Raw genomic sequence first — 214,211 nt, forward strand, 5'->3', positions numbered from 1 at the left:
CTTCGCTTCCATACTCTACTACACTATCCTTTCACAATAAAGCAAACAAAATGTCAAAAAAAAAAAAAAAAATATATATATATATATATATATATATATATATATATATATATATATATATATATATATATATATATATATATACATTTTTAAATAATCAACCAACCAATACTCATTATGATTAGAGAGAGAAATACTACTTCAGATAATGAAAAAAAATGTGGGCGATCGAGGAGACCTTGAGTGAACAGTGCGCATGGACGTTCTGTGCTGGGCTGAGTGCGTTTGTGTAACTCCAAGAGCCATGTGTCTGAATCAGACACAACATAGATACACATTCAGTGTGCTGAAAGGACAAACAATTGTGTGCCATAGTTAAAAAGATCAATCCACATATCATTGATGTTCTATGAAAATTACATTTCTGGACAACTCAGCTCCATTTAATAAAGTTTTGTGACTTTTTGTCTATTAGATTAGTAGCCTTCAATACACTTTTGTACTTCAAAAATGTACAAAGAACAAAAAAAAAGTACAATTTAAAAAGTTACGGTCCAGGAAAATGAACAAAACATAATACACCCATCCTGCACTACACAGATTTTCTTCCAATCAAATACACCCTATAATATGAGTATGCCCCTCCCCCTGCCAACTAGCAACTTACAAATCAAGTGTGTTCACTTACTCCTAAGGTGTGTGCACTAACTTGGATGGGTTAATGCAGAGGACAAATTAGTATGGGGTACCATACTTGGCTTTCACATGTCACTTATTTGCTTATTTATCATGGTTCATGACCCTGATTAACAAAATGAAAATTGTGCTTGTCAAGTGAAAATACAGGAATTCATATACAATGGATGTAAGCCTGATTTTAAAGGGTTTTTTAGTCATGTAGCTCTCCCTCTGATTTATAAAAAGCAAGTGAAGAGTAACTGGTGGGTCTGTCTTTTGTACACATGCTTATCCTAAACGCTCCTTCTCAGCAAAAGTTAGCAGTGGGCACAGGGAAACAAAGCACTGGTAGAACGAGCTGTATTGAAATAGCCTTTTGCTTTGGGAAGTGAAAGTGCGTTTCAAAACCCTGCTGACTCCCTCCCTGCCTCTTTTTCCCCTTTTCAGCTGTGGCCCAAGAGAGAAGCGAGCATCTGCTTCCAGAGAAAAGTGGTCAGTCATCTGTGGTTAGCCCACTGAAGTCTCTTCCTTGAAATGTTTGTCACTCTGTCTGTCGAAATCACAACTGCTGGTTTGGGCCGCACCATGTTCCTGTAGGCCTCTCAGACACTTATGTGGTCTTCTGGGACTGTTTGGATTGTTAGTTTTGTGCAGTCAGTGTAGCATGCTTTAAACGTCCCGTTACATACTGTGTGTAGTAGAAATAAACCTTCATCAAAATGTAAGTGTTCATATTACCCACCAAACATTCTGAAACTGAATTATACGTTGACTTTCTGTGTCTGTTAGATATCTAGCTCCACATGGGACTGGAGATATGTGTATGTGTGTAAGGCTCTGCTCTATACAGGACTGTGTGTAAGGGTGATATAGTTATGTCTATCTGTTGCTATGACGGCAGTCATCAGCAGAGGCTGTGAGTGGGTGTAGGGTGCAGTGTGCTGCTTATCCCTGCTGACTTACTTGTGCATGGGTTTGTGCAATTCGGACTGCTTCCATTACGGCAAATGTGAAATGTATTATGCTGATCATATAGATTCTGAAAATCAAATGAATTTCAAATTGAATTCAACAAATCAATTCATAAAGGCAGACATGCACTGTGTGAAATGATCCATTTTCAATTTAGTATTTTATTATTTTTATTTTTAAATAAAATATATTTTTGTCATTTTCTTTCTTTCCAATGAAAATGTATGCATCATATTTAAACAAAAACATGCATTTTGCATGAAGCAAACTCTGAAAGATGAGCAATTCACTTTACATTTGTTGTCTATAAATTAATCCCCATAATATTACTAAAATACAGCATGGAAAAATACAAATAACTGGTGAAATCACTCACAACAGACTTCCCGCCATGTTGTCATTTCCAACATTTTCCACCAAAAAAAGAAAAATGCTGATTTCACACTTTTAAGAGCCGTTCAAAACAAACTAACAAAACAAAGCAACTGTAATATAAAAAAATATTTGCCATTTATATGTTTGCAAAATAAAAAAATAGATATTGCGGCCACAAACTAAAGATTTGTTCCCATGTGTTTCGTTAAATCACTGTTAAAATGAGGGAAAAAATTTGTACAATGTGGGCACAATTTAACCAAAAGCACCAACACATTACAAGATATCTGGCCGATTTGGGGCATAATTCTTTCAATGGGTACAAACCACACCGATCTCATATCGTAAATATTAAACATTCATCAAAAATCCAGTTGTGTGGGGGGAACCCCGAAGACAAATGTGCACACACATAAATTGTCACATGGAACGAAACAATACCCAATCAGAAAGCTATAGCTGACGGAAGCATAACACAACTTCATCCAAACCTTTTTCTAATTTCCCCTGCAAATGTTCTATCTAAAGCTGTCTAAACACTATTATCGCCATTTCTTCTTGTTGTCCACCATGTTTGTTTACTCTAAAGTCACGAGATTTTGCGAGATTTCCTGTGTTCACAGTCGGGACTCTGGTAGTTTGTGAATGGGATCTGTTAGTGTGTGGTGGGCTGTCTTGGTTGGTTACATTCCACACTATACTACAGTATAGGAACAAAACTGTTACATTTATGTTTGTGGATTTTGTTGTTTCAAAATCTTTTAGTGTGGGCCAGCTTTTAGTCATAGGAAATAAATATATCGTTTTCACCCCACATGTCATATGTGTGGCCCTGTATATTGGAGAATTATTTTTATTTTTTTTGATAGATAGAACGGGCCAATAGGGGCTAAAGCAAAACCTGGGCGCCTTACATTATGGAGTGATCCTATGATGTAAAAGTCTCTCACCAAGTAGTAGGCTACATTTTAATCATCGCCCCTTGAATATTTAAAGTCTTAGAAGGGAACATTTACAGCAAACGTTCCTGAGTCCATCCGGTTGCGTGCCAGCAGATGTTCTATGCACACACAGATCTCTAGCCTCATCTTTCACAGGAAGCTGAACAGGGGGAACTCAAGACATGTCTGTCTTGATCAATATCTCACGGTGTCATCACATGGGCTTAGTGTGGCTGAGAATCGGTTGTGTGTCAGGGCAACAGTTGAAAATAAAAGTACTGAAATTGATTTGGAAAGATGCGATGTTGAGAATGACAGATGTAGAGCGAGACTAAGGTAACAAGACTATATTGTGCAGAGCAATCGATCTTTTCACATCTCAAACAACTTTCTTGGGAAAGACATCTGATTTCAAAAACCACTGTTTTTGCCTAAATATAGAGGTTTGGATATGCTATATTGTTTATACCCTGACTTGGGTTCTGCATGAATGCTATCACAAACATAGACGATCTGTTCTCAATGCCGATTCATTGTTTATCTGTTTTGCGGTGTCCCAGTGGCAGAAACTAGGGCAGCACTGGTCTCTTGAAACACTGTGGAGCCAAACACCCATCAATCCCTTGCGCTGCACCTCATTACCGGGCTGTCCTAAGACTGTACGCGACCATAATAGCTGTTTAACGATCCTCTATCCATCTTCCATAATCAAAATGGTGCCTGGAGATACCAAAGACCTGGAATGCACTTCAAATGTCAAGTTGCTCCTATGGTTTAAGAAGGAAAAAAACAAAAACAAAAACGAAACAAAAAACAATCAAAACGATAAGCACACACCTCTAAGCATTAGATAACATTTCCTGAAATATCTTCAGTACATTAGATTCTATGCAACCATAGCCTTTATGTCTACAACAGGTAGCCCTTTCAGGTAAAAGCCTTAGGCCACATTCACAAAGGAAACATTTTTGTGCTCAAAAACATCAGGAATTAGTGGATTTCTTTTAAGACACGTTCTTCAAAGTTAAACAATAGCTAAAAGCTTTATCATATAATAAAACAAAAGCACAACACTGGAAAATACAGAGAAACAGCGTAATGATAAAAACATCCATCGGATATTTGTACCTAGACCAACAATTAAAAAATAGTTCCCATCCTGTGTGAAAAAAAGATCCCTACTGCCACTCTTAAATTTGATCAACAGTAGAGCCCCATGGTGACCTATGAATAGTGTTGACTGCAGAGTTAGCATCTACGCTAGCAATGTGCTTGATTGGCTGAGAACTTGTGCAACTCTGTGGCTGAGTGGGTTTTGTGTTTGCATATTTCCTCTCAATTTTGTATACAGTTTCAGCCTCAAGAAGATGTTAGTGAGAAAACCGTGATTCTAACTTAATGGGACAGACATGAAATCAACCAGGAAATCACCTCACGAATGCAGTTTTCATTCCTGTTTTGATGTATTTCCTATTAAAACAGGATGCTGGGGTGGCCATATCAAAGGGCTTGTACTTTTTTAATAGCTAAGAGCATTTAGTTTATATCATAGAACCATGATATGCTAATTGCTATTGTTAGTCAGAGGGTTCTCGGAAAAGAAAGACTATTCATATTAAGTGTTACATTCAAATTTTATAGTGACTAAAACTTAATTTTGTCGATTTTTAGTTGTACACTACAACATAAATGTCCTCAAAGCTAACATACATGGACTAAAAACCACAAAATACCAATTCTGTTCAGCTACAGGGAACAGATGCACTTATTTCCCCTTACGAAAATTAACCATGTTTTTTTTTTTACAGTAAAAGTGTGTTTTTTTGGCTAATTGATTACCATTTATATAACCACAGTTTTACCACAAATACCATGGTTAAACTATGGTTAGAGTAGCAAAGCCATGGTTAATTTGTGGTTACCACGTTATAATAACCATGTTTTTTTGGTTTTATTTGTAGTAAAACCATGGTTTATTTTCGTAAGGGTCTATTTCTGGTCCTTTCATCATAGTTATCTTATTTTTCTAAAACTTTTCTTCAGAAATATCATAATAATGCTTTAAGGGAGAGCATATTAAAATCTCACACAAATTTGTGTGCACCATATATTTCTGTTTGTAACTACTTAAATGACAGCTTTTGCAGTGTCTATTTTTTTCAGTTGAAAATGTTCAATTAAAAGTAAACACTGTATATCTAAAATATCTAGATATATCTCTTTTAAATATCTCTTTTAAATATCTAAATACTTAAGTAAAAAAAAATTTGTTTTAGATTTTTCAAGTTTTTTGTTTCATTTAAAGGGTTAGTTCACCCAAAAATCTAAATTCTGTCAGATCTTTTTAATGAAATCTGAGAGATTTCTGTCCCTTCATTGACAGCTACACAACTACTACTTTCAAGCCCCAGAAAGGTATTAAAGACATCATAAAAGTAATCCATTAGGAAAACATAACATGCTCTCGTGAACACACGTTGGTCTTACAAAATTAGTATTTTGTAAATAAAGTGGTAAATTGTTTTTTTTTTGCTCAAACAAAGCACTTGTGTCACTTCATAAAATTGAGGTTAAACCACTGGAGTCATGGATTACTTTTATGATGTCTTTACCTTTCTGGACCTTGAAAGTGGTAGTTGCGTAGACTGTCAATGGATGGACAGAAATCGCTCAGATTTCATTAAAAAGATCTTTGTTTGCTGGGAACATTGTTATGGTTTTCAATATGTTTTATGACTTCAATTGATGGGATCAAGAAAATAACTTATGGTGTGTGTATATATACTTATGAGGGCTTGCATGGATGAAATCTAACTTGTTAGCTAATTTCTGTCCATTTCAGTATAACATGTCAGATGAAGATGTGGATTTCAGATCCATTTATGGAAACACCCACTCAGAACATCCATAAATATCATCCACTAATGAGCACATCTTTCTTTTTGGATGACCCGCAATTAAAGGCTTCGGTTTTCCTTACCATGCTTGGTCAGTTTATCAGTCCTTTTTTTTTTCATTTGTATGAACTTTGCCCCTTAACTGCCTTCAGCTTGTGCCGAGGTCAAGCTAGCATGTACCATCATTACAACTGCCTGTCGGTGTTTACAGACAATATACAAGGATCGTGTTAGATGGAGGAATCAGTCGTTCAGTGACTCTCTTTTGTTTGGGCTTTGTGTTGACTCTCCTCCCCACCCCTTTTTTTTAGTCCCTGTACTTTTCCTTCTCCTACTCTGCCCTGTTATTCTCCTGAACGTTTGAGAGGAGAGATCTACTGCCATTGTCCACAGCTTACAAAGTGTTTTTTTTTTTCTCATTCTCCTGCTCAATTTCTTTCTTATAACTTTTTTTCTTTATAGGCATGGGTTAGTCTGTGCAGGTCATCAGACAGGAAGAAGTGTTTTTTTAGTCTCATTTGAAGTGCTACAGCACTGTGCTGGTAGCAGAGATGCCCTTGACCTCACCTTACGACCCTTTTCTCACAACTTAAATTAGCCTCTCTTCTCTTTCTCTCACCATCCTCTCCCATGTTCACGTCTTTTACTCCAGCTCCATCTTTTGTAATCTACCCTTCTTCTTTTTCATTGATTTGCACTTTCTTTCTTTTCTGGGGTCTTTTTTCAGTTAGACACATTTCTAATGAGACCCAAACGAACATTATAGCCAATGCTGACCTCTAGTGTCAGATGTACCTAACTGCAATTAATCAGATCTAGGATTCAAGTTGAACATGACAAGGAACACAACATAACCCCTCTATTTATTGATGCTGGTATTATTATGCATACTTGCATTCATCATATTATAATAATTATGTTATAATAATATAATTCATTATATTATATGTAACATTTACTTTTTATATGTATGTACATTCTAGACTTTGGTTTAGTATACAAAAAATAATATATGATAAAAGCATAATCCAATTAACAATTTATAATATAATATAATTTAGAATGCCAGTTGAAAAATCCTTGTCATTGAGCCCTGCTGGAGCAGCTCTAAATATTAAATGAAAGGTTACAGGGTTAGTTCACCCAAAAATGAAAATAATGTCATTTATTACTCACCCTTATGCCGTTCCACACCTGTTAGACCTCCGTTCATCTTCAGAACACAAATTCAGATATTTTTGTTGAAATCCGATGGTCCAGTGAGGCCTGCATAGGCATCAATGAAATTTACACTCTCAAGATCCATGAATTTACTAAAAACATATTTAAATCAGTCCATGTGAGTACAGTGGTTCAATATTAATATTATAAAGCAACGAGAATATTTTTCGTATGCCAAAAAAAACTAAAGAACGACTTATATACTGATAACCGATTTCATAACATTGCTTCATGAAGCTTCGGAGTGTATCAGTCACGTGATTTCAGCAGTTTGGCGGTTTGACACGCGATCCAAATCGTGAATCGACTCGCAGATTCATAACGCTCCGAAGCTTCATGAAGCAGTGTTTTGAAATAGGTGATCAATATATAAGTCGTTATTTCGGGGGTTTTTTGGCGCACGAAAAATATTCTCGTCGTTTTATACTATTAATATTGAACCACTGTACTCACATGGACTGATTTAAATATGTTTTTAGTACATTCATGGATCTTGAGAGTGTAAATTTCATTGCTGCCTATGCAGGCCTCATTGAGCCATCGGATTTCAACAAAAATATCTTAATATATTTTAAGTGTATACATCATGTTATATAAAAATGTATTATTAGTAGTAGGCTAATGCATTGCTAAGGACTTAATTTGGACAACTTTAAAGGTGATTTTCTCGATATTTAGACTTTTTTGCACCCTCAAATAGTCTCTGCCAAATATTGCCCTATCCTAACAAACCATCAATTGAAAGCTTATTTATTCAGCTTTCAGAAATTGAGATGTATAAATCTCAATTAAAAAAAAAAAGACCCTTATGACTGGTTTTGTGGTCCAGGGTAAAAATATGATAGAGCAATAATAATATGAACAGTGAAAGAAACAGTAGCTCCTACAATGCATTAATGCAGACATAATTAGGCGTGAAAATAACTGAAAGAAAATTTGATTCATATTCTTTTGGTTTCTCTGCCCAATATTTAAATTTTTTCAAAATGCAATGAAAATAAAGATATCAATACTCTGTATCTGCAGATACAAAAAAAAAAAAATTAAGTATCAGTATCAGACTCGTTCTGGAAAAAGGGGTATCAGTGCATCCCTAATAATATACGTTTTATGTATATATCATTTATTATAATATTATGTTATACAAGAACTAAATGCATGTTCTGGATTCAGATTGAACAGGGAACACAATGAAATTAAAGTATTATATTATATATATATATATATATATATATATATATATATATATATATATATATATATATATATATATATATATATATATATATATATATATATATATATATATATATATATATATATATATATATATATATATATATAATATTTACTAATATTTAATATTTATTGGGTAAAATATGCTTTTAATATATTATAATATATTATGTACACTATACTATACTATACCAAAGTAAAGATTATCATTTATATTTTTACTTGTGATTATTCTTAAAATAATATATTATCTGAATTAGCAAAATCTTCGAATGGCTAAATGTTTATGGTTTTACAAATTTATTTGTTCTCAACACCATAAATTGCTGTTGATTGAATTAATTTTTACTCTGAATGAATTATTATCTCAGAAAATATTGTAACAAAAGAGAGGGGATGTAGAAAGTGTGTGTGTGTGTGTGTAGGCATTGGCATTATTTTTGTGCCCTACTACTGCATGAGGCTGTGGGGAGGGGGGTGAGAGGAGAGATAGGGGATGGAGGGGGAGGGGTCAGCCTTGGGACAGGCCCGGCATGCTAGTGGAGGGGAAGCAATGGGATGGCTTGGTTGCCAAGGCGACGAGAGAGGCTGGAACTGAGGTGAGTGGTAACTAAGTAACAAGAACAAACAACAGAAGAGAGTTAGAATAATGCAGAAATACACATACAAGATTTACAGTATAACAGAAAAATGTTTTTCTGTTCACACAATCTCTTGATTGTGTGATTTTAAAGAATACACAAATGCATATAAAGTCTATGCACCTGCATTTCTCTATTGTCCATGTTAATATTCAGGAAACCTTGCATCACACTTTCTCAAGGCACACAAACCGAGGCCCTTCTCCCTCAAAGCACCCTGAGCAGCCTGTCTGCCCTGCCCAGATTAGGGCCAGACGCCTGGGGTGAAATACTGCAGGAAATCCCCCTGTGCACCACAGCCCAATCTACACGACACAGTGATGTCTGTGGCCTGCACCCGAGAGGAACTTAAATAAGAAACCATCAATTATTCTCTAGTGGACGAGAGACTGAAGAATGTGTGTGCGTGCATGCTCGTGAGAACAGGACAGAGTGAAAGGAACAGTCTGAATGAATGTGTGTACATGGCTCTGAGAAACGCAGATGGCGAAAGAACAGGGCTGTATATGAAAGAGGAAGACTGTAGGAACCACACTGGTCTTGTTTCCTGTTTGAAACTGTGCCTTTGAGAGGTTCATGGGGGAAATGTGTGTGTGTGTGTGGGATGAGTATCAGTATCCTGCATGGTGCTCAGCCCACTGAGCTCCTGAATGGGGCTGATGAAGTGCTAAACCCTCTTCTTCCTTTCTGAGCAACTGTTTCAGTCCTGTTTCTCACTCTGCTTATTTATGGCCCTAGTGAAATCTGCAGACACCCCCCCACACACACACACACACACCCACACACACACACATTTCTGAACTGTGGGAAGGATTTAAAAATAAAATTAGTTGAAACCAATGTAAGATGCAATTTTCTTCTGGCTTATTTCCAGTGTTGTTATTATTAACTAAATAATATTAATATAAAAAAATGATTAAAAACAATTATAAAAGCACATAACAAAATTATTCAAACTAAAATGAGCTAAATAAAATCTAAATAAAACAGACTGTCCTCCTCCGAAAAACGACACCATAGGTTGTTTGTGCACGCAGCGTATTACGACCTATAATTACGTTTTAAAATGATGCGCCCTCTAGCAGTCTGATAAATAACGACAGTCTCATTTGTCGGGTGTGTCGTCATCATCTGACCTTTGACCGTCATTATCAATAAAAAAATGCAATGAGAGGAAGGAGTGACCCTGGACCTCGTAATCCAGTTTTATTTTATTTAATGTTCTTTAAGTTATCGTTCTGATTGTCTGCAATTCATGTGTAAGTGCAGTTTGGTGTTTACAAATCAGTTGCGAATGCCACTGAATGAATGCGATTTTACCACAGTAACTGTAACTGGAAACATTGGAAAGGTTTGCCTCTCTGTAAACGCACAAGATGGCCATATTCATCCCTCTCCACGAACAAGACAGGTTTAACAAGCCCTTGACATCACTTCCTTTTCAGCTGAAACATGTATATATGTTGAGACAGTGTGTTAAAAAGATCTGTGGCCAAAATATTTGAGAGGAAGGACATTAAGGAAATTTAATAACGCATAAAATAGAGATACATTCCTTGAAGCAAATCTGTTACAGCTAAATGTGTTCAACATTACCTGTGAAGGGTCGGAGGACTTGTTCAGCCTCCCTAGCAGCTTCTTCAAGATCAGCATTGGGAGCTTTGAGTTCAAGTTCCCTGTTAATACTGTAGCAGCTTTCTGACATAATTGGTCCAATTTTGATTTAGAGTTTTAAAAAAATATGCCAAGATGAAGAAGAGAGAGAGAGAGAGAGAGAGAGAGAGAGAGAGGAAGAGATAGAGAGACAGACAGTAGGTGAGCTTTTGTGAGAGAGCTGTTGGATTTAAGGTTGTTGTGAGAGATGGAGATGGAGGAGTATGTGATCTGAAGTAACTGCAAGACAGAACAAATATTGAATTAGAATTATATAAATTACACAAATATTGAATAAAAAAAAGACATTAAAGGCATGGCAAGTGTTGTGGTTATTGTAGTAAAACCATGGTAAGTGTTGTGGTTACTGTGCTTTTGACTACAACTACCACAGTAAAACTACAGTTACTGTGAAAAAAGCATGGTATGTTTTGTGGTTGCTCTGCTTTAACTACAAATAGTACACAGTTAAAAACACAGTTACTGTGTTAAAAGCATGGTAAGTGTTGTGGTTACTGTGCTTTAAGTAAAAATACCACTGTAAAACTATGGTTACTGTGGTAAAACCATGGAAACATTGCATATTCCAGAGCCAGTGTCCTCTCGTGTACTCGCTCCTAATGCCAGTAATGGACAGGCTCAGGTGTTATCGCTTGCTGCGGCATTCCACTCCACGGACTAGATACGTGCGCTATTTTGATTTTCTTAGCAAGCCCTGGGTTCCTCCAGCACTGTTGACGTCGATAGCGGTGTGCATGTCCTCTTAGTGAGCCCTCGTGTTTGGCTAGGTGTCTTCATGTGCATGGTTCCCCCGTTGGGCAACCCCCACATGTGTATTTCCACGGTAAGTCTCTTCGAGCACATGTCTTCCCTTGGCAAGACATCTTGCCACCCCTGGGGTTGAAACATTCCTCCCTGCGGGCTGGATACCTCAGTGTTTTCCATATTTATCCCACTTCGGGTCATATGTGTATTCCTAAGTCCTCTCTACGGGCAGGCATTGCTTGGCATATTTTCCATGTGGAAAGGACCTTCTTTCTCAGAGACGGGCACCGATGCGGAAGGTTTGAGTACCCTACCACCTCATGTGGTGGCTACCATTACTTCCGCTAGGGCCTGTCTATGAAACAGGCCTATGCGTTGAAGTGGAACCTCTTTGTCACCTGGTGCCCTTCTCACCAAGAAGACCCCAGGAAATGCCCTATCGGGTCCGTGCTCTCCTTCCTCCAAGAAGGGTTGGATCGAAGGCTGCCTCCTTCCACCCTTAAGGTCTATGTGGCCGCGATATCGGGGCACCATGACCTCAATTGAACTCTCAATTGATCCTAAGACCCTGGCCTGGATACGTGCACAAGGTTCCCACCACTCCTTTTAGGGACCAGGTGGTGAACCTGCAAGCACTGCCCCTGGAGGAGGCAGACCCAGCCTTGGCACTACTCTGTCCAGTATGCAGAGATGTATAGTAACAAAGTAGAACTACTTCACTACTGTACTTAAGTACTAAAAGGCAGTATCTGTACTTTACTAGAGTATAATTTTTTTCTCCTACTTCCACTTTTACTTCAGTACATATTTTCGATGAGTTTAATACTTTTACTCCGATATTTTTTTTATGTGCTGCATCGTTACTCGTTACAATTATAAAAATGTTACGAATCATTCCATTCCAAACCCACATTACCGCGCATGAGAGGGAGAGAGCGCGCGCGAGAGTGCGAGAGAGAGAGAGAGAGAGAGAGCGCGCGAGCGCGCATTCACTGTCTTTAAAGGTCCTGTTCTTCGTGATCCCATTTTTCAAACTTTAGTTAGTGTGTAATGTTGCTGTTAGAGCATTTATAATACCTGTAAAATTATAAAGCTCAAAGTTCAATGCCAAGCGAGATATTTTATTTAACAGAAGTTCCCTTTCAAAGCCTACAGCGAACGGCTGGTTAGGACTACATCCTGGTATTTCCTGCTTTAATTACGTCAGTAGAGCAGTATGTCGACTAACCTCCGCCCACAAGAACGCGCGAAAAAGGGGGCGTGGTCTTGTTGCTCCAGCGTGGAGAATAGGAAGTGTTGCGTTCGTATAGTTTGTTTGTTGCCATGTCGTCGAGACGCTGTTATTTTCATCCCGGAGTCAAGTCACCTTTGTTTGGCTTTCCCAGGGACGCTGTACTTAGAGATCATTGAGCGCATGCATCCCCGTTATGGTGAGAGGCGTGACCTTTCCGGTAACGTGCGCTCTGCGTGCCCTAAGCTGCTGTCCAATCACAACACGGGAACCGCTGGCACAATCAGAACTCGTTACGTATTTCTGAAGGAGGGACTTCATAGAACAGGGAAATCTTTCAAGCCGTTTTGAGGACAGTGAAAACAGCAGTATACAGATAAGTAAATTGTGTGAAAAATACTGTGTTTTTTTACACGCGAAACATGAACACATGTTATATTGCACACTGTAAACACAATCAAAGCTTCAAAAAAACACGAAAAACGGGACCTTTAAAACAACACGAGCGTCTTGCGCTCAAATTGCTCTCTATTTGTTTACATAGTTAATGTGCACTGTGAAGTAACATATACAAACAATGAACAGCTGTATTTTTATTAACTAAGATTAAAAAAGATTAATAAAAACAGTAACAAATGTATTGATCATGGTTAGTTCATGTTAGTTATTAGTCTAATACATTAACTAATGTAATGTTAACAAATCAAACCATATTGTAAAGTGTTACAAACAAATAATTTACTCAGAACACCTCATGAAATGAGAATATAAGTGTGCTTACCCCATTTGTTTTTAGTTAGAGTGGTTATAGTAAGATTTAATCTTAATGAACTACAGTATTTTCAGGTTATTTATATGACAATATGTAGAAAAATTACCTACCAACATTGTGATTGTCCTTTAGCTTAATCATTTGAAATAATAAAAACAATATGATGTTCAAACTTTTGACTACTTTCTTTAATAACTACATAACACAATACTTGTACTTTTACTTTCAGTACTTGAGTAGTACATTTTAAAATAAACTACTTGCAATACTTAAGTACAAAAAATGTTGAATACTTTAGTACTTCTACTTAAGTGTGGTGCTTAAAGAGCACTTCAACTTCTACTCAAGTCACTTTTTTGATAAGGAACTTGTACTTTTACTCAAGTATGTGTCTCTAGTACTTTATACATCTCAGCCAGTATGCGCCCTTCGCGCTTGCGTAAATAAGATGCAGTGTTTCAGGACCTCAGACCAGCTCTTTGACTGTTACGGAGGGCAGCAGAAAGGGAAGGCTCTCTCCAAGCAGAGGTTGTCTCACTGGACCGTGGACACTATTGTCCTGGCAAACCAGGTTCAGGGACTGCCATGCCCTCTAGGGGTAAGTGGCTTCTTCTCTGTCTTTAGTGCCTCGCTGACAAACATCTGCAGAGCTGCAGGCTGGGTGACACCCAACACTTTTGCAAAGATTCTATAATCTCCGTGCACGCATGACACCTTGCCACCCCTGGGGTTGAAACATTCCACCCTGCGGGCTGGATACCTCAGTGTTTTCCATATGCATCCCGCTTCGGGTCATATGTGTATTCCTAAGTCCTCTTTACAGGCAGGCCTTGCTCGGCATATTTTCCATGTGGAATATGCTTCCCAGAGTACCTTGGTATTGGCGTTTGAGCCTAGCCCCTCGTTCGTGCTAATCTCACGGCAGGGAGCTCAGGTCAGTGCAGGACGCTGGAAGACAGTCATTGTGGCAAGATTAGATTGGGACCCCCATTCAGTCAATCACTGATGTAACTCGTAGTGGACTGACTGAAAGGGAATGTCTCCTTTACGTATGTAACCCTCATTCCCTGAAGGAAGGGAACAGAGACGTTACGTCCCCATGCCACAACCGCTGTACTGCCATTGGCTCGTTTTGTAGAACTTGAAGGTGATAGGCTTCTAACCAAAACCCCCATTCTTTCAGTCACTGACGTAACGTCTCCATTCCCTTCCTTCAGGGAACAAGGGTTACATACATAACCGAGATGTTAAGTGTTGTGGTTACTGTGCTTTAATTAAAAATACCACAGTAAAACTATGGTTACTGAGGTAAAACCATGGTAAGTGTTGTGGTACTGTGCTTTAACCACAAATACCACAGTAAAACTATGGAAAGTGTTGTGTTTACTGGGCTTTAATTACAAATACCACATTAAAACTATGGTTGTTGTGGTAAAACCATTGCAAGTGTTGTGGTTACCGTGCTACAAATACAACCGTAAAACTATGGTTACTATGGTAAAACCATGGTAAGTGTTGAGGTACTGTGATTTAACTACAAATACCACAGTAAACATATGGTTACTGATGTAAAACCATGGAAAGCATTGTGTTTACTGTGCTTTAACAACAAATACCACAGTAAAACTATACAGTGGTGAAAGCATTAGAAGTGTTGTGGTTACCGTGCTTTAACTACAAATACTACAGTAAATCTACAGTTACGCTAGGAGAAGCATTGTATGTGTTGTGGTTACTGTGCTTTTACTACACATAACATGGTGGAGCGATAGTTACCTGTAAAAACATGGTAAACGTGTGGACTTTTAACATGATCCCTTTCCCACCACTGGCGAATTTCAAATTAATATTACAATGAACCCTAACTGTATGCTGGCATCCGTTTGAATGATTTGAACGTCACGCTGCTAGAAATAATCTGACAAAACGCGTCCCGTATCGATTTGAAACATGACACATACTTTCCGATCGACTAATTTACGGGACGGATGGAGCCCTACCTGTACGTGTCTTGAAGTCATCTAAAATCTTTTATTTTTATAGCAATATACCACTTTCGAATAGCTGCGAGAGTTTTACATAAATAGCAAGTAGTAGTGATGTTCGGTTCTTGAACGAATCGTTCTTTTGAGCCGGTTCTCAACAAGTAACTGGTTAAGCCGGTTAACTAATCGGACTTAATCGAACTTTAGTTCCGGTTTGATGACACGAGAAGCAAATTTGCAGAGGATTACCGAGGATGACTGAGTTGGCGATGCAAATATGCATTGACACAGATTACTTTATTTGAATGTTTCCTTGATATAACATGACACTGAGAAATGCATAAAAAAGCATTGCATTATGACGTCAGGAACCTATGAATCGGCTTTTTGAACCAGTTCATTGAGCCGAACTGTCCGAAAAGAACCTGTTCGCGGAAATGAATCAGGCTGAATCCGACATCGCGCCCTAAACCCTCATTCACTATTCCCTACGTTAGTCCACTAATATAGTTCACTGGAAGGAGTGAATGAAAACGAGTGAACTCGGACAGCCGTTAAGCGTACATCGGCTGTACACTCGTTATTGCGGTGCAATGTGGGATTGAATGAATGCACTCAATAACCCACCATGGTTCTGGACACCACTACAAATGGCTGTCCCCTCAAATTGTGCCCTATTTGAGGGTATAGGGGGCAAATTTAGATTCAGCCTCAGACTTTGCATCACTAGCACGTAGATAGAAAACCCACAATGCGTTGACATATGTGTGAGTGACATATCTCCAGCTGCTGGTAGGGGCGCAAATATAGGGAACGCTCGTATGGGTCAAACAAAGGTAGTGACAAACGTCCAAACCTATATGGGTTTGAGGACTTGTTGAAATAAAAACATATATTAAACAGGGACAGGATATTAAACCGGGAAACGGTGGTTTTGAGTTTTGATTTATCTCAACAAAAATGAATTGGATGATGAAAATTGTGCATTCCACATCTGAATTGGAGCAAGTCCTGAATGTGAGTTTGCTGAAACAATGTTTGAATAGCTAATCCGCTATTGGTGATCAGTATTGTAAAATAAAATCAGTTTGGTATGTGCACTAATAAATCATTGATTTTTTTTATTTTTATTGCTACACACCTATAGGCCGTAGGAAATAAGACTGTAAATTATTGTTTTTAACATTCATGATGGTCTCTGCCCATTTTCTTTGCCTCAGACATTAGTAAAAGGAAAAAAGTGGCCAAAGCAGAAAAGAAAAAGAAAAAAATCTTTATCCTTCTTTCAAAAATCCCACATTCTTCAATGACCCCCACACTCTTGGATGTCTGTTATTTTGGTAAAAAAAAAAAAAAACATAACATGTGATGCCTTTCAAAGCAATAGCCTACTTTATATCTGTTATTTCATACATTACAAGATTCACATTGTTTTACCAAATTTCAGTGGCTATATGAATGACATTCAATTTACATCATCTACCAACAGAGGCAAACTGGACTGTTAACCAGCCAAACTTCGACCCCACTTGGTAGATTTCCTAAAGCCCCAGTTTCACACACTAGGCTATACTATACTTCCACAGAAAACTGTCCACACCATAGTTTCTTTATCTCAGAATGTGCACCTATATACATACACTGTGGACAATATTTGATTTCTTTTTTTTTTATCTCATAACTTATCAGAAGTATATGGCAGATGTTTGGAGAATTGCTTTAGGGTGTCTAGTTAATTCTTGTGGGAATTTAACTTCCTCTTTTTGCTGTCTAGAGTAACAGTAACTTTCCCCTATCCTTTTCTCCACTCTCAGTTACACACATACCTCTCTCTCTCTTACAAACACACACACACACACACACCAGGTGTTTAGTGGATGATGGCAGGTGTGAACAAGCATGACAGGCCTGAAGAAGTAGAATTGTAAAAATCAAAGAGTTTCAGTTTTGGAATTTATTCAGTCTTCACTCATACTTATTACTGCCTGAAGCTTTTTTATTTCCTAAGTCAGTCAAATAAAAGCTATAGTATTTCACAATATTTTAAATCTGTTTTGTAAAGAGAATTAGTACACAGGGTACAATAACCAAAATGAAACATAGGCCTATATTAGTGTTTCCCCTAGAATTTTTTTCAGAGGGGGTGATAGACCTCCCGAAACTACTAGTATCGCGGATCGGGCGTGTTACGGATACGTGGTGTTATCATAGACGCGACGAGCAGTAGGCGGTTTGCATTGTTGCATTTCTAGAGTGAGCTGAAATTACTAGAGTGCACATAAATTTGATAAATAAATATAAACAACACTTATTTACACATCACACAACTATTTACAACACAACAGAGGCTGGCTTTGCTTGGATTTCTCCGGACAGAATCTCCTGATCAAAAGACATGCGAAGAAGACGCAGAAACAAACGATCTCATGTAAGCAGATTCATTCATCAACATTAAGCAGCATATAAATCAAAACTGCCTAATGTTGCTGAATGAAATGTCGACCCAGGATGAGCTGTAGGACTGTGAAGCTTTGAGGGTGTTGACTCGATCTATCCATCCGTGTTTTGATCTGAATCACATCCGGACGTAACGTTATAGTCTTTTACGAAAACTTGATTTTCTCAGCTTTATGCTCAAAATTTTGCTTGATCACGAAACTTGCAACATTCAAGTGTTGATTAAAAAAAGAATGTATGAATCTAGAATAAGGGTCTGTTCTTTCTTTTGATATATTGCATGTTCACATATTCATTCAAGATATTTCTGTGGGCCATGAAACTTGTAAACATGACCAAAAACGCTGGTGGTGACTGGCAAATTTAATGTTTATGTTTATAACCGACTAAGTTTATGAAGATACTCGACAAGACAGGCATTTTTTGACATAATTTTGTGTGAATATTCAACGCCTGTGAGACGCGTTGGCATTTTGTGAGTACTAAACTGAGACACTTTCTCGTCTATGTGCGCTTGAATAAAAGGCTTACAAATGCGTAAATCATCAACTTCCGTGAAGATGCAGCACTGACCCGAGCGGGCAAGTGACAGTTCCGTCAACTGGCCTGAGTGTCCACTGTTGCCAACTAATTTTCAGGGGAAGTTGCTAAAGGCAGATCGATTTGTTGCCAAAAGTTGCTAAATGACATTGTGACGTCATTGCGCTATGACGTCATTACGTAATCACAACGCAAAACTACATTTTGTTGCTAAAAGTTGCCATATTTTAGATATTACATCCAGATTAAAGCTGCAGTCCGTAAGTTTTGCCTCTGTGTCGCCATCTGTGTTTGAAACCTGCAACTGGAGTTATTTGCAGAGTTATCATCTGTACGTGAGTTGTGCGTCGGCGCGGCTCCTCAGCGAGGATGAATCGAATGTTTTGAGGAGTATGTGTGGCTTTGCTGTCAGTCACCGCACCGGTGTAGATGCTGTACTTCAGAATCACAGGTTCTACATCTTAGAGTATAACCTAAATAAGAATTTTCACCGGAAAATGTCATCTCAACAAGTAACATGTCTGCCACTTTTGGGAACAAAACATTACAATAAATCGCGCTACCAACGGTGATTAAATCTAACGGTCGCTCATATAACATCAAACCGTGCAAATTATTATTATTGTTATACCTTGTTCTTAAATTGTTAATGTTAACAGCATTAGCATCGTGTGACTATGTGTATTTAGTGTTTATTAGCGTTACTTGTAGATTTCAATTTGGACATTTCTGGATTACAATCCGGCATCAAAATGATAAGTTTAATTACTCCAGCTGCTGTGAGAAAAGGCTATAAATGATACGCTGAAGAACATGCTCCTCACGTGCGTTACTACTACTACTAGCCTGACTCTTTCTTTATGTATACAGATGTGACGTGAAGACGCAAAGACATGCTTAAATTTCCCGCGTAAATCCACCATACCACTCTAATTATAACACATTATTACAAGTTTACCGTTGTGAATGGGGCTAAGGTATAGCCTAGAAATCTAGATGCACCCTAGCGGCAGCAAATCTAATTTGCAGCCAGGGTCGTCTAGCAACTCTCCATTGGCTTGCGAGCTGGAAAAACCAAACTCTGGTCAGACCAATCTCATTGTGAATAGAGACGGTGGGCGGGCTTAACATAATGGCGGCAGAGTTGCGGCGGTTCCGCGTGCTACTTGTAAACAAAGAAGCTGGCGAACAGCAGTCTTTCGAATCGGCTTTGGCCTCGACTCTGGAAGACTTGGAGTTAAGCTTTTCTTTGAGAAAAGAACGAAGAGCGGCACTGAAGTCATTCTTAACAAAGGAAGATGTGTTCGAAGTTTTGCCTACCAGAAACGGCGAAAGTTTAATCTATCAACAACTCTGCTTCACCTTCTTCATTGCTCTGGTTGGTGCAGAGGGAATTTGAAAGACAACCGTTTATCCCGCCCCTCGGATTGAGCCCTGCTAATGACGTGTTCCCAGACCCTTGACCCAAGATCTTGATGTGGGTCTGGCTATTCAGGCTAGCTAAGGTAAGGAGATAGTTTTGAATAATGGCTTGTTGTGTACTTGCTCAAAATTTTATTTTGGATCCTTTTTAACCAGAAAAAGTTACAGACTGCAGCTTTAACATAACTTTTAAATTAAATTGATCAATGTAAATTATTATTATTAATGAGATATCAGATGAATTTTGCAATATATTTGTACAGCGAAGATGGCAAATTTCAAATGAAGGATTTTCCTTTTATGTTGTGATGAACATGCCATTTTTATGAATGTAAACACACCCATATAAATGCAGTGAAGGGTAATTTGATTTTAACTGACAACTTCAGAACTGATTTGCCCTTTTCTTCCAGAATATATATTTATCTCATTGCATGTCATAATTGTGCATGTAAAACACTGTCCCAGGAACACTGCCAAAGTCATTAGATTTTTTTTTATCTGCACCTCAGGCTACATTTTGAGGCCACAATGAGTTGAGTACTGAATGATAGAATTTACTTGGACACTTTTTGGTGTACTGACTGGACAACATCCCAAACTCTGCAAGCAATTGGTAAATTTGGTGAGGGTTTACACTGAGATGCTCCACTTTCTAGATACCATGCAGTATGAGCCTTGATACCCGTCATTTGCTTTTATAAAAGAGTTTGAATCATTTATTTTCTTTGGTAAGTCTAATCTGTTCTCCAGCTCTCCCAGAAGTGCTTGTTGAAACAAGTTGTTTCACACTGGTGTCAAATGAGGCAAAATAAACATCCACATATGTTCAAATAATATTTTCCTTTACTTTTATGTTTGATTTTTTATTTTTTTTACAAGATAAATCTACAACCCCAAATCAGAAAAAGTTGGGACAGTATGGAAAACGCAAAAAAAAAAAAACGAAGAAGTGATTTCTAAATTTACTTTGACTTGTATTTCATTGCAGACAATATGAACACAAAATATTTCATGTTTTGTCTGGTCAACTTCATGTCATTTGTAAATATGCATCCTTTCCTGTCATTCAGACCTGCAATACATTTCAAAAAAAGTTGGGACAGGAGCAATTTAGGGCTAGTAATGAGGTAAAATGGTTAAATAATGATGTGATTTGAAACAGGTGATGTCAACAGGTGATTGTAATTATGATTTGGTACAAAAGCAGCATCCAAGAAAGGTCTAATCCTTTAGGAGCAAAGATGGGCCGAGGATCGCCAGTTTGCCAACAAATACGTGAGAAAATTATTGAAATGTTTAAAAACAATGTTCCTCAAAGAAAGATAGGAAGAGATTTGGATATTTCACATTCAACAGTGCATAAACATAATTAAAAGATTCAAGGAATCTGGAGGAATTTCAGTGCGTAAAGGACAAGGGCGCAAGCCTAAGCTGAACAACCGTGATCTCCGATCCCTCAGGCGGCACTGCATCAAGAATCGTCATTCATCTATAAGCGATATCACCACATGGGCTCATGACTACTTTGGCAAACCTTTGTCAAGTACCACAATACGTAGTTACATCCACAAATGCCAGTTAAAACTGTTTTGTGCCAAAAGGAAGCCCTATGTTAACAGTGTCCAGAAGCGCCGTCGACTTCTCTGGGCTCGGAGGCATCTGGGATGGACCATCACACAGTGGAAACGTGTACTGTGGTCAGATGAATCAGTATTTGAGGTATTTTTTGGGAGGAATGGACGCCGTGTGCTCCGGACCAAAGAAGAAAAGGATCATCCAGACTGTTACTAGCAACAAGTCCAAAAGCCAGGGTCTGTCATGGTATGGGGTTGTGTCAGTGCCCTTGGCAAAGGTAACTTGCACTTCTGTGAAGGCACCATTAATGCTGAAAAGTACATAGAGATTTTGGAGCATAATATGCTGCCTTCAAGAAGACATCTTTTCCAGGGACGTCAATGCATATTTCAACAAGACAATGCAAAACCACATTCTGCACACATTACAAAGTCCTGGCTGCGGAGGAAGAGGGTACGGGTACTTGACTGGCCTGCCTGCAGTCCCGACCTGTCTCCAATAGAGAATGTGTGGCGCATTTTGAAGCGCAAAATGCGACAACGAAGACCCCGTACTGTTGCCCACTTTAAGACTTGTTTGCAGGAAGAATGGGACAAAATTACACCTGAAACACTTCATCACTTGGTGTCTTCAGTCCCTAAACGTCTTTTAAGTGTTGTGAAAAGGAATGGCAACATTACAAAGTGGTAATGGTAGTGGTAATAAATGCTTTACTGTCCCAACTTTTTTGCAGGTCTGAATAACAGGAAAGAATGCATATTTACAAATGACATGAAGTTGACCAGACAAAACATGAAATATTTTTGTTCATATTGTCTGCAATGAAATACAAGTCAAAGTAAATTTAGAAATCCCTTTTTTTTTTTTTTTTTTTTTGCGTTTTCCATACTGTCCTAACTTTTTCTGATTTGGGGTTGTATGTTCTCATTGACAATCGTCTCAGATGTTATTCATTGGTCTCATATGACTTATATATATATATATATATATATATATATACACACACACACATAAATATAAGGATTAAAGCACTGTGTAAGGACAATCTCTGTTAACATTTTAACTCTCTATTTATGTTGCAAAGAAAAAAAGAGGATTCTTGGTAGTATTTAGCAGTAATGCCGGGTGTTATGTCCTATTTTATTTCATAAACCTGCTTCAAGATTCACAAGTCTAAGATGGTTTTGTTGTCTTATGTTGCTTTCAGCAGGGAGTTTAAAATGAGAACTAAGACTTTGCCCTTGCAAAACATGGAATTTCTTCTGTTTTGACCACTCAACATCATTGTCCTGAAGTGTTTGTTTAGTTAGTGAATGCAAAGCATGATGCTCCCACCACTACCATATGCTATAGGATTAGATTTGGTTGGAAAACCAGTGTTTTAATATCAGATTCAAGGCCACCATAGCAAGCAAGCAGATACAACTTATATGACAGTCACTTCTAGAGAATGGTTTTAAGCTTCCCCCCACAGTCAACTCATAAATTGGTCATAAAGAGCATATGATAGCAACAGCTAGAACATGTGTTTGTTTAGGGCAGGGCTATAAAACTCACAACAGATATTTTATATTGAAAGGAACATCTTATATATAGTAGGAGGATCAAAATGGACTGAGAAAGCAGGGCTTCAAAATGCTTCTGGCTTTTTAGGTTTTAAGCATAGTTCATAGTTGCGTTTTGTTTTTTGATGCACTGTCAGGTTCAGACATTTTGAAGAAATAAAGGTTGGTGTTTTTTGCAGCAAAGCCATATAAGAAAGTCACCAAAGACCCTTTTTTTTTTAGGTCAACAGCTCTTAAAGGAAACATTTCTTAGTGTGAGCAACATTTAAAAAAATCATATGAACCTTTTTCCACTTAAGAACCTTGTGGAATGGAAAGGTTCCATGAATGTTAAAAGTTCTTCATGGGTCAATAAAGAACCTTTATTTTTAAGAGTGTAGTGTGAAGCTACCATCATTGAGATTACGACTGAATCGCTTAATGTCACCCGTGGGACTTTGATTGACCTGGGAAAACCATCTCTTGAAACAACATATTATATCTCAAGTTGGCCATTTCAAATGAACTTGTATGATTTTATTTGTATAAAAAACTTTTTTTTTGTTGGGGTGGAATGAGGATCCACCCCTAAACCTAACCCTCAGAGGGGTGCAAGCAATTTGTTGAACAAATTCATAGTAATTCAACACCTATTTGTCAAAACATAAAATAACTATGTATTGTGATGAAAGTGTTGGGTGAACAAGCGCCACCCATCTCGATACATGCACCACAAGTGGTGGAATAACTGGTGCTAAATGACTCATAGACGACCTGCACGCACTGACATGCAGACAGAAGTGTCAGTCAATAATTGAGGAAATTGAAAGAATGAAAAGGAGAGAAAATGGACCAGAATGTTCAGAATGAAGAGAATGCAAATATTACTGTTCAAAGACGGAAACAACGACATGTGTAAGGACAAATCAGTTTTATGATTTATCTACACAGCCTCTGGGTATGTTCTCTGATATTGCCGGTCTTGTTTTAAATTGCTCCTGGACACAAATACCAAATACTAACAGGGCGCTCATATTTAACATTGAGGTGGTTGTGTATATAGGCCTCCTCTGGTGCTGATTGGATAGATAATTTCAACATGTTCCTCCCGAACTTTTGGTAATAAAACCTCATTTATTACATCAATCTGACATGTAATAATCTTGTGTAAAGCATGACATTCTTATAAGCAAACACTTTTCAAATCGGATATGTCTGCTGACAGCAAAATGAAAACATTTCAGCAGCACCTAGTAGTAAATATTTTTAAATTGTACAAAAATATTACAAGGAAAAATTTGTTTTGACTTAATTGTTATGTATTCATCCCAAAATAAATACATTTAAGTGTTTGTAATGTACTGTATTAATTATTTTACTTATACAGTAAGCAGATGGTTCGATTTTAGGTAACAAAATATAAAATCCAGCACAAAATAAAAAAGAGAATATATTGAGAATATATTAATTTAATAAAGAACAAAAAGCACATATGTTTGTACTAATAAACACCACGGCAGAATAAATGTATCAAAGATTTAATAAAGAGAATATCATCAATAAAGAGCATCAACGTAGAATGTGATCTTTGTCCCACACATACAAGGACACAAACAATCACACAACTGAAACATTTTGTGAGTATAGGAACACAATTACAACTCATTACTGGTCAATAGGAAAACAGGTCAACTCTGATTACAATGACCTCCGACTTGGTTAACTGAAACAATCCATACTAGCTTTGGCACGCTCCATCTCATGAAGAAAGTTATAAAACTGGGGTAAAGTCAGCTCTAATGTGGAGAGATACAAAAAAAACCAATCACAAATCACATCAAATGTATACTGAAAAAGCCATACATTATGACAACTTAGACAATGGATTTTGAAGTAAACCTACCCATGTACACATTTTCTGTTGTGTTTCCTTTTCTGATCACCAGTTTTAGCTGTGAGAAGAAAATTAATCATGAGCCTTATAACTGCATATTTGTCTTGATATCATATTTATCAAGAGTTAGAAATTAGACTGATTCTGCAAAAACAACATGATACCATGAGATTCTTTTGGGTTATCATCATGGTGACGAGTGGAGCATGATACGCAGGCGATACGTCAGTGATAATTAATGCGATATGGCTCAGCTTGTCAGTGAACTACGGCTCTGTGTAGTAAATGCCGCTCTCTCTGAAAGCAGGTGATGGCGATTTACTACTAATCAAGGAACCGGCTTTACTGACGAGATGCGCCTAACAATGTCATGCGATATATCGCCCAGCCCTGGTGTCACTGACAGCCAGGCTGATGCGTACCCGTGGTGGGTGGGGGTTTCTGTCGCTGGCCAATAGGATTGCCGTTATTGTACAGGTCAGGTGTCTCCAACCCTGCTCCTGGAGAGCTACCTTCCTGCAGACTTTAGTTCTAACCATGGTCCAACACACCTGCCTGTAATTTTCATGTAACCCTGAACACCTTGATTAGCTGCGTCAAGTGTGTTTGATTAGGGTTGGAGCTAAACTCTGCTGGATGGTAGCTCTCCAGGAGCAGGGTTGAAGGCACCTGGTACAGGTGCTTCAGTCATCAGTCACACTGAGGCGTTCCCCATGCTATGTCTCGTTCCCTGTTCTCAGGGAACTAGGGTTACAGCCATAACCCGTCCTTTTTTTCCCTTTTTATACTTCCGGGTCGCACTAGTATGATGTCATGGCTGTCACTGGCCAATAGGATTGCCGTGATTGTACAGGTGCTTCAGTCATCATCAGTCATGCGGAGGCGTTCTCCATAGCGTTTGACACAGTGTCTCGTTCCCTGTTCTCAGGGAACCAGGGTTGCATTCGTAACCCGAGATGTTTTCTTTCTCAACTGTTTACATTCAATTAAGACATAACCAACTATGTTTTACAAGAATACTTGCCCATATGGGCATTTTGACATAATTTTGTGTGAATTTGTCTGTTCAAGTGCAAGAAAACATGAAAGAGAACTCAACTTAATAGGCTATTTGCACTGTCTGAGAGGCAGCTTTTCTGGGCGCTTTGGATGTTTGCGCACAGAAAACTTTTTCAAAACATCCCATGATGTACTGCTTTTCTGTAATGTAGGGAACCATTCATTATACATAAATCATGTAACAGTTCACAGAGCTTAAAATTTTTCGGCACTGTGCCAGATCTCCGGCGTGCAGCGGTTGGCTGCGGAAAAAAAAACCGTGTTGATATCAGGTTTGAGATCATGAGTTCGCCTACCAATGGTTTGAGAGGAACTCAGCTTTCACTCTTAACCAAACTAACATAACCAATCAGAAGTACAATGGGGCGGGTCTTGGAAAAGATCAAGTCGTAATCAGTGTTGCCAGATTGGGCGGGTTTTGAATTTGATTGTGCGGGAAAAAATGGGCTTGGGCGGGAGGACAAAATTTGGGCTGGTTAGAGGTCAGTTTGGCGGTTTTCAAAAGGCAGACAGATGCTTTCATTCATGACTGACAGGTTTTTAGAGTGATAACTTCTAGCTGTATATTGAAGTGATCGCTATGCTAAAGTGGCATAAATATACAGTAAGTTGAATTGGAGAGTGATCCAATGTGGATTACACCTGTGGTGGAAGATGTTGACTCAAAGACTCTTTATATAACCAACTCTGAGAGCACAGTTGAATAGCTTGAATTGAAATCGTATATGGGACTATATGACTCCTGTCCATCATCGTGTGCACACTGACCAGGACCTCAGCAAGTTTTAAACCGTCTAGACTGCGCTCTACTAGCAGCTGAAAGAGGTTTGAATCAACGATTAATTAGTTTTGACTGTGCATTGTGTTCTATGTATTTCACGACGTAACGTTACCATAGTTCTGTCAAAGCGCAACACAAAGGTAAATCATCGTTGTTGTTAATATTTGTTGCCAGATTATCGTACAGTATCAATGGAGGACACATTTTGGCTGTGGTGTGTGAATTAACGTGTGTGAAATGCCTGCTAATTACGTCAGGTTTTTTTTTTCTCTTATTTTCTCTCTATATCTCTTATTTTGGTACTTTTTGCACTTAAATTGGCTTATTCTTACAGTTGACATTGAAAATTATGTTTTTAAAGGCAATTAATTTCTGTTTTGATCCATTTTCCTGGGAATTTTAAGGAGATAAAAATCAGTCATGAGTTGATAGGTACTCATCAACCTTGATGGGTATGGCAAAACAATTCTATCACATTATTTTGGCAGTTAAAGTTTTGGGCGTTTTTTTCTTGGAGTGTGCGGGTTTTGGTGAGCTTTTGGGCTGGAAATCTTTGACCCAATCTGGCAACACAGGCCGTAATCAAATTCTACCAAGCGTAGTAAACAAACTGTATTTATATATTTCCTATTTTATATTAATTTACTTGTATATAATTAAACATTATTTCTTGTGAAGAAATTTCAAGTTTTAGATTGTAGGTCATCTTTTACCCAGTCAAGGACGAAGCTAACCAGCAAAACTTTATATCAAATGCATCCTAAATGTTACATGTGTTTGCGCCATATTGTAGTGATTAACCTGTCTTGCTATTGCTGTTTCAAATAGCCCACCATAATATGTAGTCTGAGCCCGTCAATGCAATGGCAGATACATTACTAGTTAGTTTCAAGGAAATAATTTTTTCTTCTTCTTTTGTTTGACAATTAACCATATTTGTCCCCCCACCCTACCACCCCCTGGAAAAAGTTCAGGCTTTAACCCCTGAATTCATTTTTACTTGCACATACGATTTAGTTTGAATTCAAATGACGCATATGTGATGAGTCAGTGATCAGCAATCAACGATCAGCAATCAATAGCATGCAACAGAAGTGTATTCTTTGTCACAAGCACTGTACTGTACACACTGTGTGATATCGGTTGTTGTTTTCGTAGCAATTTATTGAGGACAAGTATGAGTACACGAGCACAGTATTGGGCCGATACATCCCTAATATGTGGGGGAACCCCAAGGACAAACGTGCACACACTCTGTAGATTGTCACGTGGAATGAAACAATACCAAATCAGAAAGCAAGCTGACGGAAGAATAAATCTGGGCAAAATTTGTGTATAGCATATTCCAGCCTTAAATCTGTTTGAACCATCGAGTAAAGGTTAAATGCACCTTTAAAAATCTATTAGTGAATATTTTCTCTGCATTTCAAAAAATTAAAGAGGTTTACCTGTAGAAAAATGTTTCCAGTCTTTTGCAGCTCACTTGTACCAACAGTAACTGCAAAGGATTATGCATTTAAATGATTCACATATTATTTAAACACATTATTTATATTCTTATTTGCATTGGAAATGAGATAGATTTAAATACAAATGTTTATTGATTGCGTACCACCAAATTTCCACTCCATGTCAACCAGCTGGTTGACCATTAGTGTCTGCCCCACAGCCAGCCTGGACAAAACAGGGTAGTGGACTCTCCACTGAAATAAATGGAAGATGTAGACATACTGAATCTTAGTCATACCAATCCACAACCGCATGGAAACAAGTTAACAACACAGGCACCAAAATAACTCATACATAATGTCTCAATGTTAAGACATACCTGGTCAGAGAAATGAACGGCCTTGTCTTCGTTTAGTCCTGTGATTTAAGCAATATAAATATTGAATATTAAATTTTGACTACTGGGAAATATAATCAAACATGTACAAATTATGGGTGTGAGGAAAGATCGATTTGTACCTAATGAGAGCAAGTCCACCTTCACCTGTTCAGCTGTTAGGTTTCTTTTTAAAGCACCTGAGAAGGGAGGAAGACATTGACATTGTTTCTATATGCACATTTTAACTCTGTTCCAAAGCCTGGTGACCTAAATAGGCAGCGGTCTAACCGATATGGACCTTGATAATGTACCAAAATGAATCTTTGCATGAGTCAAATTACTTTATGATACGAAAAATCTATATATATTGTTATATATCTATAAGATTACTAGAAGACTTGCTTGGCTGTTATAAAACGATGTTAAATGATCACTGAGATGCCATCAAATATTTGAAATGTTTTTATTTTTTATACATGTATTTTTGTATTATGTATTATCTGGAATACATAATTTTGTTGTGCATGTCCAAATGGCTTTGCAGATTTTAGAAAGCACAGAAGATTGAATAACTGCTGAAGGTTTTTTGTGTGTGGATGATACCACATTACCAATGTGTCAATTACATGTTCATGCTATTTTGTTGTTGCATTTGTGCGTTCATAAAAATGTAACTGGTTGTGTAAAAATGGCACATATTATTGTAATATTGATTTATCAATTACAGGCCCCTGTATCCAATCAAATCATAATTGTATCACAACATGATTCAAGGTATGATCATACCACTGGCTAAGAGAAATCAACGTCAGATCCTAACATGATGAAACATAGATTTACACCACTGGCACTAAACATAATTCTAAAAGGCCACACAAATAGCGCTCTGCAAGGGTAACTCAGCTCGCAATGAACTTCAACAGTGTGTGTTCTAAGACAAATAACAGATATATGGTAAAATAATACATTTTGATATAAACTTAAACCACTTAACATTTATTAATACATTTAAATGAAAAGTAATGTGAAATGTAAACATGTATCTGTAAAAGATATTGTGTTGATTCCTTATAGAATTTGTCTAAAATTAGATTTTGGTTTTATGTTACCTACCTTTTGAAAGTCTTCACAATAAAAATGCACTTATAATGCTGCCTACGTAGTCAGCTCACTATAGGCTTTTTTAAACTCAGGCTATTTATTTTTGTAAGTCTTTCTGATACATATTATTCTACACTACACTTTGATCATCCCCCCCCCATCCGTGTGATTAGTAATTTGACACATTTCTCTCTATTCTAATGTATAAAAGCACAGGCAAGCAGGATAGTCATTGCATGCAAATGTAGCAGCACACCAATGCATGCTGATTGGTAGGGTCGGGCAGTCTACATGTGACATTAGGTCCAGATTCCCAAGGGCAATTTGAAACAAGGCCTATTTGCATATGTTAGGATCCTCTAGACGCATAATGCAGCAATTTGGTGTAAAATACAGTGAACAATCACTCTCTGTGATTAGGATCATAGCGTTCACTGTTTAGATTAGTGCTGGGGTCAGGCTAAGCGTCTACATTTGATGTTATCATCAGCGGAAGGGGGGTGCATTATTCAACAGTGGAAATTCAGATTAAGGTGCTCAATCTGTTCAAAATGAGGTTTTACCATGAGGTAGGAGGAGGACACTCTTCATCAGAGTCCTCAGTGGCCCTGCACTCATCCCATTCTCTCCAGCAAACTCTGTCAGCTGATGCAAGAACCGCTCGGACTGAAGAGGAAAAAGACAACTATTTAACTTTTACTTGTGTGTGATTATAAATCCTCTTAAAGGGATAGTTCACCCAAAAATTCTGTCATAATTTACTCACCCTAATGTTGTTCCAAACCTGTATGAATTTCCTACTTCTGCTGAACACAAAAGAATATATTTTGAAGAACATGGATAACCAAACAGTTGATGGGCCCCATTGACTTCCATAGTATGAAAAAAATAAATAAAACGGACATCAATGAGGTCCATCATACAGCTTTGGAAAAACATTAAGGTGAGTAAATGATGACAGACCCCCGGTTTCACAGACAATGCTTAAGCTAATCCTAGACTAAAATGCATGTTTGAGATGTTTTAACTGAAAGAATCTTGCACTGACAAATCTTAAAATATGTCAGTGGCATTGTTTTGTCTTACTTAAATGTCCTAATTGAACTAAGGCCTAATCCTGGCTTAGTCTAAGCCCTGTCTGTGAAACCGGGCCAGAATGTTCATTTTTGGGTGAACTATCCCTATAAGGACCAATAGAATAATTTCACAATATCATTTCACAGTTTATCACAATAAATGTTCACATAATCAATCTTTCTTTACACTTCACCCTTTTTATATATTTTTTTGTTGTGTTATATGCATGCATTTTGCAGACATTTTAACCCAAAACGACTGCATTCAAGGTAGACATTTTATTCTTTGTTGCATTTCCTGGAAATGTTTTTACAGAAATAGCTTTTCAGAGATGTAATCTAGGAGTGTTGACTCACCTCTTTGGGTTCTAGAAGGAACTGGTACAAGATCTCTGTTAGACTCACAAATTGCTGCAGGGGTGGGAGTAAAGTTGAGTGATTGGTCTTGAATGTAGGTTACATTGGTGTATTATCTATACTATCTAGGTGAGACGCTCCGACGGTAAGTACAGTAAGTAGCGGAGCAACATGCAGATAAATGCACACTACTTTGGATTCGACTTTATGACACTTTAAGCAGAATTAAACACCAGGCTTGTGTTTGCTGCTTTTCTGTCACTGTTCTTCTTGTTCAGCTCACCCATTTATAAAAACATTACAAAAAAAACCCTACATTATATCAAGCATTATGTATTTAGATATATTAACATCATGTGAGACAAATGTTGTCAAGTGTTTTCAAAACTTGACTGGTAGGCCAGTGTAATGCATGGTTGCTGTTGCTTATTGCATAAAACTATAGCAGCGGTCAAATTTTTGAAAGAAAAGCATAAAGGTGTCTATGTTACTTAAAATAAAATCAAGCTGTTTCCTCAAACATTCACATCAAACCAAAGATGAGTGCCTATTATCAACGTCATAATACAATTGTGATCGTGTCAAAATACAGTAAATACATTAATACAAAAAAATATACAGTAAATAATTTTAAATGGTGGCTGTGAAGTTTAGTAAGTTACGCCCGAAATCCTCTGCTAATGCTAACTGTTATGCTACTGTAATATCACGTGACAACACATTATACACACTTAAGCGAGACATTAGGTGACTTGTTTCTGAAGGCGCGATGATCGATAGACCCGTTTATTTACACCCAATGAAAATATACTCAAAATCTGTTGATCATAAATACACTAAACTCATTCTTTAGGATTACAGTTCACACGCCCCGTTCCCAGCATACTGAACTCCTACCTGTTCACTGAATTTATTCAGGTTCTGAAAGTCAGTGCTGACATTGTCGGGTAATGTATCATTGGTGAAATGCAACTGCAACATTGTTTCCTTGCAGCTCCGCTATTGTTGATACACTCAACTGTCACATCTGCTTCCACACTTCCGCTGCTAATTCAGGCCAAAGATTTAACGCAGCACTTTCGCCATTCTCAGACTTGCGCGTCCTCCTGAGCACATGTGGTCATGAACTTTTTGTAGTGCAGTGATAATGTGAATGTTTTTGTGTGCGTTATTTAAACTATCATAGAGGACAATATACGTAAATATTATTTCCTTTAAAGTAGCTGATTAATTTCGAATTATTTCAGATATATAACATGTGCCATGATATTAACCCTTAAATAGGCATCAGCATTAAATACCCCAGTAAATTAATGTATTGCTCTTTTCCAAAACATTGGGTATCAAATAATACAATGTCATGTTTTTATTCAACATATTGCTTATATTTTCAATGTACAGTTTGCATCGCTCATGTAAAAATATCAATATTACTCTGGAAAATCCTAATGCAAAAGTATAAACTGTTAGTTTGTTTAAACAGAACAGCTGTGGGATGGTTTTATAGCAAGTGAGTTTTTACAGGGACCAACTTTAAAATATTTTTCTTAGAAATTTGCTATAGCCTACTCATTGTCGGTCACTCCCCTCATTCTCTAAAATAGCCTACCTGTAAGCTTTAACACATATTATATTATAATATGGTCAACATACAAAGTAGACATTTCATAAGTGCCAACATTATTAAATAGGCTACATACATGCCTAAAAATATGTTTCAAGCAATCCAATAAACATAAAAAGTAGTTCTCTAAGGGGAAAAAACAACACGCATATTTTATTGGCATAAAGAAGAATCTCACAGCACACGTGCATGGCAATCCCATCTCATGCTGAGAAAGGGTTAAACAGTAGGAAGTAAAAGTAGCTTTTATTCAGTGCGAGTGCGATTCGAGACCCGGGAAAAGTCACGCCTGAGAGGAGAGGCGAAAGACCGAGCGGTCCTTGTGAACGAGACTCCATTTACATATTCACCCTAAGGGTTTAAAGGCGTGTGTATCAGCAAAGATTAGTGTGACATACCTTGGTACCGTAGTAGTGGACTACTCTAACTGCACATTCAACCTCTGCTCTCAAGCGTTTTTAATAACACCACTTCTCCAGAGACAGGTAAGTTGCATGCCTCTTCTGCATGGAGCGCTGATGCGCGTTCTCGGGGAGAGTTCAAGTGCATCATGACCGCACATGTCTGATGATATAGACTACTTGCTCAAACTTAGTTGTATTTTACATATTTTAACCAACATATATACATATACATACATATGTAACTAGAATTTCGTGTTGTTAAACCATGGGATAATGTGTGGTTGTCGAGCGTGCATGGCTGAGGCGTGCTGAAAGCTGGTGAATTAGGCTAAATGGCGTGGGGAAGATTTTGAGATTCATTCTTAATTTTCCTACATTGCCTGCTTGAGTTCTTTAGTGTTTTGTGCATATTTCCTTATGAATTAAGGTCGTTTTAGACCTATAAAGGAATTTCTTATTCCAAGATTTCCACGTTGTCAAGAAAATCCAGATGTCTAGTGAAGACGCACGTGAGCTTTCCTCACAGATTAAAGTGGATGGTAAAAGTAGCCCATATTCTAAATGTGTGACTAAACAAACCAACTTTGCGAATAAGTAGATAAACGAAGTAAATTAGTTTATGTTAGCCCATATTAAAAACCGGTTTATTCCATTGACGTCAAGAAGTTTAGTAACACGGATTAAAGGTTTTACTGTTATGACATGGACATATTTTGTATACCCCTGCTGTACTTTCTTCACACAGGCCTATGGAAATGTATTTAAAAGTTCATCAAAAATGAAAATTTGGTTGCAGTAGCATACGTACTTACAGTGTACTTACATAAGAAAATACTAGGTAATTTAAAGTAACTACAGGGGTTAGAGGTTTAGGTGTGTGTGTGGCGGGGGGTGGATGGGCAGAACTGTAAAACAACGTGCTACCGAAAGTTCTATCATTATTATACCCAAACCGTATGACCTTTTTTCTCAGTCAGAATGTTAGGGACTGAATGAAAGACTCTGTCATCGTTCACCTTCATTCCCCTGGTAAGTTCTGTAAGGGACTTTTAGGTCCCTGAAAGTGAATGGCGAATGAGGCTGTCATTCTCATTTGTGGTCCCCACAAGAAAGATGACCATAGCCTACATGTTTGGACCAACATGAGAGTGAGTAAAGGACGACATTATTTTATGTGTATTTTTGGGTGAGCTATTCTTTTAAAGCAATAGAAATGTGAGCACGTGTAATAAATAAGGGGGCAACCAGAGCAGGTGAATTCCGCAGCGGGGTGAATGTGAGTTGAGTCCAGCGTGCATCTGAGCGAGGGTAACGTGCTAATTGTCGTTGGTCGGAGCGCTGAATGCCCGCAGGGCCTCTCGAAGGAATGCCGCGCCGTCACTTTGGTTTTGCGCAGCTGCATAAAAATGACTCAGACTTCAATCAAACCTCTAGTAACAATGAGACCGCACAGTGAACTCTTCTGATACGGCCGGTTCGAATAACGTGACCCTCTCTCGGCTTTTAGGCCTATTAATGTTCAAAATAAAACTTAATTCGTTAAATCTGAACTCGCCTTCTTTTCTGTCAGTTCACAGTGAGTGATGTTCAATTTGTGAGCAAACCGTTTTTCTGTACCCTTTTCTAAGTGCATATTTTTATATGCATAGTCTATGTTAACATTTATTTTGACCTCATTTTAATTTAAAGGGTTAGCTCACCCCAAAATGAAAAATCACCCTCATGTCGTTCCAAACCTGTAATGGTGCGTTCACACCGGACGCGATTGACGCGATTCGCACGAGTGATTTACATGTTAAGTCAATGCAGAGGCGCGAAATGGCATCTGCGGCGCGATTCGCGCGAATGACGCGAATTGAGCGTTTTGAACGCGTGATTCGCGCGAATCGCTCAAGTTGAAAAATCTTGGCGGATAGCCAATCAGGAGCTTGCTCTAGTAGTGACAACAATGAGGAGAAAATCTGTATATTAATATCTGGTTCAGACAGTTTGATTATCACTCTAATAACATAAAATGACATGAACCACAACCCAGTCTCTTTTTGTTAAATGCAAGTTTATGTATGATCAATAATACAAAAGTATAAGTAAAAGGTATAATAAGCTATACATGAAATAAAGCAAACAATTCAGTCAAACATTCAAAGTCAGTGCTAGTAGGCTACCTAAAACTAAAAAAGTAATGAAACTTCACTTTGCCCTCAGCCTAAACGATTTGCCAGGGAACAAATTATAGATCCATGAGACCAAAGATCGCCCGTTACAAGATGAGTTATAGCTCGAGACACACCACAGAGACATCAGAGCCAGTGGCAGATGTCAGACGGACTGGCCGAGGAAAGGTTGCTCTCGCCGGCGTTGACGGGCGCTGACCGCCGCTGATCCGCTGGAGCTCACAACTCCGAAAACGCCAGATAAAATGTTCAAATAGGCACTCTTTATATAAATAAACCACAGATTTGAGCTTTAAACAACTACATTATCGACTGAAAAGTCTTAAAACTACGTTTTTTCACACATTAACAGTAGATTTTAACAAAAAAAGACGTGTAAACACAGCCCATGTCAGCCATTTCTCAACGAGACGAGCCGGCTGGCTGAAGCCCCTCCCATGATGCGAATTCGCGTCTGTTGTGCAGTGAATGTCTCGTGTGATTCGCGCAAATTTCACACGCGAATGAAGCGAGTAAACTCAAGATGTTCAAGCGTCCACCTTTGCGCGATTAGCGCGAATTATTCGCGTCAATCGCGTCTGGTGTGAACGCCACATAAGACCTTCGTTCATCTTCGGAATACAAATTAAGGTATTTTTGATGAAATTCGAGAGCTTTCTGACGCCCATATCAGCAACGCCATTACCACTTTCAAGGCCCAGAAAGGTAGTAAAAACATCGTTAAAATAGTCCATGTGACTACACATTCAACCTTAATGTTACGAAGCGACGAGAATACATTTTGTGCACAAAAAAACTAAATAACGACTTTATTTAACAATTTCTTCTTTTCTGTGTCTCAAAGTCTCTGACGCTGTTCATGTTCAGTGCAGTGCTTCCAGGTTCTACGTCAGAACGCCGGCTCATTATTGGCTGGCTCCTGCGTCAACATCTAAAGCATGCGTGGTTTTCACGTTAACAGCGTCAGAGACACGGTAGAGAAGAAATGGTTGAATAAAGTCGTTATTTCTGTGTGTTTTTTTTGCGTACAAAAAGTATTCTTATCGCTTCATAACATATGGACAGTTTTATTGATGTCTTTACTACCTTTCTGGGCCTTGAAAGTGGTAATAACGTTGCTGTCAATGGAGGGGCCAGAAAGCTCTCGGATTTCATAAAAAATATCTTAATTTGTATTCCGAAGATGAACGAAGGAGACATGACGGAGAGTAATTAATGACAGAATTTTCATTGCTTTAGTGAACTAACCCTTTAATTGTCTTAACTGGACCTTCTGTTGAAAGCTTCAGACTTCTCTCTGGTGACGTGTGCAGTGACTTATCCAATCATTTAGTCCTCTTAAACCCCACCCCTCAAGCTTGCGTTCATCTGCCTCCATTGTTGAGTGCTATGCGTACATCTCAAAAACCCATCAATGATGCATTGAACCAAGTTCTCAAAATACTTTTTTTTCTATAATTTGCAATGTACTGTACGTCACAATATGGAAAAAGAGATTTGTTGCTTCTTCCATTTCATCGCAACTTTAGTGATTTGTTCATTAATCGGACTGAATCGGTCTGAGAAGTTCCTGAGTCAACAACTCACTGATACATTGAACCAAGAGCTTTTTGTAGCTAAAGCTTTTTTGAGCTGGTTCTTCTGGTGCGTTCAAGTCATGTCAGAAAAATCATATTTACATGTTTAATACACAACCACAATGTCGTAATAACAAGTGGGTTTCCCAGAGTTTACGAGTCTGTAGTTGATGGTAAATTTGTAGAAATTTATGAAATTATTATTTTTTAATTTACAACAATACATACAAATTGTATAATTATATAACAATTCAGTTCACAGCACCTTCATAAATGAGATAAAAACATTAAAAAGCTAAAAGAAACCTGATGCACACCTGACATAATAATTATGTCTTCCCAACTCATAAATACGAACATTCCAGAAGGACTTGAAAGCTCAATTTGAAACAAACTATTTAAAATAACTGATTTCCCTAGACTTACAGTACTTGGGGAAACTTGTTTTGTATTATTAGTATCATTCATAATAGAATTTGATTATGTTAGTTAAAGTCGGCATGAAACGGAAGTTGAGATCGTCTTTTTCTCCTTATTGTGACGTATATCCGAGTGAAACGGCTTCTGAAATTAGAAAAAATGTAGGGCGAGGCTTGATTTCGTCCTTCGGGAATTGATTGGATCGTTGGAAGTTGGGCGTTGCTAACAAAATGGAGGCAGATTTGAAGTTTGCACTCAGTTGTGGAGAAAAATTCAATCTATCTCTTAAATAAATGTATTTTCTTTCTAAATCTTTTCTACATAATGTTACTGAGCATATTTCCTCCCTTTTAGCTGGTTTATGCTACAGATTTGACTTATTTTAAGCCTTTTATGGCTTTATTTCTGTAAAGCTTTTTTCTCAGCTCTCCCTTATAAAGGGGGCGCGCCGTAAGCGCGTTCACACGCTGCATTCCTCAGTGCGAGTCGTCACGATAAGCTGTTCGTCCGACTATATTGAGTAATTTTTACATTAAAAAAAAGCTTTTATTTCTCATATATTTCTCTCTTTTTGCCTCAAGTCCTTCTTGAAGAAGGTATTGTGTATACCGAGAAAAATGAACCTAACCACGATCAGTGACATGTTTCTGAGAGGCGGGGCAGAAACGAGACGGGGCGATAACCCCGCCCTCGCGCCATAGCACATGACCGGGGGAGAAGAGAGGTCGTTTCATGGGGGAGGGAAAGTTAACATATTTGATTAAAGATTATAAGGGTAAATGAATTTTTAAAAAATAATGAAGTGAACAGATAAATCAGTTATAGTAAACACTACAATATTAATATAAAAATACAAATTGTAAAATTTGATTTCATGCCGCCTTTAATATAGTTCATATAAGTTTTGTGATCCTAAATGGCAGATAAAATCACACACACAAAAAACACACACACTCAAAACTGCATTAATACAAAAACCTTTCTCTCATTAGGTTCAGTCCACAATCTTCTCTGTCATTCATACAGACCTTTGATGTGGCCTCTTATTGTATTCAATCTCATTCACCTTCACAGGTTTTCTCAGTTCTCCCACTGGGCTGTGGAGTGGAGGGAGTATGCGTGTTTATAGAACCCATAAAGAAAACGAATGCATTGTCACTTAGATAATGGACTTGAAATGAGATCCATAGAAGAAGTTAAGAAGTAAATGCCTTTGTGTGTGCAAGTACTTGCATGTGCTTGTCTGCAGACTTAAGCACAATGTCATTTAGCCATTACTTGTAGGATGCACCTGGACGCCCTGCCTGTGTCCTGTTTGCACTTTCCCCAGTTTCCCCAGTTTTCCTATTTCCCCATATCCAGTGTGCATGTCAGATACACACTATGATATAGACAATAGAATTAAACAGCCTTCCAAAGCGATGGAAAAAAATGATGAGTTATAATGAAAGAAACACATTCGCCACCCTCAGGGTGTAACGTGAACAACAGCTGTGATCTGAAAGTGTGAATGACTGATGACTGTTGTGTTGACAGGCTAAATGTTTCTACCTCGTGGGATTTTACAGAGGAACATGAATAATGATACTAAGCATGACAGTATTAAAAAGTAATCGTTCACCCAAAATAAATAATTTACTCTCCCTCATGTTGTTGCTAATCATTACGACTTTCTTTCATACATGGGATTTAAAAATTGCGGCCAGTGTACTCTGTTTTGGGTAATCTGTGTAATTCTGTTTCCTGTTGTGGGTGGGTTTTAGTTGAGATTAGTTTCTTTCAGATTGTTTCCATGGTTATTCTTTGAATTGCACCTGATGTTCGTTTAGTTTTTGTGTATTTAAACCCTGTTTTGTTCAGTTCATTTGCATATGTTTATGCAAACAGTGAGGGCGTTCCAGAGTAATCTGCCTGTTCCGCATCGGCCAGCGAGGCCGTTCTTGAGTAATCTGCCTGTTCCGCATTGGTCAGAGAAGACGTTCTTGAATAATCCTGCCTGTTCCTCGTTGGCCAGAGAAGACGTTCCTGAGTAATCTGCCTGTTCCGTGTCAGCCAGGGAGGCCGTTCCTGAATAATCTGTCTACCCTGTATCGTCCAAGGAGGCCATTTTTGAACTATTTGCCTTTCATGTATTGACCAGAAAGGCCTTTTTGTAACCAAGTGATGGCACTGCCCAGTCCTTCAGCCCTGTCTTCAGTGTCTCACTCCAGTCCTTCGTCTCCTCCTACTCTGCCTGATCTAAGCATTGTGGATCTGCCTTGTCCACGGCTCCACCAGGCTTCCTCATCCCTCCGGCATTGCCTTGGTTAGTGGTCGCACTGCCACTGCCACGGACTTACGGGTCTTCGTTTTTGTCTTGTCCCTCCACCCCTTTGGCTTCCTTCCCCTTCCCTATAGCCTCCCTTGACTCCACTGTGGGTCTACATCCTGGTTATCCTGTTGGGGGTTCCTCCCTGGCTCCTACCGCCCTCATTTCCTCCCTGGTCCTTGTGGTCATCTCTCTTGCCTGCTCTGCGTCCTCCACCTAAGCCCTGTCCCGCTCCCCTCTGTTGGGCTTGTTTGTTTATTGTTGTTGATATGTTACATGTAATCTGTAGTGGTGTAAAGTAGGGCTGCAACGACGCGTCGACGTCGTCGATGACGTCGACTACGAAAATACGTGCGTGAAATGCGTCGACGCGTCGGCGGCACATTATTTACGTTCTAGAATGGAACAGAAGATCTAAAATAATGGCGGCTTCTGCTCCCGGGCATAGTGAAAATGATAATTTATCATATAAAGCCAGACCGCGACATTCAAAAGTGTGGGAGTACTTTAAACAGAAGCCGAATAAAACTGTGCTTTGTTCGCTCTGTAACGCCGGTTTCACACTGCGCGAGGTGGCAGAGCCGAAGCTGTGCGCGTGGAGAGCGGGAGCTTTCACACTGCAGTCAGTGTTGCCAAGTCCGCTTTTTTCCGCGGAATTGGGCTACTTCTACACTGTTGCCGCGGGCTGTGTCTCATGTCCGCGGGTTGAAGCAAAAAAACACACATATTTAACCCCCCGAACGCGATGTTTACCAGAGAACCTCCCAGAAACGCGATTGGGCTTGTTTTGGGCTAGTTTTGAGTAACGAATGGGTGGGTTTTGTTGTGTAAACCTGGCAACCCTGCTGCCAGTGTTCTCTCCATGGTTCTCTCGCGCAGCTGAACCGTGGCGCGTGTATTGCAACAGACGGTCACATTTTCCGGGGTTCTTCTCCGACCCCAGTACGTCTCGTGCTTTTATTTATTATGGGCTGCATATATCTCCTGTTAATGCGACCTGGTTCCGCTCTGTCCCAAACACATATGCATAATAACTTGCTGTATATAGGTAGTTTACATGATTGTAACATTAAAGTTAAGATATGCCTCTAGCTTTAATCATTTAAATGTGTCTTTGAAGTTTGGGCAAAAACTTCTGGCAGCTTTAGTCGTTGTTTATGCACATGTATCTTCAAAATAGACGACTAGTTATACTATATTAAAACTATGCTGAAAGCTCCTGTATGTGAACCTTTTGCAGATAAATACAAGTGCATTTTCGTTTACTATTGACACAAATCAATAAGTAAATCATACTCAACTACTATAGTAAACAACTTTTCCTAATTAGGCCTACTCTGTATACATTTTATGATGAATAGTATCATTATATATTATGTTTAAAAAGCTTCTTGTGTTCATATATTTCATTATAAAATGGCATACTATGTACACTACCCTTCCTGAAATACAATTAATATTGTCATCATTCATTGATTTCATGTTAAAATAATATACAAATTCACTAACCTCTTTGAAATACAATAATCAGTAAAAAAGAATCATAAGATTAATCCGGAAAAATAATCGTTAGATTAGTCGACTAATCGAAAAAATAATCGTTAGATTAGTCGACAGAAAAAATAATCGTTAGTTGCAGCTCTAGTAAGGAAATGATTTTCATTTTTGGTGAACCATTTATTTAATATAGTGGCCCTTAATATCTTATTAAGGTTAAATAAAACATAAAAGAAATGACTTGGCTTACCTAGACAATCATTACGTACAGTATCATTACCTGAAACAAACATTCAAAGTCTGAAACTGGAAGTAAAACCTCATAGCTGCAACATGAGTAGCTGAGTAGCTAACGATTAATCAACGATTAAGCAAGGTCATACGCGTGCATGCTGCTCAACTGCGAAACACGTAAAGCAGACACAAGGAAAAATTAAGCAAGCGCGCCAGAGTTATGTTTGCCGCCATTTTACGTTAATAGGCTAGAGTTACTAGCCTGGTCTTACCAGACTCTCGTAGATTTCATTTGTACATAGAGTTTGGCCACTCTCCTTTGACAAGCGTTTTCTTCCTTGAAGGCGGGAACTCTGTTGAAGTTTAAAACTATTGGATCTGCCAAGAGTTACTCTGGATCTGCCTAACCAATCGCTAACGTTTGGTCGTGACGTATGTCACGCGCCGTTCGCCTTTGATTCTCACATTAACTGTGCACACCACCTCAGTGTCAGTGATAAAAACTTGGGGCACACACAGTGTCTTCACTTTTATCTTTTTACACATTCATTTCCCACATATAATTGAATGAGGAAAGGAAAAACAAAAAAAAACAGCAACAACAGACTAGCATGTTGACTATTTGAACATACATTTTGCTCTCCTTTCTTTCTGGCCAGCAAATTTCTCAATGACTCTCTGATTAAAGTCAGTCATCTCAGTAGTGTCATAACATTTGCATTGTTCAGTTAGATATTTGAGGTCTCTTACCCCCGTTGTTGTCCACAAAACTTCAGTACCGACACTTTGAAATAAAAGACAGGGAAAGCAATAAAGGGCATTGCTAACAACAACACATCCAGCCAGCCACCTACGTTTCTCATAACAAGCGTGTGAAGCTCCGAGTGCAGCTGAGTCCTATCACTGGCCTGCTGCTGGATTTGTAAATCGCGTTGGTCCGGGATCCTTTATCTTTTTTTTTCTTCCAGCGAAACACTTGTGAAAGAATTTGGTTTAACTGCTGCCATCTCTACGAAACTGATCATCCTAACAAGGTTTTGGCGGAGTCGGAGTGACTGTGTCGCCCGCGCACTTTCGCTTTAGTTGCCAAGAGTGGAAAGTTGAATGACAGGTGACGAGAACCAATCAGATTGGATAAAATAACATGCATCCAATTCTGATTCGCCAGGGACGCAGCGACCTGCGTCCGGAGGAGGATCTTTAAGAAACCAATTAGAGACCAGCTTCAGGTCACATGCTGCCCGTATATTTTTGGACTCAGTGTAACGGAGTTCGTTTGTTCAGGGAAGAAGGAGGCGGGAACCGGGAACGTTTAACAACTTTTAATCAAATAATAAACACAAAATGAAAGTAAAAGCGGTAGCCCCTCATGGACGACTGCCACGCACATACATAACAAAACGTAAACAAAACACAACTTAAAATCCAGGCCTGGTCCTCTCTCGTCCTTCACCGTTGTCGCTCGTCCTTATATGCCTCCGTGCTCCCTCATGAGAGGACTCGAGAAAATTGAGCGGAAGTACGTAGGAGGGCGGAGCCAGGCTATAGAGTTACACCTTCATGACTAAAAGTTTGTGTGTGCATTCTCAGCCTTTTGTTTTGTGCAAATGTAAGTTGTAATAATGTGTTTATTTTGTGTAGGCCTGTATATATCTGATTTATCTCATATAGGATGCATTTGGTGAAGAATTAACTCAGTATAAAGCACGCCGGTGATCAGCTTCAGCGCCAGCGCATGCAGATCAAACAGCAATGCATGACTAATAAAGACTATGATTGGAACTGTCATATTACACAACATTATAAAGAGAACACCATTGTAATAAAACGTGAATTATTTGGGTTTAGTTGTGTTTCAGTGCGTTGCTCCAGGAAGAGCGCTTGCTCCACATCATGAGTTACACATTCTGAATAGCACGTAACTTAGTTCAAGTTCACTTGTGTATTCGCATAATTTTTTGCAGATATAATTTGTAATATTATGTTTATTTCCTATATATATATATATATATATATATATATATATATATATATATATATATATATATATATATATATATATATATATATATATATATATCTGATTAATCTCATGGAGAATGCGTTCCGTTGAGTTAAAGAGTTAAAGCTAGCAAAGGGCTTCAGTTTACCGGTGTTCATTCAGCGATTCACAAACCGCAATGCACGGCTAATAATAACTATGACTGTCATATTACATAACATTATAATGAGAACACTATTGTAATAAATCGTTGTGGATTCATTGGTTTTAGTTGTTGTGTTTTAGCGTGTTGTTCCAGGAAGAGCACATTCACAACAGAATAGCAGTCTGAATGGCAAGCATCTGAGGTGGCATTGGTGACACATTGTAGGGTATTATTAGTTGTTATATTTGATTATTAAATAAGTAATTGAATTCAATTATTAATCACATCGACTCATTTTACAATCCTACTAGCCCTTTATTTAGGTGAGAAATATGTCCTTTTGAGCATCATTTGCACACTCTGTCATGCTGTTGCAGTATTAAGGCTAACAATTAATCGATTAATTGATCGTTATTTTAAATGACGATCGATCATGGGAATTTGTGTAAATTGACATCCCTAGTAGACACAGAAGCTTTCTGAAGAATCTACTGTGTCATTGAGTTTTCAGAATGATTAAGTAATTATTATTTGACCCATTTTTCTATTCTTTGTTCATGAAGGAAGTTTGAGTGCTGTTTCCTTAGGGTAAATATGACAGCGTAAGCTGAGACAGAGGTCAATGTTTAGTTAAAGACTAAAAACAATTATCCATTAATCTTTTCTCAGGGGAGCATGCATATGTTAGTGCATGCTTATTTTTATATTTTTATATTCGAGTCATATTGGGTTTAATCTTTTCTTTTTTGCCTTTTTTATTTATTTATTCAAGTCTGTTTCTTTTTTGACAGGATAAAAGGAAGAAATAAAAGAGACGACTGAAATAGTGATGCCATCCAACAAGTGCTCCTCCGCTATCATGGCGGAAAGTGACAAGATGACTGCCACGGTAAGATGGAAGAGGAGTGTTGGAATAAGTTCACTCATGATTTACCCACACTCTTTACTCACTTTCTTTCTTTTGGGAAATGCAAAAGGAGAAATTCTGAAGAATGTTCATGTTGATCTTTTCTATGCAATTACAATGAATTGTGACTGAAGCTCTCAAAACCACAAGTATCATAACAGTAGTCCATATGACTTGTGCACTTGTTTCATGGCACAACGGCAACAATTTTAATTGCATTTTTCCTACATATTGGGCAGTCTTAAGGTGCGGTCTATAAAATTTCACTGGCAAAAAGGTCTATTGTCTATTGTAAATACACTGTTTTATTTTTGCAGTAACTGGCAGCACTATTTCCAGTAAGCTTCTGTAACTGCTCTGCTTAAATGGTGGGCTCATTAGCTTATTTTTCTTAATGAAAAACACAACATCAAAACACTGACAAACTGACTTAAATAGGCGCTTTTACATTTCGCTTTGAAACCAAATCTTCCGCGATCATCTTGTCATTCAGCTCCTCACTCTCATGATGAATGAGATCTGACTCCTGCTGCTGAAGTGCTGTGTCTCTCGTTCTGCTTTTACGCTGTATTGGGCAGACGCGTTCGGTTTTTATTTGTAGTGTCTGTTCTCTAACTGAACTAAATTATTTTATTACTGTAAACAAATCAAAACAACGGTGGGGCAAGTGATGTAACCAGTAGTATGCCTGAACACCGGTAACACCTCGCAGCAAGCCTATTACCCATTATTATCAATCTAAATGAATCTATTGCGAAATATTAGCGCTTGTTACCTGGACGTAACAGACCTATGTGCTTTGTATCACTAGTGCAGTGTCGGTTCTCTGAGCATATAAGCCCTGCCTGCGTGAGGCGCGCCGCTTCTCAAGATTCTTACCTTAGAGGGAAGAATATGTTCAGCCCCCTCCCTCCGAAGGTTCGAAGCTCAAAAGATGGTATTCGGACCAGCCCTAGAATGTTATTGAATTTAATACATTCCAAATAAGTGACTTGAGTCTATGTACATTAGTATATTTTTTATTCACTGTCACTATCAATTAATTCTATTTGATCTATTTATTGTGATGCAACATAACAAAAAAAGGAACTGAATTCAAAACAAGAAATCAAAGCATAGATCATGACAAAATGGCAACAAAAAGCATGAACAAAACATCCCAGTTGGTCTTGGCTGGCCTCCATACTGGTAAACCACTAAAACAAAAGAGAGGGAAAATGTGTGAGAAATGGTCATTAGTTTATTTTTCATCAATGATTATTGATTAATGACTATATGTTACGAGCATGATAAATAACAGAAATAGGATCATAGGCAGAGTTTATTTTGTGCTTGGGGGGGCCACCTTGGGTATAATTTATATTATTATAAATAATAATAATAATAATGCCCCCCCCCGTTCTCGTTTAGAGTTTCTCGTCTTCTGTTTCACGCGTTTCAATCCATGCAGTCAGCGCGCACTGTTAATCTATTTCAGAGTGCCAGTGAGATTAATACAATGTTTCTGCTCAAAACTCTCTTTATTGTGACCTTATGCAGATATTATATATAATAACGGACGCATAAATGTATAACGAGACGCAGAAGTTTGCTGACATCGTAAGGTAATAATTATTATCACGCAATATGTCTAATGGATCGGCAGAGAATTGTCTTTCTGCGAGTCATTAAGAATTTATGGTTCTATTCTATCTAAAGAAATATGGTAAACGTGTGAATAAATATTTCTCCAAATGTGGACTAAAAGTTTGTAGCCATGTGTTGTACCCTACTGAAGCACTGTGATCAAAAATAAATGGAAGCAAACGCGATTGAATATGTACAGGTTTGTGTCTCATTATTGTATTCAAAATATGAATAACTACAGACTGATTTTACATTCCTTTCAGAAATTAAGGATTATTAGTGTCATTGTAAATAGTGGTCAAATATCGAAGATAATCTATTTAATACTTCAAAGCTCAAAGTTAAATCAGAATATTTATTGTAAAAAAAGAAAAAATGTAACAGCTGCCAAAAAATATCCACTGTGTGATTTTTTTAAAGGAAAAAAAAGCTTAAAAAAAAGCATCCCCCTTCTATTTTTCACAAATCACACCCTGATAATAATAATAATAATAATAATAATAATAAAGGAATTTAATAATTAAAGGAATAAAGGGGATATAAGGGAATAAATAAATAAATAAGAATGGTAAACTATTGGCAAATATTTTATTTTAAAATAGTTCACTCTTATTCGTATGTCTAATATGTAGAAAATGTGAATTATTTCGATTCAAAATGGCGAAATTTCACAAAAAGTTGAGTAGTTTGCATCACTCGATAGTCTATTACTGTTGGTAGCTGAACATTTCTATGATAAAACAGTTGTCTAAGACTTGCGTCTACTTACATCTTCCACAAACTCTTGTTGCATTGTGACAGTATGACAGTAAGCCCCGCCTTCTTTGATTTGATTGGCCATCTCGATCATTTTGACATTGACGAGCGCTGTTAGACCGCTGAGGTAGAGCAGCCTAAAAAATGTATCAGCATAAAAATGTAACTTTGAAAAAAAATTGTCATCCCAAAAACACTCATTCTACACTAAAAGGATAAGATAAGACAAATAAAATGAGAAAATATTAATTATATATATATTTTTATTTTTTATTCATAGCTCAGACAAAATCATTGGCTACATTTGGGGTAAGTAACTGTAACATTACAGCAAAGCCTAAGAGTGTAGTGTAGTAATGCATAAAGCACAACTCACACACAAGTCAATTTCATACCAAGCTATTTCTGTTGATCAACATAGTGAAATCACTTTACCAACTTGAACCCACTACAAAATTTCTGTGTGGGAATCCTTTGCCCTAACATGAAAATTGCAGATCACATGCATTCCTATTGACAACAATAGTAAATGTTGCCGCAAGATAGTGCTGTATATTCCAACATTATGTGATAGCTTTTACCGTTACCGTTACCAATGATATCTGCATCACTTAAATGATATCAGCCTTATTTTCACTTCAAAAACCACTCATCCATTTGACACTTTTCTCACCTACATGCACACAAACAGAGGTGTGGATTGGTGTGGGTGTCTCATTCGTCTCTGGTGTTTTGGGTTCAAAATGAGGCCAAAGGTGCAGTGGAATTTAGGGGATTAGAGAAAGGGGAGAGAGAGGAAAAATGGAAGTATCTGGTTCTGATAATAGAAGAGCTGCTCTAACAGGTTTGTTATGACACCTCTATTCAACATTGCTCTACATTTTTATTTATGTTTCTACATATTCTTTGTGACTGTAAATGAGGCAAGACCGCTTCCATACGTTCTTCTGGTCCTGCACTCCATAGAGTGCAAAGAGAGAGAGAGAGAGAGATAAATGGAGAGAGTGCAGGCTCTTTGAACGCTGCACCTGGCTGAGGAAGTGCTCTGAATCCCACTGACCAGCTGCTTGGCCAGGGAGGAAAGAGGAGCACACTGGCCATTCAGATGGCCAAGAACATGTGCCATCTCATTTTGAGCACAACTGAAACTAGTCTGTTCCAACAAATCTGTTCTATGAGGCATCTTAAATGGTTCTGACCTCCTTTTACTCTGTTGCAGCATGTCAGTGTTCTGAATGTCATTATTTCGTTTTACCTTAAAGGAATGTTTGGGGTTAAATACAGGTTAAAGCTATTGACACCATTTGTCACAGGCTGTTGGTTACCACAGAAAACAATTTCATCTGGTCTTAGTTTTTAATGAACTGACAGAAATGGAAGTCTGTAGTGTGGACTGTCACAACACTAGAGCTGCATGATTCTGGATGAATTGAGAATCACGAAAGGAGATCATGATTCTCCCATTATTCTAAAAAGATAAACAAACTAAACAAAATAAGGTTCTGACAAAAATGTAATTGCTTCAGCCTATTTAAAATGTTTAATTAATCTGAATGAATTGTTACGAAAAAATGGTTTGATTAAATGACTTTCAGTAGTGGATGAATCAGCGTTTTAGATCTGTCTATCTAATTTATAGCATTAATCCAGAAATTAAATTTCTGTCATCATTTACTTACACATCTAAACTTTTTCTTTTTGTCTGTGGAACATAAAAGAAGACATACTATATTGCCAAAAGTTTTGGGACGCCAGCGTTTACAGTACATGCACATGAACTTTAATGGCATCCCATTCTTAGTCTGTAGGGTTTAATATGGAGTTGGGCCACCCTTTGCAGCTATAACAGCTTCAACTCTTCTGGGAAAGCTTTCCACAAGGTTTAGGAGTGTGTTTATGGGAATTTTTGACCATTCTTCTAGAAGCGCATTTGTGAGGTCAGGCACTGATGTTGGACGAGAAGGCCTGGCTCGCAGTCTCCAGTCTAATTCATCCCAAAGGTGTTCTATCGGGTTGAGGTCAGGAGTGCAGGCCAGTCAAGTTTCTCTACACCAAACTCGCTGATCCTTGTGTTTATGGACGTTGCTTTGTGCATGGGTGCGCAGTCGTTGGAACAGGAAGGGGCCATCGCCAAACTCTTCCAACAAAGTTGGTAGCATGAAATTGTCCAAAATGTATTGGTATGCTGAAGCATTAAGAGTTCCTTTCACTGGAACTAAGGGGCCATGCCCAACCCCTAAAAAACAACCCCACACCACAACCCCCCCCTCCACCAAACTTTACACTTGGCATAATGCCGTCAGGCAAGTACCGTTCTCAAGGCAACCGCCAAACCCAGACTCGTCCATCGGATTGCCAGACAGAGGAGCGAGATTCGTCACTCCAGAAAACACGTCTTCACTGCTCTAGAGTCCAGTGGCGGCGTGCTTTACACCACTGCATCTGACGCTTTGCATTGCACTTGGTGATGTAAGGCTTGGATGCAGCTGCTTGGCCATGGAAACCCATTCCATGAAGCTCTCTTGAGCTAATCTGAAGGCACACACAAAGTTTGGAGGTCTGTAGCTATTGACTGTGCGCTTCAGCAAGCGCTGACCCCGCTCTGTGATTTTACGTGGCCTACCACTTCGTGGCTGAGTTGCTGTTGTTTCCCAATTGCTTCCACTTTGTTATAATAAAGTAGTGAGGAAATTTCACAAATGGACTTATTGCACAGGTGGCATTTTATCACAAGTACTATGCTTGAATTCACTGAGCTCCTGAGAGCGACCCATTCTTTCACAAATGTTTGTTGATGCAGTCTGATTTTATACACCTATGGCCATGGAAGTGATTGGAACACCTGAATTTAATGATTTGGAGGATGTCCCAATACTTGTGGTGATCTGGTGTATTTTGAGTAATGTCACAGTTTTTTATTTTTCTTTACAATGAAAGTCAGTGGACACCAAAACTATCTGGTTACCAACATTCTTCAAAACATAATTTTTTATGTTCCACAGATGAAAGAAAGTCATAAAGGTTTCCAACAACATGAGGGTGAATACATGATGAATTTTTATTTTTGGGTAATAAAAGGCTGGATACGCTGTGGTTTGTGTTGTTATTTTGAGTTTCACTCTGGATTAATTGTGTAATAACAGGCTTTACTGGCTAAAATTGGCTTGTCTTACTGGTTCATGACATGTGCTTCCACTGTTTGCTCATGTTGCATCTTGTCTGGAATCATTTATGTCTGCTTTAACAAACTGTTATCTGATGGGCATCTCCGCTGTACCTTTGATTCTGTGAGAGTGTCTGTTCACATGGTTGGGAAGCATGGCTCCAGACACGCAGAACTCTGGGAAATAACACTGATTTTCTACACGTTGCTGTTCCTCTATATTTATGTGTGTGTGTGTGTGTGTGTGTGTGTGTGTGTGTGTGTGTGTGTGTGTGTGTGTGTGTGTGTGTGTGTGTGTGTGTGTGTGTGTGTACTATTACGTAGTATAAAAGGGGATCTGAGCCACCTGTTTTGATCCGCTGACTTTCTTCAGCTTTTCAAAAGCTTGAGCCCTGGCCCGGGGGCCCCTTTAGGCAAGAGCAGTGCAGGGGGTGTCTTTAGGAGCCAGCAGAAAGATAGACTGAATGAATGAAGGAGCCCATAAACCCATTAACCTCTCCAGCCTCTACTTGCCTCCTTAAACAGAATATATGGTTTTATTTTATGGAAGTTTACTCTTGTTCATACTAATGCGATTTGAAACAGCTCTTGAATTCATAAATAGACAGATTTGCTATGCATCATGCTTATGACAACAAGCTAGAAATCAATGTTAGGATTATCGATCCTACACTTATCTTGTTGTATTGCACCATATTATAAAATGCACTTAGTTCCCACAAAAATGAAAATTCTGTCATCATTTACTCACCCTATTAAGATTAAGATATTTTAATGAAAACTTTTGAATGATTTTTATTTTATTTGAATGATTTATTGATTTTTAATTTTATAATAAGTAAACATTTAATATTTAAATTATTTATTTAAGGCTTCTGTCCATTGAAAGTCCAGGTAACCATAACTTAGAAGATGCAAAAAGATCATAAAATCATCGTCAAAATTAATCCATATTAATCGAGTGGTTTAATCCAAGTCTTGTGAAGAGATAAAATCGCTTTATATGATGAACAGATTTAATTTAGGCTTTCATTCACATATAAGTAAACACATTACATATGGTAAGCTTGTGCATGTGTCACAACGTGCTAGAGCAAACCTCACTGGTTCTCACGCATCACACAAACATGTTTGAGCTTCAGTGTTTACCATATGTGATGTGCTCTGTTTATGTCAGTTATTGTTTAGATAATTAAAATTTAAATTAAATCTGTTCATCATACAAACCCATCATATATCTTCACAAGATTTGAAATAAACCACTCAATTCATATGGATTTTTTAACGATGACCAGTTTTGGTTACCTAGATTTTCAATGGAGAAACTATATTTTTATTTAGAACTTGTAAGGACTAAGCTCTGACACAGTGTGTTTGTTGCGGTTGGTTTGTGTGTGTGTGTGTGTGTGTGTGTGTGTGTGTATGTATGTGTGTGTGTTGTTCAGGTATTCCCTACGTTATGGGGACATTTTTTGGTCCGCATGAGGAGAACAGCTTATAAATCATTTTAAAGGGGTGGTTCCGTGTTTTTTTTCTAGGCTTGGTTGTGTTTATGGGGCGCAGTATAACATGTCTTAATACTTCTTTTTTTTTTTGAAAAGCCGTATTTTTAAAAAATAAAAATATTTCGTAATGACTGCGACGTGGCCTCGCCCACTTTGTTGCGTGTTCGGGGCAGTGTTTATGTTAATAGCAAGGGTTTATGATGTCACCAACCCGGGAAGAAGCTTGTTGTAGTCCAAACCGGCCGTTTTTGTAGGCAATAAACTGCCATAACTTTAAAAGACAATATCTCCATTTGCATTGAATTTTCAGTGCTGTAACTTTGCAGATACTGTTTATGCTCAAGCAGCAACATTACACACTAACTAAAGTTAAGAAAGTTAAATCGCATGCAACCACCCCTTTAAATAATGTTTTTGAACATGTAAAAATGCAGAAAGTTTTCTGTGATGGGTAGGTTTTACGAATTAGGGGATAGAATGTACAGTTTGTTCAGTATAAAAATCATTATGTCTATGGAAAGTCCCCATAAAACATTGAAACTCAATGTGTAGTGTGTAGTGTGTGTTGGCAAGACCTCTGATCCGCTGCAGCACAGCTGTGGCATTAAAGATGTCTGGCATTCCAGTGGATGGTTCCAGAAATGCGACAGCAGCCTGTATTGTTCCCACATCCATGAACACACAATCTTCTGTCTGTGCGCTTTACTTAGTGCCTGTGCTTAAAGAAAACACTGCTCTCTTCCTTTTTCCATTTTTGAATAGGCCTATGTTTAGCAGTTGTCTGCTTTTTAATTAGTATAGTTTTTCAATTTTCTGCTCATCCACATACACAATTCACACATGCTCCCATTTGGCACTGTTCAAATTTGAGCTGGGTGATAAAGCTATAAAAAAACAATAATATAATTAATCATTGCAAATACAATATGGTTCAAAAGTTTGCAGTCAGTAAGATTTTTTTGAGAGAAGTCTGTTATGCTCACCAAGGCTGCATTTATTTAATTAGAAATAAAGTAATACATTTAAAATACGTGTTTTTATTTTAATATATTTTAAAATGTAATTTATTCATACGATGATAAAGCTGAATATTCAGTAGTAATTTCTCCAGTCTACAGTGTCACATGATCCTTTAGAAATCATTCTGACATGCTGATTTGGCGCTCAAGAAATGAAATTTGTATGAAATTATTATCATTGTTGAAAACAGTTGTGATGTTTGATTTAAACATGTTGCATTTTTTCCAGTATTTTTTGATGAATAGAAAGTTCAAAAGAACCATTTATTTAAAGTTGAAATCTTCCATTTTCCACATTATAAAAGTCTTTACTGTCACCGTTGATCAATTGAATTCATCCTTGTTGAATAAATATTATTAAATAATATTAATTTCTTTCCAAAACTTTTGAACGGTAGTGTAGATTGTGCTTGCAGCAGCTTATGTACCTCCAAAAGATGAGGATTAGTGTATCCAAACAGAATCAAAGCAGGCAGTTAAACAGTCATCAATTGCCCATCCGCATGAAATAGAGCAGTGGTTCCCAACCTTTTCTCCATGATTTGTGTGAAGTCAGTCATTTCCCTTCAGAAATACAGTCATATAAGCCCCCACTCCAATTTGATGTGTAGAATTTTCTTCCAATATTCCAAGCATCGCAACTGTGAGCTTGCTCTGCCCGGTACAGTATTTTTTCTGCTCTTCTCTTTGCGTCCGTCTTCAGCGTGTCCCGTCTCTGGCCTTGGTTAACGTTGTCCACACAAATTACATTTTGAGTAATGATTGCAATGCATTTTGCAATACATTTTTGGCCATGTATTGGTTGTGTTTTTGTGTTGACACCTTGCTCTGTCAACAGTCTGATCTTCTTAAGGCCTTCAAATGTCTCTTCTTCAAGTCACAACACAGATGCTTCTGGCACAACAAAATAAATCTGGCAGAAATTAAATTAAAACAATTGAAAGTACAGCAGCCAAGACTGGCAGGGTTTTTGTATGCTGTACATCATCAAAATAAATCAGAGAAAAGAACACTCTGTTATTTGTACATTGTAGTGTAGGTAACAGATTTCACATTTATCCAAAGCAACAATTACAAGGAAATTCCTGCTGTGATAACTCCCAGTAAGTGAATCTGAGCTTTAGCTACAACACAGCCACCACTCTGCTGAAAGACTTCAAGATAACAAAACCGCCTGCATCGTCATAGCAAGTCCACTAATGCAGGGGTTTTCAAGCTGGGCTCCAGGGACCCACAGGGGCCACAAGAGAGTTTCAAGTGTATTTTGTATTTATTTTGTATTATTTTATTATTTATGGCTGTTAAAGTTAACATCCTAACATACTAAGCTTAAGATTTTAATAAAATATGTGTAAGATAAAATATATATATATATTTATTTTATTTTATTGTCAGCCCTAGTTTGCATATACATGTATACACAGTATATAATCTGCATATATGAGAATCTTATGCACATCTTTCTGTGGAGTTTCTCCTGGCCATTATCTCCTTTATCTTAATCACTGGGGTTTTTATTGATAATCATAATTGGTGGTGTGTTGGGGTGACAGTGATGTTGTGGAGATGTTTGGACTCCATTAGTATCTATTTTATGAATGGGAACAGAAAATATTTGTACCATCACACACAGTAATTACTGTATGATTCTGTGTTCTGTTGATTGTGAGTCCAAATGTTGTGTTTGTTTTCTGTGATCTGTGAAGATTCTAAACACAATGTCTCCTTTTTCAGGCTGCCGTGAATGGCGACATGTCTGTGGGAGAGGGATTGTCAGAGAACGACAGCGGTCTGGAAATGACCAATGACAACAGCCCGCTGACTGCGGCAGAGCCACCTTCACCTTTCTGCCCCAAACAGAATGGAGGCGCAGCCTCACCCGCAGGTACACAGACCCTAGATGTATTTGACATTTTCTAAAGTTTTATTAAAGAATACATTTGCTTCATGTATTCTCTATTCAGAAATGTAAATGTAATTGAATTACAGTGAGGTAAATTTATATGCAGTAATTACTGTGAACATTTCTACAGGAAATTGTTGGTTACTTCGACTCTCACAGTGCTTTTTTCATTACTGCAATTGTTGACTGAATATACAGTATTCTATTGTGAACTTGTATACAGTAATTTCCTGTGCATAAACACAGTAAATTACTGTAGATTTCACACATGTTTTTTACAGTGTAGAAATGCTAAATATTATTATTCAATACATTTGAATAAATTAAATAAACGGATCACTCTGGTGTCTAAAACACAGAACCAGTTAGGCATGGATAAAATATTATGAACTTTCTAAATCTTTCAGATGAGAGTGTGAACAGCATCAGAAGAAAGAGGTCTCGTAAGCGCTCCGACACAGAGGAAGACAGTGCCTGGGATTCCTCCTACAGTGAGGTGAGAATTTACTTCATTTACTTACACATCTGATCTTATCGCAGTCTGACAAAGCACCTCAATTGGGATTGCTAGACGAGGGCTTAATTAACACATTTTGGTGAAAACCTCAAAATTTACATTTTTCACTTGTTTTGCATGTAGCTCGAAATTATCCTGTGCACATTCTGAATATATATATATATATATATATTTCCTGGACTATTTTTACCATATTTCAGTCATGTCCCTGGAAACAGCAGTAAGGTAAAACAGAGGTTAATGTAAAACTTTAACTCAATTTCTCTCAAAATTAACTTTGCTGACTCTATCAAATTCAAACAGGTGTAGGCCATTCATTTTTTGTCCGATTCAAACAAACCATAAATCATTTTGAATTTTTTTATATAAAATGTGAACATAACAATACACTTTTACTCATTTACTCATTGCGACTCATTTTGCCAGCACCGGTCACATATCTTTAAATAAGACAAAGTGTGACTCAAAATGTGGTGGTATAATCATATTTGCATAGATTCCTTCATTCATTCACCTGTGCTATGATAGACTATTTACATTCATAAATACATTTATGATAATAAAAATAACACATAACATACCAGGGCCCGTATTCATAAAGAATCTTAATCCAAAGAGTAGCTCCTAGGGACAAAATTCTAAGAAAATTCTTTGAAATGTGGGCGTTTACTCTTAAAATTAACTAAAAAATCCTAGTAAAGAAAAAGTAATTCAGAAAGCATCTTAACCCTTAAAAGAGGTCTTAAGGTCAAATTTGTAAGGAGCACGGACGAGGACTTTTAAGAGGCTTAAGAGTTTCTTTAGCAGCGGAGAAAATGGCAGAAAGACGAAGAGGGAGAAGAAATGTGTTGCAGACAATGGATGACAGTGACTTAATAAGACGCTATAGATTAGATTGTGCAGGGATCATGTTTGTTGCATTAAACCCAACTTTCAAACCACCAATTAAATAGACATGCCAGCAATCAGTGTAATTGGAAAGAGTGGAACAATGTTTATAGTTCTAAGCCAATCAAATACCTTATAGAAAATTAACAGCATGGTAAATAATAAAAGGATTTATATACATATATATAATGTGTGTGTGTGTGTGTGTGTGTGTGTGTGAGTGAGAGAGAACGGTAAAATAGGACAATTTGCGCTTGTAATTTCAAAGTGAAGGCTTAGAATAGACCCTATACTTTAAAGCGCTTAAGCCTTTTTTCCCCTTTTTGGACAACCAACCAATCACAGTCTTCAAAAGACTGTGTCATACGTAGCAACGGGGTCAGCCCCGTCTCTTCACTAAGATAAACATTTTTGTATTTTCCTTGCTCAGAGTTGCTCTCAGATCGGTCCCGAATAGCTCTTAAGCTAAGACTCCTACGTAAAAGTTTTTAAGCTAAATTAGGAGTTTTCTGAGAGGACTCTTAGAATCTTTATGAATACGGGCCCAGAACTTAGCAATAGGTTTTTACAGGAAAAAAGGATGCAGGAAAACACATAAATACAGAGTTTGATATCACTTCATTGAACTTCTGTGGATTTCTGTGGATGAGATTTTCAGAGTAATGAATGAAGACATGCAGAAGTGCAGCATTTCTTTAAGCAAACAGTTTTGCCATACACATGTCCACTAACTGCAAACTGTCTGCATGTGTATGTATGTCTATTAATGTGTGTTGTGATACATATCTCTACCAACAACACATTTCACCCTTCACGGTGTTAAGGGCTATTCAATCTCTACTGAAAAGACTCCTTAAAATCATATAAATGATGATAAGCAGGAATTACTGTATTATATATCACTTCCTATCTGTTCTGTTGTGTCTTGTGCTTATCTGCGGTTCCCTTTCACTCGGCCACGTTCGTATGTAACCCTCGTTCCCTGAAGAAGGGAACAGAGATGTACGTCAGACGTCACTGACGAATTTGGATCACTTCTGGGAGCCCTATCAGCTTTGAGTGTCTACAGAATGAGCCAATGCACATTGGCGTGCAAGATTTGCATCTTGCGCTCCACCCTGCAGTACGGAATAAATAAGGAAGCAAATGCAGTATACATTGTTTTTCACAGAGGAGGTGAAAGGTAAGAATGTTTATGTAACGTGCAACTAGGGTTGGGTATCGTTTGGGTTTTTTTCGATTCCGGTGCCAAACCGATACTTTTAAAACGGTTCCGGTGCCTAAACGGTGCCTGAACCGATACTTTTTTTTTTTTAAAAGGCCACCAAACGAGGTGGATGACATTAAATGGCTTTTTATTTATTTATTTATTATTTAAATTGAACCATTTATTAAAAGTTTAATGTATACTTAAATGTATGAATATAAATAAATACAAAACACAATTTACTTATTTACAAATTATAATTGACATATTTACAAATTCACAGTAAAACCTAAGCCACCCAACTACAACAAGCCTAATATAACTCTAAACAGTTACAATAATAACAGCAGTCGTCTGTATTCTTGCTCTGCTACAAACCAGCTTCGAGCTTCAGCTTTATTTTGAAATATGATCATATTCTCTGGCTAAATATTTTTGAACGCATCGCCTTAATATTTCCATGGTGACGCGTCATGTTTCTCACATGACACACAGCAGCCGCAATAGCGCTGACAGCTCAGCTGTATCGGGTTTATTTCGTTTTTTCTTTTTATTCAAAATATTCACAAACTTCTTAACTGTGTCACGAACTATCTGATGTTCAAATGTGTGAGTGAATGTGTGTTAGTTGATCTATAAAGCGCAATGGGCGGCGCCATGTTAGTTTGCGCCTCAGAATCGGATCTGTCGGATTTACAACACTTGAGTTCATTCTCGTCTCACGAAATACATGAAAGTAAGTGACCAGCGAACTGGAAGAAGAATAGAGTAAACTATATAGTTACTATATAATGTGCATTTATCTGATGTAAATAAAACACGTAACGTTAGTCAAATTATAACCGTCTGAAAGGATTGTCATTGCCGCTTTCATTGACATCAGTGTGTGTTTTTTGCTAGTAGCCTACTTATGAACATTTAAATGTCTGAAACCTGAAATAAACATGATGTCGTTGAAAACACTGAATAGTTGTCATGAGTTGTGATGTGACCAGCGCTGAGCGTCTGTCTCTGGCTCAGCCAAAGCGCGAAAGCACGTTTGAATTTTGGCACCGAAATGAGGAACCGAAATCTGCGTTCTGATTCGGTCCGGTACATACCGGTTATATAAGTACCGGTGCCATATTGGAACCGGATTTCGGTACCCAACCCTACGTGCAACTTATGCCCAGGAAGAAAGAGTCTCTCCACGTCGGTGGCAAGTAATTCTAATCTAATGAAGCACCTCACATCACATGCCGCCACAAAACTAGTGGCTAAAAACCCAGGTGATAAGGTGAGCTCCACTACCAAAGGAGTAGTATAGTACTGATAATATTTACACAATGTCCACCTTGGTGGTCCAGAAGCACCCCCAGATGAACCTTGCAGAGCTGCGAGAGCTCGTCAAAGCATGCTTTCTCGATGCTTCATCTCTCAAGGTGGCCTTTTCAGCGACACTGTCGAAAGCTGTGCCCAGCAGTTCTCCACAGTTCAGAAGCAGGCTGAGGCAAACAAGAGCATCCCTCGACGCATTATCAGAGTCACTCGTGAACTGCCCCTCAGTCTGCTCATCGCCAAGGGCGTCAGTCTCCTGTGGCCAACCGTAGGAAGATGACATCAACTTCTGTTCTGCTACTGGCGTCACAGCCAGCAGTACCCAAAATTCTCAGCTAGAGCAATTTCTTCCATCTCTGGGTCCCAAGAGGGTGCAGTTGGTGGTGTGCAACGCTATGCCTTGCCACCCTCAGTCCCCTCTTCTATCGAGTGTGCAGCAGCATGCGCTCAGAGGACGTAACTAGCCTGCTCACGCATCTCCTGCCCAATGGTGGAACCAGGTAAATGTTACACCACACACTCAGACCCCACTTCGGGCTGCTATGCTGTCCGAGTCGAGTCCCTGCATTTCACCTCGCTGCCCCACTGTGGGTACATCTATGGTTCCGTTGGTCCTGCTGGTACAGTCACTGGGAGCCTCGCTAGCACTTCCCAGCCAGTCCCACTGGCTCATACGCACCATCAGACAACCATTCAGTCAACCTAACAGGGTGCCTCACAGAGGAGCGTGTTCAGTCAGTGTTGAACTGCTTGCATGGCCCCGGGATCTATGCAAAAGTCAGGGAGGACGAGGAGCAGGTCTCGCTATTTGCTTAATGAACTGTGTTCGTTCATTTGCCAGAGGAGACCTGGCCCCCAACTGAGTCTGGGTTCTCCCAAGGTTTTTTTCTCCAATGGAGTTTTTGTTCCTTGCCACTGTCGCCTATGGCTTGCTTAGTGGGGACATTTAAATTGCAACTCGTGCTCCTCTGAGACAAGGGCACCCTCTGGCACCTCCGTCCAGACCTCAGGAAACTAGTTTCTAGTCTGAGGTTCTAGATGATCTACCCCAATCAGTGATAGACACATCACTTTGGCTAGAGGCTGTCTCCCTCCACCCACAAGTGTATGTTCCTGCTATCGCCGCACATCACGATGCAGTTGATGAATCTTTGGGGAATCATCGTCAGGTTTCTGAGGGGGGTGAGGAGATTAAATCCGCCTCGCTCTGATGTGGCGGAGTGTCTGACGCCAGGCCTAACATTCGTATGCATGGGTGGAACCTGTGTTAGGCTGGGTATGTAGTGTCTCTTACGGCGGTCCCAAATGTGTATTCTTCCACGATACTGCTCCCAACGCGAGCCCGTGTCTTTCCCTTGGCAGAGTCCGATCTGCCATCCCTGCCAGGTGTTGTCTCCCCCCTGGATTGGCTGGTGCCACCCCAGGAACATTCCGTATTTTGCCTGCCCTAACTGGCCAGTCAATATGTGTAACTCCCACATGATACCTCCCTTAGGGCAGGATGTGTGCTCCGCAGCGTTCCCTTGCCCTGGAAGGGGCATGCTTTCCCAGTGTTATCCAATAGTCACTGAATGGGTCATGTGGAACTCCGTGATAGCTCTCTGCACAAGTCTTCCACCCTAGCATGGGGGCCTGAGAGGCCTGCGAAGGACACTGGAAGTTGCAGTAACTGTGGGGTTTTCATAGGGATCCCAATTCGTTGGTGATGTCCAAACGTGACTGACTGAAAAGGAACGTCTCGGTTACATATATCTCCATTCCCTCTTTCAGGGAACGAGGGTTACATACGTAACCGAGAGGTTTTCCTCTGTACTGATAAATGTTGTGTCTCCAGTGCAAAGAGGAAACAAAGCAATACATAGAAGATATAAATCAGATTATGGGAATTTACATAGTTTACAGACTGAACAGGTGCTGTTGTGTGCATAACCTTGCCTTACCAACCTATTATCAAAATGAGCAAAAAATACAATATATGGAATTAGATTGTATCTAAAGTGTTGATACATGCTAGTACAATATTTGAATGCAACTTTTCATTTTAAGCATGTTATTCTTGATAATACTGTATTATTACTTTGTCTTCTGGGTACATTTCTTCTTCACAAAGCCAGAAACATTCACTGTAATCCCATTTTTAGATTTTTAGTTCTCTTCTGATATAAAGTTCCTTTTTACTTCCTTTAAGAAAATGTCATTGATCATCCTTGAGTCTGTTGTAAGGAACCTTTTTTTTTTTTCATTTTTCATGATGACGAAATGTTTAGGGCTGTAATCAACCAAAGAAAATCTTGGTCGACTGAAGTCCTGAAATTTTCGACTAAAAATCGACTAAAATTACGTTAGGAAAAAAAACGTTAAATGAATAAGCTGCGCACTGTGCGCAGTACTTGGTAGCCTTGTTGTCTACCTAAATTAATTATAAATAAACATAAAAAACTAGTAGGCTATTTGCAGTATATTAAATAGTTTTTGAGCTGATTATTTTGCACTGAAATGAGTCTGACACACAAGTCTGTCGGCTCTGACAGCGTCGCATCAAGTGCACCTGCACAATATCATAGACTATGACTTCCGAAAATATAGTACTATGTGTTGTCAACTAGATATCATCACAAGAACTTTTGAGGAATATGCAACATAATTTAGACAATTGTTTTTGTCATATGTATTATAAGAACTGACAGACAGTATCATTTCAGCCGCTCTGTGCAGCTCGAACAGGAGCTCAGCTTCGCGGCTGAGACACGAATAGACTATTAACTTAAAGCTTTTACTCTTAAACACAAAAGGCAAGTCCACTTTAATAAAAAAGGAATATTTATTAAACAAGCCAGATCAAGAGCAGAAAAAACGCTCTCACAAACAAATAAATAATATACAAGAAAACTAGCCTTCTTCAATCTGTCTCTCTTCTCCAGTGGGTTGGACTAATCCAAAAGAAGTGGAAACAATGGGGGTGTTCTGAAGACAGACTGTTACCTGTGAAACAGGGCTGCTCTGAAAACACCCCCATTAGCAATTAGTGCTTTCCACCTGATCAAATGAACGCGGCGCGGCAAAACTGATGAAATGAATGAACGCAGCAAAACTAGTGAAATGAACGTGGCTCGGCAAAACTGATGAAATGAATGCGGCAAAACTGACAGTACAGATCCACTTATAGCGTGGTGTTGTGACGCTTCCCCTCATGTGTATGTTGATGGGCGTTCCTCAAGTTTACCGCTATGGGCGTGCGTTTGAGCCAGCGGGGAATGAAAAACAAAAGACCCGCGAGAGACTTCTCTTCGCCAGTGGGTTGGGCTAATCCAAAAGAAGTGGAAACAATGGGGGTGTTCTGAAGGCAGACTGATACCTGTGAAACGGGGGTGCTCTCAAAACACCCCCATTAGCAATTAGTGCTTTCCACCTGATCAAATGAACGCGGCGCGGCAAAACTGATTAAATGAACGCAGCAAAACTAATTAAATGAACGCGGCAAAAAATCGACCAATCTGAATTTTGGTCGAGCCAGAACGTATCGACTAATAATCGACTAATCGACTGGGAGATTACAGCCCTAGAAATGTTATATTGTGTTGATTTGTGTAATTCTTATAAATACTTGTGATGATGTCCGTATGCCCCCCACCCTTATTTCTTACCGTTAATATCTGTATTCTTTCATCTGCTAAATAAAAGAAAGAAAGCCTATAGACTAAACGCATAATACGCATGTGCATGATGTCACCGTTTTCACAGATTCACGTTTTTGTAGTTTACACGGAGATGATAAGGGTGCCATTTTCAAAAACTTGCACTTTGAAACCCGTTTTCAAAGGTTTGCTTTTTCAGGACACCAAAACACGTTGTTGTGTAAATGAACAGCCAAAACGCATAAAAAGTATTTCGTTTTCAGTTGAAAATGGTGTTGTGTAAACAGCCCCTTAATCTATAAATATGGTACAGTCCTAGCACATATGGATCAGCTTATTGTTACGGGATTATGGTTTCAGGAAAAGGCTGACATTGGGTCTGGTTGTGAGACGGGTCTGCGGCAAAGGCCTCGTCCCAGGACTATTTTCCAGGCAGGACTGACAGCTCACAGTAAACCGCGCAACAGAGAGAGGGGACATAGTAAACAGGATCAACATGATAGCAACATGGTAATGCTCACATTCACACACACAAAGCCGCTTTATGCTTTAAGTGAATTTTTTTCTGTTAGACACACTGAAATCTAGGCTGACAAATAGAGATCACCCTCGCAGCAGATTAAAGCTGTCATGCCACTGTCAGCTCCTCACTTTTAACTCAACACCTTTAAGTCGAGCTGTCTATCACTGTCTTTATGTTGTCACACATTTGAAGTTGCCTGTACCCAGCCAATCAAAACAGTGGTCATGGAAATTCAAATAGGAAAAATTCCTGCCTCCCTTTTTCTCGATAATGAAGCATACTGAATACTGAATTCTCGGATTTCATCAAAAATATCTTCTGTTATGTTCCGAAGATTAATAAAGGTCTCAAAGGTGAGTAATTAATGACAGAACCATCTTGGTCAAGGGTCCTGCTGGCAAAAACAAGTAATGACCAGCCAGAAACCAGCTATCATGTTCCACAACACAGCCATCCTAAAGGATTATTTCAGGTTAAATTCAACTTAAGCTGTATTGACACCACTGTGGGATGCCGTCGGTTACCACAGAAAATCATTTTGAACTATCTCAAAGTTTGTAAAAACACAGGTTATTTTTTGTTTGTTTGTATTTTTGTTTTGTTTCGTTTGACTAAGGGTTGAAATTGTGTGTTTCTGCAGGTATCTAGTGTTCCTGAGGGTCCCGTACTGGAGCTCATGGAACAGGACTCAAAAGACTCTGCACAGAGCAGCGCCACATCCACCTCGACTACTGACACCGCCAGCCAACCTGAGTACAAGGTACCAGGATATCACACACACACACACACACACACACAAATTCACAATCCACCTATCCTGTCATGTTCCGTTCCTCTTTATGTTCACGCACAAACAACCCATAAGTACCAATATTTGTCCACCTGCCTTCAACATGTAACAGTAGCCTCACAGAACGGTTCAGTTGAATGTGAAGATAACAGCCTTTGTGCTTGAGGTGTATCCTCTCCTTTGCGTGTCACTAAGCCAGGCAGCTGCGTGTTTAGAGAGCACTGATGACCAAGACAAAGAGACAGTGAAGGTCTTGAATGGGGGTTTTGTGGGTTATAGCATCTTCTAAGTCACTGTTGACCACAGACTCATAAATACTCACAGACACTCGCACAGGTGAGGAAACAACAGTGCTGTTGAAATGGTCCTGACTGATTGAGAGTCATGCTCAGACAAGCTCAGTGTCAGAGGTTTTGATTGTGTCTCAGTCCATGCTCAATCCAGACATTTGAGCATTTGATTGTCCTTCTTTGTATAACTGGATCAAAGAAATATGTGCAGTTATATTGTAAATTGTCCATCTTATTTAAAAAAGATAATTCTCCAAGAAATTTAAATCTACTAGTCGAAGCCTGCATGATTTTTCTTATTCGGTGGAACACAAAAGGAGTTATTTAGCAGAATGTTCAGGCTGGATGGGAACAAAAGGGACCAAAAAACAACATAAAAGTAGTACATACTAAAGAAGTCAAATTCTTTAGATTTAAAAATGTAAAATAAATTCAAATTAACTTTAAAGCCATTATTCACTGAAATGTATGTCTGTGTACTTTTCAAATCTAATGCAGGTTTCAGTGAGTAAGAAAATTTTAATTTATGGTGAACTGTGTCTAATTTGCACGTCTTTCTTCCTCAGGATAATAAAGGCTTTGGTATTGGAGAGTTAGTCTGGGGAAAGATAAAAGGCTTTTCTTGGTGGCCGGGGATGGTGGTGACCTGGAGAGCAACAGGGAAGAGGCAGGCGTCCCACGGCATGCGCTGGCTGCAGTGGTTTGGAGATGGAAAATTCTCAGAGGTAACAACAGGGTTGTCAGAATACCACAACTGCAGTAGTTGATTCTAATAGTGGTTACATTTCTATATCAATTTATGACATTGAACATACTTTTATTTTTATTTTATTTTAAATGTTAAATATTGATGTAAATATTAACTATCAAGAACAAAGAAACAAATGAAAAGCAATTGAAAGAAGTATCAAAAGAAAAATAAAACTGCTTATTATTGTAAAGTACAAAATAATGCTAAAATCAAAATATCTTTATTTCAACAGCTATCAAACATAATCTGCATAAAAATGTGTTAAAATGTTGTTGGTTAAACAATAACTTCTTTACAGCATGTTCTACAAAATATAAAAGTAAACAAACACCTGTTTTTCCTGGAAATTACTGTAATTTTCATGGCTCGATCGTGCTTGAATAAAGTACTGGTGACCGTGGTGACATCACTTGAATGCCATATTGAATTGGTAGAACTGTAGTAATACTGTATAAAAACTGCTATTGTTACATTGTTTTATTTGCATAAGTAAGAGCATGATCATATATTGCAATGCTAGCGTTAATTGCATAATATATATATGATAGTGTATTACATATACAATTAAAATATTAACTTGCACACAAACATGCTTGCCCTGAGTCCTGGTTACTTTCTGACCCTGGTGTCATGTGTATCTTGCAGGTGTCTGCTGACAAACTCGATTCCATCACAGCCTTCCCGAAGTTTTTCAACCAGTCATCCTACACCAAACTGGCTTCTTACCGTAGAGCAATCTTCCAGGCCCTGGAGGTGAGAGCAGAGAGCAGTCTGTTCATTGTTTTATAGCACCATTTTTGCCTATGGGACAATTAGCTGCAACATCTGTAGTTAATTTAATAGAAGACAATTATACAAATATGCACCTGTTCTTCCGAAATCTGGGAGCATAGACTTTACTTTTACATATTCAAGTGTGTATGTGTTTGTGTGTGAGATAAACAGGAGACTGGGAAATGCTCATCTGGAAAGTCTGGAATTCCCCAGAGCTTCCTTAATTATCTCTCTGTGAATCGTACCTCCTAACAAATTTAACAAAAGCATCCAAGCCCAGACATGCACCAGAACGACAGGACTTGCTGTACTTAGTTTCTCTCTCTCTCTCTCTCTCTCTCTCTCTCTCTCTCTCTCTCTCTCTCTCTCTCTCTCTCTCTCTCTCTCTCTCTCTCTCTCTCTCTCTCTCTCTCTCTCTCTCTCTCTGTTTTTGTACCCCACTCTTTTGCAGTATCTATATAGCATGATTAATATCTGCAATTTGTCTCTATTTCTACTGAGAGGATAGTCTTTCTGAATGTGTTATTTTAGAAACAGTACACAGTGTTAGTTTTATTCCACCTGAGACATTTGTTTCCAGGATGGTTTCTGTTTTCTTACAATTGTTCTGACATACTGTTCTGCTATCTGTGTGTCTTCAGGTGGCCAGTATACGGGCAGAGAAGACTTTTCCTCCATGTGAGTCAGACAGTCTTGAAGAACAGATAAAGCCCATGCTCGACTGGGCTCATGGTGGCTTTATGCCCAAAGGTCAGGAGGGCATGAAACCCAGAGAGAACGCAGGTGAGTACATGTCATCATGACAGCCATCTGTGTGACAGTATGTCAGATTTCACTCTCAGTCCATGCAGTTAAAAAAAAATACTTGAGTAAAAGGGCTTTAGGGTCAAACATGATGCAGACAAGGCTTATGACTATAGGGGGTATAGTGACCACAATTTAAAATGCAACTTAAAATATTAATCAAAGTAGTTTATTTTAATGAAATAACGTAAGCACCATGGCTACAATTTAGTCAATACATACCTGGATTTTTGTTATGGCCTATAACTGATAAATGGCAAATATTAAAATATTATATAAATAAATTAAAATAAAACATTAAAACCAGTTGTTAATTTAGGCATTACAACATTATAATGTACGGTATAAAAAATGGATATTCATTGAACAGTATTATTAAAGGGATCCCCTGGTGTTAAGACTTGTATGGCTTATATATAACAAAAATGATGTCTCTTACTGAAATATGTAGTAGAAAACCCATGAAAGATCCACGTTATTTAAAAAATCCATTATATATTTGGACAATGGGCGGCACCATTTTGTTTGCGTTCTAGGTTGATGACGTAGAATGGTTGCACTCGGCAATCAACTGGCGCTACCCGTAGCTATTTTTACCACAACACAACTCGAAAAATGTTTCAGAGCTAAACAAAACCAATTAATTGCTTTGTAATTGCATTTAAAACACTCAAACACATGTGCACACAAACTCACGCACACACACACACACACCAAAAGATCAGTGCGCGCTCACGCTCACAACACACACACACACACACACACACACACACACACACACACACACACACACACACACACACACACACATGTTTGTTTTTGTGAAATGTGAGGACATTCCATAGGCGTAATGGTTTTTATACCGTACAAACCGTATTTTCTATCCCCTTACACTGCCCCTGTCCCTAAACCTAACCCTCACAGGAGACTGTGCAGTTCACTTTCTGTGAAAAAAACCTCATTCTGTGTGATTTATAAGCATTTTGAAAAGTGAGGACATGGGGAACGTCCTCATATTTCACCCTCTTTTTGTAATACCTATGTCATACCCATGTCATTATACACATTTGTGTCCTGATATTTCACGAAAACATGCCCACACACACACGGTCAATCAGCTGTAATGTTATACTTGAGGTTGACTTGCCTAGTTTGTCACCTAGTTCCGATTCGGCAGGCCAGCACTCCCTGCCTGAATCCGAAATCGCCCCCTTTACCCTCAAATAGGGCATTATTTGAGGGGACAGCCATTTGTAGTGGTGTCTGAAACCATATAGTGGTTATTGAGTGCACTCATTCAATCTCACATTGTACCGCAATAATGAGTGTACAGCCGATGTACACACAACAGCTGTCCGAATTCACTCACTCGTTTTCATTCCCTCCTTCAAGTGAACTGTATTAGTGGACTAACGTAGATAGTGAATGAGGTTTTAGGGGGCGATTTCATAATCAGCCACTGTCGTGGAGCCTGATGAGGCCAGCCCATAACACATCTCGATTGAGACAGAGCAGTCTGTCAGATGTGTGTGTGTGTGAGTCTTAACACCATGGGATCCCTTTAAATAATTAGTGTTTTTAAAGATTAAAGCACAAAACAAAGCAGAAGACTTTAAACTTTAACTTGATGAAAGCATAGGTAATCTAAATGTAAAAATAGGGAAAATGAGCATTACATTTATAAAAAAAAGTATCTAATGTGGTACCGATATATTGTACATTTCTAATCATCTTGAGAGGAGTTAGTTAGAAGCAAAAATGGCACAGAAAAGTTAAGTTAGCTCTGAGAAAAGCTCAAGAATCATGTGTTTGCAGTAGTGTTAATATCGTTAATAAAAATTATGACATTCAATGTTCGTCTACAAGCTTTTTTCCCATGACTGACACAAGACGATGACGAGACGACAATTAAATGATAACTGAATATATCAACATGCAATACCGTTGACGGAAAAAGACAAGACTAAAATGTAGTTAAAAAATAAAAACTTTACCAAAACCTCTCTTTATTTTTTGTCCAAAAAATTGACATAATATTACAAACTGCTGTACAAGCCTCTACTACAAGTTTGCAGTTGCCAGGTGTCAAGAGTTTAAATCCCCAATCAGAGCTTTTCTGTTACAGTAAAAGGATCATTTTTCTGTGTTTCTGTGATTTACTAAATCTTTGCAATCTGGCAATCATGCGCACACACTCTCTCTACCATGCGAAAGATGCGCTGATGATATGAAAACATAGACAAACAAGTAAGCTGGATTTTAGATCTCCATTTAAGATATTCTTAAGTTTGCTGCTACTAAATCTGTAATAAATCCAAACATGGATCTTGGCTATATTGTTTGCGATTGTGGTTGCTGAATAAATTAACTTACACAACCGCTGTGTGGCAATACAAAATATTTTTTGCTGTTGTTTTAATAGAAAAACATGAATGTAATTTGGAATTATTTAAATTACTATTAGGAATTTCACCGTTTTAATTTTTGAGAGAAGTTTCTTGCTTTACCAGTTTTCATAATGTAGACAGTGTCAATTTATGTTAAAATGGCCTATAATACATCAGGACACTAGATGAGATAAAATAAACCATGTGTATGAGTTTGTGCTTATAGGTGAAAGTGCAATAATTATGATTAAATAAAAAATAAAACTACTTAAATGTCCTTATTGATATAAGGCCTAATCCTGGCTTAATATAAGCTCTGTCTGTGAAACTGACTAAAACTTGACTAAACAAAAACAGGACAAGGTTGACTAAAAATAATAGAAACTAAAAAGTATATTAAGTGTCTAAAATATACTTAAAACTATAAAAAGTATATTTGACACAGGACTAAGTCTAAGACTAAATTTAAGACTAAAAATAGCTGACTAACTCTAGTTTGCAGATGCCACTTGGTTTGATGTTTTTTTTTCTAATGCAGTGACATTCAGACAAATACTCCTTTTACAGCCACCGAATACACAAATTGAACATAATATTAAAATAAATAGGTAACGTGAACCACCACGAGACATAAAAAGACAAACTCTTAAAACCGCACTTAAAACCGTTAGAGCAGTTTCTACAGAAAGCCCTACAGACTGAGCAGTTTCTACTGGCAGAATTTGAAACATTGCCATCTTGGTAAGTCATAGAAAATGTTAGCAACAGGAAAGTAATGTAACTTGTTGGTCAAGTTTTTCTCAAAGCTGTTATTATATGGGAATGTTATGAATTCATTTGAAGTCACACACTGTAGTTGAGTTCCAAGACTGCGGCTTAACGTACAAGCCCATTTTTGTTACTACACACATAGCAGAATATATGTACAATATCAAAAATGGATATTCATTTTGAGATTTGCTAAAGAAAAAAATAATAACAGTGTTATTAATTTATTAGCATTTTTAAAGCAGTTAATATATAATAATACATAGCTAACTAATAAAAATAATCGAGTAGTTTTGTTCTCAAGAGCTTATAAGCATTCCTGGGTTATAATTTCTGTATTTTTTTCTGCTTCTGTGGAAAATGTGTTAAATGGAGCTGAGAGTTCTACACTTTTATTGGCAGTTAAAAGCGTAATTATATTAGTGCTGGGCGTATTGACCAAAAATTTATACCACAGTATTTTCCCAAATTATATCAGTTTCATGGTATTTGACGGTATTTTTTCCCCCTATGCATGACTGGGTGTTAACCACATTTTCTACTGATTGAGAGAGGATATACTGCAGTAGATTGACAAGAATGCCCTGTTTAACTGTCCTGATGAGTGAATATTGTAGAAAAACAAAGCCCCACAAAATGATGCTGTGCGGAGAGAACAACCAATAAAACACATGCAACACACTCATTACTGACACATGCATATTAAAATATGACCATGGAGACAGAAAAAAAAAGAGTTAACAACAAACTGACAAAACGAGGGAGAAATGCGGAAGAACATTTAAAAGGTTGAAAGATATTTGCAAAACATTTAAGAGCACTACAGTCTCTGAACAACACTTCAGTTTAACACAGAAAGAATAAAGCAGTAAAATTTTTGCCCGTTCTTCTTTGAATTGTCAGTCTATTTATTAACTTACATCGTCTTCTGTGTAGCAGAATAACCCATCGTGTCATCGCGGTCGTGATCAGACATACAGTTCAGTGTCCTTTGCATAACGTTACATTTCATTTGAAGAAGACGTGATGAAACATGTGCGCATACACGCTGCCAATTTATGTTTAGAGCACTAGAGTTTATGAAATATGTCCATAAAAAAAACTTAAACGCGTGCTCCGGTCTTTATGTGCTATAATATGATCCATGTGGAGAAGGTTAATCTCAGCTCCGTGCAGAAACCGCTCTCTCTCGCTCGCCGGGTGTAGTTTGAATTCTCAGCTGTAATCAAGGGCTGAATCCGAAATCGCCCCCTATAACCTCAAATAGAGCATTATTTGAGGGACAGCCATCTGAAGTGGTGTCTGAAACCATAGTGGACGTTATTGAGTGCACTCATTCAATCACACATTGCACCGCAATAACGAGTGTACAGCCGATGTACACACAACGGCTGTCCGAATTCAGTCACTCGTTTTCATTCACTCTTCCAAGTGAACAATATAAGTGGATAACGTAGGGAATAGTGAATGAGGCTTTAGGGGGTGATTTCGAACTTACCATAGGCTGTGAAGCGATCTCAGATGTGCTCTCATTACAGTGCAACAGTGAAACGTGACCCCTCTCAAACAGTGACACGCTGCGCCGCGTTCCGAACGTCCGAACGCGGCATATACCGGTATTGCGGTATCATCAAAATTCATATCATAACAAAAATAAATACCGGTATTCGGTATGAACCGGTATACCGCCCAGCACTAAATTACATTAGTGAAATAATTATTAAACAAAGGACACAGAATGTGTGAACAAAGGGTGTTCAAATTCTGTGGAAATCTGTGACAGTAAAGTATTTGTGGTATTGCTTAAATAACAAGCTGCAGGGCCCTCAGGCGTCAGGGCTCAGTCAGGTATTAGAAGGTTACACTCTCACACTTACCAGCTTAGTGTGTCAGATCATACACAACTGTCTGGGATTCAATAGAGCTGGTCTATCATATTAAAATGTCCAATACCTTGAGTTTTCAGGAGAGTATCTTAAGGCGGGCTGCAAAATGTCTTCAGAGTTATTCAAATTGAAGCTGCTTTAGCTGTCAACTCTTTTTTGAAGTACATTATTTATCCTTTCAACTGGGATAACTGTGTCTAATAGATCAGTTCAGTGACCCTCCCAAGCATATTTGTATGAGCAGTTGAAAATGTCTTACTTTCCTGCTCATTGACATCACAATAACTAAAGGCAACTTTCACAACATTCACAGTCCCTGTCAGAGACCCACAACAGAAGTTGAGCTGGTGAAGTCATTTGTTTGCAAGATTAAATGTGTCTTCTCTCATTAAAACAAGTATATCAGGTCCTTTATTATCTTAAACCTTCTGGTTAAAACGTATCTAACATATCAATCATTTTTGTTAATTGTGCCATTGTGTTTTCATGTAGTCGATACTGGGCTGTTAAACCTAAGGGTGCTTGTGTTTGAATTTAGCATCAAGACATTGAAAATGTTTCTGAACCACTGCAGAGATGAGCAAGCAGAAGTCTCTGGTAGTGTGGTCTTACAGTGGAATCAGAAAGAGGAAATAGCCTATCTAATTACTTTATGATTTATAGACTGCTGGCTTTTCCCCACAGCAATTATAGATGTGGGAGAAAAGTCTAACAGCTGTCTGTCTGCATGTTCATGGCTGTTTTTCATTTGGTCAATTTCTTAATGTCTTTGTCATAATTTGCCACAAAAAAAAAAAAAAAAAATAATAATAATATATATATATATATATATATATATATATATATATATATATATATATATATATATATATATATATATTGGTTAAACAAAATAAAGCTTATTTTTATACTGTGAACTTATTTTCAGGTTAATTAAGCACATTTACCCCCAAATTCTCACTGTAATGAGAAAAAAATTCAAAGTAATTAAATTAACCTGTTTGGGCACAATAACATTTATATTATAATAATATTTATTTTTTGATTCATTTTCTAAGTGCCTGATCTATGAAATATCCATGCCATTATTCACAGTACATGTTTGAGCATGTTTGATTGTATCAGTGAGTAATATTAGTGTGTTTGTGTCTCTTCCAGCGGAGTATTGTGTTTTTCCCATGGCCTCAGAGAGCTCAGCGCTGCTGGACTCCATCCCTCCGGAGTTCCCCCCCTCTGCTAAGAGAGCTCGACTCAGCCTCTGTAAGGCCAAATCTGGCACTGAGGACGTCTACAGCAGAGGTTAGAGCTCACACTAAGGATATTATTCATGTTCATGGGTGACAACCGATTGCTGCACTCCAGATGTGATGTTAAAGGGTTAGTTCACCCAAAATTTGCATTTCTGTCATCGTTTACTCACCCCATAAGTCTTTTGTTAATCTTCAGAATGCAGATGCAGATATTTTTAATAAAACCTGAAGTATTTGTGTTCATCCATTTAAAGTCTAGGTAATCAAACTGCATGGGTTTGGAATAACATGGGGGGGTGGGGGTGAATAATGACAGAATTTTCATGTTTTGGTTAACTAAGCCTTTAAATGATACAGATAATTATTTGATGTGTAAATGGCTGTAAACAATAGAACTCTACAAGCTCCTTTACACAGTATAAAATATGAAAATGTATGTTTTTTCTTCATTGGAATTCTAAATAATTGATTCAGGCTTATAAATCATTAAAATATAGTATTGGGCTTTGTGTATATAGTTTTTGACAAGATATCATTGATGCTTTACCAACATGTGTTTGAATTTCCTACTTGTTGCTCATGACTGCAATTTTATCTGCTTTTCAGAACAAATGGTCCATGAAGTTTTGAAGAATCACAGAAGTATAGAAGGTGTGTAGTGTTGCAACCTGCTACAAGCCTTGCATTCATAACACGTTTTTGCTTAAAAATAGATATATAATTTTGTATATAAAAAATATACAAAAAATAGGGATAGAAATGCATTTGTTTTACAAGTTGCGCCATACTTAACTTTTTACAATGAAAAAAGCATTCTACAAAGACCAATTAAAAAAAAAAAAATTATATTACGTTTTTTTTATTTATCTTTCCTCTATTTTTACATTTAGATTGTCTTTGCCATCATCTATCACTAAATTAAAGTAACTTTTAAAAACACAGATCACTTAGTAACACTATGTAATGTAGTCTTTAGCCAATCAATATTCAAATAAATATATATTTTTCATACTAAACATTATAATGTTGTGATGCCTAAATTCCCTTGCAGCTTTTAAAATGACAGATTTGAGTTTTTATGGTGTAATGTTTTTTTGTTTGTTTGACAAAATAGTATACAATTTTAATAATCAGCTATTTTAGCCATAACATGAAAAAAGGTATTATTTGTAAATAATTCAAAGAAATACTAGTTTTTAATTGGCAGTAATAGCTGGAAATATATAGTTACAATGTAACTTCATCACAGCTGTTTTCCTAGTTACTCTTGTATTTTGACTCAGCCACCTGTCAATATGCTTGCTTGTCTGTTTCAGAGTTCTGCATCTCTTGTGGAAAGACGAGAGTGGCGACCTTCCACCCGCTGTTTGAAGGAGGCCTTTGCCTAACATGCAAGGTTAGAGTTGACCTTATTCTCCACATACTCAAACCAGAACACAACACAACTCGAGAGTCTGGGAACATGGTTTTCCAACACGCGCTGACAGGATTGCTCATAAAACAACAGCACTCGATCCTAACACCTGGACACCAGTGTTGTATCTATCGATTACCTTAAGGGGACAAAGGAAGTGCCATGGATGTATGGATTTCACCATAGATAATTTCCATCATCGCTGCATGATCCTATTTCACTTTATTTGCAGCAATATGATACGTTGCTTCAAACAGGGACTCTATACAGGGAAGCTATTTAAGTTATTTACACATGTTTTTATTTGTGAATGTGTCAGGATGTTTATTTAGAGATCTCCTACATGTACGATGACGATGGCTACCAGTCATACTGCACTGTGTGCTGTGGCGGAAGAGAGGTTCTACTCTGTGGAAACGCCAATTGCTGCAGGTACGAAATTCATGCTTCTCACAAGCTCATTTTGTCCCACAATCTCTCACTCAATCTCGCATTTCATTCCAATAGCATTTTGGCATTTTGTCACACTTCACTTCCATGACTACCCCAACCACCATAATCTCTGAGCCGTCTGTTTGTCTGAGCCGTTTGTTTGTCTTCTTCTCTCACTCATCATATTGATAGATTGCCTTTCAAAAAGTGTATCATTTAATTTCCATTTGCCACAAACTGCCACCATCCCCAATTTTCGCACAATTTAGTCAGTACACCATCAACATTCAAAACCTTCATCTAAGTTGAATTAAATTAACTTGACAATGTAAAATTAAATTTAAAACAAATATGGAAATTAATTAGAACATGAAAACAATTAAATTTTGTGCAGTTTTAACTCTATTTTTACTCACTGATGTTGAGGTGCTATACTTTGTATTGTATTTTTGCATTTCTTTAATAAAAATGTAGTCAGAGCCTGTGAAGTGTTGCCTGCACAAGTATGTACTCCCCCTTAAATATATAAAAAGCACATCCTTTCAGATAACATTTTGGGAAATGATTGGAAACTGAGATAGGTCTGTATAGATTAGCCTTTTGTGTTAAACTGTACAATAATTTTGTGCTATGTTTGCTGCTGTTGATACAGGCTACAGTTTTTTTTAAGCCTTGGCTCTTCAAACTCATGTCAGGCCACTCAAACTAAATGCATTGGTTTAAAAGTGCCACAGTTTCACCCTACAAATGGCTTACACATTAAACTCAAACTTCACCTTTAACACTGTCGGTTTCATTCGACTTTTTAAAGGCTGTCTTTGATCAGTGTATTTGCCCGTAGGTGTTTCTGTGTGGACTGTCTGGATATATTAGTGGGAGCAGGAGCGGCCAACAGCGCCCGTGATCTGGACCCATGGCGCTGCTACATGTGTCAACCGCTGCAGCTGTACGGCGTGTTAAAGAAACGCCACGACTGGAGCCTGAAACTACAGGAGTTCTTCGTCAATGACAATGGACAGGAGTTTGTGAGTCTCACATTAACTTTTACAGAGAGATAAATTCTCTGTTTGCAAAGCTGTTCAATTATACATCTTTCTTTTCTTCCAGGAAAGTCCAAAAATTTACCCTGCAGTCCCAGCAGAGCAGAGACGTCCAATCAGAGTCCTTTCACTGTTTGATGGCATTGCAACAGGTCAATATGATGTCTCTTTAGATTTTATATTCACCTTCTAAAACGATCGCTTCTAAAACTATTTTCTCCATGCTCTCTACCCCACCTTCACTAACGGCAAGTTAATCGATAACGAATTGTGAGTGGATGGTAATTTTGTTCTCCAAAATATGCTATGATGAGATTGGCTACCTTTGATTAGGCTATTCACGCATGACAGAAGACTGCTGTACTCACTTTTATCTGACCACCTAGCAAAGACATTTAGGAAAGACGAAATATGGGACAAAACATGATTTTTTTATAATAAGTCGAGACAGTAAAAATAGAGCTGAAGTATACAGTACTGTCCCGGGAAAAGCGGGACGTCTGTTCACCCTAGGCCAGAACTAAAGACACTAGTGATTATGAGTGCTATTCACTCTGAATTTCAAGTCTCTTACTATGAATGTTTTTATGTTAATTTGCAGGTTATCTGGTACTTCGGGACTTGGGCTTCAAGGTTGATATGTACATTGCATCAGAAGTATGTGAGGACTCAATTTCAGTGGGAGTTGTCCGACATGAAGGAAAAATCCAGTATGTGCATGACGTTCGCAACATCACCAGAAAAAATGTGAGTTAACTGTTATCTGTTATCTGCTGCTGTATTTGATGTTTTTACAGGAGATAATTTGATGTTTTATCCGGTCTGTGAAAACAATTGTATTGTTGTTTTTTACATAATCAGCTTTTATATTAACCTAGTAAGACTAATTTCTGTGTTCCCTCATCTGTTTCATTTGATAAAAGAATGTGTAGAGACCGTTTGGCGCCGTCACAGGCCACACACACCTGGCCCAAGGTTATTTGTTTAGTAGCGTGTTGCTTGTTTCAACAGCACTTGATAAGGCTAATGGCCTCACCTGAGTCTTGTCTTTGTCGTCACTCCTCCAAGTTTCTGTTTGGCTCTTTTATCTCTCCACCTCACATTCAAATGCTCAGACACACACAGAGAGCCACAAGTTGTCTTAAGCCTTAGTGACGGAACACAAAGGCGCTTTCTCCCTTTCTAAATCCCCTCTTCTCAGTTCATCCATTCACCACCTCACCCTCCCATTCAATCACTCATTCACTCACCCATTGTTGTTGCCAGGCTGGATTGGGCGGGATCGCAGAGAGGGATGCATGAAAGGGCTCTTGTCGCAGAAGAAAAGAGAGAAGGGATATATTGGAAGGGGTTTTTGGGGCCCTGGGTTGGGCTATTTATGAAACACTGAAAGAATGAGAAGGCCTGAAAAGAGTCCAGCTCCAGATATGCTCTCGTACTGGCACACGCAGATGTGCCAAGGGTGAAGAAATACACAGGCCATTCCCACAGTTTCCTTTAGCAGAACATCTGGAATACCTAATTAAATGCCATCTATGAACCCAGTGACCGGTAATTACTCCAAATTACTCGGATGTGTTCAGGGAGTTTCCTTATCAACTCACGGAACTATCAGTGTCAGTGAGAAAAAGATGCACTTCCTGTTGGAATGTTGACTGTTCTTTTTGTTGTTGTTCAAAAACTAGGAATTCCAACCCAGATAAAAGGGAACGTTCTCAGAACTTGGTCTAACTTTCTAGCAAGGTTTTCTTAAAGCTACACTGTGTAACTTTTTTAGTCTATTCTTAGCTAAAAACACTTAGTTCTTTCAAAAATATATGTGCTCATTAATGTATATTTACTTCTTTCAAGTAATAAAGTATTCTCGTAAGTTTATAATATGCCATTGAAAATACATAAGGTAATGGGATCTAACAGTGGTCGCCATGTTGCCCCTCCATCTTGAAAGTACATTAGCCAAAGAGGGACATACCCGTAAATTCAAGCTTCGCTTTTCGCGTTTTAACCGGTTTTAATACTCGATGGCACTGTACAAAATTCTCTGCCTGGCGCATGTGCGCGTCAACTTGTTCAGACTTGTCTGGTGCATGTGCAGAGAGTTTTCATCTCAGCAGCGTCCAGTAACAGTTATACAGAGTTTTCCTGGCTTGTTTATTCCTCAAAAGTCTGTTTTTCCTTGTGTGGTATTTCTGTGCGTTAATAACTCCGTGAGTAATAATAGTTATTGTCATTGTAGATGTGTTTCAGAGTGTGTCATCGCGTAATTCAGTTGATGTCACCTCAGAAGTATTTTTGTGTCAACATACAATAGCGTAATGCTCACCTATTTGAATAATCATTCAGTTATTTTGTTATCAACAATGTTTATTCGTTTATAGAAAATATTTGCTTGTAATGTATGTTGATGGAAATATGTATCAGGTCTGATCGGCATATTAACAATTGTTATACAGAGCGCACTGCAGTGCTAACGTTAAAGCGGCGCACATACTTTTGTAACCGGACACCGCTTGTTAGCAGCAGCTCCGCTCCTTTTAATGCAGCTGCATTTAGCGCCTATATATGGTACAATAAGCTCTGGTTTACGGTTACATTATACAAATGTAACTTATAAGTATAGTTATACAGTTCTTAACTGTGTATGTATATTTACCATCCTTATTTGTTCTCTCACAGAAACCACATTTATGTAGGCTACATATCCACGCAAACCTGTTTATGCCTTGCAATTGGATGACTGCATAAACATTACTATCATCAAAGTTCACTCTGGATTAGCTGCAGTTCTTTCTAGCCGAATAATTAGGCCAGTTGAGTTCCAACCATCCCACTGCGCACAGAATATCCCACAGGCACCGTGTCGAATGTGGACGAGGTCGAACTGGAAGCCATGTTAATCTTGGACTAAATCGGCCACCGTAGGAGTTGAAACGAAATCGGAATTGAGAGGAACAGAAACTAAAATTCACTGGATGGTCATATACCTTTTCACCACTAGATGGGGGAAAATATCACACAGTGTAGCTTTAAAGTTAAAGTGTTAGTTCACCCAAATTAGCCCATGATTTACTCAACTTCAAGCCATCCTAGGTGTATGACATTCTTCTTTCAGATGAACACAATCAGAGTTATATAAAAAAATGTCCTGGCTCTTCCAAGCTTTATAATGGCAGTGAATGTTGCTTTTTGAAGTCCATAAAAGTGCATCTATATCCATCAGGGTTAATAAAGGCCTTCTGAAGCGAATCGATGCATTTGTGTAAGGAAAATATCCATATTTAAAACTTGCTGCTAAGCATTTTGAACTGCGCGAGGCGTTACACTTTTTCCTTTAAGTGGAATTCATTAGACGGTCCGCCGGAAGTTAGAATTTTTACTTTATAAAGTTTTTGTGGCTTTAAAGCGCATTGGGAAGCCTCCTTCTCTTATATTATTGGTGGTTGGCATTGGCATACCAACTTGGTGCATTACCGCCACCAACTGTTACGGGTGTGGAGCACATCATTCACTTAACCAGCCACACTAGGGATGGGACGATTACCGGATTCACGATAAACCACGATAAAATGTACTGACGGTTAGTAATATAGTTTAAAATTTAATTATCATTAAAACCTTGTGTGATTATCATGATTTTGAAAACTCGTGGTAAATCCTGTCCAGCCAGCATTAGTTTGGCGCAGACGCAGCGCGCAACATAGTTTTTTGAACGAGAAGAAATGGCAGAAGGCAGTGACAGCGGGACAGTGTCGGGCCATATATATATATATATAAAACTATTGATTTCCAGATGTTGATATATATATATATATATATATATATATATATATATATATATATATATATATATATATATATATATATATATATATATATATCAACATCTGGAAATCAATAGTTTTATGTTTTTTCTTTGATTATGTCATTAGCACCATGTATTTGTTTCCATCATTAAGTTTGTTAAGTACACAGCCTTATACCTTTCTTTTTGTCCAATTTTCAAATACGTTTTTTGCTTCAAATCAAAGGTTTGTAATGTGATTCATCTCGTAACTTTTTAACAAAAGCTTTTTTTTTAAATCCTTATGGGCAAAATAAAATCCTTATGGGAAAAATACCTCCAGGCAGTTGAAAAAAATTGGGTGAGTGCTGTTGGACTGTATAATAAAACATTTGGAAACAAATTAATGGATCTTCAGACTTCCTGAGGTGAATGTGCAGTGCTGCTGTGCTAACACTAGATGGTACTGTTCTGTTGCTCAGATTGCTGAATGGGGGCCCTTTGATTTGGTGATTGGTGGAAGTCCCTGTAATGACCTTTCAATTGTCAACCCTGCCAGGAAAGGCCTGTACGGTAAGACATTATAGCTTATGAATATTATTACGGTAATCTTTCATCCTCACACACATTTGTTATGATTACCTGCTGTTTTATGTCACGTGCTGAATTAATATGGTGTTTACAATCCAATCTATGGCAGTGTATTTTTATTAAAACAATTTTTATGTTAAAGTCATCCTGTTTTGTGCTATGGATCCATTCTCCAAACTGCTTATCCTTGCAGGACGGACATGAATAATATCCCAAATTATGTTAAGTGCAGTTGTGCTATTATTTTCTAAGCCATCATACATAAAATTATAGCCTGGCAGACAATGAATGAGAAAACTGACTAAGATTATCATAAGCCGCTTTTCCACCATCAGGCCAAACCATTCTGATTGATTAACCTTTAAATTCCATACTGCTCCGACCCAGCTGGTACGGATATGGTTTCATTTTCAACTGTGGGGCTGATAACAAAGCTCTTTGGAATGTAATATAGATGCGCAAGAGTTACAGAGGGATGAGATGTAAATACCCAGAAAGCAATATAGTGTCGGGCCAGATCCGGGCCACATCTGGTACATGTGGATTACATGCGTTCCAGATGTGGGCCAGATCTGGGCCGACACTATGTTAGCCAGCTACAGAGAAACTGGTAGTCGGACAACAGACAAGTGACCAATCCTGAGTGGTAACACGCTTTCTGCCAGCACTGTCCGGGCTGAGCACAGTTTGTAATCGAACCAAGCTCAAGTGGAAATATAAGCGTAACCGTTCCATAACAATCTTAGAGCCGTTTGGCCCGACAGGGGGAAAAGCAGCTATAGTAACTATGTAAGGCTTGATTTTGTAAATGTTTTGCTTATTATATTGTGTTTAGAGGGGACGGGGCGCCTGTTTTTTGAGTTTTACCGCCTCTTGAGTGAAGCAAAACCAAAGGAAGGGGAAGACCGACCTTTCTTCTGGATGTTTGAGAATGTGGTTGCCATGAGCGTCAACGATAAGAGAGACATCTCACGATTCCTAGAGGTTTGAGTTTCTTCATGGCTGTTGTTGTTGTAGATGGATTGATCTGGTTGTTTCTCATTTTAATTTGTTTTTGTGTATCTCTAGTGCAATCCAGTGATGATTGACGCTATTGAGGTATCAGCTGCTCACAGGGCACGTTATTTCTGGGGAAACCTGCCAGGAATGAAGAGGTATTTGTCATCTCATCTATCCTAAAATTCTCTTAAATAGTCTCCAGACAACATCTCTAAACCTTTTTAATCAGCATTTTAATACAAATGAAAAAGTTATATATGTACTAAATGCCTTTTTGCTTTCTTTCAGGCCTCTGTGCGCCTCTGGGATGGATAAATTAGAACTTCAGGACTGTTTGGAACACGGCCGTGTTGCTAGGGTAACTAAATTTTTCATCTATGAAAGGCTCTGGTGAAAATGTAAACCCTTGAGCCCTTTATTGATTTACTTTATTTATTCATGACCTTGAGCGGGTTGTATCAAGCATAGTCTCTTAACTCTCTGTGTCTTTAGTTTGGTAAGGTGCGTACCATCACAACACGTTCCAACTCCATCAAACAGGGCAAAGACCAACACTTCCCTGTCATGATGAACGGCAAAGAGGACATCCTGTGGTGCACAGAGCTTGAGAGGTGTGTTTGCAACACCAAGAAAATATAAAAAAATCAAATGTCACATTCTTTGAAATGTACTTTTTGTATTTATGTTAAGTTAATATGGTTTTGAAAAACCTTTATACCATTTTCAACAAACATTTAAATGTAATGGGCACACATTCATGAAACACGAGCAGAACGAATTTGTGTGTAAATCATTCGTAAAGCCGCTCTGACGTAAATTTTCGGATTCACGAAAATGTTTGTATTTTCAAAATGTTAGTTAGTACGAAAGAAATTTACACCTGCTCCCTACCACGTGTAAATGGTGTGTAAAACATTTGAACGTTCTATGTTCTAATTTAATCAAACTGACGGCATTGCATTTTGATGCACTATGTACCATAATAATATTTAAAAGAGTTGTTTTGCCCCGTTTTTTTTTTTTACTGTTCAACGTTGGGTAATAGGCAGTGCTCACTGTCGGCCGGGTAAAATCATCCTACTTGTACACCGACTGAACAACAATAATGGAGAAGTTAATACTGCTTTTTACTGCATTTTTTTATATTCAGTAATATTCTTCAAAATTAGATACTAGCAACACATTACTCAGACATGGATATTCTGTATCATATTCATAAGCAATCAAAGTATCTCAGATGGAAACATGCTGCCCTTGCAAAGCGCTCTCAAGCGCCACCAGCTGGCCGTTTTCAGAAGAGCACCAGGCGTTTTTTAGCTGGCTTTGATGGACACATGATAATTTAATATGTATTGCTAGGCATATGGTCAATTAGTCTCTTTAGCATTTATGCAATATACTGGAGCCAAACCTGAGAAAGAATTCCATGAGATTCCACAGCGTTCTGCACACGTTGCAGTTTGCAGTTGTAACTCATGGGCGGGGATTATGCTAATTATGAATGAGAGTGCACGCGCGTGCGTCCTATTTGCAAATGTTTGGAATTCATTAATATACACGTTTAACTACCACATTTTTTCTGACTCTTAGATTTTAATCAACCAAATCTATTGTACATTTTCATTTTGTTGACTAAAATGTAAGTGATATGTGGTCGACTAAAACTAGACAAAAACTAAAACCTTAAGTTTTCTAATCTAAATCAAAATTTGCTGTCAAAACACTGGTAAAACGTAAAGACATTTTCCTTGCACCTTGAACACTTATAAGTAGCGCTGCAATTAGTCTCGCGTAGCCAAACCTTCAGACTGACGGCAGAAGGTCTGGGCCTGTATTCATAAAGAATCTTAATGCAAAGAGTAGCTCCTAGTGACAAAATTCTAAGAAAATTCTTAGAAATGTGGGCGTTTACCCTTAAAATTAACTAAAAAATCCTAGTAAAGATAAAAGTAATTCAGAAAGCATCTTAACCCTTAAAAGAGGTCTTAAGGTCAAATTTGTTAGGAGCACGGACGAGGACTTTTAAAAGGCTTAAGAGTTTCTTTAGCAGCGGAGAAAATGGCAGAAAGACGAAGAGGGAGAAGAAATGTGTTGCAGACAATGGATGACAGTGACTTAATAAGACGCTATAGATTAGATTGTGCAGGGATCATGTTTGTTGCATTAAACCCAACTTTCAAACCACCAATTAAATAGACATGCCAGCAATCAGTGTAATTGGAAAGAATGGAACAATGTTTATAATTCTAAGCCAATCAAATACCTTATAGGAAATTAACAGCATGGTAAATAATAAAAGGATTTATATACACTGAAAAAAATTATTTGTTGAATTTACAAAAAAAATGTATCGTAAGTGGTTGCAATCAATTTATTTGATCTCAATTTAAACAAAAACACATGCAATTCCCATAAAACCAATTCATTTTTTAAAATTAAAATAAAAAAACTAAATTTAAATTATTTAAACGAGCACAAATTAATTATGCTTAATTTAATTTTGTGTGTGTGTGTGTGTGTGTGTGTGTGTGTGTGTGTGTGTGTGTGTGTGTGTGTGTGTGTGTGTGTGTGTGTGTGTGTGTGTGAGAGAGAACGGTAAAATAGGACAATTTGCGCTTGTAAATTCAAAGTGGAGGCTTAGAATAGACCCTATACTTAAAAGCACTCCTTTTTTCCTCTTTTTGGACAACCAACCAATCACAGTCTTCAAAAGACTGTGTCATACGTAGCAACGGGGTCAGCCCCGTCTCTTCACTAAGATAAAAGTTTTTGTATTTTCCTTGCTCAGAGTTGCTCTCAGATCGGTCCCGAATAGCTCTTAAGCTAAGACTCCTACGTAAAAGTTTTTAAGCTAAATTAGGAGTTTTCTGAGAGGACTCTTAAGGCCCGGATATACTTTGGCCGTTTTCGTCACTCGGAGGGCTCGCGGCCGGCCGCACACCCCGTCCGCGCGCAGCCCAAATTTTGTGACCGCGCGGACGGTCCGCGTGCAACAGCGCATGCGCCAGCAGTACAGAAGAGTCCACTAGGTGGCAATAAACACAGTATTGAGCACAGTGTTCAGCCGTCGAAGAAGAGTGTGCAAAGACCGGTTTAAAAACAACACGCTTGGAAAAAAAAGAGAGAATTTTTGATTCTTCAGTGTTTCTTCCAAACTATGTAGCAATGGTGGATGCACTACAGTTCTTCTCCAATCATGCCCAGCGAATGTCCCGTTGATGACAGGACTCAGTGCTGCCCTCCGATGTCTGGTAGAGCATAGACACTTTTTCACTGCGCATGTGTCGAACGCGATCCTCCGCGCGCATCCGTTGTGTAGTATACTTTGAAAGACGCGCGGAAAGGGCTGCGCGCGTGACGCGTCCGGGCGCGGTAAGTGAAGTATACCCGGGCCTTTAGAATCTTTATGAATACGGGCCCTGGACTCTATCGCAGCTTTCATTGGCCAAGGACCACCCAGAGGCCATCTGACTGACATGTAATTCAACCAATAGCAGTTTGTTTTGTTCCGCATCATGTTTAGGGGCGTGAAAATGTAAAGTCAATGTCCCTGCAATAACAGACCGAACAGAACAATTATTAATTCAAGAACATTGTACAAGTTTACTGCAACAATGGAGCCGCAATTTCCACATACTTTTGAAAATCTAGCGTTTAGATGATCCTGGTAAGCACTCATTGTCACAATTGTAACGGTGTTCTTCTTCCACGAGGGAGTTTGGCATCAGGGCATTTGTTTCCAGGCGGGCCGTTAAATAACGTAACACACTCGTCTTGCAGATTATGGCCTTGTCCCAAATGGCACCATAAAGCCATACGGTCTTCCTCTGAGTCCGCACTTTCACAACGTTGTGCCGCATCTTCACAACGAAGAAGTCCGCTGCGTAGCTCGCACCAGTGCGGGCTCGGCAAAAGTGTGCATCGAGGGCGCATGTCGACCCCAACAGTCTGTGGGCTAGACTAGGCTGCAACTAACGATTATTTTGATAATTGATTAATCTGGTGATGATTTTTTTTTATTAATCGGATAAAAAAAAAAAAAGAGAATAAAATAATACATTTAAATAATTAATTTAAAATGTATTGTAATTATTTATGTTTTATTAACAAAGTTTGTGAGTAGCACATTCAGATAATTAACAGGAGAGGAGCATGTTCCGTTAATCAACTCAATTAGCGAGATAAGAGGTATATATACAGCAGACTTACCTCTGTTCCATGACAGTTTTCCAGCATCCCTCCACCACCCCATCTCCTCACTTCCAACTATTCCTATCCCAACCTGGTTCGAGCCAAATTCCGAGCTCGAAGCCCTCCCCTTGGACAGCACGCCAAATACGCATAACCTTTACTCTATTCAAATTATATGTAAGTGTGAACTCGTGAATTTAAACAATATTACTCCATATCCTACCCAATGCTGTCCTCCAAACGATGTATAATATAAAGCCTATGAAAACAAATGTAATGTATCTATGTAGGCTATGCTGTACATTAACGCCCGGTTTCACAGACAGCTAAAGCCTAGCCTGATCGCTTACAATTTTTAAGCAGAAATTAAAACGTCTACATTAAAAATTATAATAAACAAAAACACAAAATGTTAACTTGAGGCATGAAGAACACACACATTCAAATTGTAATTATATTACATTAATGGGCCAACAATAGTGCCTTTACTGTTACTGCTCTCATAAATATGATTACTCGTGTTACATGTATATTTTAAACCTACCTATAACTTAAATTCGAACAAAAAATATTTGAGCAAAATCTGTATTTCAGTCAGAATTATTGGGCTCCTATTCTGCTACGCTCCATCTGTTTCACTCGTATGCTCTCGTTCATTGACTCTCTTGTTGTCAGAATATGCTAAATAGAAATACTTGCAGGGCTTTCTAACATTCACAGAAAATGATATAATCATAAAATGTAAGTTATGTGCTTGTGTGGATAACACGTGTCAGAGGCATTAAACAGCACACGCATCTGGCAAAGCTCGACAGGAAAAGACACAGTAAACACTTATGCTTTTGTTTGAAGCGCTTGTGAATATAAAGCATTCTCATGTTTCGTACAACTTGGATCATGTACCTTTCCTGCAGCAGCTCACTCTGTGTCCTCTGCTATTTTCCATATGAGATTTGTTATTCAGCTACTGTAAAGCGACATGACTGGCTGATGTTTTTTTTAAGCAAAGAAATTATTTTCATCATCGATAATAACCTATTTTATCGATTAGTTGTCGCAGCCCTATTTGTTAGTATACACATCTTAATTATTTTCAAAATAGTTCTTCAAAGTTTTTACCATTAGTCATTAATTAATAAATATTAATTCTCTTTGTATCATATGACATTTTACGAACTAACCTTGTCATTTCATAAAAAGTTAAATTGATCTGATAATTTAAGAGATGTATTAACACTAAAACACAGTCATGAGGGTCGATGAATATTAAATAATTTTCTATTTTATGTTTGACTTGACTTTGATGGGTTTTCTTAAATCATTTAAATATTTAACTAAACTGCTTCACTTTTCTCTAATGAAAATAAAATAATAAAAGATTAATACAAATCACTTAATAATCTTTCTTTTCAAGATTTTTCCCTTATTATATTAGGACAGTTATATCATCCTGTTATTTTTGACTTTATGCCCCTTAAAAATAGCAAAATAAGTTTAAATTATATTAAATTCATGTTAAGTCATATGTCTTTTTTAATAAATGAACAGATCTGGAGAGAAAATTAGCATCACGTTATTGACCAAAAAATGTCTCTTTCTCTTGTCAGGATTTTTGGTTTTCCTGTCCACTACACGGATGTGTCCAACATGGGCCGTGGCGCCAGGCAGAAGTTGCTGGGACGGTCTTGGAGTGTTCCTGTAATCCGTCACTTGTTCGCCCCACTGAAGGACTACTTTGCATGCGAATAACACATGTAGTCCATGTTCAGTTAGTCCAAAGTCACACAACATACATAATAACAAAGTACAAAACCAAATGTCCTCAATAAGGAGCTCTTGGAGACCAGTTCATCTCCAATTTTACAAAACGATCTCAGCTTTGGAAAGCCAAGCTGAGAAGTTGAGCTGACTCGAGGACGAGGGTAGCCTTGACCATCAGACCAAACTCGAGGTAGACACTGTGCGGTGACACTTAGAGCGTCACTTAGTAAAAACACAGCTAGCTTTTATACTAGATGTTTTTTATACGTCGATGTGCCTGTCAAGGTCTTTGAAACTGCCAGGGTTCGTCTTGACACATTCAGTTAGATTTGATCATTTCTTCTCGATACAAAACTGCCTTACAATTTCAAACTTGAATTTTACAGTATCTTCCAAAACGTATCTGGCTAAGAAATCATGTCATAGATTTAGTATACTTGCATGTGACACATTTCCATGGTATTGTTGGTGTGAGGAAAATACTTGAAATTTATCAATGCAAATTTAAACACCAAGCTGTGAGCCCTTACAAATGCATTTAAAGAGATGCATTAAAAGATTTGATTCCTCATTCGTGTTTTATACGGCCTACATTCCCTCTGTAACATTGCACAGTAACAGTATAACCAGAAGGTGTTTTTATTAGCAGAACTCAAGGGCATTAGCCTGCTAAACATTATACAATTGTTTTCTTGACAAGTAATTGACTAGTGTCAAGTTATTTCTCAAGATAGAGATCAGTGTACTGTATTTTAACCTTAAAAATAATGTTTACAAACTTTAACACATTTCAACACATTTTTAGAGCTTCCTTATTATACCTTTTATTTTTTTAGATTGTTCAGTCTATGTTGAGGGATTGGTGTAGATGTTTAATGTTAGCTCTGTATGGGTTTCTCTCACATAGATGCTTTCATTTGACTAAAAAAAACCTGTTGTTTTTATGCTTACTGTTGCTACCAAAAATAACAAACACATTGTATATCATTGTAGCACTCTGATTGTTAAAACTGATGCCTCATCTGTCTAAAACACTTAACGTGTGGTGCCTTTTGAAGAGAACAAGGGTTGAGAAGAAGCTTTCTGCTTTTGTTTTATAGACCTAATGCTGTAACACAAACTGTTTTATATGTCGAATTATGTGCTTAATGAAAACTACTGTCCAAAGTCAAAGCTTGAAGTCTAAAGTAGCCTTTAATACTTCATAAGACATGGAACACTGTTTGGATACACTCATTTGTCTTGTACACATCTTGACAGGCAAAAATGTATGCAAAACAGCACAAATATGTGCTTACTATCATTGTGTTTTTTTGATTGTTTTTTTTTTGTAGTGTAAACACAATATTGATATCATAACCCTAATATTTTGCTTAGTAGATCTTTAAATTTGATATATAAAGCTGTCTTTTTACTTGTTATTTGGTAACATAATGAACATGTTAATCTAAACTTTTGAACATTAACATTGCTTTTATACAGTCAATTTATGTTTATTTTTTATACTTTTTCTTAAAGTTTTTGTATACAATTTATTTTTCTTTTGGGACTTGTGGTATAAAACATAAAAAGTAACCAAAAAATGTTAGTATCCTAAACAAAACCAATAAAGACAGACTCTAAAGCTTGTGTTTTGTCTACAATGCTTGATTTTAATGATGTGGTTATGACTGATCATGAAGTGAATAACACTGATTATCTCTTCATCACGGCACCTGTTAGTGGGAGGGATATATTAGGCAGCAAGTGAACATTTTGACCCCAAAGTTGATGTTTTAGAAGCAGGAAAAATGGGCAAGCGTAAGGATTTGAGCGAGTTTGAAAAGGGTCGACTGGGTCAGAGCATCTCCAAAACTGCACTACTCTTGTGGGGTGTTCCCGGTCGGCAGTGGTCAGTATCTATGCATGTGAGGAGCGAAGGCTGGCCCTTGTGGTCCAATCAAACAGATGAGCTACTGTAGTTCAAATTGTTCAAGAAGTTAATGCTGGTTCTGATAGAAAGGTGTCAGAATACACAGTGCATCACAGTTTGTTGTGTATGGGGCTGCATAGCCGCAGACCAGTCAGGGTGCCCATGCTGACCTCTGTCCACCACCGAAAGCACCAACAGTGGGCACGTGAGCATCAGAACTGGACCACGAAGCAATGAAAGAAGGTGGCCTGGTCTGATGAATCACATTTTCTTTTACATCACGTGGATGACCAGGTGCGTGTTGGTCGCTTCCCTGGAGAACACATGGCACCAGGATACACTATGGGAAGAAGGCAAGCCGGCAGAGGCAGTGTGATGCTTTGGGCAATGTTCTGCTGGGAAACCTTGGGTCCTGCCATTCTTTGTTCAAAACAAACAGTTGCGTGGGCTGACAATATTGCAGTATGTGCTTCCTGTTCTCTGGAATATGTATATGTTTATTAGAGTTATCTGTGTTCTTTTTCTGTCGGCCTGGTGAAAGCACATGAAGTGCCTGCTCTATAAAACATTTTTTTTTTCATTATTATCAAACAGTGGCTTGTAAATTACAGGATGAAAGGCCGGGAGTTATTTAACATCGAAGAAAACTGTAATTTATCCCTACACATCACTAGTTTGATTTCTGGCATGTGTATACGGGCAACGCGTCTCTTTATTAAACGTTTTAACATGGTAATTCAGCAAACCCTTTGCAGCTCAATGGCAGTTATCAAGAAAAGGTGGTTTAAATGGAGTTGCAAATGCAAAAAACACATCTCTGCTTCTCATGCGAATATGTTTGCGTGTCTTAAAAGGACTAATGAATATGCATGAGCCATATGCTATAAAGGGCAGTGGTGTCTGTTGTTGGTTTCAGTGTGCACTGGATTAAATGTTTTTTGTATATCTACCTTTGTCATCGGAACAACTGTGGTGTGGTGTGCTGAAGCAGGACATGTTGATCCAGTATGAGTGTGTAAGTGTTTAAGCGATTGTGTGTGTGTGTCTGTGTGTGTGTGTGTGTGTGTCTGTGTGTGCGTCTGTTGTAGTGGAGCTCAGTTTTGTAGAAGAAGTGAACTTCAGTAATTCATGGCACTGGCAGGATTCTCTGCAGAAAATCAGGACACTATGATTTTGAAAAAGTCGCTGTTAAAGGGATAGTTCACCCAAAAATGAAAATTCTGTCATCATTTACTCACCCTCAAGTTGTTCCAAACCTGTATGAGTTTCTTTGTTCTGCTGAACACAAAAGAAGATATTTAGAAGAATGTTTGTAACCAAGCAGAGAGAGCAACCATTGACTACCATAGTAGGGTAAAAAACACTATGGTAGTCAACAACTTGAGGGTGAGTAAATGATGACAGAATTTTCATTTTTGGGTGAACTATCCCTTTAAGTGAAAGATGAGTAGACAAAGCTTAACATTCAATAAAATGAATTATATATTTTTTAGATAATTAGACACTTTGGATATTTGATTGTTCATTCTCATTTCTTTACATTTAGATTACCTTTGCCATCATCTAACATGCAAACCTCAAAATATACAGTATATATATTTTTTCATACTGTATAATGTTTTTGATACATAAATTCACTTGTAGCATTTAATTTCATTGTTACCTGATGTGGGTTTCTTGCAATGGGAGTTAAAGATTCACTCTTTTAAGACAAGATGCTGTTCAGGCAGAGTTTTTTTCCCTTTGTAACCTACAATCTGTTGAACAAACTACTTTTAACCCTCAAAGCCTCATTCTTGTCAAATTAATGATATGATAATGGCCGCATGCTGATGTGTGGTAGTAGGAATGCAGTGCAGGTAGTAGTGATGCAGTGTTAGAGTTAAGTTTGTAGATGTGTTTATCTGTTTGCAATCCTCCTCTCACTTCCTCAAAATTGTGCTGCACACTCCATCACGGGACTTAAAGAATGCCTCACACATACATTTGCATCCATAAATGTCCATGTTCATCAATGTGTGAAATCTCATTTGCACAGGGCTGAATCTCGCACATGGATGATTGCATAGAGGCAAATGCGACTCACATGAACTCTTCAGGCAGACTGGACATCACCATTGGGCTCCATATTGCACTGTATGTTTGTGTAATACAAGCTACAGCACACCCAGACTTTGTTAGGTGATGTTCAGGGACATGTTATTTGTTTGTTTAACCTAAAGAAGAATCCCTTACGGAACAAAAATATATGGAAATATCCTGCAAAATATAATGTGATATATTATATAAAACATTTCCATATATGGGAAACTAGCGCTTATATTTTTCAATATATTGCAATATATGCATTGGCCATGTATGGCTATATATAGACAAAAATAGCATTACTACATGTAATATTCATAAAGTTTTATCCACTTTACAAGACAACTTAAAGTTTTATACTTTATTGTGTACATATGTGAATCTGGACCAAAACCAGTCATAATATCATCAAATAAAATACAACTATTTGAAAATCTGGGATCGCATTTAAAGTTGTCCAAATGAAGTCCTGAGCAATGCATATTACTACTTTTTAAAAATATATTTACTGTAGGAAATGTACTAAATATATTCATGGAACATGATCTTTACTTAATATCCTAATGATTTTTGGCATAACAGAAAAATTTATAATTTTGAACCATACAATGTATTGTTGGCTATTGTCACTAATATACCCATGCCATTTATGACTGGTTTTGTGGTCCAGGGTCACATATATTGCACAAATATATTCCCATATAAATGTGAATGTTATGTACACATATATACACACACAATCACAGAATGAGTTACAGCAGATTTATAGTTCCCAGCATGCTTTGCTTCTGACTGTTAAAGGAGAGTACATGTTAAAATGAAGTGTTATTTCACATATTTTGCTCAATACTAATATAGGGGGAGATCTGTTGGTGTTTTAAGTTGAATTATTTTGTAATTTAAAAGGTTTTTTGGTATGCCTGATATAATGTTCTTGTCTTTATCACACTCAAGGCCAGTATATGAATAAACACATTTTATTCCTCCAGTATAATCACCGCAATGCACACATGAATTTCAACACTGTTAACTAACTTCCTTGTTGTCTCTTCCCAAAACCCTTAACTACGTTTCTGCCCCCTAGTGTCTATAATTAACATAACACTAAACATTACACCTGAGTTTTGGGAGTTACCCTTGTGCTGAAGAGTAGAGCCTGTGGTTGGTTAACGATTGGCCAAACACCATTAAGACTATAATTTCTTTAATTAAAAAAGTAACAGCTGTGCTCTCTTCAGCACAACGATAGTCTCTTTGCTAAATACTTTAGTACAAGCAGGTGTACTTGTGCTATCGTTAACTAGCTTGAAAATACGAAACATTTAAAATGTAATTAAATATAAGAAATATATTACTTGATATATTTTTCTATATATGCCTGTTTATACTGCATGAGTAAATATATCTGCAATATATTATACACATGCAGTACCATATCTTATCACACATATATTTATATATTATGAAGTGGATTACTGAATATAAAATTACATACATTATGATATATTAGTAAATATATAGTCATATATTTTTCAATATATGAAAAGTGGCAATTATTTATGTATTATTTACCGGTAATATATTTTAATATATTAACACAGTACAGTATAATATTTGGTATATTTTCAAATATACCGTTATATTCCGCATGCCCATGGCATTGGCACTGCCTTTGGGCGTTTTCTAAGATCTCGAAGATGATTGGCTTCTAAGCGAAACCCCCATTCGTTAGTCACTAACGTTATGTCTCCATTCCCTCCTCAGGGAACGAGGGTTACATACGTAACCGAGACGTTTTAAGAGGTATTTTCAGGGTTCCCCATAAAAAGTCTGGCTCATCTGTCTTCCAAGAGAGGGAGAGAGAAAAGGTATACGAGATCTGAGAGGCAGCATCAACCTGAGAGGCAGCGTCAACCTGTGAGGCAGCATCAAGCGGAGATGCAGCATAGATCTGAGAGGCAGCGTAGACCTGTGAGGCAGCGTCAACCTGAGAGGCAGCGTAGACCTGTGAGGTAGCGTCAACCTGAGAGGAAGCGTAGACCTGTGAGGCAGCGTCAACCTGAGAGGAAGCGTAGACCTGTGAGGCAGCGTCAACCTGAGAGGAAGCGTAGACCTGTGAGGTAGCGTCCACCTGAGAGGAAGCGTAGACCTGTGAGGCAGCGTCAACCTGAGAGGAAGCGTAGACCTGTGAGGCAGCGTCAACCTGAGAGGCAGCGTAGACCTGTGAGGTAGCGTCAACCTGAGAGGAAGCGTAGACCTGTGAGGCAGCGTCAACCTGAGAGGAAGCGTAGACCTGTGAGGCAGCGTCAACCTGAGAGGAAGCGTAGACCTGTGAGGCAGCGTCAACCTGAGAGGAAGCGTAGACCTGAGCAACAGCGTCAACCTGTGAGGCAGCGTAGACCTGTGAGGCAGCGTAGACCTGAGCAACAGCGTCAACCTGTGAGGCAGCGTAGACCTGTGAGGCAGCGTAGACCTGTGAGGTAGCGTCAACCTGAGAGGAAGCGTAGACCTGTGAGGCAGCGTCAACCTGAGAGGAAGCGTAGACCTGTGAGGCAGCGTCAACCTGAGAGGAAGCGTAGACCTGAGCAACAGCGTCAACCTGTGAGGCAGCGTAGACCTGTGAGGCAGCGTAGACCTGAGCAACAGCGTCAACCTGTGAGGCAGCGTAGACCTGTGAGGCAGCGTAGACCTGTGAGGCAGCGTCAACCTGAGAGGAAGCGTAGACCTGAGCAACAGCGTCAACCTGTGAGGCAGCGTAGACCTGTGAGGCAGCGTAGACCTGTGAGGTAGCGTAGACCTGTGAGGTAGCGTCAACCTGAGAGGAAGCGTAGACCTGAGCAACAGCGTCAACCTGTGAGGCAGCGTAGACCTGTGAGGTAGCGTCAACCTGAGAGGAAGCGTAGACCTGTGAGGCAGCGTCAACCTGAGAGGAAGCGTAGACCTGAGCAACAGCGTCAACCTGAGAGGAAGCGTAGACCTGTGAGGCAGCGTCAACCTGAGAGGAAGCATAGACCTGAGCAACAGCGTCAACCTGTGAGGCAGCGTAGACCTGTGAGGTAGCGTCAACCTGAGAGGAAGCGTAGACCTGTGAGGCAGCGTCAACCTGAGAGGAAGCGTAGACCTGTGAGGTAGCGTCAACCTGAGAGGAAGCGTAGACCTGTGAGGCAGCGTCAACCTGAGAGGAAGCATAGACCTGAGCAACAGCGTCAACCTGTGAGGCAGCGTAGACCTGTGAGGTAGCGTCAACCTGAGAGGAAGCGTAGACCTGTGAGGCAGCGTCAACCTGAGAGGAAGCGTAGACCTGAGAAACAGCGTGAACCTGAGAGGAAGCGTAGACCTGTGAGGCAGCGTCAACCTGAGAGGAAGCGTAGACCTGAGCAACAGCGTCAACCTGTGAGGCAGCGTAGACCTGTGAGGTAGCGTCAACCTGAGAGGAAGCATAGACCTGAGCAACAGCGTCAACCTGAGAGGAAGCGTAGACCTGTGAGGCAGCGTCAACCTGTGAGGCAGCGTAGACCTGTGAGGTAGCGTCAACCTGTGAGGCAGCGTAGACCTGTGAGGTAGCGTCAACCTGAGAGGAAGCGTAGACCTGTGAGGCAGCGTCAACCTGTGAGGCAGCGTAGACCTGTGAGGTAGCGTCAACCTGAGAGGAAGCATAGACCTGAGCAACAGCGTCAACCTGTGAAGCAGCGTAGACCTGTGAGGCAGCGTCAACCTGAGAGGAAGCATAGACCTGAGCAACAGCGTCAACCTGAGAGGAAGCGTAGACCTGTGAGGCAGCGTCAACCTGTGAGGCAGCGTAGACCTGTGAGGTAGCGTCAACCTGAGAGGAAGCGTAGACCTGTGAGGCAGCGTCAACCTGAGAGGAAGCGTAGACCTGAGCAACAGCGTCAACCTGTGAGGCAGCGTAGACCTCAGAGGCAGTCTGAGAGACAGTGTCAATCTCAGAGGCAGTAGCAGTTTCAGAGGCAGTGTCAGTCTGAAAGTCAGTGGGAGTCTCAGACACTGTGGAAAAAGAAGAAAGAAAATTAAATTTAACTTAGTGATATATTAAATAATTTTTTTTAATAAAAAACAGTTAATTCAGAAGTCACTCAATTAAGCACATTTTACAGTGCCGTTAAAGGAACACTCCACTTTTTTTGAAAATGTATTTAGTGGGGGGGACCATTTTTTTGTTTTGATAAAATTTTTGTCTGTAAAATAGAAAAATTGTCCTCACCTCAATAGTTAGTGACCGTTTGATGATTTTAGTCAATGGGTGTGTTTAGGTCAAGTTGGCAGTCATTTTAATGTTATATTTTTTTTTGGCAACATCCTCTAGTGTACTGGAATTGAACTGTGTGCCAACCAACCCCTGACCCAACCAGCCCGCTCTCCCCTATATGCCAACTGTGACAGTTCAAAAATGGGAAAAAGCACTTATTGTGTTCTTATAGAAGATTTTTTAGAAGATACCTTAATATCCTTTTTGATTCTAATTCTTAAAACACTTTTTACTTTTGGTTTCTTAATTTTTAAGGCCCAATCATTTCCAGAGATATAGGGATCTCAATGTGGCTCCATGAGTAAATTGGTGCTCATTTTCAATGGTCACATATTTTCTGAACAACAAATTATGTTACTAGAAATGTATCTCGTATTTTTTTTCTATCAACACAATTGAACATTCCTGTCTGAGTGCCATCAATACCATTTTTCCCATATTGAGCCTGTAACTCTAAAAGTATTAAATATATCTCAATATCCTTCTATATTCTCATTCTTAATAAACTTTTATTTTGTAACCTTAATTTTAAAGGCTATGGTTCAGTCCCATAGATATAATGTGGCTCCATGCTCAAATTATAGAATATATATTTTAAACACCAAGGGATATTAAATATCATCAACCTCTCTTCAAAATGTTAAACTTAAAAGTTTTTTTTTTGTCAGGAAGATACATAGATGGCATAAAAGTTGAAAGCGTATTTGAAATTTCAGCCAATAAAACGGTCTCGTCAAAAGGAACCTACTACAAGCTTTGGAATTTGAACAAGTCTGCTTTTAGATGTTAAGAGTAATTTTAATGAATAAACTATTATACGTTTTAACCTCTTGGTGGAATTGGCAGACGTTCCCTTAGGCATGCGCCGTAGTAGCGCGTCAACTCTTTCTCAGGTGCTGCCTTCACGTGCTCTCGGAATTATCGTAAATACGAGTTTCCTAGGTTAAAATTGCATGAACGCCCTCCACTTTCGAAATTTTAATGGGATGAGCTCGTAATCTCGACTTCAGAAGTGGGAATTATCAAATTTCCGATAGCACGTGAAGGCAGTATAAATATGCAGCTAACTATAATGCACGTAGCTGATATGTGAATTAATATTCCATGTCGATATAAAATGGATATGTACTGTTAAAACTAATCGTGGTATTCATGTCTTTGTAAGACTGTCGACTCAACAGAACAGTTGGGAAAACGAACGCCTGGCGAATGTATCGAACCTAAAACTAACTTTACCCCGCTCCAAGAGCCCCCTAGTGGTCGGGAGTATTTCCGTGTTGTGGCTTGATTTCATTGTGTTGTGGGTTGTTTCGATCCGTTGTGTTGTGATTTTTTTCGCCATTGTGTTGTGCACCTATGGTTGTGCACTACTGGGCCACCATTAAAGAGTGACCAAATAGCATTTCGAATGCGGATTGTAAAAAGCATTTCATTGGTTGGACCAACTGAACGAACACGCCCCCATCACAAGAAGCGAGTCGTTGTTTTGAGACTGAACGAGACTCGGCGCAGCACGGACTAAACAAAGATCTGCAGACCTACAAGAGATGTCGTTTCGTTTGCTCAGTTCGTCATGTGATTTAGTAAGTATCGTTCACAACAACACTAAGGGAGTTGAATAACTGAAGTGTTGGGAAAACGCGTTGGATCATTTTCAGTCGGTTTGTAGACCAGTAACTAATAGGATACTTGTTTCGGTCGTGAATGACTCGTGCTTTTAATGAATCGTTTGACTCACTTGAAACAAAAGACACGCACTGGTCGCCACCTACTGGGAAATTTATGTAACTGGAGGAAAAAAAAATATCCGCCAACAAATCTTTTTGGTCAACCGATTCAAAAGAATCGAGTCACTGGAATGAATCAAAACCCCCACCACTGATATATACGGCGGTGTCTCCACATTGCAGAACGCATGCAGCAGAACGCTTTTGATTCCATCGCGATCGACTCCCCCACGGGAAATCGACCAATCAGATGATTCATTGAAGCCGCGGGATAGCTAGAGGTAGGACCGATTACCAAAGCACTGTACCGACGGGGTGGTGGTAAGTAGTGGTATATGTAAAGGATTTCTCTTTATAACTTTACTGGGAATGTAAATAGCTGTGCGCGCGACGTGAGGTGCGGAAATGTCTGTGCGCGTGAGCTGCAAATCAGGGTATCTAAAGATTGTTATGCATGTTTTAAAATACTTTTTATCAGCAGCGTTAAGAGTGTTTGTAGTTATCAATATGTGGTTGCTTCACTTCCGTAAGAAGATTTACATGAACCCGTGCACATTGTGAAGTTATATATTTAGATTGAAACACTGCAAGCACATTTGAGTTTAACATATATACATTTATACAAGGATGAAGGTATATGTTTTGGTCTCCAAGTTATTGCTAAAGTGTGCGCCTTATAATTAACACAGATGTTTTCAAATAACAAGAATAAACTATACCATCTCGTCCAAGAAAATAGTATTTTTTAAAGCAATTTCTAGTTACCTTAACGCGGTGTGTGAAACTATATCATGTTGAATAAATTGGTAAGTGTTTAGATACAGCAGGCATTTTAGCAAACGTTTCAGCAACAGACAGAAACATGTTTTTGTCTCTTTGTTCCCCTGCAGTCTGTGTCCCACCGTGCAGTGTGGAGGAATGGCTGCTGGGACTGGGAGGCCCCTCTCGCTTCATTGGTCCCATCAGCTGTTTCCTCCCTTTAAGTTTTCGCGGTAAATTGGGGGGTCCGCGTGCGCAAATGCGGATGTGTGCTATAACAGATTCTAAAAAACGTTTTTATTTTCTAAACGATATTTAACTTGAGGCTAAACTAATCGTCTTCGTCTGTGAGAACTTCCTGCACAGAAGAAACTTTTTTTTCCCCGGTTGTTTGTCCTTTCGAACTGATTTTTTGTTGTTGTTGGGTTGAATGAACAAAACCACTTTGTGGTTAGCAGATACATTATAAACTTTACTTTCAACTCTGGACACTCACAAATGTCATTACCTTAGTGTTGTAAATTAGTTATTACATACTTAATACTGTCTTTATGCTTGTATCAGTGTTAGGGTGCTGTAAACAATTCTATCATCAAAGTTTTCAAATGAATTCATTTCAATATCTCCACAGGATATGGAAAAATGGTGGTCAATGTAAAGAATGGAGATGAGAAACGCAACCTCAGTGAGCTGTTAGACTGGCTCAATGACACGCTGCAAGCCACTTTCAGTCAAGTGGAGCACACATGCTCAGGTATTTTTGTTTCCTGGTTAATTAAAACATTTTCTTTGGATATACCAGCTATGTTGACACTGACTGCTAGTTGCAGAGTTGGTTTTGAAGTTTATTTTCACTAACACGCTTTAATTGTGTATTTTTCCAGGTGCTGCTTTTTGTCAGTTGATGGACATCATTCATCCTGGATCTATCGACATAAATAAAGTGAAGTTTACAGCAAAAGAAAACCCAGAAGTCTTTAATAATTTCAATCTGCTACAGGAGGCTTTCAACAAAGCACAAATCAAGAAAGTGAGTTTTTGTGAACTTGGAAAAAACACTGAACTATTCGATGCAATTCAATTAGACTTAAGTTCACGGTTTTCTTTTTTAGTTACTGATATGCAGTTATCAGAATGCACATTTTTGTCAACCAATGCTTCCCCCCCCCATTTTATAGGAACTGGAACTGAAATTGTTGGTGAATGGAGACACCCTGAAAACATTAGATTTGCTTACATGGTTCAAAGATATGTATGATCACAATTTTGCAAAGCAGAGGTATAACCCTCAAGAGGGTTTTGTTGAAGAGGAAGAAGTGTCATTGAGATCAAGCAGAGAGTTTGGAATGTGTAAGTGTTTACTTTTTTGAGTTTTTATTATTGATATTATGACCTTTGTAATTTATGTCTCTCAACCCAACCCCCCTTTTTTTATTGATAGCTAAGAAGGAAGTACATTCTTCAACACTCTACAGTCCTGTAGTAACAAAGTGTCTAAACCAGAAAATGCTAAATAATAAGAAGGTGCCACATGAGACTTTCTCCTGGATGCATTTCATCAGAAAGTATTGCCCATCTACCTCAACTGATGCTGGATCAAACTGTACCAATAGCAAGTACAGTCTAGTATTAAGCAAGAAATACTGGGAAGATATTACAACCTTCTGCAGTCAGACCCCATACTGCCTTTATTTATACCATGCCGTGGAGCTTGATGATGAGAGAGAGGCTAGTGTGGTCCTGTTGGGCTTTTTTGACAAAGCTACTGGGGAAAACAAGATCAGACTGCTTGATGTTCTTCATCCAAAGGAAGAGACTGCTGATGCCATCTGTACCAGCATCGTGGAGATGCTGAAGAAGTTCAGAATACCTCTAGTGAACATGGCAATATTTTATTCAAACTTCCCAGATCATGAACATCTTCTCTCTGGTCTAAAGCTGCTGAAACCTGAGATTGTATCTTTATGTGGACTTACAGATATGACAGGACAAGCGTGTCAGAGTGGTGTCATGAAAATGGAGTTTTCTGACCGGATTCTGAATCTCATCACAGAAATCTACAAACACTTTCCATCTTTCCCAGCTGCTCTACAAAATGTGCTTGAAGATGTTGAGGGGTCAAACGTCAATAGTCTCCTTATGTCTCAATGTTCTCTCTTCTGGAGAATAATCCAAAAAATGACTTTGGCTTGGTCAGACCTTGAGAAATACTTTGGATCTCTGGAGACGGATGAAAAGGCAATCGGTCATCTTCTTGCTGATCCCAAAATGCGACTCAACGCCCTCTTTCTTAGCCATGCTTTGCAGCCGCTTTGTGATTTTCAGGAGAGTTTTGACCAAGGTGTCAGCGTCACACAGCTGCTCCAAGATGCTTCTCAATTAGTGAGATGTTACACAGCGAGTTTCCTCAGACCAAAAGCAGCAGAGTTTTTTCTTAGGAGAGGAAAGACCTCGCTTGTACAGGACGCAGTGGGACATTTACCTAGAGGAGAGGTTCAAGTTGGCAAACTGGCTGCTGATTTTCTCCTGCAATGCTCTGCGGAGTTGTCTGACTACTTGGAGATATTCCACCGTTCCATCATCTCCTTCTACACGACTGTTACTGTTCATATTGTTGAACGTTTACCCTTCCCAGACTCCACCCTGAGAAACTTGTCATTGGTGTTGAGTCCAGGAAAAAAGCTTGAGGTGACCGGCAAAGTCGTCCAAGATTTAGGTGTCTGTTTTGGGGTTTGCTCAAGCCCTGAGAATGTCAGCTTGCTCACTGATGAGTTTTTGGAGTACCAGTTCATTGATGAGGGTGACGCACACCCAGCTGACCAGTCAGTGGAGCAGTACTGGAAGACCGAGCTGAGGATTATGGGAAGGACATCTAGTTTTGGGAAATTAATTGTTGGCTTGTTAGCCCTGCCCAAAACATTGAAAAAAGAGATCATTTTTGAACAGGTGAGATATCATTTCTCCAACCACTTTTAATATACAGAGAGTTTATGAAAATTACTTTAGAGACCCATGATGATATTTAAAGCATCTAGACCACTTTACCTCCATAGCACCATTTAAAGCACCCTAGCATCATGACAATGGGTTTTACTCAAGCAGACATCTAAAGGTTTGGTTTGTATGTGTTGTTGTCTGTATCCTAGATGATTCAGCAAACGGACAGTTTCACTGAGTGGAAAATGGAGGACTGTGAGGAGAAAGACATGGCTGAGGATGATGTCACAGACAGCAGCTCCTATAAAAGCGCTCCATCACATCTCAGCCCAGAGACTCAAGGGAGCATCACATCTGGTAATGAGACGTGTAATGGCTACAAGGCTAAAGAAATCTTTGAACAAACAAATCGAAAATACATTTTTAAGAAGCATCACACTCTAACAAATGCTTTTGATTTTCAGATGTCATTGACTTAACGGAAATGGATGACATTGTGCCAATTGAAGTGGAGGACATTTTGCCAATTGAAGTGGATGACATTTTGCCAATTGATGTGGAGGACATTGCACCAATGGAAGTGGATGATATTGTACCAATCTCTTCTGACTCAGACACAGAAAGCCAAAATAACACAGGTTTCAAACTCTATTCAGATATACCAGCTAGTGGAATTTTATCCTTTGTACAGTTCTGTAACATCGAAACTTGTTTTGCCCTTTTTTCCCCCAGGGGATCATCCATATATCTCTGTAGTCTTAGATGATGATGATGATGATGATGAAATCACTGATGATGACGACGATTACAACGGTGATGCTGATGATGTCATATGGAATTATGAGGTAAATATCTGCTTTATTATTATTTTTTTAAAGTTCAGTTATGGATATCTTGATTGAATGCTTTCCTTTTTCTGCCAGAAAAGAAAAGAAAATGTATCTTCAACACAAAACAATGAGAAAACGGACATTCCATACCAGGTAACTTACATTATTAGTAGGGGTGTAACGGTTCGTGTATTCGTACCGAACGGTTCACGGGGTGAGTTCCAAATGGAATCAGTATTCCCTATTTGATCATCCCTATGTGAGCAGGACACACGTGTACCGTATGTAGCAGTTTGGAATGCACTTGGCAAAGGGAGCGGCGTAAATTCCTCATTATCTTCAGCTGGGATGTTCCGGTGACAACGCAGCACAGTGTCCGTCAGCAGATCAGGGTTGCCAGATATTCACAACAAAACCCGCCCAATCGCTACTCAAAACTAGCCCAAAACAAGCCCAGTCTCATTTCAGTGGGGTTTTTTTGGTAAAAATCTCTTATGGGGGGTAAAATATATGTCTTTTTGGCAGGGTTTCCTGCTGAAATACGCATTCCCGGTGCTAAATATCACACAATTGGGGTCGCTTCAACCTGCGGACATGTATGAACTTGGCAACACTGCAGCAGATGTCGCAGTTTTATCTGCATCATTTTCTTTTTTTTAGCCTAACTGTTGCAAATAAAAATAAACATTTTTTATTTTAAAATGTTTATAAAAATATGCTTTGTAATACTGTATATAAAAAGTAATATAACTCTTAAAAATATGAATTGTATATTTATTTATGCTGGCGCTGCATTGTCACGGGAACATCCCAGCTGAAGATAATGAGGAAATTACGCCGCTCCCTTTGCCAAGTGCATTCCAAACTGCTACATACGGCACACGCGTGTCCTGCTCACATAGGGATGATCAAATAGGGAATACTGATTCCCGTGTCCTGCTCACATAGGGATGATCAAATAGGGAATACTGATTCCCGTGTCCTGCTCACATAGGGATGATCAAATAGGGAATACTGATTCCCGTGTCCTGCTCACATAGGGATGATCAAATAGGGAATACTGATTCCATTTGGAACTCACCCCGTGAACCGTTCGGTACGAATACGCGAACCGTTACACCCCTAATTATTAGGTATTAAAAAAACATTATTTATTGCTTCTGTCTATCCAAGTTAAAGCTGAAGTTTACTCACCCTCAAGTCGTTCCAAACTTGTATGAATTTCTTTCTTCTGCTGAACATAAAGGAAGATATTTGAAAGAATGCATGTAACCAAGCAGATCTCGGCAGCCATTGACTACCACAGAGGGGAAATAAATACTATGGTAGTCAATGGCTGCCGAGATCTGCTTGGTTACATGCATTCTTTCAAATATCTTCCTTTATGTTCAGCAGAAGAAAGCATTCATACAGGTTTGGAACAATTTGAGGGTGAGTCAATGATGGCAGAATTTTCATTTTTGGGTGAACTATCCCTTTAAGTTTCTGTGCCCTTAACTATTTCTTTAAAATGGAACGGGAAAGTATTTGAACATGAAAAAAAAAAAAAGTAAGGTTTCAGACTCTCCATTTAACGACTGCTTTGTATCTCTCTTTAGGATGGTTACACAGTCGGTGAGATGGTTTGGGGGCCGATTGCGGGCTTTGGTCTTTGGCCTGGACTAGTTCAGAGCTGGGACAGCAAGAGGCCTTGTGGCTCCATACGGAAAGTCATTTTCTTTGGGAACAGGATTATGTCAGAGGTACAAAAATGATTATGCAGAGTCTTGCGTTTTTGCAATGACAAAAATAAGGTTAATGTATATATATTTATATATATATATCCTTTTTTGGTCTATTGCAGATCCAAGCTGAAGATCTCCTGCCCTTCTTTTCATTTGCTAAGTGCTTCTGTTCTAATTCCTTCGCTACAGTAAAGGCGTATAAAGATGCAATCTTCAATTCTCTGCAGGTAAGGCATTTTGCTAATATCATACATGAAAATCCCTCACCTTTCGGTGAAATTCGCCGTTTTGAAACCAAAATAGGTGACCTACGTGAATTGTGTAGATTCGATGAGAAAACATTTTTGGGGGGGAGGGGGTTCATATTCAGTGAACTGCGAAGAGGTGCACATGCCAGAAGGGAGCGCGAGATTCGGTGAACTGCGATTCAGTGAACTGTATAATATAAGCGCGAGTCTGGAGAAACAGGCGTAACGTTACATTTATTCATTCTCAGTGTTGAGCAACGTAGCCTGCATGTGTTACGTTATTGTGTTAATAATAACTAAAGTACCCAATTATGTTACATATTTATTTTGTATGAAAACTAGCGTGTTAGTTACTTCTGGATAAGTGCTGCGCGAGCTGTCTCACTAACACAGATGCGCACGCACACAGATATAAGATAATTGTAAAATGAAAATTGATGGACTAAGTAAATTTTGTTCTTGCTTGTGTTTTTTTTCTGTCAAAATGTCAGAAAGCATTTTGTATTATCCATCCGTGTTTTTAAAATTAGTTAAATGACGGACGTTTTACTGTTAACACAGCCCTCATTACATGTCGGATTCGTCTAAATTATACTTGATATTCTTTTTAGAAGAAGTGATTCGTTTAGCTATTATTGGACTCCTGTCTATTCATTGTCAACTGTTTTCTATAAATATGTTTGTACTGGCTAACATTTATTCAGCTAATACGTGTCCTGTTTAAAATGTAGGCCTACAATGTTCAAATGCAAAGATGCACATCACAAATAGAAGCCCTTTTCCCTGTGGTATTTAGTATCATATTAGGATATTGGAATAATAAATTAAGTAGCCTATCTTAAATGTACACACAATGTTCCTTTGTTTTTGTTTTTTACTGTTTCCTAGGGGTTTCTTAATTTTAGACTAGTTGACCAGCACACATTATATGCAACCTCTCCCCAGGTTGGCAAAAAAAGCATCTCAAAATGCATCAGATTGATGCTTTAAAATATGGAATATTTAAAATTTTCTTCTGGGGGAGCATGCCCACGGACCCCCCTAGAGGGGTAATATCCTTCTCACCTTTTTCACACCTGACCCGTTTTCATGCCTGTAATATTGTTATTAGTGCTCTATGGTCCATGTACCAGCATGCAATTTAGTCTGGAAAAACAGTTTTGGGAAGCTACGCCTGATGTCCTAAATGTCACTGATAATATTTGTAACTATAATATAATGTTAATGTTTTATTTAATAATGTTTGCACTTTGTAACACATTTGTTTGAAATTCCTCTTGGTAATGCTAGTGGCACAGAAATTGCACTTATCCTTTAAGGGTTTAAAAAACTTTAAAACGTCTTTGCCTCTCATTGTATGATTTGTCATGTGTCTCTAGGTGGCGTCCAGGCGCAGTAGAATGTTTTTTTCTCCTGAGACGGACTCTACAGATGAGCTGCTTAGAGTTATGTTGAACTGGGCTTTTGGTGGCTTTGAACCATTGGGCACAGATGGACTTCGACCTCAATCAGAATACAATGGTATGCAGCAGATAAGCACTGAAGAAACTCTTTGACCTCTACTGTATTTCATTGCATAGACTTTAGTATCATATGCTGCATTAATTTGCTGTATTTATATCTTTCGTTCTTCCTTAGACAAGATTGATATGCCTCAATCAGTGAACGGGAACATGGGCAACCACAAAGACCATGCAGGAAAGTTATTTAAATTAACTGTGTCTCTAAATAAACTCCCTGAATCTCTGGACCTGCAAGATGGCTCATTAGACCTTGGGACGACAGATGCTTACAGAAAGCGCATTAATCAGAGATCCTTGCAAAATGTGAAGACCCGTAGAAAACAAAAACATGCACATCGGAATAAGAATCAAAATATTAAACCAAACATTCAGATTGAGTCCAGACAGAACAGCCAAACAAGACGTATGTACACAATTTATATTTATCATTGCTATTAAAATTGTTATAAGCAAGACAAATCCCATGTAACCTGGTGTTTATTGAAATGTTTTCAGGTCAAATGGTGCATGAATTTCTGAAAAACAAGAGAAAAATTGAAGGTGAGAAACCCTTTCCTAGACATTGCAATAACTGTTAATTAGTGAAGTTTATCCTAATTTGACTTCTCTTCCTTCTCAGAGTTCTGCTTATCATGTGGGAGTAAATTCATCGAAATCATCCACCCACTCTTCGAAGGAAGGCTGTGTTCGAACTGCAGGGTACTATATTTATAGTTACATGACATGAAATAGTTGTACAAAGAGTAGTGATCGACCGATATTGATTTTTTTTTTTTAGAACCAATACCGATAACTTGTTTTTATGTGCCCGATAACCGATATACAGAACCGATATTTATTTACTGTTATTCTTCTGTTTTTGACACGATTACAACACCACTGAACTGAACAAACCATTTTATTTATAACAATCACTCCCTCCTTGCATAGAAAACAAAATAAATCTTATTTATACACCAATAAATAGAGGGGTCTGAAAGTGCAAAAAATGAACAAAGTGCACTGGTATTTTTTTGTTGTTTTAGATTTTTACCCCATGCTCACATTCATTTGGCATTCTTTGCAAACTGCCAGCCCTGGGAATCCTCCTTTCAGTCATCTTAAAAAAAGTGTTGCAAATTTGTTGTCTTTCATGTTAATTTGAATCTTCATGTTACAAAAATAATTTTATTTATAAAAAGCATCAGCAGCAACACTAATGTTAACTATAAGCAAAATAAATGTAGAATGTGTAATGTTTTCAAATGGAGAAAATTAATTAAAGACAGGAGTCATATCAACTTTACAGAAATTTAATACTTAATTTTAAACTACAGTTTTAGTAGATTTATAAACGGTTTAATAGGTTAAAGAGTGAAGAATAATTCGCTGGATAATGTTAAATAACTGAATAATATTCTCTGGAATATTGGAATATAACAAACAAAACATCGTATTTTATGGCATTTCTCAAATGGTATGTTAAATTATATCAGAATTATTAATGTTTTTGTCGTTCTAGAATCTAGATTATGAAATATCTGCTAACTAGGGATGGGCATTTTTTTCAATTTCTCATTTCGATCATCGATAGGTCTCAAAAACGAGTACTCGAGTACTCGGGGGCGGGGCATGTGCAGGGGGCGGGGCATGTCCGTCATTGAGATAATGAAAACTGTTATGAAAATGGTTGTTGACAAATACAAACGTGACATGAAAACGGGTATATGAAAACATGAACATATAAAACAAAAAATAACTGCTAGATTATGATGCATAAATGTCTTTGAAAAAGAAACATCTTTATGAAATGACCGTCTCAAATAACTAAGTCAGTAATATCGAGCATTGCCTTTGAGCTGAAACTGAAATAACACCACCCTGCAGAGCTTGCTAGCTGGTTAATAAACTCAACCAAACGCACCATATATCAATATTAATATGAAGATTATTATGAACCTATTACGACATAAATCAACACAAAAGGACGTGAATGCGCACGTGAACTTCAGCGTGCTAGATTTTATAGGCTATGGTTTGAAACGGAACATTTTGAATGCGCTCTTCCCTTAACAACGCTGATACACGGACAACGAAAGCACACAGAAACAACATTTTATTAAAATCCTGTTCTCATTATAATGTTTTGACAGATTGACTCTGCACATCATGCACTTAATTGTATTATTCATGATCGAAGTGTTTACAGACATCACTGCGCGTTTTCAAACTCATAACGAAAAACAACTTTAAATAAACTAGGTCTACTGTTAAAAAATACGAGGACAGTATAGCACTGCTGCATTACTAATATCAATGATTCTGAGAAAGAAATAGCCTATCTGAAAAGAATATGACTGTCTCTAAACCATCATGTCGAGCATGAAATGCGTTTGAGCTGAAACTGAAGAGAATGAACAACAGCCGGTATAACGGCAGCGCTTTGCTAGTTTATTAAGCTCAACCAAACGCTTCTTATATTAGATTAATCAGATAGACAACATAAAAGTAATCTTACAACGTGCATCTGCAGAAAAGGACGCGAATGCGCACATGAACTTCACGCGCTAGTCTGAGTGTTCTCGCTTGTTTCTCTGTAGATTTCCTTTAACAGCTGATACACGGGAAACTAAGCACAGATCATTTACAGCATCATCGTGTTCTCATTATAATGCTATGTAGGCTATGACAGATTGGCGCTGCACATCTTACAATAACCATTCAATGATCACAGTGATTCCAGACATCACTGCAGTGCACGCCTCAGTTTCACTTTATTTCCCCGCGCTCTGGAGGCGTGCTGTATAACGCTAACCAATCAGACCTCCGGTACCGCGCAAAACGACGCAATAACCAATAAAAAAGAGATAAATATTTTTTTTTTCAGGGTGATCATCGTTCTCATGATCGATGATCGCTGTCACGTTCGAGTACTCGATTACTCGACCACTGTTGCCCATCCCTACTACTAACAAACTGATGTTTATCTATGCATTTACACAGAACTACTCAAACTGCGGACGTTCGTGGAGATAATAAATAATTAATATCCATAGAGTTGTTTACTTCGATGTTTATTAGCGAATTAATGGTTAAGTAAATGTTTATATAATTAATTATGGTGTTTTAAACAAGTGAATCTTGTTAAAGTTATATGCGGTGGCCGTGGTGCATTTCCTGAGCATCAACCTGCTGCGTGAACGGCAAAATACACACAAAGATGCATCTGTATTTGGACCGGACTTGACAGATTATTTTACGTGACTCGGTGAGCTTGTCTCTAAGAGAAACGAGCTCACGGAGGCATGTCAAATCCTGAATTAGCTAGATTTCAGGCATTTATGTAACATCTTATTTGTGTATTAATGACCTATGTTAAGTAAAGTTTACTAATTACAGCAAAGCAGACAAGTATACTTTACCTGAGCACACCGTTGTCTCGTCTCGCCTCAGATGCGCTGGAATGGCGATCCTGCGCACAATTCTCAAAATGCCCACAAGATGGCGCCGTTTATCGGTAAATCCGATATTACAAAACCGATATCCGATTATGGTAAAATGCTTAAATATCGGGGAAAATATCGGTAAATCGATATATCGGTCGATCACTAACAAAGAGTTTCACTAGTTGTAGCTGAATGATTTCAATGGTGTGTCTGTTTGTTTGTCACATGTAGTATAATTTCACGGAGACGCTGTACCGTTATGATGAAGATGGCTATCAGTCGTACTGCACCGTGTGCTGTTCTGGCATGGAGGTCATTCTGTGCGGCCATGACAGCTGTTGTCGGTGAGTGTGTTATTGGTGACTCAAAATATAGACCTCAGTCATGTTACTGTCATTTTTCACAGGTATGAAAACAAGGCTAATTTTCATCCATGTGAAATTCAATATGGCATCTACCCTAATTAAAATCATTTGCGCATATTAGTTTCTGAACATTGTAAATGCTTTGATTTGTCTCAGAAAAGACAGCAGTAAATATTTATCAAATAAATATGTTTAAGTAATATGTTCCCATCTAGTGATTGTATAATCATTGCAGATTTTTCTGTTTGAAGCAGATAACATTTTATTCTTACCTTTCTATGCATTTTAAATAATACATAATACAAGAAGTTGGTTTCTCTCATTTGTGGTTTTGGTAGTGAATCAAACTGTATTTAAATAGAGTAATGCCAACTAGAAGTATCTTCTCTAGTGTCCTTACATTTTTAAACCCCAATTTGTATAGTTGAATTTGGTCTCTTCTCTTTCTCTAGCTCCTACTGTGTGGACTGTCTGGATATCCTAGTGGGTGAGGGGACATTTGACCGGCTGAAAAATGTGGACCCGTGGACCTGTTACCTGTGTGCACCTGAGAGCAGCTCCGGAGCCTTGAAGCCCAGGCATGACTGGAGCATCCGTGTGCAGGAATTCTTTGCCAACAACAGTGCCATGGAGTTTGTTAGTGCTTGTTTCATAAAGTTCATCATCTTTTAAAAATACTTGACGATCTTTCTGATTTGTATTTGTGTTGGTTTGACTTCTGACATTTGTCCTCCTCAGGAGCCCCATCGTGTTTACCCATCAATCCCTGCTAACCTGAGACGTCCAATCAGAGTCCTTTCCTTATTTGATGGTATAGCCACAGGTAACTTCTCAACTTCCTGGACCAGTTGTAGTTTAATACACGTGTGTTACAGTCTGTTCTTGTACTGGTCATGTGGTTCATTTAAATGCATTTTTTGTGTTTCAGGATACCTCGTTCTGAGGGATCTTGGCTTCAAAGTGGAAAAATATGTGGCCTCAGAAATTGATGAAGAGTCTATTACCATCTCCATGGTCAACCATGATGGAAAAATCACTCATGTGGATGATGTTAAAAACATCACGAAAGAGCATGTACGGTTGCAAAATAAGTTTTTCATCGTCTTGTTTGTTTTCAGTCTTTAAATGTACAAATGCACTGAGATTGAAGAAGAATCTGGTCATCAAGTTTATTCTCTTTCATTGTTCAGCTTGAGAAATGGGGCCCGTTTGATCTTCTCATCGGTGGGAGTCCTTGTAATGACTTGTCCATTGTCAATCCTGCCCGGAAAGGCTTGTTTGGTAAGAAAAAAGTCTGGATTCTGACTAACTATAACACATGGTTCACACCTCAAATTTAAGGTTTTGTTGAACATGCTGCTGCTGAGTGGACTCAGCATCTGGTCTCATAATATAACAAATCTGTGATCCTCTTCACTTTTTGCAGAGGGCACTGGACGCCTCTTTTTCGAATTTTATCGGCTTTTGAATGTTATGAAGCCAAAGGAGGATGACCCACAGCCGTTCTTCTGGCTGTTTGAGAACGTGGTGTTCATGGAAACCAAGGTTAAAGCTGACATCTGCCGCTTTCTAGAAGTGAGTGTGATTCTGTTGTGTTGGATAGAGGTTTGATAAAGACTCAGCATTGTAAATTCAAAAATCTCTTATGTTCTGGCTGTAAGGCTTTTCTCAGAGTAAAAACTGCTGAATTTCCAATTTTAAAAGATTTTTTACTAGTCACATAGTGTAATAAGTGTTTTGGTGTGCTTTTAGTGTAACCCTGTGCTTGTTGATGCTGTGAAAGTGAGTCCAGCTCACAGAGCAAGATACTTCTGGGGGAACATACCTGGCATGAACAGGTGAGTCTGTTATATTCATATGACTATCTCACTTACTTAAGACTTTTTCCTTGGTAAATATGTATGTAATGATATTCATTAAGTGTTTTATTCTGTTTTGACCAGACCAATCATAGCATCTCAGAAAGATAAACTTCGTCTTCAAGAATGTCTGGAGGCCGGCCGCACTGCAAAGGTTTGTCATGAGTTTCTAGCCATAAATATGCAGTACATGGTTATTGTAGTGATGAGCTGTGACATCTATAATGTACTTAATTTGCAGTATGACAAAGTTCGCACTATCACTACACGGCCAAACTCACTGAAGCAGGGCACCAATGATGCGCATTTCCCCATCACCATGAATGGAAAAGATGACAATATATGGATCACAGAATTGGAGAAGTATGTTAAACTTCTACTCCTTTAGCTATAAATAAAAATGTATGCACAAATATGTATTTTATTTATGCTCACTGTCACACTTGCACTTTGACAGAATATTTGGATTTCCGAAGCATTACACGGATGTCAAAAACATGGGGCGTATCCAGAGGCAGAAAGTGCTGGGGAAGTCCTGGAGTGTCCCTGTCATAAGACATCTTTTAGCGCCACTAAAGGATTACTTTGCTTGTGATGAGGTCCCCTTGAAATGAACAGAAGTTTTAAATGATCATCTTAATCTTTTTCTGTCAGTGTGGAAAGACTCAGGGACATGAGTTTGTTGCTTTTAATAGTTTTACCTTTTTTTTTAACTAAAAATGTTATGACTGAAGAATTGTATGGAATAATGGATGCTGGGAAACTAAAGAAAGTTGATTTCTATTGAATGATGCATTAAATCACAGGTCACTTTTTTAAAATGTGTAATCACGTTAAGCTACAAATTGATTGGCAAATTTGATGTGGGATTGAGCAAAATTAATAAACCTAGTAAATGTGTTAAGTGTTTGTCTCTATTTATGTTATCAAATAAATAAAAAGTTACATAACGGTAATTCACCACAGGGCATCTTTGCCCCCACATTTTAAGAAATGTCATTTTTATACTGATAATTGAAATAACCACAGGTTTAATATTTTATAGAAGATGCATTTACTAAAATGAGTAGTTATTATTTAGATATTAACTGTTTTCATATTATTCTGAGTAAAAGTCTCACGAGTTTGTACCCGTTACCAAATGAAACGAGAAACAAAACGACTTTTATTTTGAAAAGTGAAGACAGAAGCGTGTTTTGTTTTGGCTGGGCAGTCATGGAAACGTCTTCCACTGTGTAAGTAGTTGTTTAGTACCTTTTTACAATGTTTAGAAGAGGATTTAAAAGACTAGTAGTATGTGTGAAGTGTTTACATAAACGTGCTATGTGAAGGAAAGGCTGATATTTTGGGAGGCCACTTGCGCTTCATCGCCAGCAGCATCCGTTTCCTCTCTTTCAAGTTTTCGCGGTAAATGAATGAGGCCATGTGTGGATATTAATTCTCGAAGTCGTCTTATTTCTCAAGTGTTGACACTGATTTCTGGACATATTAGGTGTAAATACGTCTTTATCTAAATGGGCCTCCGGTCAAACATCTTTTCGGTTTGTTGCGTTTCCTTTCAGCAGTTTGCTGGTTACATTTCACAATTGGCTATAATTCCCGCAAATTGCACATTTACTGACAATATAGTGAAATACAATATTAATTTATTTTAAACAGTGCAAAAGCGTTAAAATGATCAGATGTAGAAGCTGAATTTAATTGAGTGTAGTGAGAAGCACACCACGCGCTTTCTCCTGTCATCCACAGAATACCGCGCGCTCAAATCTTAATAAGGGTCTTTTCGCTTTACCACAGCCGGTTTACTGACTGATATTAGTCTAAACATATGTGTTTGTGGTTTTAGCGACATGTACAGGTCTAATTGAGCGTAATATGATGTTAGTAGCCTAAGTGAAATTGGTGAAGTAACGTTATTTGTTTAGTGAATAAATACAGTGCAACGTGTCCTCGTTAAACTATAAAATTCAGTGTTTTCTTCATTCAGGATTTTTCAAACCAAACCCCTATTTTTCAGACTTTTCAAACATTCTGCAATTTCTCTGCAGATTATGGAAAAAATGCGGATGAATCTAAAGATTGGAGAAACAAAAATCACTGACTTCATGACATACTCCAAGCCACTTTCAGTCAAGTGAAGCACACCTGCTCAGGTATTTTTGTTACCTGGTTAAAACATTTTAATTGGGAAGTCATGTTGTCACTGACTTTACACTTTTTTGTGTGTGAAAAAAAAGTGATAGTCCTTTGTGATAGTCCAAATAGTCCCTTCCCAAACATTTTTAAACATTTCATTAAAAATATAATCTGCATGGTGCGTTTTGCCTATTTTTTTATTGACATAATTCCTCTCTGAATGTTTATGTAATTTAATTTAAAGTTTGTATACTTTTTGAGTGTTTTATTATGCAGTGTTTTTATTTTATTTTTTATAATTATTATGTGCAATGATCAACATTTATTATCACCCATGTATTTTTTACCCCTTTTATAGAAACTGTAGCAGAAATTGTTGGTGAATGAACAATCTTTAAAATGTACATTGTTCTGAAAACATGACCACAGAGCCAGAAATGTGTAGGTGTTTACTTTTGAGTTCATTTTTATTGACTGAGTACATGAAAAAAATGAAATATGGTCATTGGTCTTGTAAACTAAATGCTATTTGTCATTCTTTTATTTATAGCTAAGAAGGGAAAACGTGCTTCAAGAATCAACAGTGCTGTATACAAACAGTGTCCAAACCAGAGCATGAGTAATGCTAAAAAGAAATCAGATGAATCTTTCTCCTGCAGTCCGTCTACAATGCATTTCATCAGAAAGTATTGCCCATCTACCTCAACTGATGCTGGATCAAACTGTACCAATAGCAAGTACAGTCTAGTATTAAGCAAGAAATACTGGGAAGATATTACAACCTTCTGCAGTCAGACCCCATACTGCCTTTATTTATACCATGCCGTGGAGCTTGATGATGAGAGAGAGGCTAGTGTGGTCCTGTTGGGCTTTTTTGACAAAGCTACTGGGGAAAACAAGATCAGACTGCTTGATGTTCTTCATCCAAAGGAAGAGACTGCTGATGCCATCTGTACCAGCATCGTGGAGATGCTGAAGAAGTTCAGAATACCTCTAGTGAACATGGCAATATTTTATTCAAACTTCCCAGATCATGAACATCTTCTCTCTGGTCTAAAGCTGCTGAAACCTGAGATTGTATCTTTATGTGGACTTACAGATATGGCAGGACAAGCGTGTCAGAGTGGTGTCATGAAAATGGAGTTTTCTGACCGGATTCTGAATCTCATCACAGAAATCTACAAACACTTTCCATCTTTCCCAGCTGCTCTACAAAATGTGCTTGAAGATGTTGAGGGGTCAAACGTCAATACTCTCCTTATGTCTCAATGTTCTCTCTTCTGGAGAATAATCCAAAAAATGACTTTGGCTTGGTCAGACCTTGAGAAATACTTTGGATCATCTCTGGAGATGGATGAAAAGGCAATCGGTCATATTCTTGCTGATCCCAAAATGCGACTCAACGCCCTCTTTCTTAGCCATGCTTTGCAGCCGCTTTGTGATTTTCAGGAGAGTTTTGACCAAGGTGTCAGCGTCACACAACTGCTCCAAGATGCTTCTCAATTAGTGAGATGTTACACAGCGAGTTTCCTCAGACCAAAAGCAGCAGAGTTTTTTCTTAGGAGAGGAAAGACCTCGCTTGTACAGGACGCAGTGGGACATTTACCTAGAGGAGAGGTTCAAGTTGGCAAACAGGCTGCTGATTTTCTCCTGCAATGCTCTGCGGAGTTGTCTGACTACTTGGAGATCTTCCACCGTTCCAACATCTCCTTCTACACGACTGTTACTGTTCATATTGTTGAACGTTTACCCTTCCCAGACTCCACCCTGAGAAACTTGTCATTGGTGTTGAGTCCAGTAAAAAAGCTTGAGGTGACCGGCAAAGTCGTCCAAGATTTAGGTGTCTGTTTTGGGGTTTGCTCAAGCCCTGAGAATGTCAGCTTGCTCACTGATGAGTTTTTGGAGTACCAGTTCATTGATGAGGATGACACACTCCCAGCTGCCCAGTCAGTGGAGCAGTACTGGAAGACCGAGCTGAGGATTATGGGAAGGACATCTAGTTTTGGGAAAGTTATCATTAGCTTATTGGCCCTGCCCAAAAAATTGAAAAAAGAAACAAATTTTGAATGGGTGAGTCACTGAACTATGAAAAGATTGAGAAAACTAATTATCATTAATCAGATATCAATGTGACAAAAAATTTTCTCAAACCACTTTTAATATAAAGAGAAAAAAGAGTTTATGAAAATGAGGTTGGGTGATATTTAAAGTATCTAGCCTCTACCATCTAGAACACCCTAACATCATGACAGTGGGTTTTAATCCAGCAAACATTATTTTCTGTCATGTCATTCATGTCTTTCTCAGATGTTTAATCAAACCGACATTTTCAATGAGTGGAAAATGGAGGACTGTGAGGAGAAAGACATGGCTGAGGATGATGTCACAGACAGCAGCTCCTATAAAAGCGCTCCATCACATCTCAGCCCAGAGACTCAAGGGAGCATCACATCCGGTAATGAGACACAGTCGTTGTACCTTTTTGAAGCCAAAATACATGTTATAATATAACATTAGAACATGACTGCAAGGTTAATAAACTGTTGAGGAACTGATCTCTATTTGCTATACATCACACTCTAATGAATGCGCTTGATTCTCAGAGGTTATTGACTTAAGGGAAGTGGAAGAAATTATGGCAATGGAAGTGGAGGATATTGTGCCAGTCTCGTCTGATTCAGGCCCAGAAAGTCAAAATGACAGAAAAGGTTTCAGGCTCTGTTAAAATATACCAGCTAGTGGTATTTAATTTTTTTCTGAAACTTTGCAACTTGGCCCAAATCTTTATCTTTGTCCTTTTTATGTTGCCAGGAGATCAGCAGTATGTGTCCACTGATGATGATGATGATGATGATTACAGCAGCAGTGATGATGATTATAGCAGTAGTGATGATGATTTCCTATGGACTGAGGTAGATATGTACTTGCTTGCAATAGAAGGGTGTTTTGTTTTTGGATATCTTAATTGAACACTTTACTTTCTTTGCCAGAGAAGAAAAGGAAGCATCACAAATAACAATGAGAAAACAATCAGTCCCTACCAGGTAACAATTACAGAAAATCCTTTTTTTTTTTTTTACTTTGCGTGCATTGTAGTAAAACCTGAAGTGTGTATTTTCTGTTTCTAAAACTCACCAAAAGGAATAAAAAAAAAAAAGATTTTCAAACAGGGTTCCCAAACACTCTCTCCCTGTCAGCCATTGGTTGATATAACAAATATCCCTGGCTCAAAATCAGGCATTTCTGGGGAAAATCATCCTAAATGGCTTGGTTAACTCCGCATATTAAAGTAATAGTTCACACAAAAATGATAGCGTTATGTGAGGATTTATAGTCATATGACGGCTTTATAATGAGATGGGAGGAACATTTATAAAATTACACACTTCATCTTTAAAGTAATCTGCGTGATTAAATCTCAGACTGTCTAATGACTGCTGCTTTTTTAGGGCAAGTACACAGTCGGTGAGATGGTTTGGGGGCCGATTGCGGGCTTTGGTCTTTGGCCTGGACTAGTTCAGAGCTGGGACATCAAGAGGCCTTGTGGCTCCATGCGGAAAGTCATTTTCTTTGGAAACAGGATGCTGTCAGAGGTATACAAATGCAGAGTCTTATGTGCAAATTTTGTGCTTTCTTTTATTTACTCAACGAAAAAAGAAAAATCATGTTTTTTCCCCCCCCATTGTAGATCCAAGTAGATGATCTCCTGCCCTTCTTTTCATTTGCTAAGTGCTTCTGTTCTAATTCCTTCGCTACAGTAGCGACATATAAAGATGCAATCTTCAATTCTCTGCAGGTATGCTAGTACCATGTTTTAGCACTCTAACATCCATTTACCAGGGTGTAGATTGCAATTTATTGTGACTTTTTTATAAGACCTCAAACAACTTGTTCATGCAAATACATAAACACAAACACTTGTAAACATGTAAGCAAGGTTTTATACATAATATTCTCCAGGTGGCGTCCAGGCGCAGTAGAATGTTTTTTTCTCCTGAGACGGACTCTACGGATGAGCTGCTTAGAGTTATGTTGAACTGGGCTTTTGGTGGCTTTAAACCAAAAGGTCCAGATGGACTTCGACCTCAATCAGAATGCAATGGTATGCAGCAGATAAGCACTGAAGAAACTCTTTGACCTCTACTGTATTTCATTGCATGTACTGTAATGTTGAATTGCAAATCTGTTTCATATTCATTGTTAATTTGCTGTGTATTTGTCTTTTTGTTCCTTTTTTAGAAGAGGTTTTTATGCCACGATCAGTGAATGGGAATGCTGGATCCTCTCCGAACTACAAAGACCATCGAGAAAAATTATTTAAATTAACTGTATCTCTAAATAAACTCCCTGAATCTCTGGACCTGCACAATGGTCCGATAAACCTTAGAAAAACAGATGTTTACAGAAAATTCATGCATCTAAAATTGAACCCGAGATCCTTGCAGACTGCGAGGACGCGTAGAGAACAGAAACGCACATACTGGAATAAGCTTCTAATGAACAGGGAAAGTATGCAGGTCGAGTCCAGACAGAACAGCCTGAAAAGATGTATGTACACCATTTATATTTATCATTGCTATTAAAATTGTGATGGTAAATAAAAAAAGAATCCCATGTAACCTTGTGTTTATTGAAATGTTTTCAGATCAAATGGTGCATGAATGTCTGGAAAATAAGAGAAACATTGAAGGTGAGAACCCCTTTCCTAGACATTGCAATAACTGTGGATTTAATGAGTAAAGTTCATCCTAGTTTCACTTGTTTTCCCTCTCAGAGTTCTGCTTATCATGTGGGAGTACATTCGTTGAAATCATCCACCCACTCTTCCAAGGGAGCCTGTGCGTGATATGCAAGGTACAATGTTATTACATAACTATGGATGTTCCTCACATCACACATTTGTAGTTTTCACAGGTCTAGTCAGCAAGACTAGGGTTGTCTAATTTCATGCTGGCCAGTAGAACACCTAATTCAGCTACACCCATTAGTAACAGTTGTATAAAATCAAAGGCTAAATTCGAAAACTATTTGTCAATATATTGTTTAGACAACATCATTTCAAAAGTGAAATCTGACAGTGGAATCATTTAAGTTTCGCTCAAATAGCTGGTCCAACTAATGCTTATACACATTTAAAAGTAAACTAGGCGAATGCTCAAATAAGCCTGTTACTAATGTGAACAGCATTAAATATGCAAATAGCAAGTAAAGTGGGACTAACTGCTATTAAGCATTCTGATTTCTCCTATTCATTTTTTATCTCTGGTAAAGCCGACATCAAGCCTCAACCCAACACTTTTGGGATGAATTAGTGTTCAAAATCTGCACCTCACCTCACATTTATTTTATTCATTTTTATTTCAGGTTTATTTGGCAGGTACAATGCACATCAATAATACGTAAATGTACAATGTGCCAGAATTAGCCAAAAGGCTATTTTACATCTGCAGTCCCTGGACTGCTGGTAAAATGTATGCTCTTGTGTATAAATTATTAATCAACAAACTGTTTTTAGTGATGCCGCTAGTTGTAGCTGAATGATTTCAATGGTGTGTCTGTTTGTTTGTCACATGTAGTTTAACTTCACGGAGACGCTGTACCGTTATGATGAAGATGGCTATCAGTCGTACTGCACCGTGTGCTGTTCTGGCATGGAGGTCATTCTGTGTGGCCATGACAGCTGTTGTCGGTGAGTGTGGTTGTGCTGATCACAAAACCATCCAAAAAAATTACTAACTGCACTATTTCTCAGTCACTAATCAATAAGTAAATTAGTGACATTGATCATGTAACTCTTTGTTTTTGCTCCCAAGCTTAAGATGCTCTTTGAAAAATTCTCAAATCATGCTGGAGAACATGATCATCAGGTTTTGGATAAAATCTTGTAAAAAGTTAATGCTTGTTGAGTGCTGCTGCCATGAAAGCAAAAGGCGACATTTCAAATATTCTGAAGTCCAGGTACCTTTTTCACAAATTTTGACCACCAATCTAATCTGGTCTCTTCTCTTTCTCTAGCTGCTACTGTGTGGACTGTCTGGATATCCTAGTGGGTGAGGGGACATTTGACTGGCTGAAAAATGTGGACCCGTGGACCTGTTACCTGTGTGCACCTGAGAGCAGCTCCGGAGCCTTGAAGCCCAGGCATGACTGGAGCATCCGTGTGCAGGAATTCTTTGCCAACAACAGTGCCATGGAGTTTGTTAGTGCTTGTTTCATAAAGTTCATCATCTTGTAAAAATACTTGACCTTGATCTTTCTGATTTGTATTTGTGTTGGTTTGACTTCTGACATTTGTCCTCCTCAGGAGCCCCATCGTGTTTACCCATCAATCCCTGCTAACCTGAGACGTCCAATCAGAGTCCTTTCCTTGTTTGATGGTATAGCCACAGGTAACTTCTCAACTTCCTGGACCAGTTGTAGTTGAATACACGTCTGTTACAGTCTGTTCTTGTACTGGTCATGTGGTTCATTTAAATGCATTTTTGTGTTTCAGGATACCTCGTTCTGAGGGATCTTGGCATCAAAGTGGAAAAATATGTGGCCTCAGAAATTGAAGAAGAATCCGTTACCATCTCTATGGTCAACCATGATGGAAAAATCACTCATGTGGATGATGTTAAAAACATCACGAAAGAGCATGTACGGTCGAAAAATACGTTTTTCATCATCTTGTTTGTTTTCTGTCTATAAATGTACAAATGCACTGAGATTGAAGAAGAATCTGCTCATCAAGTTTTTTCTTTCATTGTTCAGCTTGAGAAATGGGGCCCGTTTGATCTTCTCATCGGTGGGAGTCCTTGCAATGACTTGTGCACAGCCAATCCTAACCGAAAGGGCTTGTTTGGTAAGACACGTCTGATGTATGTTGCACACAAAATGAGAATTAATTTCTTGATCTGGTGAACTATAATCCTTTATCCAGTAACCAAAAGTCTGGATACTCAAAATGAACGCATGGGAGGATTTTGGGAAACCTGGTCTCATAATAGGCTATAACAATTCATTGCATCTGAGATCCTATTTACTCTCTGCAGAGGGCACTGGACGGCTCTTTTTCGAATATTATCGGCTTCTGAATGTTATGAAACCGAAGGAGGATGACCCACGGCCGTTCTTCTGGCTGTTTGAGAACGTGGTGTCAATGGAAACCAAGGTTAAATCTGACATCTCCCGCTTTCTGGAAGTGAGTGTGATTTTGTTGGATTGAGGTTTGAACCTGTTAGGTTTGTTAAATACCCTCAGCAGATTTTTGTAGATTTATAAAGTGCATATGTTCAAATATTTTTCTAATATTATTATTTTTTAAATAAATATGGTTTATTAAGTATATGTGGTTTTGTTTTTTAGTGTAACCCTGTGCTTGTTGATGCTGTGAAAGTGAGTCCAGCTCACAGAGCAAGATACTTCTGGGGGAACATACCTGGCATGACCAGGTGAGTCTGTTGTATTCATATGACTTCGTATATCTCATTCACTTCAAAAATAGTGGCGTGTTCCTTTAAAATAGGCTAATTTTCCAACTCCCCTAGAATTAAACAGTTGAGTTTTACCGTTTTCGAATCCATTCAGCCGATCTCTGGGTCTGGCGGTAGCACTTTTAGCATAGCTTAGCATAGATCATTGAATCGAATTAGACCGTTAGCATCTCGCGCTCAAAAAAATTACCAAAGAGTTAAACGTGCCTTAGAAAAAAGCAACACTGGTGTGCATCCTGAGACAAAACAATGACACTGACATGTTTTAATTAAGAGATGTCAGTGCAAGTTGCTTTCAGTTAAAACAGCTCAAACATGCATTTCATCTGAGACTAGATTTAAGCTTTGTCTGTGAAACTGGGAGTAAGTGTTTTATTCTGTTTTGACCAGACCAATCATAGCATCTCAGAAAGATAAACTCAGTCTTCAGGATTGTCTGGACGCCGGCCGCACTGCAAAGGTTTGTCACAAGTTTCTCGCCAAAAATATGCATAATACATTAGTTTTAATGATCCCTTTAAACTCAATTGTGTCTGTTGTCCACATGAGTTCTGACGCTATATACTGTACTATTTTGCAGTATGAAAAAATTCGCACTATCACCACACGACCAAACATACAGAAACCAGGCGTCGATGACAGGCATTACCCCATCATCATGAATGGAAAAGATGACAGTCTGTGGATCACCGAATTGGAGAAGTAACTTTTACTTATTCTATCCTTTCAGTTTTACATTCTTTCCAAATACAGTCACAAATGTGTATTTTATTTATGCTCACTCTTACACTTCCATTTTGACAGAATATTTGGATTTCCAAAGCATTACACAGACGTGAAAAACATGGGGCGTATGCAGAGGCAGAAAGTGCTGGGGAAGTCCTGGAGTGTCCCTGTCATAAGACATCTTTTAGCGCCACTAAAGGATTACTTTGCTTGTGACTAAGTTCTCTTGAAACGAACAGAAGTTTATGGTGCACTTTTCATCTTTCTCTTTCAGAGTAAACAGACTCAGGGAAACAACAGTGTTACTTTTTTGTTTTTGTTTTAGATCTTTAAAAATTAATAAACCTGATGAATGTGTTTGGTGCTCTGTGAAGTGACAAGATAATAGACCTTGTGGAACTTTGTATTATTTAGAACTGAAATGAAGGTTGACCAGTAACCGATATTAACTTTTTATTTCACTCTTTAATTTATTTATTTTTTTCAGAGTATTTTTTTACTTTAAAATAAGTAAAGTGTTGGTCTATTTATATAAAATATGTTCATTTAATCAATTAGTTGAACTGGTCACTGATGTCTAAATGTATGACTGGATATAAACCTGTAACTGGGCTTAGAATAGGGTGTTATCATTAAAACATTAATTAAACATAAATCCACCACAGGACTTTTTATTTGATTTTTTTTTACCTTAGTTTTATATCTGCAGAATTTTTGCTCTGAAATGTTATTCTGACTCTAGTATTAATGGTTGTGCATTTTATTGCAATCACCACTGAATTAATAACAAAATAGTTATATTCTGAAGGTATTTGAGGGTCTCAAAGGAGTTCTTTGCTAAGACTTTACATGAGGGGGGAAAGACTTTTATTTTGAAATGTGATTGGCAGAGTCCTGTTTTGGATGGACAGCACAGCCATGGGAAATTCTTGCTCGTATCTGTATATCAATTCTTAGTTTACAATGTTTGTAATTGAAGTAAAGAGCAGTTGTATATGTGAAATGTTTACATAGTTAACAGTAGACCAGTTCATATGTTGTTTAAACATGTTTTCCGTCAGGCTGTTAAGAAACTAGGTATCTATCATAATGTCAAAATTCGGTCACTGTCAACACTTGTACACGTGCTATGCTTTATGAGTACTTAATGAAGACGTTTAATTTAGTCATGCTTTTGTTTGTTTCATCCCGTAACGTGTCATCAAAAATGTTCCCAACTTTATACAATGTTAGTTTTCTGAATTAAGACCCATATTCTAGAATAAAAACTGATGGTAAGTTAATAGCATTGGAATTATTACTAATAAAATACAACTTCACTGTTTTAATTTTATTTATTCAAGGTTATATTAACAAAAAACGGATGTAACACCTGTGGCATTCTCATAAAAGATTATTTTCTAAGATGACGTAAACAGCATCTCAAAACACTGGTCAGATTTTCAGCATGGGGAAATATGTGAAACAGATAATTTTCTTATATTGTCCTGACATTTCTAGCACATTTTTTGTTTAAATAATTATATAATGAAATGAAATCAAGCAATTTACACCAAGATGGCTTTTTACTTTAAAGTAATTTATAGGAGATACAAATCCACAATCAAAACTGCCTTTTTTGCATGCAAGTAGCCTAACTCCATCTGTCAACTAAATATAATTTATTATGAATTACAGATTCTTTGATGCCAGATGCTGGAAAACAACTTGTGACAACAGCGATGTCCACAATTAAATGTGTGGTGGTTGGAGATGGTGCCGTGGGCAAAACCAGCCTTTTGGTTTCATTTACAAAAGAGTTCCCATCAGAACCAACAGTAAGAATTGTCTTTTCCTTTTTTCCAATTATGTAGGCTATGCAGTACTATTGCTCTGATATGTTCATCTTGACCAGCTTGAGAAAGAAAAATACAACCTTTGTACCCATTATCAGTGATAACTGCAGAATAGATGGTTAAATCCCATCAGTTGCAACACATGGAAATAATCAAGATGGTGTCAATTCAGTTGCTTTATTTTCTTTTTCAGGTGTTTGAAAACCAAGCTGCGACTGTAATGATAGGTGGTGAACCGTATACCATTAGATTATTTGATGCTGCAGGTATTTGATGATAACACAATTGATGAAGCAGTATCAACTTGTAATACAGTGTGAGATACAATATCTTAAACATGTCCCAATCAGATTTCATATGTACACAATTTGCACAAGAATCGATCCTCACAAACCTGAATATTTCAATATTTTGTAGGTCAGGATCAATTACGGCCCCTAAGCTATCCCCAAACAGATGTCTTCTTAGTTTGTTTCTCTGTAGTTTCTCTTTCCTCGTTTGAAAACGTGAAAGAAAAGGTGAGTCTGTCAGTAATCTGTCAATAATGTGGAATCATTTATTTTTTGCTAACAACAATTCATTTGAAATGCAGTGGGTGCCTGAGATAACCTATTACTCCCCGAAAACCCCTTTTCTGCTGGTTGGAACCCAGATTGACCTAAGAGACGATCCTATAACTATTGCAAGGCTTGCAAAAAACAAACAAAAGCCAATCAACCCAGAGACAGCTGACAAACTAGCCAAAGACTTAAAGGCTGTGAAATATGTTGAATGCTCTGCTCTAACGCAGGTGGGTATGCTTATCAGTATGTTCTGTTTCTAAAGCCATGCTTTTGCTTTATTTGCATAACAGAGATTCACTTTTTCCCTTTTTTACAGAAAGGACTGAAGAACGTATTTGATGAGGCAATATTAACAGCTATAGAGCCCCCAGGGTCCCAGAAGACATGCAAATGTGTTATTTTATGAGCGGGACACATCATCAAAGATGAATCTGGCATAAACAGGATATTTTTTAGTAACAGTAACTTTTACTCTTTTACAGGCCCACATAATATACCATGGTATCCATGTCACATGATGGGATTATATGTGTGCAGCTTTTACACATACAACTCTTTTGTGATACTAAAACACTCTTAACGGAAATGTTAGTATAGTAGGGCAGTGGGGTAAGATGTGCCACTTTTTATTTAAATTGTCAACTGAGAAGAGAAATATGTAAATAGAATAGGCCAGTATATGTGTGGATGAGCTGAATTTAGAAGACATCATAGAGCCATATGAATATGACTACTTAAAATGTAACACAATGTCTCACGTTAGGGATAAGTTTGGATATGTCAACTTGAGTCATTGGGTAATATCTGAGAAATTTGTATCTTACATAAAAATATGAAAAAAATATTTATACAGAAAGCTCTTGCTGCACATTATTCACATTTCTTTGAAGAAAATCCATAAACCTCCCATGTTTTTCTGAGTATTTCAATGTGATGACAAATATATAGGCCTACATGGTTTTATACATTGCCACTTTACCAAAAAGTATGCAGTACATTATTATTTAAAGTTATAGTTATTTCTCACACATTGTGTTAAAATAAGTTTTTGTATATATATATTTGGTCACATGACATAAATGAAAGGGGTGATATGTCTTTCCCACTGCCACATTTTACCTCACTTCCCCTTTAACTTAAAGAAGCTGTAGCAGTTGCATATATGCAACTGTAGATATTAAAATCAGTAATTAAAATTATCACAATGTGGTTAGAGATAAACTAATGTTATAGGAACATGTCTTAAACTCAAGTTCTTAATGAAGGCCCTCTTTATTAACAAAAAGTAAATAAATAACAATCATGATGGAAAACACTACCCTCTCATCAGACAGGACAGATCTCCACGCTACTGTTAGTGACCAGTATTCCAAACAAGCCTCGACAGTAATCTGCATCCCTCCCGCCGTGAGTGAAACGGATAAACCGAACTCCAGGGCCATAATCCTTAAAGGTGTGTGTCATCTGAGTAATTTAAAAAAAAAAATATATATATATATATAGTGAGAATGACAGTTATTTGATCAGATTTGATTGTTAATTTTCTTCTACTCACTTCACACCACTCCAGATCATTTAACCGAGGATAGTAAACTGACTCAGGCTCAAAGGTACTGATGGGTTCTTGTTCCTGATCAAGCAACTCTACACAGATCTGATACTCAGTCCCACAATCACAGCGCGGGGCACACCTGCACCAGACAAAACATTAAAAAATTATACTTTATTTAGTATACTTTAAGTGGTATAATAAATAAACCACTGATACGGTAACATGAAATGAGAGTTTGAGCAAACACTCACCAGTCTGATATTTTGATATGAGGCTGCTGTTGATCCATGAAAGCAGCACTATAACCTTCTTCTGTCAAATCAATCAGCTGTCGCTTCAAACATAACCTGAGGACAAAGTTTATACGGGTGAAAAAGAAAGCCTCAGACTCATCTATGTCAATTTGGTTAAACTGAATGAAAATTGTATTTTAATGCAAATAATTTCGGTTTGAAGTTTCAACTGAAGAATAGTCATATCAAACTTACATGTAAGAGGTGACAAAGCATTTTGGGACTGTGTGATTTGGGATTTCCAAAGAATTATCTTCTACTGTCCAGCCGTCACCACCATTCTGTACAATCTCCCATCCACTGAACTCATCTAATCAGACCACCAGAGAGGAGAACATCACATAAATAGGGCAAGTGACTATTGGCATAGCATTTCCAGGAGGAAAAAAGGTGGGAAATGAATAGTGTTAATGTTTTATTTTATTTTTATTACAACACAAGTACCATAGGTTCATATAATCCTATAGATATAAGAGCCTTTGAATATTGTCTTGGACAAATGGGGGGCCTTGGAGTCATTTAAACCCGGGTAAATCATTTTAAGACTGATTAGGTCCCTCTTGGAAGTTTGCCATTTCTACATGTACCTTGAAATGTGCTCTAAAGATCAACAATCACAATTTGTTGTGAGCCAATAACCAAAGATGATTGTTGTGGTTACACACAAAAGTAAATTAAAAAAAATTAAAAGTAAAAAAAACGTAATTTTGTAATACATATCACTTAAAAAAAATAGGAAAATAAAAAATAGTCAAGCAAGGTATTTTTTTTTTTACATTATAATGCACAGTATGAAAAATGGATAGGCCTATGCAATTTACGATTTACTAAAGATTAGCCTACATTCAACAGTAGACTATTATTCAATTATTAGTGTTTTTTATTATTATTATTGGCTTATGCTGATGATGGGGCTTCTGGGAAACATGCCAGCCCCGAATATGAAGTGCTTTATTGAAACATTATTTATTTCCAGTGGCTCACCTTCTGCGCTGGGATTCTTGATTAAGTTCCGTCGTCCTCTTAGAAAGTAAAACTGGCGCCAGTCCTCTGGTGGTCTGGACGCATCACAGGGCTGGATCCCCTCTCTCCGACAGCGCTTTCTCCAGTGTCCACCACTGTCCACCACCACCTTCCAATTACGACACACCAGCCGACAGACTTGCACCACCTGATGTGCAGGGAGGTTCAGTAGGATCTCCTCAACCACAGCAAGAGGAACATATCTGCTGACCTGTGACAGAGGAAGAAGAATTGCCTTCAGTTCTTTTTTTTTTTTTTTTTTTTTTTTTTTTTTTTTTTTTTTTTTTTTTTTTGCCTTCAGTTCTAATCCAGTTGGAAAATCCAGCAGTAAAACGTGGTTGCTGGATTTCATCAGCATGTCCCAAAAAACAGCTTGACCTGCTGGTCGTTGTTTATTGTCCACCAGCTTGGAATTGAAACAAGTTATGTTCCCAAAAAAACTACGGTCTTCATGATCGCTAGATTGTCCAGCAGAAAAGTCACTCCATTTCCGCATTATGCCTGGACCAGTTCGGGTGCGCAAGACTCAAAATTGATATTAATATATAATATAATATAGGCAGTAAGATCATGATCTTTCCTGGGATCAAAAATGAAGGCACCGAATTCAATGAATGACGGTACATTCAACTGAAACAAAGAACTCATTAACTTACTGCGTCTGATCTGTTTTCAAAGGCCCTCGAAGCAATATGATCGCTCTCTGACATTTACGTTCTACAGTCTGACGATATTAACTATTATTTATGTCCGACGTCGCCCTTCTAATCGATGACAACGACTCTTAATGCGGCAGCACCCTACTTCTGCAAAAGTGGAATATGTCAGAAGAGCGTCTGGGCGGCTGTCGGATGACGCTGACAAGCAGACCCGTTATATTCTAGCTACTTCTTTCAGATTTCCTGTAAGTCTGGGTGCGTATTACAGAAAGTGAAAGAATTTCAGTTAGAACCTCATTTAGGACAACGGCTGTTGCAGAATAACATTTCCCAAGTGCATTAATATTATTATCTTAACAGAATATAAGGGTTTTACAGAAGAATCCTAACTTGAACAACCCTTTATCCAAGTTTCTTAACTTTAGCATAGCCTGCGTGCTCTCCGGACATCGAGGTCATGTTTACCGGAAAAGTAGAAATCATAGGTCTCTTATATTTTTTGGCATGTTGTTGGAAATAAAAAGCCTACTTTTTTATTTTTATTTATTAACGTTGCACCAATAGCTCATGTAGATGATTGGGTGATTAGCTATGTAGAAAATTAGATTGGGGCAACTTAAATTGATAGAATTGTCTCTTTCTAAATTTTATTTTTTTTTATTGCAAAGTCACCTCTTAAATCTCTCCACCGATGTATGTTTGGGTTTGATGAAACAGCTCACAGAAACAAATCCCAAATGAGACAACTCAACTTCAAAAAGGAAATCAGGAAATATTCAGTCATTGACACTGATGCAAAAACAATTAAAATTTCCTGTGGCTCTGTGCAACACTGGTATTAAAGCCTTCATCTGCCATACACGGTTACAAATAAATGACTGCTCAAATTGCAGTGATTTAATCATATAAATATTGTAGAACGAGGTAGGCTACACTGTACAAAACAAAAACAAAAAACACGTACAAACTGTGAAATGCATGGCAGCACAGGGTGCCAAACATTTACCATCAATGAAAATAACAGTTAAAGATCATTAAAAAAAGAAATGGTCAATGACTTGCAGAAGTGTCTGCCAAACCAAATAAAATTTAAGATAAAATGTCTTAATATTTTATAATACTTTTCCTTAAAGGTGCACTATGTAATTTTTTTTCAGTAAAATATCCAACAACCACTAGGCCAGTGTTATTTATTTTGTTGAGTTGAGTCCTTACAATATCCCAAATGTTTCCAACTATTTGTAAATCGTGAGAAAATTGCTATTTTAACCAAGGAACCGGGACGTGTGAGGGAGTCGCCTGTCAATGGCGTCATATCTGCGTTACCCTCGGTTTCCGATTTTATTTTGCAGAAACACTTTACTCTCACTGCAGTGTGCCACAAGTGTCATAGCAGCCACTGAGCGAACGCACAGAGTAACGTCATAACTTAATTTTCAACACACTCAGATGTATGATGAACAAAGCTGCGTTACCTCATACTCATGACTGGAAAAGCGGAAATGGCGCCGGCGACTGTGGCATAATAAAAGTCCCGCCACCACTGTCAATTATGCCATAATAATAGTCCCGCTGCTCGCGAGGCGTGTGTTGCGCTATTCTTATTAACAATCACTCCAGCGGCCTTGCTCAGCTCCCACAACACTCGGTCCTGCTCTGCTTCATACTACAGTAACATTAATAATCCCATCCATGAACACGATTTTTATCCTATCCTGAGTCCTATCCCGATTCTTTTCCACCGGCTGTGAGGTGAAGACCACATGTCCCAAGATTCTGCGCTCAAACTTGGCATCATCAAACTACGCCTTTGTTTTGAATAGACGAGGTGACCTCTAGCGGACGGAAAAGTTACATAGTGCAGCTTTAAAGGTTTTACAAAAAAACGGTTACTTTACAGATATTTCCTGGATTATTATTGTGAAACATTCTCTGAAAAAATATGTTTTACAGTTACTGTCTTTAAATAAAGCAACATGCAGCATAACACTAATGTTTTCAACGAAGCACAGGCTCTACTCTTCAGCACAACGGTGACCCACAAAACAGACGATACAGAAACCCTACAGAACATTAAACACTAAAAGATCTCTCAAGATCTCAGTATCTCATAATAATAATTATAATTTGTTACATTTATATAGTGCTTTTCTAGGCACTCAAAGTGCTTTACATAGAAGGGGGGATCTCCTAAATCTTCACTTATTACAATCCAGTCTGACTTTTGTAGCGAATTAGCTCTGAGGGGAAATATTAATAAATATTCATAACTCATTATGATTATTCATTATGATTAATTATGAATATTTTAATCAGTTAAATAGATTAACTTGATGTATAGCTACATTAACATTACAATCAATCAATCAGCTCCTATGAACGTTCAGTATTGATTATTAATTAATTCTTAGAAAAGGATATTTTTCATGGCTACAGAAAAATAATTATTTCTTTTAATTTACCTAAGCGCTTAGAGCTAAACTGACAGAAAACATACATACACAAAACATATACATGGTAAGAGGAAAGGGTGTGTGTGTGTGTTGTGTTGTGTGTTGTGTTGTGTTGTGTTGTGTTGTGTTGTGTTGTGTTGTGTTGTGTTGTGTTGTGTTGTGTTGTGTGTGTGTGTGTGTGTGTTGGGGATCGCCCCACTGAATGCCAGTTCTTTAATGGTGTTAACCACTTCAGCACTCTGATCAGAGAGGAGGAGTCATCAGATTTCGTTTCCACCTTTTAATAGTGCAAGTTTCAACCTTGTACACATGGCAGTATACAACTGTAGGTACTTTCTGTAATAAACAAATTAAACAGAAGTAAATAACTAAATGCCAAACTTAAATGTCCACATACTGTTGTGATAAAACAGCAGATTACAAATCAAACAATATTACCAGCTCGCTCAGTCTCTTTAGCAGTATAAGAACAAGGAAATAAACTGAATATAAAAAGAGCATATAAACCACTTCAGGTACATTACACCATCCTCATTTTGGTATTAAAGTATAACAAATATAGAATATATGAGAATCATAAACATAACTAAACGAGGTAGCCACTATTAGTAAGATAAGCCGCGATGCTAGCGGCACTTTCACGTGCGTTTCACGTGGGTTTCCCGTGGCGAACTAATCATCATAAAGATCGCGAAACACCCGCGACTAACAGGCTTAATGCCAGAGACAGTCTCAGCAGTATAAACATCCAGTATTACAACCATAAAGTCATAGATAAACTTACTGCATCAATAACTTTGTCTTGCACTCAGAGATGCTGCACGGGTGAAAAACTGCGTCATATTCTGACAGCTCCGTAAACGTAACAGAGAACGCATCACTTACGCCAAAACCGTATCCACTATAAATTGCGTAGTACGTTCTTTCCATATGGATTAAGTATTTTGCATAATACACCCTGCTTACATATAAAATACAGCGGGATACATAATATTGAAAGCCATATAATTAAAGAATTCACAACAGCCGCCCCCACATTTGAGCAGCAAATGTGTCAGTTAAGAGAATTCTTTAAGAGTCTTTGTTGTCATCCTCAAGAGCAGGCAACAGAATGAGGCGGGCCACTGGCCTGGTGTACACTTTGCCTCTGACCAGGACATCTGCTGTTCTCACACACCCATCCTTACTGACCACAGTCTTAACCACTTTACCAATAGGCCACTGAGCTCTTGGAAGTTGTGGATCAATTATCAAGACCACTGAGCCTACAGCCAGATTGTCCGATGGTTTGTGCCATTTCTGGCGTGTCTGGAGCGTAGGTAAGTAGTTCCTTGTGAATTGAGACCAAAACTGGTCCACAAGATTTTGACAATGTCGCCATCTGCGCCGTCCCATTTCTCCTGAGGCATAGGCCACCTGTGGAAGCGATGCATCCCGCCGCCCCATGAGCAGAAGGTTTGGTGTAATGGCGTCGAGGTCTGCGATGTCTGCTGAGATGTATCCCAGGGGTTTTGAATTCAAAATGCCCTCTACTTCTACTAAGACCGTAGACAGAACATCTTCAAAGACGGACTGACTCCCCACTGCTACCTGGAGAGCAGCTTTAATAGAGCGGACCTCTCGCTCCCAAACACCACCAAAGTGAGGAGCATTGGGCGGATTGAACTTGAAGAGGATCTGGTAATCTGCTAACTGCTCTTTTAATTGAGATTCCATCGCTGCAAAGGCTTCTCGCAGTTCTCTTTCGGCACCACGAAAGTTTGTGCCACAATCCGACCTGATCTCCTTTGGTCTGCCACGTCTGGCTATGAATCGTCGAAGAGCAAGCAGAAAAGCGTCCACATCCATAGAGTTGAGAAGCTCTATGTGAACAGCTCTTGTGGTGAGGCATTTGAAAATGACACCCCAACGCTTCTCAATCCTTCTGCCTATTTTGACATGATATGGGCCGAAACAGTCCACTCCTGTAGAATAAAACGGCGGGCAGAGAAGCCTGAGGCGCTCTGGTGGCAAATCTGCCATCTGTGGTACTTTAGGCTGAGCTCGCCATCGTTGACAGGATGCACAGTTAAGCTGGTGGTGTTTAACTGCTTGGCGCCCCCGCAAGATCCAGTATTGCCTCCGTATTTCCGCATACACTCGTTCTGTACCCGGGTGCAACAAACGCTCGTCGAAGTCTTTAATGAGTAGCTTCGTTGCTGGATGCTGTGGATCTAGCACTACTGGATGAATTTGTTCAACATTTGGGCTTTCCATTCTCCGTAATCGTCCTCCGACTCGGAGTATGTTAGTCTTTGGATCCCACTCTGGAGCTAAACACCTTAGTCAACTGTGGCTTGGTATAAGTTTGTGTGTTCTGAGGGCTGCTATTTCCTCAGGAAAACTTGAAGCCTGACACTCTCTCAGTAGGACCAATTCTGCTTCACGATGATTGATGAGCTGGGTGTTTATCGAATCATTTGTAACCTTTTGACAGGCTTGTCGAGTTGCTTCCACTAACTCTTTCCATGTGCTGAACTGAGCGGCATCTAGACGGGTTTGATCTGGTTCCGTAGTGGTTAGGCAGCAGATAGTGAGACTCTTCAGTTCAGGTAACTTTTCTGATTTTGTCTGTTCAGGTCTCTTTGGCCAGTGCTCAGAACCCAGTTTTAGAAATGATGGTCCCTGACTCCAGCGACCAGGCACAGTAAAGTTTAAGAGCGGTTTACCTCTTGTGATATCATCCGCTGGGTTCTGCTGCGTGTCTACGTACCGCCAAGCACTGTGCTCTGTCAACTCCTGTATTTCTGAGACTCGTGTTCCAACGAAGACTTTGAACCTACATGAGTCGGACTGAAGCCACTCCAGCACAGTTGTAGAATCCGTCCAGAGAATTGTCTGCTGGAGAGTGAGAGTGATCTCATCATTCAAAAGCTTTGCTAGCTGGGCTCCTGCCAATGCTGCGCATAGTTCCAAGCGAGGCATGGACTGCTGCCTCTTGGGAGCAACTCGCGATCTAGCCATGACAAAGGAAGTATGAATGACATCTTCGGTGTACTCTACTAAGTAAGCCACCGCTCCATAAGCCCTCTCGGATGCGTCGCAAAACACATGGAGGTCATATTTTCTTTGAACATCATTAGGGAAAGATGAGTAACAGCGTGGAATGGTTATCACACTAAGATGCTGTAACTCTTTTTCCCAGGCGTTCCAGGCAGCCTGAAGATCTGGCGGCAAATTTGGGTCATCCCAATCTCTTTTTTTTGACCACAGCTGTTGAATGAGCACTTTTGCTCGCGTGGTGAAAGGCACAATGAAGCCCAAGGGATCATACTGCGTTGCTAGCACTTGATAGGCTGTTCTCATTGTTAATGCGGCATGTTCAATGGGACGATAGTGGTATCCTAAAGTATCAGCAGCACAATTCCACCTGAGACCCAAAGCTGGCTCCATTGGATCAGTCTTGTTCTGCACTAGCCATTGTTCTGCAGCCAAGGACCTTGCTTCAGTGGGTAGATGTGCTATCACTGATGACTGGTTGCTAGCCCATTGTCTGAGGTCAAATCCACCCTCTGACAGCAGATTGCGCAGTCGATCGATTGTGAGCTTGGCCTCTGATGCGGTTGGAAAGCTTGCCAAATAGTTGTCCACATAAAAACTCTGCTGCACTGTTTGTAAAGCATCTGGGTAACTCTCTTGGTTATTGCGAGCATGCTGTTGAACAGCAAAAATGGCACAACATGGGCTGCTGGTTGTACCGAATGGTAAGACCTGCCATTCATAGACGTCTGGACAGTTCTCACTATGTAAATCTCGCCAGATGAAGCGGAGTAGAGGTCTGTCCTCAGGCAACAGGTGGATCTGATGGAACATTCCGCGAATGTCTGCACTTACAGCCACGGTGTGTTGCCTGAATCTCAAAAGGACTCCCAACAATGATGGGCCGAGTGCAGGACCTGGCAGAAGCTGATCATTCAGAGAAAGACCTTGATACCTGAATGAACAATTGAAGACCAGTCTGGATTTAGCATTGTGGCACACCAGGTGATGGGGAATGTACCAGGTCTCCTCTGATTCAGTAACTTCTTCAGGTTGGAGCTTAGTAACATAGCCTGCCTTGATAAGCTTATTAATCTCACCAGAGTACACAACAGCTTTCTCTGGGTCTCTCTGAAGTTTCCGCTCTGTGCTCCTCAAACTAGACATGACGGATTGGATTGTGCTTATGAGTTTTGGGGCACCAGGTCTACGCAGGAGGGGGGTGGCATAGCGTTGAACTTCTTCAACCTTAATTCTCTGCGTTCGGCATTCGAGAAGTTTAATCGCCTCTTGGTCTTCTTTGGAGCGAATCACCAGTTTCTCATTCCTATAAGGCAGGATGTCAAGTTGCCATAACTTCTCAACATTACGACAGAGCAAGTCATTGGAGCAGCCAGTTGACACGAAAAGACACTGCTGCACTGAGTTGTGGCTTTGTGTGCTCTCCTCAGCCCCTTGTAAGGCCCAGCCCAAGGCGGTGTGCACTGCAACTGGACCACCTTTAGTTCCTTGACGGACTGGCCTATCTGCTGTGATAAGATGGACATGGTCTGATCCTATCAGGACCAGTGGACGCACATTGTGGAATGACTGTAACGGAAGCTCTCTGAGGTGAGCGTACCGTTTCTGAAGTCTCTGCACTGGATATGATTGCTCTACTAAGTCCAGCCCCGAAGCAGTGAAGGCCCCAAGTATCTGGAAGCGCCTCTTTGGTTCACTCTTTGGAGAGATTTCCAAGTTAATCTTGGACCCAGAAAGGTGAGTGATGTCAGATCTTACTGTGCGTAGAGCAAGTGTTTCGGGTTCACCCTTCAACTGAAGTTCATGGATAGCTATTGGCAAGATCATGGTTCGCTGCGCTCCATCATCCAGCACAGCGTAAGTCTCCACTGACCTGAACTTGCTGTGTAACAACACTGGTACCACTTTAAGAAGCACTCTGCTGGTGCTGGCGGGTGTGAGGTAAATACGACTCTCTGATGTACTTGATGTACAGTTTGTTGGATCATCACGGGCGATACGGTGAAGCACCTGGAGATGTATTCCACCACAGTCACTGCATGGCTTTTTGAGGTTACATATGTCGGGTACGTGAAACCGTGCACATCGCCAGCATCGCTTTCCATCAGTAATCCACTTCTGCAGGTCAGCAACCGTCTGCTCTTTGATGTTGTCACAGCGTGTAATGTAGTGCTCTTTACTGTTGCAAAAGAGGCAGTGTACCTTGAAGGGTTTCCTCTGCTTGAGCTCTTTGGGACGGGTAGAAAGCACAGTTTCGTCAGAGGATGCACCATGATAAACAACTAGACTTGGTCCCTTTGGTTTAGCTGGGGCTTTCTCTTTACCAACACCCGGAAGTCTCTCATGCTGGTAACGCTGTACTAATCGGATAGACAGTCTCTGCTGCTGTGCCTTGACTTGCAGCCATCCAGCAAAGTCCTGTAAGTTATAAGGATTAAGACTTATGGAGTTGAGCTTACCCTGCTGTTGAAGGAACTCAATGAAGCCATCCCGTAGATACTTTGGCAGCTTGCTAAGTAGACGGTCTACATGTGAGCAGCAATTGAGCTCCATCCCCCTGGGTCCCTCTAGTGACAGCAGCATACTGACTAGGAGGTGAACTCGCAAAGCGAAGCTCTGAAAGCTGTGGTTATCATTGGGCTTGACATCTGGTGATGTGAGGATGGCTGCTATCTCACTTTGAGCCAGTTGATGTGGCTGACCGTACTGTAATTGAAGTGCTTGCATGGCTGCTGAATACGGATATGGGTGATGCCGACAAGACTGCGCGATCATCTGAGCTTCAGGCAGTTTAAGATGTTCCAACAGTACATGATATTTATATTTCTCCGTTAGCTCGGGGTAAGGCTCAAGCAAATTGTCCAATGCCAGCTTCATATTAGCGAATTCTCTCTCACTGTCACTTGTGAAGTCTGGAATTTTAGGTTTAGGGGGGCTATACATCATCCGCTGAGATATACTACCACCTGGTGGAGCTGCGGACTGAGATGGTATCAGCTGTGGAGGAATGATAGCTGCAGCAGGGCTCACTGAAGGGAGTAACCCAGGGATCATGGTTTGGCAAGGAGGGATATAATTGAATGAAGTAGATGCCTTCACTGGCTGTATCTGCGAATGTGGTGTTGCAAGATAGCCGTAAGGTGTCATGGGATGCTGATAGACTGGTACTGGTGCCATCAGCTGCTGCTCAAGAGGCTGGAATGCTCGTTCAGCTTCTGTAGCTACAGTTCGTTCATGAAGGGGCAGAAATCTGGCAGAATGAGATGGAACAGGCTCAGATAGTGGTGGTAATGACAGATGAGAGGTGGGCGATGCTGTGCCAGAAGAGAGGGGAGAATATACTAGACCTGTAGTTTTTGATTGATTTGGCTGGATTGGAGTGAATCCAAGATTGCGACTCTCTACCTCTGCTTTAGAAACAGCACCTGTCCTATGTGAATTTCCTTCATATCTCACCGATGTACATACAGCAGCCTGTTTGCTGACACGTGACACTGTGTCATGTGCGTGTATGGGCGGAGGGCTTGATGCACCACAATGTGTCGGCGAAGATTGGAGCGATGATACAATAGCCTGTACTGGTTCATTGTCCTCATTTTCCTCTTCTTCTCTCAAGAACGATCTGATGTGTTCCATCATCTCGTTTCGACGGTGCTTACGTTTCTGAAGCCGATCTAATTTTCTGAGAAGATTGTCCATTTCCACTGTCTCCTCTTCCTCCTTCGCATTCATGGATTTCATGAGTTTTGTCATTGAGTCCATATTCAGTACGTCTGCTTGACTCGGACTGGGCGTGTCTCGATGTCCATCTGGGCTGGAGGCTGCATCTGCTTGACTAGTATACACTGCGGCTGCTGCTCCTCTCTGCTCCTCTGACTCTCTATGAACAGGACTGGAGGAAAGGGCAGGTCGGTGATGGAAGTCAAGGATGTAATCCTCAAAGCGCTTGGGTGTCTGACATCGTCGTGCTGGTCTTGCTCGATTATCAGCATGGAGAGGGGATGTTAGGTTGCCATCTGATGACATTCTGAAGCAGTCAAGATCCGGCTCGAAGGACCATTTGTTGGGGATCGCCCCACTGAATGCCAGTTCTTTAATGGTGTTAACCACTTCAGCACTCTGATCAGAGAGGAGGAGTCATCAGATTTCGTTTCCACCTTTTAATAGTGCAAGTTTCAACCTTGTACACATGGCAGTATACAACTGTAGGTACTTTCTGTAATAAACAAATTAAACAGAAGTAAATAACTAAATGCCAAACTTAAATGTCCACATACTGTTGTGATAAAACAGCAGATTACAAATCAAACAATATTACCAGCTCGCTCAGTCTCTTTAGCAGTATAAGAACAAGGAAATAAACTGAATATAAAAAGAGCATATAAACCACTTCAGGTACATTACACCATCCTCATTTTGGTATTAAAGTATAACAAATATAGAATATATGAGAATCATAAACATAACTAAACGAGGTAGCCACTATTAGTAAGATAAGCCGCGATGCTAGCGGCACTTTCACGTGCGTTTCACGTGGGTTTCCCGTGGCGAACTAATCATCATAAAGATCGCGAAACACCCGCGACTAACAGGCTTAATGCCAGAGACAGTCTCAGCAGTATAAACATCCAGTATTACAACCATAAAGTCATAGATAAACTTACTGCATCAATAACTTTGTCTTGCACTCAGAGATGCTGCACGGGTGAAAAACTGCGTCATATTCTGACAGCTCCGTAAACGTAACAGAGAACGCATCACTTACGCCAAAACCGTATCCACTATAAATTGCGTAGTACGTTCTTTCCATATGGATTAAGTATTTTGCATAATACACCCTGCTTACATATAAAATACAGCGGGATACATAATATTGAAAGCCATATAATTAAAGAATTCACAACAGTGTGTGTGTGTGTGTGTGTGTGTGTGTGTGTGTGTGTGTGTGTGTGTGTGTGTGTGTGTGTGTGTGTGTGTGTGTGTGAATTAAGGCCAGTATCACTGATACTAATATACTGATAACATTTAATTGAAACTGTGCCCTTCCTACCTCTATAACAAGTAGGAAATATACAGAAATGGAAAAGTTATCAAACAGTTTTCACTGCATAAATTATAAATAGATTAATACTTTTTACAGCTACAAAAGTTCTTTAGTCAAGAGCCGTGAGTAATTCATTACTTTTGATCTTTACATTAATGTCATAAATGGTCACTGTCACTTTAAGGCCTTCCGATGTCGCACATGAAGCAGATCTCCTCACAAAACTTTACGTTCATTTAAACGTTATTTCACTCAATTAAGACTACTCTTAAACCTTAATCGTCCCTTGGGGTCCAGCTGACCCCACTGGACTTTTCCTCCATTTTTTAAAAGTGTTCCCTTCATCTCAGGGCCATGAGACTCGGTGACTTTTCCTAAATAATCTATCTAAACATGCACAAAAAATCTGGGCTTGATTTGGTTGTTCTAAAGGTGTGTAAAAATTTTTTTATCCGTTTAAGTCCCTCGGGGTCAGATTGACCCCACATTGAAAATGAATGGGAAAGTGTAAAAAATAAAAAAAATGCACTTTTTTTGTCAATTTTTTTTTACTAAATCCAGTATAAATCTGAAAATTTCCACATTTATATCAAGGTCTGGTCCTAGAGCATAAACACAAAGTAGAACGAACTTTCTGTCTCATACGCACACACACACACACACACATAAGCACACACATGTGTATGACTGCAACAGAGAGCATTTTTATAGAAACTGGCAAATAAAATCAACAAAACTGGCATAAATCTGAAAGATTTTCATACATAAATGAAGTACTAATACTAGAGCACAAATGCAATATGGAACAAGCATGTTCACTCACACGCACACACACACAAACACAAACACAGGTGTCTGGAGCATTTTTTTGGATTTTGGCAATGAATGGGAAAATGTAAAAAATGCTTTTTTTTTCACTTTGTTTGTAAAAAAAAAATCAACTAAATCCAGTATAAATCTGAAAATGTCTACATTTATATCAAGATCTGGTCCTAGAGCATAAACACAAAGTGGAACAAACTTTCTGTCTCTCACACACACACACACACACACACACACACACACACACACACACACACACACACACACACACACACACACACACACACACACACACACACACACACACACACACACACACACACACACACACACACACACACACACACACACACACACACACACACACACACACACACACACACACACACACACACGTGTGTGACTGCAACAGAGAGCATTTTTATAGAAACTGGCAAATAAAATCAACAAAACTGGCATAAATCTGAAAAAATATTCCATACATAAATGAAGGACAAATACTAGAGCACAAATGCAACATGGAACAATCTAGAGAAAGAGAGGGAAAAGGGCAAATAAAAGAAAGATGAAAGGCAGCTTAACTTTTGCATAACTTCTCTATGAACCTCTATTGGATAATGTGGTCATTGCACTTTCTTTCTCTTTAACTATAATTCCTAAAGTTTTTCCACAAACCTACAGATGGCGGTATTCTATCCCTAACACATAGAGCAATGTCCAAAACGATTTATATTTATTTAAGATCATCATTCAAGTGATTTTTTCATAAAAAAATGATTTTTAATGAGCCAATTTATGACATAGTTAAGTATTTGTGCAGTAAATAGGTAAAAAAACTACCAAATACCCACAAAAACAGCATAAATGTATAGTTGAGAAGTAAATAAAAAAAATGATATATAGTTTTCCATGTAAAAAAAATTATATTTCCTTATGCAATCGCTCTGTAAAAGTTTGGGGTCTATCTGACCCCAAGGGACTCAAACGTAAACCCTACTTGAGGGGCGATTAAGGGTTAAGAGGATACTCAACAAAACTGGCATGTTGGCATAATTGTGTGTGTTATTGTTAGTTAAAGCGCGAAAGAGAACTCGATTCTGGCGCTCTGTCTGTGCGCATGATACTGGCAGGTATCATGGCTCAGACTGCACGTTCTCTTTGCCTTGTCGCTTTTGAATGGTTTAAAAGCATTTGCATAAATAAGAGCGTGATCATATAATGTAACACTAGCCAAAGGATGACAGAAAAAAAAAAGCGGATGCTGCTTTATTTTCCTCCTGACTCTTCTCCTCCCATTTCTACCATTGATACTTCCCGCGCCCTGCGCAGATATCAACAGCGCAACTGGGTTGTAGGTTGCCAGGTCGAGGTCACAAATGGGTTGAAATCAGTCTGAATGTGTCGATCGTATGAGTAACGTTAGGCGTTTCATATAAGATCTGGCAACTTAACAACCTTGGAATAATAAATTGATGTGATTATTTATATAATGATGGGGCCATACAAATTTTGGTAGATTCCCGTGAGAAATAACAAAACGGGAGGGGGTGCGGGAGATGGGTGTGAAATACGGGAGACTCCTGGCAAAAACGGGAGTGTTGACAGGTACGGTCCGAGGTGAAATCGCAGGAGAAAGCTTTGATGGTTCCGTCCGATGGCATTGAAGTGGCGATCAAGTTCTTCTGCATTGATTGAAGAAGACATGATGAGCTTGCATGGTTGCTTCAACAGAGTTTGGGCCTTCTGGTCCATGGTCTTGTGAGGCCATCAGGTTCCCTGTTCCACACACACATTTGGCTCTGTGTGTATGGAGGCATACCATGTTGGCGGCCTGCTGGGCGGAAGCCCACAGGCACAGTGTGTCGTGTCCGCGAGGGAGAAGGGCAGAGAGAGTCTGAGATCTCTCTTTTAAAGGTCTGGGAGTAGTCACACCCTCCTGTCCTGAGGTAGACTTGACCAATGAGATTGTTGGGATTTTCAAGCGGAAATTCCTCTGGAGATTTTATGGCTCTTTGTTTCAAGCATGAAATCAATGGGTCTGTGCCCATTTATACTCTAATTAATACAACAAACACATATTGCCTCCTACGAGAACGTGACATACATGAAAGTGTAAGTCGTGAAGCGAGCATTAATTTGATAGGAGACACGACATATATGAGGTTACATGATATAGTAAGTTGTTCATAAGACATGCATAAACAAAATAACCTACAAGAGACACTTTACAAGACAGTTATATGTGTACATAATATGTCCTGGGGTGCATGTTCATTTATAGATGGTTTGTCTATAACTTGAGGCAAAAGTGTGTGTTTTACAGGCTTTGTGTCTTTCCCATGTGGCCACATTCTTTTAGGCCATAAAACAAAGTTTATCTGATGGTAACCCTGGTAACGGAGTATCCTGGTACCCTGTGCTCTTGGGGGGAGGTTTGCTACTAAGCACAAAGCATGTGAAACACATTTGTTAAATGTAACTGGCGATTATGTGTCTGATTCGCATCAGTCGCTACACTTTATTTATTTCATTCAAAGCTTCTTATTAAGAAGGAACAGAGGTTTAGATGTTGATGTTTTGTATGAAAGAAATAAATTCAGACTGGATTGTAATAAGTGAAGATGACGAGATCTAGAGATGTTATTTAATTTTCTGTTGCTGCCAGTCATTTTACCAGTTTTCAGTTTAAATAAGGAGATTTTACTTTCATTTTAAGGTTTTTGTTTGTGCTGCCAGTCATTTGACCATTTTTTTTTATAGTAAAGGTGTTTGATCATAAAAATGTAGGTAATACCTGTAAAATAACAGTTTTTCAGCTTATTTAAATATAGGATATTTGACTGTAGTTTTATCATTCGTTTTATCAACTGTTTTGTTACTGTGTATAATTTAGTTATTTTTCCTGTGTCCTGTGTTTGTTAATTTTGTAATTGTGACCGCCGGAATAGTTATTTTAGTCTATAAAGTTTTAAATACGGATATTTTTCATACACAAACGTGCCACTTCGCTTCAGAAGGCCTTTATTAACCCCCTGGAGCCGTGTGGAGCAGTTATATGATGGATAGATGCACTTTTATGGACTTCAAAAACTAACCAAGTCACTGCCATTATAAAGCTTGGAAGAGCCAGGACTTTTATAATATTACTCCGATTGTATTCGTCTGAAAGAAGAATGTCATATACACCTAGGATGGCTTGAAGGTGAGTAAATCATGGGCTAATTTTCATTTTTGGGTAAACTACTATCCCTATAATGCTACAGTTACAAGTTACAGAACGAGTTCGCCAGGGGCCCCGGACGACTAACGACAGCTTGGCAATGCATTGGCTGGGAATCGAACCTGGGTCAACTGCTTGGAAGGCAGCTATGCTCACCACTATACCACCAACGCAGACGATTGGTTGTTGGCTGGATGCCATCTTGTGCGCTCAATGCTCGCAACACATTAGCAGCGGGCATGTGCAGAGGAATTGAAACTCTCTTTGTTTGGGGGGGGGGGGGGTGGGGAAAACTACTGAGAGGGGGTTTTAGACATTGGGGGTATAAGAAGCTTGTGGCTTCTTTGTGTCCCCAGTTCACACTCAAGGCAGCCTCGGATGGCTGTGTTTGACAGTGGCTCTTTCTTGCAAGAAAAATTAATCTTTATAAAGACAATTGGATTATGCTTTGTCTCTTATTAGTGATGTCAATGAATTAATTTTTTGCCGTAACAGCCTACATGGTTTTATACATTGCCAATTTACAAAAAAATATGCAATACATTTTTAGACTAGGATAAACTTAAAGGGGCTATATGCAACTTTTTCCCCAAAATAAACATAACAATAGCCTTTTTATTTTACCATTTATGACTCAAACATCTCCTGATGAGCATACTGACACCTTGTCCCCTCACAGTGGGTGCACCTATAAGTCTGTATCCTATTTTTCCTATTTTCTGGCGGGTTGTTTTTTTTCCCGCGCTGTCTGCGGATGTGACGTCACCACCGCTGCGAGAGCGAGCAGAAAATAAGAGCAGTTCTGTTTTTTGGCCACAGGTGTCAGTCGCGAGTTTAAATTTCAGAAAAACGCATATAGCCCCTTTAAATTTACTTTGGCATGGAGGAAAAATTGTCATTGTCTCATTATTTCTCACACATGGCCCTTTTTTAAAAATAAACCTATGGTCACATCACATGACATAAATTAAGGGATTTAAGCAGTCTTTCACACTGCTCCTTTAACTTAAAGAAGTCTGTAGAAGTTTAATATATGCAATTATACATATTAAAATCAGTATTAACAATTGTTAGAGATAATTTAATGTCATGGGAACATGTCTGAAACTCAAGTTCTTAATGAAGGCCCTCCTTAAAAATGAATGAGTTTAAGGTACTCAGTCTCCATGCAACACAGTGTTTGGGAGATGATGAGGCGACATTGATAAAGAAAGGAGGACAAAGAGGCCTTTTTAAATATAAACAGCTAAATACTGATTTAAATGTAGTGAAATACAGAATTATTATGACAATCCTCAAATCATTTACAACAATCTTCAAATCATGTACAACAATAAGAGATGCACTTCATTTCCTTAAGGCTTTTAAGTTCACCCCTACATAGAACAGCGTTTCTCATAACAGGGAACAAATTCAAACAGCAAAACGCTACCTCTCTGCACTTGTCACGGACCCTATCATTTGTTTTTGAGTCTTGTCAGTTTAAAAGTTCAAGCAATTTTCAATTGTTGAAATGAAATAAGATGAAAGATGATCGAATTCGATACTTGCATGTCTGAAATGGCGCATACACCCGAATGCATTTTCGTCTACTTCCATTTTCGCTTTTAGTTTGCTCAGCAGGATACTATTAAGGAGATTATGTGAAATCCAAAAACATGGTTAAAACAAGCCTAAGATATTGATTTAATGACATACAGTTATATTTCATCTCTTTTTGGACTCTGACTTAACTCCGACTTTGCCCTTTTTGGACTCGGATGTGGTGGACTCTAACTCAACATTACAGGGACAGATCTCCACACTACTGTTAGTGACCCGTATTCCATAACGTCCTGCCCAGAACTGTGTATCCTTTCCACCGTGAGTAAAACAGATAAACCGAACCCCAGGTCCATAATCCTTAAAGATGTGTGTCATCTGAAATCATAAAGAAAGAAAAAAAAAAGTATATATAGTGAGAATGACAGAGTTATTTGATCAGATTCAACTGTTAATTTTCTTCTACTCACTTCACACCACTGCTGATCGTTCCACTGTGGAAAGAAAACTGACTCCGGCTCAAAGGTACTGATGGGTTTCTTCTTCTGATCAAGCAACTCTACACAGATCTGATACTCACTCCCACAATCCCAGCGCGGGGCACACCTGCACCAGACAAAACATTTGCAATTTATACTTTATTTAGTATATTTTAAGTGGTATAATAAATAAACCACTGATACGGTGACATGAAATGAGAGTTTGAGCGAACACTCACCAGTCTGATATTTGGATGTGAGGTTGCAATTGATCCATGAAAGCAGCATTATAACCTTCTTTCTTCAAATCAATCAGCTGTCGCTTCAAACATAACCTGAGGACAAAGTTTATACAGGTGAAAAAGAAGGCATTCTTTTGAAAATTGCATTTTAATGCAAATAATTTCAGTTTGAATTTTGAAGAATAGTCATATCAAACTTACATGTAAGAGGTGACAAAGCATTTTGGGACTGTGTGATTTGGGATTTCTACAGGATGATCTCCTACTGCCCAGCAGTCACCACCATTCTGTACAATCTCCCATCCACTGAACTCATCTAATCAGACCACCGGAGAGGAGAACATTACATAAATAGGGCAATAGCATTTCCAGGAGGAATAAAAGGTGGGAAACGAATAGTGTTAATGTTAACACTAATATTTTTATTACAACAAGTACCAGAGGTTCATATAAGAGCCTTTGAATATTGGACAAATGGGGGGCCTTGGAGTCGTTTAAACCCGAGTAAATCATTTAAGACTTATTATGTCCCTCTTGGAAATTTGCCATTTTCGCATGTACATTTACCTTGAAATGTGTACTAAAGACCACTTTTGATCCAAATATTGAGGTATCCATAAATGTCTGTATAACCAACATTTGTTGAGAGCCATTATCCAAAGAATTTCAAAAATTCTCTAATATCAACCGATAACTGATATGTAACAGATCAGCTGGTGAAAGATGAAGCACAGTGGAAGATGTCCAAGTATAAATCTGTTCAGAAAAATAGCATACCTAAAGCTAAAAACTACAAAGCAAACAGTTTGGAACATGCAAAGACGAAAACTGAACTGTCGAGGAATATCAAAACAGTGCTGCCTTGCAAACGCTGCAAAATTCCAGGGCTGTGTTCCCCAAAAGCATCATAAGCCAACAGAACGTTGAAGGGTCAAGGGTCAAGCCAAACATCACTTGTCTCTTCATCAGACACATATCCTTCAAGAATGATTTTATGTTCAATATTAAAATAAGAATTAATGATAATCAAGTTATAACCATTTCCTACATTTGATAAATCAGCTCTCTATATTCAAGGAGTGATTTTGGATATTGTAGTGATTTGATTTAGTTGCTGTGTGCTTTTGAATCCACATTCTTTAGGTGCTGCTCTGAGTCTGTGTCAAGACGTGCTGACAGGCAAATGTCCTTGGTGTTTGACACTCCAGGGAGTAAAGAGTGCTCAGCATGTGTTAACTGTATGTCTTACTAAAGTGACCCCTGGGGTCATCTATGTCACAGCTATGGGACTCTTGTGGGGACTCTTTTATGTACCTCTTTTATATGCTTTTCTTACTAAATAGAATAAATTCACTTCTGTACTAAATGTAGTATCAGCATGTTTTGGAGAAGTGCTTTGTTGATAGTTAGTTAAAGGGTTAGTTCACCCAAAAATGAAAATTCTGTCATTAATTACTCACCCTTATGTCGTTCGACACCCGTAAGACCTCCGTTCATATTCGGAACACAAATGAAGATATTTTTGTTGAAAGCTGATGGCTGAGAAAGGCTTCAGATAGGCCTCCATTGGCATTCAGTACACTTATACTCCCAAGACCGATAAAAGGCACTAAAAATGTTGTTACAAAGTCCATCTCACCACAGTGACTCTACAATAATCTTACGATGCGACGACAATAGTTTTTGTGCGCAAAAAAAATCAAAATAACACCTTTTTCCAACTTGTTACTGCCTTCCGTGTGTGCCTCCACGACGCATGCGTGAGAATATGACGCAGATCCGGCGTTCGGACAGATGACCCAGAAGCGATTTGTTTACGAGCAGAGGAAGACGCGCGTGTCTAAGCTGTTGGATTCTACATTGATCGTGCTTTAGGTCTCGGCGTAGTGCTCAAAATGGGGCTTAAGTGTGCATTTCATGGATTCCCGAACCCCGGCGCTACGTCATATTCTCGCGCATGCGTCGTGGAGGCATAAGCGGAAGGCAGTAACAAGTTGGAGAAAGGTGTTATTTTGATTTTTTTTTTGCGCACAAAAACTATTGTCGTCGCATCGTAAGATTATTGTAGAGTCACTGTGGTGAGATGGACTTTGTAACGACATTTTAAGTGCCTTTTATCGATCTTGGGAGTATAAGTGTACTGAATGCCAATGGAGGCCTATCTGAAGCCTTTCTCAGCCATCAGCTTTCAACAAAAATATCTTCATTTGTGTTCCGAATGTGAACGGAGGTCTTACAGGTGTCGAACGACATAAGGGTGAGTAATTAATGACAGAATTTTCATTTTTGGGTGAACTAACCCTTTAAGATGTTCCAAACCTTGAGGGAAACTGCTATTCTGTGGAGCATTGTGTGTGCGTTTCATGATTCTGTGCAGATCCAGTATTGGAGATGGTCCTTTCGGCAGACGATTCTAGACTTGGAGGCGTCTTTTCTATGACCTCCGAGGTCACTAGGGACTAATCTGGGCCTGGGCGACATCAAGTCTACGCATTTTTAGTGATATATGCTCCTATCTGTCTACGTGTGGAAAGTTGCTTACATTGCATGTTGCTAGAACCAATCAGAATCATTCCACATGGCAGTAATGACGTGTCTAGACCTTGAAAACCGTATAACTGTTCAGAAAATTGTATGTACGTTAGACGGAGGCGGGGAGACTGTTAGAGGGAGTGCGGCCTACGAACTCCTCTTGAGCTGGCTTCTGCTGATGAAACTGCAAACTATTCTTCAGTAAAATTTTCTTTAATTAATCTGACTCCTGGTCTTCATTTTTCACTACTGGTCCTGGGTCCTAAGCTGTTACCCCAACAACGTAAAAACCATTGGCACCAATGCTCTCTATGATCAGCTTAGGCTGACGATGCTTCTGGGAAACAGCCCAGAAAATTAAGTGCACTGTTTTATTGAAACATTATTTGTTTTCAGTCCAGTGGCTCACCTTCTGCTCTGGGATTCTTCAGCAAGTTCCGTCGTTTCCTAGTTAGAAAGTAAAACTGGCGCCAGTCCTCTGGGGGTCTGGACGCATTACAGGGCTTGATCCCTTCTCTCCGACAGCGCCCTCTCCAGTGTGCAGTACTATCCACCAGCTCCTTCCACTCACGACACACCAGCCGACAGACTTGCACCACCTGATGTTCAGGCAGGTTCAGTAGGATCTCCTCAACCACAGCTAGAGGAACATCTGGCTGCTGACCTGTGCACTGACAGAGGAAGAAAGATTACCTTTCAATTTGGAAGATCCAGCTGTGGAACATGTTTGCTGGTTGTTGGTCCAAGCTACCATGTTCCACCCCAACCATTTTAAGATGGTGTGACCATCTGGTTCATTGCGGTCCATACCATGGTCTACTTATCATAAGGCAGTGAATTTCAACACAGCATGGTTACGTTATAATATGATGCTAATTCTCTATCACATGTGGCTGTAACTGAAACCAAGAACTGAAAAACTTACCGAGTCTGATCTGGGTTCAAAGTCCCTCGAAGTAAAACGAATGTGCCCGCTCTGTGAATGACCCATTTTTGTTTTTGATTTTTTAGATAACATCGGATTTCTACAGTCACGTTTGTGCGTCTGGACCTACGGGTGTAAACGCGGAAGTTACGTCTCATAGCATGACGATGTTACAGTAAATAAAACTGAAACGCAAATAACAGTACCTTCGCATTAGTTATATGTCAAACATCTGACAGCTGATCCGCAGTTCTTTTCAGTTTAGATATCTCATTAGTAACACGTAGAGGCATTCTAGACTTCAAACCCCGCTGAATCAGTATAATCGGTAATCCTCATAATCACATGAGATTCCAAACCGAAAGTGTCGGTGTTACAATATATTCGGTTCCTGAAATATTTGGTTCCAGTGGGTGGTGTTTTCATGAATATTCATACGTTTCCCGTGCTATGGGCGTGTCCTTGAGACTACGCGCAAATCAATGGAACAGAAAATATTAGCACACACTCCGATTAATTATTATTTTAAAATAGTAAAAAAGTTTAATAAAAAGTGTTTAATAATAAACAACAACTGTGCAACAGTTTCAAAACATAGTTTGATAAATCGCCAGAGCTGTTTTGCCTGATTGATTGCAGACATTCAGATTATGCAGAGCAAATATGAGCGAATAACTAGTGAGTCTAGCTTCTTTTAACTCTTTGATCTGTTTGGCCTTTTTTTTTTTTTTTTTTAAACGTGTGATTATTTAAAATTCATTTGAATAGTTTCCTTGTGCTATAGTTGTCATGCAGTGATACACGACTGAAATTAATCTCTTGTGGCCTAATAATATGAATTTAAACTGTTTTGATTATTCTGTGTCATCCTTAATTTCTTGTTCATTTTGTAGAAAACCCCATCAGTAAGGCTCAAGTGCCCCTTATCAACACCAAACTACAAATGTTTTCCTTTTTGTCTCACATTATACTGCATAAATTTGTATCATTAAAGTCACAATAATAAATGCACAATTAACCACATAAGCTACATAACGAAGAAAAATAGTATTATTCCTTGTAGTCATTATAATAAACATTGCAGTATTATAAAATACACATGTATAAACTTTTGAATTATTTGTTCTGATGATGACATATTCTTCTTGGGCAAAGGTAAGCAGCAACTTCAATATTTTTTGGAAAGATGAGGAAATATGTCCTCACCAATGTATCTTCTATGTTTTCATTGTCATGCAAAGTCAGATTGTCTGTTTCGGATTGGATGTGAGAGCTGCAGACGCTGGTTCTGAATGTGTGTGATATGGACACACATGGAGGATGTTCTCATTTGCCAAAGAGTGACCAAGCTCTGTTTTAATAAACAGTTATCTCAGAGACGCATTATTCTTGCATTCCTTCTTTCCACACATTGTTTTGAAATGTTCCTTGTCTTTTCAATGTGAGTTACATTCATGGAGCAACTGCCTCATTACTTAATTGTTATATAACAATAGTAAAAATAGCAAACATGCAAATGTTTTGTTAAATTGAAATATTAACTTAAAATATCAGGAGACTTAAAGTAAATATTTTGGGTCAACTGAGTTTGGCTGGCAAAATAGTTTGGCAATCCCTGCCCTACAAGATTATGGTTTACCTTTGTTTATCATTGTATGGTGTATAGAAAAACACCTCTGATAGATTAGAGAATGTTACACAATTAAACACACCTCTACGGATCATATGGATCATTTTGGATGCTTCCACACATCATTATATTAACATGACATGTTGGTTATTTCAAAATAATTTTCACCACAGTGCAACATATTGTCAAAGAACAGACATGTTAGTCTATGTTTTTGTGGACCCATTTTAAAGGGATTGTCACCTACATTAAAATGGTCACCTTCATTGTATTTCAAACCTGTATGACTTTTTCTTCTGTGGAACATATAAGAATATATTTTGAAATTATATGTGAGAAAAGTGTTGTAGTTTTTTCCCCATTAGGAATATATTTTGTGCTCCACATAAGAAGTCATACAGGTTTAGATAGGCTACAGTATAGACAAATATTTTGATGTTGCTTTTTTTTAAAAATTTTTTTTAAAGCTTTCTGACTTTAATGCTACACAATAACCAGGAAAATAAACATTTGTAGTTGTTGAAAAGAGGTACTTGAGTCTTATCTATGGGCCTGTGGAGGTTGGTAAGCACTGGCTATCTAAAAAATAAGCAAGAAATTAAGGATGACATGAATAATCACACCAGGGTAGCACATGCATTTATTTTATACATTTGTGGAGGTTTATCTCAGTTATTGTTGTCGACACAAACAATTCCAATTAAAGTATCAATCAAGCCCAAACACATCAAAGTCAAAATAAATTGTATTTATTATGCTTTGTATTTGAATGCATCTAATAAATCAATCAGCACAACAGCTCAGTCAGTATCATAACACACAAACTGTTTTGAAAATGTGAAGAGTTGCGTTGAGTTGTAATCCATTAAACATGTTGCGATTTGAAGAGCGTGCACCAATAATTTCTGTTCCATTCGTTTGCGCGTAGTCTCAAGGACACTCCCACAGCACGGGTAAACTAATCAATATTCATGATTGCACCACCCACTGGAACCAAATATTTCAGGAACCGAATATATTGTAACACCGTAAACGCCATTAGGCCACGCCCACACCGGGGGCAATCCAACGCTCTCCATTGACTTTGCATTGCATGAGGCATTATAGCCGGAATTATAACAAAAAACAGAACAATGTCTAAAAGCTGATATGTGACAAAGTGTACAGCAAACAAGATAAAAAACACAGAAATAAGTTATTATAAGCTGTCGACCCAAAAAAAGGAGAGTTTAAAGAGACAAAAGTGGATAAAGGCAGTAAAACGTGACACTTCAGCAGGAAGAATGGGTAAATTTGGGGATCCTGACACTCAGTATGCGTATGTGTGCAGTAAACAGTCTGTCACTGTTGAGTCAAATATCCAAATGTCAGTTTTATATATTATATTTCCTGTCTCTGATTACGTTCCCCTGTAGTGTGTGTAGTTCTCAGTGTAATATAACGTGTCGCGCTTTGTCTAATGGCCTTAAACGCTCGTTTTTTGGGTCAACAGCTTATATAAACTTCTGGGTTTTTGGTTGTGGGTTTTGTTTAGCTTGTTTGCTGTACACTTTGTCACATCCGCTTTTAGACATTGTTCTGTTTTTGTTATAAGTCCGAAATGACAAGGATGCCGCTTCACGCAATGCAAAGAGAGGGCCCAACTGACGAATGCATTCGTGTTCTCAGGATTCATTCGAAATCGTATACTTCCCTACTACGATATTAGGCCAGGCAAACGTGACAAAACAAGTACTCATAAAAGGGTAAGCTAAAAGTAAGCAAGTTCTAAACATAGGCTTATTGTATGGTATGTTGTTTTAAACCAAAACGGATTAATCTTTCATTAGGCTAATATAAGGTTGATTTAGGAATTTATCTTTAAGAGACTTTGGCTTATTGAAAGATGAATGAAAAGATCCCTGTTTGTATCCCATCCCCCCAATTTATTGGTGCTTGATTTACTGTTTATTTATTTGCACTTACTGAATGCCATTATAAATGTATATCGTGTTTATTATGTTGATAAAAATAAATAAAATACATAAGATAAATGATAATAAAATACCAGGAATGTTTGTTGATTGCTTCATAGCCCCATACATTTCTTTTAGATATTTTAATCTACACCGGGTACACAGCAAAAACCCGTGTTAAATGAACTCTCAGAGTTTATTTGACTCCACACTCATGAGTGTTAAAAGTAACTCTGAAGAAGTGTTAAAGTGAATGTGATTATTAAGTGATGATTGACCATTAGTGAGGACACCTGATGATAACAAGCAGAATCGCTGAAGGAAAGAGTTATTATTTTAAGTCACCATTATGGCTCTTGACCCTTGACTTTTTTTTTTTTTTTTAATTTGTTTTGTCACTTGGTTTAGCCAGGATATTTTTAAATATAACTATATAAGAAGAATGTCATCTACACCTACAAATCATGGGGTTGTTTTCCTTTTTGGGTGAACTATCCCTTTATAACTTATTACTTTAACTTCACTACATTTCTATCAAGGTCCTCGAAGTCGGAAGTCGTTTCTATTGAAAGTCAGTGGATGCTTCTTCAAAACATGATTGGGTTTTTTTGTGCAGAAAGCCTAGTTTCAATATTACTTTAAAAAACAAGCGGTTCCCTTTTAATTTCTGGTGAAAAATTTCTTTCTTCACTGACAAAAATGAGACAACTAAACATTTTCGTGAACGGTTAAAAACGAGACGAAAATGTTACGGAGGGACGATTTGGAAAGTGATCCAGTCAGACCTGATGTCCTGCATGAGATTTGACATTGAAACAAGCTTATCTACACTTGCTGCATGTCTCATAAAATGTTCAAAATGTACGAGAGAGAGAGAGAGAGAGAGAGAGAGAGAGAGAGAGAGAGAGAGAGAGAGAGAGAGAGAGAGAGAGAGAGAGAGAGAGAGAGAGAGAGAGAGAGAGAGAAGCAGACAAATGGATAAATCTGAAAAAGCATGACGATGCGAAAGAGACTTCAATTCAGTCTGGGTTTGTGCACACACAGAAAGCTGCCCCTCAAAAAGTGACACTTTTAACATGCTATACTAATTATATTTGGGGTATTTTGAGCTAAAACCTCATACATTCTCTGGGGACATCAGAGTTATTTTACATCTTGTAAAATGCCATTATAGGACCCCTTTAAGGTCGTCATCTATTTGATTAGTCTCCCCATAAAATCTATGTAAACTGCAATGTGAACTGCCTTAGTAGACTTGATGGACTGCAGCTACAATTTCAATTTCAATAAAGAATCCTGCTGAAGATACGCAGAGTCTCATGGTCTTCGCTTCTGAGTATCCTACAATACTTAATTGATGCATTACAATTGAACTAAACCCATTAGACTACAATCTTACGACATTTAGTCAACTAAAACTACATTAAACAATTCAGATGACTAAAATGTGTCTAAAACTAAATGGTATTTTAGTTTTCAAAAGACTATGACTAAAACTAGATAATTTTGCTGTCAAAATTAACAGTGGTATGAAGTATGGTCGGTCAAATAATTTTTTTTATGGATTTGCACAGCAAGTTGCCATAGCGTTGCGGATACACAGCTAACGCATAAAGTTTTTACAATGACGATAGTTAGCATGCAAAAATGTAGTTGGACTAATAATGTTAAATTAAGTGCTTTCAGAAATATAGCATAATCTTGTCAAATAAACACAATGTAGAAACCTTTTTCTAGTATGCTTTCAACTTTGAAAAGAGCTTTATAACTTTTAAACAAGTATTGTAATGAGTTCAGGTAGACGGATGCTAGCATGTTGGATGGAGCATCATTGGCTTAAACCATCATGATGGCACAGCGTGCATTCATACAACAATGCATCAATAATAAAATATGTTGACATAAAGGAATTTCACTTATTAATGATTATATACAAAATTAACAGTTATCAAGAATAACGTCGTTTGGAAAGTAAAATACTGTTCATAGAGACCCGACTGCACTAGTAAAGTCACATTTCATACTTAAAGTCACGTTTCATACTTCATACTTAAAACCTCCCCCCCCGGAGAGGAAGTCAGCCACAGCCATCTGAGCACCCGGCCTGTGGACCATCTTGAACTTAAATGGCTGTAAAGCTAGATACCAACGGGTGATCCGCGCGTTGGTATCCTTCATGCGGTGGAGCCACTGCAAGGGGGCGTGGTCCGAACAGAGGGTGAACTCCCGCCCCAGGAGGTAATAGCGAAGGGTGAGAACGGCCCACCTGATGGCCAAACACTCCTTCTCAATGGTGCTGTACATCGTCTCTCTCTTAGAGAGCTTGCGACTGATGTACAGCACCGGCCGCTCCTCACCCTCCACCTCAGGACCGCGCCCAACCCTCTGTCCGAGGCGTCAGTCTGTAGAAGAAAAGGGAGAGAAAAGTTAGGAGCCTGCAAGAGCGGTCCACCACACAGAGCAGCCTTTATCTGAGTAAAAGCCTGCTGGCACCGCTCCATCCACTGAACCGTATCTGGTACCTCTTTTTTAGTTAGATCAGTCAGCGGGCTAGCGAGGTCCGAATAATTAGGTACAAACCTCCTGTAATATCCCGCTAGCCCCAGGAACTGTCTAACCTCCTTTTTGGTCTTGGGTCTCGGACAGGCCGCAACAGCTGCGGTCTTGTCAATTTGGGGACGCACCTGACCATGACCCAAGTGGAAGCCCAGATACTTTACTTCCACCCGCCCAATTGCACACTTCTTCGGGTTGGCGGTAAGCCCCGCCCTTCTCAGCGACTTCAGGACAGCTCGCAAGTGCTGCATATGACGCTGCCAGTCTGCACTGTAGATGATGATATCATCCAGATAGGCAGCGGCATATGCAGCATGTGGCCGGAGAATTCTGTCCATCAGACGCTGGAAGGTTGCGGGAGCCCCGAACAGGCCGAAAGGAAGGGTGACGAATTGGTGTAATCCAAACGGCGTGGTGAAAGCGGTCTTTTCTTTGGTCATTGGAGACAAGGGGATCGATCTGCCAATAACCCATAGTCAAGTCCAGCGTCGAATAAAAACGAGCAGTCCCTAGCCGATCAAGCAATTCGTCAATCCTTGGCATTGGATAAGCATCAAATTTCGACACCGCGTTCACCTTACGATAATCCACACAGAAACGGACCGAGCCGTCAGGTTTAGGCACTAAAACAATCGGGCTCGCCCAGTCACTGTTGGATTCTTCTATCACACCCATGTCAAGCATAGCCTCTAATTCTTCCTGAACCACTTTTTTCTTATGTTCAGGCAAGCGGTATGGCCGGCTGCGAACCACAACTCCCGGCTCAGTCTCAACGTGGTGTTGGATGAGATCAGTGCGACCAGGTAGGGGCAAGAACACGTCAGCGAACTCTGCTTGTAAATGTTTTACGTCAGTGAGCTGCGAGGGCGAGAGGTGGTCTCCCCCCGGGGCCAGAGCGAGAGATTGAGGTTTTTGAACCGCCTCCGGCCCGAGATCCTCCTCTCCGCTAGGGCTGCTCGATTATGGAAAAAATCATAATCACGATTATTTTGGTCAATATTGAAATCACGATTATGTAAAACGATTATTTCACATGACTTTGGGAATGTGTTGTATTTATTAAAAATACACCTTTCAACAATTCAATTGAAATTGTAACATTTGTTGTACTTTTTGAACTATTAAAATAAATAATATAACATATATTCGAATCAAAGTATAAAAGTATTCACGTAAAAATGATAACCACAAATAAATAAGATCAACAATATGGTTCGGCTATGCTTTTCATGTACGTCTAACATTAGTTTTCAGGTACAGAAATGTATCAAATGTAAAATAACATTGCATATTTGAGTGCATAAATTAAAGATTAATCCTATTAAACTTACAAAAGCTATTCAATCAAGAGCAGTGAGTGATGTCCTTGTCTTTTGTTGTTTGACATTAAACAGACAGCAGTAAAGGCTACTGCCCCTTTAAGACCTCGCGTCTTCTTTATCGACTGTATAAAGTTCACTTAAGGCATATACAGACTATGTCTGCTAAGATACTCATCAAGATGGACATGTTGACATACGTTTTGTGTGAGTTTGTCCGTTTAAGAGCAAGACTTGAAAGAGAACTCAATATTTGCGCGCTGAGAGACGTGTGCGCGCTCTCGGATGAACGCACAGAGACACATTTTCTCACAGCGCGCGCGGCTTCTCATTCTAAACCTAAACCCTAAAGCACTAAACCCGGGTGATGACGGTGAAAACGACTGGTCATATTCGAAAATATGGCAGAACTCGCAATCTCGCATGCATTGAACAAAGTTTACAAAGAGAGAATTATTTGAAAAATATGAAGGAAAAAAAGGATGTTTACACGGCTCCCCTGCTCTCGTCAGTTTTTGTTTCTTTATTAGATTGTCATAGGTCACTCTGTTTAATTTTCAAGTGGTTAAACAAATTCATGGTGTTCCCTTGCGTCACAGCCACTGCCATTCTTAGCATGTTTCTGCTCGTCGCCTGATTCCTCGAAGCCAAACTGTTCCCAGACAACGGAGTTGGTTTTGCCTTTTTTGCTCACCAAACGCTGCTGTAACTGCCCTCCTTCTGCCATCTTTACTCGCGCCGAGTTTTTAAATTCCAGCGGATGATATGCACACGAGACTCACGAACTGAGAGAGATTTGTGGGTTCGGGAGGGGCGGATGTGCGCGTGCGCGTTTCATTCAGAACGCAAGGCAAAATAATCGTTTTTTCTCGATTGTACTATTTTGGTGATCGTTGGGAGGCAAAATCGAAATCGAAATTCGATTAATTGCACAGCCCTACTCTCCGCTCACCACCGTCGCGAGCATCACTGACTCCGCCTCAGACCATTTCTTTAGCAGGTTGAGGTGGTAAATTTGACGTGCCCCGTCCCTATCTGATCGAATCACCTCATAATTGAGATCGCCAACTCGCCGTGTGACCTCAAAGGGTCCTTGCCACTTTGCAAGTAATTTCGAGCTCGACGTAGGGAGTAATACAAGTACCTTATCTCCCGGAGCGAATTGACGAAGCCTAGCGCCTCTGTTGTATAGCTGTTTCTGTTTGTCCTGAGCCTGTAACAAATTCTCCATTGACAGCCGCCCCAAAGTGTGGAGTTTTGTTCTCAGGTCCAGGACATACTGAATTTCATTTTTACTCGCTGAAGGTCCCTCCTCCCAAGCCTCCCTAAGGACATCCAGCACCCCCCGAGGCTGGCGTCCATAGAGAAGCTCGAAGGGGGAAAACCCCGTGGAGGCTTGCGGGACCTCGCGAACAGCAAACATCAGAGGTTCTAGCCATTTATCCAAATTTTTGGCGTCCTCGTGAACGAACTTACGAATCATGGATTTCAACGTGCGATTAAACCGTTCCACCAAGCCATCTGTTTGTGGGTGATAGACGCTTGTGCGAACCGATTTAACGCCCAACAACTCGTAAAGTTCGCGAATCGTTCGTGACATGAACGCCGTGCCTTGATCGGTGAGAATCTCTTTCGGGATTCCCACCCGGGAGATGAATGAAAACAGTGCGCTCGCAACACTTTTCGCCGAAATAGTGCGGAGCGGGACTGCTTCTGGGTATCGCGTTGCATAGTCTACCATAACTAATGCAAAGCGATGCCCGCGTGCTGACCGCTCTAATGGCCCGATGAGGTCCATACCAATTCTCTCGAAGGGGACCTGCACTAGCGGGAGTGGGCACAATGGTGCTTTTGGGGTGGCCGGTGGATTCACCAACTGACATTCACGACAAGGCGCACACCATCTGCGTACAGTCTCGTGAATGCCCGGCCAGAAGAAACGGGCCATTAGACGGTGGAGTGTAGCCGTTTGTCCTAAATGCCCGGCCATAGGATTAGAATGAGACGCCTGGAAAAGCATTTCCCGGCGGCTTTTAGGTACTAACAACTGGGTTGTATCCTGCTTTGACTGGGTGTCTTGGGTCAGCCGATACAACCGATCCTTTAAAATACAAAAATAGGAATAAGAGAGCGGCTGGTCAGGCTGGAGGAGGTGGCCGTCGATGGAACGGACCTGATTAAACACGTTTTTCAGTGACTCATCCCGGGACTGTTCCAGGGGAAAGTCATCGCGGTCTGTGAGAACGGGCATCTCCAGACCTCTCTGTTCCCCCAGACCGGCCCCCGGAGGTCCCGAATCCACCTCTCCCAACTGAGCAACCGTCTCTTTCCCCTTTACACGTTTTCCCCAAGAAGCACCCGCACACAAATGCCCCAACAATTTATTAAATGCTGGCCAATTGGTCCCCAAAATTAGCGGATGCCGGAGGTGCGGGTTAACTGCCACCTCAACACTATGCTTTTGTCCCCGAAATTGAATATCCACGGGCAACAACGGATAGTTCACCACTTCCCCGTGCACACACCTCACCTTAACCATGCGGCGGTTATCCAACACCTTAGACCGAATCAGGCTTTGATGGATGGAGGTCTGGTTACAACCCGAATCCACCAAAGCCTGATAAGTACCCCCCTCGATACTCACAGGTATCTGGTACAGGCCAGCTTGATCGGAGGCGGCTTGCGGCGCGTCGGGGACCCGGATCAGTGTCCCCACCTCCCTCACCGGACACCGATCGATGAAATGGCCGGGGTCCCCACAGCGCCAGCAAGCCGGCCCAGGCTTCCTCACCGCTCTAGTGGCTGGCAGTGGGTCCTGTAATTTGCGTGGAGAGAGCGCGGGCATAGGGGAGGAGGGATAGGGATCCGTCCCGGACGCCCCTCCCCTCTGGACCGGACGGGGAGGTGCCGCCGGTTCACCGGGACCGCCCGTTCTCCACCTTGGGGCTGGTCTAGGCGGCCACGCCCCTCGCGACCTGGGAAGGGCAACAGGTTTGGGGAGAGAAGGGGAAGGAACAGCAGGAGGGCGAGAGAGAGAGAGAGAGAGAGAGAGAGAGAGAGAGAGAGAGAGAGAGAAGCCGCTGGCAGGGGCTCGCCGACCCCGGTGCACGCCACGATGTGGTCCTCCGCCAACTGGATGGCCTGGGTCAGCGACGTCGGGCGGTGGCACTGGACCCACTGCGCGGTCTTCTGAGGAAGCCGCGCGACGAACTGCTCCAGTACCACCTTGTCGATGGCTCCCTCGACGTCGCTTCCGTCGGCCATCAGCCACTTGCGGCACGAGTCCCGGGGCTGGTGCGCGAAGACGAAGGGCCGGCCAGAGTCGTCGAGGGTCAGGGTCCGGAACCGCTGGCGATGTTGCTCCGGACTCCGGCCGACCCGCTGCAGGACGGCGCGCTGCAGGTCTTCGTAGTCCAGGAGGTTCTGGACTGGCAGTTGGTGGGCGGCTGCCTGCGCCTCCCCAGACAGCAGTGGCAGGAGCCGCATTGGCCAGTCCGACCTGGGCCACCCCCGGGACTCGGCGGACCTCTCGAAGAGGTCGAGGAACGCCTCCGGGTCATCCTCCGGTCCCATCTTCGAGAGGCCGATGGTAGCGGCCGAGTCGGTGTTACACGGGGGGGTGGCCGGAGCCCGGATGAGGGCCCGGCCACCCCCCGTGTTCGTGTTGGGCCCGGATGAGGGCCTCGAAGCGTCGATCCTGCTCCGCCCTCACGGCCAGCAGGTCGTCATGGTTCTGTTGGTGAAGACCAGCGAGCGATTGTACGAGGTCCGCAAGCGGCGTTTTTGGCGGGGTCTCCATCGCGGCGGCACTCTTCTTCCTTCCCGGGTTTCGGCACCAGTGTAAGCTTTGATGTGGTGTAGGAAGGAAGAAGACGGGGTCGGCTTGACTGAGACTGCACTTTATTGATCTTTATGATCCTCAATACTGGTACAAGCGCTCGGCACATTCAACTCAAACTCATAAACTTTTCCAATCACTCGTAGATCAAACTCCAAACTCTCTCTCAGCATATAGCCTCAGCCGTGTGTGTGCATGTCAGTCCCAGTCCTGAGCTCTCTCTCCCATCTCTCTCTCTGCTGCAGCTTATAAGCAGTCTCTCCAGCCAATTACTGCAATCAGACACAGGTGTTATTAATTTGCACTTGACCTACTTACCAAACGCTCGGCCCTGCTCTCTCTCTCCCGCTACAGACCTCGCAAAACCACCCCCCCCCCCGACACAATATCCTTATAGCATAATTTATCAGTAGAATTCCTCATCTGAAGGTCATTTTTGTGCCCGGTAAAAATAAAAAATCATGCAGGAGGACACTATTTCTCTTCAAATGGACAGATCTCCACACTACTGTTAGTGACCCGTATTCCAAAATGGCCTGCCCAGAACTGTGTATCCACCCCTCCATGAGTGAAACAAATAAACCGAACCCCAGGTCCATAATCCTTAAAGACATGTGTCATCTGAAATAAAGCAGGACAAACGCAGGGGCAATGAGGCTTAGACTCTTAGTTTGATTATAGGAGAATAAGTAGTGTTCTACTTACTTGACACCACGGCTCATCGTTCCACTGTTGAAAAAAAACTTTTTCAGGCTCAAAGGTTTTGATGGGGTTTTTCTTCTGATTAAGCAACTTTACACAGACCTCATATTGACACCCACAATCAAAGCGTGGTGCATACCTGCAGAAAAGACATTTCATAATTGTGCTTTCATATTAGAGATTGGTATGTACCCAACACTGGTACTGCGTACTTAAAGGGATAGTTCACCCAAAAGTTAAACTTCTGCTATCATCAGAGAGGAACACAACAACAAAAAAAACCCAGACATTTTTCAAACTATATTTTATGTTTTAAGGTTTGGATCGTTTTTAAAGAGGACCTATTATATGGCGTTCACACCGGACGCGATTCGCGCGAAGGTGGACGCTTGAACATTTTGAGTTTACTCGCTTCAATCGCGCGTGAAATTCGCGCGAATCGTGCGTGACATTCACTGCACAACAGACGCAAATTCGCATCATGGGCGGGGCTTCCGCCAGCGGCTCGTCTCGTTGAGTAATGGCTGACATGGGCTGTGTTAACATGTCTTTTTTTTGTTAAAATCTACTGTTAATGTGTGACAAAACGTAGTTTTAAGACTTTTTCAGTCGATAATGTAGCTGTTTAAAGCTCAAATCTGTGGTTTATTTATATAAAGAGTGCCTATTTGAACATTTTATCTGCCGTTTTCGGAGTTGTGAGCTCCAGCGGATCAGCGGCGCTCAGTGCTCGTCAGTGATGCGCGGGTTGATCCAAAATGAGCGGGTGCCCGCGGCCACCCACGGTTACCCGCGGTTACGAGTCATCCAAAAATATTTTTAATGATATTCGGGTCACGGTCGGTCGGATCGTCAATAAATCCTTATTTACCTTTTGAATGTTGAGCGTTATTAACTTTTGAATAAATGCTGACGCGGGACAAAATGCCCGATTTCCCAAAACGTTGAACTGAGCAATGCCATTGTACCATTTTAATAGGCTACTTTTAAACGCATTTAAAGTCAGTTTTATGTATTTTCTGAGAGGGGGCGGGATTTTTGTTGGGAAAGTCGGGGGAGAGACGCACACTTCGATTAGACTGGATAAACACATGCAGCATCTTAATTGTTAAGAAAATTTAACGAAATAAATGAATAAATCAAGCCTGTATTACATAACACTAGGCTATATCATACAGCATTCAGAAAAATAACAGTTTGCGCTCCTAAGGGCTTTCACACTTTTCCAAATGTTTTCCAAATGTGGGCTGATGAATTCTTCAAGCCGGGTCGAAACATAAACATCGCGTTCATCAATAATATGCATCTGGAGCTGAAATGGAAAATGATGGGCCGCCTCAAGAACTTCCTGCTCTCGCTGCTGCACCTCTGAGCACACCACGTCAGGGCCTGAAACATTTTCTCAATGGCCCAATGAGCTACGATGAGCATTTACTACTTTTAAAAAATGCGGGTCAGGAAGCGGGTCGGGTACAATATTTTCTTCTTTTTTTTTGCGGTCCGAGTTGCGGGCGGGTTAGTTGAAAACGTCGGTCGGGTGCGGGTTGTTTATACATTGACCCGCGCATCACTGGTGCTCGTCAAAGCCGGCGAGGGCAACCTTTCCTCGGCCAGTCCTTCTGCCGTCTGCCGCTGGCTCTGATGTCTCTGTGGTGTGTCTCGAGCTATAATTCGTCTTGTAACGGCCGATCTTTGGTGTCATGGATCTATAATTTGTTACCTGGCAAATCGTTTAGGCTGAGGGCAAAGAGAAGTTTCATTACTTTATATTTTTAGGCAATAACTGTACGTTGCAGTTGCAACGTTAGCCTACTAGCACTGACTTTGAATGTTTGACTGAATTGTTTGCTTTATTTCATGTATAGCTTGTTATACATTACTTATACTTTTGTATTATTGATCATACATAAACTTGCATTTAACAAAAAGAGACTGGGTTGTGTTTCATGTCATTTAATGTTATCACAGTGATAATCATATTGTCTGAACCAGATATTAATATACAGATTTTCTCCTCATTGTTGTCACTACTATAGCAAGTTCCTGATTGGTTAACGCGGCGCGAAATATCCGCCAAAGTTCCGATTTTTCAACTTGAGCGATTCGCACGTTCAAAACGCTCAATTACCGTCCTTCGCGCGGCCTCAATCGTGCGAATGAGGCGGCGAGATTCACGCGAATCGCGCCGCAGAATGCCATTTCGCGTCTCTGCATTGACTTAACATGTAAATCACTCGCGCGAATCGCGTCCGGTGTGAACGCACCATTATGCCCCTTTTTATAAGATGTAATGCAAGTCTCAGGTGTCCCCAGAATGCATCTGTGAAGTTTTAGCTCAAAATACCCCACAAATAATTTATAATACCATGTTGTAAATGCCCATTTGAGTGCATGTTTCTTTAAATGCAAATGATGATCTGCTCCCCACCCCACTTTCCAGAAGAGGACGGAGCCTTTACAACTCAAAACACTCTGCCAAAAACTAAATCATCTGTTTTGTTTTGATTAGCATCTCTGTCGTGGTCACGCTCACGTGACATTGCAGTTCTTCATCATCATGAAAGTTTATTATCTGCATGCGTTTTAAAGCCATATCAGACTATAATTCTGATCTATGGTTTTCTGAGCACACACACTCGAAGCACGCACACAGAAAGCTGGATGTCAGATGGTGCATACCGTGAGTATTAAACCAAGTTCTCTTTCATGTCTTATTGTGCTTAAACTTTCGAAAACACACAAAGTTTACATAATCATGGTTATGTCTGTGAACATAAACAGCAAAGAAATCGCATGTATATATTAAATCTGTGTATTAAAGTGACAGCAGCGTAATATACAGTTTCTACTGCTATTTATACCTTGGTCTGTTTAAATACTCGATTCTGATTAGCTGGAAGGTGTGCAGTAAAACCGTTTAATGCACAGGTAGTTCCAGTCAGTTTGATTACAATTCGAAATTAATACGCCACTATAAACATTGGTAACCATAGTAACACAGTTACGCCTGCAAACAGAGTGAGAGACATATATTAAAACGTTTATTTAGGTAGGCTAAATGGATGATTTTTGCATATCGTTTAATTTGTACGGTGAATATGGCAATTTTTTTAAATGGGCCCAGGCACAAGACGAAGTAGAAGACTTCGAGAAGACAAACAGTTGAATGACAAAAAGCGGCACAAAAAATGAACACCGGCAGAGCTAGATAAGATAGAAGACGACAAAGATTAGGTCAATACGATAAAGACAACTAAATGGGCAGTTTTCAGCTACTTTTTGCACCAAAGACAGAACAATTGTGATGTCGACAGAAATTCACTCACTTCTCTTGATTGAATACCTTTAGTAGCTTTAATAAGAAGGCATTTCTTTGTAATGCTGCTGTTAAATGCTCTGGCGAGGAGACACACACTGCTGTGTACACACACTGCTGAGACATTTATTTTCAGACTCTATGTAAAAGTGAATTTTGCATAATAGGTCCCCTTTAACAAGAAATTACACTTTATTCAGATTACTGCAATAATAGTAATACAAATAACAAATGTAAAATATAAATAAGAACGTCATATTGCAACAAGGCATATCTGACACAGATGGACAGGTCATGTACAAAAAAATCATCACATAAAATATGAAATTCAACACTTAAGATCCTGTAGCATGAAATGGGTGTTTGAGTGAACACTCACCAGTCGGATATTTTGATATGAGGTTGCAGTTGATCCATGAAAGCAGCATTATAACCTTCTTTCTTCAAATCAATCAGCTGTCGCTTCAAACATGACCTGAGGACAAAGTTTATGGGTGATTATTATGTAGATTGGCTTGCTGATTGATTGAATTTTCTTGAAGGATCTAAAATGTCAAACGTACCCATAAGAGGTTACAAAACATTTGGTGACTGTGTCTTCCGGAAATGGTTTCCTATTTTCCTCGACCGCCCATTGGTCACCTCCATTGCGTAGAATCTTCCATCCTTGAAGACCATCTAAAAAAGAACATCAGAAAACAATTGGTGCAAACATTCCTTTTTTTACAGTGCATCCGGAAATGATTAACAGCGCTTCACTTTTTCCACATTTTGTGTTACAACATTATTCCAAAATGGATCAAATTAATTATTTTCTTCAAAATTCTACAAACAATACCCCATAATGACAACGTGAAAGAAGTTTGTTTGAAATCTTAGCAAATTTGTTTAAAAAAAATTATAATAATCACACGTACATAAGTATCCACAGCCTTTGCTCAATACTTTGTTGAAGCACCTTTGGCACCAATTACAGCCTCAAGTCTTTTTGAGTATGATGCTACAAGCTTGGCACACCTATTTTTGGGCAGTTTCTCCCACTCTTCTTTGCAGGACCTCTCAAGCTCCATCAGGTTGGATGAGAAGCGTCAGTGCACAGCCATTTTCAGATCTCTCCAGAGATGTTCAATCGGGTTCAATTCTGGGCTGGGTCACTGAGGTGTCCTGTAGCCACTCCTTTGTTATCTTGGCTGTGTACTTAGGGTAATTGTCCTGTTGGAAGATTAACCTTCGCCCCAGTCTGAGGTCCAGAGCGCCCTGGAGAAGGTTTTCATCAATGATGTCTCTGACTTGTCTCCCAGTTCCTGCCGCTGAAAAAAATCCCCACAGCATGATGCTGCCACCACCATGCTTCACTGTAGGGATAGTATCGGCCAGGTGATGAGCAGTACCTGGTTTCCTCCAGACATGACGCTTGTCATTCAGGCCTAACAGTTCAATCTTTGTTCCATCAGACCAGATTATTTTTTTTCTCAGGGTCTGAGAGTCTTTAGGCAAACTCCAGGCGGGCTGTCATGTGCCGTATGGCCACTCTACCATACAGGCCTGATTGGTGGAGTGCTGCAGAGAAGGTTCTCCTCTCTCCACAGAGAAATGCTGGAGCTCTATCAGTGACCATCAGGTTCTTGGTCTCATCCCTGACTAAGGCCCTGACTAAGGCCCTTCTCCACCGATCGCTCAGTTCACTCAGTTTGGGCGGCCAGCTCTAGGAAGAGTCCTGGTGGTTCCAAACTTCCTCCATTTATGGATGATGGAGGCTACTGTGCTCTTTTGGACCTTCAATGCTGCAGACATTTTTCTGTACCCTTCCCCAGATCTGTGCCTCGATACAATCCTGTCTCTGAGGTCTACAGACAATTCCTTGGACTTCATGGCTTGGTTTGTGTTCTGACATGCACTGTTAACTGTGGGACCTTATATAGACAGGTGTGTACCTTTCTAAATCATGTCCAATCAACTGAATTTACCACAGGTGGACTCCGAACAAGTTGTAGAAACATCAAGGATGATCAGTGGAAACAGGATGCACCTGAGCCGGAGTCCTGCATGGGTCCGATTTTGTAAATCCGCACCCGCCCGTACCCGCAGTGCTTAAAACCGCATCCGACCCGTTTTCCGACAACAGCACTAATTAAAATCCGCACTCAACCCGACCCGCTTAAAATATAACCGACACCCGACCCGCACCCGAAAAAAAAATCAGTTTAGCATATCACATTATACACACTTACAAAAATGTTTATTGCCAGCATACTGAAGTTAACTAAGTACACGACCATTAACACAAGGACAACTTCAGCCGAGCTGTCAAAGACGGTTATGTGTACTTATCATCTCTACAAGGCACATTCAGTTCTGTCCCCTTTTTAAAAAATACTGTTCGATAGAACTGCGTGTGCTAAGTTTGTTACCACAGTTATCTGCGTGCTTCCTCAGCGATGAAGTTCCACATTTGCGGCTATCCAATCTTTTCTTCAACTCCTCAGGATCCATCTCGACGAGTGCAGATGGTTGTGATTCTCCTGGGAGGGCGCGCGCACAAATAAACAGATATGGATTTGAAATTATTTTATCAACTTGAAATACAGGCAAGGCATATTTTTGTAGATAAATTGTAGAAAATATGCATACATTTTTTAGGAACACATCTACAATATACATATATATTCGTTTGTATGTGACTGTTTTAAACCCGTGTTTAGACCCATGTTTCTCCCTTGTCCAACCCGACCAGCATCCATATCTGACACAGTTAGGATGTTTTTCACCCGTTTCATTTTCTCGGGTCACCCGTGCAGGACTCTGACCTGAGCTAAATTTGGCGTGTCATGGCAAAGGCTGTGAATACTTATGTACATGTGATTTTTTTTTCATACATATATTTATTTGCATAGATTTCAAACAAACTTCTTTCATGTTGTCATTATGGGGTATTGTTTATAGAACTGAGGAAAATACTGAATTTAATCCATTTTGGAATTAGGCTGTAACACAAAAAAAGGTGGAAAAAGTGAAGTGCTGTGAATACTTTCCGGATGTACTGTGAATACTTTCCGGATGTACTGTATACTGACATGTATTGTCTTTATTATGTGGCTCACCATCAGCTCTGGGATTCTTAATCAAGTTTCGTCGTCTTCTACTTAGAAAGTAAAACTGGCGCCAGTCCTCTGGGGGTCTGGACGCATTACAGGGCTTGATCCCCTCTCTCCGACAGCGCTCTCTCCAGTGTGCAGTACTGTCCACCAGCTCCTTCCACTCACGACACACCAGCCGACAGACTCCCACCACCTGATGTTCAGGCAGGTTCAGTAGGATCTCCTCAACCACAGCTAGAGGAACATCTGGCTGCTGACCTGTGCACTGACAGAGGAAGAAAAATGACCTTCAGTTCTACTCCATTTGGAAAATCCAGCTGTAGAACATGGTTGCTGGTTTCTAACTGGTCATAATCAGCTACAATGTTGGTTTCTAACTGGTCATAATCAGCTACAATGTTCTGAAAAATAGTTTGCCCACTTTAAGCCTGTTTGACCTGCTGCTGATGGATGGTTAAAGGGGCTATATGCAACTTTTTCCCCAAAATAAACGTAACAATAGCCTTTTTATTTTACCATTTATGACTCAAACATCTCCTGATGAGCATACTGACACCTTGTCCGCTCACAGTGGGTGCACCTATAAGCCTGTATCCTATTTTTCCTATTTTCTGGCGGTAGTCTTTTCCCGCGCTGTCTGCGGATGTGACGTCACCACCGCTGCGAGAGCGAGCAGAAAATGAGAGCAGTTCTGTTTTTTGGCCACAGGTGTCAGTTGCGAGTTTAAATTTCAGAAAAACGCATATAGCCCCTTTAAGAGTGGTGCAGGAATGACGTCAAAACCCGGAAGACTAATAAGCCTGAGGTAAACATAACTTTAAGATACTCTGTCTACTAATTAGAAACCTAAATTTTCAAATATAAAAATAACTGCGTCAAAAATCGCCTCTCGGTTTAAGTGTGTAGTTGACTTTGTAGAACAAAACGCCAAATTATCGTAAAGTTATGTTCACCACAAGCTTTATTGTACTCATAAACTGGATGGAAAAAACCGGTCTTCCGGGTTTTGACGTCATCCCGACCATTGGACAAGCTAGAAACTTGTGCTACAAAACACATCTACCATCTTAAACTGTATTTTCAGCAGCAAATAAGTCAATTTCTGCATTATGTCTAGGCCAGTTTAATGTTAGTTCTCAGTGCAACTTAACTGACTTCGTCTGATCTGCGTTGCCTCGAAGCAACAATGTGCCCGCTCTCTGACTGACCCTTGCTTGTTTTTTGATAAGACATTGGTCCTTTATTTTACACTTTTGTGCGTCTGGACCTATGGGTGTAAACACGGAAGGTACGTCTCATAGCACGACGATGTTACAATAAATGAAACTGAAACGCAAATAAAAGTAGCTACCTTCGCATTAGTTATGTCAGACATCGTTCTTCTAACCAGCGGTAAGGACTCTTATTGCAGCAGCACTATAATCTGCTCTATAATCTGCTTCTGGTTTCTGCAGCTGTGTCCCAATTCAAGGGCTGCGTCCTTTGAAGGCCGTGTCCTTTGAAGTGCGCGGCCGACGCAGCCTTCAAAGGACGCACCGAGACTCGTTTACAGTGGAAGGTATAGCGGATTGCGTCACCGCAGCGCGACGAAGGCCGTCCCAATTCGTAGGTCCTTCGAAGGCTCCTTCAAAATATGGCCTGCAAATGCGTCCTTCTTTTCCCATGAAATGAAGGATAGTTGGATGGATGCTTCGCAGCCTTGCCTAACCCAGAATTCATTGCGCGCCGCGACGTCAGATTTTTTAAGAGAAATTGCCAGATTACACTTTTAAATGCAAGTATTGGGTTTCAATTTACTCCAGTAATCTAATGTATGTACTGATAAAAATAAAACGTTGACTAATATGTTACCAACATATGATTTTATATAGTTTATACTCTTTATTATGCACATAAATGGGCCGAGGTAAACATCTTTAGCTGTTTTGTTTTTAGGCAGTTGAATATAACTTTAAAGTCCAGTATAAATGTTCATTTCAGTTCTCTTCAACGTCAGCTGTCAACAGTTGCTAAATATTACAAATAATGTAACGAAATACATTTACTCTGTATTTGAGTATAATTGTGAAGTACCTCAGATTTTTATTCAACTTCATCTCAGAGGCAAATATTGTGGTTTTATGAAAAACTGACTTTTAACACATGGATATTACATTTTGATATAAGTTATCGTTTAAAAAAGAATCTAAAAATAAAATACACTAGAAATATGTCTTATAGATCAGGGATAGGCACCGTTGGTCTTGGAGGGCCGCTGTCCTGCAGAGTTCAGCTCATAGAACAGTTATGCATGTTAAAATATTTTGTTGTTTGCTTTGAGGATGTGAGTTAATTTAATTTATTCTTCCCTCTTTCTGAAAACATCTTAGCGACATGGCAGCCGTCGAATAAGTCAGCACTGCAAACCTGTTGGTAGACAGTGGAAAATGCACTGATCCAGATGATGTCCCGCTGACAGAGGCTTCACCAGGGTCAATAAAGCCCAGCTCAATAAAAGACTACAGAAAAACATTTTCTTCCATCTGTTATGTACAGTTAATTTTAAAATGTATTTAGTTTTTCTAATCTTAAACATAACTTATGTAAATAGTTGTAAAAAGTACTGTAAATAAAAATGTATAGAACAATTTATTTTTTCATTTACAAATTAATTGACATGACAAAAATAAATGTACAGAATTATTTATTTTATTAACAAATTATAACTTGCATAACAAAAATAATGTGTAGAACGGTAATATTTCATTTACACATTTTAATTTACAAAACCAAAATTTTAGTTCTCAACAATCTCTCAAGAAGAGAAAACAATCAGTCCATTCTCTCCCTGCTGTCCTCTGTCTCTCGCTGAAACTTCCTGTCCTCCCTCAGTATCTCCATCAGCTCATCCTCTCGTCTCGTCTCCTCTTGGCTGGAGTTGCTCCTCATCTTGGTCATCCACTGCTGAACTTGGCCCTGGTGTGTCCTCAGGGATGGAGGCAATGAGGACAGTGGGGTTGTCCCAACACCTCAATCATGAAGACAAACCATGGCCAAGTTTCCCACTCCCTCACCTGTCCCAGGACACTTTCAATCCTAAGGCAGAGAAAACAAACATGTCTGTCAACAACAAACACAACAGCACAATACATTTCAGAAAAGATGTGTCTATTAACTTGCATACTTTTTATTTATTTTTTAAGTTGTAATAAGTTTACTTTTTTTACCTGCAAGGCAGGGGTGCAATCTTAAGAAAAATTAAAAATATGATGCATCAGTAGCCTACAAACATACAAAATACTCCAGAAATCATATTTATAGATACTCAAATTCTATATTCTCGATTTTTCCGGCCTGGTAAATAAATACTAATTTGCTGCCTCATTTTAATAAAGCTGCTAAAAGTAACTTGATCCATAACAAAACGAAATATTACATCAGATCACCTAACGAATAAAGCTGTGCCGTGGTAACACAGAAATAAAGACCACCGGCTTTTAAAACGTTTCGTTGGTTATTTTAGTAAATTAAAACACAACAGGCTACTTACATGTATAAGTGTTCCTCGGCCGCGGGATGGGCAGAGGAATACACTGCGAAGGATCCACTTGTTCTGGTTGGTTCTATCCTTCGCGGCCGGGGAGAAAGACGGTGGGTAGGGTTGCCAGGTCTCTGCAACAAAAGTAGTCCAAAACTCCCAATGCGATTTTCTCCATCGAGCGGCCGAATTCTCCACTGCAGTTGTACGTTTGGGGGTGTTGGAGCGGCGAAATCGTACTTATGGGGTAGAAACAAACCCGCGGAAATAATTTTTCACCCGCGGCAACAACTTAAAAGTGGTCTAATTCGGCTGAAAAAACGGGGACTTGGCAACAGGGACGGCAGGCTGCATTTGAAGGCTCCTTCGAATTGAGACAGCCTTCGTCGCGCTGCGGTGACGCAATCGGCCTTCAAATGCGGCCTTTGAAGGATGCAGCCCCCGAATTGGGACACAGCTTGCGAGTGGAGCTCCACTCAAGAGCGGAAATACGTCACCTCCACTAGTGGAGCGCCCGAGCGTATATACGTCACCCAACCGTCACGCATAACAAGGGAGTAGTTGAAATAATCGTATCAAACCCCTGGAGTATATTGTTATTTATTTATTTATTTATATGGAAAATACATTCATAAGTAAAAAATTGCAAACGGTATTCCATCCTACACCCACTTTGAAATTGAATTAAACTCGCTTTTTAAATTACATAAAGAATAAGAAAACCCTAAGATTTGAACACAATCTATGCATTTAAATCCGTCCTTGTAATTAAGTTGGCTTGGGAGAGCCAACTTACTGAAATCCTATTTAAACTTATTTTTATTATTATTATATTTCTTACTCAAATTTACAACTCTATCTCCTCCTAGAGCTTTAACTCCACATACTCCAAACTCGGCTCAGACCTTCAAACTAGTCTGACTCGGTATGCTATATCTTTTCTAACTGATCCGACTCACGGTTTTCCTAAAAATGACGATCAAAACTCAAAAAAATCCCATTGACTTTCATTGACGGAATGTTCAGATGAGCCAAGACTGTTCAAACTCCAACTGACAAAAATTCAAATCTAAACACTGAAGCCCATTAGACTCAAAGAAGCTGCCATTCTATGAACTACTATTTCTAATCAACTGAGACTCAAACTTCCGATCTATCTAATATTTCTAATCTAAACCAAAATAAAATCATACTAGAGCGGGGTAAACTGGGGTAAATCATACTAGAGCGGGGTAAACTGGGGTAAATCATACTAGCACGGGGTAAACTGGGGTAAATCATACTAGCACGGGGTAAACTGGGGTAAATCATGCTAGCACGGGGTAAACTGGGGTAAATCATACTAGAGCTGGGTAAACTGGGGTAAATCATACTAGAACTGGGTAAACTGGGGTAAATCATACTAGAGCTGGGTAAACTGGGGTAAATCATACTAGAACTGGGTAAACTGGGGTAAATCATACTAGCACAGGGTAAACTAGAGCGGGGTAAACTGGGGTAAATCATACTAGAACTGGGTAAACTGGGGTAAATCATACTAGAGCTGGGTAAACTGGGGTAAATCATACTAGAACTGGGTAAACTGGGGTAAATCATACTAGAACTGGGTAAACTGGGGTAAATCATACTAGCACAGGGTAAACTAGAGCGGGGTAAACTGGGGTAAATCATACTAGAGCTGGGTAAACTGGGGTAAATCATACTAGAGCTGGGTAAACTGGGGTAAATCATACTAGAGCTGGGTAAACTGGGGTAAATCATACTAGAACTGGGTAAACTGGGGTAAATCATACTAGCACAGGGTAAACTAGAGCGGGGTAAACTGGGGTAAATCATAATAGAGCGGGGTAAACTGGGGTAAATCATACTAGAGCTGGGTAAACTGGGGTAAATCATACTAGAGCTGGGTAAACTGGGGTAAATCATACTAGAGCGGGGTAAACTGGGGTAAATCATACTAGAACTGGGTAAACTGGGGTAAATCATACTAGCACGGGGTAAACTGTGGTAAATCATACTAGAGCGGGGTAAACTGGGGTAAATCATACTAGAGCTGGGTAAACTGGGGTAAATCATACTAGCACGGGGTAAACTGGGGTAAATCATACTAGAACTGGGTAAACTGGGGTAAATCATACTAGCACGGGGTAAACTGTGGTAAATCATACTAGAGCGGGGTAAACTGGGGTAAATCATACTAGCACGGGGTAAACTGTGGTAAATCATACTAGAGCGGGGTAAACTGGGGTAAATCATACTAGAGCTGGGTAAACTGGGGTAAATCATACTAGAACTGGGTAAACTGGGGTAAATCATACTAGAACTGGGTAAACTGGGGTAAATCATACTAGAGCGGGGTAAACTGGGGTAAATCATACTAGAGCTGGGTAAACTGGGGTAAATCATACTAGAGCTGGGTAAACTGTGTTAATCTATCTATCTATCTATCTATCTATCTATCTATCTATCTATCTATCTATCTATCTATCTATCTATCTATCTATCTATCTATCTATCTATCTATCTATCTATCTATCTATCTATCTATCTATCTTCTGATAGACTGTATTAACTTCAAAACAGTCAACCTTTTAAACTACTTTAAACTGAAAATTTTAAACTTTTTAAAAAGCTTTTTCAAACCTTCTGGTCAACTTCCCAAGCCAACTTAAAGTTTGTCTCGACAAACTTTTTAATCTAGTTGTTTTTATGTTATTGTATTAATACAGCTATGTCCTAGCAATTTATGATTTGATTACAATTATTATTTTCTGTATGCATTTTCATTGTTTATGTTTCTATATGTATTCCCTTAAGTTTGTTATTCAAGCATTAATACAAAAATAAATAAAATCGTATCAAAGCAGTATACTAAGAAATAAATAGAAAATGTAAATTATTTATTAAAGTTAAATAAATATTACATCTATTAAAAATAACTTGAAATAATCATATCGAAGTGGTATACTTAGCTTTTACGGTTTATGACATGAAAAATTAGCAGTAGGTTTAAAATCTGCATTTTGAGGGCCTCTGCCTTTTGTTTGTTTCTTGACCATACAGTTCAACTACCAATGTAACATTCCATACATTTTAGAAAGTAAACATTATGTTTGTTATATTTAGCAGTGAACATTAAATAAATTAGTTTATATTAAAATATGAATAAAAATAATTTAGGACTTAATCAGAATTTTGTATTTAAAGCAAAACAACAACATATGCAAATCAAACATAGCAAAATAATGAAGACCAATTTCCACAATTTAAAAGTTTTAATTTTGAGTTAAAAAAATGAAAATAAAACAAAAAACACATCTTAAACTATATTGACAACCAGAGGTGTCAAAAGTATTCGCATTCATTACTCAAGTAGAAGTATAGATACTAGGGTTTAAAAAGACTTCTGTAGAAGTTGAAGTATCAACTCAAGCGTTTTACTCAAGTAAAAGTGTAAAAGTACTGGTTTCAAAACTACTTAAAGTATAAAAGTAAAAGTAATGTAAGGGGAAAAAATGCCATTAAAGGGGTAGTTGAAAATTCTGTCATCATTTACTCACCCTCAAGTTGTTCCAACCGGTATGAGTTTCTTTGTTATGAAGATATTTTTAAGAATGTTTGTAACCAAGCAGATTATATGCAACCATTGACTGCCATAGTAGGGGAAAAATGTTATGGCTGTCAATGGTTGCATATAATATAAAGATTTCCAGCCCCAAAACTCACCAAATGAACATTATATATATATATATATATATATATATATATATATATATATATATATATATATATATATATATATATATATATATATATATATATATATATATATATATATATATATATATATATATATATATATATATATATATATATATATATATATATATATATAAACAGTTATTGATAACATGCCTCTGAATTTTGACTTTTTGCACCTTTACAATACTTATAGGCAACTAAGTTAGTCACTCCAAGAAAAAAAAAACTTTAACTGTCAAAATAATGTGATATTTTATTGCCATACCAATCAAGGTTGATAAGTAAGTTACCATTTTATCTCCTTAAAACATAACATTGATGATAAAAAAATAATAATCTATTTCCCAGTAAAACGGATCAAATATGACTATATAGTATATGTCCAGGTAGAAACTGTCAAAACGACAATCCCTCAGAAAAACACATGCATCATTTTCAATGTCAACAGTAAGAAGCCAATTTATGTGCAAAAAGTGCCTAATAGGCCTATAGAGATTGGAAAAAGCAATGTAATTAACAGGCATTTCACACGTTAAAGCTATGGTCTACGATTTCAAAGATTGTTCATTATTAATAACCTCGTTTAGATGCTGGTTATGGTTCTACAGTACAATCCTAACAATATGAAGAGAAAAAAGAATGAAAAAAATCCATTCACTCTATTGGGTGTACACCCGCAGAGATATTGACCAATGTAAGCTGTCCGGCCGACAAACCAACAAACAGACATCAGAAAGCGGCTCCTGCTCGCCCGAACAATCAAGGTTGGAAGAAAGAGAAAGTCAATTGAGGAAAGAGCAGAGATTTAAAAAAAAAAAAGTGAAGAACGCCGGACTCAAAGCCGAATCAATATAGGGTCCACCGTTGCCCGTTTGAGGAAGCTTCAGAGAAACCTTGGACTTAAAACCGACGCTGACTTTTTGTTGAGCAGGTATGCATTTATTTATACTTTTATGGTGTGGTGTATTACATAAATAGCTTTTTATCAGTCTGACAACATGATCATGCTGCCGGTCGGCATTGGAATGTTAGCCGTTTAGCATCGCCTATCACGGGTCAAAGTAATTATATTTCTTGAAGTGCTTGACTGTTTCAATAGTCCTAACGTTAGCGGTTTTCTGTTCGAGCCGATAGAACATTGCATGTGTTGCTAATCTTGCGTGGGCGTGAACTCAAACGTGTGCCTCTGAGCTATTTTGTTACGACAATGGTGACATTGAATTGTTGATGAAGCAACTGTTCAAGTGTCGAAAGTCAACTTTACATATGATGTGTCATTAGCGCGGTCATTAGATTGAAGCGACTAAGCACATGGTACATCTCTGTTCCGATGTTTACTCAAGCGCTTGACTGAGTGACGTTGTTGTTGGAGTGACGCACAGAGGGGAGGGGTGTGCGTGTGGAGGGGCGGGATGAGTTTTTTAAAAATTCAGGCTTTCTCGACTGATTTTCAACATTGTAGACTACAGCTTTAATGCACACACCACTGCCAAAATGCGTAATTCATTGATACTGTACAATAATCCGCCAACAAAAAATAACAACAATGCTCTTACCTTTGTGTTGCACTTTCCTTTGACAAAACTACAGCATGTCTTTCGTGAAGTACATGGCACATGCACTTAGCATTCAAAATGTATTAATGGTTGATTTAAACCTCTTTCAACAGCTGTCGGGGTTGAGTTGCAGATGTCCTAAGTGTGTGTATATATGATGATGGACTGGAGTCATGGTTATATTTATAAAGAGTCTTTGAGTCACAGGTGTAATTCACGTTTGAGAGTTGAGTCACTCTCCCACTCTTTACTGTAGATACAACTTACTGTGTATTTATGCCACTGGCATAGCGATCACTGGAATATACAGCTACGAGTTATCGCGCTAAAAACATAGGCTAAAAACCCGGCTAAAGTCATAAATGAGCACGTCTGCCTGCTGATCGCTGAAAGTGCGTGCTCGTCGGCGAGAACCCGCCCTATCTGGCAGCATGGTGTGTGATTTGTGCAGGTGCAGGCGTGATTGATCGCCTACAACCCAATAGGGTGTCAGAATGGTTTGTGTTTATCCTTCTCATCCAACCACAATCAAATTCACTCAATCCGCATGGCGCGATTTATCTGGATAGTTTTTTTTTTTTGACGACAAGCCGGAATGAAAACATGCCGAAATGGAAAAGGAGTAACGAGGCTATTATTAAAATGTAAGGAGTAGAAAGTACAGATAATTGTTTGAAAATGTAAGGAGTAGAAGTAAAAAGTAGGCTGAAAAATAATTACTCCAGTAAAGTATAGATACCCAAAATTTCATTTGCAAAAAAACACCACTGTATCATTAAAAATGTTTGTAAACCTTTAAGAAACATTTTTTTAAACATTATAAACATTACATAGATAGACGGACCAGATATTCCTAACACTTAGTTAAGGGTTACTAGTTGGTTTGTAAACTGTCTATAAACATTATCTGGATGGTTATTATAAAGTTGCAACAGATGACTATAGTACCTTGTTAAATAGTTAATAAACAGTACCAGTAAAACATGTGGGTTGTCCTGATACTGTACTTCAACATGTAACAGTGTAAAAATTGCCACAGAATAAAGTAATTGTTCAAGATCCATAGGTAACTTATAAAAATAATGTCATATTTGCATAAACTGTCACTACCGTATATCCCGACACACATTAAGATAAGCTCTGAAAAAAATCATGTTCCTCTGCCTCTTTCTGGTTAAATAATGTTTATAATAATAGTTAATATAGCATGCTATGCCACTTTCATCAAAACCTATTACAAAGCTATAGCAATGGCATGCCATTAGATACGATAAACAGTGATTCTGGAACAGATCTGCGTCTTCCTTATCCCGTTAAAAAACATATTACAGTATGTAACCATATTCCGTCCGTTCGAAAAAAAAGTTGCACTAACTGTTCGTTACAAGCAGCATTTGCCGTCAGGCAGGTAACGATAGCTAACATAAACATATTTTTTCTAGCCTACCTGCTGCAAACTTACACCATTTTTGTACAAGACAAGTAGAGCTATTTTATCCAGTGTCATTTATCACTTACCACTATCTTGTTTTTTCTTATCCTCCTCTTTCTTTCTTTTTTCTTTTCTGGCTTCCTGAAGCATAATTCCGCTTCATGATAACTGCCGAGGAGGTTTTGTATTTTGCCGGCAGCAGAGATCGCGTGGTTGGCTGGCTGCTGTCAGCGACTACTGAGAGGGGCCCCCTTAAGGGGGATCCCGATAACAGTGTCATTGCACTTTACTGCATTGACTATCAAAGGGGCGCTCACACAGTTTGTCGTTTCATTTTATTCTTAACCTGTCGTTTTCTTGGGGCCCCAGGCTAGCTCGGCAATTGCTTGGTTTGCCTGCCTTGTCGCGACGGGCCTGGTCATTGCGTCACCTCGGCTCCACCCACGTCCCGTCTCTTTGGCCATTTTCTATTATCCGGGAGTGACGTGCGATGACGCGCTGCCAAGATGGCAATGGCGATCTCGTCCCTACTTTACGCTTCAAAACTGCTCTTCAGAATCCTATGGGTGACGTTATGGACATTACGTCCATATTTTTTAAAGTCTATGATGAGAACTCACAAGCAGCTGATACTGACATGCGCGTCTACTACTGAACGTACAGCGATTCTCGAGTTAACAGTTCTCGAATCCGAACGAACCGTTTCTTTCGGACATGTTCGATACTGAGAACCGATGATCCGATGAGCTGAGTATGCGTGTACTTCCTGAACGTACAGCGGTTTTCGGATCACCAGTACAGAATCAAGAACCGTTTCTTTCCAACTCGTTCGATCTCTCGGACATGTTTGATACAAGCCTGTAGCATGCCTGTCAGAAACAGAGGCCTTCCTACGCGCCTCGATCGCCCCCAATGGTTGGTCCCAGTATAGTTCATAACCCCCGCCCCTCCGTGTATTCTAATGGACGTGAGACAAACTAAACAATCAAATTACACTTCAAATAATTTTTTTCCCAAAGTTGGTTTCTGTCATTGTAGGCAGTTTTTATCACAAGGATTTCATTTCAAGTGTTCGTTTTTTAAATAAGTTTACTTTTAGTTAGTTATTTGATACTATAAAGGGGGGTGGTGACATCATGATTGACAGCTGAGATTGACAGCTTCTCTGAGTGACAGACTTTTTCCAGGATTTTTGGGAGGAGATTGGAGCTATAGCTTTAATTTCTACATTTCCATAACATAAAGTTGATCACACCTCTTGTGGTCCGATCGGTTGAAGGACTAAAGTAAGCAAATATCATATGGGCAATATCAATCCATCCCATCCGTTGTGGTTGAGGCACAATAGAAGCGAATAAATGACATTAGATTAGATTATATTGTCATTGTACAAACATCCAACAAAATTATGGACTTGTCAATGTATACAGTTAAAGAATAGTTAAAAGTGCATTTATTACAAACAAAGGCGATATTGCATGTAAATGAAATAAAGTGCTCATAATGTTATTGCACATAAACGGTTCTCGCATGTCAAGGATATATTGTCGTTGGAGTGTGTGTTTTCAGTTCAGAGTTCAGTATGGTGACAGCTTTAGAATAGAACATGTTCATGAATCTTGTGGTGGAAACTGTTTCCTTTTTAAATTAATAGTTCTTTTGTTTTCTTTTTGTTTAGAGTCAGATTATTCTCTGTGCACTACACAGTCAGTCTCTGTACCTCATGTGAGCAGACTCATAGAGTCTGGTGATCAACCCACCCCACAATGGTCTCGTCATCCGCAAATTTGATAATGGTGTTAATGTTATAAGATACAAACATAAGGTAAACAGTCATGAGTATACAGAGAGTAGAGAAATGGGCTCAGCACACAGCCAGAGGTATGATGCGGGCCCATTCTCACTGACTGTGCAAATGCTGTGCTATATGCCTAGGTCAGACATCTTGGAGAACAATCTGCTGGGTAAGATAGTATTAAATGCAGAACTGTACCCCATGAACAGCAGCCGTGTATGCGTCCCTTGGTGACGGTAGTCACTGTCTGCTGATTGCGTCTTCTTACTATGAGGCAAAACAAGCATTTGTTGATTTGCAGTCTGCAAGCAATCTTGGGGGTAATGCATTACAAGCAACCCGAGCTACGTAATCAGATTACATTTTTATGCAGTACTTTTATATTTACAAAACATATCAAAGCAATTTTTTCAAATAAGTAAAGCAAGTTACTTTGTTTTCCCATTTATTGACTGACATCTTTCCTGTCCCCATGTTGATAGAAATCGGGAGTGAGATGCGAAGGCGTTGTGTGCGCTGTGTAAACATGATTTTACAGTGCACTGTATTTCTAGACTAAATGTAAAGCATGCATTTATTCCTCACTTGCACACAAAGAGATTCAGTATTCCTCAAAATGAATTAAAAGCTGTGAATGCAAGCTCAGAATATTACATAAACATGCAGTAATTAAAGGCACAATATGTAATTTTCGGTTAAATCACAAAATAAAATGTAAACAAACGTGTCCCTGCTCTTGATACAGAATCACTGATGAACACCTTTGGTTTTAATGAGGAAAAAAAATATATAAGATGGTGGATTCGAACCCAGAACCGAATCTCAGACACACTCGCCAGAAAGCACCAAGCATTTCATGCAAATCTACGTGAAGAATCTCGGAACGAACAATATTGTAATATGCTATAGTAAGGAGATGTAAGGAACATCCACTTTTTTTGAAAATATGCTCATTTTCCAACTCCCCTAGAGTTAAATGGTTGAGTTTTTCCGTTTTCGAATCCATTCAGCCGATCTCCGGGTCTGGCGGTAGCACTTTAAGCATAGCTTAGCATAGATCATTGAATCTGATTAGACTGTTAGCATCTCACTCAAAAAAATGACCAAAGAGTTTGTATATTTTTCCTATTTAAGACTTGACTCTTAGTTATTGTGTACTAAAACCGACGGAAAATAAAAAGTTGCGATTTTCTAGGCCGATATGACTATACTCTCATTCCTGCATAATACCGTTTAAAAATTGCGTAACCCAAATGATGGGCGTCCTCTCGCTCCTGCATGTTCTGCGCGCTTTTGAATGAATGAGATAGAATGTTTCCCACCGTGAGTGAAACGAAGAAACCCAACTCCACATCCATTATTATTAAAGACGTGGGTAATCTGAAATAAAGCAAAACAAACACATGGACAGTTAAGCTTTGACTATTAGTTTGATTACAGAGGAATAATAACTGGACTGTCAGTATTAGGCCTATTCTACTCACTTGACACCACGTCTCCCTGTTCTAAGGTGAAAATATAACTTTCTCAGGCTGAAAGGTTTTTCCTCTGATCAAGCAATTCTACACAAATCTGATACTCACCTCCACAATCAGGCCAAGGGCCTGCACCAGACAAACATCAAATAAAAGTCTTCCTTTGAACAAACTGGCCTTTCATATTAGAACCTGATTTGTGTTGAACGCTAGTTCTGTGTTCTTAAAGTGACAGTTCACCTCAAAATGAGAATGCGGTCATTTACTCACCATTATGTCACTCCAAACCTGTATGAATTTCTTTATTCTGAAGAACACAAATTATGTTTTGAAAGTTGATGAGTCCAAACAACAATGGACCCCTCTGACTTTCATTGTATGGACAAAAACACAATTTTGAAACTTTAATTTTCAAAATATCTTCTTTTATGTTCCACAGAAGAAAGTTATATGGGTTTGGAAAGACATGAGGGTGAGTAAATGATGACAGAATTAAAATTTTTTAGGTGAACGATCCCTTTAATTACATTAAAATATTACATAAAGAAATACGTATTTTTGTTACCTTTATTGTGTAGAACTGAGACTTCACATGAAACATGGAAAAAATAGAGGCAGGAGCGGGATGGGAAAGTACAAAATACAAAATTATCTGCCAATAACATTAAAAAATTAACATCATATCACTTTGGATTCTCATACCAAGCACAATTCCAGCATAATGCACATGTGACCAGATGGACAGGTCATTCACAAGAATTAATCACCTTTGATATGAAATTCACCAGCTAAGATCCTGTAGCATAAAATAGGTGTTATTTTGATGTGAGGTTGCAGTTGATCCATGAAAGCAACACTATAACCTTCTTTCTTTCTTCAAATCAATCTGCAGTCGCTTCAAACATGACCTGAGGACAAAGTTTATGGGTGATTTATTATGTAGATTGGCTTGCTGATTGATTGAATATTTTTTGAAGGATCTAAAATATCAAACGTACCCATAAGAGGTTACATAACATTTGGTGACTGTGTCTTCCAGAAATGGTTTCCTATTTTCCTCAACCGCCCATTGGTCACCTCCATTGCATACAATCTCCCATCCTTGAAGACCATCTAAAAAGAACATCATGGGAAAAAATCTGGTGCAAATGTTAATTAAAAAAAAATATTGTATGAACACAGGGCTGGATCCCCTCTCTCCGACAGCGCTCTCTCCAGTGTGCAGTACTGTCCACCAGCTCCTTCCACTCACGACACACCAGCCGACAGACTTGCACCACCTGATGTTCAGGCAGGTTCAGTAGGATCTCCTCAACCACAGCTGAGGACGCCATCATGGAGCCTCATGGAGTGAGTTGAATTCAACTGATTCGTTCAAAGTGCTAATTTATTTAACTTGGCAAACGACTGTATTTATGAATGGGTAGCTTAAATAAATAATTTACTCATCTGATTTGTTTAAATATATTGAATCTTTGAGGAATAAAACACAGTGTTGCTCGGAGAAGCAGTGGTTGTTCTTTTTTCTGTTTTCTTTGATAGAGCAAAAACAGAATGTGCCTATGAAAATTACTCAGTAACTTCTTTTTTTCTGTTGTTCCAATGCAGATATTCAGAAAGACATCACTGTTGCTTGTGTGATAACTCAAAGATTTATGTTATAAATACAAAGAAAAGGAACTCATTAAATTGTTTGGGGTTTTTTTCACAAATTTTGATGACATTTCTGCCCCGCTATAGTGTGATGGCAGTGAGATGGGAGAGAGCACTCCAAACCATTCAGATCGTATAGGTTAGTGGAAAAATAACAGAAATGACCATTCCCTGTAAAGAAATGACGTGTGAACATGAGAATGGAATGCCAAGTCTGCCAAAATTAAAAATAAATAAACACATAAATAAATATACAACGGAATGTAAAAAAGCCTAAATAAATAAATAAATTAATAAAATACATAGAAGAGCAAAAAAAACACTATTTACACATTTATTTCCTTATTTATGTATATTTTCCCACATTTATTTATTCTTTTATTTATTTATACATTTATTCATTTCTATTTAATTTTTTCCACATTTATTCATTTCTACATTTATTTATTTTTACATTTATGTATTTCTACTTTTCTTTATTTCTACATTTCTTTATTTTTACATTTCTTTGTCCGTATGGTAATGAGGAGGGCATGGTTTACTTCAGACAAAGCAATTGAGCTCAGAGTAGGCGAGGGCGAAGCGCTGAGGCCACAGTGACACCTTGTGGTGTGGCCGAGATAGAACAAGTATAGCCTACTGACGTTGATACTGTCTGTGATGAATGACTTGGATAGGTATATTACCGGTCAGAACACACTGAAAGGAAGCAGCGCACATAGGCTACAGTGAAGTCAACGCAAGCATATTGATCAATGCATTTGAAACGACTACTTCACATTCATATTTCCTATTTGTACATGCACAACATGTGACAAGCGCTTAAAATACAATGCATATTTCAAAGATCCAAAATAGAACGAGGCGTCGGTTACAGTAGTAACTTTTTGTCGCGTCGCGTCACTTCACGCGTAGACAGTCAAGCATCACTGAGTATTATGGGTTTTTCTTGATATGGTCTTATTATTAATCACACGTATTAGGCTTAAGTTATCAACTGGAAATATCCAGAATTAGATAAATCAAATGTGCCCATAAACGGAGAACCCATAAATGGTGAAACACACACGCCATGCATTAAACATACACAGATGCATCATTCTCATTCAAACAGCACCTGTCGCGTGCCCTCATATTTTTGAGCAAATTGCATTTTATTGTATCTTCCAAAAAAAAAATACTGACAGCAACAGAAGCAAACTTATTTTCTATTAAGCGGTGGTAGTCTTTAGCCTACCCCCATAAACTGATGTCCAGGGGCAACCTTATGACTTATGACTTGACCCGTGATATAATATTTTGGCCATATACCTAGTCATTCATCTCAGACAGTATCAACCTCAGTAGGCTATACTTATTCTTTTTCGGCCACACCACAAGGTGTCACTGTGGCCTCAACGCTTCGCCCTCTCTGAGCTCGATTGCTATGTCTGAGGTAAACCACGCCCTCCTCATTACCATACGGACAAAGAAATGTAAAAATACATAAATGTAAAAATAAATAAATGTGGAAATAAATAAAAATAGAAATGAATAAATGTAAAAATAAATAAAAGAATAAATAAATAAATGTGGAAAAAAACACACAAATAGGGAAATAAATGTATAAATTATTATTTATTTTAGTTTTTTTTTGTTGCTTTTCTATGTATATTTATTTAAATATTTATTTATTTTGGCTTTTTTACATTTCTTTGTATATTTATTTATGTAATTTATTTATGGGGTGCATCCCTCAGATGGGGAAGGCACATGCTATCTCTATGTTTTGGGAAACTTTTTACCTTGTCAGGATCAGAGCTCAACCAACTTGAAGAGACTGTGTATCTGTGTATGTGCGTAGTATTCTGTGTTAAAGATCAGTATTGGATGTGGATTACGGGTACCCTAAGAGATGGGTGGACTTGTTGTTCTGGACAAGCTGGCTCCAGACCTGGAAGGTCAATACGTGCCTAATTCCGGGGTGAAAGCGTCAACAGAGTGATAGATGTAAACGTGAATCTGATTAACTGACGATGTGTGGAAATTTACCATGACTGTCAATTTTCGCTGAGCCAATCAGAATCACTAAACTAACATAAAAGCATACATACGCATCACACATACATGGTAAGAGGGAAAGTAAGAGAATGAAAAACCTGGTCAGAACAATGGAATGAAACTATGGAAACACCTGGGAGGACGTACTTGGTTACTCACGTAACCTCGGTTCCCTGAGAGAGGGAACGAGTATTGCGTTATGGGAAAAACTCCTTTTCTCGAGGATTTGAAGCAAAAACTTTATTCTATAAAGTGTCTTTGTAAAACGCAGTGCGGCTGCACAGCAGATAGAACAGCGCGAGCTGCGCGCTGATTGGCTGTGCTGCGGCAACTGCAGGAACCTATGGCGAGGCGGCTGAGAGAGCGAACCAATAGGGGTCGCTAGAAAATCCCGCCGAACAAGGTCGCTAGAATTAGCATATTGAGGCTATAAAAGACTGTTTTCTGCCATAGGAATTCAGGTTTAAAATCGACTGAAGCGATACCCTGAGAAGCACAAGCACGGCGCGTTACGCAATACTCGTTCCCTCTCTCAGGGAACCGAGGTGACTTGAGTAACCGAGTACGTTCCCTTTCGAGAGGTCTCTCGTATTGCGTTATGGGAACCCAATTTAAAACGCTGTGCGTTCTTAACCGACCCAAACTGTGGCCTGAGGAGAACCTGAGGCACATAAGATGGGTAACAGTGAGTCCCAGGGAGGCCAACAAAGTGGGCCTCCTATAAGGGCATAATGAGTATATAGGCCGGATAGAATCGGGCCATATGATTATAGAAACTATGACCGGACATAGTCGGGTCTTATAGTTATGTAGTATAACCATAGACTGTAAAAAAATATGGACGTAGTGTCCGTGACGTCACCCATAGGATTCTGATGAGCCGTTCTGAAGCGCAATGGTGGCCGTTGCCATCTTGGCAGCGCGTCATCGCGCGTCACTCCCGGATAACAGAAAATGGGCAAAAAGGCGGGACGTGGGCGGAGCTTAAGTGACGTGATGACTAACAGACAGCAGATAAATGGCTATCCACCAGTCACTCGAAGTGGCCACGCCCTTAATTATGCAGAACTTTAAGGCTTTATATAATGTAAACGAATGAGCTATAAAAAAATTCACCCCCCTCACAGTTGTCATGAAGGGCAAAATGAGCCGTATAGACCAAAAGCACAATTTGTACCAGGCTGTAAACATGTTTTATTCTGCTCTAAAGTTGACCATTTTAACATGGGGCTCAATGAGATTCTGCTCCCTTCTGGATCCTGTCCCTAGCGGCCAGTCGATGAATTGCAGTTTGAGGCACTTCCGTATTGGCTTCAAGAGAAACTGCGGGAGGTTGCCGCTTGAGTATAACACATGCTTGTGAACACAGTTTATATGTGTATAACAGGAAGACCGGAAGAAATCGGGTCTTAGTAAATAATAACAGTCAATACCTATTAAATGGAGAGAATCCCAGCTTGTAGAGCGGGGACTTCCAGTTTATAAAATCTGATAAAAGTGGATGGAGAGGGCCAGCCTGCTGCCGCACAGATATCTTCCAGCGGTATGCCACATGGCCGTGCCCACGACGAGGCCATGCCTCTGGTAGAATGGGCTTTAATGCCTATAGGGCAAACGAGACCTTAGACTTATAAGCCAGTGAGATAGCGTCTACTATCCAGTGTGACAGTCTCTGCTTCATGACAGCGTAACCTTTAGTGCGGACACTGAAGCACACGAAGAGCTGTTCCGACTGCCTAAAAGGGGCGGAACGCTCTAGATACAGTCTCAGCGCTCTAACTGGGCAGAGCAGATTCGCGTCCTTTTCGTCTTGTGACGCGGGCAGGGCCAATAGAGAAATGACCTGTGCCCTAAAGGGAGTGGAAAGCACTTTAGGAACATAACCATGTCTTGGCTTGAGGACGACCCTGTAGGCGGGTTTAGCCTCCTGGCCCCTTTAAGAAAGCGTACAATAAGCTCGCTTTTCCCCAGTGATTGTCCCGCGACCCAAGCGTGATAAGCTGCTATGGCGGCAACGTGTACTTGAGCGTGGAGGGGGAACGACCCGCGTCCATTAGCTCTTGAAGGAAGGCGAGCACTTCGGCCACCTCGCACAAGTGTGCATCGAGGTTTTGTGTATCACCAGTTAGAGAATACCGACCATTTCAGTGCATAGAGCCGCCTGGTTGCGGGGGCTCTAGCTTCAGAAATAGTATTCAGAACTCTTTCAGAGAGGTTCCCAGGTATCCGTTGATGGGCCATACGTGGATGGCCCACAGTTCGGGACAAGGATGCCAGATTTTCCCTCTAGCCTGCATGAGGAGGTTTTTCCACAACGGGGCTATTAATGGCACTGTGGATTCGGTTTCCCTGATCTTTTTGATGGCCTGTGGCAACATCGCGATTGGAGGAAAAGCATACAGAGGGTGTCTGGGCCAGACATGGGCCAGCGCATCCCTGTGTTAGGAGAAAATATCGAGCAGTGAGCATTATCTTCTGAGGCGAAAAGATCTATTTTCGCTTGCCGAAGGTGGTCCAAATCAACTGAATTGTCTGCGGGTGACGGGACCATTCCCCCGGGGGAATGCCGCTTCTGGACAACATATCCGGACCCTGATTCAGGATACCTGGCACATGAGCTGCTCTCAGGGAGCTCAGGTAGTGCTCTGCCCATAAAAGGAGGTGTTTCGCCATGGAATGTAGAGAGCCTGATTTCAGACCGTCCTGTCGATTTATATAGGATACCACTGACATGTTGTCTGTTCGGACCAGGACTTGGTGACCCTTTATGTACGGAAGCAAAGCTCTTAGCGATAGGATGACCGCTATCATCTCTAGACAGTTTATGTGTGCAGGGCGCCCCAACCTAGGTTGGACGCTTCTGTCGAGACCGCTTTCCGTTTCGTAACTGTACCCATAATCACACCTGTCTGATACCAGGTGGTCGCCTTCCAAGGAGCCAGAGCTTTGACACAGCTGTGGTTCACTTTGATGCGAAACTGGCCTGATTGCCATGCGCGAGCCGGAACGCAGGAATTCAACCAGCGTTAAAGGGGGGCGCATGTGTAATAGACCCAGTTTGAGTACTGCCGATGCCGAGGCCATAAGACCTAGCATCCTCTGAAAACGTTTGCGAGGAACGTATGCGCCAGCTTTGAATGACGCCGCCGTGTTCTGAATAGAGAGGGTGCGCTGTGACGTAAGCCGCGCCCTCATCTGTATTGAGTCTATGACCATACCCAGAAAATATATATTCTGGGTGGGAGACATTGAACTCTTGGCGATATTGATCCTGAGACCCAGGACTTGTGTATCGTCAACTGTGCCTCTGATTGGGCTATGACAAGCCAATCGTCGAGGTAGTTGAGTATCCGCATGCCTTTCAGCCTCAGTGGGGCTATGGCTGCGTCCATGCACTTTGTACAAGTGCGAGGCGCCAGGGATAACCCGAATGGCTTTGTATTGATAAGCCTGACCCTCGAAGGCGAATCTCAAGAATGGCCTGTGACGGGATGCTATCTGTATGTGAAAGTAGGCATCTTTCAGGTCGACTGTGAAAAACCAATCCCCCGGGCGAATGTGTGCGAGGATTTGTTTCACTGTCAGCATCTTGAATGAGCACATCATAAGTGCTTTGATCAGATGTCTGAGATCTAGGATGGGCCTGAGGCCACCATCCAATTTTTCGGGACGAGGAAGTAGCGACTATAAAAGCCTGACTCACTTTGTGTAGGGTGCACGGTTTCCACCGCTCCCTTTTCCAACAGTTTCGACACCTCGGCGCGGAGCACGTGACTCACGCTGCTTTTCACTGAGGTTTCGACCACGGCACGAGAGCGCGGGGGTCTACGAGCAAACTGTAGCGAGTAACCTCGTTTTATTATGTTTAACACCCAATTTGATATACCAGGAATGGCCTGCCAGGCCTGGGCTCGTGAAGCCAAGGGTTGAATTAGATTCGGGGGCGGGCCGCTTAGAATTAGAATTAGAATTAGAAGCTTTATTGTCATTGCAGTATAACTAAATTATAATGCCCATCTGATCAGTGAGAACACAAACAGACATAGCAAAAGACAATGAAAACCATACAATTTTAAGTTAAATAAATAACACTAAGTGAATAATCATCTATAAAAGTAGTCACATAACATGTTAAAAGATATATTGGTGTATTGCACCTTAAAATGTATTGCATGTTAAGAATAAAATAGACGATATTAAGTCTTGTCCCCATTCAGATTCCTTATGGCCCATGGATAGTAACTGTTTTTTAGTCTATTTGTCTTACTTTTAAGACTCCTGTATCTCCTCCCAGAAGGCAGGAGGCTAAACAGTCCATGTCCAGGGTGGGTGTCATCCTTTATTATGTTGCGGGCTCCGTGGAGACACCTGCTGTTTGCAATTTCCTCCAAAGAAGGCAAGGGGCAACCAATGATTTTTTCCGCAGTCCTAATAACTCTTTGCAGTGCCTTCCTATTTGCGGCTGAACAGCCAGAGTACCACACTGTGAGGCAGTATGCAAGGACACTCTCAATGGTGGAGCTATAAAAAGTCACCAGCAGATTTCTCCGCAGATTAGTTTTTCGGAGTAGCCTGAGGAAGTGCAACCTCTGCTGGGACTTCTTCACAATGGCCGTTGTATTGTCGATCCAGGAGAGGTCGTCAGAGATGGTTGTCCCTAGGAATTTAAAGGTGGAGACCTGCTCCACCTCATCCCCGTTGATTTGTAGTGGGACTAAAACATTCTTTTTTCTCCTAAAATCAATGACCATTTCCTTAGTTTTCTTGGTATTCAGCACCAGGTTGTTGTTGCTACACCACTTGGACAGTGCCTGGACCTCCTCCCTGTACTTTGACTCATCTCCTCCCGTTATTAAACTGACCACCGTTGTGTCGTCTGCAAATTTAATAATGGTGTTGGAGGAGTGGATGGGAATGCAGTCATGGGTGTACAGGGAATAAAGGAGTGGACTCAGCACACATCCCTGTGGGGAGCCAATGCTAGTTGTGATGGTAGAGGAGGTGTGGGAACCAATTTTCACAGTTTGTGGCCGGTTAGTGAGAAAGTCCAAAATCCAGGTGCAGATGAAGCGGGAGAATTCTAGGTGCAGCAGTTTTTCAACCAGAGTGCCTGTTATGATGGTATTAAATGCTGAACTATAATCAATAAACAGCATTCTAACATAAGTTCCTGGCTGCTCTAGGTGACTCAGTGCGATGTGAAGGGTTGTGTTGATTGCATCTGCTGTTGACCTGTTTTCTCTATATGCAAACTGATGGGGGTCAAAGCTGTGAGGGAGGCTGGCCTTGATGTTATCAGCGATCAGTTTTTCAAAACATTTCATGACCACTGAGGTGAGGGCTACAGGCCTGTAGTCATTTAGACTACTGACTGCAGGTTTTTTGGGAACAGGGACAATTATGGCAGATTTTAGGCAAATGGGGATGGATGCTTGTGTAAGGGAGGTGTTAAAAATCCTTGTAAAGACCCCTGATAGTTGGTCTGCACAAGCCTTCAGTACTTTACCGAGTACTCCATCTGGTCCAGCAGCCTTGTTTGGGTTCACTGCCCTCAGCACACGTCTCACTTGGTGTTCTTGTAGTGCAAGAGTGTGCAACATGGTGGAGGGTGGAGGCAGGGTGACTGGAGGTGATGTTGTTGTCTCAAACCGGGCAAAGAAACGGTTAAGCTCCTCTGCCAGTTCAGCGTTGCCTACGACAGCCACCGATGATCTGCTCTTATAATTGGTGAGATGTTGTAGTCCCTGCCACACCCGCCGTGGGTTGTTCTGCTGCAGATGGTCCTCTATTTTCCTCCTATAGTCCTCTTTTGCTGCCTTAATGCCTCTCCTCAGATTCGCTCTCGCTGCGCTATACCGGGCCTTGACCCCGGACCTGAAAGCAGAGTTACGTGCTTTAAGTAGAGACCGTACTTCTCTGTTCATCCATGGTTTGTTATTGGGGTAAACCCGAATGCGTCTGTCAACAGTTACATTTTCTGTGCGTGTTTTAGGTTGGAATAAACACGATCCAGTGTGTTCTTCCCCCTGGTGGCACACTGTACATACTGTACAAATTTAGGGAGCACAGTCCTTAAACACACCTTGTTAAAATCTCCGGCAACTATATATACACCTTCAGGATAAGCCTGTTGCTGTCTGTTTATCAAGTCATGTAACAGAGCGAGAGCTGTACTAGCGTTAGCATCTGGTGGTATGTACACAGCAGTAATGAGCACTGCTGAAAACTCTCGCGGCATATAATAGGGTCTGCACAATACCGTCAGTGCTTCCAGGTCCGGACAGCAGTGTGTATATATGGTCCTACAGTTCTTACACCAGCCAGTGTTGACGTGCATACACAGACCCCCCCTGTTCTTACCAGAGTCGCTGTTCCTATCCAATCGGTGCATGGAACGCTCTGCTAGCTGTACCGCCGTGTCCGGGATCAGTGGGTGTAACCAAGTCTCAGTTATCATCATCACACAACAGTCGCGGATGGTGGAACTCCCAGCGATAAGTACATCCAGTACATAGATAATTTTGTGCACGACGGATCTAGCGTTGGTGAGAAAGATGCTTGGTACGATGGCTTGTGTGGTCGCTTTTTCAGTCGAGCCAGTAGACCTCCCTGGCAGAGGAGCCAGCGGGGAATGAAAAACAAAGGACCGGCGAGAGACTTCCCTCCGTCTCCATGTGCTCTACTTCTATTGGATAGTTGCGTCGCGTTCAACGGATTAATTTGCATAAAGTTGAGCTTCGGTCAGCTTTTTTGACGCACGGCATTTGTTAAAATGCAGCGCCACCTTCCCGGAATGCTTTGCGGACGCGTTAAAATCGCTTGACGACACCCATAGGAATAAAATGGAGTGCGGCGTGACAGAAGTGTCGCACGGACAAGTGGATCAGCACCTTGAGGAGAGCTCCGTCTGTCCACAACGCTTCTTAACGCGGCGGGAGGGAGCGAGAGCAGAGGAAGAGTGAGGAGAGCTTCGGCTTGAGTTCGCTCGTATACTCTAGCATTCTCAGTCCGCTGCGCTTCTTCCGCGCAGCGGGACGAGAGAAGAGGAAGAGTGAGGAGAGCTCCGTCTGTCCGCGAGGCTTCTTAACGCGGCGGGAGGGAGCGAGAGCAGAGGAAGAGTGAGGAGAGCTTTGGCTTGAGTTCGCTTGTCTTCTCTAGCATTCTCTGTCCGCGGCGCTTCTTCCGCGCAGCGGAACGAGAGAAGAGGAAGAGTGAAGCTGGTCCTGAAAACTGGCGAGCCGAGTCCTCGAGGTTGAGAAGAACGAGTAAAGCCTCGTATGCTCTTTTGAAGTGGCATTGCAGCGGCAACACACACACATAGATAGACAACAGACTAAAGGATATTTAACGCTGGATGGCGCAGCTGGAACAGCAGGCGGCTGAAGGCGGAGACCAGGCGGGAATCCGGCATTCTCAGGGCTGCAAAGTTCCGCTGAGTGCTTTTCGACGGCGGGGCTTCAATTCTGAAGGTCAACGAAGGTATCGCTGAAGGAGATTAAATCTGAATTCCTATGGCAGAACAGTCTTTTATAGCCTCAATATGCTAATTCTAGCGACCTTGTTCGGCGGGATTTTCTAGCGACCCCTATTGGTTCGCTCTCTCAGCCGCCTCGCCATAGGTTCCTGCAGTTGTCGCAGCACAGCCAATCAGCACGCAGCTCGCGCTGTTCTATCTGCTGTGCAGCCGCACTGCGTTTTACATAGACACTTTATAGAGTAAAGTTTTTGCTTCATATTCTCGAGAAAAGGAGTTTTTCCCATAACGCAATACGAGAGACCTCTCGAAAGGGAACCATCATTGACCACAAGCTCCTTTGTCAGTTTTACTAACTACACAGAGACCTTGAGGCTAGACCTTGAAAACAGTATAACTGTTGAGAAATTGTATGTGCTGGTAGAGGGAGCGCGGCCTACAAACTCCTTGTGAGACCTGAAGCTGACTTCTGCTGATTTAACTGCAAACTATTCTTAGTAAATTTCTCTTTAATTAATTACACTCCTGACTCTTGGTCTTCATTTTTCACTACTGGTCCTGGGTCCTAAACTGTTACCCCAACAGAATAATATACAGAAAAGAATTTATTAAGATAACAGATTTTAGGTTTTTAGGTTTACTTGTTAATTTAATATTGCTCATACAGTGTCATATAACAGGTAGAGTGTTACTTTCTAAATCTATCCCACAATGGCTCTGGATGTTTCTGTGGAGATTTGCGGAACGCTGGACAAAATTAAAGTAGACTTTGTTTGGAATTCTAAAAATCACTTAATTAAAATGTTAAATGGATAAAGTCTTTTGTAGTGAATTAGCTCAGAAGGGAAATATGAATAATTATGCATAACTCATTATGATTATTCATTATGATTAATTATGAATATTTGAATCAGTTAATGAGATGAACTTGATGTAGCTACATTAACATTACAATCAATCAATCAATCAATCAATCAGTTCATCTTGTGAACACTCAGTATTGATTATTAATTAATTCTAAGAAAAGGATATTTTTCATGGCCACAGAAAAATAATTCTTCCTTGGTATATTTACACCGCTTGGAGCGTGTAACAAAATCGATAATTTAAGTGACAATTTGCCTTTCAGGAGTCAGAACCAAACATATATTGTGCACAAATTTTATTAACTAAATCACGGACAAGACTAAACTAACATAAAAGCATACATACACATCACACATACATGGTAAGAGGGAAAGTGAGAGAATGAAAAACCGGGTCAGAACAATGGAATGAAACTATGGAAACACCTGGGAGAACCATCATTGACTACAAGCTCCTTTGTCTGAACAAAGGAGTTTACAGTTTTACTAACTACACAGAGATTCGTATATCGTACGTTACTTGCATTTAACCTGAGCTGTAGAAGAGCGCCCAAGGTGAAAGTCTTGATAGTTCGGTCCGATGGTGTTGAAGTGGCGATTGATTTCTTCTGCGTTGACTGAAGAAGAAACGATGAGCTTGCATGGTTATTTCGACTACGTCGAGGTTGAGGAAGTTGCACATGGCTTGAGGTGTTGGGTCTGCTTGCCCACCGGCCATGTGGTGGCATCAGGTTTCCTGTCCCACAGACACGCACATGGCCTACTTGGCCTGGCTGAGAGCCAGCCAAAATTACGCGTCGGTTCAGCAAGAGAGAGAGGGCAGATCAGTGCGTCTCTCTTTAAGCTCTGTGCAAAGTCACCACCCCTGGGGTCGACTCAACCAATGGGATTGTTGGGATTCCCCAGCGGGAAATTCCTCTGTTGGTGATTTTACGGCTCTTTGTTTCAGGCATGATTAAACTGGGTTTGTGCCCATTTATACTCCAATTAATGCAACAAACACACTGCCTCATACGAGGAAGTAACACATGAAAGTGTAAGTCGTGAAACGAGCATTAATTTGATAGGAGACACAACATATATGAGGTTTCATGAACTAGTAGTTTGCTCATAAGATATGCATAAAACAAAATACCATACCAGAGACCCTTTACAAAACAGTTATAATCGTACACACAATGTTCTGGGGTGCATGTTCATTTATAGAGCAGTTTTTCTATAAATGAATGCAGGAAAGTCTGTTTTAAGGCATTGGGTCTCTTTTTTTTCACATTCTTTCAAGCCATAAACAAAGTCTTATCTGATGGTAGCCCTGGTAACGGAGACCTTTCCTGCTCTCTTGGGGGAAGGTCTGCTACTAAGCATAAAGCATTTAAAGCATATTTTATTTTAAAGCAATAATTCTCTTTCCCAGACCCTCCAAGAGAGTATTGTTTTTGGTGCAATTCCTGATTGTGTCAAACCTTTAGTCAAACCTGGCCCTAAAGGTTCTTTATGCTTTCCTCATATTTTTGACAGCACTAATCTATTTGTTGATCAATATCTTCTCAGCAGCTTGTCAAATAACAACAACAAAACGCTCAATTGTTAACAGAGATAAGATTTCTCTACCTGCTTTTGTAAGTTTTTGGAATAAATTTAAGATTTCTGGCTTCTTCAGAAAATATTTTTTCTATCTAATAAAGTTGTTGAAGTCTCTATTAAAATGATTTACAATTGCTACCCAGTTAATTATAAACTTGCTAAATTTAATAATAGTATTTACCCTATGTGCTCCTTTTGTCATCAGTTTGAAGAGACAATTAGTAATTTACTTTGGGACAGTGTGTATTGCAAAGTATTTTGGGTTGACTTTTCAAACTTTGTTAAAAGGTATTGAAAGATTGCCAGATTGTCTGGTGGAGGAGAATCCACTCATACAATTATCACTCTCATCTGAGACAACGTCACACTGAGTGAGAATGGCTCTAATTTACATGTATTTCTTTTTACCTGAAACTTCCCCCAAACTCCTGATTCCCTCTCCTGAAGAGATCACCCGAAATATACCCAAAATCTATTGTATTTAATGTAAATTCTCACTATTGTCACAGGGTGTTTTGGTGACGGTTCATGTTCATGTTTATAGTTTATCATGTTCAATGTCATGTTTCCTGGTTTTTGTCATGTGACTCCCATGCTCTCATGTGATCTTGTTCTGTCAATAGGCTTGTTTGAGATGCGCCTCGCCTCGCCTGATATATAGGCGAGACTAGGCGGCTGCAGTGAGGGGAGGAGTGAAAAAAGTGCCGGACAGTTCTCTCTTCTCGTAGTGGATCAGACACCTGCGAGATCAAAGGCAGATATCGCGGGATTCACACTCGTGCGCTTTGTTGCTGATAAACTGGATGTAATTTAAGTTCTGTTACTTTTATATGAAAATAAATATTATGAACAAGACACCCACAGTTTTTGTTATTTATTTCCATTCAAAAGATGTGTTTATCAATCATTTTTACTTTAATTAGGCCTACATACATGTTTTTATATATATTCTTTTTATAAATATGACAACAATCACATAACCCACAGAGAGATCTCCTTTTTTAGAGAGTTTGGGAATATTCACACATAAAAACATGATATCAGAGTTTTAAAATCAAACATTTAAAAAAAGAACCATACATCACGGTTGTTTAAACCAATGAGCATTAAGCTGTGTCGTCAGCAAGTCGTTTCCCATCATGCTTTTGCTCAGCGCAGTCGGTGGAGAGCAACTGCGCTCGACTGCAGAATCCGACACATCCGCCTTTCGCTCGCGAAAGTTTTTTGACACACGTCAGCATGACATCAGAGCAAGGCGGACCGCCCTCGGACACATTTCTAACCGGCATGCATCTCGCGCTGATCACCGGTGATCGGTTCTGCGCAGATTTCGCTAATCTCAAACAAGCCTATTGGTTTATTGTTTGATCAGTGTTCACAGGTGTCACTTGTCTAGTCATTTGTCTCAGTGTATTTAGCCCTCATGTTTCCCATGTGTCCTAGTCTGTTATTGTGTTTGGTGGGTGTGTCTTTGAGTTCAGTTCATGGTAATCAAGTTTATTCAAGTCAAGTCTTTTGTTTGTTTTTGCCAAGTCTTTGTTTTATGTTTTGGCTCTTCTTTTGTTAATGAATAAACTGCACTTGGGTTCAGCAACTTGCCTCGTCAGTGGATTAAATGTTACAGAATAATAGGCCGTCAAAAATGAACCCAGCAGTTGCCATCCTTCGCCTCTGTCAAGGCCAGCGTCCTATAGAGGACTATGTACAGGAGTTTTGTGAACTGTACTACCTGTGGATCTTAATGACGTGCATGGCGCTTAAAGACATTTTTAGATTTGGGCTGAACGAACCAATCTGCTCACAGATGCCAGGGGGGGAAGATCCATCTTCCCCTGGCCCTGTATATAGACCACGCACTACGCTTGAGCGGCTCCTCATTTACTGTGGGTTTTGCGGATGAGGAGTCCAGCAATCCCACAGTACCCACCACACCAGAGGGCCCATTGTTATGTCTGGGTTCGTTCATGTCCAAAGCCAAGCCATGTCTCCATGAGCCCGCTCCACGTCTCCATGAGCCCTCTCCACGAGCCGCCATGGCTGCCTACGCCAATGATTGATGGGGATAATAAAAAAAAGTATTGGGTGGATTTTTACCATTATAGGCTGGTTGTTCACACACACTTTGGACACACATCTGTGTTCAAACACCTTATAAAAGTAAATATTTGATAATATGTCCCCATTAACAGTCAGAAGCAAAGCATGCTTGGAATCTTCTGTAACTCATTCTGTAAATGTGTGTAAATACATGTATGTGTGTACATACATTTATATGGGAACATGTTTGCGCAATATATGTAAACAATCAAGGAAAAAATACTTTAAGTTGTCTGGTAAAGTGAAACTTTATGAATATTACATGTAATGCTATTTTTGTCTTCATTTCTAAATAATTTATATATATCAATACATGGTCAAAGCATATTTTGCAGGACATTGAAAAATATAAGCACTAGTTTCCCAAATATGGAAATGTATTGTGTAATATATTGCATTTTATTTTAAAGTATTTCCATATTTTTTTTGTTCCATAAGGGTACACTCTAAAAAAAATTATGCTATATGGCACTAAAAGTATTTCTTTGGCTCGTAATCATATAAGTGCTGTAGCACCACAGTGGTTCTTCAGAGGTTCCTTGAGGTGCTATATCGCACCGCTACCATATACAGAACCTGTTAAGATTTGGCGCTATATAGCACCAAAAATGGTTCCCTACGATTATAAGCCAAGAACCACTTTTAGTGCCATATATCACCATTTTTTTAGAGTGTATTGTCTTTTGGAAAGCTATACTTTAGAGCCAAAATTGGTGAATGTTCTAAAACTGACACTTATTTTCCTCTTTATTACTGTGAACCTGATTTGAAACAATCTGTATTGTATAAAGTGCTAAATAAATGAATGTGACAGGAAATTGAATTAATTGTATAAAAATGTATAATAATTTTTATTGTCCATGCCCTGCATTTGTGTCTTGGTGAATGCTTGCTTTCATGTGCACATTCAATTAATATTGAACTTGTGTCTTCTTTCGCTAAAGATTGGCGATTAAAAAAAGTTTGTACAGATGAAGTCCAAAGTAGTGAGCTTTATTTGGTTAATCTTTAAACATAATTTTGTACCAGAACAACAAAGCATCGCTCACACTATACCAGGTTTTTTCTGGGAATCATGTAGTGACCAAAATATTTTTAAAACTTGAAAATATGAGCAGGGTTTAGATATTAAATTTAGGCCTATTAGAGACTGCACAATTCATGGTCATAATGAAATAAATACTACTTTATGCTGTGTTATAATTACCCGTGATAACTCCAAAGAATGCAATTGTCATCATAAAATTTAAATCCGCTACGAGGCTGAATCCAGCTTCTTATTCGCAGCTTCTTATTGACGCTATCCGGTTCACCTTAAAGGGTTAGTTCACCCAAAAATGAAAATTCTGTTAGTAATTACTCACCCTCATGTTGTTATAGAGAACTGCGAGAACTGAGATTAACCCTACTCCGAAAGAGTGAGCAGCCAGTAACAAGTAGTAGTAGAAGAAGAACGCCGTAATCTCAGTTCTCGCGCATGCGTCGTGGCACTCCCGCGAACTCTCGTCAGAGGCTCAAATTGAACAACAATAATAGTGGGATAAAGTCGTTATTTTTGTTGTTTTTCCGCTCAAAACGTATTTTCGTCGCATGATAGACTTAATACAGAGCCACTGTAGTCATTTGGACTCCTTAAATGACGTTTTTACTTACTATTCTGGGCCATCAAGTTTCATTCCCTCTGAAAGCCTATGGAGGAGTGAGACAGCTCTCAGATTTCATCAAAAATATACTAAATTATGTTCTGAAGATGAACGAAGGTCTTACATGGTTGGAACAACATGAGGGTGAGTAATTACTGACAGAATTTTCATTTTTGGGTGAACTAACCCTTTAAAAGACGCGAGGCTTCCGCGTCTTTGGTTTCTTATTCACGCTCAACTTAGGGACCGTGCGGTTTTTCCTCTCTTTCAAGCTTTTTAAGGGATTGTGTTGCTTTTGTGTCCATTTTCAGAATAAAAGAATAATATATTAGCTAAGATTGACTGTAAAAATATTAAGGCACATACAATATAATTACAGTGTGCCTATCCTTTAATTATTGTACATGCCATCAGCTCAATTGAGGGACCATGTGGTTTTTTCTCTTATTCGCACTTTTGATACTATTCTGTCTATTTTCAGAAAAGAATAATAAAATATTTTAAAAGATAATTAACACAGAGATATCAGTGAAGATGACTGTAAAAAAACAAATGTACATAAAATATAATTACATAATTATTCAATTATTGCACTTGAATGCTTTGAATGCATTAATAAATCAATTAAAGGTAAGGTAACTAGAGATTAATGCCAGCTCCAGCTTGGATCCAGCCTCCGAAGACTTCAGATGAACCAACACCAGATGACACCTACCCCTGCAAGGTCTCCAGAACATCAAATATGGATGAAATACAAAATGTATAATCATGTTATCATTGCTTTGAAATGCAAACTAATTTTGCTTAAATGGATAGGCCTATATGATATTTGTCAATACTGTAATTTGTAATTAAAGTAAATGTCAGGTGTTTTATACCCATCGTGCTTGAATATCATCATTCAAATTTTCTAAGATTTTTACTGTAGCGTTATGAATTTATGGACCAACGAATTTGACAAACGACAGTACAGTAAGAAGAGCCTTTGCATTAATGGCACCAGTGGCCCATTTGGAGGCGCTATATATCGACTGTCTTTATGGGTGCGTTTACAGTTCCACTGGGGCATTATACCCAGTGTGCCTCTGACTGTCACCATGCAAAATTCCAGACATTTTTACTGTAGCATTTTGAAGTTATGGATTCATTAACTTGACATAAATGATTATACAGTTAGAAGAGCTATTGCATTGTTGGCCCATTTGGAGGCGCTATATCTCGGCTGCCTTCATGAGTGCGTTCACAGTTCCACTGGGGCATTATACCCAGTGTGCCTGACTGTCACCATGCAAAATTACAGACATTTTTACTGTAGCATTTTGAAGTTATGGATCCATGAATTCGACATATATGACAGTACAGTTAGAAGAGGTATTGCATTGTTGGCCCAATTGGAGGTGCTATATCTAGGCTGTCTTTATGGGTGCGTTCACAGTTCCACTGGGACATCATACCCAGTGTGCCTGACTGTCACCATGCCAAATTCCAGACATTTTTACCGTAGCATTTTGAAGTTATGGATTCATGAACTTGACATATATGATAATACAGTTAGAAGAGCGATTGCATTGTTGGCCCATTTGGAGGCGCTATATCTCGGCTGCCTTCATGGGTGCGTTCACAGTTCCACTGGGGCATTTTACCCATTGTGCTTGACCGTCACCATACAAAATTACAGACATTTTTACCATAGCATTTTGAAGTTATGGATCCATGAATTTGATATATATGACAGTACAGTTAGAAGAGCTATTGCATTGTTGGCCCATTTGGAGGCGCTATATCTCGGCTGCCTTTATGGGTGCGTTCACAGTTCCACTGGGGCATTATACCCATTGTGCCTGACCGTCACCATGCAAAATTCCAGACATTTTTACTGTAGCATTTTGAAGTTATGGATTCATGAACTTGACATATATGATAATACAGTTAAAAGAGCTATTGCATTGTTGGCCCATTTGGAGGGCGCTATATCTCGGCTGCCTTCATGAGTGCGTTCACAGTTCCACTGGGGCATTATACCCAGTGTGCCTGACTGTCACCATGCAAAATTACAGACATTTTTACTGTAGCATTTCGAAGTTATGGATCCATGAATTTGACATATATGACAGTACAGTTAGAAGAGCTATTGCATTGTTGGCCCATTTGGAGGCGCTATATCTTGGCTGCCTTCATGGGTGCGTTCACAGTTCCACTGGGGCATTATGCCCAGTGTGCCTGGCCGTCACCATGCACAATTCCAGACATTTTTACTGTAGCATTTTGAAGTTATGGTTTCATGAACTTGACATATATGACAGTACAGTTAGAAGAGCTATTGCATTGTTGGCCCATTTGGAGGCGCTATATCTCGGCTGCCTTCATGGGTGCGTTCACAGTTCCACTGGGGCATTATACCTAGTGTGTCTGACTGTCACCATGCAAAATTACAGACATTGTTACTGTAGCATTTTGAAGTTATGGATCCATGAATTTGACATATATGACAGTACAGTTAGAATAACTTGCATTATTGGCCCATTTGGAGGCGCTATATATCAGCTGCCTTGAAGGGTGCATTCAAATTTGAACTGGAGCCTTATTCCGAATTAACTTGACTGTCACCATGCAAGATTATGAATAACTTTACTGTATCATTATTGAGTTATTGTCCTATTATTCTGATAGATATGACATACAGTTACATGAGAAATTGCACTATTGGCTATTTGGAGGCGCTATATCTCCGCTGCCTTTAAGGGTGCGTTCAAATTTTAATCGCAGCCTTACGCCCGTTTCACACATACTCCGTCTGCAGTGCGTAGCCTATGCGGTGCGTGTTGCGGTGCGTATGCGGTGCAGGAGCAGCACGCGCTGTTGTGCTTTCATATATGCTGCGTTTGCAGCGCGCAACTGATCCGCGGTTGTATACCACAAACACAGCATTTATTCATTATTATTTTCATTTCAAATCCAAAAGTTGTTACTGAACATGGCTTGTCAGAATTGCAATTCTCTTTGTTTACACTTTCATATAGATGTCACGTTTTAACGTAGTACATTTAAACAACGTTTTATTCAATTCATTACTTTATATTTATATAGCCTATATAACTTTATATAGCCTATACTTTAGCTCACACAAGTGGCAAAACATTGAAATATAACTTATAGCCTATAAACATTTTAAATTAGAAACTTACAATAGAAACAGCCGACTCTCGTCTTCTCTTTCGTTTTTAAACCCTTTTAAAAGCAGGTCATAAAGACCTTTGTTTTTCCACCTCCAGGAATGTACGTGCTCTTCCTTATTTCAATTTTTTTAACCTAAATGCCAGGTAATGTGTCGTTTCCTTGCTTTACCCGAGAAAAAAAAGCCATGTGTTGACTTTGAAACAGAGTATATTTTAAATTACATACATCTGTGGTAAAATTACTAGATTTTCGTGTCAGTACATGTTTATTTTAAAGCGAACAATGTGCTGTCACTTTAATTCCGCAGTGCAGCACAGCAAAAAATAGACTCGGTACGGAAACGATCGCCGGACTGCTGCAGACGCACCGCACCTGGAACGGACTGACGGACAGCATCCGCGTGCAGTGTGAAAGCTGTAATCCGTTAACATGGGTACGGAAAAAAATACGCACCGCATACGCACTACAGACGGAGTATGTGTGAAACGGGCGTTATACCCAATTAACTTGACTGTCATCACATAACATTATGAACAATTTTACTGTAGCATTATGAAGTTATTATCTTATGATTCTGATAGATATGTCATACAGTTAAATGAGAAATTTCACTATTGGCCAATTGGAGGCGCTATATCTCCGCTGCCTTTCAGGGTGCGTTCAAATTTGAACTGGAGCCTTAAGGCCTGTTCACACCGGGACGATTTTCGCACGCGTTTATCGCCGACGTTTAACGCCTCGGGACTAAACAATGGGCGCCAATGTGAGTGTTCACACCGACGCGCAAAACGCCAGGCGTAAAAGCGTCATTTTTAAAAAAACGCCTCGGGTTCGTTTTTTTATTTTGACGCGGCACGTAAAAAACTGGCCGACCAATGAGATCGGCGCTTTTGTTCACGTGCCTGGAGCTGCTGAAGTGACAGTAAAACACGACTTGGTGGCGCTCAAGCACAAAACGGTCTTGCCGAGCACGCATTGATACGACGAAGAAGTAGTAAGTAGACAAAGAAGAAGATGAACTGCTAATGCTGCTTGCCAGTTAGCAAAAAGTGTGTGAATGGTTTTGTCCATATACATAATATGTCTATGGTTTTGGCAAGCACGTAAATACTGTCTCTCTTCTCCTTCTGTGTGACAAGCGAGTGTCAGAGGCTTAAAGTGCCGCAGCACCATCTTGTGTACCGGGAGCGCATCGACTGAATGTGCACGTTCACTCGGCGCAGCGCCAGTGAAAATCGCTTGGGTGTGAACACTCAAGACGCGCCGAAAAACGGCACGAAAAACGCTGGCGATAAGCGCGCGCGATATTCGTCCCGGTGTGTACAGGCCTTTAAGGCCCGGGTATACTTCACTTACCGCGCCAGAACGCGTCACCTGCGCAGCCCTGTCCGCGCGTCTTTCAAAAAAGTATACTACACAACGGATGCGCGCGGAGGATCGCGTTCGACACATGCGCAGTAAAAACGTGTCTATGCTCCACCAGACATCGGAGGGCAGCACTGAGTCCTGTCATCAACGGGACATTCGCTGGGCATGATCGGAGAAGAACTGTAGTGCATCCACCATTGCTACATAGTTTGGAAGAAACACTGAAGAATCAAAAATTCTCTCTTTTTTTTCCAAGCGTGTTGTTTTTAAACCGGTCTTTGCACACTCTTCTTCGACGGCTGAACACTGTGCTCAATACTGTGTTTATTGCCACCTAGTGGACTCTTCTGTACTGCTGGCGCATGCGCTGTTGCACGCGGACCGTCCGCGCGGTCACAAAATTTGGGCTGCGCGCGGACGGGGTGTGCGGCCGGCCGCGAGCCCTCCGAATGACGAAAATTACGTCATGCGGGCGGTGCACGAACGCGGACGGCCGAAGTATACCCGGGCCTTTATACCCAATGAACTTGACTGTCACCATGCAATATTATGAATAATTTTACTGTAGCATTATTAAGTTATTGTCCCATGATTCCAAGAGATATTACATACAGTTACATGAGAAATTGCACTATTGGCCCAGATGGAGGCGTTATATCTCTGCTTCCTTTAAAGTTGTTTTGTCGTTGTTCAATGGTGCTGAAAAATCTGTAACAATTGGATTATTAAGAACTGCAAATACATTTTCATCTAGCATTAACTAGAGTTGATACATGCTATCACTATGCAATCCCAAATGTAAAATGTTGGTAACTTTTTATATGAATGGAACAATCAACTCAGATCATGCACACATCATAAAACTTTGGAAGTCACTCAATGTCAGAGTTACATTTATTTATTTATTCACTCATTTGTTCATCTACATATTTTTTTCAATGTCAAACAGTCGTCTCATTTGAGACTGGTTTCTGTAAAATGTTTAAAACGGGTATTAACAGGTTTTATTAGTGGATATTCAACTTCACTTTGTAAAAACACAAAGTATTTGTAAAGGTGCATTAACAGTGTATTTTCTAATCATAATGATGGCTGTACATTCCTTTATATTTGTAATTCCTGTGTTGTAGGAACAGGAAAACATTCCAGTCTCTGCCGTATGTCTTTAATGGATCCATAACTTCAAAATGCTACAGAAAACTGTCTAGAATTTTGCATGGTGACAGTCAGGCACACTGGGTATAATGTCCCAGTGGAACTGTGAACGCACCCATGAAGGCAGCCTACACTGTAACAAATTTCTGTAGTTTCACAGCATTATTACTGTAAAATGAGCAAATACTTACTGTAGAACCTGTATACAGCATGTTGCTGTAGATCTGCAAAGCATCATGGTCTTTTTTCAACGGCTGGTAAATTCTACAGTAATTTTTTTTTCCCTGTGAATCACAACACAGCAATTTCTAGAAGATTTTTTTTCAGCCAAGGAAAGCTACGAGATTTCTCACTTTCATCTGAATTTTTACTTCAGAAAGGTAACATAATTTATTTCCAAAGTTTACTCTTGTAAAGTCACCTGTTTGTTCAACTTTAAGAGTGCACTGAGAGAGAAAAGAGTAATGAGCAGCACACTTCCTAGTAAACTCGTCTCATGTTGTGTGTGCATTTAATATATTTAATATATACAAATATATATTTCTGCATGATTTCGATCTATTTTCTAGTCTGGCAACTTTTGATAACGTCATTAGTTTATAGAAGTTAAATAAAAATTTTATTGGAATTGTGTATGTGATCTCTTTTGGTGCAGATACGTCACATATGATCACTTTTTTTTTCTGTCACCACTTGCGCATGACGCAGTGAGCCAAGCCTGCCGACTCGATGGTCTCGAGCTGAAAGAAAACGCATGATTTTTCTGAACGTAAACCCCCAGAAACGTCTCAGGTTACTTGCGTAACCTATGTTCTCTGAGTAGGGAACGAGACGCTGCGTCACTTTAATGACGTAATGGGACGCCCTCTGGGTGTGCCGATTGTCTGAAGCCCTTATAGAATCACGCCAATTGATTGGCTGATGGCGCGCACGTCGCCCCACCTGACGTAGTCACCTATATTAGCGCTCGCGCGCGCCATCTGCTCCTCAGATTTCTCTGCCGAAAAGGAAAGCCTGTCGGCAGCGCGAAGAGCTTGGCAGCGTACGCAGCGTCTCGTTCCCTACTCAGAGAACATAGGTTACGCAAGTAACCTGAGACGTTCTCTTTCATAGGTTCACTCGACGCTGCGTCACTTTAATGACGTAATGGGAACGATATACCAAACACGCCAAGCTAAAGCGCTGCCGTATCTGGCTCAAAGAACACCAGATAACCTACATGACTAGGTTAAGCAGACAGGACATGCGAACCCGGAGCCATGTCGAGATCCAAACTATAGAATCTCACAAAAGTGTGCGGAGAGGACCAACCTGCCGCCACACAAATATCTTCCAAAAGAGCCCCTCTAAAAAGTGCTTGAGAGGAAGCCACACCTCTGGTAGAATGCGCTCTAATATCAAGAGGTGAAGGTAAACCACGCACCTCATAAGCTAAGGAAATAGCCTCTGTCACCCAATGGGAAACCCTTTGCTTCGAAGCGGCAAGCCCGCGGCGGCCAGCACCGAAGCATACCAACAGCTGGTTAGATTTCCTCCAGCTGTCTGAACGGTCAACATAACACTTCAACGCTCGAACTGGGCAGAGCAAATGAAGTTTCTCGTCTTCCTCCGAGTCAAACGGAGGGGGGTGAAAGGAGTGAAGAGTAATAACCTGAGAGCGAAATGACGTGGACAAAACTTTGGGCACATAACCTGGCCTAGGTCTTAAGGTAACCTTGACTAAGCCAGGGGCAAAATCCATACAGGTCCCACTAACAGAGAGAGCCTGTAGATCGCCCACTCGTTTCAAAGAAGATAGAGCTAACAAAAGAGCAACTTTGAGAGTCAGAATTCGCTCAGGAGCTGACTCCAAAGGCTCAAATGGAGCCAAAGTTAGCCCTTCAAGGACCACGGAGAGGTCCCAAGAGGGAATACCAGGGGAGCGTGCCGGTCTCAGGCGCCTAACCCCTCGCATGAAAGATGAAACCAGTCTATGCTTGCCTAGCGGGATTTCGTCCGACTCCCTACCGGCAGCTATAGCTGCGACATAGACCCGAATGGTGGTGGCCGCTGCTCCAGCAGCAAATTTCTCCTGCAGGAACTCCAGAACTGAACCAACCGGGCAGTTAACTGGATCCGCTGCATGAGTCGAGCACCACGACTCAAAGACCCTCCACTTGGAGGAATAGAGCTTCCTTGTGGAGGGGGCTCTCGCATTAGCAATGATCTCCTGAACGTCTGCAGAAAGACCAGCGTTTAGTATCGTTGGCCCTTGATGGGCCATACCCACAACTTCCAAATCTCCGGGTGAGGGTGCCAAATCCTGCCCTGAAGTTGTGTCAAAAGGTCCTTCCTGACCGGTATCTCCCATGGGGAGGAGTCCAGGAGGAGAACCATCTCCGAGAACCAAGTCTGGGATGGCCAGTGTGGAGCCACCAGCAGGAGGCTGGCCCCACTCTCCCTTACTCTGTACAGAACCGCCGGAATCAGCTTGATGGGCGGGAACGCATAGAGTTTCAGATTGGGCCATGGATGCGCGAACGCATCTATCCCCAACGGGGCCGGAGAGCTCAGAGAAAACCAGAGCCGACACTGGGACGACTCCTTCGAGGCAAAGAGGTCCACTTCCGCTTTCCCGAACATCTCCCAAATCTGTGACACAGTTTGAGGGTTCAGCATCCATTCCCCTGACCGGAGCTTCTGTCTCGACAGATAATCTGCAGCGAGGTTCAAGACTCCGGGTACATGGACTGCTCTCAGGGACAAAAACTTGTCCTGAGACCACAGGAGGAGTCGGCGCGCATGCCTGTCCAGGGTGCGCGACCGTGATCCTCCCTGGCGATTTACGTGAGACACCACTGCCATATTGTCGGTCCTGACAATGACATGATGCCCCCTGAGTGAGGGGAGAAAATGCTGAAGGGCCAGGGATACCGCTCTCAACTCCAGGCAATTTATGTGCCAGGAGAGAACTTCCCCCTCCCAGATCCCCATAGCTGGTCTGCCCTCGAATACCGCACCCCAGCCGGTAAGAGAGGCGTCCGTCGTAACCATTTGGCGACGGAAAACAGCCCCCATCTTGACCCCTTTCTGAAGAAAAAGAGGGTCCCGCCACATTGATAGGGCACGAAAGCAGCCGCGTGACACCTTCAATAGGCGAAGGGCCGATCCTGTTGACCGAGCCCCTGAGCGTTTCATCCACCAGAGGAAGGGCCTCATATGGAGCAGTCCCAGGGGAAGCACCGGGGAAGCTGCGGCCATGAGACCCAGGAGCCTGCGACACGTACCCACAGAAACATGATGGCCTAGCCTGAAGCGGACCAAGCATGTTGTGATACTGGAAATCCGAGCAGGGGCCAAACGGGCCTGCATCGGAACGGAGTCCAGACGAACACCTAAGAAGGTGGTCTGCTGAGCCGGAGTAAGAACGCTCTTGTCTGTGTTCACTCTCAAGCCAAGAGATTGAACGTGTCGAAGAACGACATCTCTGTGATGACAGGCTAACTCCCTGGAGTGGGCCAAAATGAGCCAGTCGTCCAGGTAATTGAGAATACGGATGCCCTGGAGCCTCAGCGGGGCCAGAGCAGCATCCATACACTTCGTGAACGTCCTTGGTGCCAGGGCAAGGCCGAAGGGAAGGACTTTGTATTGATAAGCCTTCCCTTTGAAGGCGAACCTGAGAAACTTCCTGTGTCGTCTGACAACCTGAATATGGAAGTAAGCATCTCTCAGGTCTATAGTGACAAACCAGTCCTCCGCACGTATCTGAGACAAGATAGTCTTTAGCGTTAGCATCTTGAACTTCCCTTTGTAGAGGGCGAAGTTCAGGCGGCGGAGGTCCAGGATGGGACGCAGACCGCCGTCTTTCTTCGGAACAAGGAAATAACGGCTGAAGAAGCCACATTTCTCCTCTGTTGCCGGAACTTCCTCTATTGCCCCCTTTAGGAGGAGAGAAGAGAGCTCTTGTTGTAGCACAGAAGCCTGAGAGGCGCTGTTTACTACCGTCTGAGCGACCCCGTCGAAGCGAGGAGGGTTGCGACAGAACTGAAGCGTGTAGCCTGACTGAATCGTGCGGAGGACCCAGGATGATATCCCTGGCAAAAGTTTCCACTCGAGGAGGAAATTTGACAAAGTGGGAGGTATGATGAGGTGCGGTGGACATACCTGAGTTGGGGTGTCGAGCTGGACCTCTGAGGGGGGTGTGGCCATCCGCAGAGGAGAGCACGTGGCGTCCTGGCGCGGAGTAGGCAGTGGAAGGCTGGGCCGCTCTGGTTCCCGGAGAAGACCGGATGTGTCTCCGTCTGGACGAGCGGCGGATGGTGAGCCAATCAGACGTGAGGGGAGAAAGCAGAGAGCGTCTCCTTCCTCCAGCGCCGGAAAAGGCGAGGATATATTCGGTTCTGTATTCCGAAGCGCGCTGGGCGGCGGAAATGACAGAGCTGGATAGGGAGAGCTGGTGGGGGGCGGGCAGAAACGCTTGCGCGGTCTGACCCAGCCCCGGTCGTGAACTGCAGCTCCCCTTTTTCTGACCGGAGGGTCAGGAGCGACTCGAAGTGGCCGAAGCAGAAGGTTTGCTGGGCCGCTTTGGGTCGATGCGTTTGTGAGGACGTTGACGGGGAAATGGACGACCGCGAGCTCCCCAGACCGTGGTGGGTGGAGGATAACTCTGGTCGCTCCTCCGGGCGGTAAACTCTCTTTTGAAAGAGGGGCGATCTCTGGACTGAGAGGGGGAGGGGGAAGGAGCGTCCCTCGCTCTCCTCGGCATGAACTGCTTAAGAGCGGCAGACTGGGATTTTGCAGATCTAAACTTCTCAACCACAGTGTTAACCGCCTCCCCAAACAATCCGGACTGGGAAATCGGAGCGTCCATAAGGAAAACTTTCTCCTTATCGCGAATCTCAGTGAGATTAAGCCATAAGTGGCGCTCCGCCGCCACCGCGCCCGCCATAGAGCGCCCTACAGCGCGAGCTGTGTGTTTAGTTGCTCGTAACGCCAAATCCGTGGCTTTACGAAGCTCCTTTACAGCTTCCGGCGTCAAACCGGTGCCCTCGTCCATTTCCTTCAGTACATCCGCCTGATATGCCTGGAGAATGGCCATAGTATGAAGGGCCATGCCAGCCTGACCAGCCGCCATGTAGGATTTTCCAATCAGGGCAGAAGTGGTCCTGCACGGCTTAGTGGGAAGAAGGGGGCGGGACTTCCATGAGGGAGCTGAAGATGGCGCGAGGTGAGTGGCCAGCGTGTCCTCAACCGCGGGAATAGCGGAATAGCCCTGTTCCTCAAAACCCACGAGGTTAGTGAAATCAGCGGCTGCCGCGTTAGTTAGGCGGGCTGAGAACGGCTGCTTCCAGGATCTAGAAATCTCACTGTGTAGATCACTGAAAAATGGTAGCTTCCTCCGCGGAGGCCTAGAATTAGGGCCGCTGAGGAATCTCTCATCCAACCGAGAAGATTGAGCTTCGCGGGGTTCATCCGGCCACTCGATCGCGAGCTTCTGTGTAGCGCGCGCGAGTACATCCACGAGCTCGTCATACGCCGCTGATGGCCGCGCTTCCTGGCCGCTTGGCGGGAGAGCGTCGTCAGTATTTGCAGCACCGAAATCCTCGGAGTCGGATGCTGCAGTGAAAATGACATCCTCCAGTCCGAAGGAAACCGCATCGCGTGCCTCCGGGCTGGGACAGAGATAATCGTGCGAGTATTCCACAGGCGGAGTCCCGCGCACATGCTCGGGGGAGAGAGGGAGAGAAAGGGCGAGGCCCGTCTGCTCGCACTCCACATCCTCGAGCTCTACATCCGAACCCCAGGTCGCGGATCCAAGAGAGGCCTGCGCGGCCTCGGGAGCGCGACGGGGAAAAACGGATGACTCCCTCTCAAAAACCGCGAGCCTCGAGCGGAGGGTTTTGAGAAGGAGGTTATCGCAGTATTTACAGTTAGAGAACCCCTGAACCGCGTCGCGTGCGTGTGGAAATCCCAGACATTTAACACACTTACTGTGGGGATCGTCGATCGCGATGAAGCGAGTGCACGGCGGTGGGCAACGTCGGAATTCCATAGCACTTCACCACAAGGAGAACAAAGTTCCACAATCCGCGGTCGCTGAAGTGCTGAGGTAAATATCGACTGTTTTTGGGCCAGAAAAATCGATAACCGAAGGGCATGAAATGGCCGCTTCGTGAAGGCAGAGAAATCTGAGGAGCAGATGGCGCGCGCGAGCGCTAATATAGGTGACTACGTCAGGTGGGGCGACGTGCGCGCCATCAGCCAATCAATTGGCGTGATTCTATAAGGGCTTCAGACAATCGGCACACCCAGAGGGCGTCCCATTACGTCATTAAAGTGACGCAGCGTCGAGTGAACCTATGAAAGAGAACGAGATTGGTGAAATGTTATTCAAACTTGTGGGAGCATGGCATGGGCTGTACTGTATTAAGATGTGTCTTATCCGGCAACATTACATTTTTAACGTCTTTAATTTGATTAAAGTCTAACGTTAGCATTGTGAAATGACATTAATTTAAAATGGTGTAATTTTTTGTATGTATTGGCGCGGTAGCCGTTTAATAATCTCTCGTTTTTTTCTCTTGCTTGCTGTTGCCGCCTGAGGAATCAGACATTGAAGTTAAGCGGGCCGAGAAAACGCATTTAGAGGTAGCAGCTATCTGTTAAACTACGTGTTACTTAACATATTTTTAATAATTTCATGATTTTTCTGAACTTCATTGCCATCAAGCTGCAGGAACTATAACGTTAGATTGTTAATAGGCTAATTTGAAGTGCAATTCCCGACTTTTGGGAGTATATATTGTATTAATATTTGTCTTATCTGGCGAAATTACATTTATAATGTCTTTTATTTGATTAATTCAAAGGTCCAGATTAGCAGACGAACTGGGAGGTGGTCCAAAAAAAACCGAGTGCCTCAATCCACACGTGGCATCATTCATCAGGGACTTCATTGAGTATGACTGGCAGAACAACTAATACCAGGTGAGACTTTTAATTGTTACCTTGAATACCTTGGAATAACTGGAAGCCAGTTTGGGTGGGTAGTTGGTGGTTGAAAGTCAGGGGTGGCCCGCAACTTGTCTGTTAAAGGGATAGTTCACTTTAAAATTTACTCTCAAGTTGTTTCGAACCTGTATGAATTTCTTTCTTCTGCTGAACACAAAAGAGGATATTTTGAAGAATGTCGGTAACTAAACAGTTAACTGGAGCCAGTGACTTCAATAGTATTTTTTTTTTCCTACTATGGAAGTCACTGGCTCCAGTTAACTGTTGAGTATGTTGAGTATATATACTCCAGGTTGAGTATGATAATAGCATTTTCATTTTAAAGTGAACTATCTCTTTAGGCCTGCCAAGCATCATTTTCAAATCATGCAGTTTTACAGCGTCAACACAAGGTGATTCAACAACACTGACATGAAAAACAGGAGGAACATTGTGTGACAACACCAGCCAGTTAGAATACTTTTCCATTCACAACTCACAAACATTTTCCATAAATTTCACTGTTGTATCACTAACTGTATACATGGTATTGTGGCAGAAATGTGGGATATTCATGTACAATTTTATAATATTGTTCATGTAGACAGTTATTAAATATTAAAGTAATGGCAAATGACAGAAAGCAATACTGTCTAATAAGAGTCGAGTTGCAACTCCATAAGAATATTTACATTTTATCTTTTAAAAATAGGTTGTTATTTTTACAGATGTTACAGTTTGTGTTAACGAAAATAAATTTACATTTTACATCTTTATTCAAGCTATAAAAAAATATCTGCCCCGGGGGATGCTACTCCACAAACCACCAACAAATATAAAAAATACTAATATTTATTTAAAACTTTTATGTATATGTCATCAACCCATCTGTCTTGCTTTTAAACTTTTACATTAATAATGAATTTCTTCCTCTACAGGGTAGAAGACTCCAGCCCAGGAAGTCCAGGTCAAGTTTTAAAAGAATAATAGTTATGAAAAAAAAAAAAAACTTCTTGGAGAAAAACAATATTCAGGTTTGAAATCCCTCTGTTTTTAAAGGGATAGTTCACCCAAAAATGAAAATTGTGTCATCATTTACTCACCCTCAACCTGTATGAATTTCTTTCTTCTGCTGAACACAAAGAAAGATATTTTGAAGAATGTCGGTAACCAGGCAGTTGATGGGTCCCATTGACTTCCATAGTATTTTTTTTCCTTCTATGGAAGTCAGTGGGGTTCATCAACTGCCTGGTTACCGACATTCTTCAAAATATGTTTCTTTGTGTTCAGCAGAAGAAAGAAATTCATACAGGTTGAGGGTGAGTAAATGATGACACAATTTAAATTTTTGGGTGAACTATCCCTTTAAATCATTTAATTTTTATAGATTTGTAATTTTACCCAAACATTTGAATACATATTGATTGTTTTGTTTGCTCAGAAAAGTGTTGAAATGAAATAAATTGTTCACAGAGAAATGTTAACTTATTGAAAAAAATGTATATGTTCAGAAAATAAATAGGTTTGAAATCCTGCTGTTTTTAAATCATTAAATTTTTAGACATTTGTAATTTTATCCAAACATTTTAATAAATATTGATTGTTTTGTTTGTTCAGAAAAGTGTTTTTTGTATGTTCAGAAAAGTGATGAAATGAAATGTTCACAGAAAAATTGTAACATTGAAAAAAATTATGCTATACTATTTTACTTGCCAGCAAGTTACTGTATTTTTCACAGTATTCTTTTTACAGTGTAGATTTAGCGCCCCCAAATGGGCCAACAATGCAATAGCTCTTCTAACTGTATTGTCATATATGTCATGTTCATGAATCCATAACTTAAAAATGCTACAGTAAAAATGTCTGTACTTTTGCATGGTGACAGTCAGGCATACTGGGTATAATGCCCCAGTGGAACTGTGAACGCACCCATGAAGGCAACCGAGATATAGCGCCTTCAAATGGGCCAATAATGCAAGTTATTCTACCTGTACTGTCATATATGTCATGTTTATGAATCCATAACTTCAAAATGCTACAGTAAAAATATCTGTAATTTTGCATGGTGACAGTCAGGCACACTGGGTATAATGCCCCAGTGGAACTGCATGTGAACGCACCCATAAAGGCTTTGATATATAGCGCCTCCAATTGGGCCACTGGTGCCATTAATGCAAAGGCTCTTCTTACTGTACTGTCGTTTGTCAAATTCGTTGGTCCATAAATTCATAACGCTACAGTAAAAATATTTGAAAATTTTAATGATGATATTTAAGCACGATGGGTATAAAGCACCTGTGAAATGTTTTACTTCCCCAAATGTTGTAAGATATTACAAATTACAGTATAGGCAAATATCATATATCCATTTAAGCAAAATTAGTTTGCATTTCAAAGCAATAATAACATGATTATACATTTTGTATTTCATCCATATTTGATGTTCTGGAGACCTTGCAGGGGTAGGTGTCATCTGGTGTTGGTTCATCTGAAGTCTTCGGAGGCTGGATCCAAGCTGGAGCTGGCATTAATCTCTAGTTACCTTACCTTTAATTGATTTATTAATGCATTCAAAGCATTCAAGTGCAATAATTGAAGAATGATGTAATTATATTTGATGTATACATTTGTATTTTTTTACAGTCATCTTCACTGATATTTCTGTGTTAATTACCTTTTAAAATAGTTTATTATTATTTTCTGAAAATAGACACAAAAGTATCAAAAGTGTGAATTAGAGAAAAAACACATGGTCCCAAAATTGAGCTGATGGCATGTACAATAAAGAATAAGCACACTGTAATTATATTGTATGTGCCTTTATATTTTTACAGTCAATCTTCGCTAATATATTATTCTTTTATTCTGAAAATGGACACAGAAGCAACACAATCCCTTAAAAAGCTTGAAAAAGAGAAAAACCGCAGGGTCCCTAAGTTGAGCGTGAATAAGAAACCAAAGACGCGGAAGCCTCGCGTCTTTTAAGGTGGACCGGATAGCGTCAATAAGAAGCTGCGAATAAGAAGCTGGATTCAGCCTCGTGAATCCGCTTCCCAGGAAAGAAGATAACACGCGACAACTTGCCCCAACCTGACATGATGCTTGTCCTGAGTTTAGGTAAAATGTAATAATTCATCCAACAGCAACGCGATTAAAAATTTGGAGTAGGCTAGATTATTCACAAAAATGATTCTAAATGAAGCGATTACAACTTCTGACAGATCAGAACAATTAGGTTATGCTAAGCCAGAGAGAATGTCGTTAAGTAACATTGAGAAACTTTCTGGGCATCTTCATATGCTTTCGTAGAGGAACAGCCACGCCTGTTTTGCATCAAGTATAAGAAGCGCTATAAAAACTCGAGGACATCTCATTTTCTCGAGAACTGAACGATGGCCAACAATAATGGGAATATACTGAACGATCGAAAAGACGACAGCATAGACTGCGCAAAAGAAAATGACGACAATCAGCAGGTATGATACATGCTTTTAGAGAGAATTCTTTGTAAACATCAGTGGGATTGGTTTGTAGGCTAATTGTTACTTAAATCTAAAAGATGTTGGAACAAATCTACAAACAGTTGTTGCTCATTTTATTGGTGACAAAAAATGTCATATACATACATACATACATACATACAGGCTACATACATACATAGGCTATATAGCTATATAGGGGAGAGCGGGGCACAACCTAACGCTTTTTGACTTTCTCAATTTGCTTTCTCAACTTTCCCCCCATATTAATTTCACATATGTCTAGTACAATTATGTGGTTTTGTTTCAATATTACAGTGTAGCCTATACTTTTTTCTTGACTTAACCCGAAAGAATGGAAGTGAAATGTGAACATGCCTCATATGTGGGGTGCATTTTAACATGTGAGAGGCATATTTTAACAATATGACAGCTTACAATGTTATCTGATCTAATAATAAAAAAAACACATCCAAGACAAACTATTTTTATATTATTATTTATATATGTCAATAAAATGCAATTATTAACTTTTAAAAAATAAAATAATAGCATTTTTTAATAATTAAAAATAAACTCATTTTTCAGTTTGACAACAAACACACCACAAAACAGCTATACAGCATAGTTTAAATCATAATAATAATGAATATTTTTTTTCATACTTTATTCACCTTTTTCCTCATGATTTCTTAATAGCATTCATATAATTGCTTAGTTCTAATAGGGGCTCATTGTAACGCACAACATGCCCCACCTGCACAACTGGGATTTAAACCCGGCTTGTGTCTTCTTCTGGTTAGCGTTACATAACTATATCAACTGTTAAATAACAGATTTAAGATTAAAATAATATAAAATTTGTATCATTTTAAATAAACACAAAAAACAGAGATGAAAAATTATCTTAAGTAGGAAATTTCCTTTTGCTATAGATCTTTTAATTTTGGCACCATTTTTTCTCTATATAGTGTTGATATGGCAATACTGTGGAAAGCTTTAAACCATGTATATTACAATATATATAAATATATAACATTTCTGGCTTGTTCTATATTGAAATGCTTCATGTCAATGTCACATTAGAAAGCTCCAGGCATCCCTTTGTCCAGGAAACTGTGCTATGCCGTTGGGGGTATGCCTTATCAAATGACTGCAACCACCAAGGGCTTTTTCATGCAGATCTTTTTACTGGATGTTGTGAAGGTGAGTATACAAGAACTTCAGCAGCTGGAGAACACCATATAGATAGATGTCCTATGTACAAATTCAGACAGTTTCACTGCAGCCTGTCACACTTTTGTAATACTACCACACCCGTAGTTTGGTTAGTGATGCAGGAAATCAGCCTATATAACAGTAAGATCAATGTTATTTTTTTAATAATACAAAATGTGCGTATTGTTTACGTAATTATTATGATTTGTTGGCTTTCCAACTGTGTAAATGTGACACATGATATTGTTTGATTACTTATTGTTTGTTAGTACAAACAATACGACAATAAGGCATCCCCTAGGTGTTAAAGACCTAGTCTTATATATAGAAGGTTGTAGGTTCAAACCCTGTGCATTTACTTTCCTTATGGGCTATTTGAGTGAGTTTTGAGGCATTAGTGAGAGGCTCCATGATGGTCCAGCTCAACTCTCCCTCAGTTTGCATGTCATGTTTTCATGCCACACTCAACACTTTTTACTGAACCGTTAGCAGAGGAAGTGAAAAAGTATGTGAAAGATCCTGTGAAAGTTAATATATTACACACTTTAACAAATTGGTAGAAGAAATAAATTATTTTATTACAAAAGTTACAAGTTCTGTTACAATAAAACCTTTAAAATAAAAAATCAATAAAATAAAATATATAGCACTGATACTGTATAAAGGACCTGTTAAGCCCAGTATGGTTCTTCAGTGGTTCTTTGGGGCGGTTAATGTGCTATATAGCACCACTACCATACAAAGACTCCGTTGAGGCCCTGTATAGTTCTTTAAAGGTTCTCTAACTCTCTCTTAACATTAAAATACAGTGTATTTCCTGAAGATAACGTGATAACATTTTGCCCCCAAGGCCCCCCATAAGGAAATATTCCAGGGCCCCCACACAAGACTTTTTGACCTCAGAAAAGTATAAAAGTGATCCTTTTAGTCCTATTTAGCACCATTTTTGTGCAGCCAGAATTTTATGAGAAATCATCCATTTTCTTCTGTCCAAATATTTTTCATAGATGGATGCTTTCTCTGCATCTATCATCCTCTTCCTCGGTCGAGCT

At 39.7% G+C, this 214,211-nt stretch overlaps 8 protein-coding genes and 1 pseudogene across 21 annotated transcripts in view; 5 read left to right on the forward strand and 4 right to left on the reverse strand.

The window, feature by feature from the left end:
• Positions 1 to 23,825: 23,825 nt before the first annotated feature.
• On the reverse strand, positions 23,826 to 32,063 carry commd7 (COMM domain containing 7). Of its 2 annotated transcripts, XM_079802342.1 has the most exons (9): positions 31,902 to 32,063; positions 31,005 to 31,058; positions 30,135 to 30,237; positions 28,611 to 28,667; positions 28,471 to 28,508; positions 28,255 to 28,345; positions 28,091 to 28,140; positions 24,812 to 24,860; positions 23,826 to 24,704 (listed from the first exon to the last, which is right to left on the reverse strand). In XM_079802342.1, the coding sequence occupies exons 1-9, from the start codon at positions 31,983 to 31,985 to the stop codon at positions 24,628 to 24,630; spliced, it is 603 nt and encodes a 200-aa protein (XP_079658468.1). In that variant the 5' UTR covers positions 31,986 to 32,063; the 3' UTR covers positions 23,826 to 24,627. The 2 variants fall into 2 exon arrangements, with proteins under 2 accessions (XP_079658468.1, XP_079658469.1); XM_079802343.1 differs by lacking the exon at positions 31,005 to 31,058 and having other exon boundaries at positions 24,428 to 24,704.
• Positions 32,064 to 32,912: 849 nt separating this feature from the next.
• On the forward strand, positions 32,913 to 87,893 carry dnmt3bb.1 (DNA (cytosine-5-)-methyltransferase 3 beta, duplicate b.1). Of its 2 annotated transcripts, XM_079801838.1 has the most exons (22): positions 32,913 to 33,113; positions 44,181 to 44,278; positions 54,100 to 54,250; positions 54,676 to 54,764; positions 62,193 to 62,342; positions 62,996 to 63,115; positions 64,002 to 64,160; positions 64,832 to 64,939; positions 65,602 to 65,743; positions 71,964 to 72,104; positions 72,662 to 72,706; positions 73,372 to 73,451; positions 73,789 to 73,901; positions 74,743 to 74,926; positions 75,009 to 75,093; positions 75,543 to 75,688; positions 79,205 to 79,295; positions 80,149 to 80,297; positions 80,382 to 80,467; positions 80,601 to 80,670; positions 80,805 to 80,923; positions 86,111 to 87,893. In XM_079801838.1, the coding sequence occupies exons 2-22, from the start codon at positions 44,219 to 44,221 to the stop codon at positions 86,250 to 86,252; spliced, it is 2,430 nt and encodes an 809-aa protein (XP_079657964.1). In that variant the 5' UTR covers positions 32,913 to 33,113; positions 44,181 to 44,218; the 3' UTR covers positions 86,253 to 87,893. The 2 variants fall into 2 exon arrangements, with proteins under 2 accessions (XP_079657964.1, XP_079657965.1); XM_079801839.1 differs by lacking the exon at positions 62,193 to 62,342.
• A 10,305-nt stretch (positions 87,894 to 98,198) lies between these two features.
• Positions 98,199 to 110,827, forward strand: dnmt3bb.2 (DNA (cytosine-5-)-methyltransferase 3 beta, duplicate b.2). The gene is made up of 22 exons (XM_079801837.1): positions 98,199 to 98,364; positions 98,456 to 99,960; positions 100,161 to 100,308; positions 100,416 to 100,589; positions 100,684 to 100,796; positions 100,875 to 100,934; positions 102,380 to 102,523; positions 102,625 to 102,732; positions 104,133 to 104,274; positions 104,392 to 104,679; positions 104,772 to 104,816; positions 104,896 to 104,975; positions 107,933 to 108,045; positions 108,519 to 108,702; positions 108,805 to 108,889; positions 108,995 to 109,140; positions 109,257 to 109,347; positions 109,493 to 109,641; positions 109,819 to 109,904; positions 110,010 to 110,079; positions 110,167 to 110,288; positions 110,383 to 110,827. The coding sequence occupies exons 1-22, from the start codon at positions 98,265 to 98,267 to the stop codon at positions 110,537 to 110,539; spliced, it is 4,110 nt and encodes a 1,369-aa protein (XP_079657963.1). The 5' UTR covers positions 98,199 to 98,264; the 3' UTR covers positions 110,540 to 110,827.
• A 258-nt stretch (positions 110,828 to 111,085) lies between these two features.
• Positions 111,086 to 121,178, forward strand: LOC307117701 (uncharacterized protein). Its single transcript, XM_079802702.1, has 24 exons — positions 111,086 to 111,160; positions 111,974 to 112,078; positions 112,420 to 112,502; positions 112,612 to 114,131; positions 114,369 to 114,516; positions 114,665 to 114,769; positions 114,873 to 114,973; positions 115,052 to 115,105; positions 115,511 to 115,654; positions 115,750 to 115,857; positions 116,022 to 116,163; positions 116,301 to 116,609; positions 116,707 to 116,751; positions 116,836 to 116,915; positions 117,638 to 117,750; positions 118,077 to 118,260; positions 118,366 to 118,450; positions 118,555 to 118,700; positions 118,815 to 118,905; positions 119,096 to 119,244; positions 119,409 to 119,494; positions 119,927 to 119,996; positions 120,117 to 120,238; positions 120,341 to 121,178. Exons 3-24 carry the CDS (start codon positions 112,481 to 112,483, stop codon positions 120,480 to 120,482), a joined length of 3,966 nt encoding a protein of 1,321 aa, XP_079658828.1. The 5' UTR covers positions 111,086 to 111,160; positions 111,974 to 112,078; positions 112,420 to 112,480; the 3' UTR covers positions 120,483 to 121,178.
• cdc42l2 (cell division cycle 42 like 2) lies at positions 121,151 to 123,486 on the forward strand. Of its 2 annotated transcripts, none has more exons than XM_079802711.1 (6): positions 121,151 to 121,339; positions 121,940 to 122,079; positions 122,291 to 122,363; positions 122,515 to 122,615; positions 122,690 to 122,887; positions 122,977 to 123,486. In XM_079802711.1, the coding sequence occupies exons 1-6, from the start codon at positions 121,297 to 121,299 to the stop codon at positions 123,064 to 123,066; spliced, it is 645 nt and encodes a 214-aa protein (XP_079658837.1). In that variant the 5' UTR covers positions 121,151 to 121,296; the 3' UTR covers positions 123,067 to 123,486. The 2 variants fall into 2 exon arrangements, with proteins under 2 accessions (XP_079658837.1, XP_079658838.1); XM_079802712.1 differs by having other exon boundaries at positions 121,156 to 121,536.
• On the reverse strand, positions 122,257 to 142,469 carry LOC307117702 (F-box only protein 44-like). 4 transcript variants are annotated; one of them, XM_079802706.1, is made up of 6 exons: positions 142,317 to 142,469; positions 125,490 to 125,739; positions 124,701 to 124,815; positions 124,464 to 124,559; positions 124,216 to 124,351; positions 122,257 to 124,124 (listed from the first exon to the last, which is right to left on the reverse strand). In XM_079802706.1, exons 1-6 carry the CDS (start codon positions 142,362 to 142,364, stop codon positions 123,987 to 123,989), a joined length of 783 nt encoding a protein of 260 aa, XP_079658832.1. In that variant the 5' UTR covers positions 142,365 to 142,469; the 3' UTR covers positions 122,257 to 123,986. The 4 variants fall into 4 exon arrangements, with proteins under 4 accessions (XP_079658832.1, XP_079658830.1, XP_079658831.1 ...); XM_079802704.1 differs by lacking the exon at positions 142,317 to 142,469 and adding an exon at positions 125,824 to 127,730 and having other exon boundaries at positions 125,490 to 125,763; XM_079802705.1 differs by lacking the exon at positions 142,317 to 142,469 and adding an exon at positions 126,185 to 126,668.
• LOC307117703 (F-box only protein 44-like) lies at positions 141,755 to 166,563 on the reverse strand. Of its 4 annotated transcripts, XM_079802710.1 has the most exons (8): positions 166,251 to 166,396; positions 164,903 to 165,164; positions 164,213 to 164,323; positions 162,365 to 162,479; positions 162,181 to 162,276; positions 158,588 to 158,624; positions 158,489 to 158,512; positions 157,928 to 158,055 (listed from the first exon to the last, which is right to left on the reverse strand). In XM_079802710.1, the coding sequence occupies exons 1-8, from the start codon at positions 166,272 to 166,274 to the stop codon at positions 158,053 to 158,055; spliced, it is 672 nt and encodes a 223-aa protein (XP_079658836.1). In that variant the 5' UTR covers positions 166,275 to 166,396; the 3' UTR covers positions 157,928 to 158,052. The 4 variants fall into 4 exon arrangements, with proteins under 4 accessions (XP_079658833.1, XP_079658834.1, XP_079658836.1 ...); XM_079802707.1 differs by lacking the exons at positions 157,928 to 158,055; positions 158,489 to 158,512; positions 158,588 to 158,624; ... (3 more) ...; positions 164,903 to 165,164; positions 166,251 to 166,396 and adding exons at positions 141,755 to 142,685; positions 142,778 to 142,913; positions 143,026 to 143,121; ... (2 more) ...; positions 146,486 to 146,611; positions 146,692 to 146,867; XM_079802708.1 differs by having other exon boundaries at positions 157,831 to 158,055; positions 158,489 to 158,624; positions 166,251 to 166,563.
• Positions 166,564 to 179,195: 12,632 nt separating this feature from the next.
• Positions 179,196 to 179,770, reverse strand: LOC307117257 (F-box only protein 44-like; annotated as a pseudogene). Its single transcript has 3 exons — positions 179,617 to 179,770; positions 179,435 to 179,549; positions 179,196 to 179,344 (listed from the first exon to the last, which is right to left on the reverse strand). The product of its transcript is annotated as an F-box only protein 44-like (transcript).
• A 31,687-nt stretch (positions 179,771 to 211,457) lies between these two features.
• LOC307118116 (sodium-dependent lysophosphatidylcholine symporter 1-like) overlaps positions 211,458 to 214,211 on the forward strand; it is a 15,365-nt gene continuing 12,611 nt past the window's right edge. For all 4 annotated transcript variants that reach the window (XM_079803544.1, XM_079803545.1, XM_079803546.1 and 1 more), the window contains exons 1-3: positions 211,458 to 211,938; positions 213,028 to 213,147; positions 214,167 to 214,211. The exon at positions 214,167 to 214,211 is cut by the window's right edge and continues 80 nt beyond it. In XM_079803544.1, the coding sequence (XP_079659670.1) occupies positions 211,855 to 211,938; positions 213,028 to 213,147; positions 214,167 to 214,211 (249 nt within the window). In that variant the 5' untranslated portion in view covers positions 211,458 to 211,854. The remainder of the gene's footprint in view (positions 211,939 to 213,027; positions 213,148 to 214,166) is intronic.

This window comes from Gobio gobio, assembly GCF_949357685.1.
Source record: "Gobio gobio genome assembly, chromosome: 21".
In the NCBI taxonomy this organism is placed as follows: domain Eukaryota; kingdom Metazoa; phylum Chordata; class Actinopteri; order Cypriniformes; family Gobionidae; genus Gobio; species Gobio gobio.

Excerpts from the sequence above, each read along its gene's own strand:
- dnmt3bb.1 (XM_079801838.1), top strand. The coding sequence starts at position 44,219 with ATGCCATCCAACAAGTGCTCCTCCGCTATCATGGCGGAAAGTGACAAG. Across the intron at positions 73,452-73,788 it reads GCCTTTGCCTAACATGCAAG|GATGTTTATTTAGAGATCTC; the intron begins GTTAGAGTTGAC and ends TGAATGTGTCAG. Across the intron at positions 79,296-80,148 it reads TGCCAGGAAAGGCCTGTACG|AGGGGACGGGGCGCCTGTTT; the intron begins GTAAGACATTAT and ends TATTGTGTTTAG.
- cdc42l2 (XM_079802711.1), top strand. The coding sequence starts at position 121,297 with ATGTTGTTTAAACATGTTTTCCGTCAGGCTGTTAAGAAACTAG. Across the intron at positions 121,340-121,939 it reads TCAGGCTGTTAAGAAACTAG|ATTCTTTGATGCCAGATGCT; the intron begins GTATCTATCATA and ends TATGAATTACAG. Across the intron at positions 122,616-122,689 it reads TTGAAAACGTGAAAGAAAAG|TGGGTGCCTGAGATAACCTA; the intron begins GTGAGTCTGTCA and ends TTTGAAATGCAG.
- dnmt3bb.2 (XM_079801837.1), top strand. The coding sequence starts at position 98,265 with ATGTATGATCACAATTTTGCAAAGCAGAGGTATAACCCTCAAGAGGGT. Across the intron at positions 108,703-108,804 it reads ACAACAGTGCCATGGAGTTT|GAGCCCCATCGTGTTTACCC; the intron begins GTTAGTGCTTGT and ends TGTCCTCCTCAG. Across the intron at positions 109,141-109,256 it reads AAAACATCACGAAAGAGCAT|CTTGAGAAATGGGGCCCGTT; the intron begins GTACGGTTGCAA and ends TTCATTGTTCAG.
- LOC307117703 (XM_079802707.1), bottom strand. The coding sequence starts at position 146,578 with ATGTTATCTAAAAAATCAAAAACAAAAATGGGTCATTCACAGAGCGGG. Across the intron at positions 143,345-145,969 it reads GAAGAATCCCAGAGCAGAAG|ATGAGTTCAGTGGATGGGAG; the intron begins GTGAGCCACTGG and ends TGGTCTGATTAG. Across the intron at positions 142,914-143,025 it reads CACATCCAAATATCAGACTG|GTGTGCCCCGCGCTGGGATT; the intron begins GTGAGTGTTCGC and ends TGTCTGGTGCAG.
- LOC307117702 (XM_079802703.1), bottom strand. The coding sequence starts at position 126,024 with ATGCGGAAATGGAGTGACTTTTCTGCTGGACAATCTAGCGATCATGAA. Across the intron at positions 124,352-124,463 it reads CATATCAAAATATCAGACTG|GTGTGCCCCGCGCTGTGATT; the intron begins GTGAGTGTTTGC and ends TGTCTGGTGCAG. Across the intron at positions 124,125-124,215 it reads ATGATCTGGAGTGGTGTGAA|ATGACACACACCTTTAAGGA; the intron begins GTGAGTAGAAGA and ends TAAATTACTCAG.
- commd7 (XM_079802342.1), bottom strand. The coding sequence starts at position 31,985 with ATGTTGCAGTTGCATTTCACCAATGATACATTACCCGACAATGTCAGC. Across the intron at positions 31,059-31,901 it reads TGAATAAATTCAGTGAACAG|CAATTTGTGAGTCTAACAGA; the intron begins GTAGGAGTTCAG and ends CCACCCCTGCAG. Across the intron at positions 28,141-28,254 it reads CATGGAGTGGAAATTTGGTG|TTACTGTTGGTACAAGTGAG; the intron begins GTACGCAATCAA and ends AATCCTTTGCAG.
- LOC307117701 (XM_079802702.1), top strand. The coding sequence starts at position 112,481 with ATGACCACAGAGCCAGAAATGT. Across the intron at positions 116,164-116,300 it reads ACCTCAATCAGAATGCAATG|AAGAGGTTTTTATGCCACGA; the intron begins GTATGCAGCAGA and ends TTCCTTTTTTAG. Across the intron at positions 119,245-119,408 it reads ACATCTCCCGCTTTCTGGAA|TGTAACCCTGTGCTTGTTGA; the intron begins GTGAGTGTGATT and ends TTTGTTTTTTAG.